This window comes from Lytechinus pictus, chromosome 3 (assembly GCF_037042905.1).
Source record: "Lytechinus pictus isolate F3 Inbred chromosome 3, Lp3.0, whole genome shotgun sequence".
Classification (NCBI taxonomy): domain Eukaryota; kingdom Metazoa; phylum Echinodermata; class Echinoidea; order Temnopleuroida; family Toxopneustidae; genus Lytechinus; species Lytechinus pictus.
This window is the reverse complement of record NC_087247.1, coordinates 27,956,272-28,244,629: the sequence shown is the minus strand read 5'-3', so window position 1 is coordinate 28,244,629 and position 288,358 is coordinate 27,956,272. Positions and strand designations below refer to the sequence as shown.

Here is a 288,358-nt window from a genome sequence, read left to right as displayed (position 1 = left end):
TTTTGTATACAAACCGATATCTTAATGTAACATTGTTCATTGCTTTTATATTATTTACAACACAAAGACTGAATTGAATTTAATATTTATACAACTCTTCTCATAGGAACCCCTCATCCTTGCTCCATCCTACAGGAGACGGACTACTCGACTGCTGGAAAGGAGATCATTCAAGGACTGATCCCCCTGCCCTAATTAAGTCATACCTCACTAGAAAATCGAAAGCCACCCCAACAGATAGGTCATTAACCATAATCTCCATCCTTTACTCACAACCAATTACGCCACCATCAAGATCGGTCGACATTCCATAACGGTAATCTGATATACGTTACTGATTGATCTTCCTGTCTTGGTAAAACATCTCGTCTGGCTTACTCAAAGCCTAATTTGATGACTTGTAATGGAATACAAACCTCACATGTGCTCTTGCAGCTGTAGTTATTATACAAGTGAGGTTTATGTTTGTTTATTTTTTAAAGACTTTATTTATCTAAAGAGATGCTGAAATCCTAGGACATCTTCCAGGTTAGAGCATGTATTCTTTGACTCTCCATTCTACATCCAGAATTCCTTGATTGGGATTTGCCATTAATGTTATCCTTTATTGATATGTGAATCATATCTAATAATTTATACCCTTATTCCGCCAAATCTACTGTACACGTTTGAGCAGGTGAGTATATATATTGTCAAATCGAATTGATAATAAATGAATAAATAAATAAATATGGCTGCTTGGCAGTCAGAGGGTTAATACATCACAATACATTTTACCAAAATCATCTAAAATGATATATGGAAATGCAGTCAAGTCATCTGAAATCCACATAAAAATGGAAATACAAACTCTCATATGATACCATGTAACTTATCTTTTAAAAATGATTGGTCAAAGTAACCCAGCTGTTGATAAATATGTGTCCAATTGATAAATTGGTCAATACCAACCAAAACTCTGGTAGATTCTAACCAATACTTGGTTGATTTTGTTTTGATCAGACAGATATCAACCTGAACATTAGTTATTTTGACCAATTGTTTGTATATATACAAACGCATATATGCGTTGATGCATAGATTCCCATTCAATTCTAACGCCATCGGAGCATACATAAGATCAACAAAAAGGATATTTGAAATCAAAGGATCAATCTTTACTCACCACTATGCCTGCCCAATATGGTGCATCCCTGGTCTTCAATGACGGGGTCATGTGCAGCATGGTTACTCCGAAAACAATCACAGTGACTCCAAGTAAAACCTGCAGCGTTATCAGACACACGGGCAAGGTGCAACACTGAATATTGTACTTCTGTCGGTTCACAAACGATTTCCTCACAGGGTCGCTCCGAGGCATGTGTACCTCCGTGTGGAGTTCGTCCGCCGAATGCGAGGTCAACACCTGTTGCGTGGAGTTCGGCGAGGTCGCGGAGGTGCAGTGCAGCTCCGGCGAGCTAGAGCTGCGGGAGCTGCGGGACATCCGCAGCAGCGACAACGCGGCAGTGGTCGTCGACTGCGAGCTGTTGGTGGTGTTTGTTTCGTCCCCGCCATCGGTCATCTTTGTTTTTGTCATTTAGGGTGGTGATGTCGACGCCCTCTGTAACTTTAAACAAGAATTTTCCTTCTCGAGAATTTGAAATCGCAGAACATCGCAAGGATGAAGTGATCCATTGCTACTGGCCGTAAGCTATGCTTGGCAACATCACGCACTGTAATCCATGCCAAGATTTAGAGTTTCCTGGAAATGAGACAAAAACAAGAGTTTTGAAAATAGTACCTGGTTTATCCTCCTGCAAGATCAAATCATACTCCAAATAGAAGAATAAATTATGTATAGACTAGTTTATAGCAATTTTTACAGGGCCTTCCTTTTGGAATAATTTAGACACCCATATAATTGAGGCGCCCTCTTTATATTCTTTTAAATGTAGGCTGAAAATATTTCTTTTACAATCGTACGCTAGTGGGTAAGCGCCTTGCTCGAGTGACTATCATGTAGAACTCTTTATAATGTATTATTTTTCTACATTTGATTTATCTCGCTTCATTGCGTTAGGAGTTTTTAATGCTTGATTATTTTCTTCTGGGAACCTATATGTCTACAAGCTTTACTTTTTAATAGGTTCCTCATATTTCACGATATTGTATTTCTTTGTAAAACACTACAACTATGTATTTTTTGTCATCTTCTCATAATTATGTTCAAGATGTATGTTTTTGTGGAATGTGAAGCAATAAATCAATCAATCAATCAATCAATGTTGTAAACTGTGCATATAATGTGAGCAGATCCTTAATTAATTGTTTTACTGAGATCGTAGGTAAAAAAAGGTAGGGTCTTCTAGATTAAATTTCTTCCAAGAAGCATCTGTAGATCATGCTCTAAGGGTATACGGTATTTTAAAGAATGTATAACCCACACAAAAATTAATACAGATCATCAAATCTCTTGCATTCTCTTTTATAATAGACTATTTTTGCTAGGTTTTCAAAGATATTTGATATATGCAGCAATAAAAAAATAATTAGAATTAGACTAAAGTAATTATTTTATTCCAGGCATTATCAAATCATGATTGAAAATCAAATAAGTAAACAGCCTCCCCTTTTTGATAAGTAGGGTTTAGTACGTTTATACGGCTCTGGTAAAGCAATATCACAATGTCCCCATTAAATTTCCAATAAAATCTTACTACGATATTCTATCTGAGATCCACTATTCGAGTCATATTGATTCACATTCATATCACATTCCAGTGGACCTTAACGGCTGCTACCTGACAGAGTTCTAACTGGGACCATTGAGCGGGCAAGCTAGGCATATAGATTCCCATGCCCAGGGGCTAGTCAGATAAAGAACCCATCTTCCCTCCATCCCGCCAAACATTCCTTTGCTTTGCTGCACGGGCTAGATTTCAATCTGCGGCGCTGACAGACTTAAAGGAAACACGAGAGGCAGCGCAGCATTGGCGGGAACTCCGATGGCAATATGCCGCCCCAATTCTTCTGCAGATCCATACTATTTCGGAAAATGTCGAAGGTACAAAATCCAATAATGTCACGCAAGCAATAAAAAAATTCTTCAATCGTATTGAAGAGTTTACAATAAACTGTAGGAATCAAAAGGGTCTCCTCATCTAGCACTGATCTCTACTTTTTTTTAATTTTCTCTCATCATATCCTATCTTTCTCAATCTGTTCTCATATGATTCAGTTGTCTCCTGTCTCCATATTTCTTGTCTGCACCTATCATTCTCAAGATTTAATAATTCTCTACATCTCTTCAACTTTCTAATATTACAAGCCTCCAATTTTTTTTTTTTTAGTTCTCTGAACATCCTATTTTATATGAGTCTAGCTGAGCAAATCATGCAATAATGCAACAAATTCTACCCTGCCTAATTTGCAATAACTTCTTTGTCATTTTTCCCTTTCAAACTCCAAACATATAGTTTTCCCAAACAAATAGCACTTACATGAAAAGTCAACAGTGTAACTGTAAGAAAAATCAATCATTTTAAAATTGAAACTAAATGACAAAAAGACAAAGTATTAATAACATTTCCATGATCAATTATAAATCCCCAATTATTTACAGTCACATCAAGCTTCTTTAAAAGCAAGTGTTCACTCTTTTACCTAAAAAGGTAATGCAGATACAATTTGTTCTGCCAATTTGCATGTCAAATGCATGCAATCATTGTATGGATTTGCTATTAAACTTGTCCATTTTCAATTGAAAAGGTGCATTTTGTCTAAAAATTTATGCATTCTAGTATTTTGAAAGTCTGGAAACAATTTGAAAATAAAACAATATTATATTTTTGTTACATATAGAATGGAATTACAACTTTGATTTCTGAAAATAATCTCACAATTCATATTTTGACACCAACCAACATTCCACATTTGGGCACCATGCAATAACATTATATTACCATGGCAATTGCTATAAATCAGAAACAGGTAAAAAATATGGAGAGAGCTAACAAAGGGCTATTGCAAAAAAAACAATCTCATACACATTTATGTATATGTATCACTCTGCTATTACATAAGATTTCATATTTACATGTATATAATATTTATAATATTTCATCTGATAATACAGCACATCAACAAGTAGTAGTGCAAAAGAAACTGCAAAAATACAGCGAATGGACGGGAATTAATTTGTGTTGTATAGTATGCAAAAGCACCTTCAGACGCAGATATTTTGTTTCCATAAATCACCACGTTGGATACATACAGGTCAATGACGAATCGTGATTAGACAAGGGAGGAGGGTCATAAAAAGCTTGATGGGGACTTATTGTCTCTGGGAGAATGGAAAAGACTTGTCAAGGCAATTTGATTTCATTCTGAAGGTAAAGGAGGATTAATCACTGGGGTGTAGGCTATTGCTTGTCAGCTCACATATATCAAAGCTCGCTAGATCCAAGTGGTTCAATATCCTCCAGACTTCTCCTCCTTAAACTTAAATTCACAGTCTTCTTGAACTGAGTACAAGATGGAGGGAGGGGGGGGGTTGAATAAGTTTTTTTTTTTTTTTGGGGGGGAGGGTAGATGCTTTACTATAAAAGCCATTTTGTATTTGCGCATGAGCAGATGAAGGTCATTGGCCTTAAACTGGTGTAGTGCTTTTTTAATCACTGAGATAAGCATGATCATTCATATTACTTAATCTTATATGCTTATTATCCCATTCACAACAAAGTGTTCAGTCATGTTTGGTATATGGCATAATAGCCCAAATGATGGCCCATTAGCAGAGAATGAAATAGCTTTCCCAATTGTAAATCAACGTAAGCTAAACGTCGTGTTACCCGGTCTTTGCAGTGGTTTTTCATATTAGAGTTGAATATCATAGATTGGTATACCAGGCAAGCTTACACATCTTCTCTTGAAAAATAACAATGGAGTACCTATCCAATTGAAAGCAAATGTCATTCGTGAAAAGTCGCTCTTATGCTAATTACAAAATAGCTTATTGGTGTACATATGCAACCCCCTAAAAAGAATAAAACATTAAAAGGGCAACTTTGTCTGGTTGTAATGCAATATGCAGTTGGGAGGTTTAGGGTGTCAAAAACTTATGGACACTAGATAATGAAGGGAAAAAACAAAGAAAATTGGTAAACTGGAAGAATAAAACAAAGAAAATAGGATCCTTTCATTTTTTTACACAAGTTTAATGAACCATTTTCTCAATTTCTCAAAGTAGGTCTGACTCTAGCGACATAAACATCCTTGACATAGAGTATGTTTTATAGGATTGAGAGTTACCCCCAGGATAAAACAACACACTCTAATGAAAAGATTGATTTTTCATTTACCTATCTTAATAGACAATAGACAATATTCATTATCACTATGAATATTTTCTACCAACCCAAACCTTATATTATCTTTGAATTGATAAATGGTGTGTCTCCAAAAAGGAAATTGCTTATGTTAACCTGTACTGAACTCTTTACTAATCCCAATATGCTTTGTACAGGTACAGCCCAGTTTCTGTAGGCAAGGGGTTTGAATTAGACAGCATTCACAGAGAGAAGAGGAATAAAATTATGAACATACCAATAAGCGTACAGTATCTTCCTGAAATAGTGAATCTTGATGAAACTCTATGAACTTGATGACGCTCAATCCTTTTATCAGACCCAGGATATCACAAATATTTAGCTTCCTTCATAAACCTGTGCAATTCAAATCTTCATCACCCAAATCAACAGAGAAATGACAACACTGACGTGTGTACCTTCGCCCTACAAGTTGACACGAATAAAGAAGGCAAGATCACAAAAGGAGCGTGCTATGGCACATTTATTCCTGGTAGTTCCAGAGAGGTTAAGCCAAAATTTATTGGCAGTTGTTGAGAACGAAAAGGGGAGCTTAAGTCCCCGTCAACATGAGCTCAGAGAGAGAGGAGTATGGAATCAATCAGAAGGGATGTCTCGATCGCATTCGTGTATCACCGAGGGTGCCCTCCGGCCCTGACGACAACGATGACAACAATGAGATGGAGAGGGGGGATTAGCCGGCGATGGTTGGTGTCTCAACAGGATGAAAGACCCCCATCAACAAGCATGGCAAAGGCGAGATGGTGCAACAGCAGATAACCCAAAGAGACGCATCCACACTCGGCGACGACTAGGGAACTGAATGACATGCGTGGCAGCTCTGCACGCTCTCTGTGCCTTGTAGGTTAGCGGTCAGAGAGAGAGAGAGAGACTGATAGCTCCATGCATTAATTGACATGTGTATACAGCATTGGCCAAAGTAGTGACAATGCTAATATGTGAACTGTCGTAGCTTCTTGCACTGAGTACAGTTGGTGAGGAGCGATGATACAGAGAGAACGGGCAAACACAATGCTATATGAAGTTGTTGGATGACATGCAAGTGAAAAGTGAGGGTAAAAGGAAAAAATAGCATCAGGTTTTCTTTAGAGCAATGTATCATTTTTTTAACATATGGAATCAATTAATTCAAAATGGTTAATGTTCATTTATTCAATTTCATAAAATTTTGAGTATTCTTTTTTTGTTGTTGTAAAATGATGATACATGCGCAGAAAATGAACAATCCAAGTTTTTTTTCTTCAAAGACCAAATGTTGATAGTGATAATTGATCACTTGTGTGAAATTACAACCAATTATTGTACTTATGATTACTTTTTGATTGGCTCTGGTTGGTGCTTACAATATTCATATGCTCATTCAGGTTTGGAAAAAAGAAATGACGGCAAAGTGCAATTCATTAAAAGAGAAGTAATTGGACGGCAATGATTGCTGCTTTTTATCAATCTGAAAGCATGCAATTTACCTGATAATTCCAATAAATAACTCTGTCACGAGAGTGGTGGGAGAAAGAAAGATGGGGAGAGAGGATGCAAGGTTGGAGAGACAGATAGAGGACAAAAGGGAGAGAGAGAAAGAGATAGAGAAATGGAAAGACAGAAAAAGAGGCAGGAGAGAGGCAAGGAGAGAGATAGAGAGAGAGAAAAAGAAGGGAGAAAGAGAGCGACTGAATTCTCCCATGATACATACTGCATTATTTTGAGGGATGAAAACAAGTATTTTAGGTGGAACAGAATTTTCAATTTTTATCTGCAATAGACATTGTGTATAGTACAATTTTTGGGGAAAGTATTTCTATGAAACATGCAGTATTTTCATTGAAAAGGGTATGAAATAATGCAAAAAAGTATGGTTAGCATCCCTGTATACACAAAATACCAAGGCAAAAATATTATGCTTATTACCAGCCCTGATAGATCATGTAACTTAAACAGTATAGTAATGTAACCCCCCCCCCCCCCCTTCTAAAGGGGGAAAAAAAATCATGTATGATTAATTTTAGTCTTTTTTTTAAATAGTGTGATTCTATATCCAGAGTATTGGAAATTTCTAATTCAAATGGATAGATGGCTAGGTATGTGTAGTTACCACTAAAAATCGCATCATCACTTTGATAATCTTCCCCAAGAAATTGAGAAACATAGCAATGTATTCATTTTAGATACTTATATCAATGTTTTTGAGGGGGGATATACTTATGTATGGACAAATGACTTTATGTGTGGGAGTGTACAATTATGTGTGTGTGTTAAGGGGTGTGTTTGTGAGTGTGGGTAGTGATGGATGGATAAGGGTTTGTGCATATATTGCATGTGATTTATTTTTTTCCAGGACGTGTGCTCACAAAACATAGCAAAGCAATATATTCATTACAGATACTTATATCAATGTTTTTTAGGGGGGAAATACTTACGTATGGACAAATGACTTTGTGTGTGGGAGTGTACAATTATGGGTGTGTGTTAAGGGGTGTGAGTGTTTGTGAGTCTGGGTAGTGATGGATGGATAAGGGTTTGTGCATATATTGCATGTGATTTATTTTTTTCCAGGACGTGTGCTCACAAAACATAGCAAAGCAATATATTCATTACAGATACTTATATCAATGTTTTTGAGGGGGGAAATACTTATGTATGGACAAATGACTTTGTGTGTGGGAGTGTACAATTATGGGTGTGTGTTAAAGGGTGTGAGTGTGGGTAGAGATGGATGGAAAAGGGTTTGTGATTTACTATTTTCCACGATGTGTGCTCACAAAACATAGCATTGCAATATATTAACATTAGATCAGTGTTGTTTATTAGGGTTAATACTTATATACGGATGGCTGGTTATATGCGGGAGCGTATGGGTGTGTTAGGGTGCGAGTGAGTGTGTGGGTAAGGGTGGATGGGTAAGAGTTGGCGGCGTTATTGGGTGTTAATATTTGTTGGTGTTCGAAGTTGTGTTTTCATGACATAGCATAGCAATTATTATATTCATTTTGACTACTTATATCAATGTTTTTGAGGGTGTACATACTTATTCATGGATGGCTTAAATTTTGTGGGAGAGTAAAATAATGGGTGTGTAAGGGCGTGAGTGTTTTGGGAGGTGGATGGATAAGGATTTATGCATATATTGTAAGTAATTAACTCTTTTCTATGATGTGTGTTTATAAAACATAGCATTGTAATATATTCAATTTTAAATACTTATATCAATGTTTTAAAGTGGTAAAAACTTATGTACATACTGCTAAATGTGAGTGTCTATGGGTGTGTCAGTAAAGGTGGATAATGGTTTGCACATATATTGCATGTTCTTATGCAGTGTTCTAGATTGTGTGTTCAAAACTAGTATTGTGATATATTTATTTTAGATACTTATATCAATGTTTTTGATGGGGGAATACCGATGTATGGACAGTTGAATATGTGTGGGAGTGTAAACTTATAATCAGTGTTACAAGGCGTGGGTATGTGTGAGGTAAGGGTGGATGGGTAAGGGTTTGTGTATGTGTTGTGTGTGCTTTTACATACCATTGCAATATATTTATTGTAGATACTTATATCAATGTTTTTGAGGGGGGAAATACTGACGTATGAAGGACTTATGTATGGACAACTGAATATGTGTGGGAGTGTACAATTAGTACTTGTGGGTGTGTGGGTTAGGGTGGATGGACAAGGGTTTGTGTATGCATTGCATCTGCTCATACAGTGTTCTAGATTGTGTGTTCACTCTGTAACCTTGAGAGCATATGGAGCTGCCTCTGCAGTTTCCCCTTGAAGGGGTCTTGACCTGCAAATCTCATCTTCCTCCTCACCCTGAGTGGGTAGGGTATTACTTCCTGTCTGCCACTGATGCACGCACGTCTTAGGAGAAAACATCTTATCAAGGAAAGATGGAGGAGGGAATGTTCACATCCATAAACAAGACTGATGCACTGATGCAATCCCTCTGATAACCTTCAGCAATCTGTACATGAATTAAAGACCCCGGTTAACATTATGAAAGGTATTACTGAACAAATATTCCTGAACTGTGATGTGTGTTATATTTAATAATGTTCATATGGATAAGAAGACACATGGTTTAAATCTTAATCTTGTATTTGGCTGGTCACTATTCACAGCCGATCTGGATTTTTTTTTAATCCTTGGAATTTAGAGTGTACATGTTCTTTATAAGGTGCCCCATGACTGGTTTAAATATGTCATTTAAGTAAGTACAAGTAACTGTGAAGACCAAAAAAAATATGCAATGAATCATCAGTACTTTTTAGGTGATGATGCTGTCAAAAGTTCCCTGGTATTATGATCATTTTCATACTCATATGAAATCAAACAAACTAGAAGCCATATAAACATAAGTATTAAAAAAAAACATACCATCTTGAGTGGGACCCATATAGTTACACCAATATGAAATCATGGATGAACTTATGACTTGTTCAAAAATTTGTGTTTGCCCTTGATCCAAAGTATGAAATAAAAACACATGAGGAAGGGCATGTTTATACACCAAGGTGTCAATCATATTCAGCATTTCTGTCTGCTCAGCATGTGATTCCGAATCACATGCATTAATGCATATCTTGGATTGAAATTGATCTTTGCAAGTGGAATGTAAACATTCAAATTCCCAGTTATCTGGGCCCCACCTTACAAAAGGATACCATAGATTCAAATTAAACACATAGTTTCAATTGATTATTAATCCCTATCTCTTAAGTACACAAATTAACATCAAATTGCAATTTGAGATTGATTGAATCTGGAAGAACTCTTTGGGGCCCTGTTATTCAAATGAAGATAGCAATAAGATGAAATCAGCATTATCATACATGAAAATGCTATTGAATATGAATATAAGACAGTGTTTAAAAAAAATATGTAAAGTTTATTTCAATATCGTCACTAGATCATTTCAACAAAATAGTCACGTCAATCCCACTCTCTAAGAATGAAATAAGAGAATTTTAATCCCCTTGATAGTGATGTCATGGATCACTCGCTTTGGAGTAAATTCAGATTGAACAAGATCACAAGAATGAATATTACATAAAAGATCACCTGCTGAAAGGGTGAAATCCACACTACAACAAGTGAAAGTATCTCTTCTAGATCTAGAGAGAGAATCTAGAATTTTATTCATTCCTTCATTTTTGAGAGAGAGATCAAACTAATATTTCGAGTGACAAACAAACCTTTTTGATAGAGGAAGGATGCATATTGCAATCAAACTCCTGTTTGCAAGCAGGTATCATATAAAGAAAGGTTATCTTACGGAAGAAACAGTCACTTCATTTGTGAGAACAATGAACTGAGCAGATCAAAGGAAGGATGAGACTACAAGCATTCAGAAGGGAAGTTATCAATATCTGATGTTTTCCATCCCGGGATGTGAGAGGATTATTACACTGTAAAATGCTGTTTCCAATTTTAAGAACGTTGTTTAAGCCTTTCACACCAACAAGTATTGTTTACACTTTTTACCCAACTTTTTTAAAGTTAAAACAACTTCACAGGTTTGAATAATAGTTTTTTAGAGACACATGCTTACAACATGCTGGTTTAAACTTTTTTAAACAACTTTTTTAAGTTAAAAACAACTTTACAGGTTTTAACAATAGTTGTTAGAGAGACATGCTTACAACATGCTTGTTAACTTTGTTTAAGTCAAAACCACTGTACAGGTTTAAACATTAGTTGTAAGAGAGACATGCCTACAAAATGCTTGTTTAAACTTTTTTTAACAACTTTATTTAGTTAAAAACGGCTTTACAGGTTTACAGGTTTAAACAATAGTTGTTAGAGTGACATGCTTACAACATTTTAAACAGTGGCTATACAGTGTAAGAGACAATGCAGACACACAAAACTTATTAAATTATTAAGAGAAAGGGTAATACTAATACCAACAATATTTAATGTATAACTATGTATAATTTAGTAATTTAATATTTCTACAGCGCACAGAGAGTCTTTCAACTATTATATGCTATATAAATTTTGATTATTATTATCATTATTATTATTATTATAATTATTATTGTTGTTGTTGTTGTTCAGTTCTGGTATCATCTGGCATCTCTATGTGCTGAAAATTATCAGCCAGGCAGAATTTTGTAGCTCACAAGCATTTCAAGGAATAAATTCCTACCAGGTACCCATTTACCTCACCTGGAGTAAGCGCAGCATGATGTGGATCAACTTCTTGTTGAATGAAATGACTCTATGGCTTGGAATGAAACTCATGACCTCTTGTTTCAAAGTCTGCAGACTAATCCACTGGGCCACAATACTCCAACTGAATGAAAATATCCTGTCTCCATTTGAACAAGACTCTTCAGGCCATTAATCAGACTTACTTGGTACTCTTAAAATTTACACTGTAAGGATATTTAATACATTAAAAAACAGAAGAGCCCCCCCGAGGTCTACCCACGGGGAAATTCGCAAGGCCAGCTAGTACTCCCTATACCCTGATCAAGCTCATGCAAAAATATTCCTTCAATAAAGCGAAGTGGAAGTGAGCTGGGGTAAAAACAGGAAATCTTGCCACTTTATTCCTCTGACGATGGTCCAGGCTATCCATCAAAATCGAGCTTTCCTGTCATGCATGATTTGCAGTCCCGACTCGTATCCATATGATAGGGTAGTAGCGATATCAACAGGGGCACAAATAATTCCATTTTCCTAGACAGAGAGCTGCAAATGACCCCTGCTGCAAGATCGTTCCTGATGACATGCGATGATGCATACAAATATTTTGCCATCAAACTTTTGATATCAATCTGCAGATTTCTTTACATTTTTTAAAGGCTGTATTACATTTTTGGAAATCTAAAGACAATTTTTTTTCCAAGTTCAAATTCATTGTCAGTTAAAATTAAAGGGTCTTTATTACACACAAATTCGAAAAGATGCAATCTAAAATCTGAAATTTACAATGAGAAGGGTGTCCATGGCAATGGCCTTTGATTTCCTTGGACTAATTTAAGACCCTAATTTTTTTCAAAAAAAAATACTATTTTTTGGTAGCCCTGCCAATTTTTTATACATACCAACTTTCATTTTCATTTCATGGGTCTTTAAAAATTTCCTGGACAACATTTCATGAACTCTCGCTGGAATATCACCTTTTGTCGGAAAAACCAATGAGAAAGCAGAATTTTCACTGTTGTTATATGGTAGTTGACATTCCAACAATTATAGTTGCTATCACAGAAACTTTTTATGAAATGGGGCTCACAAAAGATCTCAATCAATTGATTATTGGGTTTGGTCATTCTGTCAGAAAAGTTCATGTTTCTATATCTATGAAATCATATCCATCAATCGATAGATTCCAGAGAATTACCAGGGTGCTCCCTTGATCTTGATACCTAGGATTTCTAGTGCTCATCTTGTGCAATAATGACAAATGTAATCATACTTGTTAGGGAAAGTGCAGTGCTTCATGTTATACAAAAGTAAAATGTTTTCTTGTAATTCAGAGGTAAATAGTTTGGAGGTTCTTTTTTTACACTCATGAGACAAACATCTGCAAGAACATAAAGAAAACCAGATAAAAATGTGTAAATTAAACATATTTCTGTCAAGGGTGTATAATATTTTAATTCATCATCTTTAAATAAGCTGATAATAGAGATTTTGAATTAAAAAAAAAATATTCTAGAATCAGATAGAAAGAAATCGAGCTATTCCCTAATGCACCAAACCAAAATTTGTGCATAATACAAAAATAAATAACAGTTGTAAGGAATCTTATTACACTGCTTTATTCAGATCAGCAGTGAATATTTGTTTCACTTCCATCAATCATTTGTGCTGCACTGCCTGTATATGTTTATATCTTCTGAACTTTCTCCATCTTCCCCGCCCCCCCTCTCTTCATCTCTATTCCATTTCAATGCAGTATTGCATGGCCCTCTCACTGGCTTTTCCCCTTTCACAAATCATAATCTCACTCATTCATTCCCCCTCCCCCTCCCCACCATCTCCCCTCTGTAGCTTCCATGACATTTGCTCTTGCGACAATTGCTCCTACGGAATATCCACACATCAAGCGATACTTAATCCATAACTTTAAACCTGTAACTCTGACCTTAATCCTAATCCTAACAGTATTCTGAACCAAAAATCCTTTCACAACCCTAAACCTATACCGTCTTCAAAGAAATTAGCGGATGAGCAATTGTCGCAGGAGCAAACGTTGCATTATCCCACTTGAGCTTTCTCTTTCTCTCTGGCAACAAAGTTATTAGAAAACATCAAGGAGCGGACAATCTTCGACTCATTGACCAGACGCCGCCGAGCCTTCGCAGTCAATCTTTCTTCACATATTGACATAGGACCGTTTCTCTGTCCAACCGTGAAGCAATAATTTCAAGGTGATATTGTAATGTGCCTTCGAAAGGAAAATAAAGAAGGAAAATGAAAATAGCAGTGACTTATGCTCCCACACCATCATTACGCTTTATTAAATGTGATGACCTTTTCCTTTGCTGGGGAAATGCATGCACAATTTTGAAGTGGTCATTGTTGATGTTCCATCTTCTCATCGCTATCGAGACATGAAGCAACATTCACAATATTTATTTCATGTGCAATTATGCAACATTTGTTCCTCTGAGAATTGCTTGTGTCTAAGTTTCCCAGGAAAACAAGAATGGTTCAGGATAGGGTTGTGATAGTGTATTTGATTTAAAAACATGTCTAGCTTTACAATATTTCTCGGTTGAGGAGCACTTGTCGTAGGAAAATTTATCACAAAATAACTCTCCTTTTAGCAGTAATTCCAATTACCAGCCCTCACTTTGATTAACAGTGCAACTTTAATGCAAATCCATTTTCTCAGCCCTCATATTATTTTTAGGTTTATAATAATTCCAAATATTAACCCTCTTGATCAATGGTTGCAATGTCAGAGGATTTTACATTAATTTCTAATCGTGATTGTGTCCTTTTTGCCCAAAAATGCTTTTTGAAGGCACCAAATTATAAAGATCTATTTTTAAAATCCTGATGGCTGTGAATAGTCACCAGTAAAACTCTGGATTTTATTTTAATCCTGGAGACTTATTTTTTAATCTCAAAGGATTTGAGTTCAAATCTCAATCTAAATCCAGTGTTCAGATAGTCCCTATTCGCTGCCAATTTTGCTATATTTGTTTGAATCCATGTAATTTACAGTGTACGGTTTTGACAATTTCCTCTCGTCTGAATGAACCAATGCATGTTGGAAGCCAGCTTTTTGGCAGGATGTAGATGTAGTGATGCGATAAAAGACTTCTGCAGACATTGATGTTCCAATGAGAGATATGGTTTATGAGCCATGTAGCCGGAGGAAAAGCAATATGGCCATGAAATGGATAAAGTAAAAGAAAAAATTGAAGAGACAAATATAGTCGAACTGCAATAAAATGAAAAATCATTTTTGTAATTCTGTGGCATGAATTTTGATATTTGTTTCACGACATCAGACTGTATTGGGTGTCATCTTAAATATTCCATCAGAAACTGGAGAAAAGGAAGTCTTTGTCTAAATGAAATAGCATAAATCTTGCAAAGTGACTTCTCAGTATAAGTAGATGGAAAATCACTTTTATGGCATGTAAAACAACCAGTGTAATAAACAGGCACATACAGAGTTTTCAAAAATTTATTTATTTTTTCTTTTTTAGTCTAAATACATTACACTGCAAATAGGATGGAAATTGTGAAGAATGTAAGGAATAACATTTAGATTTAGTACTTTTACCAACATTCAAGTACTGATCAATTCACATGGAAAAATACCTCCAAACCTTTCGAGATTCATGAATTTTCTTATAACAGCACAGAACATCATTTCCTGTATATGAGCATGGAGCTAATGCACAGTGGTGTTTGAGAAGATAAAAAACCTTGGGGTGGGGCATGGGGGGAGCATGGCATTTGTGACAAAAATTTTTAAAAGTCATGAGCCAGCAAAGGTGTGAACAAAAAATCTGAATATTTCGAAATTGAAAATCTAATTATGTGATACATTTTTATGTAATAGTAAGAAAATAATGTTGTAACTTACTTTTTCCTTTCCTTTCTATAATTTTCTTGTTTTTATCATTTTTTTGTCTGGATCTGTATGCCAGTGAAAATATAGCAACACAATATAGAAAATGCACATACAGGAAAAGGCATACTGAAAGAAAGATCTCTGAAATGTCAGAAATTCAGATTCATTCTTCCAAAGTGAGAAAAGTTTGGAGGTCTGGGTCAAGTATCATAAAGCTTAGCAATTGATTGTAGGCCTGATTTTATGATAGATCATACATAATACTCAATGGAATCGATCACGTAAAATAAGCCCGCGATCAATCGCAAAGCTATTTGTTGCAGGACCCTGGAGAACTAAAAAGACTATAGTAGTACCTTTGAGCTCTGGGTCCCGCAACACAAATGATAGCGATTAATCATATGCTTGATTTTCACGACTGATTGTACATTGTCAATGCAATCAATCCCATAAAAATTATTTCTAAGCTTTGTGTTACCGGCTCCTGAAGACACCTCTGTGCGTTGACTAGCGGCGATAGGCAATGGCACTATGAATGATAACACTGGTTACTAATGCATTCCTTCCATCAACAGTGCCATCCAACAGGCCATTAAGAGAATCCCATTTATCTTTCCTAGCAGATAATTAACAGTAGCCGTTTACTACGTCATAACTAAAAATAGCAGGTTGGGGGACCCCTTTCATGAAACCCAGTATTCTCAGTTCATAAACGTGATACCAAAGAATTGTGCAAACTCTACAATAGAGACCCCAGTTTTTCATTATAAAAAATGCAGATTCCATGTTCTCCAGTGTTCTTAGCATCATATCATGTGTTCTTCAGTGCTCTAAACATTACATTCTACATTCTCTGGTACAAAATCGGTGATTTCAAATTCAGTGTTGACCTTACGGAGTTCTTGTTTGGTCAAATTTACATGAGTATAACACCAAACACGAAAGGAATATGGTTCTGAAAAGTCACTAACTGGGTGTTAAGCTATCAATATTGTGATCTGGATCATTTGTGTAAGTAAACTCAGAATAGGTTTTGGAGGTAGCTATGCAATCCAACTTGTACTTCCCACACCAACACCAAACTTAAAATCACCTATACTAGTTGTAAATAGTGAAAACCTTCCATTCTAATAAATAGCTTTGAAAGCATGTCAAACACTGAACAAATTTGATGGGTAGATTTTTCACTTCTACACATGTTTGTATATTACTACATTTTGCTATGAATTTTATGATTTTCACTGTACTTTTGTAATTCTAGTCTTTTTTTACCAAAAAAGGTGTTTTCTGTAAAATTCAAAGTTTTTTCAGAATTTCATGATTTTCCTTTTCTCTTTCCTGTATCCAAAAAAGTGGGGACTTTCCTCAAAATGCACATTTCTATGGGTTAATCAACAAGTTTCACTCTAAATTCCAAGGATTTAAAATAAATCCAGATCAGCTGTGAATAGTGACCAGCTAAATTTTGAATTCAGCTGATTTTAAAACTTAAGGATTAACTTTTAAATCTCAAAAGATTTAAATTCAAAACTTTTAGATTTATATTTAAATCAACAAGGTTTAAATCATAATCTAATATTCCGCTGGTCACTATTCACAGCTGATCTGGATTTATTTTAAATCCTTGGAATTTAGAGTGTTGATCGATTACAGATTCAAGAAAAATAGAAAATAGGAAATGGGTATAAGAGTAAATACTGACCCCGAGTAGACATCAGTTTTTCTTTAAGAAGCTAGTGAAATTGATTAACCAGACTTTGTAACTATGCAATAAAAAACTGGCAGTTTTATTCTTATATAATTATATATGTGTATATTTTTTCTTAAATCACAACCGGTGAACCCTCAACGAACATCTTTCATGCATTTCAATATATACTCAATCATTTTGCTAAATACATAATAGCTCAATTGGTAGAGGGAGGGGGTTCTGTGATACCATGTTAATAATTTAAATTTTGCTTAAATAGCAAAATATAGGAAGTAAAACACTTTCGATATTGTATTTCATTTTCTCTCAAATAAAAAAAAAATTGACATAAACACAAAATATGTTGATCACCATAATAGACCATTCAACAGTGGGCAAAATTAATACAAACATACTAACTTTCGCTTTAATGGAGGGGACTTGATCGATCTGTAAAGTTATTCAAGTGAAAGCCAATATCAGTAAACGAGCTCAATTTCAGCATCTAGCTAATGATTAAACACATATCCACCCACAAAACTCTAAATATTGGCAAACAAGGCGGACCAAACAGAGTATCGTCCACAAATTGTGTTCAGATTCGAGCAAATGATTGAATGTTGAATTGCTTATATTGCAGCTGTGTGTGAGAAGCGAACCGAGAATGGGCTTTCTGTCGCTGCAGCTTTGGGTGGCTATTAATTAACATCACGGGTTCCTAATGGCAATGGGTATTACGTGCACGATAGACTGTTGCGCAGGGTTCCCCATTGGGGGCTTTTCAATCACATTGGAGAGGTTTCGTATTTTCGTAATACTCCCACAGGTATAATGTATGGTTTAATTCAATGGAATTGTAAATTATTAGTAGTGTTTGAAGGTCTGCGTTAAAAATGCAGCTCATCAGGGTGGAAATTAGCCTACCAGATAGAAGCTCAATGATGATATAATGAAAGCAGTTGGATCTATCAAGGAGCTTTTCCACTTCCCTGATCAGGAAAATATAAAGAAATCTGCAAAAAGTGAAAAGTAAAGTAATCATAATCATAATAGCCCCCCCCCACCCTCACGAATAATATAAATGAAACAAAAGCTTCATATATTAATCAATTATAATCAAATAAAATAATAATTCACAAGAGTTTGAGAGCATATTTAACATTTATTAAAGCAATATTGAAAGTTCTACATCACCGCAGAGTCATCAATAGTGGAAAAAAAAAACCTCTGGTTTTGACCTATACATAAAGAGGTTACTCTGCACAGAACACATTATAGATAAAAGTACAAAGTGAGAATCACTATGCTAAAGGAAAGACAAAAGATCTCTGACAGTAACACCATTACCATTACAAAACAAAGATTTATACATCATAATTCACGTTTATATTTCTGGGATAAAACAAACTCCAGGGGCAGTATTCTGAACGTTGTATTTTCTCAATATTTTTTCTTTTCTCAGAGATATGATAGAATCGGTATTCTGGTGGATGTTTAACTTTTGTCATAAAAATTGTCATCAATTTTTGTCTCTTCTCTACATAACGCGCCCCCAAAAATGCAAATTCATAAACGTGCATAATCCCATTCCAAGCAAAATTATGATCAAATTTATGACAGGGTCTAGCAGTCAGCAAATTTGTCATTCCTTTTATCAACATAATATCCTAATACCATGCCAACTTTATAGTCTGCTGTGCAAACCCTTAACTCGAGTCAAGGGTCTGAATGTGCAGCCTACTCATGCCTTGTGTACCGTGTGGTAGTCTTTGCATGGAGACACACTTGTTGATCAAAGTTTCAATCAGGGTCTGTACCTGCAGACTGCCAACTTTATGTCAAGCACCAAATGATATTGTTTAGATGAGATGTTTGTATATATTTCACTCATCATCCATGACTACTTTCAAAAATATTTTTTAATGCTAAAAGTAGTTATTATAATTCTATTTTTCCTTTTTTCTCTCTCTCTACCACAAATGCTTCTCAGTTTTCTGTCTTTCTGTAAAATTAAGCACATCGATATATGCAGTCTTGCAGTTGAGGATACACCCCACGTGTCTGTCTCCGGGCCTTCTTATTGGTTAGAAAGGCTCACACTTGGATCTAACAGTGATTTTCATTGGTTTGTCAGTCAAAAGATGGGCGGGAACTACAGAGATACGACAGAGAAAAGACAATGTTCAGAATACCAATTTGTTACTATCACAGTGGTGTCACATCTCAAAGAGAAATGACAAAATTTATGACAAAAGTTATGACAGCTTTCTAGAATATCACCCCAGAATACCCTTTTCCAAAACAGATATATTGTGATGAGAATGTGAAGGAAAAAGATAAACCCAACACTTAGCTAGGCATACAACATTATCCAATATAAGCAAAATGTGAATATTAAACCCCAAAAGGTAATCTATATGGTTTAATTGCAGGTATCCATGGCAACAGTTCAGTTCAGTTTCAGTCTTGCCATCTCTAAAACACAGTGTTTTAGAGGAACTGAGAGAGGCAGACGAGGAAAAGGAAAAAAAAAGGATAAAGGAAAGTGTGGGACTCTATGTCAAGACTTCAATTATCTCCATTTCAGATGTTTGCAGGCTGCAAACAACAGATCTGTAACAAATGGGTCAAAGGAACTCTACAATTCCTTTGCCTTCTTTTATTAAAATCCATCCACTTTCAACACTTTCATTTTCTTCAAAATCTGAATGAAATCCTGCTGCCTCGTAGCTATGTATGAATGGTTTCTTTCAAGCTTCCCATGCAGTACATCATATCCTATTTCATTTCTGCTCTTGCAATCATAATTTCATCACTCATGTTTCGTTTAGGGGGAGGCAAACTTAATCACACTAAGCATACGACCTTGTATCTTGCACATACTCAATTTCTCCAATCGATAATAGATGTTCTTGTACATTACATAGGAATCTCTCTCTTCACTCTCAATGTTTATTCTTCAAATCACACCTATTCCATTGAAAGGAGTACCATCCCTGTCTGGCATTTGTATTTCAATCGCACCTTGCACACTAACAATTCAAATACGCCAAACGGTGTCTGGGTCTGCTCTCGATAAATTTGTTGTTCATTTGTAAGAAAAGAACTAAAAAAAGAAAGCCCCTCACATTTACTAGCCATGCACAGCCCCCCTTAATAAATTGAATTAATTTGTGGAACATTTAGCAAATTTGCAGTCTAAACTCCTGCCGTGGTGTGTATTTGAACTGGGCTCCTGTATAGCTTGCCACCATCTTGCGTTCTTTTGCCTGCATCGAAGTGCAACTGGCTGCCGGCATCACGTGCGGTGAGCAAAAGGAAAAGAAAAGAGCCGAAGAAATGAGGACTTATTCCAAAATTCAGCTGCTCAGTGAGGGAATGATGATTCAATTCTAGCAATTGTGGTTTCTCAAGCGTGCGCGCAATGTAAATTCACATGCAATAACAACAGGTTCTGATGAGGAGGCGAGGAGAAGATCGACCAATGGCAAGATGACATTAGAAGGGCTGATGAGAGGGATAGGGGGGCTTACATAATGTAGAGCATGCACTGCTATGAGAATGGGGAAGAATGTGGCCCTGGATCATGGGAAGGAAAGGTGCAAATTGGTCAACATTTCCCTTTCTAGAGCAAAATGAGAGAAAGAGAAAATTGGAAACAAAAGTTTCCAAGGACAATGAGAGGGACATTGAGTCAATCCATAGGGTATCCACAGCCAAAGCCTTGAAGAAATCTAAGCCCGATTTTCAAATTTTTGCTTTTGACCCCCCCTGCCCAGTCAGCGGCAAAGACCGTCTACTTATAACAAGATTGACAATAGCTACGCTTCATTCCGACGTGCCCTTCCCTGGAAATCCTAGATCTGCCTATAAGATGCGGTAGATCGAGGAGGGGGAAGGAGATGGATGATGCTGAGAAAAACAGAAATGTCACCATCAAACAAGGATGATAGAAGATACGGTTATGTCACTCTTGTTTACAAGATGCACTTGAAATACAGGTATATTCACAAGAGAAATGTGACTGATGGTTACAGATAAAGGAGGTTTACCTCCTAGCCTTGGGGTTGGAAATAATGAGCTTAACCTAAATAGGCGTATTCACACCGACCTAATGTTTGAGAATACCTGGATTTCTTTGATTTGGAAATGTTTATCCTGATCTACCCTGATCAAAGTAAATTACTTGTAATATTCCCCACAGAAAATAAATGCTAAATAGTAGGTACTTGTCAAAATTATGAGAACTTTCATAGGGATTATTCAAGGTTGTGGATATTCTTGCAGTGTGAAGGCAAATTATGCAAGGGAATTCTATTCCAGTGAGTATGATGTGTGGGCGAGGGTGCCTGGGTTGCTAGCTTGCTGCACCCTGCTCATAACTTCGAGGAGTTTTTGCGAAAGGGTCTGGTTTGGGCGAGTAAAAATGTGGAAAATAATCATCAGGTATTTAATAGCAAATTCTCATAATTTAACAGGTATTTTGGTGGTCAAGTTGGTTTGAAAGCACCTATTGATACAATCACAGTTGGAAAAAAAGGACAGGGGAATGAGTGAGACTATGGTCAACTACTGCATATTTTATCCACAATCAGGTGCTAAAATAATGTTGGACAGGCAGGTGTAAGCGTGGGTGGGAAGGAAGGGGAACTGTGGTAAAAGAATGGACACAATGTTTGGGATGACTTGAAATGAATAAAGATAGATTTAAGAAAGCATGGGTGAGAGCAAAGTGGGACTGTGGTTAAATATTGAACACTCTGAGATGACTTTTAAAATATAAAGTTGTAAAAGCAAGTGTGTGGGGGTTGATACTATGGTTAATGATTGAATACATTTGAGATAACTTATTAAAATTAAAGTTGTAAGAGCAAACACGCCTGTGGTGGGGGTGGGGGGATAATTGTCAGTTGTCAACTGAGTAAAATATTCCAGATAACTTTGATAATTAAGTTGGATGAGCTAGCATGGATGGTGTGGGACTGTGGTTAAATATTGAATACATTTGGGAGGACATTTTAAAAAGAGCAGGAAAACATTAATGTTATGAAATTGTCACATTCTAACTTTACCAGTTCGATTTGAACAGAATAAAGCAAAAACTACATGTTAAATTACAATCAAAATATGCTACTCATATACTATCTAACAATAAAGTTTTGCAAAAAACTTCCATGACCATCCTTCAGAATATGAAATATTCATATCATTGAATTCCCCAGAAAAAAAGGTAATTAAGTTTGCTAAAAATAAGATGGTTTCATTGATCCATTAATGTAAATTTAATATTTTCAAGTGCAATAATGTGAAGAAATTATATATTCAGACGATCTATACACAAAGCAAGCTCTCCCAAACAGCAACTCAGTTTTTCCAAATTGGTAAAGTTTGTGAAAGTTTCAGTGAAAATAAAGACAAGTTAACATACCATAATCAGAACTAATGTTCAGGGCTAATGTTCTATTGGTTGATCTTGATTGTGGTTGTCCAAATAATTTCAGAGACCTGCAAAGATATAAATTGGAAGTTATATCAAAATGATTTAGAAAGCATGTATACTTTAACACAATTTTAAAATAGCTTTCACAATATTTCAGGATTTCAGAACTACATACTAGGTTGATGATTGACATTATGCAGGCATGTCTCAGCAGTTAGATCATACATATCAACTGTAAAACAAATAAAACAGGCATGAAATCATTTCAAAGATAGTGGGGTAAAAAAACAACATAATGATTGAGCAGATTTCATGGCCCGTATACAAAATTTACAGCTGGTGCATGTACCACCCTATTTGAAATATATCATAATGTAAATCCACATAGGATGAAATGTTAAGACTTACTTTCATGCGTATACAAATATGAATAATGGAAATTTGTTTAAACTTTAATTAATTATAGATTTCTATTGTTGGACTCAAACAGCAATATATCAATCAACCAATGATAGAAAGAGTGAACCAATTTCTACAACAAACATGAATTGCATGAGGCCATTTATCAATATTGCTTCCCTTGGGGTAAATAAAATTGCAATTATATTCATGGCTTTCATCATCAGTAGATATACAAATGCATAATTTGTCATCAAAACAATTCCAATTATTGAATTTGTGCATATACATGTATGCCCGATATTGTGGGAAAACAACAAATATTATTCCGTTTTGCAAAACATCTGTTACGGTGCTTTTATGTATTTTCATAACTAATCCTTGAATCAATTTCATGCCTCCGCGAGTCTTTTATTCCCCGCAGCGACGTCAAACTTGCATCACACGATACACGATATTACACGCTTCAGTTCTCACCCCCAGGCATAATATTGACTTAATTTCTAATTACAAAAGCTGAATCTAATTAATTGAATTGCAATCAATAAAAATTCCTCTAGATGAGGAGACTTTTAACCTTGTAGGATATTGATTGAGAGTGACCGTTTGGAGTACTCCCAAGTTTTTTCTCAAGATTTTTATTCCTTGGCACGTTATAATCAGGGTTCCCATGAGGTTGTGTGTTAAATGAAATCTTGACTTGAGTAGAGAAAAATGCTACATCTCGATACGAATGATATACAATAGGAGAATCAAGTAAATATTATGAAAGTAAGTGGGATAGGAGCTAGATAATTTCAACTTTTCACAAAAACAAATAACCAAAGTATTCAGTTTATCAACTATGTGTTTGATTGATATTAACTCTTTGTTCTGTGCTTTACACTTGTTTTGGCATAAATAATGCATTTCATCCTTTCATTGTTTATAAAGACCCCTTTGCAGGTAACAATCTGTGTTGTAATGAAACTTGCATGTATTTGCACCCAAAAATATTTTAAATTTCCAAGATGTTTAGTATTGAGAGTAACTGATTATTTGGTCTAATATTTCTTGAAATTCTGGACAATATCCTATTTCTCGATATCAAGCATTTCACTCTTAAAATCAAGCATTGCATTTATCTACAACAAAAAATGGCATGAATTCATTTAATTCATAACGAAGAGTCATTTGTGTTGTTACCAAGAGGCAATTCTTGACAGAAAGGACAGGGATTAGGAAAACGGATGGCCATAGCCTACGTACATCGGAATATACTGGCTAGAAGTTACGATTGACTTTATGCGTGACTGAAACATGTTCTCAGGTGCTGAGTCAGCTACATCCGAAGATAAGTAACACAAGAAAGGTTCACCAGTCACTCGTAAAGTCATTTATAACTTAGAAAAAGCTTGTGAAACCACCCTCCAGGTGCGACAGCCCCATAAAATGGATTTCTTACATTTCCAAGTTTTGTTGGTTTTTTTTCTCCCTAAATGTATTTAATTTAGATGCTGCAGCTACCGATCACCTGTTGTGATACGGTCCTCTCAATCCCTGAGTCAAGATTGAGTGGGTTGTCAGTATGGTCGGTGGCATCACATTTCAGCTGCTTTGCTCAGTGTTATCACCTGCACTTGCTCATCATAGCCTGTCTCAGGCCAGCCCCATCAAGAGAGGGGCTCGCACCAAGGTGTCTAATTATCAACTGGGATAAAGTATGCGTGTATAGTAGTAGGGGCTAATGTACCCCGAGACGGGGAACCTTTCCCTCGCTCTTCTCTCTTGCTCTCGCTTTCTCTCTCTAACACACACTCACCCACACATTACCTCTTCTTTTTTCTTCTCTTCTTCTTCTCCTGCTCCTCCTCTCCTCAATCTCCTTACTTGCATCTTACTTTTCTTTCTTTCTTTCCTTTTTGCTCCTTCCTTCCTTCTTTCCTTCCTTCCTTTCTTTCTTTCTTTTGTTCTTTCTTTCCTTCCTTTTTTGCCTTCCTCCTTTCCTACAAAAAGGTGACATCATATTTATACCCGATTCATCGCTATACTGTATATATCCCACTATATAAGCATTATATGCTTTGAAAGGGACATAAATGAAATTGGATACAGCCAATCAAAGTTTCTTCCCTTTTCCTTTTTTTTTATATCACCACATCCTCTCATTTGAAATTATGTTGCAGAGTTCTCACTAAGCCACAAAGGCAGAAAAGCATCTTCATCAAACTAATAAAGAATGCATGATCATCTAATAAACTTGATGGTTTAATATGCTACCCCCTCCTATAATTAGTTAACAAATATATATTGGCATATTTATTTCCACATTAATTCCAGAATCATAAGGATAGTGCACTCCCACCCCGCCTGGTCAATGCATTGGGACTTCTTGACTCTTCACAATAAACAACAGTTTGTTGTAACCCCCCTTCCCACTGTTACACGTGCCCCAACACAAAAACATATGCAAATCATCCCTAATCAATCTCTCTTCAGAAAAGAGGCTCTTGACAAGGTGAAATAAATATTCTTGTTGCCAAGGTGCATGTCAGCAAATGCATCCAATACCAATCAATCTCTTAACATTAGATGGACGTGGGTTCAAATCCAAGTCATGGCATGTTTTTCTTATTACCTCCCTCATTTTTCACACCAGGGGCCTGTTGCATAAAACTTTTTACCAGAGAAAACTCAGTTATTTTTTACCTGAGTTTTTGCCCTGTGTTAAAGTCAATGGCAGAAATCAGACTAACCTTAGTTTTCAGTTTTTACCGGAGTTTTCTCAGGTAAAAAGTTTTATGCAACAGGCTGCAGCAGTGTCAAACTGGTATTCTTAAAAAGTGTTTATTTGTGAATTCAATATGTAATTGTTTGTTTATGAAATCCCATACATGTTGGAAAAGAAGGGGCTTGGTCTGGGATAAAACAGAAGTTTAGTGGTACCCAGGGGTGTGAGTGGTCACAAATAAAAAGATCTGAAAAATGCTGAAGAGTGTTGAAAAAGTCTGAAATAGAAAGAGCTCCCATACTGTTTGTACAGAGGAAGGCCAAAAATAAGCTGAAATTAAGCTGAAAAAAAAAAAAAAAAAAAAAATCTGAAATCAGATAAAAATCTGAACTCTCACACCCCTGGTGGTACCTTTAGCCTGTGCCTCCTCATGAACCAATACCAATCCATCTCTTACCATCAGAGGGTCGTGGGTTCAAATCCAAGTCATGGCATGTTTTCTTTCAGCAAGAAATTACCAACATTGCGCTGCACTCAACCCAGGTGAGGTGAGTGGGTACCTTGCAGGAAGGAATTCTTTGAGGGCATGCACAGAGTGCTGGAAATAGCAGTTCAAAATAAAGCCAGAGTAACATTTTTTTTCTACAGCTTCATAGATTGCAAGATACAAATACTTATTTTGAACAAAGTCTCATCATTAACATTTTTTCTCTCTTGACAGAAAACTTGCAATACAACTTCAAAGAGGAAGAACTTTATAAAATTTCGGAGTGATTTCACATCTACTGTAGATACACCATGGAGTATAAACCGACACCAGTTGGTGTCCTTACAAGACCAAACACTAAGGTGTTAAAATTACACCTTCAAGATTGAACATAACACCAAAGAAAGTAAAAGCAACAACCAAATGTGTTGTAATAAAACCCATAGGTGTTTGAAGTAGCACCAAAAAATTAGCACTGGAAAAAAAAGACCAACGGTTTCTAGGTAAACAAACAACACCACAGTTCTTGCTATGTATGAAAAGAGAAGGGGGGGGGGGGGTGTTTACAATCTAATACACTCACACTAATATACAAATACATTAATACAGCAGTGTTGATTTAGCACCTGAACACTAAACACATGCAAAATAATTGATAAGTGTTGATAAACACCATTTTAGAATCAAGCTGATGTTATTTCAACACTGACCAGTGTTGTTTACATGCCTATCTGGTGTTGGCACAAGGCCAAACTGGTGTTGTATCAATACTTCCCTTGTGTTTTATAGGTGTCAAGCTGGCATTAATTGAACACCAGCATATTTGCAGTGAAAGCGTTGGATGGGGGTGCCTTGGCCAAAGATAGAAGTAAAAAGGATATGCTTTAAAGCAATATATCAAGCAAGAAATTTCAATTTCTCTTTCTCTTATTTAATTACTTCTAAAATACCTAAAACTTCTTGGAGAATCAAAAATTAACTTTCATCATTATCACTTGTAAAATGTTGTATTATGCATAGTTCTGAAAGTATGGGGGAAAACAATGCCCATCCTCTCATTGATCACTTCTAAACAACCTGAAATTATTAATAGATAAGAATTATGGGTGAATTACACTTTCAATCTAATCATGGTAATACTTCTAAAATATTTGAAAATGCTGCAGCATGAATAAATCTGAAAGAATGATCAATTACACTTTTTAATCAATCATTTTATGATTTAGAACAAAAATACCTCAAAACCAGCATCGGATCCAGTATCGATGGCATCAAACCTATGCATTTACCAAAGACACAATATTTAATGACATGGACAAACATTTATCTTTTTACTGAATGCTTCATTTAAAGGTTTTCTTATCCCTGATTAACAGTATACCACATCATAATCAATTTTAAAACTCTTTCAAAGGTGGAGAGGGATAAGATGTATATTATCTACACTCTAAATTTCAAAGATTTGAAATAAATAGAAGATTGGCTTTGGACAGTGACCATCCAAGTATTTGATTTACTGTTAGTCCCAAGGAAATCTCAAAGGATTTAGATTCAAATCTACAATGTTCATATCTAAATCTAATGTTTGGCCCTTCACTATTCACATCCAATCTGTATTTAATTTAAATCTTTGAAATTAAGAGTTTATGTTGTGATGCTTCTTTATCCAAATGTACCCCAAAAAATAACTTTTTTGATTAAATGCAGTTAAATTAGATTGCATTTTGAAAGATGCACAACCTGCTACCAAACTTTGACATTACCTTTAAACACAATCTTTCGACATCTGTTCTAATATCTACCATTCCATCACACTCCATTATCAGTTGCGCACCCTTCAACCCGCCCAACAAACCTATTTGTAATTTGTTTAGCTGTCTTGTCTTGGGGGACAAGGTCGATCCAAGGTCACTTGCGGAGTTATAAACCCTATTGCCACCTCTTGCTGATTGTGTGTCCACTTTCCTAATATAATTTAAAGAAATGCAATCCTTGTTTAGGAGGGTTTAAAGTGGTTGCCCGAAAGGCTCTTCCCTGCATCACATCAGTTAAGAGTCAAAGGGATGTTAGCTACATTATATCATACGCATGAATGCCCTTCTTGCACTTTGCAGATGATAAGTCAGTTATAGTGTGAGGTCAGTTACAGTTACGACCCAAAGAGGCTCTTTCCTATTTTCTTTAGGTTATGAATCAAAAGGGCATTACTTGTACTATAATACATACAACAAATGTACTTTTTGCGATTTACAAACAAGTATCCTTTTAGCACTTTAGCAGGTGATAAGACAATTATAGCTAGTGTTTTGGTCAGCTAACATTCATGAGCCTAGTAGGTTCTTTTCCTTTTCAAAAAGTTAGGAATCAAAGGGTGTTAGCTGTACTGTAATAATAATAACAACGCGCCTCGGAATAGAATATTTCTAGATAGATGGCGCTATATAAATGCCTATTATTATTATTATTATTATAATTATTATTACTATATACCGTGGTTGTAATACAAACAAATGTCCTTTTGGCGCTTAAGCAGGTGTCAAGTCAGATATAGTCTTAGGTCAGCTACATAAGGATCCAAAGAGACACTTTCCCACTTTTCATCAGTTTTTAGTCAAAAGGATGTGAGCTCTACTATACTGTTTAGGCCTACTGCAATACATACAGATGACCTTTTAGCACTTTAGTAGGTGAAAAGTCACTTATAATAGTGGTAGGTCAGGACTGGTGTGGCCCGGGTCAATGTTAAGTCCATTGCATTCAATTGACACCTTGCAGTTCACTGATGTAAAGAGCAATCATAAAGCCACTCCAAGAAATGTTGATCAATTTAATCAATCCCCAGATCTAAACTATGTGGTGAATATAATATAATTGATATTGGAGAAAATAAGGAGACATGGCTAAATTAGCACATGGAAGCTTTTTATGATGTAGCGGTTCTGACTCTTGTCTTGTAATCAGAGGGTCATGTGCTTGAATCCCACCTCGGCCTAGGGTCCTTTGACAAGGTATCCATCTACACTTTGCCACTCTCCACCCAGAATGTACCCAAGAAGATGCAAATTCCTAGTGTGAATAAGTTTGGGAACTCTTGCTGTAATGCTCCCCAGGGAGTGGATGCATTGTATGCAGGCAAGTCTAAAATCCAATGATGTAATATACCTGTACAGCACTTAGAGGTGTTGTTGTCATGTAGTATACAAAAGCTGATATATTCTGGCCAATTAAGTTTAAAGAAAATCAATCAATCAAAAGAGAAAGAGAGAGAGAAAGGGAGAGAGGGGGGGGGGGGGGGGAGAGATTTCAAATATATAGCATTTGCATAAAGTAACTACTTTTTCATGCAACAAAATGGTCATTTGAATTTCACTGAATAGCATACAGTAGTGGCTGAAATCACACTAATTCTAAATCAAACTGCATTTGAAATCAAGTATTCAAACATAAAGCATGGTTGAGCAACCCCCCAAAAAAACTTTTTTTGAAACTATTTAAAAAAGCAGAGTTCTACAATAACAGAACTCTGTATATTTCTTGCATTTACAGACCACATTAAATCTAAGCCGCAAATATCCCTCTGGATTTCTTCGCCGTCTAGAAAAGTCTTTATTAATGCATAGATCTATTCAGCTGACAGGGAATCTAGATCTTCTAATCTACATTTTCAAATGATATGGAGAAGAAAGGATACTTCGTCCTTGATTTTATGTGGTGACGGATGAGCACACTAGCAAAAGAAAATAGATTCTGAGAAAATTGCTCCAAAGATTCATGGCTCAGTATCAATATCTATAATAGAAAAAAGGTTGAATGAAATCTATATCCTAAGATAGGAGATATTCCACTCTCTATCGCTATTTCTACAAGGGCTGTGGAACCGTTTGATGGTGATTTTTTTTGCATGGTCACAGCCCCCCCCCCCTTTCAAAACCATTCCACGGCCCCTGTTCCACCTATGTTTATTGATTTATTTGCATGATTCACAATGATTTTGGAAATAATGAGCTTTAAACACAACAGTCAATTCATGAAAATTCATAATTTAACATCACAAAGTGTGACGGTTCTCAGCCACTTTTACTTCACGATGCAGGTTGAGCTATCATCTCGTAAGAAAACATTAGTCAACGTATTCATCACTGCATCATTTTTCTATCGGACTCCATTTGGAGAAAGGAGTACACTTCATTCCCCAAAATGGCATATCCAAGCGACAAATATAGATAAATAAATATAAATACATAATTATATAGACTCTAGAACACACTCAATTATATGAAATTAGCATAGAATGTGTTCAAAACAAATGAACCTCTGGTCTCCAGCAAGGGAGGTTCAATAAAATCTTGATGAAGACTGTTCATTTTATGAGAAGCCAAGAGTTTCAATGCCATATAAGACACTGATAAGGACCATGGTTTCCTTTGAATCTAATGTGAACTCCATCAACATACAGATCTTTCCGATGACCTTTTTAATCTCCACTTAAGAGCCGTCCTACCTTTATTTGGAGAAAATGCTACAAACATCACGAGTTCAACGCACATCTCTCTCACGTCTAATTAAATACAAACAGGGAATATGGGTTAAGTAAACATCGTTGGCGAAAGAGGCAGGGGGAGACTTGAAACAACACAAACATTCTGTGGCTAATTGTATGTCAACGCAGTGTCTTCAGGTAGGGAGGTAATGGAGGCGGCCCCCACGCTGACTCGGGTAGGTTCGTGAACTTTTCCGACGAGATTTCAAATTGAGTTAGATTGGATGTGATTGGCCTGTCTGGCATACATCAGAAGGGGATGGTGTGGTTTGGCATTCTCGGGGCAGACATTGAGAAGACGACATATTGAGAAACATGACAGACGTCACAATGATTTTAGTCAATAATGCGCGCTTGACCTATCAATGTTCTAGGTGCTGGCTTATCATGTCAACAGCTCAGAGGTCTTTTGGTTGGAGACATGCTCTCTAATAAATTAGTTGATTTTCACTCACTTTTCACCCCCTTGGTATTGACATCAAGGATCACTCAATTTGGAGTGAATTTAGAGTGAACCTCTGAATTGTTTCACACAAATTTCACTTCAAAAGGGTGAAATTTCACTTTAAAAAGGTGAAATTTCACTAAACTATGAGTGAAAGTCACTCTTGATCTCGTAAAATGTTATTCAATTCCCAAGAGGAATTCATTTTATTCACTCCTGAGGAGTGAATTATTCATTCTATATTTCTTAGAGTGTGGGTTAGAAAGACAAGTATGAATGCCATTGTAATAATAATAACAATAATGATTACAATAAGAATATCTTGTATAATGGATGGCTATTAAGGAGAGTGCATATTTCAAAACAAATAAATCAATAACCATTCACTTATTCATAAAAAGTCATCATAAGCTCAGACTTGGCAACATTTAAAATGCGGAAAACTGAACCAATTATTGCAAGGGAGCGAAGCGACCGAGGGCAAGTGGGTGTGAGAGGGAGTGTCCCCTCCCATGGTAGGGAGCTTTTGCATTTTTGGACTTACAATTGTGCAATCTGTGCATATCTTGAGAAAAAAATTCAGCCTCAAGAATGACTGTATTTGGGTATGTTATTATTTACTCAACCAGAATACAGAAATGGATATATATTTAAAAAAAATATATTTATAACATATATATTTATTCTCACTACATGAATATGGATTTATCCAAATGTTACAAAATCCCCAAATCTTAACGTTAAGTTTTTAAGGAAACAAAAACTTCAAAAACTGGACAAGTCAGTTAACAACTAAACAGTTGGCTACACTGATAAAGCTCACCAATATCAATTCAAATTATCTGGGGAATTAACTTCAATCGATTATTAGGAAAATTGTATTCTTCATTTTAAATCTTACATGTTTACAAGTAACAAATAGTAGTAGAAGATTAGAAAAACAGTCTACCGGGGGAAATTGCTTGGCTTAGTGGGTAGAAGTAGGTCAAATATTCATTTACTATTTTATGAATTCAGAACACACATTCTTTTATTTTCATAATGTCAGAGTTATATTTGCACACCTTTTTTAATGAAAAAAACAACATTTCATTTCGAATTTCTATCAAAGCTAATTTTTCCAAGGACAAATTGTGTAACCGTAAAGCATTTTCCTCCTGTTTTCTTTGTTGGAAGAAATTTTGTGGCTTGATTTTTACACCAAAATTCAATCCCCAAATCGAATTACCTAAAGGCATTCAATGTGGCGGTAGATTTTTTTTACTGCTTTCTCCTCAAGTCTTAGCTTGAATACTCGACTATAATCTAATTTGCCCAACTTGGGATGGATACTTAAACCACCTGAAATGTGATTTAATAAAGGATCACACCTGTGTGAGGAAAAAACAACATTCAATTTAATAAATTACATTAAAGTTGCTAGGATCTCAGGTGTTGAAAGGAATTAAGATAATAAACAATAATGCAAAAAACATGCTTTGTAGTTTCGGGAGCATGGTTTAAACATGTAGCATTAAAGAAAACTGGAATTCAGGGCTAATTTGATAATCATCACTAGAGAGCTACTTAGAAATTCTTCAACTATTGTGATGAAAGTAAATGAAATGTTACCAGATACATGCCTTACGAAAATTGTTTATTAAAAGGGCAAGAATAATTTTTTTTGGGGGGTCAGAAAACGGAGTACTCACATCTCCCTAGATGAATAGGCCATGGAAACCGTTTTCAGGAATTCACTATCTGATTGTTTTGATGGTCAGCCCCCCCCCTTACTTTCATAACTATCCAGGAGCCCCTTTTTGACGTTATCAAATTAAAATAAATTGATGTGATATCATCATGATAATTTTTCTATGCAGCCAAGGATGATTGGGTATATATAAACCTATACCTTCATTTAAAAACTCTCAGTCTTCCTGGGAGGTATTGTTTATTTCTAATATAAAGTTAATTTTGGGTCCATTAAAATACATAGCCACTAAAGGTCTGTAATAGTCTGTAATTAAATATTACATTTAAGAGTAGTTCTTTGAAATTACAATTGAAAATTTAGCTTAAATGTACCTGTACAACCTAAGTCTTCAAAATAAGTATTGTTTATATCTATTAGGGCAATGTAGTTTTTTACCTCCTTTTAACTTGATATATGAATTTAAAGAGATATATAATTAATCTTTGAATGGTCTGAAATGAAAAATAAATAACATAAAAATTTAATCCTTTTCCTGTCTTTCTCGAAATAATTTTTCTAATTCCTCAAAAGTTATTTATGTACTCACGTATTACATGCAATATTTTGAAGGCCCTTGGGGTGAATTGAATCATATATTTTAATCTACCTCCAAGTCAATCCTCCTTTTAACTTGAAATATGAATTTAAAGAGATATATAATTAATCTTTGAATTGTCTAAAATGAAAAATAAATAACATAAAAATTTAATCCTTTTCCTGTCTTTCTCGAAATAATTTTTCTAATTCCTCAAAAGTTATTTATGTACTCACTTATTACATGCAATATTTTGAAGGCCCTTGGGGTGAATTGAATCATATATTTCAATCTACCTCCAAGTCAATTATGCTGTGATGTCATCTTATTGTTTGTGATCGAATCCAGGCCACTCAATCCAGCCGCCTAAGACCACCTGTCTTTAGATTAAGTCCGCAAGACGACCAAGTTAAGAAAAACCAATCAAACTTGCTAGAGGCCAACAGGAAAGCAAATGAGTGGGACTGTATTCCTCTGCCATCGCTGGTGTTCTTATCATCTCATAAAAAATGTGAATTTGGATGGATATTCTGTACTGTGCATCCCACAATAAAGTAAATCAGAGATTGTTATGTTTGCCAACATCAGCAAATAATGGATCTATGGTTTTTCATTTACGCCTTCATAATATTCTGTTTTTCCCCCTTTTACAGTTTGATACCTGATATGATATAACGGAGGCAAATATGATACAAAATGGTTTGGATGTGTCAATGTCAAAACCACGTTATGACAAAAGACGGGTCAAGATTCGTTGAGGATATGACCATTTGGAGTAAGGAAGCGATACCTCATTAGCATTTCTTTTGTGCTCTTTGTTCATTTTTTTTCAAACTTAACCCTGAATAGGAGTGGATTAAGATTCATACACAAGTTTCTGCGCAATCATTTCTGACATGCCTTGGTATTAGTGTTTGCAATCTGCCAGTGGCTAATTTTCTTGATCTTTTTAAAGCTTATTCAATATTTTTAAAATTAAATTAGTAAAAATATATTTATTACTTGCTGTCATTTGATGTTTAAAATGTAATAAGGAAATTTTGGAGGCCTATATAATAATGAATTACATTCCTTTACCCTTTCCTAGACAGGATTTTAAACTTGTAGGATGTGCAAATAATCATAACTAAATCTAAGTTAAATCTAGGTCACTACGCACAAATTATAGATTTTGCCTAACTCGAATCCCCTAATAGTAGAGCGGATTAGCCGAACAATTGTGCAAATTATGACTAAAGCATGAAACTTTCACAAGTATTAGTATATGCCGTAAGATTTATTTTAAAGATGGGAGGTAAATTTATAAATGCCATTTTCGGCCGTTGCCATGGCAACGGATTAATTTCTCCAAAATAACATGCATTCCCATGTAAATGGTAAATAAAAATGGTATAGATGTCCAAAATAATAATTTCAGGCTCCCAATTGAATACATATGATATTTAGAAATTTTATTTTTAAAATATTTTTTTCTATATCATATCTTAATGAACACAGAGAAATTTCTGTTTTTTTCCAAATTAACACACCACATATGAATGAGCATCTCTTTTTCTTTCTATTATAGTGCATGCATGGGTGTGTCTTATCTGAAATAAGATATTTATATTAAACTAAACAATCATAGTAAAATTCACAGAGCAAAATGCTGAAAATTTGATCAAAATCGGATAACAAATAACAGTTATTGAATTTTAAAGATTTGCATTATTCCGGTGAAACAGTTCTAGGCATGTCTTCATGAATATTCCATTCATTTCTTTTTTTATCATTGTTACAAGGGAGTGTCTTATATTTTTCTATTCAAACACAATACTTTATCCATGAAACAGTATTTGCTACAAGTTTCTTGGTCATCTTCTTGGATGTGGAATTCTAAAGAAGGCAACCATATACTCTATTCTCTCATAAACACAAAACTCTATACACCTTGAGATATGATTTAGTTCTATAAATATATATTGTTAATTGGTTTCTGTTGTTATCATTTTTCTCCTCTCAAGGCTTAATTTCCACAAACAATCATCATCATTTGTGTTTCTGTCTCTTTTTAAACCATGAATACAGGTAGCTTTGCTTAAGGCAATTTCATTGGGACCACAGAAATCTGTTCAACACAAAGGTTAGATATTGATCGCTAAATGAAATGGCCTATCAGGATCATCATTGCATGTGCATGTTACTCAGTAGACTGACTAGGAACCAATCAGAATTGCTCTTTCAAATTAGCATTTAATCACTAACCTTTGTGTTACGGGGCCCTGGTTTAAGAATGTTACCTTTAAAAAAGTTTACCTGTATTTTTGTTTTGACTGCTGTCTTTGCTCTATGTTAGCACATGATGAGTGCCCCTTTCCCCTTGCTCTATGGTAGCACAGGATGATCGAGTACCCCCTTGCACATTCCCCCTCCCCCAGCTCCTATCCCTTGCTCTATGGCAGCACAGGATGAGTACCCCCTTGCTCCCCTCCTCCCCCCCCCCACCCACACAGCCCATTTCCCCTTCAAAGGTGGCTATATTTTGTGCATGCTTGCTTGCATTATTTTGTGGATAACATCCAGGTTCTGTCTTTGTCTCATTTAATCTGTGGATATGTTCTCATGGTTGTTTGAACAATTTGCCGTCAAATTATCAAGCACAAGTAATACTGAGGCAATTTGCCTCATTAATATCAGGCAACCAACCTGGCCCCTCAGCTAACGTAAAATTATTTTTTGTGGTGATCGAAAAAGGGAAATATTTTCTGAGCAAATGCATTCAAATCAAAAATATTCTTTTGCATTTACAATATGTAACTATCTTTTGCTTTAATAATGTCTATCTTTGTGTTTGTATGTTTGTTCCTTGAAATGCCACCGCGCTGTAAAAGGCTGCGGGGCTAAAGCCAGGGTAATAATATCCAACTCCTTTGGAAGCGCACAGGGATGTTATATATGACATACTGTGATATGCGCTATACAAGAACTGCGTTATTATTATATTTGTATTATGTCCAGGGAATTCCAATCCCATGTTTTTATCTTATATCAGATAGTCTAATAACAAATGGACCAAACCAACTTGGTCTACCATCAACTGGCCTAATTACCATTTTGGTCCATACTACATTTGGTCTCACACCAATTTAGTCTCGTTCTCATTTAGTCTTATGTCAGATGGTCATATTTATACTTCTACTTATTTCTTATTATGACAAATGAAAAATTTGGTTCATAAACAGTTCATCTAATCATAATAGATGTTAGACCAAGTTGATATTAGATGGAATGGGTATAGCCTAACTGGAAATTAGACAAAATGGTAAACTGGCTAAATTGCAAAATAAACTAAATGGTTAGTAGATGAAACTAGTTGAAGATGAACTAGGATAAGACCATGAGGGATGAGACGAAATGGAAAGCTGGTGAAGAGCAATCGCCAACTGACACCTGATAGGACTTAAGTCACAGAATACCAGTGATGTTTACTGGATTAATTCAGTGTATTCCTTCATTTCCTACAACTTCTTTCATAAATAAAGAAATTTATTTGAAAAAAAGAGGAAAACAATGCCAGATTAAGTTAACTTTTAATTGTAATAATTCTCTAATCACTTTTGTGCTATCTTTTTTTTTTCAACAAATTGTCATAAAAATAATCTGTACATATACAAGGCATCTTTCAAGGTAGTGAAAGCCCATTTCAGAGACTTTGTAGAGTATGCAATATTGAACATGAACACAAACAATTGCTTTGACATGGCATGCCACCATGAAGAATGCACGCTTCACTCTCAATGCAGAATGCCATGAATAAGCTACATGTAATGTGTTTTGCTCAGCTTGCTGAAAAATAGGCATGTCAACCGATTTTCCTTGTCGGGGGATCCTTTCTTGCAGACAAGATTTCCAGAATTTGATGGGCATATGCTCTCCAGTAGTATGGTAATATTTCAATGTAACTTTATGTGCCCTCTCATGACCTCTCACAGTGACCTTTGAGTGAAACATATTTGATAATGATAATAATTGTTATTAAATTAATTTTGATATCAGGTATTTATAATGAAAACACGTTTTCCTTGTTAGGTGCTCAAAGGCGCTCATGGCTAAGTTGCTACTGATGATGGTTGCTCACAGCTTTTTTTAGGAATTACTTCCTGCTGGTAACATTTACGTCACCTGAGGTGGGTGCTGCACATTGTGGATCAATTTCTTGCTGACGGAAAGCATGCTATGGCTGCGATTGGAACCTACAACCCTCGGTTTGGAAGGCGAGAGTCGGACCCATCAGACCACAGAATACCTTTCTTGAGGTGTTGTGGCTCAGTGGATAAGTCTTCGGACTTTGAACCACAAGGTCCGGGGTTCGAATCCCACCACAGCACTTGTGTCCTTTGGCAAGGCATTTATCTACACTTGCCACTCTCGACCCAGGTGTAGTAAATGGGTATCCGGTAGGAAAGAATTCCTTGAATTCAAGAATTCCTTGAATGCTCGATGCACCCAATCAGGGTAGCCGTGCTAAAGCCGGGGTATGCAGCGCTTAGAAACACTTGTATTAGACGCTATATAAATGTTGCATATTATTATTGTATCTACCACTATAATGTTCAGATTATACAGAGTGTAAGGTTAAAGTTCACTGCATGGGTCATGACCTTTGATCCCTCTGCTAGCTGTGCGCTGCTTTCATGTAGATTTGCACACAGAACCTACAGCCCGGTCTTGACCCAGCCCTGGGGTAGTCTGCTTCGTAAACTCTTCACTCGAGTTAAGGGTCTGAATGTGCAGCCTACTCATGCCTTGTGTACTGAAGGCCCTCTCGCTTAGGAATTGAAACAAGTTTTGTATGTGCTAGTCTTTGCGTGGAGACACACTTGCTGATCAAAGTTTCAATCAGGGTCTGGGCCTGTAGACTAGCCCTGGGGCCTAAAGTGCCTCTCTCTATCATCAGTAGTGATCTTGGCTTTTTTTCACCTCCGCATTTCACTGTATTTCTTTTGATATCCTAGGTAAGATTCTTGCCAATTTGAGGATTGGCGGGTAAATTCACTAATATTGATAGCCGGAGATGGGAGTCTGATGAATGAAGTAATCAATATTCACTCTGGATAATTGCTATTGTTTGGTATTAAAATCAATGAAAGCAATTGAGAGGAGCTGTGCTTAAACATGACCATATGTTAATTCACATTCTCTACCACATTGCTACATGTATCAAACCATGTAATCCAATATGAAGGAATGGGTCAAGAACATGCTGTGCCAGCTCTAAAAACAACATCCTGTTTATTCTTCTTTCACTAATGAAAGTATCCAAATATGTATTTTACAACACAATGTCTATACTTCTAGCTATATCCATCAATATCTGGTTTCATTAAACAAAGGAGTGTCTTGCAGTGGCATGGGCCAACAAATTGAGAGGAAACATTAGAACATATGGGAAAATGTCTAAAAAGTCACGAGCGAGCAAAATTTTTTGCATTTTGAGAATGAAAAATCTATATATCGCACGAGTATTCAAAATATTAATGTCAAATTAGCTCTTTTCCCTCCTTTCGGTTTTTCGTTTTTTTTTTGTAACTTGGTCACGGAACTTATTGTATGCCAGTGACAGTGATGACATGCATTCCCTATGAGTACTCAAAGAGAAGTGTAGGCTACATACAGTAGCAAATACCCATAGTCTTATAAATGCATGCAGTTTGAATCCTTAACTATATTCCCCAAATAATATCAGACGACAACTTAATTACAAACAGCTTTTGTAAAACATCACGCGTTCTCATGCACACCCCCCTCACACTTTTCAGCCTTACATTAATTATTTTTCTAGTCTGTCTTGAAAGATGATTTATATTGGCAGTTTTAGTGACAAAATCTTTAACAACTCTACAAAAACGATCTTCTTTTACTTCCTACATTGTTTCTCTTATCTGCCCTCTTTCTCCCCCTTCCCTCTTACTACTTTGTCCATCTAGGAATGAACATTGTTTTCCTACCACACCTTTATTTCCGTCTCTTTCTCTCACTCTCTTCTCTGTCACCCCCTCCATTTCACCCATCCCATTCAAGCCCTCTTCTCCCTCCCGCTCTCTCCCCAGATAGAATTCCCCCAAACTCTCTCCTTCAAGCCCTCCCCCTCCCTCGATCTCCACATCCTTCTTTTCATCCTCCAGTTATCAACTTCAACGACCCCAAAGTTCACTTCTCAGGAAATGCACATTTTTAAAGTTATTGCCAAGTGAAGCATCCTGCCCATCTTTGACATCAACCATGTTGCAATATTGTATTACAATTAAGTCTCGAGTCTAGACGCACCAATGCATACAGTACATAATCGATGGCATCAAGAACTGTCAACCATATTATGCAGACATATTATCCAAGCATCCATGGCTCATATCCTGTCCAAGTAACAAATTTCTGCATGCATGCAGCGTTGACATCATCTTTACGCTAACTTACTCTGTTTGATATCTTGAGTCTACAAGATCGTTGCCTTTGAATTTGGGAAACATGTGAACATGGGCTTAAAGGGGAATCCAACCCAAATAAGGAAAAAGAAAAAACATACAAGTCGATAAGTGAAAGTTTGAACAATATCAGACAAACAATAAGAAAGTTATGAATTTTTAAAAGTCGTAAAAAAATGGTAATCACTATACCCATTGAGACTTTAAATTGGCCGCATATGTGATGTCATAGTGATGTAAGGCAAGGACTACTGTTTCTGTACTCCAATACATAGAATGCCTAAAATGTCATTTTACAAAAAATTAGATTTTTTGTTTCATAAGGACATGAAACAATATAAACCTGCATTATATTTAGATTACTTCCCCAGGGGAATGGGTACTTTAGGAGAAAACCACAAATCTATTAAGGAAATGGCCCATGGGAAAGTTGTCCTTGCCCATAATTTACTTACCCAGTTGCCAATTTGAAACATTCTTTGTTTTAGGGATCTCAATTTGAAAGGAGCCACAGCTTTCTTATTGCTTGTCTGATTTTTTTTCTAACTTTCATCATTCTGTTTTATTTATTTTTCTCCTTTCCGACACAACATTTTATGACCATGCAAGGCTGCATTCCCCTTTAAATCAATCCAAGGTCATGCATCAAAGCCATTAGTAGATGCACTCTTGAATGCCCCTCTCATTGGCCTGTTTTTATAAAATATAGAAAGATATATACCCTAAAGTGGTCTTCCCCGAAAAAAAATATCAAAATTTAAGACCTGTTCAACCGGAATTAAAGTGCAGGGGATATGTAAGTAATCACTAACATAACTGAAAAAAGCTGGATTAAAACCCTCCCATAATTTTTGTAACAAGAAAAGTGAAAATAAGCTGAAATTAACCTGAAATCAAAGGCAAAATAGCTGGAATTGGTTTAAAAAAGCTAAATCTTACACCCCTGCAAATATATTTATATACAAAGGACTTGCAGACATTTTTTTTAAATCTACACATCTCATTGAAAACAAGGCATAATGCAACAGGTTATCTGCCAATCCAATCTAAAATACGCTGAATTAACCTGAAAAAAAAAGCAAAAGTAGCTGAAATCAGCTGAAAAAGCTGGATTCTCACACCCCTGCAAATTGGGAATAATAGATTTTAAGCGATTTCAGAAATCTATTCAGCACACTGGAAACAAGGAATGATGCAACAGGTTAACTGCTAATCCAATAAAAAATGGATCCTAGCTAGATGGGCATTATTTTGTGGATGCAGTGATAGCGGCATGCATGTTTTCCGTATGTTGACATCTATCATCGAAGCTTCTAACCCTTCTCGGTGTCATGAAGAATCAAACGAGTTGTATTTCAAACTGATGAGGCACCTGGACATGTGCGGCGATTGTCAACAACCAAGATGACACTGTCTAGGGCATGTTCACATTTGAAATCAGAAAGACAAAAGTTATTTATTTATTCGTTTATTTATTCATTTTCATTTATTTATTCAGTTATTCATATATATAAATCCATTTATTCACTTAATTCTTTTATTCATTCACTCACTCACTAACTCATTAATTCATCCAATCATTCATTTATCCATTCCTCCATCCATTCATTCATTCAATCATTCATTCATTCATTCATATATTCATTCATTCATTTGTTTATTCATCCATCCATCCATCTAATCATTCATTCATCAGTCTTTCATTCATTTATTGCAGGGTTTGTGGAAACAGGGGGGGGGGGGCTGGGTGGAATTCAGCCCGCACTTTTTTCCAAAACCATGCACGAAAAAGTGAAATGACCATCTGATTGCGATTTTTTGCATGGTCACCCCCCCCCCACACACACACACTTTCAAAACCTTTCTGCAGCCCCTGCATTCATTCATTTATTACTTCATTTATTCCTTAATCTTCTTTTATTAGGGTAACTCCAACTGTTGTCATTGGAGACCCTACGTCCTGCCCTACAACATACATTTGTAAAGTTATAATTCATAAAAGGCCTCAATGAATAAATTGCTTGCCAATGCCTCCCTGCCCACAAAAACAGTGATCATTTAAACTATTCTATTCTTCAACTGTAGTAGACCCATTTTGTTGCATTTTGTCAGGCAGAGCATAGTGTCATGCAATTTATTATGAATAAAAAATGCCAACCCACAAAAAAATAATAATAAATAAATAAATAAAAATCACTCTCAGCCGAGCAAATTTTATGATTTTTTAGTAGCTTATGAGAGAAATTGATAACTTTATATTGAAAAACAACTTTATGAAACCACATCCCAGCAGATCAAGCCACATCTTTCCTGTTGATGCAAGCAAGATATACACCCAAGGCTCCTTATGGGCAATTCAATAGGTTGGTGGACATGAGCTCAATGTGTCTTTGTACATATAGCCCATCTGAACCGTAACGTGAGTAACCACTTTATCTCCACCCCTAGTAAAAACCATGTGTTCTTTATTTTTTTAATTATATACAAATTTGTCTCCCTAATATACTTCTTTGAAATGGATATAATCAACTTTCATAAAAGCCTTGCATGAGCATGTCCAAATCATGTAACATGAGTAACCGACACATTTCAAAGATTTGCCAGGAGCATAATGAAATTTCCCAAGTTTTGTTTTTATACAAAGGATAGTCAGACTGCGTACAATGTTGTAATAAAGAGATGTTTAGTTCCTATCAATAATAATGGAGTTACAGCTCCAAGTATGAGTCAAGGTGTCTCCAAATGTAACGTGAGTAACCGTGGAATAGCCCTTATCACAAAGCATCGACTCACAGAAATAGGACCCTTTCTTAAGTGATTAGGAGAATGGGACCCCTTGATGCCATCAAGGAAAACGGTTGATGGTCTAGATTAAGAGCGTGCAAAGCCTACCCGTCTTCCTCATAACACTCCTACTTGACCTAGAAAGCACCATTTCATGTACAAGTCATATTGAGGTTGGTGTGAGTGCATACTCACCGCATGCTTACCGCATGCTGGCTGCACACCAAAAAGTGTAGTGCTAATTGATGTACATAGGACCACATCAGTCATTTTAATCTGGTGACAGTGTAAACACCTTTGGTTATACTTAAACATTCTTTGGTGTTATGTTCAATTTCTACGGTGTAATTTTAACACCTCAGGTTGTGTATCTATAAAGGGACACCAACTGGTGTTTTAGCACCCAACTTTAAACAGTGTGTATGCGGGGGTGTGCCACTGGAAAGCCTGACTTCAAAGAGAGATCCCGAGACACAGGTCCCCTTTTCATTAAAAACATCCTGACTTTGCAACATTTATTCTTAAAGTACAACTTAATGTTCATACAATAAGGTGTAAGAACGAGATCTTATAATCTAAAATGTTACCCAATCACTAAAACAAATCAAGTGTATATTTCACTTAAGTAAGTACATGTAGGGAACAGGTTATATTCAAAGAATGACGATAAATGTCAATAATGCTAACAAACGCAGGTTTCTTTTAAGGAAATACTAAAAAAACAAAAGACATTAAAATACCAGTATAGTAAGGACAAGTCGTAAAAAGATGATCAGGGAATGCACTTTGTTTATCAAGATCTATGATAATTCAACTCCCACATCACTATCTATTCTCTTTTATCATCATTTCAATTTCTGATGCAATTGCACCATTGAAGGCGTTTTCTTATTTGTGTCACATTTCAAAAGGGGGTTTTAAAACACAGTTATTCGTCGGAGGGGTTTTCCCTCTTCATAATAAATGGAAAGTGAGACCATTCCGGACACACCTAGATGGGTTTCTATTCATGAGGATTAATTTGAAACGTGTCAATTCTCACGTAAACTGATATGATCTTCTTCCAATGATATAAGCTCAGTCAAGGGACTGGTCTCTTTATATCACAGTATTATCCCTCATGCGAACATCTTAGGGCTTGATTACATTATGTTGTATGCTTTGTTACTAGCTTAAAAATGAAAACAAAAAAATTAATTATTTGCACACATACATTTTACAATCGAGATTAGGTAAACATTCAGACATTCCAACCACGTAACATTGTTGTTTTCATCATAGATTGCATATTTCCCTTTTAATCCTATAGGTTTAATGATTGAAATAAACATTGAAATTACATAAGAGAAAAGGGGTTTTGAGGATTTGGGAAAGGATGATTGATTAATAGACAGCAAAGCTTTGCCATATACACTGCAAAAATGAACTGTGGTGTTAAGCAGTTTACATAGAGGACCATGTACACCAGTCATTTTACAATGGCATTAAATTTGCAATTCAACACCCATTAATGTTATTACACCTTTGGTGTTATATTGAATCTCTATAGAGTAATTTTAACACCTCAGGATGTGGCTGTGTAGAGACACCAACTGGCGCCAATTCAACACCCCACACTTTACAGTGTACATTTTGAATACAGGGTCAAGAAAAAAGAAGGTAGAGTATGCATTGCACACCATCAAACTATTAGCAATAAACAACTCAAATGTTTTTAATTACATTATTATCTACTTCAAACATGTGCTGGCGATGGTTAATAGGAGTTTGAAGCAAGCATTATCGTTCTACCTTCTTAATTCAAATGCTTGGGCACCAGAGTCCTTTAACATCTACACGTTTGACAAGTCTTATGGTATTAAGTCCCATCTGGCCCCACATATTAACATTGACTGACATCTCGCAGTGCAACCCTGGATGAGCGGTACCTTGAAAACCTTGTCATATGACTTAAGGGTTTGTTTTCAGATCCTTGTACATTGTATACAGGAATGTTTTTTATTTATCATATGATATTATAATTTGTTCCAATTCTTTTAAATATGTTACCTGACCAGGGAAAATTTACACAGGCTGGGGCTTGGGTTGATTTCACCCCAGTAAAGCTCATATGAGCCCTGGAAAATACAATAAAAGATTCCACGAAAATCTCCATTCACTTCAATGTTAAAGCTTATCAAATGTTGCTGATTTACGACGTAGGTTGTCAAAAGTAGCCCCTGAAAATTGAACATTATTTTTTGCCTGTGAATGACGTCTATTGAATAAATTCACTCCAATTTTACGCAATATTACCTCACTTGACCTATTCAAAAGCAATTTGAAAACATAATTGCACAATAATTCTTTACTCGCTTTATAAGTGCCTTGTTATTGTCTTGAAAAGGCCATATACGTATACCAATATTTCATTATAATCATATCATGCACAACTTAAGGTGCATATTATGCTTTATTTCTTGTGCAAAGTCTAGGTTTTTTTTCACTCCAGCACACCATTCCAAAGACGGCTAAAGTGTAGTTCTGGCTTAGGATGCTTCTAAAATCACAGGAAACTATATATGACATTTAAAATTAATTAGAATCTTTTCTTATTCTAAAAATTCGGATCTGTAATTTGTAACTCAATAAAGAAGAAGACAAGATTTTCAGAATATGAAAAACCTTTTTTTTTTTAAATTGACAGAAAATTAAGTTCATAAGCTCAGTAACGATTTGAGGTGAATATTTTGTATTCAATCAGTTTCATAACAACATTTTTAGTAACATTCTTTTTCGCTGCAGACATTTTATTCATGGCTATAAAATACTCTTTAAAAAACTTTTACAATATTTTCAGCTTCAAACGCAGTGAAAACATTAAACTTTCAAAAATCTATTGCAAGGTATGGAGAAATTTTATTGATATATTTCTTAACTGTTGATCCATGAAAAAAGTGACTTTGTTTTTAAAATTGCTCATTACATTCAATTATAACACCAGGAATTTGATAAGGGAAAATCCCTTTCCTCTGGACAATATTCCCTTGCGAGATTCTAACCACAGCACTCAAATCTGACGGCAGCAATTTGACAGAATCAAAATATCAATGGTAGCTTAAAATATCAGTTAACAATTGGAATGCCTCTGGAAGTCTCACCTGCATTAAGTGATTCCTTATTGCAGCTTTTTTTTTTCTACTTTGTAAAAGTTTATATTTATGATGGACAATCAACTAGATTATATGATAAAAACTAAGGTCTTGGAATAGTCTTGTTCCAAATAAGCATCGTGGTCCTGACTGTTGCCTTGTAATAATAATAGCTGGATTTATAGTGTGCTTTTTGCTTTTATTCCCCCGGCTTTAGCTGTGCTGCCATATAGGCACTGAAGCATTCAAGGAATTTCTTTCTCCTGGATACCCATTCACCTCACCTGGGTTGAGTGCAGCACAATGTGGGTAAGGTTCTTGCTGAAGAAAAAACATGCCATGGCTGGGAATCGAACCCACGTCCTTCAGATTGAGAGACGATATTCATGACCACTACACCACAAAGCCCCCACAATAAGATGGTCATAAATTCAAATCCCACCACATCCTTGGGTCCTTTAATTTGGCAAGGTGTCAACCCACACTTTGCCACTCTCAACCCAAGGGTTAAATGACTACCCATGCAGTAGCATGCAAATGCCTATTAAAGTCTAGCAATTGAGTTTGGAAACTCTTGTTGGAATGCTCCCCAGGGAGTGGAGAAAAAGCATACATTATGTGTGAGCAAGCCAGGATCTGATGAGCAGGCTCACAATACATATATCTGTAAAGCGCTTAACACCATTGTAATCAGTGGAATATAAAAGCCGATTATCAATATTATCATAGCACATGACATTGGTCAGAACAATCCTTATTTTTAGTGCATCACTGAATATTTAATACGAAATAAATAATAACTGGAACATCAATGATGTGGAGCTCATCCGGCATCTTCCAACGAAATTTAAAACATTTTTTTATTTCAGCCCAGTTGACACTAGTGAATTATAGGTGACATAAATTGAGGAAACAGAATTGATATTGATGAAGAAATGACAGAGAAGAAGCATTTTTGTGATTTATAAATTAGCATAAATAATATTCTAGTCAAAATTTCTTAATTCTGTGTAGAACCCTAATGAACCTCATGTAGCTCTAAGATGGAACCCCAAAAAATCAAAATCAGTCAACAAATAATTAAGAAGCATTTTTTCTGAGTTTTGAAAAATATGCATAAATTAGCATATTTAATGAGTTTCAAAACTCTGTGTAGAATTTTTGTTTATCCCCATCCAGAGCTATCATATAAAGCAAACAAAATTGAAGTTGATCAACAAATAAAGAAGAAGTATTTTATGTGAATTTTGAAAAATGCGCATAAATTAGCATATTTAATGAGTTTCAAAATTCTGTGTAGAAGTTTTGAATCCCAAACCTGGTGCTATCATATAAAGCAAACAGAATTGAAATTGGACTTGAGCTAAATCCGATAAGCTAAAAACAATAGCAACCCTAATATATTTCCTCTAGTCTGAGAGTCACCATATGAAATCGCATAGGCCCCATTCTATAGTAATAACATCAGGGGGATCTTTATTTGGAACTTAATTTCATGACCTTAAATAGGGGTTGATGAATGAGTTTTTTAAAAGCATTTTCCATAAACTAAATACCATATTTAGCTTTCATTTGAAAAATGGGACAGAAAGCCCTTTGGTGCCTCTGGGTATTAGGTGAAGAAATCATATCAAACTGTTTATGTTTACTTGTGGAATATCTATCACAATATTTTGTTTTCATGAGTCATTGCTGCCTATATATTTCATTGTTTCAAGTGAACTAATTGTTCCAAAACAGATATTCATTACTGCCTACACACCAACATTTTTGCTCACAATTTAAGTAATGACTCCTATCAACTCTGAAATAGCAATACAGCTCTGATACAGCAGCCCTGAGGAGAATACAAAATGCTGCATAAAGCAATAATAATATTAAATGACAAGATTATAACAAGCAAACCACACATTTCCAATGCATGTCTTATTACATCCTAATCACTCTACTTCATGAGTAAAAGTTATTGTAAATGTTAGAACTTTAACCAAAATAAAAACTTAAGCAATACTATAATGTTACGCAAATCACATAAAGCATATACCATGATATAAACATCCAAAGGTGGAACATATCTGTATATCAATTATTGCTGTGTATATTTCAGATTTATGAGTAACTTTTAGAGTCAGGAATGTTTTGATATATACGCTACCCTTGCTAATGCAGAAACAAAATTCTGCAATCTAATTTAGTTAGATTAATTAATTAATTTTATTAATTAATTTTATCAATCATTTTTTTACAAATTTAATTCATACTTATATTTTCATGTTTATCACAGATATTTCTAGTTCTCACTAACTGAATCTCATTTGTATCTAAGTAATCTTCCCTTTGCATCATATGCATGTATGATTTCTCTACACACAAGCTTGAGAGTCAACACGAAAGCACTTAGTAACTTGACCCGCCAACGTCAAATATTTTGACCAATCCGCCGCATCTGTGACAGACAAGCACACTGGCCCAGGAAATGGACGGTAAAGCCGCGGCCAAAGCTTGTCACTTGGTTGTTGACAGGGGATTATTTGGCTAGTGTTGCGTGTAACTAGATGACAGCCGTCAATTCTGTTATCATAGCCAAGATGGCGTGCATTTTATCTGACAACCTCCTCTATCTGTATATGTCACCAATATATGATTGTTTTTTTGAGTCTCTGAACTCTATTTTTTCTACAATGACTTTATCTCTTTACTCTTATTATGAATACAAGTTGATTATTTTGGGGGTACATGTAGTATTATTGTGGCTAATTTTGCAAGTCAACGATTGGCAGATTTCATTTCTGAATGTACGGCCAAATAAAACGGAAGTCATAAAAAAAAAACAAGTTTAGAATATACTGAATAAATTTCAACAATCATAAAAATATAAGAGTACAAATTAGAATCATAACACTAATTGTTACCAAAAAAAATGCAAATCGTAAGCTTGGAATCTACTATCACAATTCAGAACCAATAAATTCATGCTGACCAACTTATTGTGCCCTGGGTGTTTGAAGTGATTATCTAACTTAGATGTTGACTTAGACAAGGGTTTGATGGAGACCAAAACCAGGGTGCTACGTAACTTTTTTGAAGCACTTGCCCAGTCGGGCAAGTAAATTTTCAAATAGTTGGAAAATACTTGCCCGAATATAGATTTCACTTGCCCGAAAAAATCCTTCAAAACAAAGTTTTATTGCTTCAAAACAAGTTATAGCCATATAGTTTTAAATACCATACCATTGATGGCTTTAAAAATACATTTTCCAACATGACTACTGATGTACCTTGTAGTTGTATTTCTTTTTTTTTGATGATTTTTATCTTGAACATCATGACAAAATAAATGGTAAATATGCTCTTTAATTAATTTCCTAATCTCATATATTTTCCATATATTTTGGATGGGACTAGGACACACAATAAAAAAGGGGAAATCACTGAAAATAACCAGAGGGAAAAAAATGAAGAGAGGGGGAGAGAATGACAGAAAAAAAAGTAAGAAGAAAGACAGATAGGACGAAGAAATAAAGGAAGGAAGAAAGAAACAAAAAAAAATAAAATAAAATAAAGAGAGATTAAGATGGAAAGAAAGAAGGGAAAGGAGGATGGAAAGAAAAAAGAAAGAAAGAAAAAAAATAGAAAAAAAATGAGAGGAAGAGAAAGAAAGGAATGAAAAAAAGGAAAACAAGAAAGAAAAAGGGTAAACAGAAAGGAAGGAAAAATAAAGAAAGAAAACGAGAGAAAGGAAAGAAGGAAGAAAGAAAAGGTATAAGGATAGATGGAAGGAAGGAAAAAAAAGAAAAGAAAGATACAACGAAAGACAGAAAGAAATGAAGGAAGGAATGAAGGAAAGAGAAGAAGGAAGGCAGAAAGAAAAAATAAGGAAGAAAAGAAAGGATGGATGGAAAAAGAAAGATCAAAAGAACAAAAGACAGAAAGAAGGAAAGAAAGGAAGGAGAAAGAATGAAAGACAAAAAGAAAGGAAGGAATGAAGGAAAGGAATAAAGAAAGAATGAAAGGGATGAAGAAAGTAAGGAAGAAAAAAAGACAGGAAGAAAAGGTAAAGAAGGGATGGATGGAAGGAAGACAGTATGAAAGAATGAGAGAAGGGAAAAAGAAGGAAGGATTAAAGAAAGAGGTAAACAAAGGTTGGATGGAAGGAAGAAAGAAAAAAAAAGATAGAAAGAAAAGAATGACAAAAAGAAAGACAGCTATAGTAACATAAAAATGAACAAAAGAAGGAAGGAAATTTAAAGAAATATAGAGAGATTCAAAAGAAGGAAAGATAGGCAGAAAGAAAAAAAAAAGAGAGGAAGAAAGCTCAAACTATCCAGTCATAAATAAAGAAGAAAATTTATCAATTTCCTTGGTTAAAAAAAATAGTTACGAAAGAAACCACGTTTATCAACATACACACAAATGCATATGTGGGACTGTCAAACAATGTATTTCAGTGTGTGCGATACAGACGATCATTCGAAACCCGATCTTTTTGAAGCATAACAGAAGTGAAAATTTCTCCTTTTACTGCTTACAAATGACAGAGCTACCCCAATTTTTAGGAAATATGGACATTACAAGAATTTTCATTGGTGAGAAATTATGTGAATTTTGACAGTTCTGTGGGAGTGGGAGATTTCTTCCACAGCAAACTTCGTTCGTGCAGTACCGTACACTGTAGAAACTTCACTACATGCATCAGCTGCGTGGACTAGGCGCTAGCTAGCTAGGTACTGTATGCTAGACAGACTGCCATTGATTCTCTGTGTGTGTGTACGTCTCTGAGCTGTGTGTTTATTGCAGAAAACGGCGCAAATTTTGCAATTCGAATTATAAACTTTTTTTAAAGAAGAAATTAATATTGCTTTTTTTTGTCTCTTTTTCTTTTCTATATTTTGATGGTGAAATATGGGGAATCTTTCTAAAATATCATTTCCATTGGAGAATTTTGCTAGCCCGATTCGGGCAAGCAGTTTTTGTCTTTGCTTCAAAACACTTGCCCGACTCTAACTTTTACTTGCCCCGGGCAATCGGGCAAGCGCTTATGTCGCACCCTGAAAACCCTTAAGTTTTACAAATTGTTGGTCTGTTAACTATTACCGTACTAAAGTCATATATGGTGGGCTAATAAAACCAGATGTAATACAAGAAAGTCATGACATTTTAAGTTTTGCATAATTTCACAAAACATTTATACATATACTTTTACATCTAATTCGTAATGAAAATTTTAGCTTTATGATTTTTCTCTGTTGATTAAAATCAAATTTTTTCTGGGATGGGCTTGACCTTTAAAAACCTTTATGACTTGTAGCAGTGTTCAGGCAAGGAAGTTTTTCTCTTATGCATATTCAAGTATTACATCTAAATAATATTCACTGACATTCCAATGTAGATAAAGCCCAGCTACATTCTGCCTATAAGTTTGATGGGCAGATTTTCAAATATGCATGTTTTTGTTTTATTAGATTTTGCTTTGAATTTCATGCTTTCTAGAGCTGTACATTTGTCATTCAAATTTTGAACTGATAATAATAAGAATAATAATTGGCATTTATACAGCACTTTATCAATCTACGACTGCTCAAAACGCTTCACAATTATTACCCGGTTACTGGATTCATATCATTTCAATCAGCTTGTTAGGCGCACACTTGCTAAAACCAACCACAATGACGGTTGTTTCCTAACGGTACCAAATTAGCACCTGGGTGAGAGTGGCAAAGTGTGGATTGACGCCTTGCCAAAGGACGCTAGGCCATGGTGGGATTCGAACACACGACCCTCTGATTACAAGGCGAGAGTCAGAACCACTACACCATGGCGCTTCCATAAATTGTGTTTTCACTGCCAAGTCTCTGAATTCTGTGTTCTTCTTGACTTGGATTAATTTTTCTTTTTTTTCATATTAAAAAAATGTGACGGACTCTAAACTACAGGTACGGTTGTTTAAAGAAACAACATCTGTATGTAGATGAAATATCTCCACTCAAAACCAGAAGCTGGAAATTGAAATTACTTGCAATGGAGTGCTAGTTTATATAGCCAAAAGTAAAAGACAGACACCATAGATTACATCTATCATTGAAAAGGACCTTTACATCCAGATCAATAAAGACTTATTCAGACTGCATGACATCAATAGAGATTAAATTTGTTCAACATAGAGTGGAGCAAATTGGATTTCTAACTCTTCACAATGTCTGGGAAGAAAATCTCTGAGTGACCTCTGAAACAAGCCAATATTCCACTTAAATGGTCAAACCAGATCTCAATCAATAATTGTCTCCAATAGCCGTCCACAGGATGACCGCAAAACCTACATGGGCTAGGTGCTGGGTAGGACCTCTACCGATATAACCGACCGTCACCCGACACCTCTCAGCGTTTTTCGTCTGAAAGTGCAGGTAACCCCCTCTACGATTTACGTCTACAAGAAACTCTCAGGTGGTTCAACTAGACTTCTTCTCCCCCCCTCGCCTCCCTAAACTCTGCCAGCATGTTTCGTCAGAGGATGTGCTAAATACGCATCTGGCCATATTTGCAGATGAACACCTTCGCCCGAGTCCTGTCAAATCTCCCGGGTGACACGTTTCCCCCTTCTCATCCTTTCCTCAGTCTTTTTTCTTTTTTTTCCCTCACTTATTTTCTCCTCTCAATTTAGAGCATGTTTCTCGCAAGCACACGCTCAAGCTCACCCTCTCATATGAATAAGTATGCCCACAAAATTTAATCACACTACAATTTTCTCACTCGGCGCGGGATCCGCGTGAGGCGTGGACCAACATAGCCATGTACGTTTGCTGATGTTATTCCACAGTCTCTAATTATGACTTGCCACCTCAGTGTCACGTGGACTTTCCTCACTCTCAAACAACAATTGCGACCGAGAGTGGATCATCCTTGAGGAGAAAAATGTAAGAAGAGAAAACACGATCTTGAAAAAGAACAGGAAGCCTTACATGAGTTGTGCAGTCCATCCCAACCACGATTGGAAGGGTTCAAAGAGAAGAAATGAAAAAAGAGAAACCACATTCTTGAAATTAAAAAAAAAAGAAGTATGACATCAGTTGTCCAGCACAAGAAGTTGTTACAGTACATGTATATCACGTCAAAGAAAGTCCCAGAAGATCATTTTCCAAGAAATCTGTCTGTACTGAACTGAAATACCTCAAGTACATTTACATAATTAAAGGGAAGAAAGAGAAACCATGTTCTTTAAATAGAGGTCTGAGGAGGAAGCTTGACATGGGTTGTTCAGCACAGGAAATTGTGACAGTATCAAGCTATGTGAAGTCCCAGAAGATAATTTTCCAAGGAATCTGTCTGAATTGAACTGAAATACCTCAAGTAGATTTTTACAATTAAAGAAAAGACACACCCAAGGGAAAACTTATGACGTATTTGGCTACTTTCTCAAAATAATCTAGACTACTCAAACGAAGAAGAAATTCAACAAGTACATTTTGAACCAAAATAAAGAATCCTTTGAAAACGACAAGTGGAATGCCCTGGTAGTCTCGCCTGCATTATTTATGCGATTCAATATAGCAGCAGTCTTTAGACTTTAAATGTTGAAATATCAAACACCTTCTCTTTGTTCATTTTTATTTTTTTATTTCTTTGAATGTACAATTTGATAATTGTAGGAACAAGGCTCTGGATGCCCCATTGACTGGTTTAAATGTCCCTTTATGCTGGCCTTGGAAACTGCCGGTGCTCTTTGATACTTTTCCCCATTCTTGCTTATAACAGAATAAGCCTAATAGCAAAGTAGCCTTGCAGGAAACTTTTAGCTGGACACTGTAGATTACTGATTTTTACATGATATTTTATGCTAGGATCCAGGTTGAAAGGACTTAGGACCATTCTGAGTTTAAGCCCTGGGGCAGATTTCTAATCTTTACGTTAACATCCCTTTTATCATATTCTTTTTCTTTATAATATAATCAATTCTTCTTTAAGAAAAAAAAAGAATCTTTAGCAATACAATGGAAATATAACTTACTCTTCTATCTATCTATCTATATATAGTAAATAGAGGTAGTAAAATACGAGCTTTGATTGCCTAGATTGGTTCCATGTGACCTCCCTTCAAAAAGTTATATTGTACATGTACAATAACTTTCGATTTTTGGAGGGTAAAGCCTGTGTTAATAAATGAATAGGGAGAATACTGATTAATGGCAATGCGCATTTAGCCAGTCAGTCCTGCACGTCTGCAATGCGTTGAATCTTAATTTTTATAGTGACGTCACTTGTGCAACTTTACATTATGGACGGTACATTTTGGATGGTACGTGTGCAACGGTACGAATGTTTGACATTCAGCCTCCCACTTGCTAAGTAGGCATTGTACAATTTACTATAATAAATAGTGAACGTTCTATCATACAATATTACTAGACTATATGAACTCCAAATATAAAATTATCCCTCGTGCAGGTCTATTTTTATTCTATATTTGTCGTACATATAATCCAGTATATTGTACAATAGATTGTACACTATTTATATAATCAATTACAATTTAAAATAAAAAAATAACAAAAAGATTTCTCATCAATAGGTTTACCAGAAACGGAAATATAATCTTCATTGTAATTTGCACAGACAGCCTTCCATAACTTTGATTCTGTCTCTTGTCCTCTAATCAGTCGCTTCAGGCTTTTATTTGTTTAATCTCCCCACATAAAATGCATGCTAGAAATATTTTTGCACAATGCATGGTTATTGATTGTATCTGTGAGCCATGCGTCTGCTCCGCACACCTCACGGTAATGATGAAGACAAGAAGAAGAAAAACATTAACAACCCAATTATTATATTCTTTTTCTCTATGACAATATAATCAATTCCTCAAAAAATAGATTATCTATTAGAAATAGATACAATGGTAATACAACTTAATCACTTCTACTAAAATAGAATCTATTTCTATCAAAAAATAATATGAACAATAACTTTCATCAATAAATCTTATGGAAATATAATTGTAATTTGCAAGTAACATTACATGTACTTCTGTCTCTCATCCTCTAATCACTCACTTTAGGCTTTCATTTGTTTAATCTCCCCACATAAAATGCATGCTAGAAATATTTTGCACGATGCATGGTTATTGATTATTTCTGTGAGCCATGCGTCTGCTCCGCACACCTCACGGTAATGATGAAGACAAAAAGAATATAAAAAAAGAACATGAACCACTTAATTGTTATATTTTTTTTCTTTATGACAATATAATAAATCCCTCTTTCCAACAAAAAAAAAGATTTACTTTTAGCAATAGTACAATGGAAATACATCTTAATTTCTACTAATAAAATCAAATCCATATATCAAAAATATATATGAACATTAACTTTCATCAATTCACTTACCTATTATAGAAATATAATTGTAATTTGCAAGTAACATTACATGTAGTTCTGTCTCTCATCCTCTAATCACTCACTTTAGGCTTTCATTTGTTTAATCTCCCCACATAAAATGCATGCTAGAAATATTTTTGCACGATGCATGGTTATTGATTATATCTGTGAGCCATGCGTCTGCTCCACACACCTCACAATAATGATGAAGACAAGAAGAATATAAAAAAAAGAACATGGACCACTTAATTGTTATATTCTTTTTCTTTATGAAAATATAATAAATCCCTTTAAAAAAAAAAGATTTACTTTTAGCAATAGTACAATGGAAATAATCTGAATACTAATAAAATAAAATCTAATTATATCAAAAAATAATACGAACATTAACTTTCATCAATTCACTTACCTATTATAGAAATATAATTGTAATTTGCACATAAAATTGGTTCTGTCTCTCATCCTCTCATCACTCACTTTAGGCTTTTATTTGTTTAATCTCCCCACATAAAATGCATGCTAGAAATATTTTGCACGATGCATGGTTATTGATTATTTCTGTGAGCCATGCGTCTGCTCCGCACACCTCACGGTAATGATGAAGACAAGAAAAAGAAGAAGAAAAAAATGGTCTGGAACTATTTTGGGGTTTGAGGTGTGAGTCCAAGGTTAACAAACTATTGTAGGTTTGAATATTGGCAAGGTTTGGTTGAGTTCACTTCATATGTGGAGCATCAATGAAAATAGACATGTTATGATGACACAGTACCACTCTTGAAAATAATTTTTGGGAAACTGATATAGGCTACATTCAACATTATGTCTGAAAAAATAATGATATATGTACATGTATATATGATATTCATGTGGGATTTTAAGAAACAGGGAGAAAACTAAGATTCATAAAGACAAGTTCTATCACACTGTTTTAGGGATTTTTAGCACATTTCCGTTAAGATGCTGAATAGGACTATATCGGTATATAAACAGAGGAAACAAAAGATAGAAGTGACGATGATAAAAAGCATATGCAGTAAAAATAAACAAAAATGAATTGATTTCACACATAAAAACTACACTGCACACTGAGTTACAGCGAAGACATGACTCGTTAAAAGTGTAGCTTTTCATTTCTATCTAACAGTGCTTCCAATCATAGACCTACTGGGTCCATGTTCCGATTCATCAACAGAGGCACTAATGCTCTAACAGCACATTCTGGCTACTAGTATTAGTACAATTTCACTTGAAACCTCCCACCATGGATGCTGATTACAAAGACAACCAAACATGTTGTGAACCAAGAATGAGCCCTGTGTTTGAGCAACTAAGATCACAGTTATTCTAGCAGAGGTGTTATTTAAATCAAACATTGATACTGTATTCGAAGTATTCGCAGCGAGCTCAATTAACTTCAATTCAGTCATTTACAGCTCTCATGTTGTGACAGCTACATTAGCAGCATAGGAAAACTAAGCTTGGAATAAAAGTATTTGGAAATTTAATAAAATTTATAAGTACATGAGGCTGCACAAAGCAAACAAATGATTTAAACTGAAAATGACATCGATTCATATTGTAGAATGAATTCTACAAAGGTTCTTGCAATCATAAAAATATTTTCACTAATTTGATAAAAATAAACTCCATCGACTCATTGACATTGCAACATGAAATTTCAGAAAAATGCTGGATGAAAAAGGCTATGTAGGCTACAGTCACCATAAACCAGCTGGTGGACGAGACTAATATCATTCATAGTTGGTGCAAGCTATCAAAACATTAGTGTAAGAAAATCAATAGCATAAAGCTCTGAATGAAAGCTGTTGTGTATAGAGATGGTGAAGGGTAATAATTATTTATTCAATTAACCAATGATTGCCACATGTCATGGAGAATAGGGAGTATCTGCCTTTAGGGATTTAAAACATATGTTCATGATTCTTCACTTAAAACAGTGCAACAACCATTTTGATCACATTATAATATTGTACTTTTTTAATTAAACAGCAATGAGAGTACGCTGAAACATTGTACGTACTACTGTTATGTCTTAAACAGCAATGAGAGTACGCTGAAACTTTTACAATGTGATGATACATTATTTATACATTTAGCAATCTCAGTAGAAATAAAGCCTCAGTTGCAATTTCAACTTACAATACTAAGAATACCTCAGATTCTATTTTTTTTAAGAGTATAAAGTTACAATATTGAACAATCAACATGCAAATAAGCCAAATATAAAGAAAATTATGGTAATAACCAGAAAAAAGCACAATAATCAGGTATTCTACAACTCTGCTCCTCATTCCAACTCAATGCAGTAAAAGGTTTTTATTTTTAATAATCAATCAATTATGCCCTGAAATGAGAAAAATTTAAACATTTTCAATACACGCAAAAAATTCAATTTAAAGATGCTATCATATTAATGGGAGAAAAATGAACCCAGATAAGGGGCAGTGGCAATATTTTTTTTTTTTTATAGAAGTCAACATAAAAGATATATGTCAGATTTTTTCTTTAATTTAATTATTAGGGGTAATACATATAGAGTAAAATGGCCCAGACCACTTATTTGTATACTCTACTTCATCCTTTCTTGTCTCTCCTCCTTTTTTTTCTCCATTTTGTTCTAAAATTTTAAAATCATTAAGGGTGCTGCCACACTCCCTGCAGGCCGGGTGCCGTGCCCCTGAGCTACAATGTAGACAAAACTCTATATGTATGACATATCTTCAGCTGAGTGAATTATTTCTCAAAAAGACAAAGAACTTGATGTTTTAAATATTATTGTTCAGTGAAAAAAATGTGCCTAATACTCTCTTCTCACACTCCACACACACATCACACACACAAAAAACATCCCCAATATAACACACACCCACACTAACACCCAATACAACACACACACCTTCACATTCCCTCACACAAGAGAGAAATTTAGACTGAGCTACTATCCATTATTTATCATGTTCACAGTTGGAATAATATGCAGACAAATACTATGGGGATTTCTCTGATCGATGCACAGAAATAGACAGTGCTGTGTGCATAAGTAATGTGTGTATTTTAAAGAGGAATAAAAGAAGGGGATGAGGGTCTCCATATAATGGGTTGATAAATCATCAGATAATGGTGATTGATAGAAAGATAGGGAATGGCTGGAGTATTTTTGGGGAAGAAAACGGAGCCAGGATGAGAACAAGACATCCAGTAAAAGGGCCCATCAGAGCATTTAATTATATCTTGATTTTGTTTGAATGGCATTTTACCTGAACTTGATTTACTTTTTAAAAACATAAAATCTTGATTTTGTTATATGTCAATGCCAAACAAAGATCTACATGTATGTATTGCATTTCCTGTAATATGCAAGTGCAATGTAAAGTAACTTAATTGCAAAAATGAATAAAGGATAAAAGAAAGACAGATATAAAGAATGGGAGAAAGACAGAGAGAAATAGAGAGATATGCAGAGAGAGACAGACAGAAAAGGGGAGAAAGAAAACTCTCCTTTAATGCAACAGGCTGATGCTTTCTTCCCAAGACCTCGATCATCAGAATTTTTTCTCATTAAATTCACATGTCTTTCCAAGGGCCTCTGCGCACACGCACGCAAATAAAAATCAAGAAAATAGACCTTCTGCCCTACATCCCAGTCGCTTGCATGTTTTATTCATGACCGGATCTGCACACATGCATGCTTATCTTTTTCCTAGATGCTCGATCCAGCAGTATGTCTTCCTCACCCATGCTCATCTGAGTGTATTAAGCGACAGCCTACGCAAATTTATCCTCATGTATTCTGCCCACACATGGAGTTTCGAATTGAGAGAGCTTTCGCAAGTAATCTCCCCTCCCTATCATCCATAGAAAAGGCAATCCTTGAAAGATCACTTTTACTTAAAGTCTCCTGAATAAAGTGCAATCCAACTCCATGCATTTTAGCTCAAAGACTTAAAAAAAGATGAATGTATACATTCACTATTAATAGCGGTGCCTGGATGTGCATGCATGTTAACACAATATGATGCTTCATCACTTCTTAATTTGTTCTTAGCATACTATGTCTGCAACCTACTGATTATCTCTGATGAATTTTGCATATAGATGACATATCGTAAAACTGGGCCATCCTTCCGATCTTAAGAGAGCTTGAGCATTTCAAGTTTTCTCCTTGAGCTAATAAATCTTCATGAATGATAAAATATCATGAATACTCATCAAAAACATACAGCACGGTTTAAAGGATCTCTTTTGTATATATGCCCGCTAAAATTGATTCTTTTGTAGTACCTATTAAACCTTTTAGACATATAGCACGGCCCGCTGGGAGAACAGTTTTCGGAACTGAAGTGGCTACCCTAGGTAAATCAATGGTTATTATTATTATATTATTATTAGATATGCTTTTACCATGGAACCTACTAGTTATATTATTGGGTGCTGTAACAGAATCTTAAGACACCTGATGTTTTTATAGTTAAAATTACCGCATACATTCGTAATTCCGAAGGTTCGTTAATCCGAAAAAGAATGAGGTTCGTAATTCCGAAGGTTCGTTAGTCCGAAAACTAAATGATTAACTAACCTTATTTCGTTTTCAGACTAACGAACCTTATTTCGTTTTCGGATTAACGAACCTTCGGAACATCGAACCTTATTTTGTTTTCAGATCATCGAACCTTCGGATCATCGAACCTTCGGAATAACGAACCTTCGGAATAACGCCACAAATGTTCGGATTAACGAACCCTTTTACGTTTTCGGATTAACGAACATCAAGGTATAGGCAATTTACGTGTTTCGGAATTACGAACCTTCGGAATAAAGAACCTTCGGAATTACGAACCTTCGGAATTACGAAGTGTAACCAAAATTACATAGCCCATCAAATAAAAGAACCCCAATCATTATCAATGTTATTGTGGAACTCATGATGTTTAATGGTTTAGAATGAAATTAAGTACCATAAGGTATTAAAACTCATCTTGTTAGTAAATTGGAGTTTTAAGACATAACTGCATACAATAAATTCATTGAAAGCAATTTGAGCCCAAAATGAAAAGTGCAGTACAAGTAGTTTATGATAATAATAACAGAAACAATAATTGGGTATTTCATTGGGCTTCTTAGAGGGGTAATCCAGACTGAAAAGAATTATATCTCAAGTAACAGAGTAAAATTCACCAAGCAAAATGATAAAAATTTCATCAAAATCTGATAATAACAAAGTTATTGAATTTTAAAGTTTAGCAATATTTTGTGAAAACAGTTGTATGCATGTTGTCATGACTATTCAATAGATGGCGTTATGATATCATGTCCCATTTTCCTTTTTCTTATGTTATCACAAAAAAAATAAAAAAAATAATTATAATAATAGCCAATTTTTATAAAGCGCTTTTCCCAGAATGGCTCAAAGCGCGTTACAGCATATTATTACCCCGGTCATTGGATTCATTTCAATCCCGCACGAAAAGTGCACAATTTCCACTCCCTGGGGAGCATTCCTTGCATTCATCGCAGCCTCATTATGGCGCTGGCAAAATCAAACATACAATATCTTTCGCATCTTACCGGGTACCCATTTAGCACCTGGGTCGAGAGTGGCAAAGTGTGGATTAACGCCTTGCCAAAGGACGCTAGACCGCGGTGGGATTCGAACACACGACCCTCTGTTTACAAGGCGAGAGTCAGAACCACTACACCACGGCTCTTCCAAAAAAATCACAAATATTTCATATTTTCATACATGTGTATGCATGTACATGTATGTCTTCCTTACAATGAAATAGGCTGCAGCAATTAACATCTAATGCATTGAATCAGTTAAATCAGTTCTTAATCTTTCTTTTTTTCATTCTTGGGTGGCAAAATTTGAATAAAAATAAATTAATTTCATATAATAAAACACAAAAGAACAAGTGAGGGTATGACATCATCAGCCTGCTCATTAAAAGTTCATGAAGACATGCATAGAACTGTTCACCAAAAAATGCAAATCTTTAAAATGTCACAGCTTTGTTATTCCTTGTCTGATTTGAATCAAATATTCAGTTTTTTGTTTGTCTGATTTTTGTTTATCTGTTCATATTATTTTCAGCTTATGGTACCCCTTTAATTCATGAGACTCCATATAGATCTGTAGAATGTGCCTACATGTAAAAGCACATAAAACCAAATGCCACTTAAAGTTGTGGTGAAGAATAAATGATAAATTGATATTATGTGGTGACGTAGAGGCACGTGTATGCATTGAATAGAAATTGATCCCTTGGGACATTGCAGTCAAATCATTTGTCATTCTGGGTGACGCATCTAAAGGACAGAATAGACCATAAAAATAACTTCACAATAGACGGAATAATAAATGCTCATACCTTTGTAAATTCATGCATTGTTGCACATAGTCCATATATATTTCTTTCTCTCTCTCTCTCTCCCTTCAAATTTGGACTCATCATTCCCAGCAAAAATCTTTAAAAGGTCAAATTGATCTTAGTTCAACTGCCATAATAATCGTCACATTGATGGTGGGCATTAATGGGAAGACAAAACAGGACAAAGAAAATAATCATCAGTATAAATGTACAGTATATCATGTATAATAGTGTCTGTTTTTATTTTTAATATTGAGCATTATTTAAATTTCACAACAGGTTTTTCACGGAAAAAATTGTAAAATCACTTATTATACCATACACTAAGCTGCATCACGCCATTATAATTTTTTTTCATCCAAGTTTCATTTCATAACAAGTGGAATGCCTCTGGCCGTCTCACCTGCATCACGCGATTCAATATAGCAGCAGTGCTGATTTTGAAAACTACTATAACTCGCACAAGATGTTCAGTGATACTTGGTTACTCTTATTTCCACGTTTTATGAACTAGACCAATACACTTATAGAGATATGATGGCAATTCAACAAATACCCCCAACGTGGCCAAAGTTCTTTGACCTTACATGACCTTTGACCTTGATCATGTGACCTGAAACTCGCACAGGATGTTCAGTGATACTTGATTACTCTTATGTCCAAGTTTTATGAACTAGACCAACACACTTTCAAATTTATGGCTGTAATTCAACAAATACCCCAATTTGGCCAAAGTTCATTGACCCTAAATGACCTTTGACCTTGATCATGTGACCTGAAACTTGCACAGGATGTTCAGTAATACTTGATTACTATTATGTCCAAGTTTCATGAATCAGATCCATAAACTTTCAAAGTTATGATGGTAATTCAACAGATACCCCCAATTCGGCCAAAGTTCATTGACCCTAAATGACCTTTGACCTTGGTCATGTGACGTGAAACTCATGCAGGATGTTCAATGATACTTGATTAACCTTATGTATAAGTTTCATGAACTAGGTCCATATATTTTCTAAGTTATGATGACATTTCAAAAACTTAACCTTAGGTTAAGATTTTGATGTTGATTCCCCCAACATGGTCTAAGTTCATTGACCCTAAATGACCTTTGACCTTGGTCATGTGACATGAAACTCAGGCAGGATGTTCAGTAATACTTGATTAACCTTATGGCCAAGTTTCATGAACTAGGTCCATATACTTTCTAAGTTATGCTGTCATTTCAAAAACTTAACCTCAGGTTAAGATTTGGTGTTGACGCCGCCGCCGCCGTCGCCGTCGCCGTCGGAAAAGCGGCGCCTATAGTCTCACTCTGCTATGCAGGTGAGACAAAAACTAGTAAAATTCTTTTAAAATTTTATCGGACAGTATAGAGTACATATCTCAACCCTTTTTTATTGTCCCATTTTCAAGAACCTTAAATTAAGATGACGGGTCCATTCATCCCCAAGTACTTTTGTGACACACCAAAGTCGAAAATAGGGGACTCTGCAGGGGCGGATCCAGCCTCCGCCAATAGGGGGGGCCCAAAATATTTTTCACCCAAATTTTCCCCGATCGGCCGCTCAAAGTTGATTTTTGTTTGTTTCTTTGAAGGGGTTGTCCCAGTGGCGTAATGAGCCAAAAATTTTGAGGGGGTTCGAAATTGCGTAAAATTAATAAGAAATAACGAGCGAGCGAAGCGAGAGAGCAAAAATTTTGACATTTTTATTACAAAAATCCAAGTCCGTGATAGATTTTAACATATTATTTGGAAAATGATATCATATTTCACACTTTTCCCTTTCCTTATCTCTTTTTTTTCGTGATCGTGATTTTTTTTTTGGGGGGGGGGCAAAAAACCCATGTCCTAACAGTAATTTCTTAGCTTTATTCTTATAAGAACATAAATGTGTAATAATTTCATAAGCCCTATTAAAATAGTGTGAGTTGAACATTCTGGGCAATGTTTGTAAACCTGAAGAAGATGCGTATGTAACTAGATAATTACTGCGAGCTAGAAGCGCGATCAGAAATTTTTATAATGCGTTCTGGCCTTGTCGAAAAGGGACCTGTTAAGGACGATTTGCAGTTAGCCATTAAGACGATGCATATTTCATTGATTAAATAATGCGAGCGCGAGCTGAATTTTTGACGTTCCGGCCTAAAAAATTAACGTTCTATGCACTTTTTGTAATCATGAATAGTATAAGTATTTAACCAAACAATTGATGCGAGCGCGAAGCGCAAGTGGAAAAAATTAGATTTCAAACCTAAAAAAAGACAATCTCTTCATGTTTTGTAAATCATGAAAAAAAATGGGTATAACTTGGTATCTTCCTACATTAATAATGCGAGCGCAAAGGGCGAGCAGAAAAAATGTGATATTCTGATCTGAAACTGGATATATATAGGCTCATAATGATTGAAATAGAGAACAAGCTGCGTATCTGAATAAACATGCGCGCGCTTGTTTCAGATTTCGATCTAGAATTTGGGCATTCTAAATACCTTTTTTTCATCATGAAAATCAATAATGCGAGCGCAAAGCTCGAGCTTGAAATATTTGATATTCCAATCTGAAAAAGTCAATTTAAGCTCTGTATTTCAAGCACTTTGTAGGAAAATTATGAGGAGAATATGAATCACAGTAAAAAAAATCTGATAAGTTTCATTATTATTACTTTGAGTTTTGACGTAGGACAGATGTTCTAAGAACATTATGTCAACATATGAGCACTTCCTATTTCTCTTCCTAAGCGGGAGATGAAACTCTGAAAAAAGGGGCAATTTTCTTTATTAAATTAATATCTTATTAATTAATTTAATAAGCCTAATGAGAGCGCGAAATCTGTTAATTTATTATGGCCTGAAAACTGGACATTTAAAGCACTTTTGTAATGATAAAATAAGATGCATGGCTTAAAATATTTTCATTCAACAATCATTGCGAGCGCAAATCGCGAGCCAAAATTTTTGATAAGCTGTCATGAAATGGGGATTTTTAGTACTCTGTTATAGAATTAATATTGACGTTCCGGCATAAAAATTTAACGTTCTATGCACTTTTTGTAATCATGAATGGTATAAGTATTTAACCAAACAATTGATGCGAGCGCGAAGCGCAAGTGGAAAAAATTAGATTTCAAACCTAAAAAAAGACAATCTCTTCATGTTTTGTAAATCATGAAAAAAAAATGGGTATAACTTGGTATATTCCTACATTAATAATGCGAGCGCAAAGGGTGAGCAGAAAAAATGTGATATTCTGATCTGAAACTGGATATATATAGGCTCATAATGATTGAAATAGAGAACAAGCTGCATATCTGAATAAACATGCGCGGCGTGTTTCAGATTTCCACCTTGAATTTGGGCATTCTAAATACCTTTTTTTCATCATGAAAATCAATAATGCGAGCGCAAAGCTCGAGCTTGAAATATTTGATATTCCAATCTGAAAAAAGGTCAATTTAAGCTCTGTATTTCAAGCACTTTGTAGGAAAATTATGAGGTGGATATGAATCACAGTTAATAAAAATCTGATAAGTTTCATTATTATTACTTTGAGTTTTGACGTAGGACAGACGTTCTAAGAACATTATGTCATCATATGAGCACTTCCTATTTCTCTTCCTAAGCGGGAGATGAAACTCTGAAAAAAGGGGCAATTTTCTTTATTAAATTAATATCTTATTCATTAGTTTAATAAGCCTAATGAGAGCGCGAAATCTGTTAATTTATTATGGCCTGAAAACTGGACATTTAAAGCACTTTTGTAATGATAAAATAAGATGCATGACTTAAAATATTTTCATTCAACAATCACTGCGAGCGCAAATCGCGAGCCAAAATTTTTGATAAGCTGTCATGAAATGGGGATTTTTAGTAGTCTGTTATAGAATTAATATTGAGATATGCATATCAAATCACCAATCAAAATGCAAGCGTGCAGCGCTAGCTATTACGTTTTGACAATTTGACCTGAATAGGGATATTTGAAAACTTTATGGAATACAGGAAAATAATAGGATCCTGACAAATCAAATTTTGCGAGCGCGCAGCGTGAGTAGAAAATGTTAATATTCAGAAGATAAAACATAAATTCTTACAGAACACTTTTTAAAAATCAATCTGTAAATGAAAAAAAATTATGAAAGTTCGAATATCCGAGCTAAAATATGTTTTTTTATATTGACTACAAAATTTGATATAAGCTCCATATTGAGCAAGATATACAAATCACCTAAAAGGCAATGTGAGCGCGAAGCGTGAGCGAAAATGTATACTGTACAGTGGCATGAAAGATTTTAAAAATTATTTTCCAAGTCTTCCCCTCATCTTATTCACTTGCCTTCCTCCTCTTATGTTTCCTCTTCTTTTTTTTCTCCTCTCTTTACCCTTCTTTTTCTTTTTTTTTCTTTCTTCCCCCTTTTTTCTTTTTTTTTTGCTCTGCCAATAGGGGGGGCCCGGGCCCCTAAGGCCCCCCCCCTGGATCCGCCTATGACTCTGGAACTAAATCGTGGTCTTAAAAATGGGGGTCTCCGGAATGGCACTTGAATTACGAGCCATTTGAGGGTCTCTGGAACAGGGATAAATTAGAATTTCTATGGCTTTCTAACTTGACGATGCTCTGGAACGGAAATTCAGGCTGAAAATGGGGGTCTCGACCATGGCACATTTACCCAAAATTAGCTCCTTTTAAATAAAAGGTTCTTGATTTCAAGTTTTGTGAATTACCAGTCTCAAGCAGATCCAACTAAACAAAATTTTGTCTTTCATTAGAGATGAAATTATTATTTTATTATTGGCAAAGTTAAGAGCATAGAGTGCAATTACATACTAGTAATTGAATGGCAGAAGACCAGCACTCACAGCTGATGTGTACAGATGTATGTGTTCTATACTGTTGAAAATGAATACATCAAGGCATAGATCATTACCGGTACTGCTATTCCACTGATGTCTACATGACTGATAGCATATAATAGTACATGTACATACTGAGATGGAGCTAGTACTAGAAGCAACCGACTTTGTAGCAGTTGAGTTTTCAGAAGAATATTGAATGCTACAGCTGATGTATTGAAGATACAGAAATAAGACATTTGAAAGTAGGCTTGTAGTGTGCTATATATAGCTCTAAGCTATTACATTGCAACCATAAAATATCAGAGTGGGCTATTTTCGAGCTTAAACCTCAGTCACATTGGCGGCCGTACAGCGAGTCGAAAACAGCCGTTTTATTTAACTTTTTTTGTAATAGCTACATATAGGTGATTTGAATAAAAATGAATAAAACGGATGTTTTTACTTGCCGTAGAGAAAATGTGACTGAGGTTTTACCAATAGAAAAATCACCATCAATTTTTTTTCGACAAGTGATTTAAGAAATGATTGCAAATCGTGATCCACCCCCCCCCCCCATGTATTTCAAATGTTACACTTAATTCCATACATCCATTGCAAGGGGAATGAGAGAAAGGTGTGTGTACACGGAGAAGCAGAGATTACTCAGCGTGTCTCAGAGTGGTGCATGCAATACTACCAAGATTTTTGTTGGAGGTAATTGTCTTAAAAGTTGCATTAGATGAGCATCTAGTAGTTTAAAAATGCCTTCTTAGTATCCCGTAATTAGTAACCATCTGGAATAAAATTATTGGAAATGGTTTTTTGACTGATTTGAGTAGGTACGGGTGTCAACATTTACCAAAAAAAAGTTAGGAGGAATACGCGTTGGGGAAAGTGCTTTTTTTTCAATGTCAAAGGTCAATGACCTTTTTAAATATACTGTATCATGGTATCTCCCAGATAAAATATTACAGGTTGGTGATCATGGTGTCAAAATGCACAGATTCTTACAAGAAGATCAAATAAAATCAAATCAATCCTTTCTGCTGACAGTTTTGTGTATCAGAGATACTCACGATCAACTGAACAGTGACACGACATTTGCTCGGGTGTCAATTGCTGCGGGCTTGATTCATCTAAGACATTTTAGGATTGTAATAGGGTTAAGCTGAGATGAGGGTATAGTGTTAAATCCAGGGTTGAAGTTGGTCATTCCGTTATTTAGTGTGTGGAATTTACAACAGAGTAGTTGATACCATAGCAATGCCGTGTCATCGTTCAGTTGATCGTATCTCTGATAGAAACTGTCAGCAGAATGGAAGCCATTTTTAAACTACTGGATGCTCATCTAATGCAACTTTTAAGACAATTACCTCTAACAGAAATCTTGGTAAAATTTTTTTTTTCTAAATCTTTTTAAAAACATAAGTCAGAAATGTACAATAAATCCCCCGAACAGGCAGTTACGTTATTCTTATTCAAATAGCAAAGATGCAATAGATGGTCTTGCTATTCTATTTAGCAAAATTACTCAACTGTGCTAACAGTAACACGTTAGATTCTCTGCCTAAATTCTTTGCTTGACATTTGATTTTTTCGTAAAACAATTAATTTTTCATTGAATACTATAGGGTCTACATGTAGGTCTATATTAGACAGCTGGCAGCCGTCTGTTTCGAGGAGTTTTTTAACATTTTTTATTTCTCCTTGTACACAGAAGGCTCGCTATTGTGCAGCCACCATTAGGGGATTAACAATGCAAAATACCCCTGACGGGGCTCATCGATTTTTGTCTTTATTTCATAAAAATATATAAAAAAGAACTGGACCAAAATAAAGATTATTATTCCGTTTTGGCCTGAAATGCACAAAAACGGGGGGGGGGGGGGGAATAGACAAAAACAGTGATTTACTTCGGCTGTCGCGCAACTCCCACTTCCTTGGTTTATCTGAACTTTATACATAAACACGTGGCCATTGAGTCCTTGTACAGATCGAGTTAGAACTTCGGTCTCTGTATTTGGTGAGTGGAGCCAACAGAGTTCAGTGGAACAGCCAATTCAACAGAGACCGAAGCTTTTGGTCTAGGTCTATATCAGATTCATTCAAAGAATACATTCTTCTTATGCAATTACTGGTGCCAGCTTCCCTATATAAGCTACTTGCTGCCACATTTAATATTGCCATTGTCTTTTAGTTTTAGTACTAGTTTTGGTGGAGTGAACTGTCATGATTCATCACCGTCACTTCGTCAGGTAACCCAGAGAGCTCCAGCCCGCGTAGCGGGCTGGAGCCCAGACGCGCAGTGTACAAACGGGCATTGAGGTGAGAGTACCGTGAAGTTTGGTTAATATCATTTACATAATACATAATTTAAACAGAAATTAAGCACTTACCACGATTGTATGGATGATAGTCTAACGAGTGGCAGTTTCCTGACATCGAGGCACAGACTGGAACCTCAAAAAACGATCAGTTCTGTCGCGGTGTCTCTCCCTCTTTCAAAATTCAAAACAAAATGGCCGATCGAGACCGAGGCTAGTATAGCACTAGCGCATATAGACTTTGTCAAATTCGCGCATGCGCCCTACACCCTCTCGAACGGCCATTTTGCTATGAATTTTGAAAGAAGGAGAGCCACCGCGACAGAACTGATCGTTTTTTGAGGTTCCAGTCTGTGCCTCGATGTCAGGAAACTGCCACTCGTTAGACTATCATCCATACAATCGTGGTAAGTGCTTAATTTCTGTTTAAATTATGTATTATGTAAATGATATTAACCAAACTTCACGGTACTCTCACCTCAATGCCCGTTTGTACACTGCGCGTCTGGGCTCCAGCCCGCTACGCGGGCTGGAGCTCTCTGGGTTATTCGTCAGGCAGACTCAGACTCGTAGTCTACTCACACTCACTTACACAAAACATTTGTTTGATAATCTTATATTTTCTCTACAAAATTATGCCTGTTGCTTCAACACTGAATTACATACTATACGCACCAATAATCTAGAATAAATTGGTGTATCGTACTGCAGACTCACGTTATCAATCAAGTTCAGGAGTAAGACACAACGTTCAACCGCAATAGTCACTACACGGTCAACAGGAACCTGCTAATGCTTCAACGGAGAACCTCCGGGTAGGGCGTTGGTCACCGATCCGCCCAAATCACACTTATTGTTCGAGATGTCCTCTCTCGAAATGAGTTAGTTCACTTGCCGTAGCTTCAGCCAAAACTTTGTCAAGGTAATCAAACTTTGAAGAATACTAAAAAAATCGTTTTCATTGATTGAGATTTATGAGTAAAGAATTAGGCCTAAACCAAAAAAATCGCGGTCTCACAAAGTCACATACCGGTACGGGACCGGTACTCACTCCTCACGTCTGCAGGAGATATGAAACGATCGCACGTGTTATGTGTTGTGTTTATATATCGGTCCAGTACCGTATATGGTAAGCCATTTGTGCAACAATTTAGTAATTTCATATGAATATGGGTGGGAAAAAAATTAAAGGGATATTGTTTTTTATCTATGTAGTATCAGTGACCTGTAAATACAAAAAATACAATCATCCACACGAATGATCATAGGGAATGTATATGTCTGATGAGAAACCATAATAGAGTATAAAAAAAAAGTTTACACTTAGAAATAACGATGAAAAATTACTTATTAATAATATCCTGAAGCTTTTTCCTCATTCACATTGGTACAGATCTCTTTAAGCAAATGGTGATATAACTGTCGAAAAATATTTTCGCTTGAGTGAGCAATTTTTATTTTCTTTGAGAGATGAAACCCAAACCCAAGAATATATGTGAAATAGATTATCCCCATGTTGTATATTTTTTTATTCCCAGGACTTTTCAAAGTGCAAAATTTTTATTGATACACACTGTATATTCCCTATGATTGATATCATTATATGATTGATTGTATTCTTCTGTTACAGATCGCCGATACTAAATATAAAAAAAGTCAACAAATTAATGTTGACATATTTTTTTCAGGGCACTGTACTGGGTGTGATTGTGTGAAATGGGTCATTTGAAACAGGAGAAGGGGATAGCTTTTTTTTTTTTAAATGTGAGTACTGCAGCATCACTGCAGTGATTGTAGCCACTTCACCACACTTTTCGTATAAATTGATCCATTTACTGCAGTACTCATGGTGCTCTCTGTTTATTTTAGGGGCCGCAGAAGTGCGGGGGGCCCGGGGGGGGGGGGGGGGGGCACTCGACCAAAAAAGTGGTAGGGGTGTGCCGCGGGCGAGACAAAAAACGGGGGCCATGGAGCGGGCTCATTGTAAAAAGGAGGGTCCTCGGAACGGGCTTAGGAACTACAAATGTATGTGAAAACGGGGGTCCTTGGAACGGGTTGCCTGCGTGCGAGTGCGTATGCATCCCTATGGAACGTACATGCAGCTAGCCCGGCGGCACAACTGACGGGCGCGCTAGCGCAGAGGCGATGGTCGGACAGCGAGCTGCGGCCGCTTTTCACCAAAATTGCGACCGGAACGGCGTAACGGAAAATATGCGAAGCCCTGGAGCGGATTTTTTTCTTCTTTTTTTCTCGAGAAGAAGAAAATGCTATGCTCTGGAGCGGCTTTCTTTGTTCTTTTTCTCAATAAGACAAAAATACTATGCCTCGGAACGGAAATTTGAGTGTAAAAATGGGGGTCCCCTCCGCGGCACATACCCACTATGCAATATATACTGAGTGCCCCCCCCCGGGGCGGGCACTTTTTTCCAAAACCGTGTACAAAAGCGAAAAAATGACCTATGATAGTGATTTTTTGCATGGTCAGCCCCCCCCCCACTTTGAAAACAATTCCGCGGCTCCAGATTTTATTATTATTTTTTACAATTAGGGGGGGGGGGTCCCATCATAATGTACTAAGGTATACATGAGTGTGCAGCTTCATATGATTATCTTATTCTCTTGCCAAAACCCATATGGTTTTGAAAGAAAAAAATCTGGTATACTCACCCTTTTCAGGGAAAATGTGCAGAAATTTGTTTTTTTGGGGAAAAAACTCTATGATGGTAGGTATAGGCCTACTCTTTTCTAGTTCATCCAAAATTATATTTGAGAATTTAAGAGGCTAAGCAACTTTACTGAAACACCATGTAGGGACCGAATCTGAAAACAGCCCCATTTTCCGTAAGATGCAATCAACTTTTTATATTCAATAATTCATTATTTTTGAAAATTATGAATGTATTATCACAAAATATAAAGTAAGTGTTTTCAAAGTCAACCAATATATACTGAAATGCATAGTGTGAATAATGGGCCTCATAAAAATGGAAGTATTTCCAGGGGAGTTGGGGGAAGGGGAGGCTTCCAATTATATACGCTCTCACTTTAGGCAAGTTTCTTTCTCTCTCTCTCTTGTTTTTCTATCTCTCCCCTTATACTCTATTTCTCTGTGCCCCAGTATATTCTACTCTTTTTTCTTTTTTAAGAAGTGGAATATAAATTTAAGGACACAGTACCATGATGGTGAATTGAGTCCTAATACCTTGGTCACATTTGCTCTACGACGGCCGTACGGCGAGTCAAAAACAGCACCAACTACATAAAGGTGGTTTGAATTAAAATTAACAAAACGGCTGTTTTCGACTCGCCGTACGGGCGCCGTAGAGCAAATGTGACCAAGGTATTACTAACACAAATTCATTCAGATCATCACGCCCTCTTCCACTAATTGTATATTGTCATACCCAAAGCTCAGTTAGTCAATCATTTATTTGAACACTATTGAAAAAACTATATGCCTACTCTAATGTCATTATTACTTCTGCTTTTGTTGTTGATGTTCTATTGATATTTTTTTTCTTTGTCCATACATAAATTCTTATGTTCACTTCACAAATTGGAAACAGATGCTGAAAGCATGTGAAATCTAGGCGTGAATCAACTTCTGTATTCTTTTGTTTTATTCTTGGAGATCCCCTTTCCAAGATTTTTAGGCTTTCTGGGACACACGTTTCTTTTATTTCTTTGTAATATCTCATTATGATTTATTATAATGTCTATATGTGTTAATGTATGCTTTAATTTGTATCATTGAAAATGTGTATTAAAATAAATGAATTTCCTTTAATATATTTTAACACTCTCCCTCAATCAATCAAAAAAGGTTAATTGAATGTGATATCCAACCAAGATATGGATTATTTTAATGATTATAAGGTGTTGCAAATGATCATCAGAAAAGCAAAAAACACGAACAGAAAACAAAGACTCATTTAACATATCCAAGTCAACAAGTATAATTTGTTTCAAACATATTTTGATCAGTGACAACATGATTTCATTAATAGAAAATATTCTTTCTACAAGACATACAAAAGGCATCCGGGGGCATTGTAATAATACAAGGCAACGTGGGCCACACTCTAATACATTTTTCAAAGACAACAATAACTTACAATATATAGTCACCATAACATCTGTTTTGATTGTGAATTACATATATATATACTATACACCTTCCTCGTAAAATAGACCATTTTTACATTTTAACATGGAGTAAGACAGACTTCAAACAAACATGTATTCACAATATAATATACATTTGTGATCATACTTGATGCAAACACAAATATTTGACTCTCACAAATGTCAGTTGTTCTGTCCAATTCAGGCTTTTTCCCAAACAAACAATCTCATGTTTACATAATATATATTTATCCTTACTCTCTATCTCTCTTTCAAATATCCTTCATATATATCTCAATAAATACATTAATTTTTGACATGCTTATTTCCTTAGAGAATTCCTTTGCCATAGCATTATAATACACTTTGCATCAAATTACAGATCTATCAACATCAACATAAAATATGTTGAATTCTCTTCACTTGAATAAGAATTTGTAAAATTTTTACTAAATCCATCATTATATAATTCAAGCTTCTTACACTACACTGATATAAATTCTGAATAGGTTACATGTATATCGCAATTACCTGATACTGACTTGTAACAAGAATATAAATACTTTTGTTGCACCATTATCATTGCTTTCTGTAACAAAGGTACATTATCTTTTTCAAAAGGCACCTTTTTTAAATGTTCATTTGCCCCCTTTCTTCTTGTAGACTACTAAGTAATATTTTACAATTCATTAAAAGAAAAGATGTCCTTATCTTGGCATATAATTGTTTCAACAAACTTACTATATCTTTTTCAAAAGGCGCCTTTTTATGTTCATTTCAACCCCTTTACTTCTTGTAGACAAATAACCTAATCATTCATTACAGGGAAATGATTTATACGGGGAGGGGGAGGGGTGGCATAGAGCGATTTTGTCCCAGAAATGCTGGAAAGAGCGCTAGAAAACTTAAACTAAGACCTGGAAATTCCCATAGGGTCCATACAAACTGCAATACAATTTAACAATATTGACTGTTGAGCTTAAAAACTATAGCTTCTATTATTTTACTAAAGATGGAATAGAAAGGGTGCAAACCCTTTAGGAGTTACTGCAATAAATGCTCTCTACAAAGTGAAAATAAAAACGTGCCGTTATTGATGTCCTATAGCTATTACGCAACATTGAAGAGGTTCAATTTTAATCATTAAACCACAGTCATATGCTAGGTATAACTCAGGCAAGGTTATATAGCAATTGTGCATTGTACTTTAGATGTTACATATATTGTAAAAAAAAAACCACTGATGAAAAGGTTTGTACTTGAAATGATTTGTCTATTTACTTCTACAGCCCACGGGCCTGTTTCATAAAAGCGTCATCACCTTAGCTTGATGCCAATGTTAAAATCATTTACAAATCGTTGTGAAACAGTGCCCTGGTCACGTCCAGGGAAAAAAAGACAATGGGATGGACCATTTATCATCAAAATACACAATAAATAAGGAACTTTAAGGAGGACCATAAATATAATAACATCATACACAGTTGGTAGAAAATAGTTTGTTTGCACTCTTAAAACTCTTCTGAATTACTATGATTCTGGTTGAGAAATATGGAAAGGCAATAGTATTCCTGATCCTTGTGATGAACAACTGAAAGTGCACTTTGGGACTGATGTAATGTGAGTATGTGGTGAAAGTCACAAGCTGAAAGTGAGTGAGTGAAAGCACAAATATCAAGGTTCTAACTCTTTGGTGATTTTGAACTCACGATTGGTGTCACATGACTGTAGGGTCCGTTGCACAAAGAGTTGCAATCAAGCGCAACTTGACTTTCAACCAATGAAATGCCTGTATAAGGAACTTGCGCTTGATTTTTGTCTTGTGTTTAGAGGCAACTCTTTCTGCAAACGGCCCAAGAACTTTAATACAAATACATACTTTAGACACTTTGGGTGTTTATATATCAGTTATATGATTGGTGTTATATGACTCAAAACTCACTTTTGATACAAACACAAACATTAGAACAATAATGGTGTTTACATTACAGTTACACGATTTGAATCAGAATCCATTTCGATACAAACACATACATTAGAACACTTGAGGTGCTAACATCAGTTACATAATTGGTGTTATATGATTGAGAACTCATTTTGATACAAACACATACATTAGAACACTTATGGTGTTAAATCAGTTATATGATTGGTGTTATACGATTCAGAACTCACTTGCGATGTAAACACATATATCAGAACACTCACGGTGTTAACATCACAATGATTCAAGAATAGTTGATCTACAGCTATTGTACGGCTTTGTAATTGCTAATAGATCTCTGATAATTGATTTTATCTTACTTAACATTGATCTAACCATTCAGTGAGGCACATCCTGCTTAGAACAACAGATCTGAATTGCTTCTACACAAGCAATCTGTTAATGGCAGTTGGTTATTAAAATAAACCCAATCGTCAAACCATACATAGATGTATCGAACTTATGTTGTAACTTCAAATACAACAGGCTGCACAAGCCCGATATAAATGGATAAAAGCATTCACACAAATATTTCAAATCATGGTACACAATTTTGTTCACCGATATCTGCTCATAACATTAATTAATCTAATGCAGTGCATATTCTCTCAATAAAAATAATTACCAATTAAAATACAGCACCTTTTAATATTCAAATATGAAAGAAATATGAAAATGCATGCAACAAATGGAATATACACAGGGTATGAATAATCTTTTCATTAAAAAAGACCCTTGAAATTACATGAACAACGGTGATGGACATATTATTCATGGGCAATAATGGTCACAACTTAAAAGGGTAGCCAATCTTTGTTGATGAAAAATGAGGTAATTTTCAAAGTGTCGCTTTCGAAATTGCGAGCATCCATCAGCGAGAGGGCGAAGTTGCCGACAGATCTAAATGACCGTTACGTCAACATGGGTCAGTTCCGGGCCATTACTATCTTGATAGATTAGGTTGACGCTGCAGGAATGCCGTGAAGTTGGATTCCTTTGTGGGAATGTTTTTATCTTGCCGTTTACTGTGTTGGCGTTTGATGACCAGTGTGTTTGACTCGTGTTGCATAGTTTGTTTATCATACTCCAACCCATCAATCTATCCACAGACATTCACTGACATGTCAATTACTTTTTTTTTTAATTCATGGAGGCATGATTATTATTAGGATGCTTTTTATAACACTATCCTAAAAGCATTCATATAAGATTAATGTGATATTTCTCTTCTGTTCTTTCTCTATGACATATACAGGAAATGTATTTACTTCTATTACAAATCTAATGATTATCTTAAACTATCCTACATGCCTTCATGTTAGATTGACATTAGTTTTCTTCTTTGTCCTTTATTTATTCAGCAATGATCTCCACTTCTGGTTACAAAAAAATATATTGGTTAACTCATCTTCATTTTCTTTTATCTGTCATTTGAATGTCTTCCTCAAAATTATCTGTTTACTCTCAAAAACAATTTGGGCTAAGTGTACTATTAAACTCATGAAATCAAATATAAATGGCAATATATCTGGGTTCCGTAAAACAAAGGTTAGTGTATAATCATGCGCCTGATTTTCATGATTAATTGTACATTGTAGCTAATGCAATCAATCGTTGAAAATTGTTCTATGATGATTGGTAAGCTTTGTGTTACCGGCCCCTGGTGTTTCTTTTACATCTGTTTGAATAGCAAAATAAATTGGCATAGTTGCAGCTGTTTGATCTTAGGAAAAAAAAAAAAAATCAAATCTACAAAATTGAGGGCAATGTGACATCCATAATGATACAGATATATACCATATGGTTCATTTACATACAAAATATCTTTATCACCAACTACGTGTATATTTCACATTTCTGGGGAACTGTTAACAATCCTGGTTATTCTACACATAAAAACAGAAATAAATTTGGACTTTGAAAAAACTTCTTTAATAAAATAAAAACTTCTTTAATAAAATAAAGAAAGCACGACTCTTATGACTTTGACAAGGTAGAGAAAATGGTTTATTGTCATTTAGTCCAATGCCAATTCGTCCAATTGCCAACTTGTCTACCATCAGTTCGTCCAATATCCACATAGTCTAATTGCCATCTCATCCACTCTCCATTTTATCTAATAACCAGTTGGTCCAATAGCCATTTAGTCTATATACCATTTGGTCTAATCAGACTAAGTGTTAATTGGGCAAAATGAATGAAAATAAAATGAGTATTAGACCAACTGGTTATGAGAAGAAATCGTCATAGATCAACTGGGGATTAGACGAAGTGATGATTGGACCAAATGTTTATTGGACCAAATGGTTGTTAGACAAAATGTTGGACGGACTGGCAGTAAATTAATTGAAAGGAGACCATGTGGTGAATGGACAAATTGGCAATTTACCAAGGAAATAACTTGGTGCAAAATCCTTAGATAGTGTTTATCCCCCCCCCCCCATTTCATCAACAAATTCAATAATTCCCTTATCAAGCTTCATACATGGGATACCAGAGGGTATTTCACAAAACATGAAGCGTGACTTAGAGTCGCACCTAAATTTCAGTTGCAATCGATCTAAAAAGTATTTAATGCATCCCCGCATTGGTCAAGTCATGCTAAAAAAAAGGATGCACGCTATTGTGTATTAATCAATTAGATTGCAATTTAATATCATGTTTGCATGTCTAGATTTGAGCATGGCATTAAGTTGATGCCAAACATCTCCAGATTCCTATAATCTGTGTATTGAATTTTGATTTATTATTCACATATGAACATGGCTAATGTACTTATTCCCTTATGCATCATAAATGATGATGCCATTAACTTTATGAAAATTCTGAATCATGTATCATGGCGTCATGAAGAGTGTCCCAGATTTTCAGAGCGACAAAGCATGTTTTCATCGTATCACTCCATACCACTGATTAACTCCCAACAATGCTTTCTATCAACAAGATTGGAATAAAAAAACAAAAGAACCAAGGTCTCAATCAAATGAAATGAGTTTGATGGTATCAATGTGCACTTTTGCACAAAAATAATGAGTGGTAACAATGTATCTAGGCCAAGGATTCTTAAAAAATTCAATGATGATTAGAATGAAAACAAAAATGATACTAGCATGCTGTCCCTGTCAATTTGTGTCATACAAAAATAGTTCAATAACGACATTAATTAATTTTTGTGTGTTGTTCCCGTGCCTCCATACACTACAGGGAAAATGGTTATCTTTGATTGACACACAAATTTACTTGTTGTAAAATAAATTAGAACAAAATCCAACAAAATGACTACCAAGTATTTTGTAGGCTACACATGAAATTAAAATCAATGTGTAATTATTAAATAAAGCAAGTATTTTCACACTGATTGAAAATTCAATTGAAAATGAAAATAAATGAGCAGCTGATATTCTGAGAAATATAAAGCTATGCAATGCAGCACCTTATTAAATATTTATTATTACTATCAATTATTATTATATGTTGTACCAAAAAGACATCATATATTATCATACATTGCCATACATTTTTCTATGATGTGAAGATGCCAAACATAATTAACCATTTTATATTTCATGATTCTGCCTGAAAATTAATCCAAGTGATAACCCTGCATAGATGACATTGTCTAAAAAAATCACATATGCCTCTTCTATATAAAAAAAAAAACACAATAATGCATAGCTAGGACTGTAAGCCATAATTGTCATTTAAATAAGATTATCTTACCAAAGAAATAATTTGCAGGGGGAAAATGCTCCCTATTGAAAAGGATCTTAGAAAATTCCATTTAGTATATATATAAACAATTCATTTTTTAAATTCTAATATTCTATATACTCCAGGAAATGAGGGCTATGAAGATGAACTTTCAATGGACAATTTATTTGCAACAGATTATTAAAGGAGTTCAATTATACCTTGAAAACAAAAATTCAATCAGCATTTGATTAAGAATGTATTGCCTTGGCAGCATTAAAATAAATCAAAACATTTTAAGATGTTTGTTTTAGTTACAAAGGTGTTGCGGCTCAGTGGCTCTGGACTTTGATCCAAAAGGTTTAAGGGTCAAATCTCACTGCAGCACTCACATTCTTTGGCAAGGCATTTATTTACATTTGCCATTCTCCATCCAGGTGTATGAAGTGAGTAGTCATGCTTAAATATGGTAATAGTAAGCAGTGCTCTAACAGTTAACTTGATTAGCCTAGCTTGAGGGGAAAAAAACACACATAAAGCTAGTGAGGTATGAAAATGTTGGTTGTCGTTACTCGACTGGACCTTACCTACCGACTTCCATGTCCTGTAATTCAAATTTGACCCCCAAAATACAATCATGTGCTGACCAACTTTAATTTTTCATACATTTTTAAACATTTAATTTCACAAGTTGATTAAAAAACTGGCAAATGATGTGGCAAATGATATGTTGTCCATATTGTTAACAGTGACTGAACAGCCACCAATATCCATATGAAAATATATCTGGGAGTCCTTTCATATAATACATGAAGAAAAAAAAACAATACAAAAGAACAAAAATGAGGACTCAACTCTAAAATTTATCCTGTATTATGGCAAAGGTTTTTTTAAGGCCTTATCAATGACAAGTTTAACATGCTACAGCTAATCTTCTTTATTTAAGGGGGGGGGGGTGCAATTCTTAGTAGTACTTTCACCTGATATATTTCAATATAAATATATCTTCAAAAAATAACATTGAAATAGACACTTTTTGTACAAAATAAAACAGATGTTAGATGTTTGACGACCCTGACTTTGCAATCTGCAATCTCCTTTCCTTAGAATATGTTTCCATTTAAGTATTGCAAATTTTATAAATATTTGTTTTACATTCTGCATAATTGGAGTAACTCTCCCAAGGCTATAAAGATAATATGAATGAATAGAAAAGAAATATGAGTTTATTTCATATTAAGCCAAAACAGGTTTCCTATTATATCTACACATAACCACAAACAGCTTTTAAATACATTTCTGAATCAGTATTAATATATTTCTCAACATGATTAAAATTGCTATATTTATCTGTTTTTTATGAAACATGATTACTATCATATAAAATACATGTATAATTTAATATATTTGTATCTATCTTATTTTACTTAAAAAAAACCCTGGCACTTTCTCATAACAAGGTATGTTACTTAATAGGTTTTTGGTTTTAGGAAAATATTCATAAGGGCTTATTTCAAAGAGTTGCATTATATTCAGTCACATTGATATATTCTCCTTGAGATCATGATTTATAATGGTTTCTGCGATAAATATACATACACAAGTACAAATTTATTCAGTCTATTCTGAATATAACCTTGTACTACATGTACATATGATTTTTCTTTCCAGTTAATCATGAAGTGCATAGATGTGATTAAACAATAGTGTGAGTGAAAATTCTCATAGTTTAAAATTACAAACATAAATTGATCTATACTATAATTTCAAAAGCATTTCATGAAAAGCAAAAAAAAAAGTGTACAAAACCTACTCCCTGACAACAGACACAAAAAGTGAAATTAATGAGGAAAAAGGAAAGGGAAATTATTTATAAACATGCTTTCTATACAGAATCACAGATCATAACATTATGACATTTAAATCATATTTGCTCTTAATATTATAATCTGTACCCTTAATCTGAGTTATACCATAAAGTTCATCTGAATTAAGCAAAAAAGTTCATCATGAAAACCACTTTTTTTTCAAACAATATAAAATAAACAAATCTATAAGCATATTTTAATGGAAATATACATTATGTTGCAGAACGCATTAAATCTGTAAAAGTTAAAGTGTACTGCATAAAAGAATAGATCTAACATTGGCAAAACAAATTCATTCTGCAAACATATAAAGCGAATATAATGAGATTTATTCTATCTATGTAAATACTTTGTCACAAAAATAAGGGGAACAATCCGAACTAAAATGGCTGTCTGTATGCAAATAGAAAATGCAGCTAAATAAATATTCAAGCACCACATGGCAGGGCAATCTATTTCTCAATGACACAAAATATCAAACAAATTGAACTCATTAAGATTTATAGATTGGCTACCATTTATTTGTAACAAGATCCTGAGATATTTTAAAGTTTTGGTATCTAATATACTAAACACATGGCAAATTCAGAGATGATAATATCAACAGAGGCTAGTGAGATAAATGGGAATACTATTAAGTGTATCACAAACAGAAACATATCCAACATGGATAATGAACTATTGTACAACGCCTACTTAGCTTGTTGTACGCGAGCAAATGGGAGGCTGAATGTCAAACATTCGTACCGTTGCACAAAAGACGTACCATCCAAAATGTACCGTTGCACGGCTTCAGGAGGTGACGTCACAATACGATTCAATTCATTGCGCTCAGTAAAAATGCAGGTGCAATACGCGTATAGCCTGCTGGCTAAATGCGCAATGATGCCCGAGGTGTTCGCTTGTGGGATTTTGCTTTTCGCTTTTCATATTTTTGCTCCCTTTTCATAGATTACTGCAGGAAAAACTCTTTGTTTTTTCATAAATTCGCTAAACTCCGAGGCGTTGTACAACACAAATAGCGAATATTCGTATTCGTGCAATGGTGCGAGATTTCGCATTCGGTGAAAGAAAGAAACACTCTATTCAACTCGGCTAACGCCTCGTTGAATAGAGCATCTTTCTTTCACCTCATGCGAAATCTCGCACCATCGCACTCATGCCTATTCGCTATTTGTATAATGTATAATGGCATGTTTACTACATTCAAATTAGCGAAAGCAACATGAAATACAGATTTAAAGCTGTGATCAATGTATAACCTGTAACTACGTGTACAAGCCATACAAAATCACTTGCACAATGGTTTGTCAACTTCAAACATGTTACAATGTAGCAAGATTTTTAATCAAATTATATGTGACCAAAAAAAGAGAGAATTTATAACAAATAGAGGTGAAAGGTTACTGGGTGGGTTCGAAGATACTCTAAGGTGGGGTCAAAGGTCGGAGGTCAAAGTTCATGGAGGTCCCATGGATGGTAATGCTGGTGTACTGAGAAGTCCGATTCTCTGCTTCTGTTTCCTCTGCTCAGTCATCTGCAGAATTGAAGAAAAATACATTGAAAAAATACAACATGAGCACATGACAGAGGAGGTGTGTGCAAGTTTGAAAATACAAATTCAGCACATATCAACTCCCAATATTAAAATAAGAGAAGTAATCATAACATCATGATAATTTATTTTTCAAAGAAAATAGTTTAATTTTGTTATGCATATGGTTACAGTGATACATGGAATATAATTTGTGTTATCAAAGGGTGCCCACATTGTTAGCAGAAATTGAATATGCAGTGAAATGGGAAATGCTTATTTTGGGGATTAAAATTGGTAATGTTATCTCTAATGCAATGAACATAAATCCTAGTATATTTAAGTTTAACAGATTTATTTCATACTGCAATACTGCAAAATGGTAACATTTGGCATTGTGATGCATTGCAATAGATTGTGTGGAATCTTCAATTTATTCCAATTGAATCCCTTCCAAAAAATGACCTTATCCCCTATAAACCATCCCCTCCCCTTTCATCATGCAACACAAACACATCCAGAATCTACCTTGTCTTTGAGTTCAGCAAGATGAGAGCCGAGTGTCTATATCAGTTTAGTTGTACTCTCTAACATACTATGTGGTTTCCCCTCCTTCCCCTTCCCTCCACCCCCCCTCCCCCCGCCTCTCCCCCTACATCTCGCAATATAAATATATAAAACCTACCTGGTCTTTGAGTTCAGCAAGTTGAGAACTGAGCGTCTGTACCAGTTTGGTTGTACTCTCTAACATACTATGTAGATTCCTCAGTTCGTTTTGTTCACTCTCCCCTTCATCAGCTGCTAAGGACATCGCTCTCATCCTTGGGAACCACTCCAAGTTTTTCTCCTACAAAAAAATAAAAAATAACTAAGTGTATCGGAACAAATCAGTAATGATTATGATAATAAATGTACTCGTCTGTCTAGCACCTAGCACTTACTTAGTAAGTGATCTCGCAATGCAGACCCCAATTATTTCTGATTGAAGTATAGGGATTATTTTGCTAAAAACGGGAAAGAAATTCATTTCCCATAGGAGTGTACGGCCAAACTATTTTCAAAGAATAAGAAAATCCTATCTAAATAATAGCTCTGAATGGTAACAAATATTCTTCCTTCATAGACATCTTCTAAATGTTCTTTATTAATGTAGCATTATATCCTAGGCTTTAACCCAGCAGCTGTTACAAACTGGTTAAGTGCAGCTCAGTTTGGATGAATGGTTGTAATGATGGTCATATAATCTTTACCATCCCAAAGTTCTTGGAAAATTTCAAAAAATTTTCAAAATTTACTAATGGTAACAAATGAATACAATTTGCAATGAAACAGTTTAGCAATAAACATTTAATTCAGCACTTTAAATATTGGACATAAGTTGATATTCCAACAAAAGATGACACAAGAGAATTTTCAAGTCACCTACAGCTTTACAAACAGCTTCATTAGACCCTCAGCCAAGATCTAGGATATTTGTAACAATTCTTCCTCCTTTTCTAAACACTATATTTATCAGTGATAAACATTGTATATAGGCCTATACTATGTACCTCGCTAATAATAATAACAATTGCTGGATTTATAAAGCGCTTTTTGTCTGAGGATTCAAGGCGCTGATATTTGTATATATATTTCATAATCTTTCAAATATTTTTTTTAGTACTAATAATTTTTAGCCCTAAAAGAGGGGCCAATTTTTTATGATTATCCTTTTTACCCTTCAAAATCAATATACTTATTGTTATCTTATTTTTTTCATCCCTACAATTTAAATCATGAATTCTATGCTTTTATCAGAATATAACATACCTTAATCATGTCCGAGACATAACTCTCTGGTCCTGTAAATTCTGTTGAGTTTTTGACTTTGACTAACACAATAAAGTACACGTAGTGCCACATATTATGCTCCTCCTTTATATGCTCTTCAAATGTCACTGATTTGTTATCAAAGGACGATCTGTTCAGTCCTGATAAACAAAAGGCAAAGATATGAAAACAAAAAAGTAATTAATTACTCAATTAATTAATAATCAATTAATTAATTAATTAATTTATTTATTTATTCATTCATTCATTCATTCATTCAATTCCATTTCATTCCATTTATTTTTACCATTATCATAGAATCTTGTAAAATACGTTCAATGATTTAAAAAAACAGAAATATATAAAAAATACAAAAAATATGGGCAGATAGCAAAGGCCATTGACCTTTCAAAGGCAGGGCCCCAGAGTATTGTAATGAATTACGCAAAGGAAAGTAGAGAGAGAGAAAGAGGGGGGGGGGGGGTAGGGTCAGGAGTAAGAATAAATTATAAGTAATACAGTGGTAATGATTAAGACAGATTTCTGATTTACCCAAACTTTAACTTTCTAATTCGTACAAAATATACATACATATAAAGATCTGTGGAATTTGACATGTATATGATAACTACATTTCAAACAATAACATAAATAAATAATGAGTAATACCTTTATCCACCTATTATTCCTTGAGTTTCACATAAAAATTAACAAGTACAATATCTTGTTAAAAATGTGAAGCAACATTTAGAATTATGAAATATGTACCGTAACGAAATATCCTCATTTAACCTCATTGAACTAGTGTAAAACGGTAAAAAAAAACCTTTGGGAATTGCTGCCAGAATTCATTGTATGTTAAATTCTCCATCATTCCATGTAGTCCCTCATGATTATAAATACTAACACCAAGAGTGTTTGGAATTGCTCATATAGAATCTTGAAGATGAGGATTTCTCATTAATAACAAATCGCAACTCACCACATATGAAGCAGGTGTTCCGCAGGATTTCATCCTTCTGCTGTTTTTCACTCCTAAGATCGGCAAACGTGTCGATGATGACACCAAAGATGAGATTGAGGACGATGATGATGACGAGGAAGAAGAAGAGGAGATCGTACATCACCCTCAGACCAAACCATCGCTCCTGTTTTCAAAAGAATATATTAGGCACGACTAACATATTTGAATGTTTGAGGAATTGTATATCTAATTGCATAATCATTACAGTCAGTCAACTGAAATGGTATCCTCCTCATCATAATAAATCATCATCATACCATCATCATCATCATCATCACCATTAGCATCATTATCACCATCTTCCTCCTCCTCATCATCATAACCGTCATCATAATTTTCATCATCATCATCATAAACATCATGATCACCATCATCATGATTACCATGATCATAATCATCATCATCATCATTATCATCATCATCATCATCATATCCAATCATCTCACTTACCCCATTTGGAGGGCTCCTGAGAACATCTCCAATTCCCCCGCCACTCCGGAGCACATGGTTGAGGGTTGTTATGACACACATAACCAGAGTATGACACAACCTCTCATCGACACCATCATCCTCTATGGCATCATCAACATCACCATCATCATCATCATCATCATCATTGCCATCGTCATCATTTACATCCAATCATCTCACTTACCCCATTTGAAGGGCTTCTGAGAACGTCTCCGATTCCCCCTCCACTCCGGAGCCCATGGTTGAGGGTTGTTATAATGCACATGATCAGAGTATCGCAGAATCTCTCGTCTTCTCCTTCATCCTCTACAGCAATGGCCGTCTCTGAACTCTCAGCTTCTTCTGCTCATCAAGAAGAAAAGAAGATGACTCTTATAAATACTCCGCTTTTCTTGGAATGACATCTCTAAGTGCTTTACAGATATCATTGCCCCGTCATCATATCCTGGCATGCCCACAAACAAAGTATGCACTTTCTCCACTCCCTTGGAAGCATTTGCAATTAATTGCAAGACATATGATTGAGACAGGGACACCTAAGAGATTTGCAATTAATCGCAAGACATATGATTTATACAGGGACACCTAAGAGATTTGCAATTAATCGCAAGACATATGATTGAGACAGGGACACCTAAGAGATTTGCAATTAATCGCAAGACATATGATTTATACAGGGACACCTAAGAGATTTGCAATTAATTGCAAGACATATGATTGAGACAGGGACACCTAAGAGATTTGCAATTAATCGCAAGACATATGATTTATACAGGGACACCTAAGAGATTTGCAATTAACTTGCAATGCTTCATATGGGCCTATGAGGAATGTGAAGAACACTGATATCAAATTGTGTTCAATTGGTTACACCAATCCTAACTTTAAAATATAACCAGTGTGTTGGTTCGGTTGGTAGAGCATCCATCTCACAACTGGGAGGTCGGGAGTTCAAGCCCCGGCCACATCAGCAAAAAGACGTTAAAAGATGGGAGTTGCTGCTACCCTCTTTAGTGTTTAGCAATTCAAGGGATAGAGCTATTTACAAATGGGGCTGCAAAGTGGCTGCCAGGACCATGATCAATTGGGCAAAAATAATATTTGGAGTCTTTTTATTTCAGATTTCATTTATGAAATCAAATATAGATTTTCCATTTCCTTTTCTTTATATAGGCAGTAAAACTTTTTTTTTAAGAACTGATCCCCAGTTTTCATAAAGACAGCATTCAGTCTTAATAAAATGAAACTTACACATAATCAATACTAAAATGAAACAGCAGAACATTTGGCAGATTCAAACCACCAAAATACACTCATATATACAGATATTCAAAGTTAACAATACTGTGAAGGGTGAAAATTAATCAGAGAATGCACATAATTTTGCAATACCAGAGAGTAAGTCATGATGTACAGTTTTAAAAAGTCACGGCAGGATAACATGTACATGTAGACTGACAAGGATGAAAATAAATACATCTCACTAGTGAGTGAAAAAAAAAGGGAAATCGGTTAGTGCTTTTGAAATGATTTACAAAAACCAGGAGTATATAATCGTGATATTTACAAGAAAGAAGAGATCCCAGTTTTCCCTTTTTTCTGAAATTTCAATCCCATGATCTGTTCTTTGGTGTTTTAAACATCACACTCTGTGTTCTTTTGTAACAAGAACAATATATAAGATCAAGTTAATCAAGCTAAATAGTGAAAATCTTGAAATATCTTGGAATCCATCTATAGAGATGAAGCTTGAAAAACACATGCTAAACATGGTAGACAGGTTTGATTGCAAGATTTTTAAAAAATTTGCTTTGATTTTCATGGCTTTCAGTGGATTACTTGCAAGTAAATTTTGTTGTCCAAGAAAATTGCATTTTTTCGGTGATATCCAGTTAATTCTGTATTCTTTCAAAATTCTTAATCTGTAAATTACTTTTTTTTCATCCTTTTTCCCTACAGGAATACTGGGTACTCTATGAAGAAGAGTTAGAATGAAGCTCAGGGCCCCATCTTACAAAGAGTAACAATTGATCCCATCATCTTAAACTATAAGAAAATCCAACAATGTCATGATTTTTTCTCCAGGAAATTTGCACGATGTCGTTTGTAAACAAAGAGAAGTACACTGAATTTTCAAGAAAGCAATGAATGTATGATTATACATCAGACCTAGAAAATATTTTGAAGAAACATGCATTTTCATATGTTGACATTGGATTTCCATAGTTGTGGTTGATTGGATCAATCGTGATTCTTTGTAAGATGGGGGTCCGGGATCTCACCTTCTGGCTTAATGTAGATGTTAGGTTTCTCACTCTGGCCGCTGCAGTTAATCCCACCTCCTGCAATACAGACGGGGCCGGGGTCTTGCATGGAGGGTGGGGATGTGGGGACAGACGGTGAGATAACACGGGAGGCTGGGGTGGGGTGGGGAATGGGAGAAGCACAAGAATAATGTGGGAAGGCGTTGAGAATAGAAAATCATCTGTTTATAAATGTGTGGTCAGAGAATTGAGAGAAGACAAGCCTGGGAGTCCAGGGCCTGGTCACAAACAGTTACGATACATTCAAATCAAATTTAAAGTGCAACAGATGTAAATTTATTAAGTTATGAGATAGGACTTTTAGATCAATCACAATTTGAGTTTGATTTGAATTTATTGCAAATCTTTGTATGACAGGGTCCTGGGCTTTGTAACATAAAACCTAGCGATTGACTGAGGGGCTGATTTCTATGATTGCGTATGATTGCGTATTGTCATTTTTTTCAAGCAATCTGCTTATGATGACAATCCTTCTCCTGCAAATTGTGAAAATCATATAGTTCATCATTTTTGTCTGGAATTATCTTTTTAATACTCTTTATTTATGATTCATGCCAAAAATGCTAGCATATTATGTTTATTATGTTATGAAAAATATATTATACGAATGGATGCAGAAGAAAACAATAAATCAAATCAAATCAAATCAATCACAAAATCATCCCAATGATCAATCGCTATGCTTTATGTATCAGGGCTCAGATTGAAGCTAGAACTTTGGGCTTTGTGAACAAGGTACATGGATGATGAGTGCATATAACAATAGAATGTAGCACATTATATAGAAAAGTGCCTAAGATGTAAATATAAAATATACTTCAACAGAAAACATTACATTAAATATCATATATACTTAGAAGGAGATGATATATACAGAATGACCTGAAGTTATATACTTCTCAACACACTAAGAGAGATGAGATAAATTAAACATGTATAATATAAATGAAGCATGAAACGGGAGAAGATACACATATTTAACCCTCAAACATTTCAAAGACATATTAACATTTGACAAATAATCATCAACATAAAAGTTGAGAGGGGATATTAAAAAAAAAATACTACAGGAAGAACTATACAGCATAATATTATTACTGAATTTCATAGAATAGAGATAAATTATGATAATAAGTCTATGTTGGTGCAGAAATAATTACCTTTTGCAAATTAAAAGGGAAATATAAATGTGATTATATTCATTGATTGTAGTTTCAATATGAAAGTAATCTAAAACTAATGGAGCAGTAACACCCAAACATTTCAGCCAGCATATGCTAACATACTTAGTCTATGGCAAATCATTTTCTTAATTTAATTTCTTAAAAATAATTTGCCTTTGTTAACAAAAAATAAAATAAAGATTTCTTCGTGAAATGAACAGAAATTCTTGATAATTTGTGTTGCTATCCTGGATATCAATAATAAAATGCAAAAAAAAAATAAAAATAGATGAAACAATGGCTTCACGAGGAGCCAGTAAAACCAAGGTTAATTGCCACTACTTTATCACCGCAGATAATATAAAGAAATGGCTGATTAAGGAGAAAATGGCTGGCCACACCTACAGCACATCGGCATAGACAGACTAAAACATGAAGGCGTGACGGCCCTTTAACTCTGACAACAAATAATATCATAAGATTAACAGGATATGTAAGAACAATGAGATGGGATCATAAACTCACTGGCGTTGTGCTGCGGTGGGGTAACGCCAATCACAAAGTCGTCCCGGAAGTTGAGATACCCCACGATCGAGAAGAGATAGACTAAGATGAGGGCCAGTAGCGTGGTATAGGCAATTGACCTCCAATTACGTGTCACAGAGTTGATGACGTTATGAAGCGTCTCTTCTTGATATACTACATCTAACATCTACAATTGATTCAATTGAACATAGGTAGGAGTATTGAGGCTGCTTATATATTGCAATGTGCAGAATTGACATATCATTATTACATCTAACATCTACAATTGATCAAATTGAACATACAAAAAATGAATGTCTCAAAATTTGGCCCTAACTTTCTGAATTATATAAAAGAAAGTTCTACACGTTTATATCAAAATCAATTTTTTTGGGATTGGACTTGCCTTTATAACTTTTGAATTATTTGAAACCATTTTCCTAAGTGACATTTTCCTTTCAAAATTAACACTGCATTCGATGGTCTTAGTGGCACGATATGAAAAGTGGATAAAGAAATCATTATATAGTCCCACATACTTACCAACACGCTGTAGAAGAGAGGGTTGACTGCTATACCCAACGCACACATACCAACATAGAGAAAGTGATAGAGCACCTCAGGATTTGTGATTACACTGCGAAACCGCTTGTTCATCAGGCCTCGGTTGCCAAAGAAACTCATTATAAATACTATTTTGGTTGTGATCTGGAAAAAAAAAGGACAGCGCAGATGCAAATCAAGATTCATGTTTGAAATCAACTACTAGTATCAGTCATAACTTATCATTATTTAAAACATTCAGAGTATGGCTACCTTTTCAACCTATGTAAACTATGATTCTTAACTCTAAAACTCAGAATGCTCTACTAAAACACTGTAACAAATTTTTGAATTGATTTATCAGTCAAATTATTGATTGATTGATGAACTCATGATCTCATTCAATCATTTATCCATTTATTTCCATTCCTTGCTAATTTGATTAATTGATTTTAAAAATTCATGAATTGTCTAATTACATTGTAGGTGATCTGTCAATCGACAGATCAACTATTAATTTTGTACGAATTTTCTTTTTTATTTATTTCTTTCTTTATTTATTCATTATTTCTTTTTATTTTTCCGCCCTTTTCTTGTTACCATAAAATCTCCAAATCTACATCATCAATTTTCTTTAAAATATCATCAGTTATGAGGACTTATCATGTCATCTGTATGAAAAAATTTCAAGGTCAAAAAGTCATCAGACGTCATCTAGACGCCATTTTGTAAAATCACATTATCAATCATATCTTCATTATCAATTATCAGAAATCTACCATATTTACGTCACATCAACTTGAGGTAAAGGGTCAACAAAGGTCATTTAGAGGTCACGACATGCGCGTACGCGCACGTCAAAATTTTAAAATGCTCAAAATCACTTTGTGACCAAAGTAGAGTATGATTCAGGCCATTTTAAGCATTTCAAAAATTTGCGCGCACGCACGGTTACGCGCGCGTTCTCGCACGTAACGACACTATACAACACAGAATCACCATTTTTTTCATATCAATGCATTGATAATATAATTCTGAGCAATTTGATACCTTGATCAACCTTCTACGCCCAGTAATAACGGAATCAGCCCCCATCAAAGTTTACAGCACGTGCGCGCGCTAACCATAGACAATATATGTGCAAAAACATGCCTATACAAAATTCATTATAGCTCTTCAGGAAGTCCGTTGACCCCCAATTTTGTTTTCATATTCGAATAGAGTATGGATGGGAGATATGATTTCATGCCACATTTGACCCTAAATTTCATCATGACGTCATCATAATGGCGTCGGAACTCAAAATTTCCATTTTGCTTCTTATGACGTCATCATAGTTATGCAAATTTGACTCTAACTCCGTAAATATTGGTCAATTTTCGCTCAGTTTTTTATATGTTGTAGCTGAGGACATACTCTATCTAATGTGATAGCTATATTCACATTTAAAGGAACGGATCATCCTGAAAAATGGCAAGTTATAAAGGCATGTCATTTTCACTCATTTTGTGTGCAATCTCTATGGCAAATGACTTTTTCTCAAAACTGGATTTTACTTTCCTGTATTTTGCAATCCATATCTCCATTTCTTTTTGTCGGTTTTCTCTGAGCTTGGAGTATGTTGTAGCTGAGATTCTAAGCTATTGCAAGTGTGGTCTGTATTTTCCGATCAGATGCCGAGATCATGCCCGTATTTCTCTTGCAAAATTGGATTTGAGATCCTCTTAATTTGCTTATGTGTAAAGTCTATGGGAAATAGTGTAGCTCAATTGGTAAGGCATCAGACTTGCGTTTCAAGGGTCCACGGTTTGAGCCCAAGGGTGAACGTGATAATTTTTTTTTCTTTTTTGTTTCTTTTCATCTTTTCGCAAATGGTCCTTTATGACCATTGCAAGGTATATAAGTTAAAATATTAGAAAGTCAAAAGGGGGCCTAAGCTTTCGATCCTAGCAGAATCTTCGTCGGAGGCAAAATGACATTTTGCCTCCGACGAAGATTCTGCTAGGATCGAAAGCTTAGGCCCCCTTTTGACTTTCTAATTTACTCCATTGGCTCTCTTTTATTAGATAAGCAGTTTTCAGCAGCTTCTTTTTGCCAAGTTAAAATATTGCACAATAAAAGAGATTAAAATCCCTTTTAATAGGCCTATAACATGTACCATGTGTATCGCCTACACCTATTTCACATAACTTCTCAATTTCCCTCTTTTCAAGAGTATTCAACATGTTCTTTTCATAATAAAAGTTCAGTTTTCATCATGATGATCATATTGATTTCAATAAACATGGTGATTATATTCGTGATCATGACAATCAGAGACAGATCACCTAATTCGTCCTCATGACGAATTAAAATTCTAGTTGATTTTATATTGCGTTCCATTCATTCATTGTATAATTCATTAATTAATTCATTCATTAATTAATGAATTCATTCATTCATTCATTTTCAGTCATTCATTCAATTAGTCAGTCAATAGTCAGTCAGTAAATTCATTTTTTCATCCGTTCATTAATTCCTCTTTCTATCCATCCATCCATCCCATCCATTTATCCATTCACCCATTGACCGATTGTTTGATTGATCGATCCATCTATCCATTCAATCAATCGCTTGTCCGTCTGTCCATTTAATCACTCAATCGATCATTCCATCATCAATCCTTTCATTAAATCCATCACTTCTTTCATTAATCCATATTTGAGGTTTAACGTACATTAAGAATGCCCAGGAACCTGAGAGTAGGTATGACCCCTACAAGAAGGATCATCTGTAGCACCGATGCTATAACAAACGTCCTGATCCCCGATGGCTTAGGTAGGGCTAGAATGGTAGCTAGAGACAGGAACATCACCGTCCACACCAGTCTAGACAGACGGGGGTCAAAATCTGGAGGAAGGGAGAAAAATGAAACTCCTCATTACGATATTTGATGCACCACACAGGACCAGAGTATCACGCAGGGTCCACAGAATGGTTTTGAGAGTGTGGGGAAAGGGGGAGGCTGATCAAGCCAAAAATCATGGCGGATGGCACCTTATTGTACAGAGGAATAATAAATGAAGCTTTCCAATGATACCAATTTGATTTTTCATAGTTCAATAAAAAAAAAGATATCATCTGTAAACATGAGTTGCACAACTTTTTGTGAGAGGTTTATAATCATGGAGGATGGAGCAATACTACAGATGGCAAACAATGAAGTCTTTATAGAGTTTAAAATATTGATTTACTTACCTAATGTACCGTCTTTGAATGGATAGAAGAAAGCTACAATGATGTTCATTACAATATGCAGAGTGAAACACATGTAGCTCCATCTCGTCATGTTGTTACTTGCCAAGGATAAGAATGGTTTAGCTGTCAGGCAAATGAAAAAAAGATCATAAAATAGAATTAAAAAAATAAAAATATTAATAAAAGCAATATTCATATAGGGCTTTAATTATATCTAGTGGCCAAAACATTGATAAGTGCGAGCTCAGCGCTCACTACTGAAAGTCAAAGGGGCTATATCAAATGGCTATTGGATAGCATCGGATAAATACAATTTTCCTAATATCTGCATACAATTACTCAAGCTTTAGCATGGCTACTATGATCGTTCACTCAGGCAATCAAAGATTTTAGAATTTTCTTCCCACAGGGTGCCAACTTACTACACATGGGTGGAGAGTGCCAAATATAGATAAATGCCTTGACAAAGGAAACGCGTGCTGCGTTTACAAATTTTTCATGGTTACTTTCAATGAAAAGTATCTTTTCCAAATCCAAGAGGTTGTGAACCATGAAGAAAGTGCTGTTCAATGCAGTATCAATATTTAGCTTAACAGCAAACAATTTTACCAGCATGCAGAAAAATGCTTAATTTTCTGAAAATGCAACATTACATGCTTTTGAAAAATTGTTCTACATTGTTCTTTGGCAACAACCAATGGTGGGCAAAGATATAAAAAGATCCCACCACTGTGTCAATGATGCAATATACTGTTCTGTTTATGGTAACTCCCGTAGGAACTCGACAGGACAGCATTTTGCTGGTAAACGCCAAGCTGGTATATAACCAATTACATAGGAAACGTTTTACGTCTAGGTTAATCAGTCATAGTGGCTGACGTTATAGACGACAGAAATCACTCTCGGGTCTTTTTATTAAAGTGGAGACAATGGCAGAGTTGGGATTCGAGCTCACAACCTTGCGATTATGAGTCCAATGAGTAACTATCTCCCTACCCTTCATTGACTTCTGAATTCTATATTTGTACAGGGGCAAGGTATGGTGATATGGATCCTAATCAAATGATTGGCTGAAATATATCACATGACCAGTCATTTATTTGAGCTACCTGCCTGGAAAATTTGCTAATGACTGGTACTAATGAATAGTGCTATTGACTGGTCATGTTTGTGAGATGAGGATGGTATATATCAATCACAAGGATCCACATCAATATCTTATAAATCATAAAAATGCACATAATTTTGCTTGAGCATTAGAATAATCACATACTTATGTTACCTTTGAAACAGTCGAACTGCCCTAGGCTATACCAAAGATACTACAAGGGGAAGATTGGACAGTACATAGAGCGCGTAATGAAATGCTTGGGAAGAGCACCCTACAGCGTTGAGTACGCTACAACCTTTTTTTTACCTTTGCGTATCACGAGATGGTTGTGTACAAAACATAGGAGAGAAATGGTGAAGGGGTGAAGGAATAGATGATTTTTATATTTTAGAATTTTTTTTATTAAATTTTTTTTCTTAAATCAAAGATGAATACATTTCAGAGGTTTCTGGGTAATAAGAGGTGGAATTATTCCCATGCCCCAACTTGAGCCCTCTCTCATTTTCCCCATATGTTTCATTATGGAGGATCCATGGTTTTATACACAGTCACATGCTGATGTGCCAAGGTTTACTTACTCAACACCAGTGGGCGCCCTTCCCCATGAGTATAATATGTCCGATCTTCCCCTTGTAGTATCTTTGGCTATACATGTACCTTGTGCATATTACAACTGTTCAAAAGGTACCTTGGGCTATAGTTCCCACTAATGCCCTCAATTAAGTGCATTATTTACATACTAACCTCTGAGTTTCTTTTGCCACTGCATCTCCATGAACATGTCATCCGTTCGATCAAAGAAGTCTGCCACCTTGCTACCCTGTTCGTCCCTCTCCGCAGTCACAAAGACCTTGGTCTTGGTCTCGTTTGTTAAGTACTCACACACCGGAGGCACCGGGAACACAATCCGCTCCATAGTGCGGTTCTGACGTACAATCTACATCAAAAGACATACAAGGATAGATAAGACATGTGTTTGGACATCCATTATTCAGAAAAATCATTGGATTCTATTTTATAATCATATATACGATTATAAAATCTAATTTCCTTGAATAATGATTCATGTGGATCAATAGACAGAACTACATTTATAGAGATAACACATCCAACGCCCAAATTGGGACAAAAAAAATTGAGATGAGATGGTGGAGGTGATGAAGACAATAATGTTGTTGTTGATGTTGAAGTTGGTGATGACAATGAAGACAATGATGTTGATGATGATGACGATGAGTATGGATTTTCTTTTAATCTATCGAATACCATACACACAATGGGTGAGCTTATGAATTATATACATTAATACCAAAACGCTGTATTTCTTTTCAAGTAAAGTAGATTTCAGAGCAAGTTATTTATATTTTTTCATACAATATTCAAGAGAAATGTGAAAGCTCAAAATCTGCCAGTCAGTGCCATTCAGTACAATTTACACTCAGTAGTTATTACTAATTCAAAGGCCAAATAAAGAAGAGATAATGTACATGATAGCATACCTCAATTTGAGCTGTATGGCCTGCATAGTATTCTAATGCCTTCTCACTGAAGTCTGCAGGATTAGCTGGCTTCAACATGGCTTGTAATTCCTTGTTGTGTTGGGAAAGCTAGGAGATAAAAGACAATGTCAAATTTTAGCACAAATTCAAATTTGGTTTAATTGCATTAAAAATGTGAATTTTCATATGAAATGCACTTTAGCTTATGTGCACTGATATTTACCATTTCTCATCAAATAACTTTAATGAACCATGTGTGCCAAAGTTTAAATGTTGTTACTAAGTTCAATTATCACAACATACTATAACAACGAAAGAAATAAAACTCCGAGCAGAATCGTGCTGGATTCAGTTCACATTTAGATTTATTAAACCTTTTAGAATTATTTTATCTTTGTTACATAACTGATTTGGTTTCCTTATGTATAACTTGTTTTATTTCACAACTCACTTCCTGATAATGGTTTAAATTACAGATAAAAAAAACCCCACTCTACCCAGAGTTTTATTTCTTATGTTACCAGCTACTCTTCACAATGTCACTTCAGCATTATTATCATTATTATCATTATTAAAATTGTTATCATTATCACTCACTATTATCATTATTGTTATTATTATTATTAATAGTACTATTCCAAACCTGGTGAGCCAGGATGTAGATGTTATGACCAACTTCCCGTGGTGATATAGCCTCCTCCTCATCATCGCCACCCATCTCTTCGTCCTCGTCCACCTCCAAATCTTCTTGTTGGTAGGCTTGTTTGATCACTTCAACCTAGTACGACAAAAACATAAGTCAAAACTCATAGGCCCGAATTCGCAAAGGTGGTTTAGAATCTGTAGTTTGAATCCATGGTTAATGTAGATTTCATATATTGATTACGCTTAATTCAGCACATACATGAATATTGAGGGATGAATGAAGGCGCGCTTTTATCACTATTAAACTGATGCCTGACACTAACAGTTGTTCTCAAAAGTTTATTTATTTATTTTATTTGTTGTTTTATTTTAACAGGGTAGCCCTTTCAGTTATAAAAACTGCTCGACCAAGGGGCCTTGTATCAACAGAAATTTTAAAACATAGCAAAACAATAATACATAAAATAGTCAACAAAATGAACATAATAATCAATAATCAATAAAAGTTAGTTAACGCCACCACAAAATGCACTCCTTCATACTGAGTATTGGATGTAGACAACAACACTACAATGTTCTGCAAGGCCAGAACAGCATCTTTATTGAATGTAATATTTTATCCCCTGACTTGACAATTAAATATCTAAAACAAAACAGAACTTATACACTTTAAATGTTCATTTTATGGTGGGTTTCATTAACTTTTCTTAGCACCACTCTACATTGAAGAAGCCTACAATAATGAAGGTGCGCTTTTATTACTAATAAATGCCTGTTACTTGGGTTACAGTATTAGGCCCGCTGTTTTGAATTATTGAGTGCACTGTTTGTTAATTAATCAACATAACCAATGGCTCATTAATCTATGTGAACAGAGTGATCTCTGTACAAAGCCTATGGGAATTTAAGAATGTGGTAATCAACCAGAAATTTAAAAAGATTTTATACAACTCATACAAAGATTCTTGTAATTTGATTGGTTGAAAGCCATTCAATATTTGATCCATTTTGTGCTGCATGCAAATTTTATTTTCCATTGCACGGCGACCGTGCATTTTTGCACGGTTGAGCTCTCTCCTTCAGTGTGTGCCACTATGCATGTGTGTGTACGTACATTTTGTATGTGTTTGCGCGCATCGAAGCAAGCGCATCAACAAAGAGGCTCACTGTGCGCACTCAGATTCATGAACCTAAGTGCGTCACAAAAGAACAAAAACAATTAACTGCTTTCATACACCGAGAAAATGAATTGTCAGACAAAGGCAAAATATGTCTTAATTCCATCTCCTTTTTTTTCTTCCTCTCTTTTGTCAAATAAAAAAATCTAGAAAATTTGTTGTATAAACCAAATGATGTCTTCATTCGTCCATTATGCGACCTATCCACTCTAGTTGAGGCTGTGTTCAACCCATTGCACTCAGCCTAACGGCTTCGTGCAATGGATTGAACAGAGCCTTAACTCGCGTGAGGATAGATCGCCTAATGAACTCATGTGCATGCATCATTTGTATAGTACATTATTTACCAAACAGATAAACCTGGCATTGTAATTCACTTTCAAAGATTGAATTAGCTACCCATTGTGATAAATCTTGCTGCAGCTCTGATGTGTCTACGTCAGAAAAGAAAAATAAACCTAGCATCACACAAACTACTACTACTACTACTACGCATACTCACTACTAGCAGGTCCATGAAGCTATCTACCTGGGTCCATCGGCATTCAAGTTACCATTATGGTGTATTCACCATCCAATGGTAGCTACCATGGTAACAATGCTAAGCAGCCAATCAGAATCAACGATTCCATTAAAGATACCAATAGATATATAAGTTAATATATAAGTAAGACACCTTGTCCAATAGTCAGAGCTGCGTCTTTCCCAGGGACTGCAGGAAATTTGTAATGAAAAGACGCATGGCATCCCTATGGCGGGATTCTTGCTGAAAGACGAAGCAGGCTTTTGACAAGTTGCCCAACCTTTCTATACAATGGGGCATTTATTACGCAGCCGGTAAGCAGTGAGTGACATCACCTCAGTCATACCCAGGTGACGTAAGCCTAGATTATGACATATGAAAAGGTCACATGATGCCACTCTGACCTATCACTGATTCAAATGTATATACTCTTTGTTATTAGGAAGCATATGTTGCTTACCAGCTGTTTGGGGCTTAGATTGAGAAGGATCCTCTCTGCATTCTCACTGTCATGTCTACTCTCCATGATGGCCAGTAGAAGTTTAGATGCATTATTCTGATCACGTTGAAGAATAGCAAGGTAAAAAAAATATATATCAACCTACATGACCAGTAGAACATTAGAAGCATTATTCTGGTGAAGTTAAGAATGTCAAGAACAATTAAAACCCTACATGGCCAGTAGAAATTTAGATGCATTATTCTGATCAAGTTAAGAAAAACAATGAAAAAAATATATAACCTAATGAGTTGATTATCATCAGAGTTCAGGAATGTCACCCCCCCCCCCAAAAAAAAAAGAGCTAAACAAATCAGAATTCAATGACTGGAATAAAATCAGGATTCAAATAAAATGATTGACTGAAATCTTTCAAGAGGCCAATCATTTCTTTTAGCTCACAACATATTAGCCATGCTAATTACTGGAATTATAGTTCTCTGGACATTCTCACATATAACTATTTAAAGGACACATAAACTAGTAATTAATCAGAGTAGTGATAGACACATGGGGGGATTAAGCCAAAGAAAGGCTTTAACATCCAATTATTTCCTAGGTTCCATTTCATAAAGACTTGTTATAATAATAACAAATGGACAATAAACGTACAATTCTATAACAAATTTACCATCACCCAATCATATTGAATAATTTCAGTAGCTTTTAACAGTTATTGCAAATTTGTTATTATAACGATTTTTATGAAACAGGCCCCATGGTAGTCAACTATTCCACATAGACCATACCTTGAGTTTGAGAACAAGATCCATACGGTTCTTGCCGAGTGGATTGATGTCATTTAGGATGAGAGCAGTGATGATGTCAAGCCCGTTCGATTCATGGTTAGCAATACAGTTCTATAGATAAAATAGGAAATAAAAAAATAATAATCAGATATCGATGTGAATGATAATGGTTTTATCTTATTCATTCCACATTAGCAAGTTTTTATATTATAAATGTAGCTTTGATTTCATATGTAGCCATAGTAAGATGTGAAAGCCAATGTAGTATGCCTAGCAACTTAGTTTGAAACTTGTTGGAGTGCTCCCTAGTGAATGGAGAAAGTGTATGCATTGTATATGGACATGTCAAGATCTGATGACTTGGGTAATAATATAACTGTAAAGCGCTTACAAACGTCACTCCTATGTATTAAGAGCTTTTATAAAAGCAGATTATTGGTATTATTACTATTACTATAAATTATCAAATCAAGTTTCCTTATTTCAAAACTACAAATAATATTAGCATTCAAATGGCCAAGAAAAGCACAGACCTGGTTATCATGGCAAGGTCCTTGGCAGTATTCAGTAAGACTTTCCAAAGTCTGATTGATGAGGGTGACATTCTTCTCATTGATGTACAATCCTAGCAGTCCTAATCCTCCGGTGGTGCTTCCACAGATACAGTCCAGGAACTGCAGAGTCTCGCTCACAAGGTTGTAGTTGGTCTTGCTGTTCTGGTGTCTCAAGAAGTTCTGAAGATTGCAAGGAAAGTGCAATTATTATTCCAGTGTGGGGGGGGGGGGGTACTTGGCGAAAAGTGAGGGATATTTGATACATCACATTATCCATACAAATTTAATATGGAGTCTTCTCACAAAAAGGCAACAAGCTTTCGTATCACCCTAATCATCATCATAATCCCCACAATCAACTCTATCACCACCAACATGGTCATCATCACCACCACTTCTGTCACCATCAACACCACAACCACCACAACAACCATTATCATCATCATCATCACTGTCCTCATCACCAACATTAACATTACTATCATCATTATCATTATCATCATCATCATCATCACCACTATTAACATTACTATCATCATTATCATTATCATCATCATCATCATCTTTATCATCATCACTATCATCATCATCATTTTCATCACTGTCCTCATCACCACCATTAACATCACTATCATCATCATCATTATCATCATCATCATCATCATCATCATCATCATCATCATCATCATCATCACTGTCCTCATCACCAACATTAACATTACTATCATCATCATCATCATCATCATCATTTTCATCACTGTCCTCATCACCAACATTAACATCACTATCATTATCATCATCATCATCATCACTGTCCTCATCACCAACATTAACATTACTATCATCTTCATCTTTATCATCATCATCATCATCATCACTGTCCTGATCACCAACATTAACATTACTATCATCATTATCATCATCATCATCTTCATCACTGTCCTCATCACCACCATTAACATCACTATCATCATCATCATTATCATCATCATCACTGTCCTCATCACCAACATTAACATTACTATCATCATCATTATCATCATCATCATCATCACTGTCCTCATCACCAACATTAACATTACTATCATCTTTATCATCATCATCACTGTCCTCATCACCAACATTAACATTACTATCATCATTATCATCATCATCATCTTCATCACTGTCCTCATCACCACCATTAACATCACTATCATCATCATCACTGTCCTCATCACCAACATTAACATTACTATCATCATTATCATCATCATCATCATTTTCATCATGTCCTCATCACCACCATTAACATCACTATCATCATCATCACTGTCCTCATCACCAACATTAACATTACTATCATCATCATCATCATTTTTATCACTGTCCTCATCACCACCATTAACATCACTATCATCATCATTATCATCATCATTTTTATCACTGTCCTCATCACCAACATTAACATCACTATCATCATTATCATCATCATCATCATCATCATCATCATCATTTTCATCACTGTCCTCATCACCACCATTAACATCACTATCATCATCATCATCACCACCACCATCCTTCTCAACCTCCTCACCTGCAGATCTCTATTGTGGTTTTCACACATGAGCTGCAAGAACCTGAGGATCGGTTCCATGATGGTGACCTCCGGACTCATCAGCCCCTTCTCGTCATCCTTGTTCTTCTCGATCTGACCCAAGGCATCCATGTTGGCCATCCCGATGCCGCCCCTCTCTCCGAGGTCATCGTCCCGTCCCTTCCTCAGGGCAGAGAAAGCCTTGCTGGTGTGCAGCGCAGCATCCACCAGCTGCTCCTTCAGGTCATCGCTGATGGAACCATTGTGCATTCGTACTGTAGTCATAACAACACCAAAAGTCGATTAAACAACTCAAGATAGCCCAACTGGGTTAGGCATAACTTGATAACTACATAGACAATCACAATAACATTTACTTGAATAAACTATGTGTAATTAGAGAGCATTCATTGGCTGAATACGCATAGCACAAGTATTGCCATTAATCACATTTAGTACAGTGTTGATAACCTCCCCTACCCTCCATGATTGCTTAATTACCGATAACTGATTTGAACCCTTACTAACCTAATTGTCACAACTATGATTTAGTTCATTAATAGAAGCTTCCCCTAGACTGCCTCAAAGGTCAAGATGAGAGAATAAAAAGGATAGTCCAACTTACTCCTTCTTGCATGGCCTCCAAGAGAAGTCTCTTTACCCCCTCCTCCGCCCCCTCCTCCTCCACCTGTCTCCTTCTCATCAGCTGCTTTGCCAGCGATGCCTTCCCCTGTATTCACCGTTACCGTTGCTTTGATCTCTGCCTGGGCATCCCGCATCCTGTCGTAGAACACCTTGAAGAAACGCTCGGATTTCTTGTCCGTCGACGAGAGATGCTTGATGATGGATTTCTGCGAGGGAGGAATGTTTCAAGACTTGATTAAGGATGCAGACATGCTGAAGAGCGAATCCTTGACGTACACACCTAAACATTTTACATGTTTTTATTTCATTTCATTATTTATTTATTCAATTTATCTATTCACCACTATGGAACACCCAATCAGCAAATGCTCTTTTTTGTAAGAGTCCATATATACAAAAAATAAAAAGTACAATATACCATCAAACATAATAACAACAAAAGCACCAAAATCAGAAAATATTGGTAACAGAAAATGTTAAATATCATCATAATATCATTAACCACATTTAAAACAGTACACTGGTTAGTTAGAACTACTTCAGTCGGATTCATTGCATGTACTGTGTCTAAGATAATCTGGGGTCACTATTAAATGTAGAAAGGCAAGTGCATTTCAAATCCTTAAGGCCCTCTCACATTGTTCTGTGCAAGCCTTGCAGGTGACTGCCTTCAACTCATCCGCATCAAACTTTTGAACATGTTCAAAACTTTTCTGCGTGCAAATCAGATTTGCGTGCATTTCTGCAGGCAACCTGTGGTTAGTAAAAAAAGCAAGTCTTGCATAGAACAATGTGACAGGGCCTTAATTTTCTTGAAACAAAATTTCACGAAATGCCAAACCAGAGAATGGAAAAAGTATCCAGCAAATGAATTCTAACTGCAACAAGTCAAAGAAGTGACCGAGAAAGACTTAATAAACCAAAAAGAGAGAGACAAAGCCCATACCTGGATGTTTGGATTGCCGCCCTCCAGCAGAGCTATTCCTAGTTCCACACTCTCCTGGAACACCCTGTTACTACTGTTCTTTGTCACCAGGTCTATCACCAGGACGGATGCGCCCTGTTGGTCCAGCTGGTTCTGGACCTGGGCCAGTGTCAACTCGGCCCTACTCAGCATCATGTTACCGGGGTTACCTGGGCTGACCACGGTGGACATCCTATGGTGGTGGTGGTGGGTGGACTCGGCATCCCGGGTGTAGTGGGGATGCGACTTGCCGTAGTAGCGGTAGAGCAGTGACTGCCGCAGGTTCTCCCCCTGTGGAATTGACAAAGATATGATGTCTTGTGTTAAGTAAAGTTTCACTGGTCCTACTACTTGGGATATTCTTTCCAGCAACATCTGCTTGTGTCCATCTATAAAATTATTCATTAACAAGCTAAAATTCCATTTATCCTATCTATAACACATATTTTATATATCTTAAATACTTGGAGATTAGAATTATTCATTGTTACGTTATATTGTAAAGTGCTGTAAGCATGTTTGAATGGAAAGCACCATATAAATGCAAAACTACCAGTATGAACATACAGATAAATCAGGTTCACTGTGATTTGAAAAAATAAATGAGCCATTAACCTTGGCATTAACCCCCCATATCTTCTATGGCATGAACACAAGCCTCAAGCAACCAAATCCTTGTTTTGCTTATTTTGCTTTCTTATTTAGATGTTTTGTGTTCATTCTAATCAAATTTCCCAAATGATTTGCTCAATAAAAACACTTAAGACAACAAATTGTGAGATTAAAGTAAGCAAGCCTTCAAAAGTCATTAGAATACTATATTTAATTATCTATTGTGCACAAGAACAAAGTAATTTCTGAAACTTGTCTACTTTTAAAAATAAAATTTCTGTACATAAGGGATCCTTCTATAAAATTGATCTCTTTCGTTCATTTAGAGAATGATAACTTCTTGTAGCACTAAAAAACAATGGCTACAAAGATTCTTCGAAATCCTTTGATTTCAGAGATCGTAAGAACTTGTACAATATTTATTTATTCTTTCATTAAATGAGTGTTCAGTAATGAAGCATGTGCAACTATTTGCGTAGTAAGAATCATTCAATATACAGTAATGAATTTCAGACCACTCCAGTTAACTGTTTTTAATATACTTGACACCAAAGAATACAGAATGTGATTTACAAATCATCTTAGAACTCAGAATTGGCATTTTAGGAAATGTAAAACTGGGGTCCTTAGTTATAGATGCTAGACTAATGCACAACATGTTTTTATAAATCTGGTACCCCTAAGTTGTGTAGTCTACGTCAATTGCCAGACTGAGTCTGAGCCTGCATACATTTATATGCGTGCTGGAGTCTGGAAAACATGTGCAAAAATCATTCAGTCTCCAACGGTTAACTGCAAGTTTAACAGCAAGTTTGAATGCAACTGATTTGAAAGTGGTAGGTTAAACCATGTGCACTTACATGTACTTTATCAGTTATATTTTCTCTTAATCTTGCAGAAATATGAAAAAAATTGATAATGGTTAAGGTTTTTATTGCATTACTAACCAATGAATGAGTGAAAGCTTTTAATTTGAATTCTACTATAAATTCATATATATTCTATTAAATTCCCTCTTTATCTAAATATTCAAATTATCACTGATAAATTGAATTAAGGAAAAGACTAATACAACCATCTAATCTATCAACAGAAAACATGGATAAATTGAGAACAAATAAAATTACATTGTAAGTATGATACAGTAATAAAACATATGAATGACACTAAACATCACATGTACAAACTTACTTTTTCAGCAAGGCAAAAACCAAGACTTATTTTAAGCAACAACCTTTCAAGACAACTTGCAGTGCATTTTGTGCCATCTACCAAATGGTACATTTCCAGTGCATGTGAAAGATGCCGTGTCTAATTGATGTCTTATGGATAAACTCTTTGTGATACTAAAAGCCATCGGAATTCCATATATACTGCATGTACCCCCCCCCCCATATATCTAAAACCTGTCTAAAGCTTTAAATTGGTAAAGGGCCAGTAATGTGAACTATATGTACTCGAGTATCACCAAACATTGCAATATTGCATAAGCATAGCAGACATTTTTTAAAAATCATTTATTAGATATTGAATAAGGAATTATTTCAGCCATTAGAAATTTATATCTAAATCTAGCACCCTCTCTTGGTAAATTTTTACTTTTATTTATAATAGCCATTTGAGCACATACTTTACACATAAAAAAAAATCTTCAATTTGTCATGAGGTACACATTAAATACTACAAGACGGCAAAGGGGTGATTTCACAAGCTTACGGCCGTGGTTAGTGCCCAATGGATCCAATGTTAAAGCCCCATTCACAAAGGGAGTTTGGAATCAGTGGTTTAAAACCATGGTTTTTGCTGATTACATTACTTATGCTTAACTGAGCAATATTAAGAAAGCGTTCAATAATGAATGCATGTATTTGATGATGATGATGATGATGATCCACAGCATTTATATTGCGCCATTTATCTGTTAAAAACATTCAAAGGCGCAGGCTCATCCAATAGGTTAATCACTACACATCTGCCGAAATAAGTGAGTTTTGAGAGACTGTTTAAAGAGTTCTATGCTATCAATTTCACGAAGTGAAGAAGGGAGGGAGTTCCAAAGGCGTGGAGCAATAGAAGAAAAGGCACGGTCTCCAAATCCCCTTAGGTGTGTGATGGGTACATGAAGAGTGATGCCAGTACCAGATGAGCGCAAGCCAGGACGTACACGGCGCTGTTCTATAAGGGAAGTCACGTATCCTGGAGCTACACCATGCACAGCCTTGAAAGTAAGAAGGAGGATTTTGAATTCAATCCTGTACTTCAGCACACTTTGTATCAAAGTGTGCTGAATTGACGCTTATTTCTAAGGTTACAGCATTAATAGGTCAAGTGTTTTAAACTAATGAGTCCACTGTTTGTGTTAATTGATTAAATTAAACAGTTGGCTCATTAATCAATCACTGAAATCTGCATAAACCAATGTTTCAAACCATGGATTTGAAACAGCCATTGTGATATTTGGGCTAAAGTAACATGAAAGTGAGAAATAAAACATTACTAAAGTATGATATCGGCTACTGCAATATTTGCAAAATCATTATGATTACCTCCAAATCTACAAACCAAAATATTGTCATTCTTCTAACATGAATGACTTAATTTTTTTTAAAGTGGATGGCGTGGTGGAGTGATATCTATATGTTCAATATCCTTCTCACTAATAACAATGAGAAGCACTTCTATTGTATATGAAAATGCTAATAAATCAATTAATTTTCAATTTTCAAAATACATCTGCATAAAATTGACACTTATATTATTTTACATATATATTTGTCTATAAAACATCACAATGGACATAGCATCAACAACTATTTCTGGTATCAAACATTAATGGTTAATCCAAATATAAAATTACAAACTACGTATCTAATTTTAAAGGAGAACTATATTGATTATTAATGTGGTCTTATTATATGTCAATGGAAAGGTAATGATATGGGGATTATCAGTGGGTCATTTAAAAATAACGAAAATAATACATAAGGTGAAAATCGCCGATTAAAAAACGCTCAAAATGCCTCTCCGAACTATGCCTCGCATCGGTCTCTGAATTGACTTGAATTTGATGACGTCACTTTCTGTACGAGATGCGTGATTGGCTCTCCCACGTGAAGCTCCACTTGCATGCAAAACCTGTTGCGAGGATACGTTTTCTCCACACTGTCACTGAATACTTCGATCACGAAATGAAAGAAAACCCAGAATTTTATCTAGATTTGGATTTTCAAATTGATGATTTTGAAGATGAAGAGAATGATGATGAAATGAACAACAAAGTGACGTAGTTGGAGGTAAATTGGGGGAATTATGCCGATGATGATGAGTCGGACAATTCAACTTGCAACACGATCACATGCCGGATTCGCTACCTAACTCATGCAGCTGCTAAGTGCTAGCTACACCGCGCGGGCCAAATTGAATTCATGAAAATGAATTACCACACTGTCCAGACAGAGTCTCTTACCTCTGTGACTATGAAGAAGGAATGATAAAACTGTACTTACAAACAAGTGAATGTAATCCGAACCTGAAGGCAACTCAACGAATTGCAGCAGACGATATGCACCGACGATAAACTTCATGTGGCTGGGATAGATTGTCACTCGTTCTGTTAGATGTAATTTTTATCTCATTAATTTGACAAAATTACGAAACTCGGGGAATCATTTATCTATATAAAAATATATTAACATCTCGTATTATTTTTTAAATTACGATAAAACCTTTTAAAAGCTCGTATATGTGATCGTAATCAAAATCACAAACATGCCGTATTGCTTGCTCGCCTTGGCTGAGAGAGAAGATCTATGCACGTGTTGCACAGCTCTCAATCAAGCTACGGATGTTGGGGATCTTTTACATCTAATTTTAATTTACCTCAACGTTTTCCTCCAAAAAACGTTTTATCGTAATTTAAAAATTATACGAGATGTTACTATATTTTTATATTATAGATAAATAATTCACCGAGTTTCGTAATTTTGTCAAATTAATGAGATAAAAATTACATCTAACAGAACGAGTGACAATCTATCCCAGCCACATGAAGTTTATCATCGGTGCATATCGTCTGCTGCTATTCGTTGAGTTGATTTGCCTTCAGGTTCGGATTACATTCACTTATTTGTAAGTACAGTTTTATCATTATTTTCCTTCTTCATAGTCACAGAAGTAAGAGACTCTGTCTGGACAGTGTGGTAAGTCATTTTCGTGAATTCAATTTGGCACGCGCGGTGTAGCTAGCACTTAGCAGCTGCATGAGTTGGTAGCGAATCGGCATGTGATCGTGTTGCAAGTTGAATTGTCCGACTCCTCATCATCGATTCCCCCAATTTACCCCCAACTACGTCACTTTGTTGTTCACTTCATCATCATTCTCTTCATCTTCAAAATCATCAATTTGAAAATCAAAATCTAGATAAAATTCTGGGTTTTCTTTCATTTCGTGATCGAAGTATTCAGTGACAATGTGGAGAAAACGTACCCTCGCAACAGGTTTTGCATGCAAGTGGAGCTTCACGTGGGAGAGCCAATCATGCCTCTCGTACAGAAAGTGACGTCATAAAAAATCCCCAATTTCGCGGACGTAATTCTGCGTGTTTGAAGCATTCAGAGAGAGAACTTTAAACTATCAATTAACTGAGTTCCATCGGTCTCTATGATAAATGATGTACACCATCGTGTTCTCCTTATTTTCTCCTTTGATTTGATATATGATTCTCCATTTTTACGATTTTCAATATATTTCTCCTTTAAAAGAAAATAAAAACAGTATATCAAACATAAATATGAGACAAAAATGAACTGGAAAGAGAGGTATACTAGATGTTGGTTCATTATTATCATTAAACCTTCAGCATTTTATAACAAGGTGCTAAATTTTGTCTCTGCCAATCAGATGCAAGGATTTTTTTTTGTAACGATTTGTTGGTTGAAAATTCCAGACAATTCACTTCATGAAATGCTCTCTTTGGGGATGAAGTGATATGAAGTAAAATCTATAACTCCCAAGAACTTTCAATCTTTTTCCAGAAATTGTCACAATTATGTATGTTGTACATGTGTTTGTAATGCATACATCAAATGAAACAGAAGAAAAAAATTACTTAACAAAACTATTGACGAGCATGCCATAATGCAAAATGCCCTTCCCATAATCAATTTAAGAAAACAATTTTCTTTGATGCTGACTAATCTGTACCAGTTGATCAGTCTCGGTTACACGATGCAAAAAGAGTTGAGTTTAAATACAACTAAAAAATGTAGCTTCTGAATGTTTCCATGGCAAAAGAAGGGTGAAGTAGTTTCACTGTACACCATGTATTCTTTTGTGGGCATATGTTGGTCCTAAAAAGGACCATCCAAACTCGACAAGTGTGTTGTCATTGGAAAGAACTTTCTCTTGAAGACGACAAGAACACACTTGTCGAAACGTCGAGTTTGGGTGTCCTTTTCAGGACCAACATTAGCCTTTAGCCAAGGCACTCTGCTCTGATATTTCCCAAAATGCATCTGAATACATGTACATAGACTAGCATCAGAGGCTCGCCAGCGCCGAGCCCTTTACTAACCTGAGTGGTTGTTGTAGTTTATTTCTTTTGTTCTGTATTATACTTTCGCTACCCAATCATTAGATAATGAGATGCAAAGAAGCTCACCGAGAAAGCCAGTCAAACCGCACCTTCTAATTCGATGAACCAATCAGAGAATACCATTCAAGAGAATTCATGACTATTCATGATTTGAGCTTTGATTGATCGATAGTGATTCGTTTTCATTATGCTCGACAATCATGGCTGCCGGCGAAGATATTTCAAAAAGCCTGGAAAATGCGGCTGAAAGGTTGAATTTGCCACATTTGAAAGATTTGCAAACTAAAGCTGTAAGATCAGTTTTAAAAGGAGATGATTTTTTTGTCAATATTCCTACGGGTTATGGCAAATCTTCCATTTTTCAAGCAATTCTTCTCTGCAAAGACTTTGGGCACACAGCCACAGACACTGCTGAAAGTGCAACTTGCACGCAAGTTCCATTGGCTTCTCCTGGTGATACTGCCCAGAGTTCGGCGAAAGGGACTGCTTGCAGTTGCGCTGCACTGTCCACCGAAGTGATCATTTCTCATACATATGCAAATATATGATGAGCCCGTAAGTTAGCAACGGCCTTGGCGCTGTGCAGCCACCATCCCAGTTAACGCACAGTGCCCTAGTCTATTTTCCAAACCCTATTGGGTGGACAAGTAGCGCGCAAGGACTTGTTCAAAAGCTACACCAACATATGCCCACAAAAGAGTACATGGTGTACCGTGAAACCATTACACACAATTAAAAAAAATTGTACTGATTGTCAAAATCTGATAATGTACATGTATTTACTTGTTATTACCACACAAACATTTCATATATCCTGGACATTCTCAAAACAAAATAAAACACATGCTAATGATACATGCAAAAGCAAGTCATTCATCTGATCACAGTCTTTGGGTTACTTTTTAACAACCTTAATTCATGTCATGATACATTCATAATACCAATAAAGACAAATAGGGACAGTAATTGAAGACATTAAAGACCAACATGCTAAAAATTGTCAAATGACATGCTAATGGATAGTTTTCAATAAAATATCAGAACAAAACAAATTTCTCTTGACTTTTAGAAAGTTTTATTTCTCACAGTCCTCCTTCTGAATAGTGAATAATTTTTTTGTTAACAAAAGAATGTCCAACAAAACCCTCTTGTGTAGAAATGGATACATGAAAACTCAGAAGCCCACTAATAAATTTCAGCATAAAAATGCCTGGATACCTAGTTCAAGTTAGTCAATAGCATGCAAGATGTTCTCATTCATAATAAATCAAAGTAGGATACAACTTAGCACTAAGGGATGAAATGCCTTGATACAATGCTACATTCATATCAATTTCATCATTCAAAGGTCAAACCTTCATTAGGAAATGTGCTCTCAAGTTGGGTGATATCAAGTGCCTATAATGGGAGGAAGCCATCTACAATGGAATAAATCAGAGTTCAAAGGTCAAGATAACAAGTGCCTATAATGGGAGCAATCCATAGTCAAACCTTCACTTTGAAATGTGCTCTCAAGTTGGGTGATATCAAGTGCCTATAATGGGAGGAAGCCATCTACAATGGGATAAATCAAAGTTCAAAGATCAAGATAACAAGTGTCTATAATGGGAGCAATCCATAGTCGAAGGTCAAACCTTCACTTTGAAATGTGCTCTCAAGTCGGGTGATATCAAGTGCCTATAATGGGAGCAATCCATAGTCAAAGGTCAAACCTTCACTTTGAAATGTGCTCTCAAGTTGGGTGATATCAAGTGCCTATGATGGGAGGAAGTCATCTACAATGGAATAAATCAAAGTTCAAGATAACAAGTGCCTATAATGGGAGCAATCCATAGTCAAAGGTCAACCCTTCACTTTGAAGTGTGCTCCCAAGTTGGGTGATATCAAGTGCCTATAATGGGAGGAAGCCATCTACAATGGGATAAATCAAAGGTCAGAGGTCAAACTGTCACTATATCAAGTGCCTAAAATGGAAGTCATCTAACAATTGGATAAATCAAAGTTCAAAGGTCAAACCATCATTTGTAAATTTGCTCTCAAGTTGGGTGATATCAAGTGCCTATAAATGGGGGAAGCCATCTACAATAGGAAAGGTCAAAGGTCAAACTTTCACTTGGAAATGTGTTCTCAAGTTGGGTGATAACAAGTGCCTATAATGGGAAGAATCCAAGGTCAAATGTCAAAACTTCATTTAGAAATGTGCTCTCAAGATCAACTGCCTATAATGGGGAAGCCATCTACAATATAGGAAAGGTAAAAGGTCAAACTTTCACTTGGAAATGTGCTCTCAAGTTGGGCGATATAGAGTGCTTGTAATGGCAGGAATCCAAGGTCAAAGGTCAAACCATTATTCAGAAATTTGCTCTTAAGTCAGAAGATATCAAATGCCTATAAAAGGAGGAAGCCATCAACAATAAAAGGTCAAAGGTCAATCCTTCTTTTTGGAAATGTGCTCTCAAGTCAGAAAATATCTAGTCCCTATATCGTGAGGAAGCAGTATAGAGTGGGATTAATCAAATTAAAAAGGTCAAGCCTTCACTTGGATACTGTGCTGTTATGCATACAAGGGCCCTACACAGGCTATGTGGCATGTGCAGTATACCATACTTGCTGCATACTACCTATTAAACTAAGTAGCCAATAAAAGGCCAAAGGCAAAAATACCATAATTTTATTCTTCAAGTTTGAAACTTTAGTTAATTTAGATGAATATTGCATTCAATTTTAATATTACATTTAAAAATTCCTTTTGAAACTTTCCTTCACTTTATATCTGCAATGTATCATCATTGCTTTCAACATTGTTCTTCAACAAAAAGAACAAAGTGTATTCAGATAGGGTTGGTGAATAATCAAAAGCAATCAATAAATGAATTGAAATAATACTTGGGATTTGTATCATTCACTCTTTCACTCCAAAATACAAGTTAAAAAAATAGTTTAATTTGTAAGAGCTTAATTTCTGTAATCCATTTCACATGATGGTGACCTAGCACTTATGAAATTCATAAACCTTCACAAGAAATATGCAATGAAAAAGTTTGAGCTAGGATACATATCAGTACAAGAATCTTGTTATCTAATTATCACAGTTTTTACAGACAATAATAATGCATTTCATCAAATGTGCTTTTCTGATCTTCAGCGTGATCATTTACAGCTGAGGCTTCATGATTTTGCAGAACTTTATGTTTATGCAAATGAACCAGATCTAGATCTACCAAGATATGGTGACAATTAACTCTGATTGTAGGGACATTCTCATGAAATCAGTGTTTGAAGCAACCTCAGATGATAATAATAATAATACTAATATTCCGCTTTTATATAGCGCTTAATACATCGGAACGACGTGTCTAAGCACTTTACAGATATATTATTAATCCGGTCATCGGATTCAATCAGTCATTCCCGCACACAATGTGTGCACATCCTCCACTCCTTGGGGACTATTCCAGTCAGTCGCCGGTGAGGCACACACAGTACTGGACAAGCTACAATGACTTTTTACATCCTACCGGGTACCCATTAAGCACCTGGGTCGAGAGTGGCAAAGTGTGGATTAATGCCTTGCCAAAGGAAGCCAGACCGCGGTGGGATTCGAACACACGACCCTCTGTTTACAAGGCGAGAGTCAGAACCACTACACCACGTCTCCTCCACTTTGCCACTTTGCTTTAAATACTTGCTTACCTTGTCATTTCAAACAAATGCTTCATCAATACAATCTTGATTCTATTTTCAATTCAGTTTCTGTAGGTTAGGCTCCCTTCTTGCATCCAAGTCACCAAACACAAAGGTTAGAAATTAATTGTATGCTTGATTTTCATGATTAATTGTACTTGTAGTGAATGTAATCAATCATAGAAACATGTTCTACGATGATTGCTAAGCTTTGTGTTACGAGCCCCTAGTGTGCAATGAAAACTACAAAGCAGAGAAGCGGTGGTAAGTGATATCAAATAATCTTTCCCTATTGTCAAAGGGAAAACCCCTTCGATTGCCAATGCAGGCGTACACATACAAATAAAAAATGTGTGTTCTTTTTTTTAACGAAAAAACATTGATTTTTCTGTCAACAAAGTAGTGGAGGTGCACAACTATATCAGTGTGTGTCATTATGTAATGTGAATTGCTTTTGACTATGATCATTCAAAAAGTGAATTCATAAACAAATTGCTCAGGCATGATATATACGGGCACACTATACTACGGTAACCATGGTTACATAACTATACACTACATTAGAACTCCCTATATCTCCATTCCTACCATACATACATCGGGCTGCGAACCACTACTACTTTTTCTCTTCTGCAATGAAAACAAAACAATGATAAAGAAGAATGCAGGAGAAATGTACATTACAAAAATATTTATGCACAAAGTAATTGACATCGCTAAAGCTAAAGCTAAAGCACAGACCAATCACAAGCCCTAGAACCTTGAGCATCGTTATCTACCACAAAAAGAATAAATAAATACAAGCATTGATGAGGATCGTAAGAAAAAAAAATCACATCAAAGAAAAAGCAGAGGCTTACTTCTAAGGCACTGACAGATTACATGACAATATACATGTAGAGCTTCATGCTTGCTTAGGAAACAAATGGACCAAATTAGATGGAAAAAATAGCCCCATGAATGTATGGCTAGCATTTGGTTTTAAAGTACCATTCCCTGTACATCAACCATTTAATCTTACCCGGGACGCGTCTTCTTGTTGCTTTTTGGTCAAGTTGGGTGGCGGTTCGTCAAAGGTCTTTGCATGGTGGAATTTTGCGTATAAAAGTGAATGAGCAATTTTTATAGACGCAGACAACAAAAAAATCATGTAACGAGACATAAGCATAAAGTGAAGGTTATAGAGAGTAGAGGTAGACACTCAAAAATAAAGACAGCTAGGTACAATGTAATTGTGGGTTCACATACAGTGTGTACACACGTAGATGAATAGACCTAAGAACAAATACATGGGAACTTTAAGGAAGAAAAATATCTATCGACTAAAAACTCTGCAATGTACGGTAAATGTTATTTTAAGTCTAATTCAAATTAATGCAAAATTATTAATTGTTTTCTTATTTTAATAACTTATATACATGTACCTACTGCATCAAAGCTGTAATGCCGTATTTATGAAACTCATTTTTGTATCTAATGCACTATTCCCTAGACAAAAACTATTTTATTTTATGAGAAGAGGAGACCAAATACAGAAAATGTATAGTATTGCTTGATTTGGAAGCAATTTTATTCTCTACAATGCTTACATTAAAAACTAAAAGATAATTACAAGTAGAAGAATCATATGAATAAGATCGCATTTAACTTTTTCCCAATCTCTATTTTTCCAATGATTGCAAGACTGTATTTCGAAGTTCTGAATGAGCACTATGTATAAAGATAGTAATAAAATGCACTTTCAAAGGAATTTTTACAATGAACTGTGATTAAATGGGTCAATTTTAACTATGGAAAGCTGGCAAAACCCTAAATAAATTATCTACAATGCATGTACATAATTTTATAGCAGAATAATCTTTCTAAAATTGAAATATATTTAACTCAATAGCAGTTTTTTTTTCAATTTGCACCCCCTCCTCCTAAAAGTGAACAAAGAGGTATGATGTAAGTTCTAAATATTGCTTGTAATCTTTTCAGTACAAATACTGTGATTTAATACTTGATATTTTTTACATTTGATGAATAGGCATGAATAAAGATGTGGATATTGAACCAAAGGTCATGTTACAACTTTAATATGAAGAAATACAAACCAAATTTATAAAGTAATATAGTCATATTTTCTCAATTTTTGCATACTCCAAAGACAAATTTGGATTCATATAACCTGCAAAAATGAGGATTTTTCCATTATTTGTATCTAATAGTACTTCCAGGAGAATTTTGCAATTTCTTGCATATTAAAGATGCAACCTGTACCTATGAACTTTGACCCCCTACTGACCTTTTCTCCATAGTTGATGTCAACGGTCATCATCTCTTTCAACGTTTGTAGTACCTTGATACAAAGCTTCTCTTCGTTTTCCTCCAACAACTTCTCAGTGTGCTTTATCAACCTGTCAGAGTGTAAGCCAAGACAAACAATTTGATTTTTTATTTGTAGAGGTGTGATTAGTCATCCATCCATCCATCCATTATCTATCTATCTATTTATTAATTAACCTATTTATTAGCATCATAAAACTGGGTAGACCCATCAATAATCATATTATTGTTTTCCAGGGGGCCCTGTATAGAAATATATAACAATTTAACCAACTGCGATGGAATATAAACTTACTTGCTGATAAAGCCTCCGCTCTCGCATTTCTGTCTAGCTTCAGTACCAATTGGGAAGAGGAGCTCCGGCCTATGTAGCACATCTACGAGCACAGATAACTCGGCCTGGACTAGAGGTCTCAGCTGATCCTCTAGAATTGATACAATATCCTGGAAGAGAGTGTCAACATAAACAGTGATTGATTGATTTTATTTTATTTTATTTAGACATGGTTGAAAAGCCCCAACAGGACCTATTTTTCATTGGGACGGTGTAAAACAATCAAAACTGAGACAGTATTACTGGAGAGTTTTGCTATGGAAAACATTAACCCTTGGATATGGCAACTTAACCCATTGCTACTGGAACCTAATCATCTTTTTACAAAGCCTATGAGAATCACAGAATTCAGTAGTCAACAGGTTAACCAAGCTCTGAGACACTTTTCAGCTCCTGCCTTCCATCTTTTTTTTCTTTGAATACTCAAGTTTAGGCATAGGCTGAACACAGAGGGATTAGTGTAATTGTAACAATTTTAAGCAATCAACAAGGCCAATAAAATAGAAAATGATGTGTTATAGAAAATATCCATGTTGGTTTTTGCAAAAATTTCAAAGAATAACACTAGATTAAAAGTGTTACCTAGTCATCCCTGGAAATTGCCATTATGACAGCTACCTAAATAAACATTGGACCATGCACACCTTCTCCATCAATTTCAAGATTTACCGCTCCACATGGCTGTCTTCTGCATAATGCTGCGTTCATTAATTAATTAAAATAACTTTAAAGTTTGTATTTTTTATGTATTACACTTATATTGTTCATGTTATGAATCAATCCATGTATATTGTATATAATAATACCATGCTTATATAGCGCATATCACTGCCAAATGCGTCCCTTTGTGCTCAATGTGATATTATTACCCTGGCTTTAGCCCTGCAGCCTTTTACAGCGCGGGGGCAATTCAAGGAATAAATTCCTGCCAGGTACCCATTCATCTCACCTGGGTTGACTACAGCACAATGTGGATAAATTTCTTGCCGAAGGAAATTACACCATGGCTGGGATTTGAACCCACGAACCTCTGTTTCAAAGTCAGAAGGCTAATCCACTGGGCCACAGTGCTCCACATATTGTATATGCAATCATACTTCATACATCTGTTTTATCATTTACATGCAGAAATAAAAGAAAAAACAAACAAACAAATAAACTGACCTGTAAGCCTTCGATGATTGTTCTGTAGTCTCTGGAGATGGCCATCATAGAGTCTCTTCTGAGTCTTCCTTGGCTCAACCAATGACGGGTGTGTTTCATCAGGGTTTGAGATCGAGAGAACATGGTGTTCACCTGGCTGTCAAGGTCTACGGGAATCGCAATGCCTCGGTTCTTAGCTGTCAAATGAGGGAATTGATGATAAAAATTATGATGGTAATAATAATGATGATGATGATGACGATGATAATGATGATAATAATAGTAATCATAATAATAACATTGATAATAATAATAATGAAAATAATAATGATCATCATCATCATCATATTAATAATAATATTGATCGATATCTCATATTTACCCAGGGAAACCAAAATCAACAAATGGTGATGAACAGTTGTGAATCATATATTGCAACAGCGAAATGGTCTGTCATATTTCACGGCTACAATAGTTATCCCACATGTATATGGTACCTGATTCGTTAGGAATTTCAACTTTTAGTTACAATAATGACAATGCCACATAGTTATAACTCTTTATGAAACGGGTCCATGGATTGCAATACATGCAGCATCTGACCTAGGCTTTTAAACATAAAGATGGGATGAAAGATGTATTGATGAAGCATACCAATATCAGTGAGAGTCTTGATACAGTTTTCAACATGGAACTTCTGTTGCCCTGACAACCACTGACACAATGAGACACGGAAAGCACCTTGTAGAAGCCGCACGAACATGGGTTGGTGGGACTGAAGAAAAAAAAATGATCACAGAGTCGTTCAACTAAATTAGAATGTAATATGGTGGTATTCATACAGAGGTGGTCACATACAGTATACCTGAGCTATCAAATCATATGATATTTGATTAGGGAATATTGAGTGAGAAATCATGGATATCTTCTTCAATTAAACAAAAAGCCATTATCATATAATGAAAGTGATTTTCTGTTTAGGAAATGGCATTTTCCTTTTCTGAAAATTTTTAATTTTGTTTCAAACTTGACCTGAAATGGAAATTTTGTTTTGTCACAGAAAATGTACACAGCAAGAACAAGAATTCTTCTTCAATCAATGAATTTTCACATGAAAAGTAAAGAATCAAAGCAGATTTTCAAGTTTGATTTACCAGAAAGCAGGAAATCACTGTCCCTACCTATATTACCAGAGCTAACAACTTATCAAATACCTTGTTTATATGGAAAAGTGACTGAGAAATCCAGTTGATGTAGAAATCAAGGAGATTGATATAATTTGCCCTTTGCTAACTTACCTGTACAGCTGTGCTCTGATCAGCAAAGGGTGAGCTGAAGAATGTTGTAATGATGTTCATTACAGTCTCTGTAACATACTTCTCAAGCATGATATCTGTGTGTTTTCTGTCTGTTGTTGCAGTACATACCTGCAATCACAAAATGACCCAAGTTTCAAATAGTTACAGATTGGAATGATAATAATTTGAATGATAATAATACTAATTAAAATATACATAATAGAAATGATGATGATGATGATAAACTATTGCCAAAATCTGGAAATTCAAATAAGCCTTACCACTACAGTGAATGGGGAATTTCCGGGGCTGTTTTTTTATTCTATTTACATGGCCCTTATGAGCATTTCGGGGGCGAAATTGCCACAAGACCCTGTGTAATATTTCCTATGGTAACACAATATCTTGTATAACAACAACAACAACAACTACTACTACTACTACTACTACTACTACTACTACTACTACTACTACTACTACTACTACTACTACTACTACTACTACTACTACTACTACTACTACTACTACTACTACTACTACTACTACTACTACTACTACTACTACTACTACTACTACTACTACTACTACTACTACTACTACTACTACTACTACTACTACTACTACTACTACTACTACTACTACTACTACTACTACTACTACTACTACTACTACTACTACTACTACTACTACTACTACTACTACTACTACTACTACTACTACTACTACTACTACTACTACTACTACTACTACTACTACTACTACTACTACTACTACTACTACTACTACTACTACTACTACTACTACTACTACTACTACTACTACTACTACTACTACTACTACTACTACTACTACTACTACTACTACTACTACTACTACTACTACTACTACTACTACTACTACTACTACTACTACTACTACTACTACTACTACTACTACTACTACTACTACTACTACTACTACTACTACTACTACTACTACTACTACTACTACTACTACTACTACTACTACTACTACTACTACTACTACTACTACTACTACTACTACTACTACTACTACTACTACTACTACTACTACTACTACTACTACTACTACTACTACTACTACTACTACTACTACTACTACTACTACTACTACTACTACTACTACTACTACTACTACTACTACTACTACTACTACTACTACTACTACTACTACTACTACTACTACTACTACTACTACTACTACTACTACTACTACTACTACTACTACTACTACTACTACTACTACTACTACTACTACTACTACTACTACTACTACTACTACTACTACTACTACTACTACTACTACTACTACTACTACTACTACTACTACTACTACTACTACTACTACTACTACTACTACTACTACTACTACTACTACTACTACTACTACTACTACTACTACTACTACTACTACTACTACTACTACTACTACTACTACTACTACTACTACTACTACTACTACTACTACTACTACTACTACTACTACTACTACTACTACTACTACTACTACTACTACTACTACTAATAATAATGATAATAATAATATCAATAATAAATATTATGATAATAATAAATTTCTTGTATATCACATTTCATTCAACATATGTATGAGATTCCATAGGGACTTGGATTTTATCATCCTGGCTTTAGCCCAGCAAGACAACACAACACTCCCCTTCATAGATAAACTTAGTCCATGCTTGAACTCTACTCGAATGTGCATGCCTTGGCGATAAGGTTTATAGTTACTAGTCCTGTTTACATGCTTGAGTATCTATGGTGTGGTTGCAACTTGCTGTGGGTGCTCAAGCACATTATAAACCACCATGTTGTCAGGTGGGGTAGGAGTATCTTAATTTATGCATTATAATTTATATTCTGATTTATTTGTAATTTTTGGTCTGATATATTTGCAATATATGTTGCAATGTAGTTTATTTTGATCTTTTGAACTATTCTGTAATCTCATAACTATGTATCAAGGGTCTGAGGACAATTTTTGTGATTTTAAACAACTGCATTGACAAATAAAATGATTTCAGTTGAATTCAATTCAATTGAAAAATCAATGGCTTTATTAGAAGGAACACACTTACCAGTGCCATATCGACTAAGAAGTTTTCAAAGAGATCCCACATGTGGTTGCTTGTATAGATTTCTTTCATCTCGACCTCAGTGTCCACGTAACAATGATTCAAGAAATTGATGTAAGCATTCTTGACCTGTACAGTGCAAACAATTGCAGTGCATATCAAGTTAGGATATTAATAAGTTGGTTGGTTTGATAAAGAATAAAAATGCAATTCAACTTATAAACAAATTATGATTACAAATGTTATTCTCTATATACTTTTTCATACTTTATCTCATCTCCTAGACTCCCAGACATTACACCTATGACCCCATTCCCATTCTTCATCCTTGAACATCCACTCAATCACTTCTTTCCATCCTCCTTCACTGCTATTTCCACCCTTTTTTCATTGCTCTTTCTATCCTCTATCTCTACCCTTTCATCTTTCATTTGTCAATCTTATTTAAATCCCCATTCCTCCATTTCTCCTGCCCTTCTCCTCTGGAGCCACTCCCAGTTTTCTCACCCTCAAACTTCCCTTAATTACCTCTTGGCATCTTCTTTCACTGCTCTTTTGATCCCCCATCTCTGCTCTTTGATCTTTCATATTTGTCCATCCTTTTTAAATCCTCATTCCCTCCATTCCTCCTTCCCTTCTACTTCTCTTATTCCGCTCTCTGTGACCCCTCCCAGCTCTTCATCTCCCATCCACTACCCTCCTCCTCCCTCCCCCTTACCTTATTGCTATCCTCCATCTCCTACCTCTGGTAAACAATCAATATTTGACACCACCCTAACATTATCATCCAGCTGAAGGAGCGACGCATCCTCCTCCCTCCATATTTAATCTTCGCATCCATCCCATCTCTTCCTCCTCCTCACCCTCCTCTCCCTTCCCCTAAACTACTGCTAATCTCCATCTCCTGTATACCTCTGGCACACAGTCAATATCCGTCACCACCCTCATGATATCATCCCGCAGAAGGAGAGAATCACTATCCTCCCCATCCTCCTCCCTTCTTTCATATTCTCCTTCATCCACTCCAACTTCCATCTCCTTTCTTCCTTCTCAATTCCCATCCCATTACCCTACTGCTACCCTCAATCCCCACCTACCTCTGGCACACAGTCAATATCCGTCACCACCCTCATGATATCATCCCGCAGAAGGAGAGAATCATTACTCTCCCCATCTGCCTCCCTTCTTAATCTTCACCTTCATCACATCCAGCCCCTTCCTCCTCCCATCCTCCTTCCTCCCTACCCTACCCTCCTCTCCCCTTACCCCACCCTACCGCTACCCTCAATCTTATCTTACCTCTGGCACACAGTCAATATCCGTCACCACCCTCACGATGTCATCGAGCGGAAGGAGCGAATGGCACTTGATCTCGGTGTAGACATTCTTGCCTTCTGTACAGCATGCCAGGAGCTGTACCAGATGGATGTGGTACTGGGAGGGGCTGGAATCATCGATGCGTTCCCTCTCCATCCTCATCATGTTGATGAAGGAACTGAAGGAGGCCTTGTCGTTGTAGAACAGAAGGACGTCTTCACCGGCACTCACCAACTGTTGATAGAGGTAATGTCAAGATGTCATTTATGCAGGAGTTTGTAATCATGGCTTTAATAGTCCCCTTTATGTAACTAAAGTTTTAAGGATAGATTTTCTTGTTTTTAACTAGACTTGGATCATGTTATTAGTATCATAGTATTTAATAGAACACAAACTTCCTACTCTTTGGCCAGTATTTAAACTCGCAGAATGACAAATTTGAACCCTTGGCATCACAATCTTTGCCCTAAATGCAAAAGGCAAAGAACAAGTGAAATAAGTGAAATATCAATTCAATTTGATTCAAGTAAACATTTTATTTCATTCCAGTTGATACTCTTCTTCATATAGTCATGCAAATCAATTATAGTACAAATTGAACATAATGACTATGAATACAGTATTTAAAATATGTGTATGGAAGGAGGAATGACTCACAGAGAATGTAGGCTTGTGAAATAAGTGAAATATCAATTCAATTTGATTCAAGTAAACATTTATTTCATTCCAGTTGATACTCTTCTTCATATAGTCATGCAAATCAATTATAGTAAAATTGAACATAATGACTATGAATACAGTATTTAAAATATGTGTATGGAAGGAGGAATGACTCACAGAGAATAGAGGCTTGTGATGGAATACGAATGTGACATTTATATTTAAAACTAAGAAACAAAACACAAAAAGAATATCATCACAGGAATAGGAAAAATAGCTCTAATGGCCTAATGACAAATCAGAATACTCTCTTACTTCTGACATAACCATATCCTGCGTTTTCCGGATGTACTGTCCGTCGGCCTTGACGATGGTTTGCAGGAATTTGAGGTACTGGACGTGACGGCCTTGAGTGGCTATGTGATGGACAAAGCTCTGGACGACCTTCTCTGATACCTCACTGCACAGCTGGACGTTATCCATGTAGATATGCCTCATGGTCTCTGCTTCCAGCAGCTGTTTAATAATAATAATAATAATACATGAGATTTGTATCGTGCACTTTCCATCTTGATTAGATGCTCAAGGTGCTTCAGAGCAGAACAACAAAAGCTTTTTACATATAATAAATGTCTGAACAATAAGTCAATGTCTATCAAAAAGCACTCTAAAGCAGGTATGTTTTCAGGTCAGTTTATCAAAACATGAAGGAGATGGAAATGACATTTGTGTTTCCCATGGGTGGTCACTATAGACAGGTTTCACTGTATTTTTGCTAATGTACCTAGTTCCCATTCTCACGATTCCCCCCATGAATGGGTGATTTCAAGTTCAGTGTTGACCTTTTGGTGTTGGTGTTAGGTCAATTTTTACACGATTATAACACCAAACATAAAATGAAGATGGTCCCGAAAAGTCACTCAGGAGTCGTTGAGATGTCAATAATTAGATCTGGATCAGTTTTACAAACTCTGAATAAGTTTTGGAGCTAGGGGAAGCAATCCAAACGTCAACACCAAGGCCAACACCGGACTTGAAATCACCCATTGAAACCGTAGTCTATATCATGGAGTAATTGCAATGATCGTGTCAAGATATTTTCCGGTCCTTTTGTCAGTTGTGGCAATTTGTTAGATTGTAAAAAAAATTTTGGTCAGTTCAAAAATTGACTTTGAAATGTCTATCATGGAAACGAGGCATGAGCCAAAAAAAAATGCTAGGTAATTTACTTTAGTCATTGAGTGCTCTGAATTGAATACCGGCTCAATGGCATAAAGACTATTCAAGTCAGGAAACATAAATGGGTTTTTACCATTAGATTGCCTTTGTGGGAAAGGCTTTGAGTTTATGTTCCAATGAGAGATGATGTTTAAGGAACAAACATGGAATGTTACAGACTGAAGGTGTGAAATTGTGTAGACACTTTATCACTTTACAATATATGCCTATATCAACTTTTTGCTGGTATCCTGTACGTCCTACAAAAAAAAACAGAATTCCTGTTATTTCTTTTAAAATAGGCAAATGATATAAAGCATTTCATTTACATCATCATGAAATTTAGTTTTTCTTATATACTTTGATACCTAATATGAAATGACTAGTTCAAGCATAGCTGGGCAGTATGAATTTGAAATCTAGCTATTATTCTTACCCCTGGATTGAGGAAGAGATGAATGTGTTTGTGAAGCAGGAGCTGATTGGATGGATTCCCCCAGCAAAAGTTCTGCAGGAACGCGTGGGCCAATCGCAGCAGCTCTAACATCCTTGTATCAGCTGCCTGTTGACATAGATGAGGAGAGAGAAAAGGGGTTGAGTTTTTAAAATTACATGAATGAATTCCAATGAAGTAAACTTAATAATAGATACACGAAAGTGCATTGTTATGGATGAAAATCAAAATTCCCTTATTAAAAAAATAAGAAAGTAAAATATTCAAACATGTTAAATTATTTTGTTACATGCTGTATAGGAAAAGGTAAATATAATATATGTATATATTTGCTAATTAATGATATTATCATCTAAGATAGCAGTTAGCTACCAAATAGTAATCACACAAAGAGAAGTAACATTTCTTGAAGGAATTGAATTTCATACGGATGTTGTTTTATGGGTAAGTGGAGGGGGGGGGGCTCTTTCCCCTCTCTTTCTTTTTCTCTTCCTTTATTTTACAGGAAGAATAAATATGATCAAACGTTATCCTAATTATCAACACAATACAAATCTCATGATTTAGCAAATAAAATATAAAAAATTGTGGTGTTACCTTATCGTATGGAATCTGTAAGAGTTCCAGAACCACTGCATGGGCACCCATGTTCCTCAGCAATCTCTGTTCATGCTTGTTGTTCTTCCGTACTCCACCACTCTCATTTATACACAAGGCACTCAGGCGACATAGTATCTACATTCATAACAATGATCAAGATGTGTGGGTAAGTACAATGTAGACCAAACAAGTCTCAAAATCCATTATTCATGTATCATGGTCTAGTGGTTAACACTCTCGTCTTTCAATCTAAGGGACGTGGGTTCAATTCCCAGCCATGGCATGTTTTCTTTCAGCAAGATATTCACCCACATTGTGCTGCACTCAACCCAGGTGAGGTAAATGGGTACTGGCAGGAAGTAATTCCTCAAAAAGCTGTGAGCACCAGAATCGGTAGACTTGCTTATACGGGGTAATACAGGAGTGCCTTGAGCACCTAACAAGGTGGATATGTGCGCTATATAAATCCCATATTATCTATTTATTTGTATAAGTCTTTGTAATATTTGTTTTTTATTAAAAAAGAACAATCAATATACACTCATTAGGGAAAATGGTACTTTAGACGGTTCACATGCCATTAACATGTGGTAATCAAACACCAGAAAGGGAATACTTTAAACTTCAACTTGTACAAATGCTAAACTTACAAGAATATTTTTCCTTTCTTAAAGCCAAGTATATATAGTTGCGGCAAACCATGATTTCATTTTAGAAAGACTTTGAAATAAAGGCCATTTGTCACCAAATCATGGTAAATCTAGATCTGGTTCATTAACATACAACTAACTCAGTGAAATCATTAAAATCTGAGCTGAAAATAACCACAACAAGGATCACCAACACAGAATTAAAGCACATGTTGCTTGAAATAAAAAGACAAGGCTGGAATGCCATGCTTAATTTGTCAATTTCTCAGCAATTACACTTTTCATACCATAATCATTTACCACATACTTTACATTTATACTTAGGAACACTTCAGTGGTCATCCTATTGAAATCGGTTCAAACCAATTTTCACTACATAGTACAACTGGCATTGATCTGTGTTTATTTTTGTTTTTTTCTCACCTGTTGGATTGTCTTGTAGTTACGAGCACTTGTTGGGTCAACCAAAGGTCCAAGATCAAGGTCGATAGATGACCCTTCTCCAGCACTGCTTGCCTGTGTCATCTAAAGATAGAAAAGTTGGGGGAAATTAAATCAATTCTGTTCCAACTTCACAATTATCCATCAGGTTATCAGGTTATAAAATAAAGTTTCTGTACAACTATAGTTAGACCTCTATATAAAGACCACGCGAGGGAACAAGAAAGGTGGTCTTCATTGTCAGGTTACTCTAATGCTTGTTTCAATGAGGAAACTATTCATTGGAAACCAAATGTGTGGCCTTTAAAGGTAGGTGATCCTTATTTGCAAGTGGAAGCTAAGATGGCTTTACTGTCAATGAAAAAGAACAAAATTTCCAATCAATTTATTCTATACAATGTATCAATACCTTTTCATAACCATAACCACTAGTAATAATTTTTAGGAAACCAGATTTTCTCAAAATAGAATGTTGGTGACAATGCCTGAATACAAAATTCCAGTGAGGTGTATAGCTGGCTTACTCCTAACATCAGTAGTAAACACATTCTCGCCTCAAACTTTCTGGTAGTTTTTGTAACTTTCAAGTTAAAATGTATTCAGCTTTCATTGGAGGCAAAGAAAATTAAATTCTTTTTTTGTTTATAAATGTTAAAAAAACAATATTACAAGACATGTTGGAGACAGAAAAAAAATGATTGTTTTATACAACCTGTTCATATCTGTGTAGTTGGTAATATAAATTGCCTAGACAGGTGACAATCAAAGATTATTTAGGTGTGTTTCATGAAAATTGGGAAATGTAAATATTTTAATGATAGGGGAATCCAACCCAAATAAAAACTTGTTTTTAGAGGAAAAAGAAAAATCAGACAAGTTGGACAAACAAGAAAGTTATGAATTTTTTAAAGTTGTAAATATTGGTAATCACTTTACCCATGGAGACTTTAAATTGGCCGCATATGTGATGTTATAGTGATGATAGGCAAGGACTTCTCCTCCATGTTCTACAATATATGAAATGGCTAAAATTTCATTTTTTTTCAAAAGTTTTACTTCAAATTACATTTTTCTTTCATGAGGGCATAAAACAATAAACTACCTGGGTTATATTTACATTACTGCCCCAGGGGAATGGGTACTTAGGAGAAAACCACAAATCCCAGATAATTAGGTACATGGCCTATGGGAAAGTTGTCCTTGCCACTTGTCATAATTTACTTACCCAGTTGCCAATTTGAAATCTATATAGTCTTAAGGATCTCGATTTTAAATCAGCCATAACTTTTTTTATTGCTTGTCAGATTTCTTTCAAACTTTCGCCATTCTGTTTTATTTTTCTACTTTCCAACACAACATTTCATGACCAAGGCAGGATTCCCATTTAACTACTCATTTCTTTTACAACTGATACAGAGTACAAGAACTAGTTTTTATTGAATTATCAATTATCAAGAATATTGATTCAGTGATTGAATGCTCGAATAAGTAAAATTAAAAAAACATTTTTACATTTACATGTGAATTTTACTGATGGATCATGAGTTTCAAAAACATGATAGAGATATATGCGGCACAATATATTCTTATTAATGAGTGCTATCAAAATACATAAATGCATATTCCTCCATATCAAAAGCAGTCATCTGCAATAACCAATAATCATCTTATCATGGTTTTTAATCTCTACTCTTTGGATGATAAATAAACATATCAGAACAAATCCTCATTGCACATTTCATCTCGTAATTGACCCTCTATAGAATAATGGAACATTGTTTATACTCTGGAAGCTTTGAAAATGTTCCGAAATATGATTCTTTCTAATCTTTTATCTAATCAGAGAATAACAAGTCAATAATTAATGTAATCGTAACACTGCAATTATGTTCAAAGGCTGTATAAATAAATATAAAAACTTGGTTCTGAAAAGGATAATGAAGTAACCATCATACAATAGTTTCCCCTCTCAATAATAATAATAATAAAAATAAAAATGATAATAATAATGATAATAATAATAATGTACCTCAGTAAGCCTTTGTGCAAAATAGAGCAATATCATAATTGCATCATGATCATGCAACTGAAAACATGACACACCTGAAAATGAGTGAAAAGGACTTGAATAAATGGTGATCTTATTCTAACTTGGCTTAACCCACTTGAATAAGCATTATTATCAAGTGAAATAAGTTTTTGATTGTGACCGCTTGTGAATGAAGTGTATGGAATGATGATGCTGTGAAATTATTTTGTCTTTAATCTGCTTGAGACTGAACCTGCATACATGCAAGCTTGAATCTATGTAAAACCAAGGAGGTTTCAAATGAGATGGAGTAACAGCAAATAAAATCTCTTTGAACAAGGTTAAGAACCGCCAGCAGAAAGTATGTCAGGCATGCACTTTGCTCAACATCTCTTGCAATTGTGTAGACAAATGATTCCCGCATGACTCCGCAGCTATAGGTCATACATAAAGGGAAATATGCTTTTGTGATGATAATTACTTTTTCGCCGCATCTTGGTCTGGTTATATGTGTAGTACATAATTCGGAGGCATGCGAAAATAAACTATGCAATATGTCCTGAAATATGACTCAAATTCGCTCGACTGGGCATGTGCGGGCACTCATCTGGCATACACAGTAATGAATAACAATATTCCACCGACCACATTTGAAATTTTCATTCACCGCAAACGATCGGAAAAGTGTTAAAATCTGGTTTCAGTAAAGGTCAAATTCTTTCTTTTTTCACTAATTAAAGGTTAATTGATATATGGGCAAATATCTCGTTGTAATAGTGCTTGGTTATTGATGTTTTGTCATGCATTCAAACTTCAGTTTATTTATTGATATGAATAATTGATACAAATGAATATTCGTAAAATTTCACCCCTCGGATTTCTTCATTGAAACTGGCGGCTTCGAAGGCGGACATAAAAAAGGTCCTTATTGCCGTTCTTTCTTTTGTGCTTCTTTAGAAATGAACAGCTGCTTGAATAAATTTGTTACCTGTTGGAACTCCAGTCATAGAATCTTCTTGGTAAAACATGTGTTATATCAAAATCAATCAGTCTCAAACAGGTTAACTTAGCTATGACGATTTGGGCTTTATACAGTGAAACCTGTACATGTAAATACAACCCAAAGGAGACAAGAAATGTGGTCTTTATGAGCAAGAGGTTTTTATGGACAGATTCCTTAATACATATTTCAATTTAGAAAACTATTCAAAGATAAAAAAAAAAATATTGTCCTTATATAGACAATTGGTCCTTCTATACCAGTGGTAGCAAAAGCAGGTCTGACTTTATATTAAAAGGTGTGTGTGTGCGTGCTTCTTGTTGGTTTGTTACATCATTTATGCGTTCTCACTGCAAATTGCATTGCATGACGGTGATGCATTTTTCCTGTGGGGCTTTGTACATGGTGAGTGGATGGTAAAATGCAAATAGGTCTACAACCATTTTGTCTACTGTCGTTTGCTCCAATTACAGATGGTCTAAACCCATTTTGTGCACAGCCAGATTGTGTAATAACCTTTTAATCTAATTGCCACAGAGTCTATTTACCATTTCATAAAATTCCTACTTAAGCTATTCCCATTTTGCCTAATATCTACTAGGTCTAACAAATTTTTATTTGACAATGCAAAATAAGTGGGAATTAGACCAAGTGGGCATTAGACCAATATATCATTAGACCACGTACATGTAGTAATTGGACCCATGTGTAGTGTAGACCAAACGCCAATTAGACCAACTGATAGTAGACCAAATGGATTTAGCCCATGTGATATCAGACTGTCTCAGAAGTAGACCAACTGCCTGTAGACCGATTGAATATAAACCTAGGCAGGGTCCCGACATCACAAAGGATAGCGACTAATTGTTGCTTGATATTCACAATTGATTGTACATTGTAGTCAATGGAATCAATCGTCGAAAGCTGATCTACGATCGTTGATAAGCTTTGTGTTACGGGCCCCAGATGCATTTTAACAGCTCACAATGATGTTTCTTGCTGCAAGAGTGCAAACAATTAAATATGTAATGTCTGTTTGCAAAATAGGAAAATTATTTAAATCCCAGGGTCCCGTAACACAAAGGTTAGCGATTGATTGCACACTTGATTTTCATGATTGATTGTACATTGTAGTCTATGCAATCATTCGTAGAAAATGTACTTCGATCATTGCTAAGTTTTGTGTTACGGAACCCAAATCATTATAAATGAGAATGAATCTGCATAATGCATCTAGTGGTTCCTTAAAACTAGCTGTTGGAAAATGAGCTGTTGAGAATAGCTGGAGTGAATGAAAGAATGAATTTCTGTATAGCAAGCATTGACAGCAGAGTAACCAAATATTCAATACTACCAGCAGGTTTCCACACATGCCCCTAAAATAGTGTAAATAGTGCAGGATGAATGATCAAGTTTCATTTGAAATTTGTAAAACATTTTGCTTTAATACACTTTGATATATCTTTCAATCTTGATATTTTTTGGCAGATACACATATATAAGTAAATTCAAGTTTTTAATAAAGTTTCAAAAGAAAGTTTCAGAAAACTTTCAAAACTCACGAAACAGCCTATTTTTTTTCTTTTCCAAGGAAAAAGGGGGAAAAGGGAAGAAAAAATGATGAGAATAAAAAATTCAGGTAATAAGTTGCAAAAGTCGAAATGATTCAATTGAATGAGGAAAAAGTGAAAAGTGAAGAGGTGATGAAAAAAACTCTCATTGAATTCTGCTCATAAGAGTCAAGCATAGAACACTTTCATTAACGTTGTCATGCTGTGTGTGTCGATGATATATGCTAAGGAACAAGGGGCAAACAGAATTTGTGAGAAAGCATGTAAAGGAGACATGTCTCAACTCACCGGCCGATAAACAAACATAGCATCTGTTCTCTTTATATAAAGTGATATAAACATGAAAGCAATGATGTTCAAAGAAACAAAAATACAGACCAGGTTATGATACATCAGACCATATGAGAAGTTTAAACCCTTCTTTGGATATCAAGGTTATTTGAATATTATATTTTCATCATACAGTTGGACTAGAATCTAATATACCGTGCACAATAAACAAAACCACGAATTATTGATGATTTATTATGAATTAAGCACATATATGATAGACAAAGGTAGAATTATTGTAAAGCTTAGAAAAGACTTTCATTTGGTGTATAACTTAAAAAAATTATTTATTCAGGCATGATTAAGCCAAACCAATTTTGAAAACGGACACCAAAAATTCACTTGGTAGACAATATCTGAATTTCCACAACAAAAGTTGAATATCCTCTCTTTAACTTCAAAGGCCCTTTGTCTATATTTGTGATTAAGCTATGATAAAGAATCAATAATTCTTGGCTTCATTTCTGCTGGAATAAAGTGTCTGAACAAGTATTCATGTTTGGCAAAACATGTAGATGCATGTTTGGCAGTTGGTATGAGTTGGTATCACAACAGACTATTGGTATATATTGAATAAATTATATAATATAATGAAGCATGGTAGAGAGAATAATTTGAGCAAGGACTATAATTATGACAAATAACTGAAAGCTATTTAAAAGAATGTATTTGCAAATGAACATCATCAAACCTATAATTGATTTTCTTCCCGAGAAATCAATGAATGATATTGGGATACAAAAAAAAAGAAGACATAATCAGGGATGCCCCTAGGTCTCCTTAAAAACAGTCTGACCTTGGAGGGGGTTCAAGGTGGCAAAGCCCCCTTGTTCAAAGCTAGAATTAAAAAAAAATTATTGACACAAAATGCCACCAAATGAACACTTTTACACACCGTTTAATAAAGTGATAACATGAGTGACATTCTGAGACAAATGCCACTTGAAAAAGTGGCATCTTGAGTATTCCTACAAGAACAAACAATAAAACCTGCGCATCAGATAGTGACATTCCTTCTATGGTCAAATGCACAGGTTTCCCATTGTTATGCCCTCCTCTGTGACATCATCTGAAAACTGCTCTATACATGAAAATGCATAGTCATACACAGCACGTTCACTGGACACGTACAATAAAGATGTGATTGCTCCAAATCCACTTACCAGTTTCGATTTTGATTTCGACTTTTTTCTCTTGTCATCGTCATCATCGTCATCTTTCTTCTTTCGACTCCTGTCTAGCTTGCTCTTGTAGACCCAGAGCTCTGACTTCTCTACAAGCAGCCGGAGTTCATCCAGGTCGGCCTTGATCTGTTTGTAGTTCTCTCGGTCTTTCTTGGTCACCAGCAGTTGTACCTGAACATGGGATGAAATGGATAGTGGGAACAACTGATGCAAATTTTCAACAACAAAAAAAAAAAGGATGGAGGGCCAGGGCCTGTTTCATGAAATGAAGAGCTTGTGAAGAGCCCGGTTTGAGAGAGAGAAAAAATTCCTTATTTTGCAATAACCAAATAATGGAGACCATGGGCCAATTTTAAAGAAGATCAGAACTCAAGCTTGATGCAATCTACATGTATGTGGAGAGCAAAGATGGGCAATAAGCTGAGTGGATAAAAGGCAGGCGCATGGAATTTGCTCGTGGGAAATCATACGTCGGTTCAAAGACTATTTTTGTCCAACTTGGCTTTCCAATCATAGAAATTGCGTTGAGCTGGAGTTATGATGCTTTTGTGGAATGTGTGCCTGGTCTATATATATGTTTCATCTTTATTAATCAAAAGAAGTTATACATTCAACCCAGGTCCATGGCACAGAACTATAACAATATAATCATTGTGCCATTGGCAGGGTGTAATACATAGACAGTACATACATGGCATCATGACATACAATAATAATACCATACAAAGATACATACATGAAATAGAAAATGAAACTTTTAAAGACCTAACTTGAACAAGAGAGTACGTATTAATTCTATAACAATAAAAAGAAAGTATATTAATTTAATGATATTTCAACATATTAAGAATCGTGTAGAAGTTATTCATTAAACAATAATATTACTTAATTTATAATAGGTTAAGATGTTGTAATAAGTTATATGGAGTGGAGTAGGCCTATTAAATTTACAATTGTATAAAATAGTTGATATGTACAGGGATAATTTGTTTTGGAAATAATTATATCGGTATTATTAACGTATCGTAAATTAGACAAGAAAATTAATGGTATATTTCATTGTTGCACATTCAAAATTTGATAAGCAGCTAGATATTAATATATAAACAAGGTTATGTTCTACGGCAAATGTATAACTACATTTATACAGTTTATTTTTTTTTTATAATGATATTTCAACGTGGTATGAATTATGTATGAGCTCACAATAGTAATACTTAATGTATAATACATTAATTTTGTTTTCCTCATCAGCAATAAGACATGATACGACAGTTCCGTTCGAGACTAGGATATCGGACAGTCACCATTAGGTGATAGTACATTTTCTATAAATTCAGGGGTGTCGCTTATTTCAAAATTAGTTGGTCCGGGATTGACATATACCCTATGTCGTTCCAGTGTGGTTCATTTCGTGCGTTGTAGATACCATAAGACGTTACGAGAGCTAGTCTACTTAATGTCTGGCATATGTGTTTGATTTGACCTTTCAGGTTCTGTACATTGACCAATTGGAACATGGCTTTAAGCGTTGCTCTATTCTCTTCGGAAATGTGTCCTCGTGATCCTACTTCGAAACACCATAAAGTACATTTGTAACCAGAGTGCCTTAAGTCATTTACCAGGGGTGTGTACTTGTTCACCTTGTACCGGTGACTATTGGTCATGTTCATCTCGAACGGAACTGTCAATTCGAATATAAATATTTCTTTTACTCTTGGCCGATATATTACTAAGTCTGGACGGTCTGTTGTTGGTAGTATGCTAACTGGTATAGTTGAGGCACTGGACAAATTACCTGTCAGGTCTACGTTTACGCACAATTCCCCCTGTGACACTAGTTCAGATAACGTTATTACTTGAAATATGTAGTTCAATATACTATCATGTATATCGACCTTGAGTCAGCATTGTTTGACAGTGGTTCAGTACATGGTGGAGGGTTTGTGTGTTGGAACACAGATCACATTTACCTGATACCCTCTTGCCCCATCTTTGAAGGTTTCGGAAAGTGGGTAGAGCATCAATAGAGGCCCTGACGGCGAAACTTAGTACCCTTCTTGGAAGATTGTAAATGATACTTTTCCAGGATATATCAGTATCTTGTTCATTTAGTAAATTCAAGTATTGACCTTGTACTACTAGTGTTTTAATTTTACTAGCCCATTTTCTGTCTCTCTCCTCTTTAACGTTGGATTTGACACCCTTTCTCAGCGTTTTCCAATTACTATCTTGCATTGAACTCATGACATTCTCGACAGTAACAGCCGCATCTACATTTCCATAGGATTTGTTGGTGTAAGTTAACTCGCGATCGAGTTTTTGTTCTACGGCGGCCTGTACCCTAGGGTCTGCTCTTGTAAGACCATGTGCAATGCTCATACAGTGACATTCAAAATATACATCAGATATTTGTGGAATATCCAGTCCAGTTGGGCTATGGATAATTGCAGATGTTGCACCACGTGAGGGAAATTCTAGCCACTTTTTCAAATATCTAGCATTGAGGGAATCTAGTTTGTACAGTTGTGTTTTGGTAAGATCGTGCACTGTTAGGAGAAATTTTACAGAAGACAGAATGTATCTCTCGTAGATTTTGAGCTTTAATTCTGGTCTCACAAGAGTAGACTGCACATTATCTAGCATTTTTTCCAACTTGTTGTGAATGAGCTCATACGCCTCTTGGGATGTACCCTTAAAAGTAATATACGAGCCTAGAAACTTTTCTGGTGAATCTTTGACATTTCTCAGAACCTCTCCATTGATTGTGAAATTCACTTCCTTTGGTTTTCCACCCGAGATAGACATAGATTTACATTTGCTGATTTTAAGCTGAAAATTCATACTTTCCGTAATGTCGACAATTTCGTTAAGAAGTTTTTGATGTCTTCTTTTGTCTCTTTTATTTATCGCATGATTTGAGGAAAATTTCTCTACTTTTTCACATGATCTGCTACTGCTTTAGAGGAAACCGTATCTGGGTCCCATTTCATAAAGACTTGTTATAATAACAAATGCACAATTTCTACAATAAGTTTGCTATTAGCCAATCAAATCAAATGATTTCAGTAGCTTGAAACTGTTATTGCAAGTTTGTTATTACAAGTTTTATTAAATGGGTTCCTGATCCTGGTCACCTGGCCAAGAAGAGATCTGAATAAAGCGGAGATCCAGCTTTCCGTTTTCTAAAATGAAATTTCTGTGTTTTTCGGTGTTCTAACATCACATTTTTCATGGATGCCCGGGTTGACAAGAAAAAAAGACACCAACACCAACCTTGTTCCTGAAAACCTAAAGGAAAATCTCTATCTCTCACCTGCTTAAAGGCTTGAAGCACCTCTTGCCTCTGGCTGAAATGCCTGAAGAGCAGTTGCAATGCACCGGACACCAGAGGTGGGTAGTCGTGCATAGTCAGATGAAGCAGGACCCTCAGGAACGTCCTGCCCCCTTGCCCATCGAGGTCCAGGTCAACCCCATCCATCTGGCCCTCGAAGATACCTTCCGCCTGGTCTCCGATGGCTTCCAGGTTGATTCCGGATTGGTCTGTGCCACCTACGGATGTCCCCGTGTTGTTGGATACATGGGAGGTTGTTCCTGAGCCGGTGGAACCGTTCTGGTTTGGGACTGACTGCTGCTGCTGCTGGTTGGCCTGGTCCTGACCGTCTTTGGTCTCGTCGAAATCGCGTTTGAAGATGGACAGGAGGCAGGAGATGCGGTAGTCCAATCTGACGTTCAGAATGAACTGTTTGAGAAAAAGAAGATAATCTGGTTTCAAGACATTGCTCCGGCAACAATTGCTCTGCTCTAAATTCCACACACTAATCTAATAACTAACTTCAACCCTGGGTTTAACACTATACCCTACCCTACACCTAACACCTAACATAAAACCCTGTTGCAACCCTAACCCTACATCTTTGACGAAATTAAGCCAGGAGCAATTGTCACTGGAGCAAATGTTGTGTCATCAATAAAAAACATTAAAAGCCCATAATCATAATTTTTCATAAGAGTTCGACGTCTTTCGGGTTTCAGTCACCCAGAGTAGAATTAGAATTGACCAGCAGACATTATGAAATGCCACTGGAAACTGCAATATGGTAATGTAATTATCTCACTTTCCACCAGCCTGACTGTTGCCTGATGCTAAGCAAGCTCAGCTGCAAAATTTCTTACAGGTACATCAAGTTTACTTTTCCCAAAAGAAATATCTATTTACAGGTATTTCCAAGCTTTTCACATAGTCTGGGATCAGTAAATACATATCCCCCTTGAAATCTGATGCCTATATGACTTTATAAAGTATAAAGTGATTGCCCATTCGTGTTGATTGTTTTTTATACATTACTAACCCTAGTTCTCTAGAATGGCATGACAGGGAAAATACTACAATGAAAGTGATGGGGGTACTTTGCTTTCTTGAAAGTAACTTAAGAGTCACAACTGTAACTACAAAATGCTTGCATCCCCTCCCCCATAACACTCACAACTTTGAAAGTTTTGGGCCCTGATTTAAATAGAAAGTGTCATCAACAACAAGCTACTGAAATACTACCATTTGATTGGCCAAACGCAAAATCTATCATCAGATTCTAGAAATTCTAACTGATAACAGGCTATTTTATAATGGGCAAATAGATACATAATAATAATGATAATAATAAAAATAACTGGCATTTGTATTATTAATAATCTATTCAGACTCAGAGGCAATTTATTATCATTACCCCGGCTTTCAAGGAATTATGAATAGGGTTGAGAGCAGCACTATGTGGATCAATTCTTGCTGAAAGAAATTATGCCATGGCTGGGATTCAAATCCATGGCCCTCTGATTGAAAGAGAGTCAGAACCTCTAGACCACGACGACCCCAAACATATCTGTACTTGAGCCAACATTTACCTGGAGTATCTGTATGATCTTGAGTTTAGTTTCCATGACCCTCTCATCCTCTTTGTTGCCTGGATCTAGTCTGTTGGTCTTGTTGGCTGTGTTGGGTGTTCTACCGGCATTAGGTAGACCAGTTCCTAGCACCATGTTGGTCATCACCGCCCCGACCCCATGGATGGATCGGAACACCCCACCTCTTCCTGTTGTAAGGTAGAAGGAATACAGGCATCATTTGGGGAAACAATGAACTTTGAAGGTTTCCAAAACAGAGAATGAATCAGAGCGGAGGCTTCAGGGTAGTCTGCAGGCACAGACTGTTGGTTTTCGCATTGTGCATAATACAGAGTCTGAACTAGTGAGACTAGATTTATTCATGAACTGTGGTAATGTGATTTGTTATAATGTCAAATTTAAGTCTGTGCTTAAAGACAAACTTCATGGTACACCATGTAAAAAGCTATTAAAAACTATTTGCTGGGAAATTGTTCAAGGATTTTTTTCTCTAATATTAGTTGCACCATATATTTTTTCTGGGCACATGTTTGGTCCTGAAAAAGACCAATCAAATTTGACATTTTGAAAAATATGTCCTTGTCATCAGGATAAGACAAGGAGTGTTCTGAGTATTTTGGAAGACAGAAAGAACATTCTCTTCGAACCATTGCGTTTGGGTGGTCCTTTTCATTACCAAACATTTGCCTTAAAAAATAAATGGTTTTTTTTTAATTAACATTATTAGAGAAAAAAATCTTGAACAATTTCCAATGAAAAAGCTTTTATTCTGTAAACATTGTCCAAGCACGGTTTCTTAAGGTTTGATCCCTTAATATTTTGTATCAAGCTTTCTTGTGATTTATGACAGTTTTAATTGCTATGATCTTATGATCTTATCTGACTGGATAGCTCAAAGATAAACCATTTTGTTTTATTAACAATAAATTTAGCCTACAGAGAAATTTAAAGGCATTTAATCTATTATTTCCAGGAATGTGCATCAAAACTTTTATGAAAATAAAAGCAATTATGCCTTTAATGCTAGCATGTAGTGAAAAGAAATGGTCTCAACATAATTGTGATTGATGTTTTTCTTGTTAAAAAATTGGTGAAAGAAATAAAAGAGAAGAAAAAAATACATAATCGTGAAAAACTTATCACTTGTATTTATATGCTTCTCATAACTTTGACCCTAGTCTAACTTGCAAGAATAAAAAATAGTCAGAAAAATCTTATAACAGTACAAAAATTGTGAATCTTTCTTTTTGATTTCTTGAGAAACCTATTTTCATGGTATATTCAGAGAAATTGAAAATGGGAAGATCTACTCAAAAGTGAGCAAATACATTTTGGAAGTTTTTTTTTAAATATATATATATACCTATCACAACCAAAGAACATATTTCATTAGCTGAAAACAATTCAAGAAGTTCACAAAATAGTTGAGTTGCCATTTGCCAATAAGCAACCAAAATATGAATATGGTATGATTTCTGCATGTTTTGGAAACTCTGCAATGTCCAAGTTTAAACAACCAATTGACCCAATGAAGTTATTATGGAATAAACATTGTAAAGAAATTTTGCAAAATGTGCTAAATATAATCCTTCAAGGAAATTTTAGTGCAGACTTTAACTGCAATACATGTGGGTCTTTCCATGAAGTTGGGGCATGAATTGTTTCATTTCAGCATAACTCAAGACTATTTATACTAGATATAGTTTGTAGACTTTGCATTTATATTAAGGGCATACATCTAATACTGGAAATTCTTGGCTATTTGGATTATTTTTTTATGAAGTTATTGAGCAAAACAGAAAGTGATGCTGTTACATTCAAACGGTGTCCTTGTAGCATCGGGAAATCTACATTTGGCCCTAAAAGTCAAATTATGGCAATTTGGTTGACCAATTAACACTTGATATAATGCACATTTACTTGACTTGAGTCAGGTAGCTAAATATCTCAGATTTCCTTTGCATATAGTTCTATTTCATATGAAAATCTAAAAATTGTCACTATCCTACTAGGTGTCCACCAAATGTGACATTTCCCAATGCTAAACAAACACCGTGACAATTTGTAAATTTTCTTTTGAAACTATGCATATATATCTGAGGTATTTAGCTACCTGACTTAAAAAGTAAACATACATATTGTCTCAAGTTTTGGTCAGTCTAATTGCAACTATTTGACTTTAAGGAACAAATGTAAATATCCTGATGCTACACGGAAACCATGTTCAGCGTTATACACTGTTTTGCTAAATGACTTAATGATAAATTAAGCTAAATGACCCTACACTGCAAAAACTCTGGTGTTGATTTAACACCAGCCAGGAATCTATATATGTCCACACCAGAGAAGTGTTAAACACCAGTTTCGTTTTGGTCTAACACCAGATAGGTGTTTATACAACACCAATTAGTATTAAAACAGCATCGGTTGATTCCAAACTGGTGTTGTTTCAATACTTCTCTGGTGTGGACATATATAGATTCCGGGCTGGTGTTAAATCAACACCAGAGTTTTTGCAGTGTAAATGGCCCAAAAGTTCCAGTAAAATGTATGGTCTGTAAAGCCTACAAACAATAAATGAATAGTATGATTAGTATTGAGTTATGCTGAAATGTCACAATTTGTGCCCTGACTTCATGGAAAGACCCACGTACATGTAGCTGGATGACCATTTTAAAGTTATTTTAATGTGGTGTGTCATGAAAAATCCTGAATTATTGTTAAAGTTCTATTTGTGCTTATATTATTAAACTAAATCTTGATTCTTGACTGCACATAGTAAAAAAAAAATATATGTATGCCATTCCTATACTAAGAATTTACTACACATCTAACTTCTAAAATTTTCAAATAATGACCTATTTGATCTTTGACCTCATGACCCAGATCATTGACACTCCCATATATTACATAATCCAAGTACGAAGTTGAACCATCAAACAGTCCTTCAATTATCGCAAGAAAAGGATATTCTGGAGAATGTGACCTATGAGACCTTTAACCTCATGACTCTTAAAGTTAATCAGATCATCTGCGCTCCCATACGGAAACATGAGCCAAGTTTGAAGTTAAATCTTCGAAAGGTTCTTTAACAATCACAAAAATGAGGTAGTTTCAGGTATATAATGACCTCGGTGACATTTGATGTTTGATCCTGATACTTCAAAAACTATTTGAACTAAATCTCAAGTTTATCTGTCAAAATGGTAAAAACATAATTCCCCTGGCAACCACCTACGGTGGGCGGAGCATAGAGCAATAAATATTTGTTGTTGTTGCAACATCAGGCAACCCTGGCACAAACACAAATTTCACACTGAACTTTATATCATTGTCTATGTCTTTGTAAGACCATAAGAGTCTATGAAACAGACATTCAGCAACACATTTGATTGGATACACAACTGTACAACTGTGGGCACTGCTCCTTCAATACATAGTCAATAAATTATGCTACCACCAAACACATACATTTGCAATTATAACAGTATTACAAACTATTCAAATACTTTTTTTTTAAGTGAGCAAAGGTTCAAATGAAGAAAAAGCACAATGAAAATACTACTTGTTATCATAGCAGCTAATTATTTAAAGAATGTAATCATTTTGACATACAACAAAGCTAAAACATTAAGATTTTTTAACGAGAAATCCGAAAATGATGGTAATTAAGCAATCAATCAGCATTAAAAATAAAGCAATGCATGTTAAGAATCAGATAAACCCAAACCACATGTATACACATACAAGCATATCGATTACAACGTGTAAAGCATGCAGAACGCATTAAAAATCTTAGCTGAAGCTAGCAATGGCTACAATTACACAACCACATTACAAAAAAATGATGGACATTGAAAAATACAATTACCGACTGTACCTTGTTTTGGCGGCTCTGATTTTAGAAAGATTAGCAAAAGCAACATGAGGTTAAAATAATTACAGCTACATAACTACAGAAATAAGTATCACATCAACGTACCTTATATTACCCATGTTAAACCACTTTATATGATAAGATTAAGAGAGATTTGACAGTACAAAGCACCACATATTTATGTTTTATTGAATAGATTTACAATACACTTTTGTGGTTTGTCAAGAAAGGACAATAGAGATTGGGAGCAATGCTGCCAACCTTAATTGTGAATAAAATCCTATTCTTTATTTCTTTTTATCTTATGTTTCTTACAAATTTTGAAAAAACATACAAAAATCATCATTATTACAAGTTTCAAATATCCTAATTCTCGAAAAAAAATATCCTTATTTAGTGTCACTTTCTCCTAAAACAAGTGGAACGCCTCTGGCAGTCTCGCCTGCATTACGCAATTTGAAATAGCAGCAGTGCTGCCTTTGAAAACAGCTAATGAATAATTACTCACAGAAGAAAACACTGATATGATAATAAAATATTATGTCCATTGACCCAAAATTACCTTTGACCATGAGCAAAACAACCATTCATACTTGATTACCATTATGTCAATGTTTCATGAGCTAGATCCATAAACTTTTTAAGTTATAATGCCAATTTAACACATACTCCCAACATGGCCAGAGTTCATTTACCTTTACATGACCTTTGATCTTGGCCATGTTCCTGAGACACGCACAGGGTATTCAGGGATTCATTGCTTCTTATGTCTAAGTTTCAGGCACTAGATCCTTAAACTTTTAAAGTTATAATGACAATTCCACAACTTCTCCCAACATTATCAAAGTTTGCTGACCCTAAATGAACTTTGACCTTGGTCATGTAACCTGAAACTCGCACAGGATGTTCAAGGATACTTGATTGCTCTTATTTCCAAGTTTCATGAACTAGATCCATAAAATGTCAAAGTTATGATGACAATTCCACAAACATCCCCAACATGGCCAAAGTTCGTTGACCCTAAGTGACCTTTGACCTTGGTCATGTGCCCTGAAACTCAGGCAGGATCTTCAGTAATACTTATGTCTAAGTTTCATGAACTAGGTCCATATACTTGTTAAGTTATGATGACATTTCAAGAACTTAACCTTGGTTATAAGATTTCAATGTTGACGACGCCGCCGTCACCGTCGGAAAAGGTATAGTCTCGCACTGCTATGCAGGCGATACAAAAATAATTAAAACAAAAGCTTCAAGTCACACAATTCATTAATTGACTGCACATTTCAAAAGATGATTTTCAAGTTAAAACAAATTCTGAAATGAGATTATACATGTGTAAGCGCTTAAGCACCCATCAGTATTTAGAAAACACAGTGGTAATAATATAATGATAATCTCCATAGTAATGAACAAATATGTGTAGCATTGGATGATGGCAAATAAAATAGCCTGGATATGGCAGTAACAGAACTTACTCTCATTTAATAAATCTGACTGGCCTTCACTCGCATGAGACCTCTTTTCTAATGACAAATGGACTGGAATTTGATTGAGAAAGGCTATCTTTAATCAAATAAAAAGTTTGCTATGAAATATGGTCATCATAAAAGGTTTTAAAGGTTAAAGGTAAAATGATGTATTCAAGATGCAGAGTGTTACACCCAGGAATGCAAGGCTGGAAGATTGCGTAGTATTAAAGCATGAACACATGACTTGCATGCGCACTTGCTATTGGCTACAACCTTGAACCTGATTTTGAAAATATAATGACTTTATCCTTTAATGGTACATGTACAAAATACATGAGACCAAACGCTTGATTTGATAGGAAAACTTACAACTTGGCAACATAACCCAATCCCTGCTTCATCTTGATAAAATACAACATGAACAAGCAACTTTTTTTTTCTTTAGTTATTACGGAAATGCACATATACATTTTTAGTACTAAACATTGATTTCACATTTTTCAATATACACAGACAGATTTGTTCACAAAATAACCTACATCATAACTCAAAATAAATGTAACAAAGTAACTTTTTATTTCAAATCATATCAAGGTTTTTAGAAATGAACTTAAAATGAATATATAAATCAAGATTTTAGTAATTTTTTAATGACTGAAATCATAAATGAATAAATCTACATTCTCAATATGAGATGGATTGTCAATTTCATGATTGATCTAATAACTAATGCATCACTGCAAATTTATTTTGTCACAAATATAATGCATGCAATACAGAGAAAATCAAATTATAAACATGATCCTTCGTCAGGTACCTGGATATGTATTTTCAAAGCTAGCCTTTCATAATGTAACTAATCTTTCAAAGTAGAATATTCTTTCTTTTTAGTTATCATTTTGATATCATCTAGGGCTTTTTCCCCATTCATAATGTAAATCAATTACCTTTCAAACTGGGAAAATTCTTCTTTTTTCTTTTCTTTTTATCTAGAGTTTTTCCCCACCACTGCTGTATCACTTCAACGGATGAATTTGTGCTACAGCACATATTAAAGTGATTGGCAGACATGCAGTATATTTTGTAATAACCAGGAAATTAAGATTTGTTGTGCCTGTCGTGTTCAGGATGTAGAAAAGAAAGATTCATAAGATGAAGTTATTCCATTGAACAATACAAACTTTTGGTAATGATTTTATGAGAAAATCCCCCCCCCAAAAAAAAAAATTAGATGATCAAAAACTAAGGGAAGTATGGGTTATGTTTAGAGAGTGAAAGGGTTTGTACATGCAGGAACTATAGTTCATGTAGAAGACAACTCACCAATCTCACGGGTTGGGTCTAATTTTCCACCGAGGGCTAGACTTGAGGCCGGAGTGCAGTCCAAGATAGACAGGAGGGTCTTCGTTAGACGGAGAAGTTCGCTGAAGCTGTAGAAACCAAAGTAGATCAAGTTCTTGGCCAGGTTCACCACCTGAAAGACAGAAAGACAAAGAGACATGGGTAATTGTCTAATCCAGGCAGAAATGGAAAAAAAAATAGACAGACACAAATTAACAGAGACAGAAGAGACGAATGTAAGTTCACCATCAGAAAGATGAGACAAAAAGACAGACAGACAGGCAGACAATCACATAGATAGTTCATCATCTGAGAGAAGAGAGAAAGAAAGACAAACAGACATGAGATACTGTTTCATTCATCCAGGCAACTAGGGAAATACAAGAAGACAGACAGACACAAAGTAAGTCAGTAGAAAAAGAGGTTATGTAAAATCACCATCTGATAGATGAGAGACAAACAGACAGACAGGTACTCAGATACAAGAAAAAGTATGAAAGTTCTCTGCTCTGCTTATGTAAAGAGACAGTAAAACAATCAGACACAAGTTATTTTTTAATCCATCAAGATAGCAAGGGAAAGACAAATAGGCAGGCAGACAGACATACACAGACATAATGGGAGGTATGCAGACAATGAGAAAGGCAATTAAATTGTTCTCACTTTTTGTAACAAAAATGTTTTAAAATCTTTTTCTTCCTACCAATACAAGAGCAAGGAGAAAGGATGGAAATTGATAGAATAAAGAAATAAAAGGTAAAAAAAAAGAGAGAGAGTAATAAGTGGATAAGTGCAGAGCTGCCAAGTTGTATTTTGCATTTTCAGTATTCTTATCCCCCAAAATCAGTATTTTGACAAAAAAATCAGTATTTTTACCGTGTGAGATAAATATTTTGTATTTTTCCCCCAAAAGTGTATTTCATAATAAAATGCTTGGCGCACTCGCCCATTACGGCGCTCAAGCTGCATGCAAGCTAAAATGCGCACTGCTCTTGCAGATGAAAAAAAAAAAACCATTGAAACTTGGGTATATCTCACCCTGGTTTTTACAAAATGATTGAAAAAAAAAACAAGTTACCTGAAATTACATTGATCTAATAACCATATTTGTGTACGTTTTCTGAAATAGAGACATATAGAGATGATTTTTCTCAATAAATTACGATTTTGTAAAAAAAAAAAAAAAAAATTAAGCGGGGGTGGGTGTGGGAGGGGGGTATCCCCCTCCCACGGTAGGGAGCTAGCTCTTGGTACTTTCAACATGGAGGAATGCCCTTTTCCTTCACTTTAAACACATTTTTCAACACTTATGCAACCCCTCCCCCACAAAAAAACAAACCAAAACAAGGACTAAAAGCTAAAAAATTCCTCAGATGAAATAGACCCTTGAGGAGAAAAATGAATTCATACATAATTACACTTAACGCTCTCAGATTTTCCACCTCACCTTTACTGATTGCACAAAATGTGACAAAGTCTACCCATCAGGCCTCAAGCCCTAAGGCATGAGGACGTTGCCCGTTTCGCTTTTTTGAGTATCTCCTTAGAGTGCACAGTAGAATGGCATGGCTTGTTCCTCGATTGCAGGTCCATTCTTCTTGTCAAGTAGAGCAAAAGCTTCAGTCTCTGTATTTTGGTTGTTCTGCTGAACTGCTTTGGCTCCACTCACCAATACATAGATCGTTTTTTTGACATAAAATGTCACATTATAAAAAAAAATTAGATCAAGTTTACGAAAAAAATATATAAAATTCAGAAATATCGTACCTTAGACAGCAGTTACCGCTATTTCCTTTCAAATGATGAGCAAAACATAGTCATCCTCGATCATTTCGTTGGTCAACGTAAGTTGCCATCTTACAGACGTATTTACCAGTCGCTATATATCGCGATTTGTGCGGCTGCTTTGCGCTTGTAGATGTGCGTGCGTTCGAAATATCAAAAATTTTAATCGGAAAGCCTTTGATAAAAGCACAACTAGTTGAACGTAGAGGGCAAACGTTGGAATTAAGATTCGGCTGCGCTGTTAGACTTGAAGTCCAGTCGTCGTAGACATTTTATTTTTAATAGTCAGAATATCAGAAAATCGTAATTTTGTGACATAAAATCGTAAGGCGTAATTTAAAACAAAAAAATCGTAATAATTACGCCAAAATCGTAGTAGTTGGCAGGTATGCAAAAATAAAAGACTAAAGACTATTCTATAAAAAAAATGCCTGGGAAATGTTTTAATAAAGCACTAACAATTTACTTTCATCCAATCAGACGCAAGGAAATAAGTATTTTATAACGTTTATCACCAACAGATCACTTTGTGAAATGCCCCCCCTGCCCTTACCTCAAAGGTGAGTTTGTTCTGTTCACTGTCCGCGAAAGACCAAGTAGCTGAGACCACGTTGCACAAGTATTCCTCTACAAACTTGATAGTGTCCGAGAACTTGGGTCGGACATCCTCTTTGGCTTGAGTGTTTCCTACGTTATTATGAGTATCATAGCTGATACACAAAAACATAAACGTGTGATTTTAAATATCTATCATCAAAACTATATATCAAACTACAGCAGAAGAGACGCACTAATCGCACTCAGGCAGGAAAAAATTGAAAGCATTTAAACATTTCTGATTTGACAGTTCCCACAGCAAAATATTGTGTCATAAAATACAAATAGGAAAATTAAATGAATTTAGAGAAATCGTTTGGTACATTATCTTTGACTGAATATGGAAAGAGAAAATAAAACCCAGCATTCTATAGAAGTGTGGTCTAAAATTCTAGTTCGGACTGGGGTTAAAGTACGGTTTAATATTATCAGAATACCACCCGATGCCTCTGGCGCCCTCAAGATAGTACAAAGTACACAATCACCATCTTATGAAGGCATATAAGAGTACTTACTCATCGATGGTAATTTGAGTGGGTATCTCAGACCAAAGCCTGGCGTACTTGACAGGGGTGACCTGCTCCTGGGGATCACGATCGACGTGCATGTGAAGCATGAGCCTGGTGAAGGACGCACGTAGGTCGTACGGAAGGCTCTGATCGGCCATGCAGCGGAGGATAAGATCAATGTCAAGCTGGATGGAGATCTGGTTGATGGCAAGGTACTGACGATCAAGGCACATCTGGGAGAACAGATCAAGCTGATACCTAGGGTTTGAAAAAGGGAGGGAAATGCAACAGGTTAGCAAGTTAAACCATAAATTGTAAACTGCCACCCTGAAATTAACAACAAGATGCTTAAAATGAATTTTGAAATGTCAATGTTATCAATTTCATACAATAAGTTCAATTTTTTTTTTCATGCTACTGGTTTGTCTTTCAATCAGAGGGTCGTGGGTTCGAATCCCAGCCATGACGTGTTTATCTCCAGCAAGAAACTTACCAATCTTGTACTGAACTCAACTGAAGTGAGGTAAATGGGTACCCGACAGGATTAATTCCTTGAATACAAAGTGCTGGAAACGGCACCTCAAGCAAAGGCTGGGTAATAATAGTGCGCCTTGAAAAAGATTATTTCTACATAAATGGTGCTATATAAATGATTATTATTATCATTATGAATATCATTGTCGTCGTCATCATCATCATACTTGTTCACACTCCTCAATATAAATGCAATGTTCTTTCTCACCTGTAATAACCAAGAACATCCAAATCTTCTCGGACATTGTCCGCAGCACCCATGGCAAGCTCTCTTACACCCTTTGACCTTTGACCCTTCTCCCAGAAAAGAACGACCTCCTCCTCTTCCTCGATGGTGATGACCGGTTCACCAGGTATGCCGTCTTCCCCTTCCACTTCTATCTCCAACTCGAGCTCTGTCTTTACCAATCTACAAAGAAAAATAGAAGACTTTCTTATTTCTTATCTGCAGTTGGCTCTCTCTTTCTGGAAATCATGTAAAAGACTTCCTAAAAGTTGAGTAATTGAAGGACTTAGGAACACATTTTTATCTTTCGATGATTTTTATTTCAAATGCTTCACAAAAATAATAATCGCATATGATATTCCTAAAAAACAAAGCAAGAAAAAATGTATATATAGCAGGTGCACATTAACTACATTAATATCTTCTCTAAAAAATAAAAACTTTGGAATAAATTGGGCTCTTAACTATTGGGCCATGTGATGATATGAGCCAAAAAACTTGAGGGGGCCAGATATCGTGTATCTATCAGGCACAATTTCTAAAAAGTTGCAATCGAGCAAAACTTTAGACATTTTTTATTACAAAATCCAATTTTGTAATATATTTTGAATCAATATTCAGAAAAAAAATCATATTTTTTTCCTGGTCGTCAAAAATTTGGGAGTCCATCCCCCCATCTGTATGCAAGTGATTGGCCGTGTTTCATTTCTACTATGTAGAAATCATCAAAAACTTTTTTCAGAGATCATTGACAGGTAGGTGCAAAAGACTCCTTGAATAATGAGTAATCTATGGCCCGTATTCTGAAGTCAGGTTTAGACCTTGGTCTAACTATGTGCTAAAATTACGGGAAGCCATAAGTGTCAAAATTTGTATTAAGTTGTATGTTTCTTATGTTTACTATGCCCTTTCCTGATTCATCGATGGTGAAGACAATAATCTATTTCTACTTCCTAGACAATTATGAACGATTTGAGAGCCAAATAACCTGAAATATGATATCTCTACTGTTAGTGATTTATGTAACAATTGGCTATCCATACTTAAACCACAACTTTAAACCTGAGTTTAAGTTAAACCCAACTTCAGAATACGGGCCCATCGGTCCAGGAAAAATTTGCTTTACATATTGGGCCTGTAACACAAAACACATTGTAACATTACATTGTAACCTCCTAATGATATCATGTTCTATGAAAACTAGGCTCATGTTTGATAATTTGTCTCAACTAGGACATCTAAAATATTTAAAATCTTTGAACACAAACATCACAAGAAAGCTAACCATCTTCATCATAATATTATAGTTTGCCCTTGTGCCCAAGTTTCATGAAATCCATTACTCCATCAAAGTTACGACATTTCAAAAACTTAACCTTGGTTAAGATTAGACGTTGCTGACGCTGTCATCACAAAAGAGGCACGTGCATGTACTGTATGTCTCACTTCTGCTATGGAGATGAAACAATAAAACCACTGTATGATTATAACATAAAATAGTATAACTTGAGCGATGTTGAATTGACTTACTTGGTCTCGATGAGAATGTCCATATTTCTATCATTGAGAACTGATTTACAGATGAGCTCTTGGGTGATAGGGATAGCCTGGTTGTTAGACACACACAGGTCCGATAGATACTCCAAGAATCTGCAGAGTAAAAAAACAAAATTATATACATTTACTCATTCAGGTACTGACGTTGATTTTTTCTCCAAATTCAGTTTATAAATAAATCAGGTTTCTACAGATAATTCTAATTGTGTACTTAAAAGGGTACTTCAGGCTGAATATAATGGTATCTAAAAAAAGGAGTAAAATTCAATGAGCATTATGTTGAAAATTAAAAAAATATTGCAGTTGTTGAAAATTTGGCAAAACAGTAACACACATGTCGTTGTGAATATGCAATAGGTAGACTGATCAAGAAATGTCAGGTCTCATGCAATCATAGCAAAATAAAACGTTAATGAGCAGAAGTCTTGCATTTCTTCTTGAATTTCAAATACAAATAAAGAACCTTGTCTAAAGTCAGTCACGTCTTTCCCACAGGAATCCTGCATGTGGCTTTTCATTGTAAATACTCAAATTTCATCAAAGGGGAATATGGGAAAGTCACTGTGAAAGTCGCTCAGCGCCTTCATAGCAGGATTCCTTCTGAAAGATGCAGAAATGTGTAGGAACTTTTGACAAGGTGCCCAATTCAGTTTTCTGAGGAAGCCAAATCTCTTGCAACCATAGCAAAGTTTTTAAACAGCGTTTTATGTACCTTCTCTCCTTGTTCTTTCTGACGAGGTTGACAAATGTCTCAATCTCTGCCGCGGTGATGTGTTTCTCAAGGAGCTTCCTGTTGTTATGGAGTAGGGCGGTAATGGTATCCTCAGCGAGCACATCGTAACCAATCTGCTCCTGCATGAAGCCAAATTGCTTGGCAATATATTCCTATCAAGATAAAAAAAAAAGAATATTATTCATCAATTCGATTCTTTTTATTGGTAGTTTTATTTACACAAAGGTAGCATTGTCATTTACAAAAACTGCTTTCCACAACGGAACTGTCTGCACAACATATTTGTTATAATTAAATCAGTAGTACTTACTTAACCAAAAGCACAAGTTTATATACCGGTATATTACACACAGAATATCCAAAACAATAAAAAAAATTTAAAAAATGCTAGACACATTTCTTTAAATCTAGCCAATAAAATTGGGCATGACTGGAGATCCCTTTTTGTGGTAAATGATATACCAAAATGTTTTTATTGGTGTTGATTTGGATCCAAAGATAGGACCGTAGTTTGTAAAGTCTTTCATAAAGCAGTTTGTAAAGTTAAGAATGACTTTACAAACGATTGGTACATGTTCTCAGGAGCTAAGTCAGCTACATAAAGAAATACAATCTACCACAAGAAAGGGTCAGCAGGGCCCCGTCTTACAAATAAATACAAATGGCCCGATCAGCCTCAAGTATATGGAAATCCATCAACATCATAATTTTTTTCTTCAGGAAATTTGCACAATGTCCTTTGTAAAAAAAAAGAAGCACACTGAATTTTGAAGAAAACTATGAATGTATTAATATACATCATATCTAGAAAATATTTTGAATAAACATGGGTTTTAGATATTGACGTTGCTGGCTTTCCACAGCTGTGGTTGATTGGATCAATCGTAACTCTTTGTAAGACGGGGCCCTGACGTGCATAAAGTCTTTTGTAACTTCAGGAACAGCTTTATGAAACACCCACCTGGTTCTTCCTGTATGCCTGCTGTGAGAGTCTCAAGATTCTGTAGCACAGCCTACATATATGACGGTACGGAGCGTGTCTCGGATCGGCCAGCTCCTCCAACTTCAACATGGCGTGCTCACCCTTGAAAGGTGCCCGCAAGATTTTGAATATCTGGAGGGGGAAAAATTATATGATGCAACATTTATATAGTGCTTAATACAATGTTGAGCGTTACATACTACTACTGCGGCTTCAGCACGGCTCTTTATCGGGCGCTCAAGCATTTAAGGAATTTTTTCCTACCGGGTACCCATTTACTACACCTGGGTGGAGAGTGGCATATGTAGATAAACGTCTTGCCAAAGAATGCGGGTGCTGTGGTGGAATTTGAATTCCGGACCTTGTGGTTGAAAATCCGGAGACTTAACCACTGAGCCACAAAACCTCTACAAACAGAACAGAGAAGGGATTTGTAGGTGAATGTTTGAAGTATTTTGTTTATATCTTTATAAAAAAAACTTATCATTGGTGTGATGGTTCTGACTCCCATCTTGTAATCAGAGGGTCAGGGGTTCAAATCCTTCTCTGGGCATCAATTTCCTTCACTAAGAAATTTGCAATATTGTGCGGCACTCCACCCGGGTGAGGTAAATAGGTACCTGGCAGGAATTTATTCCTTGAAATTCAGTGTGTGTAACAGCTACTAAAGACATGGTAATTTTGCAGCATTACTGTAGAGCTCTTAAGAGTCGACTGATAAAGTATTATAAAGAGCTATAAAGTGCACCCCCCCCCCAAAAAAAAAAGGAAACCAGGGATTTCCAATTATATTATAAATTTCATAAGAAAGGAATGGCTCATTAGCATATCTCATTTGTTAAGTTTCTTTCACTAATCTCTAAATTGGAGTGGATGCAGGTTCACAAGTGAGTTCTGTCCAGATAGTTTCAGACATTAAGTATTTGGTGTCGAATCAACAAAAAAATTGTTTTCAATGATTATGATATCTATGTCTTAAGGACGTTCCACAGTTATATTTGTGCGCATTATGATCTGCGCATAGTTTACACTCTGCGCGCTGACGTCACAATGGATGAACAGGTATTAATTAGCTGCGGGTATGAGCTGATTTTTCTCATCTTCTGCACTTTAACTGCAGATCCAATGCGTTATTTCATGAAGCTAAAAAATTGAATTATTCCATGGACCATTCAAAAAAATATTCTCTACAATTTCAAAATACTTTACTCTGCAGTGCTGCCAAGAATCACGAATATTAGCCCGAGTTTGAATAAATGGTAGAGTGGTTTTGATTTTTTCTTCACATAGATACTAAGCATTCGGCCCATATTTGGTGTTTTAAAAAGCACATTTGCTCTAATAAAAATGCTGATAGTTTAAAAACAATCACATGAACCCCCATTTTTTAATGTTTGTACCTCTTAGGTATACTTTCCTCTACAACTCTGCAAATTTTGGTGAAAATGACATGGATTTTGAATAAAGTGCAGCATTTATTGTACGTTTGTAGTTTGTTACTGAAATTTTACATTTTTCAGATTGGGATTTTGTTATCTTTTACGCCATTTTTAAGAACTGACAGTGCTGATAAACTTAAAATTGCAAACAAATAGCACTATTAATAGATTCTCCATTCTAACGATACAATTATTAACTCTCTTGCGAAGTTTGATGACTTTTTCATGTATTTTGAATGAGTAATGGAGGTTTAAACTCATTGTAGTAATCTTGGGCGGTCTAAAAATGCCAAATTCTTTTGAATGCGCAATTCTTAAGAACATCAATTTGGGTGAACTTTGAAGCTCTATAGCAAAAAATCAAGCACATGGACCTATGTTAATTTTTGCATATTTCGAATATTAAGGTTCTAAAGTATCTATGTGCAAAGTTTGGTGAAAATGACATGGATTTCACTTTAACTGTGGAACGTCCTTAAGTTTACTTTTTTGTGGGACGCACTGTATAAGCAAGTAATTACTCTAATAATAATTGGATCTGTTTTTTTTTTAGATACCATCCGCATCTCAAAACCATGAGCTTTTAATAGAACTAGTCATTAAAACTATTTATTAGGAAATTTGCCTGTTAGCTAACATAAATGATTGGTCACGTGATACAGCTCAGCAAATCATTTGATTACCATCCGTGTCACAATTTCACGTACTGTACCTTAATATAACAGTCCCATGACATTTGCCTCAGCGACAATTGCTCTAATGGAAATCTGCACGTAAGCCAAACATAAAAATCTAACCTCCATAACTAAATCATTATCTTTACATTATTCTGAACCAAAAACTGTATTACTATCCTAACTCTATTCCTATGCCCTCTGGGATATTAAGACCAGAGCAAATGTCGCAAGAGCAATCGTTGTGTCACGAATATAACACCAAGCTCATTTTTCTGACTGGCCTCCTATACTCTTCACTTTTATCACTTTTCTTCTCTTTGCCTTCACCTTATCTCTTTGTTCGAAGGCTTTATCCTGTTCTACATGTACATTATTATCCTGTCACCTGTTGCAAAGAAATCATGTTCAGTCATGAGTTTCTATTTATCTTGCTCGAGGTGAGTGATGATAGATGCAATGCCCTTCTACTGGATCGCAAATGCCTCCTTAAGGGGGAAGTCCCCCCCCCCCCCCACATTCAGTTTGTTTGAATAAAAAGAGAAATAATCAAACAAGTATAATACTTTTCTTTACCCCTCCTTTAGATATTTGTCCCGTCATACTAAATTTCTATCTCATTACCTGTTTCAAGATATCTTCATCGCTCATGAGTTTCTATTTATCTCTATCAGGGTTAGTGATGACGACTGAAAGAGCTTCTCCTCTAGATGGGACAGCCCCTATACTTGCTAACCTAATCCTCCCATCTTCACCATTTCTTTACCCTTCCTTTAAAAATTCTTCCCCTCCTCTTCAATTTCCATCTAGTCACCTGTTTCAAGATATCTTGATCTCTCATGAATGTCTGTATATCTCTATCAGGGTTAGTGATGACTATTGAAAGAGTTTCTCCTCCAGATGTGACAGCTTATTTACTAGCTAACTTATTTCTCCTCACATTCTCTTTAACCCCTCCATAGCAAACTCTTCCCCTCCTTAATTTCCATCTAGTCACCTGTTTCAAGATATCTTGTTCTCTCATTAGCTTCTGTTTATCTCTATCAGGGTTAGTGATGACGACTGCAAGAGCTTCTCCTCCTTGGTTCTCCTGCAAGGCCACAAAGTACACCAGGTCCGTCAGAAGTTGGGTCACCGTTCTAAATAGAGTTAAGATAAAGGAAAGTAACAAATTGGAGACTGAAAGGATTGTTATTACACCTACTAACATGTTACTCCTATATCTACCTGCTGCATTTTTTAAAATAAACATATTATGTTTAGCAAATTTTCAAATATCTGTGCTGCATCTTCTGGCAGGAATCCCCCTATAAATGCACCATGACTCTTTTCATAGTGAATTTTGACCAGGGTTACTGGTAGATACATAAAACGTTTGTCTTTAGAGCATTGTAACTTACCAGATAATTAGCATTATTGTGATGACTATATTTTTATTTGTATTCGTATCTATCTTCTTTCTGCTAGAAAAACAAGACTCAATGGATATTAGAAAATGTGGAATATGAATATCTCAGGAAAATATATAAGAGAACAAAGGCATACTATTGAGTAGTTTATATTCAATAAACATTTAAAAAAAATTAATAAAAAAACTAAAGAACAATCCCTACCTCCTTTCATTTTGAGTGATGGCGCCCTTCTCGAGCTTGGATGATATCGTGGATAGGACCTTATTGGCATCATTGGCAAAGTCCAGATCTCTTACTTCAGCGGGTGGGACAGGAATAATGGCAAAGGCTTCCTTGTCTTCCCTCGTCTGGGCTGTGCCAACCTATGAGGAGTGACAGAAGAATTGAATGTCAGAATACATGATGATGATGATATCGAAGTTGATGGTGTTGATGTTGTTGATGATGATGATGACGATAGGCATGATGATGATGGTGGTGATGACTAATGAAAATTGATAACAAAAAATTATTTCTACATGTACTACTTCAGCTGCTGCAGCTTCTTATTCTACTACTGTTATTTCTGATACTTCTGTCATGATCATTGTCATCATTATCATTATTACAATTGCTATTGTCATCATCACTGTTGTTATGATAAAATAACGTTTTCATTGTATTTTCATTGTGCTCTTTCTTGCTTTTTGTTACCCATCAAATCTAATAGAAACTTAAATAGCACAAACTAGAAGAAATATCTTAATATGTGAACTATTCTTGAAAATACATTTATATAAGCGTTTTATTTAAGCTTAGTTATCTTTTTTCTTGCTCTGATTTTATTCTGACTCTTTTGACAGATCAAGCCATTCTTTTATCCAATAAAGTTCCACTCAAACAGATTAATTTCCTTTCCATCCTGCTGGTACATGTAAATCAGTTGTTTTAAAAATCAACTAATAGACAACTTTACATAGACAAATGGGAAAAACATCAACATCAACATTAGAAACACGCATATTAAATTGAATGCAAAAAAAGAGCCAAAGTTGGATCTGATAATTCACCCAACTCCGTCATCCTGGGCCACGATTGTTTGGAGAGATAAGAGAATATGTGTCTGACCTATTTATGCAAAATTCTCAAGCAAGTTCTTTTGATCTGGGCAGGCGCCCGATATCAAATGAAGAGAGTAAACCCTGAAGCTTTTTATGAGATTACATAGATATGTACGCTATGTTTTGAGAAAAGCAAGTATTTTAGAGGTATGTTGTATTAGAACCACAGAGTATGTCAAGATATAATTCACAAGATTCTAGAGATTATGTTTCTAGAAACATTACCTGAGGCTTGTATTATTTGTTATGTGATACAGCTGGGTGTAGAATACATAGCATCAAATACCGTCACAAAAATTTGAACCTTTGTATGTCTCATTATCCTTTTTTATCATATCTATCAATCTCTCTAACTCTCTTTCTATCACTGTCTGTCTCCTCTCTTTCTTTCTTTCATATCTATTCAATCTATCTTCATTTTCCCTTTTTTTTTTTCTGTAATTCCACTACTCTCTCTCTAACATTGTGCCCTCAATCTATCTCCTAATCCTATTATTCACATGGCTGTGTAAAATAAATGTCATTAATCTACACCCACGTCAGATTGTTAATAATCTCAACTTGAACACCCCATAATCTATCCTGAGGAATGTGTGGGAGTTGATTGATGATTATATTGCAGTTCAAGTTATAGAGCCGCATCCTTGTTTTAATTATATCCAGAAGCCAAACAGGTTTATTACCTACCCATCCTTTTTTTATTTGTCTAATTTGGCTTGAGAGATAATCTGAAGAGATACAAATTATAAGTAAAGAGCCACAAGTTCAACTGGCACTTTAATAGTAGTATAAGCAACCACAGACCCCCCCCCCCCCCCCCCGAAAAAAGGAAATATAGGTAGTCTCTTGAAATAAATACAATCCATATTAAATAATTGAAAAGCATAAGAAGGAAAAAAAAACTCAATTGATTATGAAGATGATTATTATGATTTTGATGATAATGATGAAGCTGATGATGAGGAGGAGAGGAGGGGGTAAGGATGTGAATGATAATGAAGGGGAGAAGGAGGATGATGAGGATGATGATGATGATGATATTGATGACGAGATGAGGAAGAGGAGGAGAGGATGAGACCAGGAGAAGGAGAATAGGAGGAGTTTGTTGATGATGATGACTATGACGACGACAATGATGATGATGATCAATATGATGACGAGGACGAGCAGGAGGCAGAGGAGGAGGATGTTGATGATGATGATGATAAAGGACCCTATCGGTGGAGCTCTTTAAAAAAATAATTGATGTCCAAAGCAATGAGGTTGTATGATTCAACGGAAACATGGATAGTCGCCTTACTTACCTTTAACATGACAGGTTTATCTTCTCCTTTATCCAATGGTATACTGGTACTATGAACCCATGTGTTTGTGCACAGATGACGAAGACGAACATATGAATTCCTGGAGGGAAGAAAAAAAATACCATTGAAACATTCATATCAAATCATATTATATTTTAAAGTTTTATACATTTTATAATCACTTTAATGTCTTTTTTGTACTGCAGTTAACTGTTAAGTACATAAAATGAAAATCCATGATAGTTCTTTTCAAGAAAATCAAGAAAAGCAAAATGATTTTTGTGTATGTCCAAAGAGGATTTTGGTCAGATTCTTTTTGGGCACATTTGACTATAATTCTGGGATAAAAATTACATAAAAAATGGGCTCATGTATGAGCAACTTATGTTAAAATCAATATGACCAAGAGATTGATTGGGTTTTTCTTGTATTTCACATACTCAATTGATTGCCCCCTTAATGTCTATTGTATACATTTTGAAAAACTAATCCTGAGTCTTCTTCCTAACTTTTTCCCAATATCATTAAAAAATGTTCTCATCCCTCCCCAAAACTCATCCATCATAATTCTATTTTCTTTCTCTGTGTTCAAAAATACATTTATCCCTTCCTTTGCAATATATTTTTGGTATTTTTATTGATATATTGGTTTATTCTTATCGTTTTTATGTATAGCGGAGGGAAGTATTCAAGAGCAGATACCATACTTGAAGAAGTTGGGATTCCCTTGCATTACCTTGGTGCCAATAATATTTATCCCTCTCTTTATTATACATATTATGTATTATTTATTGATTTATCATCAATCATTGGTTTATTCTTATTATTTTTGTGATAGCGGAGAGGTGTATTCAGGAGCAGGTACTTGAAGAAATTGGAATTCCCTCACAGGGCCCTTGTAGTATGCACGAACAGCCCTTTTGATTTTCAACTCTGTGCATAACGCAGAGCCTGAAATGATGAGACTAGATTCACTCATGCCCTGTGGCTGCATCCATCCACCATCCTTTTGATGCACACATAGGATTTGGAGTCTAGTCTCCATTCCAGGCATGATATTATTTGTTCAAAGTGTCAAATTTGAGTCCTGTATTTGCAGACTAGGGCCCTTGCACCAGTGATCAAGAGCATAATAAAGCTGTTGAAGCTATAAGATCATGTCCTCTGTAGAAAGGATCTAATATATGACCACACATTCTTTTCTTCAGATTTACAATGCTCATGTGACGTCAATGCGCGGTCATTAATCTCTCTGCCAGACCTTTAAATAAAAGAAATCTTTCCCTCTCTATCTCCTTCATATTTTATCTCTTTCTTTCTCTTGTTCACTTGCATATTCTTTTTCTCTCTCTCTCTACCATCTAACTTTGAATAAGTATTCCTTTTAGTCACTTCAAAATGTTCATAATTGCTGAGAGCGATTAAAAAATAATATAAAGATGCTTTTCTATGGCAATATCCTCCCCTCTCCCCCCCCCCCCTTCTCTCTCTCCCCCAGGAATTTCTCATTCGTTCATTCTCCCTCTCTCTTCCTCCCTATTTCCTTCATAATACGTTTTTTCTAACTCTCTTTTGTTCACTTGCATATGTTTTGTCTGTCTCCCTACTCACTACCATTCAACTCTGGATCAGAATGCTTTTTGGTCACTACAAATTCTTGACAACTACTCTGAGCTAATTTTCCACAAAGATATCACTTTACTATAGAATGGATCAACCAATGCTCTTATACATATCTATTCACTTCAGCATTGGCATGGCTGGAATCTTGAGGCAGAGTGTATAAAGAATATTATTTATGATCCATGCTCAAGCCAAGGTTCCTCTTCTATCTTCTATCTGACAATCCCACAATGATTTACTTCAATGATAATAATGTCTTATATAGGCTTTTATAGCCTTGTCCATGTTGTCGAGATGCCTTAGCATCTGTTATAGCATTTGGTAATTGCATTTGATACTGTTACATGTAGGAATACCCCCTGAGATACATGATGAAAGGGTTTTTCATTTAAAAGGAAAAGGATTTTTTTTTACTTCAAAAATTTATAATTCTCAAAGAGAAAAATATAAACTATAAAAACACTTTTGGAAATTCTTATTTTAGTATTTGTATCGCATTGCGAAATTTGATTTTCAAATCTCACTCAAGCCTTTTTCATTGCCTGTAATTAGTACCCTACTCATTTTTAATTGATTGTTTAATAATCACAATAGATAATTTTGACTATACATATATATTAATTGAAGGTTCTCTTTTGGAAACAGACATACCACTCTTGCACTTCCCTTACTCTCAACTACAATTGCACTTGAATCAGTATTCGACGCATAACTAATCTTTTGCTGATAACTATAACCAAATATAATTATTTTAGAATATGAATAATTCTTAAACCAGACTTTCATTTTGACTTGTAATTCAAATACATGTACTTGTGTATTGTAAATTTTGCATGAACCATGTATACCTGAGTAAAAATAATTTCCTTATGTTGACACGTTTTCACCATCTTTTGTTTTGTTCTGTATATATATATATATAACGATATTACGTTCCGCATGTTGGACATAGAAGATATTAATGAGGCAAAGTGGTAATGCATTGTACTTAGGAATTCAAAATAAACTGCTTCAAATTCAAATTTGGAATTCAAAATAAACTGTTGGAACTAAGTACAATGCATTACCACTTTGCCTCATTAATATATATATATATATATATATATATATATATATATATATATATATATATATATATAAATTGTACCTACATGTGTGTAAACCAGTGAAAATAGAATTTCCTTTATGGACAATAAAGTTATTCAATTCAATTCAATCAGCCTGTACCTTTGTTAGTATATGTGGGGGGGGGGGGGGGGGGGGCGGGGTTCGAGTCACTCATCTAGTCTATACTAGCACACTTAATTATTATTGCTATTACCAGAATTTGCATTCAACAACTGAGTTACATTTTCATATGAACATAAATTTTCTTTTTATTAAAATTGCCCTTTAACATTTGCAAGATGTTGATTCGGGGGGGGGGGGGGGGATAAGAACTACTTGTTACAACAATGCAGGCAGAATCCACCCTGCATTTGCTATTCATTGCTTTCAAATACTACAAATTAGACTCTCTAAGGACATAAACGCAGAAGCTTTAGCAACAGTTTTATTCAGCAAACAACATTATAAACTTCATTTCATATCTTAATTCCATCAAGTGGTGTTCATCTTTTTGAAGCCTCACTCAGTTTATGCGACAAAGCTCAATACCTCTTTTACAGAGTGTTCAGATATAGCAAGGACAAACTTATACGATGATAAGACTAGATGCTTATTGAAAAGCAATCTCATTTTTCTTTATATTTTTCTTCTATGTCGATACAATCATAAATAAGAGCCAAAATGAGCAAGAGAAATCCAGGGGCCTAGCGATCGTTCATTGCATCTTGTAATAGGAATGAATTTCACAAAGGACAAATGATAAAGTAACAAGTGTATATTTTTACGGACCTTTTTCATCATAGGCTATTTCAGTTGGTTGTAAGTATATATATATGGCAAACTTTTGAACAAAGAAGGGATTATTTCTTAGCATTACTGATGTATAAATGTATTCATGGATTTGCTCCCACTAGAATGTGCAATAATATAGAAATGAACTTTGATAGACATGGTTTGAATACAAGATCTGCCGATTCTCTTAATGTAATCTTGCCAAAACGTAATCTAGAATGTTTCAAACATGGTTTTATCTATGCGGGAGGTAAGCTTTGGAACACCTTGCCATACGCTACTAAAAATTCAACATCTGTACTATCTTTTAAGCATTTGTATAAGAAAGCATTTTTTAACTAAGTGTTGACTTATATGTATTTTTACCAATGTAAACGTCCAGCTGCATTTATTTTAGTCTCTTTTAAACCTTTCGTGCAATATGTTGTATTGAGTGGGGACCTGGACGTTGCAAGCTTCGTTTCCTTTTTACAATAGTAATTTTTTATCCTTGCACATTAGTGAATGAGTCGTGTGTGGATTGTTTTTATTCACGTGTTGTTGCAGGGTGATCTGTCTACTGTGATTGTTTACTGATAGTTTATGAATGAATCTGGGTTGGGTTGACTGATTGTGATTGATTGTGGGTGAATGTGTGTTGGGTGATGGGGTGGATGGATGGATGCGTGGTGTGTACTCTTCAAATGGGTCACAAGGTTTGCAAATGGTTCCTGGTTCCTCTTCTCTTTTTCATTTTAACTTGTAAATACTGATTCTCAATAAATTGTGTAATACGAACTGCCACTGTCATTCTTTTTTTTTAGCTTATCATATGCAGCTGGTCGTATTCTTATATCAGCTTAGAATTTTGATGTAATTTTTTTAACCCTTTCAGGACCTTGATGTAAAACAGTGTTTTTATACTGATCTTGTGTTTTTTCCTGAATAAATATATTTCAATAAAAAACAATAAAATAAAAATATATTGCAACTCATTTGGGACTTTGCGTTACTGTTATTTTATGTTTACCTGGCCTGTGTGGGCAAGTAATGTGGCCATTAGTAACTTTAGTTGGTTATTAATATACTTTCATTTTTGGGTACTCATTTGTTATTGTTATTTTAAGTTCGTCTGCCGTGTGTGAGCCAGAAATATACTTTCATTTTTGGGTACTCATTTGTTACTGTTATTTTAAGTTCGTCTGCCGTGTGTGAGCCAGAAATATAGCCATTTCCTGAGACCACTTTTACAATTTGTTAAATAGCGTATAAATGTATATGTTGTGTGATTTTTACACTGTTCCTGTTTTGTTATTCATTCAATAAAGTGATACAAAACAATATTACATCTATAATCAGTAACCCCAGTATGAATACTTTTCAATTCTATAATTCTGCATGCTTTTGTTATAAAGACACAATGATAATTTACCTTGGTACAAGGGAGTCCCCCCTTTGTAGAGTGGTAGGGTCCAGTTCAAATATGGAGGCAATGTCGTTGCCATGGTGCATTGGTACAAGGTGGTAGGTCGTACCTCCGTGTGGCCCCCTGAGCTTCTCTCTGGTTGGGTCTTTGGTGGGGTCATTGTCGGCCTGGAAGAAAAACCCCATAAATATCAGTCATAAAATTTGGTGTCATTACTGTAAATTGAGTACATGTGAATGTAAGAATGACCTCCATCACTTGGCCAAAATTGAGTTAGACATTGGATATCGATGCTTATACATAAGTCCATCTTGTGAATAATTTATATTCCTGACAGGGAAAAAAATTATACAGGGTTTGAAGAGAAACGAGCCCATGAAACTAAAAAAGGAGCCCTGAAAAAAAATCCTTATTCATTGCAATGTTGCAGATTTAGGCAGTAAGTTGGAAGGAGCTCAAGGAAAAAAAATCCTGATTCCTGACAAAAATAGTTTTTTTTTTAATGAACTATCATGGACTTGAGCCATTCTCACTGTCATATACTCAATTATCCCTGAAGAAGATTTTCCATAAAAAGGGCGAAAGCAGTTTTGTTTACAAATAAAATTTGGATGACAAATAATACTGTGCCTAAATTGACTTTTTATAGCTGTGACCTTTGACCTTGAGACCCAAGAATCTGATCAGAGCATCATCCTTTCAAGTATACAGGAATCGTAAAGTCTATATTGTATTATGATGCTCGATACCAAAGACAAATAATATCTTTCAACAATCTTATCATCAGACTGCCAAGCACAGCATCCTTAAATTAAGTTTTGCATTATATTGTAAAACAGTTGTATAATTATCCTTATGAATAATACCTCAGTCACATTTGCTCCAGACGGCAGCCATATGGCGAGTCGAAACAGCCATTTTAACATTTGTGTACCAGCTACATATAGGTGATTTGAATAAAAAGGCTGTTTTCAACTTGCCATACGGCCGCCGTAGGGGAAATGTGATATGAGTGAGCTGAGGATTTCATATGTTCACCTAAGAAAAAAAATGCAGTAACGATGACCTAACACATTAACTTTCGCAGTAAATCAACTTTAAACATTCTCGGAGCCAAAAATTTAATAATTATATATATTTTTCAAAAATTAAGGAAGTGATCATTAAATGGTTACATGGTTTTGAAAGAGTATATTAAAGAAAAGGAGAAAGTGATATTCACGTTAATCGTCTTATTCAGGGAAGACGTGAACCACATAATTCATAACAAATTAATAATAAAGTTCACTAATATGAAAAGTGTCAGACAATTACAAATTAACTCATTAACTACTGAATTCTGTGATGTCCGTAGGCTTTTTAAAAGGGTTACCAAGTTCCAGTCCAGTAATGAAAGGATTAAAAAAGTCTGTAGCTCACCTCAGCAGCTAGATACTGTCCTGTGGCAAGATGTTTGAATCGAAAGAGGCTGTTCCAATGACCAGCCCCACCCCTACATGGATCATGCTGAACAACCTGATATGGGGAAACAGAAGAAAAATTAACACACAATTATTACAAGAGTAGACAATAATTTTTATTCTAAATAGACTAAAATCATCTTGTAATAAACAAAGAAGATCAGATTAGATCGATATGCTTGCAATAATGCAGAGAAAAGCTACCGACTACCAGGTGGATACGAAGTGTAGTACATACGAAAGAATGTCAAAAACAAAGCTTACATCAATTGCTCTCATTTACCGTGTTTACACGCTGCATCGGCTCGCGGTTCAGAACCGTGAGCCGATGCAGAATCGGCTTTTTTTTTTTCAACGCGATTAACTTGCATCGCCTCTCGGTGCAGAATCGGCAATTTTGCACCACCAAAGTAGTAGGTTCAGAACCGCGAGCCAATGCAGAATCGGCTTTTTTTTAAATGTGTAAACAGAAAGCCGATTCTGCATCGGCAATTAGCGCGCGTTTCATTTACTTTACCATTATGTCGTACTTGTAAGCGCACGGATCCAGCGTTATCTTTATCATGACGTATATTGTTGGTGCGAGGATTGTTTCAGGTTTTTGCCACGCGAGCCGATTCTGCACCGCGAGCTGTGACAGCGTGTAAACGCGGTGCAAGAGAAACCAAAAGCCGATTCTGCATCGGCTTTTGGTTCTGAACCAAAAGCCGATGCACGTGTAAACACGGTAATTGTTAGTTTACATATTGAATACCGGTAGTCACAAATTACCACAAAGATGCACTCTCCTCAAAGCATTTCTACGTAGTATATGTGCAAAAGTAGGACACACCAAAGGCATTTTATAATGTCCTTTCAATAAATCAGGAGCTAGAATTCTTCGACAAACCTGGTCTTGACCAATCATATTGCACCTTTCCAGATGCTTATAACAGTAGTTAGTAACATGGCATTGATAACTAGCTATTCACTAACAAATTATAGAATTATTATAGTCTTGATATTTGATAACCAATTAAAGTGCACCTTTTTGATAAATTTCTATCAATATCAACAGTAGTTCAGCTAGTAACATGGCATTTATTATTTCATTTGTAACTGTTAATTTGCTATCAATATCAAATGCTGGAATTATTTGACAAATTGCATAAGTTTTTAAGCTATAACTATAGATTTCTTTTTTTATTTGGCACTGATTTGATGAAACACTGTTTGATACAGTGTCCAATGCACAGTACGCAGTGTTGGAAAGGTCAGTAGCAATCAGCCTTCATCATATTCTTGTTTTTCAATTTTTTTTCTTTTAAGTTATAACAGAAATGTGTGACTTTGCATCGATTGCAAGTTTCATGAAACAGGGTCCACGTTATAGTGTACAGTGTCGGAAAGGAGAGTATCCATCAGCTTTCATCAAATTCTTGATTACTATCACTCTCTGAAGATGGACTGTGGTTAGCACAACCTTGTAAAGAAAACTCTGATTGCAATCTACTTGTAATTCCTGGTTGAAGACGACAGACAAAAAACTTTGGGAGTTCTAAAAACCTTCAACTACTATGGCAACAAATTGCAGTCTTTTGCTCACACCACTATAAACCAAACTATTTCCAATTCTATAATCCCAACCAAGTCACCCTGCTTTTGAAAAATTACACTTATATGAACAAACTCAAAACACAAAAAATAAATGCAATCTTAAATGGTGTAAATAATCTTTAAGCTGAATGAACACAGAAAACACAATTAAAAACAACAACAACCCCCCTTTTAAGGGGCAAGTCCACCCCAGCAAAAAAAAGTTTATTTTTATGAAAAGAGAATTAAATCAAACTTGATGTAGCATAAAGCTGAAAATTACATATACCCCTTTCATAAACCCAATAAAACATATCCTCCAATTAGCCACCTAAGAGTAATGCGGATAATTCAATAAAAATTGCGTTCACAAACTCCATAAATTATTTTTACGAGCGCCCGTCCTGAAAAAGGCGGATAATCGTCATGACAACTGGACACGCCCCCTCCAATGCGGTTGTGTTGGAAAAGGGTGACCTTGTGACCGCACCATGGCAATTATCCGCATTATTTGGAAATACGTTCATAAACTCAAAATCTTGTCCCGATGCCGCTATTATGCGGATAATAGCAGCATCAGAATAATGCGGATAATAGCAGCATCAGAATAATGCGGATAACTCTTGTCCTCCTCTGATTTTACGACCAAATTATGCTGCTATTAGCCGCATAATTGTGTTTTATTGAGTTTATGAAAGGGGTATAATATTGGATGTTCAATAAGAAAGTTATGACAATGTTTGAAAATGTTGTCTGATTTTATAAAACAGTGATATGCACATCCTGGTCAGTATGCAAATGAGGGAACCAATGAGCTCACCCACTTGTTATTCTTTTAAATTTAATTTAATTTCAATTTTTTTCATGAAACATTTTTTTTTTGTAATTTGCACATAATCCAAGTTGTGCATTTTTTGTTTTCATCAAAATAAGCAAAAATTTAAATGTCATAAATTTCTTATTTTACATTGATTTTGATGAATTTTATGTTTTTTAAATGTGCATTTTATACTTCTCTTTTTATAAAAAATCCATGTTATTTTTTGGGGTTGAATTTGCCCTAATGCATGTATCAAATCGGGTTAAAGATACCACATTCACATGAGTTTATATGGATTATATATGTCTTCTTTATCTTTGCACTAATATGCACCGGATTACAACACAAAAAAGGGAGAATGTGCCCTCTAAAATGTTACTTCGAATGTTTTTTAGCCTATTACACCAAGATAATATAATATGCATGGTTTTATACGCAGTGGCTATTTGAGGAACAAGCCTGTATGGTGCATAATAGACGCAATCCACCTTTTCAGTAGTGATCATGTCATTAAGGACATTCGCAGTCTTGTATAATTGGCTATGCGATTTTTATAAACCATATAAATTTATAGCCCCCTTTTCTGCAATATGTATTCATACTGTTGACCCATTTATGAAACAGAAAAAGCACAATAATTGTAAATACCCTCGAGCGTGATCCTCCAATGCATTTATTTGTGTAATAAATCACAAGCTTTTTATAACGATGTCTACCTGTATCAATGTGAAATAAAGAATGAGCCATGCTTAATGGGATGATAATAAAGTGATTTTCTGAGAACTGTCAAAATATCAATTGAAAACTTCTGCAGATGAATGGCTTATCTTACCATCAATGCTTATTTGATGGTTTGTGTAAATCTACTGAATTTTGCAGAATAGGAGCGGTGATGGGTGTGTTTATGCCATTTGAACATGTTACAAGTGTATAAAAATAAAACGTATTACATTCTTGTACAAATTTGAATTCTATTCTTTTATTTGAATTTATCTTCACCATCAACACATTGCCTTTCTACTAATTTTGGAGAGAAATAATGAAAATCACTGTTACCTGGATCCTTTTAAATGTAGCTTGTAATAGTTATTAAGGGTGATTGTTTTCCTTTTCTACATTCTATTTTTTGAAGGTGTACGTATGCACGTACAATACTTGAACATTCTTTCTTTTTAAGTCAATCTGTTTTCCCTTGATTGTACATGTATCTAGGTACAACAAGCCCTTTGGGCCAAGTGATTTCGAGAGAGTAACATAAGATTGCATTTTGTTTTCCTTTTCTCCAATTCTCAAAGACCTTGCTGATATAAACTTGTTGAAAACCAGCCAAACTTGTCTGCATGGAGGTAGAACGATAGAAATGACTCATTATGTCAGAGTGTACATCAGCTCCTGTAATCCAACTAGATCAGGTTTTGACTTTATACTACAGAACCCTGTTTACATTAAAAATAAGGCCAGGCTGAGCCCGGACTCACTGGAAGTGAGCGCAGACCCTGATGTGGAACCAAATGCGACTCAGCTCGGCGCTGCACTGTGACCCCAGCTCGCCACTAATCAATTGTTTATCTAAAATGTAGAACACCGCCATGACAAAAATAATTAACTGTAAATTAGTTGTATTAATCCTGGATTGCAAACTAGGTCGAGGTGTTTTCAAACTGACCCAAAAAACTAAGAATACTAGGTATCCTCTGATTTGGACATTTTCTCTGGTCTACCCCAATCACAAAATACCAGGTATTTTAGCAAGTGTGAAAGGAAATTCTAAATAGTTAGTAGGTACTTGTCAAAGTTCAAAAAAACGTTTCCATCTGATGCTTAAATGTGTATGTCGACTGCATAAATAAATCATCCCAAAGAAGAAAAATTCAACTGAATGACCAAACTTTCCAATATTGGGCTTATGAGGGCAACATAACAATTTTTTCAATCATGATGATGATGATGAACATCATCACCATCATAATTACTACAGTTTCCATTAACTGATGTCTAAAAATAAAGGAATTAAGATGTGAGCTGAAGCTGAAGTACACTGCAAAATAAATAGGTTTTGATCATCCAGTATTATCTTCATTATATCTGTTTACTTATCCTTCAATGACTTAACTATTGATTATCGAGTCATTTATAGCAACCATGATTTGATCAGCTGCACATGCCCATAAAATCACCTGCTGAGAAAACCAAATACCATTGATTTTATCCTACAGATGAATTGATTTTTCCTCTCAATCATTCCTCTTCAGTGAACACAAGCTGATGAATCTATATATTAGACTTCCTCCTAGTATATATTATATCCCTTACTTAAGATTGTTGTATTGAGAGTGTACACAAGAAGAAAAAATAGTTTTACTACGAAAAACGTTGGCCATGAAATAGTTCATTTTCCTTGCTGACGTCACGCATAGTCCATTTTTCCCTAGGGAAAAAGTGAACTATATGTTTTATTGACCCCCCCCTACCTCGCGATTCGCGAGCTGTGCAGCGCGATGCGAGCAGAGTGCTGCTTAGCCGAACGGTACTCTCCACTGCATGCCATGGGAAACTTTCGGCGAGCTGCACTAACCAGGTGTGCTCGCTGAACAGACGATTCATACAGCAAGACTTATTATTTTCTCAACTTCTCAACGATTGTTCTATATATCGACTAATTAAAAATCGTTTCGCTGTAAAATGGTTATGAGTGGAAGGGATATAAAACAGACATACAATGACCCATTCTCGGAACAGGCTAAAACTATTCGCACTCAGGAACATCACATAGTACAATTCACCCTCGGGAGAATAGTACTATGTGATGTTCCTTCGATGCGAATAGTTTTAGCCAGATCCTCGAGTGTCATTGTATATTTGTATACTATACCATTATTTCCATAGATCTGATAGATCATGAGATTGTAAAATGATAAAGGAATAAATCAACCCATGGACAGTGGAATTAGGGCTTTAAAAATTGTTGGGGTCGGTTCATCTGTGTGGGTTATTTCTAGTATGATATCTAGATCTATTTTTTTTTAAGAGATTGAAAGTTGTTCATTATAATATGAAACAAAATTTGATTCATTCATTCCTGAACATGTAAAATCTCCATTGTTGTAAAACATTGTGATATGATGAAGAGTTCCTTTATTGTCATATCTGAAAGAAATGAAATAATTAATGCCGGTAATTCTTACAATGAAATGCAAGAGAAATATTTATCAAATCATTGACTCTCTCATTTGCATAGATGTGCTGCACACACAACTGTCTTGTGCAAAAATGTTGAAATGTCATAACTTTCTTATTTTACATCCCAGTTTATGAAATTTTAATGATTAAGCTTGTTGGATTTTTCTCTATTCATTAAAATCAATGCCAATTCAATCTTTGTAATAGTGCAAACTAACAGTACATCTCAGTACTTAAAATGCGTGGAGCTAAGTTCAACCTATTACTCTATCTTCATACCCACTGTACACTTTTATGCATCAAATAAAGATAGGAATACAATATATTACACATTTATATTATTCATAATTATTCTTTTTGGGGGGAAAATGTTTCAAATCACTCATGATAGATTTCAGTGTGACATCTAAAGATCAACTGATTAGAGTGACTTTTTTAGCCATTCGATCTTCAATGTACATCAAACAATATCAATCTTGGAGGATAGTCAAATATTGACATGCACTGTCCATGCAACTGCAACTCGCTCCTGAAATCTCAAATGCATTATTAACTGCTTAAACAAACAAGCATCTAACAGATAAGGCTTAGCATCTCTCACGTCCCCTCACAATCAATTGTAAATTCATCTGAACACAGGAATCATATTGAACAGGTTGTACACCATTATTGAAAATTAGATGTGGGGCTTAGCGGGGCATGGACCCCTAAGATTTTCACAACCAAGAAAAAAGAAGACATTTTAGGAATAAGAAGAAAGGGAAAAGGGTGAAATATGATTTTTTTTTTTTAATGAAAAGGTCAACATTTTTGGCTCACTATGCCAGCGTTTATATATGCTTACTAAAAACAATATCACACTGAACTAAAACAAAGTAGAGCTGCAAAAAAATGAATTGGATTAATATCATTACTACTACAGGAATAACAACTCAAAAGTATCCATGTCCATGTATCTATCCATATTTAAACTAGTGTAATTTAAGGAAAATTAACTCTCTAGTTACTAGAAACCTCTAAATTCGGCCCATTTAAGTATTAGAACTGAGGAAAAACTAAAGGGGTTGGAGAATGGTCTTACCTCCACTTCCCACAATGCTTTGGAGCTTGTAGCGGCCGTTGCTGATGCTCTGCCAGTAGTTCTGAGAAAGACATAGCTCTTCTTTTTGTACTCGTCACACGTTAGAAACTTTTCCTGCTCTGCATGGAACAACCTTACAACATCTCCCTGAAAGTAAAAATGAAAAAAAAAAATGAAAATACAACCGCATAGGTCAATATTTAGAAATATGTGTATAAAGTATTTTGTGTGTGTGATTTTTTTTTTTTTTTTTTTTTTGGGGGGGGGGAGGGAGGGTACTCTAGGTAGCCAACTATTTAAGCTCTATCTGCAATGTTATATTCCTTATGGTTCAATGGCCCTCTCATGCGCGTTTCATTAAAGGACGTACCAAAGTGCCAATGCTCAAATGATATCCAATTTTTGAATAACACGTACATGTAGTATCAAGCATTGCCCGAGTACGATTTGACCTAATTTGGGGTGATATTCATACTGCACACAAGTAGGAATTTAGGTGTGACACTCATACTGTACTTAAATTGTGACCCCCCCCCCTATTTAAAACTGGATCAATGGCTGATAATTGTAAGGTGAATGTATTTATCCTTTAGACCACCACTGGTCCATGGTCAATTTTCTGATCTTTACAATTACAGCAACGAGTTTTGATGCAAATTTTGTTCTAAAGTACCTTGATGCATGTGAAAGCATTTAAATCAGCCGATCAAAAATCAAGTCATTTCGAACCATTTGGGGCAAAAACTAAATCCAGTAAACATTTAGCACTTAGAAACACATAAAACCACAGACAAATTACTTTCGCAAAATAGGAATACCATATCCTATTTACACATATTTAAAAGTATGTGTTTGCCGCAACATGACATCTAAATTGAGAACATGTCAATATGAAAAACCACATTAATTCTCTTTTTCAAAAATCACATTTGGACAAGAAAAGACAAATCTGTTTGATTCCCAGGGGCAGGGAAATCAACACCTTCATGTTCAGGCTGCTGAATAAATCACAACCTCTTTGACGTCAATGACTTAATTCAGGCAACCACAACAATATGTGAATAACGGATTACTTCTGAACTTCATGCAAGTTCTTAATCGATACAGCAGAAATACAAGCCAAAAATATCCCACCATGGTTGATCTTGCTATTTATGTGTAATGAATAAACAATCACATATCTTTATTTTGTTACCGTTAACGGACCAATGGTTTGCTTGATTAGATAGACTACAAATTACAAAAGGGAAATAATTCAGTCCATTTTCAATTTCAGATCTGTAATCAAGGGAAAATCAGTGATTTTACAAAGAGCTTATTGTTAGAGTCCAGAATAGTGGTTGAGGTCGGTATGCATGTAAATAATAGTAGGTAGGCTTAAAGGGTAAGATCAGCCTGATGAAAAGTTTACTTTAAAAATAGCCAAAAAAGTAAGTAATTCAAAATACTGGTGAAGGTTTGAGAAAAATCCATCAAGGATTAAAAGGGTTATCAGAATTTTAATATTTTGATTTTGCGACATCATATGCGAGCAGCTCCCCCATATTTTGTGAAGAAATAGCGTCAATCATACATGAAGTACCTTCAGTATATCAACAGACAAATCATTTCATCCCCCCTCCCCTTCCTGAAAGAAACAGATTTTTACTAATCACGAACCATTAAAATAATGAAATTTATGCACTTCATATTACATACATGTAAAGGCGACCGCACACATTACGATTGGTCTGCGACCCGATTTCAGAATAAAATGTAGTAGAATTTGATGCTAATGTTTTACTGAGTAATGTTCTAAATCAATTGTACGAATACCTATCTTCAAATCTGTGACTATGCTATCATCCTTCTTAGAATAAAAGCGAATTTAATTTCTAGTCATAATGACGTCATAGCAGTCGTACGATTGACTACGACTTGAAACTAATTTGGCCTTTACTCCAAAATAAAGGCTTGCAATCTTTCAAAATGGTTATATTAGTATTCTTTCAATTGATTTTAACCTCAAATAAAATGATATGTTCCATTCACATTTTCAGAAAATGAGCAAAATACGATTTGTTCCAATATTGGATAGCGAACAGTCGTAAGGTGTGCAGTGGCCTTAAGATATGGGGCAGTTATTTGTACATGTATAATTATGTCACGTATCAAAAACTTGATTTTCTAAATTCTTTTCTAATCCATAGATTTTCCTCTAACCTTCACCTTTCTATTTTTTATTAATTTTCTGGTACTTAAACAACCAACTTTTTGTCAGGGTGAACTTCCCCTTTAATACGTACTGTAGAGCCAGCCACCTTTGCTCACTCAAAGTTTTTTTTATGGATATAGGTCCTGTCAATCTGTAATTAATAATATTCTGCTTTAACAAAGCACTTAATACATCTGAACGACATCTCTAAGCACCGTCCTACATTTAACTTTAACACCTGGGTGGAGAGTGGCAAAGTGTGGATTGACAGCTTGCCAAAGGATGCTAGGTTGCAGTGGGATTCAAACACACGACCCTCTGATTACAAGGCAAGAGTCTGCTATACCATGATGCTTCCACTTTACACTCTAAAATGAAGGGATTTAAAATATCTTTAAATAAATCCAAATGGATAGGAACCAATCAAAATCTGGATTTAGTTTGAATTCTAAACATTTATTTTCAAATATCCAAGGATTTGAATTTAAATCCAAGAGATTTAAAAACGAATCTTTAAGATTAAAACTATAAAAAAATCGAGAATCAGATTGGTCCCTACTAGTCAACATTTAAAATCCTGGCAAATACTTTTTTTTATTTATACACTTGCATGAACATGGTACAGAATACAGATGCCATCGTTGGTGTGATTTCCACAGCAGATGGATATTGTTGTCGTACATCTATCTGCACCCATCACGATATGTACTAAGACTTCACATATTAAAATATGCATCAAAGCTGAATATACTGATTAACAGTGAAGAACAATCAAACATATCCCATGATGCAATCTGTTTGTCAAAGAGTGACAGGTAACAGGTTCATAATATTTATTGGCATTCATGATCACACTGGACAACTGGTATTCTGTGTCATCTACCTTTTAATATAGCCTAAATAAAGCTTTGAAAAAAAGGTTAATCGAAGTGAGTTATACTTACAAAAGGGCAGTAAACAATTGAATATCTTTTCAACAGTTGATTCTTTATGAAATTTTGAAGTTGGATTGAGTTATCAAGCACCCCTTCTCGGTATTGTTTTTATTCTTCTTTTATAAAATAACCAGTTACTCTCTGAGCACGTTTTGATATGGTATCAAACGGCTACAGGAAAAGATCACATCCTGAAATTTTCAGCCCATTCCATGCATGAGAAGTGGTTTTATGTGGAAAATATACCCATTTAGTTACATAATCTAGTAAGGAATATGAATAGGGGAATTCATTTGGGGGGAATTTACCAAAAGTACCTCAAAATAACATAACAAATGAGTAAGGAGAAAGCCATCTAAGAACATCCTTTCTGGTAATATTACTTATTTAAAATTTTTATAATTTATGGAAGATATTCCAGAGTAAAACTGGAAAAAGAAACCACAGGGAGTCAGTGGACAAAAAGATCCTTTTCACGAAAAATATAAACATTGTGAAGAGAGGGCATATTATGAATGAACGCCACATTGAAATTCTAATGGTTGAAAAGATTCAGTGGCCAATGCACTTTTGTATAGAATGCTAGATGATACTCAAGGATGAAATTCACAGTATTGACCATTTACCTAAGCTTTTATAGCAGACGAAACAAAAAAAATGCAATAACATTTTTCATCACTCAAAAAAATTACCAGTTTAACAAGCACTGTGTACCAATAACCATGCAAATTTATCCTTTACGACCATGTCTTGTCTGGTCTGCAACTACAATTATAGACCACAAGTGGTACTTGGTAGTGCACAGGACACAGAGCTGTCACCACAGACACTTTAGCCAGGTCCTTCCTTCCTGCCGATTATTAACTATTTCTGGAAGTTCATCTGACAATGCTTAGGCAACCCAAACATTGAACACAACTCAGGATGTAAAACATGCCCTTCAACCCATCGCCTGTACAACATTATCATCCAGTTGAATATAAAAGATCCTTAAAGCCTGGATTTAGCTGAAGTAAATCCTCCCAAATGAGTCCATCGCTATTCAAATTCATTACCAAATCATATAAATGTGAAATTGTGTATGCCATGAAAAAAATTATGATGTGAAGGACATATGTGTGCTACAAGATAACTTTGCCATTTTACATGAAAATAGATTTTGATTGGGTGCCCGGTAAAAATAAAATATCAGTGAGATCTTTCTGTTTTCAATTGTTTTTTTTTTTATAATGAAAAATGAAAGAATGCATGCATGCCCTTCATCCTCCCCACCTCTCACCCTGGAAACATGGAAACTTTCATATTTCTTTTTTCTTAAAGTGTTTATCTTTTATGTTCAGACAAGGAAAGAGAATAAAAAGAATTAACTATGGCCTAAATTCACAACTGTGGTGTTGAAATTTGCATCTGTGGCTTGAACCCATGGATTAAAAATAGATTTCATCCTTAATTACGCTTTATTCAACACAAATAAGAAATAAGAAATGGTTGTTTTTATCACAGCATGCTAAATTGATGCTTGTTACTGAGGCTACAGTAATCGAGCCCGATGTTTTGAATTTAGTGAGTCCATTGTTTGTGTTGATCAGTTAAATACAGAAATAGTGGGCACATGAATAAAGCAACATTCGTAAAAAGTGTCAATTTAGCATCCTGAGACAAAAGCATGCATTTATTATTGGATGCTGTCTCATTATACGGGCTGAATTCAACATAATCTATATGCAAGCAATCTGCATAAACCATTAATTCAAAATTACCACTGCCTCAAAATGAAGTTTAGTAATGAAAAATAATCATGTCTAATTGTCTACTATAATCTATTTTTAATATGATTTTTTTAGACCATGCAGTGAGCGTATGAAATGTAGGTACTTTATGACAGGAGGGCCAATCTCGACTAGCACCTGTGTTAACTTTTGGTTCTCTTTTTAACCTTTTTTCCCTCCTTTTTTTATTTGTTTACTGCCATGGTGAGATCAAATCAACAACATGTATTTAACACATATTGCTTTTCATGCAATATTAACATAGAATTCTACAGTGAAATGTTTTGTATGCCTGTATGTTATGTGTGTACATGCTTTAACTATGTTTGTTTTCATGTTATGTGAATTTCATGTCACCATAATCAGACATAAATATGTAAATATGTTGCAAAAAGAATAAATTAAAAAATGAAGAATTTTTTTTTGTGAATTTGGACCTATGGTTCTAAACAGAAGATTTTATCTCATGACACAAGGTCAGATGGGCATGAATGATGTAAGGTATCATTTGCACCTTGTATTAAATTAGAAAAGCCGAGTGTTTGAGGAAACAGCGTTAATAGCTGCCCAACCAGCCACCTCCTCGAGGCTATACAGTGTCCGGTCTACCTAGAATCTCTGTGTTTAGAGAGGATTGCATCTTGGGTAAAACAACATATGAACTCTGGATGATGAAAAATATCATAACAAGCCAAAGTTCAGCATAAGGACAACCCAAAGATAACAGCGTAACCTGGAAACACATTTGTTAGCATCAAGTTATAGAAAACTTGAAGAGTCATTAAAAACAACTTAAAATGCACTAATACAGGTGAAAGAAAATCATTTCTTGGATTATGAATAAACATGACTGAATGTTGGTGGGGGCGTCATTGTCTTGTGGTTACAACTCTCGTCTTTCAATCAGAGGGACGTGGGTCCGATTTCCCAGCCATGGCATGTTTTCCTTCCTAAGCAAGATTTTTACCCACATTGTGCTGCACTCGACCCAGGTGAGGTGAATGTGTACCTGGTAGGATTCATTCCTTGAACGCTTTCGCGCTGATATGGCAGCTCAGCTACAGCCGGGGTAATAATACGATACCAAGTATCAAGTGCAAGTTATGCAATTATAGTAGCTGCTCTATATAAATGGACCATATTACTATTATTATAAAACAATCTGTTGCAAAAATTATTTTCCCTTTCTTTCAGAACTTCCCTTATTTCAATTCTTTTGCGAACTGTTTAGTGTAACTGTTACAGGGGTATCTCGTCACAAGCCTCCACTTCCTGGGATTTACACCTTCTTCTGTTCACCTAATCTGTAATAACTGTATTCATATCCATTATAAGTGTGTAATTTATTGATTTACCTGTCTTTATATGAAAAAGAATATTATAAATTAGAAGAAAACAAATGTATACTAATGCTCCACGTGGTGGGCACAGTGCCAAAGACTGTACTGTCAGCTCTCATTAGGAGCACCTTGAGCTCGATTCTATCTCTCATGAGACACATTCATGTGCTGTTCTCTGTGACATAGCAACATAGTCAACAACAACAAACATGCTCATCCTGTCCCCCGCCCTCAGGATAACTTCAACATCCTCTATGGGAGGGGTGTGGAATCCGCTAGGTAACCCCACTACAACCTGAGGTTTTCATATGAAGAAAGGGGGATTGGATGTGGGTCACCTGGTGTAGTTGTTAGAGCATTGGTCTCATAATTGTGAGGTTGTCGGTTCAAATCCCCACTTGGCAATCAAGTCTATCTCTCATGGGACACATTCATGTGCTGTGCTTGGAGAGGGAATAACAAAGCAAAACAATTTGGCTAGCTATGAAAATTTAAAGCATTATAATTCATTTATGATGATTAATTCAAGATCAGGGTCCTGTAACACAAAGGTTAGCGATTAATTGTACGCTTGATTTTTGCGATTGATTGTACATTGTAGTCAATGGAATCAATCATAGAAAAATGTTATACGATCATTGCTATTATACTTCGTGTTACAGGCCCCAGATTCTAAGAATTTTTTTGCTGTAATTGTCTCACGGCTACATGTATGTCAGCATGGGTTCATGAAGGTGGGAGATAGGGTACATTTAGACACCATATCCCAAATAATTTTTCTTCAAATAAAACTGTAATCTCCTATATTTCTATGTAAACATTTCGCGATTCCTGCTATGTAACTAGTCACATCGATAATTATGATGAAATCGATACTGGTATTTTACCCCAAATCAGTTGACCCCATTAACAACACAACAGCTCCATAGCTCTCATCTTCCTCCCAGTGGGCGGCGCACTTGACATCAAATTAGTGGCCCACTCTCGACTTTCGTTTTCAACTGATTTCCTAGAAGCGGCTCTATCGACACCGCTCCTGGGGGGATGCCTTACCCATAGCAAACATCTCTGTGGTTTTCTTATCCTACAGAACCACAACAGGTTCATCCTCGTGGTGTGTTTCTTGAATTGCCATGTCACTGATTTCCGTTGACAAACTTACTTTGGACCAATCAAATGTAAGGATAACGGTAGCTTTTAACAGATATCAGGGAGAAATCATTGACAGGTTGCGACGTGAAACCTTCCCCTGGATTCATTGCTCATCCAAGGCTTCAAAACCGCCAAGACCTTGTTTTTGTGTCATATGATTCACATTTTCTCTCTCTCTCTCTCTTTCTCTATCTCTTTCTCCAACAAATGAACTTGGAAAGTGTTTCCAGGTGTAGACTATTTCTATCAGTAACCAACATTCATGCTTTTCACCAGCATGTTTTCCTGTAATGTTTTTTCATGAGGAAATGTCCATGTAATTGTACTATTCAAGAGATTCATTACGTTGATTCATTACATGGGACAGATGTTTAGTATTGTATTACAGAGTCAAATACAGTAGGTAATTAGCAATCAATCAACAGTGCTTCCCATATGGAAACGCTCAACCTTGCTAAATACATACATCGCCACTCATTTCTTTTAACAATCCTCAATACATTTTAACTACACTCTATTTAGGTACTTCAAGGTGCTCTCATAACAGATTAGTCCCTTTAATTAATAAAAGGGCCATAAAGAATTCAAGAAGATGTATGAGGGAAAATAACATAGATAGACCCTAGAACTACTTGACCGAACTAATAGAGCGTCGCAAGAAAATAAAATTTGATTCCAAATCACACCTTACATGACGTTGCAAGAAACTTCTATTCCATTGCAAATTGAGCGTAAATCCCAATATCAAGCGTAATGAGGAGTTAAGAGAAGGTTGAGTTGCAATTTCACGCAAATCAATTTGCATTTAATCAAAGAACTAACCCTTGATTTGGGGACTACTGATTGATAAGGAATTAAATGAAAGTTCCTTGCAAGTTTTGCAGTGCCCCATTAGTAAGACAACCAAGTGTAAGTTCGTTGATTTCATGCATATTTGTAGTGCAATTAAATTTTTCTTGCAATGTCCTATTTCATTTAATTTTGGGGACTTTTGCTTGATTCACAACTGAATGTGGGTTTCTAGCAATGCCCCATAAAGGCAGGGTTTCACTAAAACCAAATTCTCCCGAATAAATTCAGACCGATTCTGCCAGAATATTACTTGATTCGGATGGATTCAGAACCTATTTGTCTCTGATTCGGGGAGCTCGCCGAATCAGAGGCGATTAGGTCCAGAATAGGTCCCAAATCAGAGCAGATTCATCAAGAATTAACTGCCCAGAATACCCAGAATGCATTCCAGAATCCAAGCGAATTCCATCCTAATATAACCCAAATGTGGCCCAGATGACATTTGTCGTCGCCACATTCTTGAGTATTTTGGAGGGTATTCGGCTGGTTTTGACATTCAAAACGAGCTGAATCCCTCCCGAATTTCAGGCATTCAGGGCAGGAGAACAGAATACTCCTGAATGCGTGTATTTGGATGGATTCGCAGCTTATTATGTTCCAGTGTAACCCAGGCTTAAGAGCTACATGTTCAACTCACTTGAACCAGCCAAAATTACTATTTCCTTATTTTGCAGTTGCACATATGTCCAGCAATACAGCTGCATGCCCCCCCCCCCCTCCACCATGTTTGGGATTCATCATGCACATGTACTCACCCCTTTCAAAACTTCTTCAATGTTTTCCTTGTGTTCCATAAAGAGAGAAACCTTCCAGCATGTGTTACAGTTCACTGCGTTTACCTAAGAGAAATTATACAAATCAAAAGAATAACGAAGCTGGTATATTAATCATAAAGATTACTGATACTTGTAACAAATATGCGGCGACAATGATTCTGCGAGCCCTGTCATATCTATGTTTTCCTACACCAGATAGGACTCCGATCCATTTGACCAGGGATGCTGGACCACTCACGCTGAACCTACAGGACCCTATAGGACCTACTATGACTCTATTACATCTAGAAAGTTACGATCAAAGGTCCAATCGAGTCCCTCCCACAACCTGATCCGGAGGTTGTCTTGGGACGTAGCAAAATTAAAAAATTTTAAAAAATATGATGAAAAAAATTATGTTTTCCCCTTTAATACACTACATCAAAAACTGAAAAGAAATACTCAATTTAAGGATTTAAAAAAAATCTCAGAAAAAAAAATGTCTAAGAAAATACTACAGTATATGAATATAAATCTTAAATCCTAAGGTTTTTCAGCTTGTTGATATTCCTTTTGGAACATATATGTATAACACCAATTGGAAACAAATATTATTGCTTACCAACAAGATTAAGGAATTGAGTATGGGGAATCTGAAATAATGCCTGGATTAGCTTTCAAATTCTATCAAAAAGTGTCATGCACATTGTCGAGAGTATGCACTGTACATGACACATATAAATCTTACATAGAGAAATTGATCATCCCTCAATACTCAGATTTCCCTCGAACAAAGATATCACAATAATGCAAAGTCCTAATTCTCCAACCATCTGATATAGTAGGTATTTTAACACTGCCTCGGAAGTTTGTCAGTTCCAGGTATTTTCTGATCGGGAAATTTTACTGATCTACCCAATCAGAAAAAAACAGGTAATTTTTGCAGTGTGGAAGCCAATTACTCTGAATATCCTCGAAAGAAAATACCTGCTAAATAGTAGTGTACTTGTCAAAATTATGAGAAGTATTGCGGGGATTTTTCCAAGGTCGCAGGTATTTTGGCAGTGTGAAAACAAATTAAGGGAACTTTCTTAGCCCACCGTGTAGTTGGGTGCATGAGCTGTGGATGGCTGCTGAGCAAGCAATTTCGAATCTCGCGCCTTTTCTGCTTATCTGACCATACTGCGAATGCTGGTATTAAACTTCGAGAACTTACCCCAAAAGGGTCAGCTTAGGGTAGGCCTGGATGCCGAAATAACTGTTTTTTCGAGCCTTAGCAAGTTCCCATAATTCAACAGGTACTCTGGTGATTCAGGCGGTCTGAATACAGAGAAACCTGTATAAAGACCATTTAAGCGAGACTAAATGAAGTTTTTATGAGAAGGTGGTCTGTTTGAACAGGTTATCTACTAATCAATCCATGTTTCACTTTAAAAATATATTAAACAGAAGCCATATTTGACTTTGTGGTCTCTATAGTTAAGTGTTCTATATAGAGGTAGTTACTAAAGCAGATTTGAGCAGATTTCACAATATTTATTGAAAAGTCATGTGCAATCACTGTAAAAAACTAAAAATAATTCAAATGAATGAATTTTATCTCCCTGTGTGGTTAACAAATTGTGAGGGAGTGTGTGCTGGTGCAGAGTATTCCAATCATCTTTTCTATTGAAGCTAGGACATTTTCTCTGTCTTTTTATTTCTTCATCCCCCCAAAAAATTCTCAATACCAATACACAGGTTAACCTTTGTGGTAATAACTAATACCCTGGTATTACCCTGGTATTACATAGAATGTTCCTATCAAATAATCATACCCATCTATTCAACATGAATATCATTTGAAGAGACAAGTATATTTAAAAAGCTTTCTATGTATCCTTCAATCTTCCTATACTCCTTTGTAACAAGGACTTGAAGGTTCCTCCAACCCATCAGTTCTACCCATCAGTTCTAACTTCCTCCCAATTCTGAGGTATCAATTTACTCCTACACACAATGCCAAGGGCATGCCATGGGAGTCTGCCAACAACCTGTCATCGCCATCGTAGATATGACTGTTGCCATGGAAACTGAAGGAAAGTTAGTAAGAGCGGCGTTTTCATTATTAGCATTATACCTCCTTGATAAAATTGCAATTATTCTTTCAAAAGTTCATGATTTTTGAAACAATACAACAATCATATTTTTAAATAATACTTTATAAAAATAATCCTTTGTCCTGTGTATAATAAACGTATAGCTGTTTGATTACCGGTATGTTCAAAGTTGGGGTGTCTACCCCCGTAAGGATGGTTAGTTTAATACTTTGAACTACAATGAAAACAATGATTTAATAACAAGTTTTGTTTGCATTATACAATTCAATATAGCAGCAGTGATGACTTTAAAAAGATATAAGATGAATTATTTATTTAAAAAAAAAGACATTGAATTTTTTTTAATCTCAGAATTAAACCCCACCTATTGATATTGTTATTAATTTCAATCTAAGTTTGTTGACTCTAAATGACCTTTGACCTTGATCATGAAACCTGAAACTGAGTATCAATCTTTCTTGTCATTCACACACTATTTATATCTAATATCTTGTATTTAGAGGAAGTACTTATGATCATGCCTTGTTTCATTATCCATTTCAAACAGGATGTATTCTTCATCCATCAAGATTATTGAGACTTATAATCTGAACATGTTGTCATTCCTTAAAACAATACATATACATGTATCTATCGTTCAAACGACTGTATTACAATAAGAGACCATTAGAGGAAATGGGTCTAATTATAAATACTATCAAGAGACTTACTGTGCAATTAAAGCGAATTCCAGAAATTACATAAATCAAAATTTCAACAAATCTAGAAAAGTATTTAAACTGAAGTCCTGAAATTAAGTTCTAAATTGTCACAAACATAATTACATTTAAAAAAATCTCACAAACATATCAGGGAAAGTGATATGAAAGGATGTGTACAATGATTGAGAAAAGAATTTGGTGGTGTGGTTATGATAAGTAAAAAAAATAAAAAATAAAAGATCATTTCATGAAACATCTTGTCTTAGGTTTTTACTGACAAATTTACTATGGACCAATCACATGCAAGAATTTTAGTAGCTTATAACTGTACTTACAGAAAATCAGTAACAAATTTGCTTTAGGGAACACTCCCAAGGAAGAGTGGTTTCCTAGAGTTCTAAATCAACCACGTCATTACTGATTTCCACTCTCAATTTCAAATCACATAATCAGATGGTGAAGAGCAAGGGTGCAAGAAGAGTAACGGATTTGAGGTGACAGAACTATATCATAATATCTCTTTAAACATTTGCCCCATGCATTGCATATTGTGTCATGTTTTCAACTGAGATTAAGTATTCTATATAAAGTATGCCATTTAAATATGCATAAAAACTTATTAAGTGGTTTTTTTTCCAAATCAATGTATATACAATCTCTATCAAACTATATTCAATATATGCTTTATTTCAAATCATCAAAACAAAAATTGTTAAATCTAGTCATTTTGAATCATTTGTTAACTTTTATTTCCAAATAAATGGAACATAGAAAAGGTGAAAAATATATCAATAATATTCATATATCCTTTTCCTCGTATGATATTTACTTTATTTCCAGGTATACTACATGTGTTTATGCACTGGCAGCAATTTCGTGAAATTGTTGGTCCGTCTAGGATGGACAAGACAACCCTCTCGCATAGGGTCCTGTACAAAATACTAAATTCGAGGGGGGGGCAAGTCCCCCTTCCCCAGATCACAGCCTATGTATTCATGTAATTCTCTATCAAACAGCAAATAATATTTCATTAGTGTACAATACATACACCTTTTCAAGAATTCATCTTTCATCAATGTTAGAAACTGTTCTGTGTCAAATTAACATGATAATGGTTAACAATAGAGATCCTTTAAAATGAGTTTCCATGATAAGGAAGGATAAGACAAGGATTAGTGGAGATTGGAAAAGCTGATACATTACTGCTTCAGATAAATCCTTTTCATCAATAATTAATTACCATTGGGGACTACAAGTAAATAATCAAGGGACTTAGGCAGAATTTACGAAGAAATTACAGACAAAACAATGAATTAGTCTTTTCATCATTTCCTTGAATGAATTCTTTGAATTTCTTCATTACTGAGTACATGCCCCTATTAGTACAAATGTTACATCTGTTTAAAAATGTGCAAGAGATACTGCTATCATGATCATCATGATCATTGTTGTAAATTATCCATTAATGTGATTAAATTTCCTAAATAAGACCTACATTGTACTTCATCACCAATTCCCCATTTTAGCTGTACTAATACCACTTTTATGAATTTGTGGATGCGGCTTTTTTCAATTCATGAAGGATGGAGGACGAGAATAAGCCCAAATATTTGAGTGATGCTGTTTGAGACAGAGTGTACTGATGATGACGATGATATTGTATCTGTGTAGGCCTATGTAAATACAGTAAGCCCATCTCTCAGTTGAGTTCAACTCCTATGGGATACACCATACACATGCTTATGAATAAAACTAAGCTCATCATCCCAATCTAGTTCCAAGGCCACCTCATCCCTTGCACACAGCTCCCAATTAACCAAATTAATCCTTTCAATTATACAACAAAGGGTGGTTCTGCTGCAAGATGCTACATTTTACTTGCATCTCCACGCACATATGTACAATAAAGGAGAATAGAACCCTTGGAATAAGTTTATATTGCTTGCAAGAAAAAAGACACCAAAAAATAGATGTTTGAGAATAATTGGACAAATAATAAGAAATTTATGAGCATTGGTATATTGCAATTGCTAATGCTATGGAGATCCTCCCATTGGCAATGGGACCAAGATTTGTGATGTCACACATGTACAACTCTCTCCTTCTACACTATACCTGGTACCCCAAAACATCTATTTTTGCTCATTCTAACTCTTTGTCCATTTTGTGAAATCTCTAACGCATGTACTCTCATGAAAAGAACACCTGATATACAGACAGATTTGATGAAACTGTTAATATGTAACAAAAATAATAATAATGAGGAGTTGTACAACAAGTGTGATGTCACGCATCTTTATTGCATTGCCAATAGGAGGACCTTCATAATAGTGATCTCAACATTTAAATGCCCATAACTTGTTTTAATTTGTTTGTATTGTTTTTTATAATCCATACTCCTTAACTGGTTTCAAGGGTTTCAGTCTCCTTTCATCCAAAGCTTCTCCAGCTTTCATCAACCATGAAGAACATCTAATGTGTATTTCTTTGTTGTCTATTTCAAGCTTTGTTTTTTACCAAAGGAAAGAAAAATCTATATTTAGATACATTTCAAGGCATACAAAAGTCACCACTTCACTTTTTATTATAAGAAAGGAAAATCTATATTCATATTGAGTTTAGGAGCATGAGGTTGTCACTTGGCCTTCTATCATAAGACAGTAGAATCTATATTCAAATACAAGTTGAGGAATACAAAGTTATAGCTTCACACAGTAATAATGATTGTCCTTGGAAATGAATTTAAAAATTCTTTGTGTGTTTAATGAAAAGAACATTTAATGTAAAAGATTATCATTTCTAACCTAAAACAGCTGAATGAAGAAAAAAAATATTTAATCTTAATCTCCAATATTTATTAATATCAGTGCTAGTCAAGATATTAGGCTTTAATCAAGAGTATAAACAAATCGATATTTTTTGATCTTCTAATTAAGCGTTTCCAACCCCATATCAAGCCAAGGTCATACCAAATATGAAATTGATTTAATCTACATGTATTCTAACTTTTCCAAGCATATGTTTGTTTTCTTTCAACACATTTGTATTGTCCCTTAAGGCCCAGCTAAAATTTGGTAAATAAGCATGAATAGGATCAACAATGTGAATTACACATTCCAGTCATACAACTGAGGAGTTAAATCATGTTTACATCTGTTTGAATTTGAGGGTTAAATAGGAATTAGCATTATATATTTTTTATTTCTACTTCCCACAATATGGCCCTTGCTCTGATGACATAAAGCTTCATCAGAAATGTAGCCGTATTTTCATCATCAATATTCCAATTCTGAATTTGAGTATAATTATAAAAATTAGCATATTTCCTTTGAATTTTCTACTTCCCACAATATAAGCCTCACTATGATGACACAAAGATTTATCAGAAATGTAGCTGAATTTTCATTATTTATACTCCAATTATGAGTTTGAGTGTTTAATCATAATAACCATTTTCTCATTGATATTTCTACTTCACACAATATAAACCTTACTCTGATGACAAACAGCTTTATCAGAAATGTAGCTGAATTTCCATCATTAATACTCCAATCATGCGTTTGAGTGTTAAATCATAGTAACCAATGTCTCTTTGCAATTTCTTCTTCTCAAATTACAAACCCGACTTTGTCATGACACAAAGCTTAATCAGAAATGAGGCTAAATTTTCGTCATCAATATTCCAATTATGAATTTGAGTGTAAGCATTCTCTTTTGGGAATTTGTCCTTCTCACAACTTAAACCTTAAGATGACGCAAGACTTCATTAGAAACAATGAAGAACCTTGGTCTTCCCATTATGGGATGTGATCATCAGGATGTCCCTGTGTGCATATCATCACTAATTGGAAAATCAATACCAACATAGGAGCTATATCCTGCCATGGGGTGTATCATGCGTGGGCAAAAACATTTCACAGTGATTTTTTTTTTTTTGGGGGGGGCGATGAAAAAACCCCTCCCTTACATACCTTACATTTACAAGAACATGGCATTTTTGTAATGAAGCTCCTTTGAAGAAATTTCACAAGAAATAGTACTTCTACTGAATTCATCCATTAAAGGTAAAAGACAGTAGTTGCAGCGAACAATTATTTCATGAGAAAGTCTTTTAAAACGAGGTTAATCGTCAAAATATTATCATACATCTAGATCTGGTAGAATAATGTAAACTTATCTCTGTAAAATCATAAAATTGATAATTCTGATGATCACTAACACAGAAAAGCAGATGTGGTACAGTGTATTAATATTGCTTGAAAAATACCAGACTTTTGATGGAATTCTGTGCTTATTTTCCTAATTTCTCAGCAATTACGCATTTTCTTCCAGAGTTATTTGGCACGTATTTTCTATTTATACATACAAACACTTTGGTGGTAATCTCATTGTATTCTGTTCAAACTCATTTTGAGATAGTTACCACAACTGGTATTTAAATTGAAATTTCCTTAGATGAGGCTCACAAATTCGAGCTTTTTTGAAGCAAAATAGCAAATACTCTGTTGGTGAAGAGTGAAAATGCATGGATCTTGAATTGCTTTATTCTGCTCCTTTGTGATTTTTCAATACATATATAAATTGGTTTGACTTTCAATGTGATCTTTAAACACATGGACCACATGGTGGACATGATCAGTTAAACAGTTGCACTCTCCAAAGGAATGGAGTGTGTTGTGTAACCTAGATTGCCATACAATCACAATGATTTTATCTTCTTTAGATAAGCACTAAATTGTAACCTAGTATTCATGAATTTCACTCATATTCATGACAATAATCTTGCGTTTTTTAAACATTATCTGTGACCGAATTTGTTTCTTCATCAGATATAATGAATTCTACTATACTACACAAGCACAATCCAAACTAACATTTTGAATTACATGGAAACTTCATATATTATCACAAATTATACTACCATGTAAAAGTTAATTACAATAAACAAATAAAATGAATGAAAATATGTTATCAATTATTTACTCATGTATCCTTTTAAATTTACAATTTGTATAAACATCTTTTCCCTGTGAATTCTAAGGATTCATCTTATGAAAGTTCAAGAGTATAATTCTACTTAAGTTCAGAGGGATGTCGGCAAACTGCTTGTTCATAAATATTGAGAAAGGATAATAATGCATGTTCATATTTCACATTCTTTTGATTTGTGATATTATTATCTTTATCATTATTGAATATCAAGAGCTCAATTAACTATCAGAGAATTTGAAAAAATTATAAAGAGGGTTTCATCAAGAAGAATCTTCTTCTTCTTCAGTTGAGAAGAATCTTCTTCAAATTTCGGTCTTTCTATCATCTACAACTTTTGAAATTACGTTACCTAGAATCTCCTATTAAAAGGGTCAATAGCTCATCTCCATTTGCATCACATATGTTAAGTCTAGTTGAAGCACATCCCATCTTGAAAATCATACTTAAAATATATGCACATCAATACTTTTAATGAAATAAGTAATTACGAGAAAATGATCAAAGAGCCCCATCCAGTAGGCTGGAAATTTGCAATCACAATTATAAGTGATGATTTGTCTCTTTGGCTAGGACTCTTACCGACTGGTTCCAAGCCAAAGAGACTGTTCTCGTGATTACACTGTAAAACCACTGTTTAAAATTTCAAGCAAGTTGTTTCAGCCCGTCACTTTAACATCGATTGTTTAAAGTTTGGAACAAGTTGTTTAATTTTTCTTTACAAGACGTTGAAAATGTTTAAACAGCATGATTTTTATACTGTGTACAATTTGTCTAGCTGGAGGAAGTAGGTGATTGAAGCCCCCCCCCCCCCCCCGATACCAAACCAAGGAAGTCAATGACAATTTGGCAATAACCACACAAGATGCTTTAAGATTGACTTGAAGTTTGAGAGTACCAGGTATTCCCTGATTTCTTGTGATATTCTTGAAAGATATTGACTGCTTAAAAGTAAGTACTTATTAACATTACAAGAACTTCCACAGGTATTTTTCCAATATTGCAGGTATTCTTGCAGTTTGAAAGCGAATTATGAGAACTTTTCCATTTCAGGGACTAAGCTGGGCACGGACGAGGGTGCTTGGGTTGCTGGTTTGTTGACTACTCTGCGCCTGCTTATAACTTCGACAACTTATTACAAAAAAGTCTGGTTTGGGTGGGTGGGTATGTATAGGGAATGTTAGAGTAATGAACTTGTTACAAAATTGCACTAAAAGATTTTATATATTGTCTTCAAAGATTCTCATAATAGTCTTTAACCAGCACACTTACCTCTTTACACCCTGCATTATCAACCAAGTCATAGTTGCTTGCATGCAGTGGTTGCCCTGCATTGACTGGATTCAAGACTACCTTGTCACCAACCACAACCTACAGAAGGAAATACAAAAAGATTTTTAACAGATATTCCAACCCAAATGGATAGATGTTCTATTAAGACAAAAGGAAAATTTGAGTAATGACTTTCCTTTTAAGTTGAAAAAAAAATGTAATCACTATAGCTTTGGAGATTTCAAATGGGCCACAAAAAGATTTCATTGAGATGTAGAAGTTCATGTAGGGTATAGGACTACTCCTCCATTTGCTCCAATGCACAAATCACTTTCACAATCTTTACTTGGAGGGGAATGTTAGAACCAGAGAAATTAAAATATATTGGAAACAAAGAAATTAATAGAAACAAGGAGCGTGAGAAATATTGAAAGGCAGACGGACAAGCAGTGACATGTAGACATAAAGATAGGCATAGACACATATGAATGAAGACAAAGAAATAGGTAACATATGAAACGAAATAAACCAATAATAAGAGAAGCAGGAAATAAATAAGGAAATTATCAAAAGCCTGATAGGAAAAGTTTTGCTTATGATAAACATGTAAATGCAGAGATACATGTTTTATTTATGTCACAGTATCAAAACAGCAGATGTTTTGTGGCTCAATAAAGAAGTCTCAAGTCTTTGTACCATAAGGTCCAAGGTTCAAATCCCATCACAGCACTTACATCCTTTGTCAAGACTGTTATCTACATTTGCCACTCTCCACCAGATGCAGTAAATAGGTACATGTACCTGGTAGGAAGAAAATTGAATGGAGTTCCTTGAAAGTTCGAGTGCCAGATCACGGTAGCCTTGCTAAAGCTGGGGTAACAATATTCAGCACCCAGAAACATTGCTTTGACCACTATATAAATCTTGCATATTATTCTTATCACTATAACATAGGGGAAAGCTATCAAAAACTATATCACTAATTATATAATACTTACATTGTCTCCCTGTGATCTAAGTTTGTAAAAAGGCACAATGTACAGCCAGGAACCTTCGTTACCATTGGCATCGAGAGTAACACGCATTGCATTCTTCTCCAGAAGAGCCGGCAAACGTTTATTGACTGTCAGAAACTTGTTGCTCTTCAGATGTAGTAACTGTTTTAAAGGTACATATTTACTATTAGTCTTTGTTTTATAATAAAAGATAAATTTTCGCTCTTCAGGGGACTATTGCAGAACGAGTCGCTACGCAACTCGATAATAAATCAAGCGCAAGTCCCTATGAGGCATGTTTCATTAGTTGAAAATTAATTTGTTTCATTTTTTGGTTGCATTTGATAGCAATTCTTTCTGAAACGGACCCATACTTTAAGTATGAAGTTCACACAAATATAAATTTCTTGTGTTTTACATAGGTACATATGTAGAGTAAAAAACAACTTATCGCTCTTTACATGCAATATCTTTAACACATAAAATCTTAAAATCCACCATCTTGTAATAAAGTTAAATTCTTAATCTTATAGAAGAAATATTGAAAAAAGTCTTCTATGGTAGTAATCTTCTTCATTTAAGTGCAAAGGTCAGTCTGCAAATCGAAAAAAAAATTCTACTTAAACATATGCTTAAAAAAATACATTTTGAAGCTATTGGTTTAAATATATATATCATTTAGAGTTTGGTCTATATTTCAACCTTTGTGAATTACTGAAAAACCAGGTTAATTTCTCACACTTGATACAAGATAAAATTTTCCTGTCGTCTTTCGCGAATATACCATATTGGAAAGAATAACTCATTATCCCCAGCAGAGTGATGTATGAATCCTTCTTGAATAATCTAATTGACCTTGATGCTTTTATTTATGAAAGATTAATAGGATCATACTTCACCAATACTACATCTGTACTATTCATAATTAAGTACCAGTTGAAATACAGCTGCAACTATTTCTAACTGTGATTATTGCAAAACCGATATTAACAGTGAAAATATTGGAGGCATAAATGTTTGTTCATGTCACCAAATCTCTAGTATTCATATTACTTGTAATTAAGTACCAGTCAAATTATATAATTGCAAATGCTATGAATTCACCAAAGTACTGATTAATATATTATAGTAAACATACTACTTACTATGAATATTGCATACAAATACCTGTGTGATTTTATTTCCCCTTGTTCTTCATATCTCTATTTAAAAAAAATCATTTTCCCCCCAACTTCAAAGTTCAGTTCAAAGGATATAAAATAGTCTTTTCTATTGTTCTATACCATTTTTTTCCAAATATATTGTATAATTTACTAAAATATGTACCTTACTGTACTTTCCCTTCTAACTTTTTCTTTCTTTCTGTCCTTTCCACCCCACCCCCGTTCCCACCTCTCTCTCATTTACCTGAATGACACTGCCATATTGGATCACACTGCCCAGTAGTTTCTTATTCTCAGAGTCGTTCTGCTTCTTCTCCAATTCTGATGCATGCTGGATAAAAATAAAGACAAAAAACAAATATTAATTCATCTACCTCATAACTTAGAAAGACAAGTAGTGAACCAAAATAAAGGTTACACTATTCACCCAACAAACACTGAGCAATTAAAACAATCAGTTTTTGTGAGTACCCCTTTGGCTTGGAACCATCTCCCACCTGACGTAGTGAACAGCATATCACTAGAGGTGTTCAAGTCAAAGATCGAAAAGAGCCACCTATTATACGACTAGATATCACCGCGCCCTCTCTCACCCGCTGCATTCATACCAATTGGTTCAGCAGTGTACACATCCAGATCCAGATCAGATCCAGATCAGATCCAGACCACCGAAGTCCTTGCAATGTTTTTTTTTTTTAATGCAAGTTCTGCATGGAAGCCCACATACTATCTTTCTTCTATCTACTTGTAGCGACTTGAACTTTTTCTTCATTCATCAAGTCACAACTTTTTTCTAAATTGTAAATACATTTTAGACATCCTTCATTACATCGTTTATTTCATCCGTGGAGACAGCCAACAACAGTGTTTTTTTTAGTTACTCCAATCACGGAACATCTTATTGTTTTCGCGAGCCAATCACAGGCATTTAATCGCACATGGAAAAACTTAGCAAAACCTTCACTTTTCACATGTGCTCCTGAGTTTTCCATCTCGCGGTCATGTCACTTTTTGGATGATATTTTGGATACAATTTTCGTTATTTTACATCAACTTTTACTGAGCGTAATTCCTACAGCTTTTTGGAAATTCGCATCTTTTGTTCAGTGTTCATCTACATCATACCACAAGTTATTGTTACAACGGGAAAGTGCAATCTTTTATTGAACTAAGGACTTTGTGATTCGCGATCCTGGCTAGCTAGTTCGTGTTCGCGATATCGCCACGCGTTTGTGTGTCGAACTTCATCTCAAGTAGTTCGCTCCGCTTCGAAGCATTTCTTCGCATCGCGTGTGTGTATCTCGGAAGTCTGATTAGTGATTTCGATTTTTGGATTGGATCAAACAAGATTTCAACTCCTTTCCCCAGTTACCTCGGCAAGATCGATAAGAATTGACAAATCATTATTTCATATCTTCCATACTAATGCACACTGAATGATTTTTTGTATTTTTAAGTCAGTTACCAGGTAGCCACTTTAGCTCTGGTAAACTGTTCTCTCAGCCAGCCCTGCATAAAATACTGCATTTACCTAACTCACCCTTCTCCATTCTAATAAGCCGTGCACTCTGACAAGCAAGTACAGAAGGCCCTGTTTTCAAAATTCTTTTGAGTAAGACTCAGCCAGGGATTGAGCCCATGACCTCCAAACCATGAGGCGAGCACATACATGGACAGTACATGTGGACTGAACCAACAGATAATGCAGATTGCAGACTATTTGTATATTTTACAAAAATTATATTTCATGGGTTGACTACATACTGCAAAGGTTTGTTTTTATTAAATTCTATACAGTGAGAAAATCATAGGTATATATATCAAAATCAAGGAAAGTTATGAGATCCAACAACCAACAATGAACAATGAAACCCAACATACGACAGGTTGTTAGTTTCAGATAATCGTATGTGACAAAAGTGTATTAATATTATTTGGGGTTTTTTGGTAATAATTTCGGCACCACACATGTAGGCTATAATGTAGCAATAGAGTTTTTTTTTCCTAAATTCTCAGCAATACCACATTTTCCACCAGAATGATCTGTCACATAATTTTTATTCTTTAATAATATACATTTTATCAGATCCTCTTGCTGGTCATTTTATCAGATTCTCTTCCAAGTGATGAGATCTTTACCAGAGCTGGAATTCGGTTATGACTAAAACATTGGCATAAACATCGTTATACCTGATATCCCTGACAATGGGACTAGTGGGAAATCTAAGAGTTCAAGATCATGCTATCTGAATAGAGTCACTCCTATTTGAGTCCCAGGTCTGCATGGATACACAAACACTGAGTGTAATTCAATCATATACCAATATACGATTACATACAAGTAGTTAGAGATGTACATACTGTACATGTGGTACATTTAGCCCATGGTAATTTGGGAAGTATACGTACTGTAGGCATGTTGGAGGATGTATAATACTGATATGACTTCCATGTCATGAATACATTCTTCCATAATTTAACATGTTGAAGTAACATAATCTCACTAGACTCACTTTTTGAGCTACACAGCAGAAAAATACGCATCTCACATCAGTATGTGAGTCAAAGATTTCATTTTGTTATTCATTGTACATCTAAATGCATATTCAATTCAAGTTTAATGAATCATGTTATAATCTTGATTATCACAATTTTCTTGATAATTTGCATTTTATCAAATTTGTTGAAAATGAAATAAATGAAATGAAAAATATGATGAAAATTTAGCTTCAGAAAATATATTCAAAATATCCTGTGCATGAACATCACAATATTCCTTTTTACCCTTATCAGAAAAAATATGACAACACTTTTTTTTTCTAATGGGTGAATGCATCAATACAAATGTAATGATAAATGTCTTATGACCTGTCTGCTACTGAGTTATCAAATTCCCATAGACTCTGTAGAGAGACCACCCAATTCAAGCAGTCAACGAGATAAAGAAAGTCCCAGGTTGAGAATACTGAACACATTTTTTTTCAAGTTTACTTTTCAATCCTGATGGCAACCACACATTGTTTGAACGAGAAACAGCCTTTTTTATTAGAGTTCTACCAATCAGATGAACCTCTTTGAGGAGTCTTTGGGGAATAACTTTAAAAATCACCCATCTTTACACAGGGGCGTGCCGACACCCGCAAATAGAGTCCTATGGTGAATAAGTGAATCATATCTGTTTTGTTAGCAAATTATGTGTTATTTGTGATGTTATGAAGGTGCAGAAAGAAGATCAGGATTCATGTATGAAGTTCAATTCAACTGGGCAATATTTAATCAACATACTGTACTGTTTGACAAATTTGTTTTCCACACCCTTTATTTAGATTTGCTTGGAGTACTTTACAATAAATTCTAGTGATGGCAATACTGATCTCATCCCTTCTCTCATTTCTTCTTTTCTCTCCTTCTCCTCCTCATTCTGCTATCATATTTGATACCTCTCTCCATTTTTATTTTCTCCTCCTCTTCCTCCTCCCCCTCCCCTCCCCCTACTTTAGTCTTTCAATGACTGTGTTATATATAGCTAGAGACTACTTTTAGAAAATACCTTAGGATAATATTACCAATACAGAGCACAAGTTGATTCTTAATTTTATTTGAGATCTTTTTTACATTTTGAAAGGAAAGGTTTCTGTTTTGCTACTTGGTAACAGTTATTGTAGTATGAACTATTGAGTAGTGAATTGGTGTGTTTCCATTACATCATGTTATCAATACAGAGCCAAGCCTTTTAAAATCAATCAGAAAGATAGTTTAATATTCATTCTTAGGTCCTTGTATATAAAACAAACTGTATAAAGACCATATGACCATATTACATATGGCAAGAGGAAAAAATCAAAATAGGTTTTTGATGCAGGTAACACGACCCCGGCTTTACAAGGCTTTCAATTACATACTGTAAATATATGCAGGTACAAATTGTATGCATACACAATGAAGGATACAGGGGCAACCAAAAATATCAAGCCAACATAATGTGAAAATCATCTTGCTTATATTAGTACATGTATATGTGGATCATTTATTTCTCACCTTTCAAGTAATATGTACTACTCTACAACTGGGTATATTATTTCAGAGCTTTCACTTTAAAAAAAAAAGAATTCTGGTTATACCGTTCTTCTTTCGAGTCTGTAATTCACATTATCTAAAAGATGGGGAATCAGTTTACAATATTAAGATTTTAAAGTAAATGTTTCAGAAATTATTGTAATGAACTATTTTGTTATTGTTTTGGGAAAGAGAGGTTTTCACTAAAATGGTAGAAGTCACATTGGAATGCAGTGATGCAAACTGTGCAAAAACTGAAATCATAGTTTGTTTCATTTTGATCATGATGACTGGCTCATTTTTAAACAGAAATTGTGGATACAAATCCCAGCCATATCATTATTTCCTTCAGCAACAAATTGATTCATTTGTGTTGCACTCGATCCAGGTAAGGTCAATGCGTGCCAGGTAGGAAGTTTTAATTCCTTGACTGAGCACTGCTTTAGCTCAAGCTAAAGCCAGGGTTGTGCTTTGAATCCTCTGGCAAAAATGCTACATATAAATCCAGCAATTATTAGTACACCTACTTGTAGTTTCTTGAGTAAGACGGCATCAGTGGCAGTGGATATGGTTGGTTTAGCAGACTTCCAGAACTGCTTCTGAGCAGTGTACCGGTTCATAGGACAGATCTTGAAAAGGCAGTCTAGGACAATAAAAAGAAATTAAAATATTCAACAATTAAAATATTACATATTTCTACATTAAAAAATTAGCAATGCAACCTCTACCCAATTGCCTATGAATACCATATTGGCAAGTATAACTAATTCATCTCCAGGGCACATTCTTATTTATTAAATCTCTTTGACCTTGATATTTACATGGAAGATTAATATGATTATACTTCACCAATAATACATCTGTGGCATTCAGTACCAGTTGAAGTAAAGCTGCAAACATTTCTAACTGTAACTATTGCAAAAAATAATGGAGGCATAAATTCTGATTTTTTTGTCATTATTGTTTTGGGAGGGGTTGATTCAGTGTCATGCCGGGGAAATAATATCCATGTCCTTTGGAAGTGCAGAGAATCAAATCATAATTTGATAATATGCATTATGCGGTAACCAGTTGAAGTAAAGCTGCAAATATTGCTAACTGTGATTATCTCAAAACAGATAACAGCGAAAATATTTGAGGTATAAATTTTGGAGATTATTATTGTTTTGGGAGGGGTTAAGAGCAGAGAGACGCTATATTCATATTTGATATGCACTATACAAGAACTGTTTACTATTATTATTATAAAAATATTTTTAAATTGGCGAAGCATCGTACACACATGATCACATACATGTACAATTCCTAAAGAGACAACAGTAGGCGGTGCTGCACCATCCCGAGTTTGCTCAATCTCGAGATTTTAGCCCGATCGGCCCTCTTCGCGATTAATCTCGAGATTCAAGAAACCCCGTCTGCACCATCGCAAGAAGAGCGATTCCTGCTCGAACGAGGCATCGATGCATTATGGTCTGACACCGTGAATTAATAATTCCGAGTGCGTCTGCACCTACGAAATAGCGTGATAATTCGTAAAATAGCGTGCTATTTTGCAAATAATCCCAAGTTGACTTGGGATTCAATCTTGAGATTAATCCTACGAACTAGCGCGATAATTGCGTCTCCATTGCAAATAATCTCGAGATTGTTCAGATCGGGATAATTTGCCGGATCAGAAATAGCGCGCTAATTTGAAAACTCGGGATGGTGCAGACGGCCCTAGTGTTCATACCCTGAGCACTCCAACAAACTACTTGTACATGTACAGACAATAAAATCTAAAAGATATACTTAATACACTGAACAAAATTGTCCAGCTCTTTAAATAGCATTACAGATGTTCATGTAAACTTATACAGTGCATCCCACAAAAATGGACACCCATTTTCAGAGATGGATTTCACAATGATTAAGTATGTTTTTACCATAAATTTGATATTTATCTAAAGAGTGGAATCTTGTCTTCAATTTGAGACCAACAGCTTAGCAAATCGTTCACGCATGGCAGATTACAACAATATTCATCAAGGAATATCGGAAACGATTTGCAAGGAAACTCATGTGTGAAACTGACTGCACTCTCATTTCAGGGATCAGTGAGAGAATCAAAAGAAAGAATCCAAAAGAAATGCTAATGAGTCAATCATCAAATAAGCACAGTCGTTGTATCATGAACCAATCTTGTTCAATTGTCTGCGCAACTTGATTTTGACATTGTAAATTCAAACTTATCTTGCTCAAATGTATGTTATATTAGGTATCAAAATATAAAGGAATAATTTAATTGATGTATTCATAATTTGTGACAGGGGAATCCCAGTTAACTTTTTTTTCTGGGACACACTGTATATTCTGGGTAGGAGTACTATAAACCTACCTCTGAATTTTTTGGGGGGATTGGAAAGGTCACCAGCATCAGGCTGCACTACACATCTGTCATCAACCAACCTACACATTGGAAAAGAAACAAAAGAAAAAAGTGTGATGAAGTAAAGAGGTGTAATAGCTCGGTCAGTATAGACATGGACCTATTACGAATGGACATTCAACGAGAGCATTTTATGACCACCACCTGTTTCCAGCTGTCAAAATTGCTGTCTAACCCTTAACTTTCTCTTTACGCGGTTTTTACGACGACCGCCCGGGGCGATTGTTTACACAAGCTCCTTTCGGCCGATGATCGTCACCGATCGATCACTGGCCCTCTTTCGACCAAAGACGGTCATGTTGTAGCCCCGATTGCCAATAGGGAAAGTCCCTACATTACCTAGAATGCAATGCGCAGTTCATATCCGGTTTTTCAGTACATTATTTTAGGCTGTCTATAATGTGCGATTGTCGTCTGTCCATCAAAAAAAATCCTGTTAAATTTCATGAATCCTGTGGAATTTTATGCCCAAATGAAAATCAACTTCTGACCGAAGGTAAGCGCTACTATCGACATCAATACTGTCCGAAAAAGATGAAGTTTTAACGTTTTTCCGCAGATTTTTTCGTCGAATTTCAACTGCTTTTTTGCCGTAGATATACGGATCTGCAAGGTGATGTCAATGCATTTCATTTCCGGTTGTTAGCGATGTACGTAAAAAATACGTTTATGCACGCCTGTTTTCTTGTTTCTGCTATCATTTTCATAGCGCTAACGTTCGCTGCTGTGCGTTGCTTTTGATAAAGTGAACGAACAACATCGCAATGGGTAGGAGCAGCGTACAATTGATGTCCGCTGTCCATCAGTGAGAGCGTGTTTTACGACCAGCTTGATGGGTGTCAGCTGCCAGCGCTCTGTTTATAAAAGGATTAGCGGCGACGGTCTTTGGGTCAAAGGAGGGGATTCGTTGAATGTCCATTCGTAATAGGTCCATGGTATAGAGGTGGGTTCACAATATCATGACCTGGATTCCATTCCCACTTGTTGCGCTAGTGCCTTCGGAATTACGAACCTCATTTCGTTTTCGGATTAACGTACCTTCGGAATTACGAACCTCACTTCGTTTTCGGACTAACGAACCGTCGGAATTACGAACCTCATTTCGTTTTCGGACTAACGAACCTTCGGAATTACGAACCTTCGGAAATACGAACCTTCGGAATAACGAACCTTCGGAATATCCGAACCTTCGGAATATCCGAACCTTCGGAATAACGAAGCTTCGGAATTACGGTTGTATGCGGATTTTACGACCAAATTATGCTGCTATTAGCCGCATAATTGGGTTTTATTGGGTTTATGAAAGGGGTATCAGTTCCATTCTGATTTGGTTGGTCCCGAACTAGCATCGATCATGGATTTATAGTTCAGGTGAGCTCATGCAAGAAATCCCTAAGCTACATGTATATGAAAACAATGAAATAAATGATCTTGCATTTTTTTTGTGTCTAAAAATCATCTTCAGGCAGGTTTGAAAGATCAACATTTTGAGTTAACAAATTGACTAACAAGTAAAGAAATTTGAAATCATCACTTAAGGCTAATGTGGTGTTTCCGTTGCCATGGAAATAGTGACGTACAGTATATACCATCATTACTTTGATGCAAAACAATCGTCATTCTCAGTCATACCATTGCACTGACATCTTTTTTTTTCTCCTTTTAAATTTTTTCCCTTTGATAATGGTATGTATGTGTGATGGTGAGGCTAGTAATCGGAGAACATGCCCCCCCCCCATAAGTTCAGAAAGAAAAAAAATATTGTACACTTGTGTACTTGTGAATTGTTCAACTTCAAATATCATAAACACAAAATGAATATCTTGCCAGCATCTCCTTAAACAATGTATTTGAAATCATTGTTAGTCTATTGTAATATTTTTTATGTAACATATGCCATGATAACAAAATCAACCAGGTGGGTGTTTCATTATTAAGCTGTTCGTAAGTTACGAGCGACTTTACGAACGGCATGTGATCCTTTCTTATATTGTACGATACACACCAGGGTCCGTAACACAGAGGTTAGCGATTAATCGTATGCTTGATTTCTTTGATTGATTGTACATTGTAGTCAATGGAATCGATTGTAGAATAGTGTTCTACGATCATTGCTAAGCTTTGTGTTATAGGCACCAGATTTTCAAGTGTTGATGTAGTTCCTAATAAAGGGTCACCAGTCGTTCCTAACAGCTTTATGAAACACCCATCTGCACTGCAAGAAGAAGAAAGTTTCACAAAAAATCTCAGAAAAGCCATTCTTTCTTTTTATTTTCTCCTCGAAATAAATTTAAATGGCATTCTTTTTTAAATTTGACCAACCAGTCAACCACAACCAAAATATTTTGGCCGACCGTGTATTGCAAACTTATCACCCAAAGCAGCAAAATTACATGTAGCTCAATCCAAGTCAGACTCACTGCCCATGTACATGTACTGCACTTTTCATTTCTTATCAAGAAATTCACTTCATGTTTGTAAATGTTAAAACATGCTCTGCAAACCATCTGCCCAAAATATCTTTTTTTCTTGTCCCCTTTGGAGCCTTTGCATTGGTCTTCATTTTACAATCCATCTTTTGGATATTTTCCCCCAACAGATGACAAAACATTAAAATACAGGTGTAGAATTTTCTATTTCTTTGAGCAAGGTTAAAAAAGACCAATGAGTGTGTTACCTGTTAAGTACTTGATGAAGGTCTGTTTCATCACATTCATCAAAATGAGCAAAACAAAATCCCCCATCTTTGCTATTTAAAGAGAGGTTGGCAATGGAAGCCAAGCTCTTAAGATTTAACCACTTGCTAACAACGAAGGCTTTCAATTCTGGCTTGAAAGCATCATGTTATACTTTAACAGATGAATAGTAGACAAGAGAAAAGGAATATATACTCTGGGGAATCATGAATTATAAGTTACCATGGAAATGCTGACGATTTCTTGCATCACAAAACAAGTCATGGAATCAAAATGACTTTAACAGAGCTACACAAACAGAGGCAACTTCATGAGAAGTGGACAAATGCAACCACAATTGATGTCTTTCAACAGTGAACACATCACATATTCAAAGACATGTAGCTCCAAATTGAAAGAAATTCTCTCAATTCTCTTTTTTAAAATTAATATCAAGGTACGGAAAATCTTTATCTCTTAAGGACGTTCCACAGTTAAAATGAAGTCCATGTCATTTTCACCAAATTTTGCAGAGAGTTACTTTGGTATCTATGCATTATGAAAATGCGAGGTTTACAACACATTTCAAAATTGATTTTCTCACAGACTGAATGCCCGATCATATAGATATATGCAGTATTGGTAGTCCATAATGAGTACTTGGAAGATATAGTATTTATTAATTGTTCTTAAATGACAATGACCTTGAAAATACAGCTGAAATTTACACCCCAAAAAATCAATAATCCGCCAATATCCCATTATAAGTTGTAAATACCGACTTTCACTTTTGTCTCATTTCAATACTAATTGTGACTTTTAGCTGATAATTGCAAATCATGTTCCTTTCTGGTTCTATTTTTAAGCTCCAAATAATACATGAAGTCATATATTTATATTTTGACCGTGACATTGATCTAAAAATAGCTGTAAATGCCTTAAAAATTAGCATATTCACAACACATGCGAGCTATAGGCCTACAACACATTTCCAAATTGATTTTCTCACAGACTGAATGCCTGATCATATAGATATATTGGTAGTCCATAATGAGTACTTGGAAGATATAGTATTAATTAATTGTTCTTACATGACAATGACCTTCAAAATACAGCTGAAATTTACACCAAAAAATCAATAATCCACCAATATTCCATTATAAGTTGTTTACACCGACTTTCACTTTTGTCTCATTTCAATACTAATTGTGACTTTTAGCTGATAATTGCAAATCATGTTCCTTTCTGGTTCTATTTTAAGCTCCAAATAATACATACATGTAAAGTCATATATTTATATTTTGACCTTGACATTGATCTAAAACTAGCTGTAAATGCCTTAAAATGTGAATATGCCAATTTTCAAGGCATTTACAGCTATTTTCATTTTCATCATACTCTCTAGATTTGCAGAGGAATATATTCTGATGACGTTAAAATATTAAAAACATAGGGTCCATGTGCTTGTTTTTTAACTATCAGTGTCTAAACTGTTGCGAGTTGGCTTGAAACAGCCCAAAATGCGCCGAAAACAAGTAAAAGTCTGATAATACCATCCAAAATGTCTAAAATACGAATGGTTCCGTAGTTCTGCTCCCAAACATTCAAAATCCAAGTCATTTTCATCATACTTTCTAGATTTACAGAGGAATATATTCTGATGACGTTAAAATATTTAAAAAAACATGGAGTCCATGTGCTTGTTTTTAAACTATCAGTGTCTAAAGTATTGCGAGTTAGCTTGAACAGACTATAATGCGCCTAAAGCGGGTAAAAGTCTAATACCGTCCAAAATAGCTAAAATACAAATGGGTCCTTAGTCCTGCTCCCAAACATTCAAAATCCATGTCATTTTCATCATACTTTGCACATAGATACTTTAGCACCTGAATATTCCAAATATGCAAAAATTAACATGGGTCTAAAGGCGGTGCTGCACCATCCCGAGTTTGCTCAATCTCCAGATTTTAGCCCGATCGGCCCTCTTTGCAATTTATCTCGAGATTCAAGAAACCCCGTCTCCACCATCGCAAAAAGAGCGATTCCTGCTCGAGCGAGGCATCAATGCATTATGGTCTGACGTTGTGAATAAATAATCCCGAGTGCGTCTGCACCTATGAATAAGCGCGATAATTCGTAAAATAGCGTGCTATTTTGCAAATAATCCCAAGTTGACTTGGGATTGCAATCTCGAGATTAATCCTACGAACTAGCACGATAATTGCGTCTCCATTGCAAATAATCTCGAGATTGTTCAGATCGGGATAATTTGCCGGATCAAAAATAGTTCGCTAATTTGAAAACTCGGGATGGTGCAGACGGCCCACATGTGCTTGATTTTTTGCTATAGAGCTTCAAAGTTAACCCAAAATGGATGACGTTCTTAAGAATTGTGCATCTAAAAGAATTTGGCATTTTTAGACCTCACGAGATCACAACAATGAGTTTAAAGCTCTATTACTCAGTCAAAATCCATGAAAATTTCATCAAATTTTGCAATATGATTAATAATTGTGTACGCAAGATGGATAATCTATTTATATTGCTGTCAATTTTTTGCTCATTTAAGTCTAACAACACTCTCAGTTCTTAAAAATTGCGGGAAAGATACTCAACCTCAAAAATTTCAAAGTTCAATAATAAACTTGAGAAATAAAAGAAATGCTGCACTTTATTCAAAACCCATGTCATTTTCACCAAACTTGCAAAGTTGTAGAGGAACTGAGGTATACCTTAAAAAATATGGGTTCATTTGCTTATTTTCAAACTATCAGCACTCTTATTAGAGCAAATTTGCTTCTTAAAACACCCGAAAACGCGCCAAAAGCTTTGTATCTATGTGAGGAAAAATTCTGAACCACTTTTCCATTTATTCAAACTCGGGGTCATATTCATCATACTTTGCAGCACTACAGAGAAACTATTTTGAAATTGTAGGGGAATAAAAAAAATGGTCCATGGAATAATTACAGTTTATTAGCTTCATTAAATAACACATCGGATCTGCAGTTAGTGCAGATAAGGAGAAAAATCAGCTCACATCACCGACAGCTAGCTGATTAATCACCAGTTCATCCATTGTGACATCAGCGCGCAGAGTGTAAAATATGCGCAGATCAAGATGCGCACAAGTATAACTGTGGAACGTCCTTAAATTCTGCTATCATCTAGGACTCTGACTTGTTTACACATATATACATGTATATACACTTTCTCCACTCCCTGGGGCTGGGGAGCAATCCAGCAATACATGTAGCTATTGCAAGCTGGAATAGCAGAATGTAGGCCTTTCTGTGTACATGTATGATATAATTTCCAAATCACATGAAAATAATTCAACTTATAAAAGTTATCGACTTTAATACAAAAAGTGTATTTCTGTCAAGGTTTCTGTAAGACTTTCCACCACTGCCTTGAATGTCAGTACAGGTACTGTTATTATTAATATCATTTTCACTTTTATTATGTAATTGGTACATATTGCCTTGTAGTATTGTAATTAGTTTTAATGATTTTTTTTAAATTTTTTTATGTTGGTCAGGAAATCAACAAAGCTCTATAATTATACTTTAAAAAAACTTACAGTACTTGCACACAGGGAAATATTCCATTACAAACTATTTCTGTCTGAATTTCCTGGAAATAAATTTATATTTTTATACAAGTCAAAAGGGTTCGAAAACCACATTCAAAAAGTGTGATTTTCCTTGTTGTGTATAGCCCTTTGTATTTTTAAGAATAGCTGAAGACGAGGTAGCTAAGCGGCCAAGCATTCAGGGTGAACCAGCTGTACGACGCAAAGCGAAGGCCGCAGACCAATCGAAAAGCGTATCAGGAAAGCGAGTCGTAACAGAGGATCGTCGCACCAACATTCCCAATGTCGAGCACGATAGCACGAAATCGCAATCCAAAATCACAGGGTTCTTCGAGAAAGCTGTAAATTCTGAAGGAGAAGAAACATCCGAAGAAGAGATAGAAAGCGGAAACGACGGTTCAGAGGAGAGAGATATCAGCAAAAGTAGTGATAGCGAATTGGAAGTTATGCCGGAATCCCCAGAAATCGCAGCATCTTCTATCGCTAATGAAAGCAGAGAAAGCAGAAAAAGGAAACAGAAAGTAAAGAACAAGCAGAAAAAGAAAAAGTAAAGATTCAGGACTATCTGGACTGGAAGTTGATGAATTAAACCCGCATCCATGACTAAAAACATTCGACTACTGAGTTTAAATGTACGTGGAATTAGAGAGTATACTAAAAGGGAAAAGGTTTTCAAGTTTTTGCAGGATAAGAATGTCGATATAATATATTTAGTTTTTTACAAGAGACACATAGCACAGCTAATATTGAAGTTTTTTTAAAACGGCAAGTAAAAGGCAATCTCTTTTTAAGTCACGGAACAAATAACAGCCGTGGAGTACTGATATACATGTATTTCAGGGAAGGATTAGAGTATAAATTTAAGAAACAAATAATCGACAAAGATGGTAGATATTTTATGATGATAGTAGAAATAAATGGTAAGATGTTTTTATTAACGAATATTTATGCTCCAAACAACTATCAGGAGCAAGTAAGATTTTGGTCAGAATTAAGAAACATTCAAGTGGGAAAGTAATGCTGAACCCCAATATACATTATTAATGGGAGAGGATTTTAACGTGGTTATGAATCCCAAACTAGATAGGATGAATCAATCAAAAAGTACATCCTACTCACATGTAAGTAGAGATAGTCTGGTATTGTTACTAAATGATTTCAACTTGTGTGATATATGGCGTTTTAACGTGGTTATGAATCCCAAACTAGATAGGATGAATCAGTCAAAAAGTACATCCTACTCACGTGTAAGTAGAGAGTCTGGTATTGTTACTAAATGATTTCAACTTGTGTGATATATGGCGTTTAATAAACACTGATGAAAAACAATACTCTTGGAGAAAATTAGATTGTTCTTCTCAGAGAAGATTAGATCGTTGGCTTGTTCCTTTTGATCTTCAAGAAAATGTATCTAAGATAGCTTATGTACCTTCGGTAGCAACTGATCATTCAGCGCTTTTATTAGAGCTAAAGTTCACTGAGTTAATTCCAGGAAAAGGTTATTGGAAATTCAATACATTTTGTGTCAAGATGAAGAATACTGTACAAGTATCCGTACGGAGTTCCAAGTATGGTTGGAAGAATCTAAGGAATTTTCGGATCCCAGAGTTAGTTGGGATTATATTAAATATCAAATTTGAAGATATAACACAAAAGTATAGTAAAAATAAAGTTAGAGAGTTAAAAGAAGAAAGAATACAATTGGAAAAAAAGGTACAAATTTTGGAATCGAAGTTATATTTGAATTCTGAACAAGTTATTGATTATCAATAAGCTAAACAGGAATTAGAAAAGTACTATGATAAAATTACACAAGGTATTATTATTCGCTCCAAGGCAAATTGGATCGAATATGGAGAAAAAGTAATAAATATTTTCTTACACTAGAAAAACAACGTAAAGTCAATTCCACTATCCAAAAACTTTTGAAAGAAAACTATTGAAGACAAAAAAGAAATTTTACAAAACATTAAACACTTTTACAGGCAGCTGTATACAAAACAAAACGTTAACATAACAGATGAGAATGCAAATATTTTTTGAAAATAAGAGGACACAAACTCTCTGAATCTTCCTCCAAATCATGTGAAGGACTCCTCACTGAACATGAGTGTGAGAAAATATTGACAGAAATGAAATGTGGAAAGTCTCGGGATATGATGACTCTCCAAGGAATTTTATATTACTTTTTGGGACATTGTCAAGGATCCCTTACTTGTTTCTTTGAATTTTTCTTTTCAAGAAAATGAATTGTCAGCAAGTCAAAAGCAAAGTATCATATCTTTAATTTGTAAGCCAAATAAAGGCAAACGTATATTGGAGAGTTACAGACCTATATCGTTAATAAATGTGGACGCAAAACTATGTTCAAAAGCATTAGCCAATAGGATAATTAATGTTTTAAATGAAATAATTGACAAAGATCAATTTGCATTCCTACGCGAAAGAGCAATAGAGGAAGCTATCCGAAACGTACATGACGTATATCATTTTAGGGCGGAACAGAAAGCAGGATTCATTGCTTCAGTAGATTTTAAGAAAGCGTTTGACTCGCTAGACCACGACTATTTATCTGAATGCTTAAATTTGTTTGGTTTCGGTGCATCCTTTATCAGGTGGGTTAAAGCTCTGTACACAAATTTAGGCTGCGTTTATGCGACCTCAAGCCAGAATCATGATTCGAATCATGATTTGAATCATGATTCAAAACACAAACATGAATCACAATACCACAGAATCAGCGTTCAGACGACCTTCATTTTAAAGCTGTTTTTCCTCGGATTCGGACCGATCCAGTGCGCATCACAGTGCGCAGTTTGACAGAGGAAGTTAGGTCAACTTTTTTCGCACGTGTTTTGGCTCCCGAAAAATCAATCCTGTACCTTCCGAATTCAGTCTATTATACCACAATTTGTTTACCTATTATTCTTCTTGTCGGTTTATCGAAAATTGTGTTCGGATTTAAATTTTAGCGTAGATCCAATTTCATATTGACACTTGTTAACTCAGCAACAATTGATATCATTGTCTGTTCAGTTAGTTCATTTACTAGTTCACTTGAAGTTGAAGACATGACCAAAAAAAAGATGAAAAGAAGTGGACGATGCGATGCCCAACACAGAAAGCATGCATATCATATTATGTATAAATGCACTGAGCATATAGCGCGTCTAAAGCTTGGCAAGAGTCAAACCTTAAGTAGCCCGACACAATGACGTAATAGAATCATGATTGTAATCACGATATCGTTTATTCGAACATTTTCGTACGTGATTCTGCAGAAACGTCTTTCCAAACGCACCTTTTTTCGTGTTTCATGTTTGTGATTCTAATCATGATTATATCCAATTTTGACTAAACGCAATCGTGATTCTGCAGAATCATGATTTGAATCATGATTCAGATCATGATTCTAGGGTAAAAAAGTGGCGGATAAACGCACCCGTAGAAGGTTGTGTTCTGAATAATGGTAAATCTACTGGATACTTTCAAATTACGAGAGGAGTAAGACAGAGGGATTCCCTCTCCCCCTATTTATTTATAATATCTCTAGAAACACTTGCTACACGTATTAGAAATTCAATTGATGTACAAGGTACGGTATATCAGTTGGTACCAGTGAATTAAAGCTGTCTTTATACGCAGACGATTTTTGCTCATTTTGTTCAGATGTAAATTCTCTGAACTCATTATTTGATAATATGCAACAGTTTGAGAAGTGTTCAAGTTTAACATTTAATTTAAATAAGACAGAAATTTTAAAGATTGGAAATGTGTCGAATGCAGTTTTCCAACATAATTTCAATTTTGTAGATACTATAAATGTGCTTGGTACTTTTGTGGGTACTTGATCAGATACTGCGCAATTTAAAAAAGCAGAATAAATACTATCATCAATACAAGTTACTTTAAACATGTGGAAAATGAGAAGCCTAACTTTATTCAGTAAAATTCAAATAATTAAATCATATGGAATATCCAAATTCATCTATTTATTTTCATCGACTCTTTTACCAGACTGGTTTCTTAAAAAGTTAGAGAGGGTGTTTTTCAGTTTTATTTGGAATAGACCCAACAAAATTAGAAGAAACGTCATGATCCAGGATCTATCAAACGGAGGAATTAAGATGGTAGATGTGTATTCGGCTGTTAAAGCCCAGCAGTTACTTTGGATAGAGAGAACATGCGGATAAACAAGGATGGTTTCAAATTCTTCAATATTACCTTAAAAAGAACAGGGGATTCTTTGTATTCAACTGTAACTATGGTCATAAAATGTTGAGCTTGGATATTCCTCATACCCCTTTCATAAACCCAATAAAATCCAATTATGCGGCTAATAGCAGCATAATTTAGTCGTAAAATCAGACGAGGACAAGAGTTATCCGCATTATTCTGATGCTGCTATTATCCGCATAATAGCAGCATCGGGACAAGATTATGAGTTTATGAACGTATTTCCAAATAATGCGGATAATTGCCATGGTGCGGTCACAAGGTCACCCTTTTCCAACACAAACGCATCGGAGGGGGCGTGTCCAGTTGTCATGATGATTATCCGCCTTTTCTAGGACGGGCGCTCGTAAAAATAATGCGGATAATTTTCGGAGTTTGTGAACGCAATTTTTATTGAATTATCCGCATTACTCTTAGGCGGCTAATTGGAGGATAGGTTTTATTGGGTTTATGAAAGGGGTATCAGTTTTATAAAACTATTATACAATGTAGGGATTTTCTTAATGTGAGAAACAGAGAGGATAATACGAAGTTCCAGATCATCTGGAACAATAAACAACTGAAAGTTACTCGAGATATGATCTCCTTTCGAAAATTGTTTTTAAAGTATACACACAAAGAAAATTCACGAAAGTGATGATTATAGACAAATTATATATGAATGGAAAGGTCTTGTCTTTTTATACACAAATATGTCACTAAAAAGTCTTATCGATGTCGTGGAAATGCAAGAAATGAAATTATTAGAGACCATTCTAAGCCCCCCAGCCGCCCCCCAGACCGACAGTTCACGCAGTGAAAACAGTCGAGAATAATGACGTCACACAATAATCGAGCTCATCATCCCTCTGTGCATAATACACTGAATCACCTTACTGACCTCTTCAATATCTTCCGAATTTACCGTTTTCTTCATGTAATGTGACATCCGAATTCTGTTTTCGACAACTTCAGACTATAAGGGAACCAGAACTGTGTTATTTTGCCCGTTTTTTATTGAATTGTGAACTGGAAAGATCGATTTTGTCCACTCGACAGTCTTCGTTGTGTTGCTCTACTAACTATTGAAAAACTCCAAGCTGCACGGTCCCATTCACTTGCTCCCGATGCATGTTGCAGGCTACGCTGTTTGATCCAGTCAAAAGTCAAGGTAAGCATGTTTGGAAACTGTACTTGTTCTGACGATGCATTCAGGTCAGATGACAGATACAGATCTGATATAAGTTTAGAATCATGCATTTTGGCATAACTACTATTAAAATTAAAAAGTTTTTATTTTAGAAATAATGTTTTTGTACAATTCCACCCAAGGCAAGGGTTCATTACATGCCGCCACGCACAGAAAAATCAAGCCATAGAAGTCGTGTGTTGTGGACCCAAGAAGTGAGATCCCAGACGCCTCCAGGCTAAGCACGCGCGACCCACTAGTTAGAAATCCACTGCCAAACGCGGTTCGTGGTGCGGGGTTAGTATACTTAATACGTGTGAGTGGCACAATTCCAGCAGATTTTTTCTTCAGATTTCTAAAACTGGTCAGGACTCAGGCAGGCAATTAAATTATTTAGGAGCACTGAGTGGTATGGACCATGGCTGAAAATCTGCTGTTTCAGAGGAATGTTTAAGTTTTTATTATACACAGAATTATATCACCATGATGCCGATGTCATGAAGCCAGACAAATTTTCAGCAGTGATTACCCTGATTCCTGGCCAAAATCACTCACACGTATTGCGAGGTTAGTATTAGTATACTACTAGTACGTATTGCGAGGTTAGTATTAGTATACTAACCACGAACCGCGTTTGGCAGTGGATTTCTAACTAGTGGGTCGCGCGTGCTGGGATCTCACTTCTTGGGTCCACGACTTCTATTGCTTGAATTTTCTGTGCGCGGCGGCATGTAATGAACCCTTGGGTGGGCCAAAATTAGAGTCTGGTGTTTCTTTCTGATTAGAGTGTTGCTGCATATATGTATGCGTAATGCCTTCAACAATGAAGATAAATGCAATCTTTGTAATGACACAGAGACTCAGAGAGCACCGTACCTCAAGTGATGTTCGTGTAGTCTCCACTTCACTACTGGAGTACTGCTACAGCCTACACTACGCTACACACTTACCCGGGTAGGTGTGGCGTACATGTACGGTAGTGTAGCGGTAGTGAAGTGGAGTGGGGCCTACACAAACATCACTTGAGGTAGAGCACCAGTGTTCTGAGTGGAACTTTTCAGGTGTCTAAACCTACTATCATTTGTTGTTGACCGGGAATTACATGCCACCGCACGTCATCAATCATCACGATAATTAAATTCATACTTTGATTTGATTATTTAAACTATTTCTTTTTTTCTCTCTTCTACACACAGATCTGCACAATTGCTAACTCTGGTGACTTCTGGTCTCTGCTTGCTACCTCAATCTGGGAGATTCCATCATGTCCTTTTACTATGATTTGGATATAGCCATTTTTTTCTTCACTCTTTCCAGGACCTACGGTTTGCAAGTTGTGGAATGATAATGATACAAAAGAAAAAATTTCTTTATCAATCTTGGAAACAATTTTGAGCACAGTTTTGGAGAGAACTAAGAAATTTTACTCGGACAGGAATACAGCTTGTCAAAAATAATAACACACAATTTAAAACGAAAGAACAATTTTAATGTTACTAGGGCATTTTGCGAGAAATGTTATACTCAATCACACGTCCCAAATCAAGGGAAAGTCCTTTGATTAAACATGTAGTTGAATTGCGATTGCAACTCGACCTTATTACGCTTGAATTTGAATTTAAGACTTACGCTTGATTTGCAATTGAACATAAGTTTCTTGCAGTGCCCCATAATTATGTTTTGTTATCAGATATTTAACGTGCTGATTTTTCTCGAAAGGTATAATATATTTGTCCTTTTAAACGGTATTTGAATATGGGTACGCCTTTTATTTGTTTTCCACAATATTTATTGCATGTATGAACAGAAGTGAAATATTTATTGTGAAGCACTGTGAATGTTGTGTGATGGTTCATCATCAGACTGAAAGCCTGGTGGATGTGAGGAAGTGGCCTGGATGAAAGAAAAGTGAACATGTGTCCAATTACTGATTTGCATATTCTAAGACAATTTTGTTTCTGGATAAATTTTGCTATGCATTCCCTACATTAAGAGTAAAGGAGAAGTCCACGCAATCAAAAATTCATTTGAATTTAAAGAAAAATAACAAGATATTGCAGGAAATTTCATAAAAACTTTGATTCAAATTTATATAATTACTATTTTAACAGTTCCGTAAATATAACCTATTGTGATCAGATGAAGAGTTTCCTATCGTCAAATCTGCAAAGAATAAAAAACAAAATGCCACAAAAAATAGAAACGAATGTGATGTGAGTGACAACTCTAATTTGCATATCATTGTTTTGTGTATATGACTGTTTTGAGTAAAAACAACAAGGGAAATCACTCTATTCAAATAATTTTTAGTTGATGTGGACTTGACTTTTAACTCTACCCCTCCCATCCCAAATAAGAGTAGAAATAATCTAATCAAGAACTTGAAAATCAAAAGCAGCAATTAAGAAGCAAGATTTGATAAATACAGGTCTGAATAGAATTTCACAAGAAAATAAAAAGAGAAAAAAAAGATGGGTAGGGACGGGGAAGGAATAAAAAAAAAATACCCAGAAAAAAAAAATCCGAGTTTCGAACCAGGGTCCTCGCACATGACAAAACAATGGCCAACGCATTTGGCCACAGACCATCGCCCTAACAGGAAGGCATTTTTAAGATATATGAAAGAAAGTCCGCTCGCCGCTGTTTCCTAATAATGCTTCGGCAATTCAACTGCAATTTCAGTCATTTCGCGATGGATATTGCCGTGTTTTTTTTGTGATTCCTGACTTTGCTACTTAATGAAATTTCATAATTTTTGTTCAGTCATAAAGAAGAATGTCTATGCTTTATATTGACTATAACATTAATGTGACGCAAGTGTGATTTCTACGTGAAAATATGCTTTGTTTATTCACCTATATTTCTTGAAAAAAAAAAAAAAATTCTAAGCTAAATATCGGTCACCAAAATACGTTAAATGTGCACTTTTTTTCACTGTTCAGTAAATTCAAACTTTTATCTATATAACAAGACCAATCTTAAGAGGAATAAACAATTCTAAGAGCAAAAAACGCTGATTGGAAAGATCGTCTCCAATGGGCTGCTGTCAGCTCAGCTGCTCACTGCTCATTGTGTGACGTCACTCAGCTGGAGCTCGCAAGAGGACCGGTGGAAGGCAGAAATATGGCATGAAAATAAATCATTTTTGAGAGCTGATTTCTGCAATCTCTGATCACTATTTTGAAAAGTGAAGTTATATATCTGATTAGTAATACTTCCCCTTTACAATGATGACCACATAAAGTCATTATAAAATACTTTTGATTCTTTGGATGTATACTTTAAAAAGAATTGTGTTTTTTAATGACATCCTTACTGAAGGATGTATTTTAAGACAATTGGATGAAATGAAAAGGTTATTTGATTTAGATGCCAACAATTACTTTAGATTACAAGGAGTGTATTCTGCATTTTTAAAGACAAATTTTTCTAAAATATCATATACGGACTCATTTAAGAATGCAGCTATATCAAATATTATACTTCCTGTTGAATTGGTACAGCTAAACAAAATAAAAAGTAAAAATTTTATGATCTATTAGTAGCAGAAAGATATGAGCGTCCAGTAAGTATGTTTAGACTTCAAAATAGATGATGTTTCAGATAAAGAATTGGTATTGGCTCGTTCATCTATTCTATTGAACACAATTGATGTAAATTACAGAGAATTTCAGTTCAAAGTATTGAACAATATTTTAAACTTGAACTATAAGTTGTACATGTATATTAAAAAACATGAAAGTCATTACTTTACCTTTATGTTCTTTCTGTAATGCAGAAATTGAAACGATCGAACATTTATTTTGGAATTGTCCATTTACACAGATATTTTGGAATCAGCTAGGAAAAGAACTCACTATGTTTGATTTTTCATTATTAACGGAAAAAAGTGTAATACTCGGTATTTTATCAAGAAAATTTATTCTTTTTAATCATGTTTTAGTTATTGCAAAGAAATCCCTTTATCTTAGTAGATGTAAATCATGTAAACCAACAGTTTCTGATTGTGTTGATTTGTTAACTAGATCGTATAAAATGGAAAAAATTATAGCTATTCGAAATAACAAAAGGAGTGTCCACGAACGCAGGTGGCAAGACATGATACAGTGGTTATCCACTTATGTTATGTTCCAGTAATTTCTTATATCATTTGTATTTGTTCAACTGTATTGAATGAATGTACCTTGAAGTGACCAATAAAACATCAATTAAATACACACAAAAAAAGAATACAACTAAATGAGAAGGAATTTAAGTAACAAAATTTCCTTGTGATTTCAGATAAGGCAAAAAAAAGTTTGTTTGCCATAACCTGACCAACTTTAAATCTTCATTCATTTTTAAAATTCATATTCTTCCTCAATTCTGTGATTTAATTGTTTTTAAAGGAATCGTATCGCAGAAAACTCTCACTACATTGTACATATAAGATCAGTTCATGACAGAGCATATTATCTATGCTATGTGTCTGCATGTTAACCTGGTATGTCCATGTAACTACACGTATGTAGGCATATACCGTACTTCCGATAAAGGAAGTATTTTGTCATCAGTGACAAGTACTGACAGGTCTACTCCGGGGGGGGGGGGGGGGGGGGGGCACTTCCATTGACGAGTGGATATCATGCGCAACCATGGGTCTCCAAAAGCACCCTAAACAAGTATTTTCCATATTCTGAAAAAGCACCCCTTAACAAGTATTGGCGTGTGAAACCCTACCCTTAACAAGTATTGGAAACAAAATTATACTCTTGGCAAGTATTCCCTAAAATACTCCCTTAACAAGTATTGGCGTGTGAAACCCTACCCTTAACAAGTATTGGAAACAAAACGATACCCTTGGCAAGTATTCCCTGAAATGAACACCTATTAACAAGTACAGCGATATGTTTAATTGTTATATGTCACGGACGTCGGTTTTACTTTTACCTACATCATGGGGTTTGGTACGGCCCAACCTCCCACACCTCGTGCAAGTGGGACTCTAAGCATGAAGTGTTGACTTTATTTTTCAGTCTTTTTACCCTCACAAATTTACCCTAAACACGTAGCTTTCCTAGCGAAATAGATACCCTTTTTTCATTATTATAGTGTTTTTGACACCCATATTACGTTACATACGTAACTTGCCCTATCTTGAAAAAGACATCCTTTTGAAGTGTTTTTTTTTGGTCACGCATGGTATCCTCTCATCAATGTAAGTGCCCCCCCCCCCCCGGGGGTCTACTCTACAAGCATAATCCCAAATTCTGCTGATACAAGTACCTTCACTTTGTCTTGGGTATTAGTTTTGGTACATTATCTAAGAATCTTCTATTACAGAGTTTATCAATTATCAAATATTTTTTATTATAAAATGATTACTATTTTCATAAAATGCTTGTTATTTGATGCAATCTAATTTGATGCAATTCATGAGACACTTTTCCATGCTTCTCTTATTGGTAGACCCTCTAGTGACCTTCTTCTAAAACTATTATGAAAATTATCCTTCTCTTTTTTTTTTTGGGGGGGGCAAACCTGTACATGTATGTAGAACCACCTGATTTTAGGAGCAGATAAAAATAGTTGCAAGAATTCGATTCAAATTATCATTGATTTTACACTTTCACACAGCCACTGGAGGCAGAAGAGTGTCTCTCATGCTAAATTAACAAGAAGAGAATCTATCACCACATATCATAGCCAAAGGCAGCACTCTGAAGTGTGTTTCAGGGGAAGTGCTTGTGGAGCACATTAGGGTATTGCAGTAAAGAGGAGGAGAGGGCTCTGAAGGAGTAATGAAGTTTAAAGTTTGTTGCTTGGCAACGGTCGTTAACACTACTCTCGAGTGTCTTTCTTATGGTAGACCCTCCAGAGATCTTCTTCAGAAACTTAAAGATATAAATACTGTACATAGGGTCTGTGCTATGTACGGCATTTGCAACAACAGATCTTCTTGAAGTTGCCAAATGTGGCCTTTTGCTTTGATAACACGTAGAGTACAGAGGTAAATAAGGTAATATTTTCATTTAACACCTACAGTATGGATGGCTGATTCTTAGTCATTAAACATTCAAATATTAACATCATCACAATGACTTTGACCATTGAGCTTGTCATTTGAGCTTGGTCGCGTCGCTGTCTCGCTTTCAAGATTTTTTTGAGAAACTTTACGCGCGTCCTAGCTGCTCCCCCCCCCCCCCCGGTAAAAATTCTGTGTAAGGCCATGATGATAATGTGATAAAAATAATGAAAATGAAAAGTACATATAAATCAATGTGCCATATGCTCTTTTGAGCATGGCCGTTCACAGAATTTCTTTCGGGGGGTGGGGGCAGATGCGCGTAAACGTTCTCAAGTTGAAAGCGAGACAGCGAAGCGACCAAGCTTGTCATTTGGGCTTGGTCCCGTGGCTGTCTCGCTTTCAAGAATTTTTTGAGAAAGTTTACGCGCGTCATGCTCCGGCCCCGGCCCCCCTGGAAAAAAATCTGCGTAAGGCCATGTTGATAATGAGATAAAAATAATGAAAATGAAAGTATACATAAATCAATGTGCCAGGCTCTTTAGAGCATGGCCGTATACAGAATTTCTTTCGGAGGGGGGGGGGGGGGAAGCAGACGCGTAAACTTTCTCAAGTTGAAAGCGACCAAGCTTGTCATTTGGGCACTTTTTGGAGTTTTAAAAGTGAAATACGAAGGCTTTCGTGCACACTTTTGGTGAATTTTGTGATAATTTTCAATAGAAAAATAAGTTTTTAAAAATTTAGGGGTCATCATGCCCCCGGCGTATTGTCGTTGCGAACATTTTGGGGCCAGGGTGAAATCGCCCCAAACAGACACTCCAAAATGTATTTGAAGTGCATTATTAGAACTGAAACTTATCTCTACACCAGGAAAAATTAACTTAACAAAAAAAGCAACAAGAAATATTTATAAAAAGTAGAAGGGCCTGTACAAGTACACTGATATTTCACTCTCTCAGCTCATATGCACTTGATCGACTTCCATCGAGGATTCGGGCTAAATTCCGCCCGCCACTTCCGGGGACCAACCAACGTAGTATTTCGATGAAGAGCACTCCGTCGATTCACCGGTTGTCCCTACGATACACGCGCGCCTATGGGGATTGTGAACTGTAGGAAAAATCGTATAAAATTACACTTTTTGATATTTCTACGAAGACGAAGTTATATAGAAAATGAAGAATATTACAATCAGACCATATCCCTAGAAAATTGCTTCAAGAAATGTCATTATAAAGAGGAAATGGACAAAAATTTGTGAAGAAAAATCACGAAAAAGGAAATCGCATCATGAATATTCATATCATGGGCGGTTCCACATTTGCATGTTATAGCGAGTTTTCCATTATTTAATAAATAATGGCATTATTTAATAAATAATGGTTATTTGTATATAAATAATGATTATTTGTATATAATGGCAAACTGTAAAAATTGTTTATAAATAATGATTATTTATAAATAATGGGATATTGAAACAAAATTATTATTTATAAATAATGAAGTAGATATTTCATTATTTAACAAATAATCTTTATTTATAAATAATGGAAAACTCGAACATTAAATAATGATTATTTATAAATAATGAGAATAATGGTGCACTCGAAAAAATTATTTATAAATAATGAAGTAGACGTTTTCATTATTTAACAAATAATCATTATTTATAAATAATGGAAAACTCAACAAATTATTTATAAATAATGAAAAACAAATAATCATTATTTATAAATAATGAAAAACAAATAATCATTATTTGTAAATAATGAAAAACAAATAATCATTATTTATAAATAATGAAAAACAAATAATCATTATTTATAAATAATGAAAAACAAATAATCATTATTTATAAATAATGAAAAACAAATAATCATTATTTGTAAATAATGAAAAACAAATAATCATTATTTATAAATAATGAAAAACAAATAATCATTATTTATAAATAATGAAAAACAAATAATCATTATTTGTAAATAATGAAAAACAAATAATCATTTATAAATAATGAAAAACAAATAATCATTATTTATAAATAATGGAATGTCGAACTATTATTATTTACAAATAATGAAGTATTACTTGGAATTATATATAAATAATTAGAAATGATATTTTATATAATAGTAGTTATTTACAAATAAAATTTAAATTATATATAAATAATAGTTATTATTTAATAAATAATGATTATATAACAAATAATTGTTCTATATAATATTGGTACATTCGGCGCCTCATAGGAAAATTGCATGATAAACTTGTTTGTGTACAGTTTGGTACCTAATGTAGTTCAGGTATAATACCTAATGTTTTAGGACAAATATTTGCAGGTCTATTTTAAAAAGATATATAACATTATACAATGTAAACAATTTAAATGTCAATTCATGGATTAAATGTAGGACAATTCAATGATTTTTAATTAATCTAAAAATAAGTATTTACAAATGCCTTGAGAAGTACAAAATATTCAAAAAATAATTCAATGTTTCTTTTTTACTCCAAGCAAGGAGAATATCTATAAAAAAATAATACACACAGATAAAAAAGGAGTTTTATCCACAAGATTTGCATTCTGATTTTGTTGCCAAAAAAATGGTGAAAAACCTGATCAACAAATTAATTTGATAACACAAACCTGTGCCCTATGAAAAAAAAACAGTTCACTACAGCCACATCCGCCCACATGTACATTATTTAACAATGTCTTGGTGGGGTTTCAGGTGTTTTGTATGTCTGGTTTTTACTCCATGTATTTGTGCCATATAATATCCAGCCGGCCCAGAGTTCCCCTTTAACTATTTCTATTTCTATTTATTTATCAGCAACTACCGGCCATTATTTACATCCAATGATGTTTCAATATTCCAATAGCAGTTTCATTCATTGCATATTCATTGCAGTTTAAATCTCAGGGAGTTGTATTTGGCCAGTTACATTACATGTTATATATAATTAATAATCATTAATAAAATTGAATGAATATATGCTGTATTGCTTGCCAAATGCAGCATTTTCAAATTTTAATTAATTCATTGAAGTTTAAATAATTTCCTAGTGACTCACATGTCAAAGTCAACCAAAATTAATCTAGATATTTGGTCAGTATACATGTATTCCTTCTTTTTTATTCAATTTCCCACCTTGTAGTGCAGTATATTTATTGACATTTTGTTTGCATGATTTTATGCTTTAAGATTCCGAGTAATTTAACATTTTGTTTTCATATACATGTATGTAACTTTAAATGCAAATTATATTATGTTTATGTCACATGAAAATACTACAGTGGATTCACCTGGATGGGGTATAGGTTAGGGTGGTCCGCAGACAATTGTTATTTGGTTAACTTTGCCCAATGCCTGGCAGCTCATCCAGGTGAATCCAGTGTTACTGTAACAATTATTTTTATCATGTTGTATTTGACTTGTTTTATATTCTGCCAAATAAAATAATAATGATCATAATGAATAGCAACTGTAATATGTGCACTGTCAGCTATTGAGTTCAAATTTGCATGGAATGCAAAGACAGACCTGTTTTTTCCCTGCCATCCATGTGACTCTTCTTAAATGTATCCTAAATGTATGTAGATTGTTCTAAATTTGTTATATTTCTTTATTAATATTATGCTAATAAAATTAATAAAATGATAATGAGATAATGAGAATGAGATGACGATGATAAACAGATAAATATATAATATAATATAATAGTAATGATGATGATGATGATGATAATATTACTAACAATAATAATAAATAATTTCTAGAGCACCTTTTTCTTAAAAATATACAAACCACATGACAATAGAGAGGAAAAAGAAGTTTGAATGAAACAAAACACAATCATATGCAAAGGAAAATTAGGGAACAATGCTAGGAAGCAGCTGGGCATTAAGAGAAAAGATGCATGTCTTATAGGTTACTGATATTTTTTAATACATTGCATAAAACCAGATTCTTTAAAATTTAGAGAGAGTGTTCTATTTTCTGCAAGCAGTGGCTAAGAATGCTCGCTTGCCAGCATTGGTTGGACATCTTGTGACATGGATATTTTTATTATTAACTTGTTTGATCTAAGAGATACCCAGTTGTTGTGTGTCCAGACGATCAATTTTAGAAAGTCATTTGGAAATATTTACGAGCGAAGTTTCATCAATTTTTAGTAAAAAATGTTAGGAAATATTAAAGAGAGCAAAATAGAACTAGAAGATGATTACAACTATTGAATTCATATTTTTAGTGTAATTCAAAGACAAAAAAGGAGGCTTCAAAAATATTAAGTGTCCGGACACCCAAGCCCCCAGCCTTATGGATGATGATGATGATGCCTTTGATGGCAACGATGATGATGATGATGATGATGATGATTTAATGATGTTGATGATTATGATGATGGCGATGATGATAATAAAATTAAAAATATATAAAGAATATCATCATCATCAGGAGTTTTCAAACAATTTTAAAAATACTTTTTTACTTTCTCCTCCTACATATACACAGGTGTAGTGGAGCAAGACATAGTCCACGGAACCGATCCGATGAAACAGACAAACAGTACACTGAAGCTTCACCTCGGTCTAACTCTCGTCTAAATTTACAGAGGTGACCCGGGCCGAGCTGAAAAAGGATGGAGAAAGCAGCCATCATTCATGATTCTATTTTTTTTTAAAGAAAGAAATCACAACTTACCCAAGTGTATGGATGAATCCATTTACACTACCCTCGGCAAATAGCGATACGATATCACCAAACTGTAGAAAACTGGCAGCCATTTCCCCCATATTGGCACGTAAATCTATGGTTTTACTCCCACAGACAGTGCACTGTAGCTGTTCAAGGGGCCTAGGCTTGGTATCCCAGTCTACCTCGCTAATTCCACGGGAGCGGAGCGGCGTAGCCGCATGAAGCAAAATCCGGAAGCAACTCGAGCGAGATTATGTTTAGCACAAATGGTTCAACGCACCAATAGTCCCAGGTCAGATGAAGTTTACCGAAGCAGCATGTTGCAGAATCACCACTTTACGGATTGAGGTTGGAAATTTCACTTAAAACTCCAAAAAGTAGACATAAAATCACTGATTACGAAACTTGTATCGTCGGGGAGCTTCACTCATCGGCAAGCTCGGTGCAAAATATAAATCTCATGAAACCTGTTGATTCCGTGACCGAAAGATGGCGCCAAATCTTTTTAAGTCTGTGTCTTCCCAGGGCCTTGGTTTATACGATGTTGTAGGACTAAGCCTGTTCATCGATCAAAGTAGAATGTTGGTTTAGCTCCATGGTTTATTCTGTTTTGGTTTTCTCTGTTGCAGTGATATTATGCTTGCATCAATTCACATGGGCCATGTCAGGTAATGTGGTCCAAGACTCCAGGGGCGATACCATTATAGGGATATCCAGCCTGAAATTCCCCCAAACCCCGGGCCCAAACCACCACCTAAAAGTGTACCACGTTCCTAACCAACACATGCCATATGCATTGGAAATGTGCGAGGGACAATTTTCTTCCCTTGCTTGCCCCCGGCCCCTCCATTTATTTCAACTATTTTTTTTTACTATAGGCCTAAAACCACATTTCCATTCATATCCTTGTTGATTTATACTTCAGGGGAAGTTGGAATATGACAAGATTGTGTTTTATATCAGTAAGTTTCCAGAAAATTTCAATACAATTAGAGAAAATAACGAAACATATTTCAAATGGTGGCGTCTTGGGAATTAAATAACTTCTTTTAAGTTTGACTGGAGAAAATATGAAATGTATTGTTTGTTCGATATACGCTCATTCGTACCCATTGATGACAATAATCTTTTACATCGGTTCAAAATTCTATGTTTGTTTTTGTTTTACTGATGAGAATGTCTAGGTGGACAGGCATATATATATATATTTATATTATATACTAAAAAAATAATCACTGGTGAAAACATAGTGTTTTTTTTTTTTTTTTTTTTTTACTCTAGCGATCTGCGGGCGATTTATTTTAGGCCTACCATGTTATGAGTGTGATAATTAGTTTACGTTTTTAATAATGAACGTCTCAAAATTTTCTTTTTCATTCTGGTAGAAGTTTGCATCCTGATGTAGGCCTAAGACATATATGAATATGATAATAAAACTCCCCATACATACTCCTTCTTCTCCTCCACGCACTCTTCTTCCTCATTCCCTCTTCTTCTTCTCCCCCTTCGTTTTATTCTTATCACCCTCCTCTTGATCCTTCTTCTCGTTCCACCTGATTTGTTATTTGCTCTTTTCCTTCTCTCCCATTATCAATTTTCAACCCTTCTCTCTTTCTTCTTCTTTTCATTTGTCCTCTACTTCTTTTATCTTAACAAGTGTTAGTGATTGTATTATAGGTGCCGGGTAAAAATGGCAAAGGTAAAAATGGCAGGGGTAAAAATGGCAAAGGTAAAAATGGCAGAGATAATAATGGCAGAGGTAAAAATGGCAGAGGTAAAGATCATGACATGCTACATCAACATGGAAAAGACTGCAGAGCCTTTACGGTTAATATCACTTTGACCTTGAATGGACTCCTATATCGACAAAATGAGTATTATGAACTAATTAGATATTATTTGGATTTTTTCATCATTTTTAGGTCTCTACTTTATCGTTGATATGATTAAACTCAAAAATTTTCATGCCAAAATGATTTCAATTAGTGATGAAAGGATTTATCTTGGCCAGTTCGTATAGTATAGAATAGCACTTCATCACATACATACCAAACGAGTTTTAATGTAAACACCAATGTGCGCTACCATTAACACACTGAAATAGACAAGTTCGGGATTTCTTTTAACCACTTGCATAACTTGGATAACAGAAAAAAAATAACAAAATGTTCTGTAATGATTTTTTTTTTTAATATTTCAACATCAAAATGGATCCATATAGATATTGATAATTATGACACGTATATAGTTTAATGTAAATTATATAGTAATAGAAACTAGTGTTCATTTTTTTCAGAGCAATACCTCATTGCAGCTAGTCCAAATGGATGTCAGGTTCCTTAACTATTTTCTATGGTAACGGTTACCGCATGAATTTCGAAATGTGTAGCGAATCAGGGATTTAAATTTATAAGTGTTTCTTAGGTACCATTCTATCGACCTGTTTTGATGGGGAAATTCACCCTGACAAATGGTTTACTGTGAAATTAGCAGAAAAATATATTGGTGAAGGTTTGCGGATAACCAATCAAAGATTAAGAAAGTTATTAGAAGTTTTTTTTTTTTTTTATCTTTGACGTCATATACTAGCAGCTGCCCCGTATTATTTTTATGCACCAAAATATATACTTTTCAATTATTTAATAATGGAGTGGTTCATGATTGCTAAAAAAAATCTTTCAGGAGCGGATGTAAAATGATTTGTATGTTGATATACTTAAGGTACAATAAAAACCATTAGAATTTTTTTTATAGAAAATGACATTTCATTTATATTTTTATTAAACCACATATGGGAAAAACTACTCGCAAATGACGTCGCCATTAAAATGTAAAACTCTAATAGCTTTTTAAATCTTTGATGGATTCCCTAAAACCCTAAACAATATCATTTTAATTATTTTCTGCTATTTTTACAATAAACTTTTGTCAGTGTGAATTTCCCCTGTAATGAATAAGTACAATACTTGGGATCCAAAGTGTGCTCCAAATCATATTAGAAGAGCGATTTGACACGAGAAGGCCGTGCATGTATAATTCAAGGGGAAAAAATAAGAAATACCAACTCAAGTGTTATCAATTTGGTGTAGAAGATCTAAATTATGATTTCAAAATATTACCCTTTCCATCAGTCCAACATTATAATTCCAATTTTCTTCTCAGAACCTTTCTTATTTTATCTACTGTACATGGAGGGTCTTTTGGATTTTGGCATGGGGGTTTAAGACTAGCCATTTATACCTCTGTCATTTTTACCTCAGCCGTTTTTACCTCTGCCATTAGCTCTGCCATTACGTACCGCTGCCGTTTATAACCCTGCCATTTATACCTTTGCCATTTTTACTTCGGCCATTTTTGCCTCTGCCAGTGACTTTTACCTCTGCCAGTGACTTTTACCTTTGCCATTTTTACCTCTGCCATTTTTGTAACTATCATTTTCTAAATAACTGCACTCTTTAAAACAGAATACTGAACAATGTTCGTGAAAACTGTCGCGATACTCGCGACCGACAAAAATGGTCACAATCAACAAATCCATGTTTTTACAATCTAGTACCAGAAATTTTGTTGATATTGACAATTTTTATCGGTCGGACGCAATTTTAACTAACGAATTGGTTACTTCGATGCGTGTAAAAGTTGGCTATTCAACGTATTCAAGACTAAATTGTGTATAAACCCAGATTCAGAAATATGCAATTGATATTTACACAGTGCAACAACGTTGTAATAATATAGCATGGGGATTCCCCGAGGACTCTGTATAATCAAACATGAATTACTAGTTCTCCAACGCGAACAAAATGAATATTCATGAAGGGATCAATGTGCAGGGTTTCGCTGCGAAAATGTCTTAAAAGATGGAAAATAACATCTTTTTCTGAAAATACACTCTTAGTTTGTTTCCTGATAATATTCATAATTTATTTCCCTTCTTATGAACTGTATAACTAGGTAAAAACAGTGATTTTGTCATATCTGACCAGCCCAAAACCATGAAAACAGTAACCATATTTTTGGCGTAATATATTTTGGTTGGTTTATAAACATGCTGGCATGTGCGTAGGTACGGCGGTTGGGAGAACGTGGACCTAATGTAAACCCCGAAAAAACATGTTTGCGGATCAACAAAAATACAAAAAAATAGCAACACGCAACAAATTTCCAAAAAAAAAAAAAAAACACATGAAAAAACCCTTACATAAGGCAAAAAGTCATAACGACAGTGGGTTTAAAAAATAGAAAAATTGATTCGTCAATCATGAGGGGAAATAATAATAGGCCTAATATTGATCATTGATAACAATGATGTATGTTAAACATGTTAAAGTTACAAGTAAGCGAACAGGTCTGCTGCTACCTTGACCGTCTTTTGATAATACCCAAATGGTTCCTAGTTGTTAATAATTTTACTAATATATAAAAAGAGAATGGACAGTCTTAAACTATATATTTGCAAAGATCTTAGGACTTAAATCAATCACGATTTCGTTTAAAAATGATCCCGATTAAAATAATATCTAAAAATGTATATGAATTTTATATCACTTTATGATGTATCACATTTAATGCAGTGTAATTCTTGGAGGTTTCGAACTGCCAAGTAGTTACGTAATGAGCAAAAGAAAATTGAGGGGGCTAGACATGGTGTATGAGGGAATTTTCTATCTAAAAAAATGCGAGCGAGCGAAGCGAGCTAACAAAATTGCTGATTTTTGTTTTAGTACCAAAATCTTTTTTTTTTTTTTGGGGGGGGGGGATATTTTTTGACAATAAATTCATAATTTCACCCCTTTACTTTCTCAGTTTTTTCTTGCTCGTGGAATATTTTTGGGTCAATGCCCCCAAAGAGCGTTTCATTAAAGGCCGTGGTCAGACGTTTTATCCGAGAGGTCCTGTTTCATCCGACAGTTACCAGAGTAACACTGCCTCTCAGCCAATCAAAATCAAGGAAAGTTGTCAGATCTGATAACTTATCTGGCCAAAAAATATTGATAAATGCTCCCCTGTAAGTCAGTGATGAAAGGACATTTTATACAAAGTTTCGATAACCCACACCCACACATAAATGTTCATTGCGCCAACTGTGGACGGTAACAACGCGATCCGTCATAACACTTGAAGGGGGGGGGGGGGGAATACACACTCCAGGATACAACAAGCATTCGTGTAACAAAACAAACAAAAAAATCAGAGAATTTTAAAGCCATCTACATTTGATTTGCAGTCATTTGAGAGGCTAAAAATGAAGGAACGTCCACATGTTTTTTTTTATATTATTATTTTTTTTCTTCTAAAAGATTTTTTTTAACATTCGAATAATGGAATCAAATGACATATAACACCATATTTCTCATTGTATAATTTTTTATTATCTTACTTCAACAATAAAGAAATTACAACATATTTATTACATCACGTAGTATGAATAATTTTGTACAAATCAAATTACATATAGGACCTACAGAATGAAGAGAAAGATAACAATTCAGTGAAAGGAAACAATACAAAAGAAAATATATATGTAATAGAATGAACTAAAAAAAACAATAATATAAATTGAAAAAAATATTTATATATTTACCCTATGTTTTACCCAACGTCCCCGATTTGATAGTAATTTGTCATATTCACTCGTGGACATACACATAATTTTTCCCGGGGAAGGGGCGGGGAAAACATAACACTTTTCAAAGAAACTCGAAAGCAATGGAGATCGTCATGGGCGCCACTGGCGTAAATCTGGTCCGAGCAGTGGGGGGGGGGGGGGGGGTTGATAGCAATATATTGACCTGAAATTTCAAAATTTGGGGGACATCAAAACTTAGCGTGTACATAATACTACCATCTATCACGATTGTTTTTTCGATGGATGTATTGTAACGATTTTGATGTGATACAAACTACTAAATGCAGTTTAAATTAATATGCGAGCGAGCGAAGTGTGCAATTACAACATCAAGGACTATGTATCCTGGGGTATATCAACGTGTATATATTATACTATCTATCTCTTTTGGTGATTACAGTTACAAGCCTATTAAATTTTTTTTTTCGATGACTTTCGTAACGGTTTTGTTGTGATATAAACTTCTGAATTACATTTATAATGCGAGCGAGCGAGCAAATTTTCAGTAGTTGTAAATCAGAATGATTTACAAAAACGTCTTTCAAGGGGCGTGGAATAAGGGGAGAACTGTAGAGGTTAAAGGTGATTTATTAATAACGAAAGGGAAAAGAAATATAAAGTTGTTATATAAAAAAATGGATTAAACAGTCGAGATCTATTTAATGAAAACTCATTTGCTCACTAGTAAGAAGTGAGTTGAGAATAACAAAATGATTATCGGAAATAATAGTGCCTTATGAAATATTTTTAAGGCCATCACATCCCATAATATAAACTTCCGAAAATGTGCAAATAGCGCAATGATGCAAATGAAAAGAAAAAGATTGCAGATATAGGAAAAAAAAGTTGATTAATATTTAAGATTATATTGGGAGATGATGCAATTTTTTAAAATTCGAGCAAAATTAATGTTTGACATATTTATTAGATTGTTGGTTAATAAATGTGATTGAAAATATCCTATAAAAATAGATAAAACTGTAGGATACGGGAAATATTGTTGTCGTATGAACCAACATTGTGTTTCATTAACGGTAATGATTTTGATCAATGTTATCAGTAACTCATTGTACAATAAACTTGAAGTATCGGGTATAAAAGTGTATATTTTTGTACAAATCATCCCCCGCTTCCACAATGATGCCAGTATATTATGACCCATGAATTTTTTTTCACACATTCAAACATACACCATCATAACATCAGTTCTTTTGATAATCACTTCCCATTTCTCCACTTCTTAATTTCCTTTTGTCAATGCCCCCCTTCTCTCTCTCCATCAACGATGCCGCCTTTACACCTTGAAAATATTGTAAAAATAAAAACATAATCCAAATAAATCGACTTCCAATCAAATTTCTAATATTTAATTTAAATGATTTGATCATCATTCGAATGCGATATCACTGGAAAATTAATTTTCCCCCAAACAAGAATGAGAGGAATCCTCGTAAAATAATGTGCAAGGTTTTATGATATTAGAGATATTGTTTTTTTAAGGCTCACCACCAGATGCAAACAAACATGCTTAAGAGTTTTGATCAACTTGGTTTTCTTGCTTATGGCGGTATTATCATCTTAATTCCAGGAAATATACGTCTGTGAATTAAAACATGAAGACAAATCTTGACGCGACCGGATAAAAATACAGTAAAGTTACACAAATATTTAGTTTTACTTTGGGCAGCATAATTTACTTTTTTTTCCATTTTATTTTATTTTAAGTCATTTCAAATCAAGTTTAATAGTCCAGTTACTTAAAATGTTTTTTGTTTACAAATCAATATACTATAAACATGAAATGAATTTGAAATAATGTATATTACTTGATTTGAATGTTTAGCGTTGGTTTTTAAATCCAGTAGTTAGAAAAATGAAGAAATGTGTGTGGTTATTATCTTAGCTTAAGAGCAATTCCATAAAATATGTACTCCCGATCCCATGTATGCGAGACCTTCATGAAATTTTCTGTCTCTGATTTCTGGTTCTTATGACAGTCTGTAATGCTGTCAAATGACGATGACTTGGTCAGTTTATGAAATGAAGTAAAACTGAAGAAAAAAGGGAGGCTCGAATGTACAAAAAGGCTGCTTATTTTATGGAATTGCCCTTAACAAAAAAATGTACTCCCTCTGAATTTTACTAACCAACGCATAAGTTGTTAATAATATGAACCTATCAGCTGTTGGTTAAAGCAAATTTTTATGCAAAATGAATCGAGATTAATTTATCTAGCAACAGTTGTTATATTTTGAACCAACTTTTCAGCTTGGTTGAAAAATTATGAGAGTCTACAAAACCAGCATATATAAATTCTGAAATAGGCCTATTGAATGCAGGTCTCAAAGCCAATTATGCACATGACGTTTTTCGTTTTTTTTTTTTTTTTAGAAGTAAATGCAAAACTCTCCAAGAGGTTTTCCCTGTTTTACATAAAATAGATGACATTATTACAATTTTGCTAACTCAACTGACGTTTCAGACTGACGCTGCTTTTATTAGTAATTCATAAAGCCAAGTAATAAGATAAGAAATAAGACTAAATATTTTGTCCAGGTGGGTTTGATGATGTTTGCCGAGTTGAAGGTGGGGTCGGTTGGAGGAGTTTCTGTGATGGGGAAGTCGCCCGTTAGCCAAGGCGTGAAGTTCAGCCACACTGAAGCACCATTCATGACTTCTTTTAGCTATCAAATCAAACGGACATAAACAAAAACAAAATGAAGAAAGGTGAAATAAAGATAACATGAGTTATTTCTGCAAATATACATTGTAATTCTGTTAAAACCAATTTTTTCGGTCCCTTTCAAACGAACACCAATATACGAAAAAGATGGTCAGTTACAGATCAGTTTGAAGGCTTGGTTGAACATCCTTTACCCACGTCCCCAATCCGCTCTAACTTCCACTACCTATATCTATTTTGTTTTAGCTTCTGGGCAATATCTGTCTTCCTTAAAATTGTAAAAACTTAAAAAGTAAAAGTAAAAAGGGAAGAAATTAAAATAATACTTTTTGTAACCTTTTAGTGTGCGTGCATGAGATTGGTCAAAGCGGCATTGCCCTGTAAATTTATCTCTCATTATTATTTTTTTAATGAAATAATCTTTGCATTCGCTTTCAATTGTTCCATCAGCAGATAACTAACCTTCTCTTGTCGAAATCCATTATGTGGCACGCTAAACTTGTAGCCAATGGGGCACAGTTCTCGAGTGACGTCATAAGGACCCGTTGATTCGCTCACCATCCAGTCATTTGGGTCGGTTGAACTTTGACACGCGTAGCTTAAAGATTGGTCGCAATCTGCAGACGTATACCAACGAAAGTCTTCATGGCTGCCGTGTGAAATTTAAGAGAATGTATAGCAGTTCTTTTTTTCTTAACTTTCATGATCATTAAAACATTCTAATTCTGTCTCTTTTTTCTCGTTTTTTGTAGTATAGTAAAGCTCATAGTTCTGAAGAACAGTCTTTAAAATATGTATTAGTATTTTAAATTTGAAAATTGAATTTTAGATTTGAAATATTTGTAGGATATGAAAAACATATCATCTATTTCTATCTAAAGAGCCAAAATCATTTGCTAATAGTAGTGTTGGATCCTAACATAATTTTGTCGTGTGATTTTAGTTAAATAGGCCTAAGTTTCGCGGTATAGGCAAGTCGTAAAAGAAATAGGACTATCCGTTTTCAGCACGTTTCAAGAATCAGGACAATTAAATGAGTTGATATCTTCAACAGTCTATGTTTGCCCAATAGACCTACTTTTAATTTTTTTTTCAGGGGATAAAAATGAAAAAAAAACATAGAAATAAGAAGCTGCGTGAAATAAATCACTGACTGATAACAAAATACTATTATTATCCAATGTATTTTTAAAATCTTTGGATTGCGGTTAGAGAAAAAATAAAAAATAAACATCACAATCGAACCAAAATCACTCCCATAGCTTAAAATATCGTAATCTAATGTTGGATACAAGTACAATAATCTTGGATTGATTCCTTATATCATAACATTAATAACAAGAATACACTTTCTTAGTATGCGGAGTCTAATTTGACTCAGAATGGCGCAAGCTTAGAGTCAACTTTATTCCGAGTTAAAATGACTCGGATTCCAAATGAATTTGACTAGCAATGTTTGTCATCAGTTGGAAAAAAAAATCAATTCCGAGTCAAGGTGACCCTGAAACAAGTCACTTTGACCCCAAACATAGTCGACTCCCATTCATCCCGTCCGAGTCAAATTTGACTCCCCTCAAAAATAAGGATGCGGGCATACTTAAGCATCACGCAAGAATCTTCATCGAGCGGTATTGATGGTTCTCCATAGGCCCACGTATAGACCGCAGTCTTCATGAGCTGTGGGGTGACCATGTCTGTAGCTGGGAGATTGATGCGGCATTTCACCATCTCACTCAGATCGGTGATGGCACCGGTCGCAGTGGGCCCGTCGTAGATGACATTGAATCTATTGAAATAAAAAAAAATATGGCCAGTAACTTCATCAAGTAAATAAGAAAACAAGTTGCATGGCCTAGTTCATATCTTATCATATTGCATCGGTCTAGAGACGGGAGCGAGCGGCACCATGGCATTAACCGGAGAGGAGTGGAGAAATAGAGAGAGAGAGAGAGAGAGAGAGAGGGGGGGGGGGGGTTGTAATTTCAGTCGACCTAAACCAGGGAAGCGTCTCATTAAATGAGATCATTTATCTGACAAGTCCTGTTTTATCCGATAGTTACCATAGAAACAGTCATATTATCATCGTAAAATATCCTTAAAAACGGACATATTGAAGCTTCTCGACATGCACTCATCGGAGTCAAATCGCATGAATGACTAAAACACTATAGCAGAACAATATAAAATGGGGAAAATGATACTAGACGATGTTCGTTTACTCAAAATTAATTACAGAGACACGTTAATTCAGGATCATGATTCATTGGGAAATTATCAGAAAGGGAATTGAGAATGTCAGCGAAAGTGATGATTTTTATTTGGAATTTTGAACTTGAATTTTGAACTAGAAAAAGAACAATTCCAGTCAGATTGAAAACAAATTATATCACCTACACGTAATGGGTGGCATCACCGCGAAATCTCTTGCAGTTGGTTTCCGTTTTGCCACCACACTGTGGATAATTTGTGAACTATATAGACGATATAATATAAAGAAACAACGAATATTCAATATAATCAATATAATTATCCATTTAAAAGACAAGCCCACCCCGAAAAGAGTGAATTTGAATAAGAGAAAAATAAATTCATCAAAATCGGAGGTATAAGAAATTTATGATGACATTTTAAAGTTTCGCTTAAGTTATATGCGATCGTGGTTGGTACGTGAATGATGGAGTCGATGAGTTCACTTACTCGCTATATCTTTAGTATAATAGTATTTAGTAAATGAAGTATGAAATATTTTCATTTTCGCATCAATCATTATAAAGTCGAACTTAAAATGCCCTAATTTTCATGGAGGTGTGAAAGGTAGCTACACTTTTACTTGCGAGAAGTCAAATTTGACTCTAGATGGCGCCAGCTGGAAGTCAAATTGTGTCGTTTCCAGGCTAACATTACTCCGAACTAAGTGAGTTTTCAGCTAATGGCACACAATTTCGAGTCAAATTTATTTTGACTTTGAGTAACTATGATATCTTATATCACTCATTCAACTTGGAGTAAATTTGACTCCCAGCTATCGCCATTCTGATTTAAACATGACTCCACATGAATACAAAGCTAGCAGATAATTTTATTTTTTAATATATACTTCTCATAGACTATGTTTATAATGTGTAGTCTAAAATGTTTGTTTGTGTTTATGTTTTATTGGGTCAATATAGGCCACATATTCAAAGAAAATTATTGTTATAAACATTTAATATGTAGTCTGTCCCGAAAATGTAATGTAATAAGTTTACTACACCGCACACAAATAACAAACAATGGCTACTCTGACACAAATTACATACAGTTCAAACTTTTAAGATGTTTTGATATTGTTTTAAAAAAAGCCAAAAAGTAGATTAAAAATCATAAAAGGTGATGGCTAAATGTTGTACACAGTCGCTTGTTAAACCATACCAAAGCCATACATTTTGATTAAAAAAATACATTTTCATAACCTTTAGCTAACATTATTATGATGTTTTTACAATGTTTTGAGTTAGCCGGATAAGAGTGTACATATCTGAATGAATAATATTCTTACCTGATTTGATCCTGACCCGTCGCATCCCTTCACATGGATGTATTTACCTTGGTGTAATGTGTCACCTCCGCTTACTACTACTACACGCTTACCATCCTGACAAGAATCATAATGGGAATTATCATCAATCAAAATTTGAAACAAAATATAATTTCACAGAAAGTTTTCTGCTTTACACATGGCCGGACGCAGAGGGAGGGGGGGTGAAGGCGGCCGTTGCCCCGCCAAAAAAAGAAAAAAAAACCAATTCACCAAAAATGTGCACAAAATTTTTTGAATTCACCTAAGAAAGTGCAGAAAGCACCCCATGACAAGCTCGCTTATTAGTTTTTTAAAAATAAATACGCGTCTTGTCCCCCAGGAAATAATTTCTGCGTACGGCAATGGCTTTACAGAATTATACAGTCAACCCGTCTTTAGTGGCCACCTATCTATAGTGAAAACCTGTTTTTAGTGACCACAAAATGTTACTACCATCTGAAGAAATATTGTAAAACCTGTCTACAAATTAAGGCCACACTTGTTTCCAGTGCTCACCTTTTTTTCTGTTTCTCTCGATTTCAACTTTATTTCAAAGGAATGGTAAATAAGGAAATGACAGATACAAAGAATATTATGAAGGAAACAAGATATGAAGTATCAAAAAGCGATCAGTAATCACAGAAAAATAGAGAGTGGAAAAGATTTTTAGAAAATATCAAGGCTGAGAAACAAGACAAAATAATGCAGGTAAAATCATGAAAGAAAAGAAGGATGTTTCGGAAAGAGAAATAATGTTAAGGAATTCAAGGAAGAAAATGTTGAAATATTCGAATAAAAAAGAAAAATAAGCACAACATAGAACTTAATATTATATAAATTTTGTAGAGGCATATGAATTTGTTACCCCCTATTTTGTTCACCTAATATGAAGGTTTTATTCAGCTTGGGTAGGCTGTATTTGGCAGTTAATGGTACGCGTACCGCCTTGACCGAACTGTGCGAAGTCTGTGTGGTAGAGATAGGCCGGGCCGTAAACACTACTTCTTGGGGGTGCATAAATTGCCCTAATTAAGTTTATTAATTGTGACAAAATAGAATCACTGTAATTTGTTTGTGATATTGACTGTGGTACGACATAAGGATAACGGAGCAGCTTCTGTTTATGTTAAGATATATACATATAAGGAAATGTTTTCTTCTGACCAAAAAGTGAGAATAATTTTCTCTGATTCTATACTCCTTCCCGATCCCTCGATGTACTCCCGAGTTCAGGTTCAGTTGTCTTATCTTAGCGACGCGTTGTTTACTACTGCGCGCATTGTGTGTGTACGTGATTATTGCATAGAAATGTATTCGGCGTGGGTGTATACACCGTTCATGCGCTGCACGTATACGTATATGCACCGGTATGCACACATTATTCATCCCTGGATTTGGCTTCTTAAGGACGTTCCACAGTTAAAGTGAAATCCATGTCATTTTCACCAAACTTTGCACATAAATACTTTAGAACCTTAATATTCGAAATATGCAAAAATTAACATAGGTCCATGTGCTTGATTTTTTGCTATAGAGCTTCAAAGTTCACCCACATTGATGTTCTTAAGAATTGCGCATTCAAAAGAATTTGGCATTTTTAGACCGCCCAAGATTACTACAATGAGTTTAAACCTCCATTACTCAGTCAAAATACATGAAAAAGTCATCAAATTTCGCAAGAGAGTTAATAATTGTATCGTTAGAATGGAGAATCTATTAATAGTGCTATTTGTTTGCAATATTAAGTTTAACAGCACTGTCAGTTCTTAAAAATGGCGTAAAAGATAACAAAATCCCAATCTAAAAAATGTAAAATTTCAGTAACAAACTACAAACGTACAATAAATGCTGCACTTTATTCAAAATCCATGTCATTTTCACCAAAATTTGCAGAGTTGTAGAGGAAGGTATACCTAAGAGGTACAAACATTAAAAAATAGGGGTTCATGTGCTTGTTTATAAACTATCAGCATTTTTATTAGAGCAAATGTGCTTTTTAAAACACCAAAAATGGGCCGAATGCTTAGTATGTGAAGAAAATATCAAAACCACTCTACCATTTATTCAAACTCGGGGTAATATATGTGATTCTTGGCAGCACTGCAGAGTAAAGTATTTTGAAATTGCAGAGAATATTTTTTTGAATGGTCCATGAAATAATTCAATTTTTTAGCTTCATGAAATAACGCATCGGATCTGCAGTTAAAGTGCAGAAGATGAGAAAAATCAGCTCATACCCGCTGCTAATTAATCACCTGTTCATCCATTGTGACGTCAGCGCGCAGAGTGTAAACTATGCGCAGATCATAATGCGCACAAATATAACTGTGGAACGTCCTTAAAATGAGACAAGCATGATTTAACGTGAAAATTGACGGAGCTAAATATTAATCAATCAATATGAATTTTTTATGTATGAAAAGCTTACATGTTACATATCCCTGTCTGGGAACGAGGATTTCCAAATCTAACGCAAAACGCGCTGCTGCCAGGTTGAACATCGTATACCAAAATCCAATCGACCAGTTAATGGATATTGTGCATGATAAGAACAAAAAAGTTAATTGCATTGTAAAGTTTAACCTAGAAGTGACGAATGTTTTTTTTTCAAGAATGGGCATGATTTTACATGTAATGAAAAGGAAATGTTCTCTTCTTCTTATATCTAGGACGAGGATAATGTACCCCCTTTCAATTTTTGATAGGAGAGGAAAGAGTATAAAGAGTTGATAGGCATACTAAAATAGACAATCGTGCGCAGTGCGACTAATCAATATTAACGTAGATTATGCGTGATAAATACAAAAAAAGTTCATTGGATTGTAAAGTTTGACCTAAAAAACACGGCGGTTTTTTTCAACCAATTAGGTTGAACCTTATATCACAAGAAAGAGTTACAACCTGTCTATCTGATAGTCTTTGAACTGAGACATTTTGATACGAAAGTCAGACGCTGTAAGAGAAGATCGAGCCCAAAACAGTGCAAAAAGTGCTTCTCTCACACAAAAACACGAGAAACTGTGTATTTTCAGTAAAAAAAACACGGTTGTTTTTTTAATCAGAATATAAAATGACAGATATCATGAGATGAAGAACAAGTCTAAGATTAAGAAACCGTTTGAACCCGTGAAAAATCTCGAGCGGTTTTTGAGATATGAGTTAAAAGAGCCGAAAATGGGTCTATTTTGTCAAGTTTTTGACGCCGGAATAGGGGATTTGCCACGGTGCGCGTAGTCCGGCAGCCCAGGAGGTTTATTCAACCGAAAGCCGGACAAGCAAATGACCCCATAGCTGGATGGCATGGACCCTGAAGTTTACAAAAATGCATTGCTGCCGGGTTCTATCCGTGGTCTTCCCTCCGAAATGACGTAATATATGACGTCACTACAAAATGGCCCTATTTCACAATTTTTTAGACATTCTACACATAGCATGAAGTCAAGGGAAAATATCTCAGTCAAACCATACTTGTTTTGTATGGAACTTTCAAAATATATTGTTCAAATAGTGCACAAGAGATATGCAAAATTTCACGAACAGAAATTATTGTTTACATATGCAAATTACGTAATGAAATTTGCATATCATTAGTTTGGGAGATTTCTTGCATCAAAAATTGTCGAAAATCGATTCAGAATTTTTTTTTCTTTGTTAGTGTACTTAATTTGATATATTTCCTCTCAATCATAATATCATTCTCTTTATCTATATCTCTACTTTTAGAAAATATATGTCAATAATTGGAAATGACATTATAGACTGTGATTTCAGCCCCCTTTTTAATATCATGCGCAGATAAAAATCGTGCGTTTTTGGCCTATTTTTACCATATAGCTGAGGTGTGCGAACGATATGCCTACTTTATTGATGTTTCCTGCACTTTTCATGATATTAAATCTTCCAAACAACATATTTTCATCTTCATTATGTCTCTGCTGATAAATAAATGATTTCAGCACAGATTGATTGCCCACTGGGCAGTCTATAGGCTACGTTTTCAGCCTAGTTTTCAACAACGAACATATACCATGTATGACTGCATCGTTGTAGTCGAGTCGGATAAGGGGGTTCCTGTGTACCATCATAATATATATTTTTCACTCAACGTTTTTGTATTTGCCTGAAGTGTCTAGTTAATGAATCTTGATGTTCCCTTTGCAAAATCGTGTCCAACGGGGTTCAAAATTGATTTCTTTGGCGGCCCTCTTTGACTTTTTTTAATGAAAATCAATTATTTTCATATTTTATTGCACAGAGTGTGACAATGGGACAATCTTAAATGAATACGCATTTCACTATGATTTGAATAGTAGAAATCGGTTAAAATGTTTTCTGAATAGTCCGGTTAATATATTTAAAAAAAACACAAGAATTCATGAAAAAAAAATGAACCAAAATAATCATGTGCATTGACATCTATCTGTTTTATCTTGCATCGCCTTTGTTGATGTGCCTAACATGCAGAAATGCATGTAACGTGGTATAGCGATCGATAGAAAGGTATGTATTACTTGTATCATGTGTATGAGGGTAAAAGCAACTTTTATAATAATGAAATCTCTTGGAAAAGATAGAGGATCAAGGCATTGCTCTGCATTTTCATTTTGCATGCAATTACTCTCGGGCACCTTAAAGCATAGTCCCACAAGAACCAGTAGAAGGTTACATACCACACCCTTATCCGTAGCTTGACTATTATGATATCGTGCTTTGCCCCCAATGTGGCAAAATTTTGTTTTGGGTATGTAGTTTTTCCTTTAAATCACTTAAAGGCAAAAGAGTAGGCTTTTCTCTATCAGCTACATATAAAGAAGTTAGGGCATAGCAAAGCCTACCCCTCAGGGGGCTGCCAAAGTCACCCAATTCCTTTTTTCGTATTTTGCCAATTTCTCGGAAAATTCGTCATTTTGGAGAACCATTGAGGCAAAAGGTGTTTCTGCCTTGCAGTAAAGCCCTTGTTTTTGTTTTGTAAGCACATAAAGATGATAAAGTATGATCTTCTTTATCAGTTACATATAAAGATGTGGTAGCACACTGAAGCCTTCTCCCTTCAGGGGCTGCCGAACTCTTCCAACTTTTAAGTCTATTTCCCTCTTTATTGAAAAAATGGCAGTGTTTGAGCCCCCATTCAGGCAAAAGGGCATTTTTGCTATCTAGTAAAGCTAGTTTTGATTTTGGAAACCACTTGGAAATAAAAGAATAGGCTTTTTTCTATCAGCTACATGTAAAAAGAGTGCTGGCATATCGACTTCTACCTTCTTCAGAGGCTCCAAGTTTGGCAGATTTTCCCATATATTGGAAAAAATATGGAAAAGGGGTGGGTGACTTTGGGAACCCCCAGAGGGGATAGGTTTTGCTGTGCAACCACTTATTAGCAGCAGATAGATGAAAGTCTACTCATTTAATTCTACGTAGTTTCAAAAGAATAAAACTGGCTTTACTATATTTCAGAAACATTTTTTTGCCTCAATGGGGGCTCGAAAATAGCATATTTTCCCATAAATAGGTAATATATGGAAAAGGGGTGGGGGATTTGGCGACCCCCTAAGGGGGGGGGGGTATGTTCTAATATGCCAACACTTCTTTATATGTAGCAGATAGAGGAAACTCTACTCTATCGTCTCCATATAGTTTAAAAACAATAAAAATTGGCCTTACTACATAGCAGCAACACCTTTTGCCTCAATGGGGGCTCGAAAATAGCATTTTCCCATAAATAGGTAAAATATGGAAAAGGAGTGCTGGCATATTAAAGCATACCCCCTAAGGGGGTATGCTTTAATATGCCAGCACTTCTTTATATGTAGCAGATAGAGGAAACTCGACTCTTTTGTATCCACATAGTTTAAAAGCAATAAAAGTGGTTTTACTTCATAGCAGAAACACCTTTTGCCTCAATGGAGGCTCGAAAATAGCACATTTTCCCATAAATTGGTGAAATATGGAAAAGGGGTAGGTGATTTCGACGACCCCTTTAGGGGGTATGCTTTAATATGCCAGCACTTATTTATATGTAGCAGATAGAAGAAACTCGACTCTTTCGTATCCGCAGTTGAAAAGCAATAAAAGTGGTTTTACTTCATGGCAGAAACACATTTTGCCTCAATGGGGGCTCGAAAATAGCATTATTTTCCTATAAATTTGCAAAATACGTAAAAGGGGCGGGTAACTTCGGCAGTCCCCAGAGGGGGTAGGCTTTGCTGTACCAGCATGTCTTAATATGTAGCAGATAGAGGAAACTCTACTCTTTCGTCTCCATATAGTTTAAAAACAATAAAGGTGGCTTTACTACATAGCAGCAACACTTTTTGCCTCAATGGGGGCTCGAAAATAGCACATTTCCCCATAAATAGGTGAAATATGAAAAAGGGTGGGTGATTTCGACGCCCCCTTAAGGGGGTATGCTTCAATATGCCAGCACTTCTTTATATGTAGCAGATAGAAGAAACTCGACTCTTTCGTATCCACATAGTTTAAAATCAATAAAAGTGGCTTTACTCCATAGCAGAAGCACTTTTTGCCTCAATGGAGGCTCGAAAATAGCACATTTCCCCATTATTGGGCAAAATACGCTAAAGGGGCGGGTAACTTCAGCAGTCCCCAGAGGGGGTAGGCTTTGCTGTACCAGCACTCCTTTATATGTAGCAGATAGAGGACAATCTACTCTTTCGTCTCCATATAGTTTAAAAACAATAGAGGTAGTCTTTCTACATAGCAGCAACACTTTTTGCCTCAATGGGGGCTTGAAAATAGCACATTTTCCCATTAATGGGCAAAATACGCTAAAGGGGTGGGTAACTTCAGCAGTCCCCAGAGGGGGTAGGCTTTACTGCACCAGCACTCCTTTATATGTAGCAGATAGAAGAAACTCTACTCTTTTGTATACATATAGTTTAAAAACAATAGAGGTAGTCTTTTTACATAGCAGCAACACTTTTTGCCTCAATGGGGGCTTGAAAATAGCACATTTTCCCATTAATGGGCAAAATACGCTAAAGGGGCGGGTAACTTCAGCAGTCCCCAGAGGGGGTAGGCTTTGCTGTACCAGCACTCCTTTATATGTAGCAGATAGAGGAAACTCTACTCTTTCGTCTCCATATAGTTTAAAAACAATAAAGGTAGCCTTACTACATAGCAGCAACACTTTTTGCCTCAATGGGGGCTCGAAAATAGCACATTTTAATAGGTGAAATATGAAAAAGGGCTGGGTGATTTCGACGCTCCATTAAGGGGGTATGCTTCAATATGCTAGCACTTTTTATATGTAGCAGATAGAGGAAAGTCTACTCTTTTATCTCCATGTAGTTTCAAAAGAATGAAAGTGGCTTTATTCCATATCAGAAACGTTTTTGCCTCAATCGGGGCTCCAAATTAGGATATTTTCCCATAAATAGATAAAATACGTAAAAAGAATGGGTAACTTTGGCAGTCCCCAGAGGGGATAGGCTTTGCTGTACTAGCACTTCTTTATATGTAGCAGATAGAGAAAACTCTACTCTTTTATCCCTAAGTGGTAAACAACAATAAAAGTGACTTTACCGCAAAGCAGAAAGTCTTTTCCCTTCAATGGGGCTCCAAAAATGTCTAATTTTCCAAGAAATTGGCAAAGTACGAAAAAGGATGGGGGACTCCGGCAGTCTCATAAAGGGGGAGGGGGTAGGCTTTGCTGCGCCCTCATTTCTTTATGGTGTATCTAATATAGAAAAAAAATATATACTGTTACAGAAGTTGCTTTTTGGTGTCATTTTATCGCAATATCGAGTAATATATGGTATTTGCCCTTTAACTAAGCAAATTAAGACATACATACTGTCATAAAGCGTTTCAGTATTATCGGTAGATTATATCCTCTTTCGTGTCAAATGCTGATATTGTGCAATAGTTGTTGATGTTAATGATTGAACAGATAGATATCAATGCACATGCAAATTTTTGACCCAAATCGTAGCAATTTCGGGATACATTTTATTTCAAAATATATTAGCTGTCCAGAAAACGAATTCAATCGATTTCTATTATCCGAATCATAGTGAAATGCGTATTCATTTAAGATTGTCCCATTGTCACACTCTGTGCAAAAAATATGAAAATAATTACTTTTCATAAAAAAAAATCAAAGAGGGCCGCCAAAGATATCCATTTTGAACCCCGTTGGACACGATTTTGCAAAGGGAACATCAAGATTCATTAACTAGACACTTCAGGCAAATACAAAAACGTTGAGTAAAAAATATATATTATGATGGTGCAAAGGAACTCCCATATCCGACTCGACTACAATAATGCAGTCATACATGGTATAGGTTCATTGTTGAAAACTAGGCTGAAAACGAAGCCTATAGATTGCCCAGTGGGCAATCAATCTTTGCTGAAATCATTTATTTATCAGCAGAGACATAATGGAGATGAAAATATGTTGTTTGGAAGATTTAATATCATGAAAAATGCAGGAAACATCAATAAAGTAGGCATATCGTTCGCACACCTCAGCTATATGGTAAAAATAGGCCAAAAACGCACGATTTTTATGTGCGCATGATATTGAAAAGGGGGCTGAAATCACAGTCTATAATGTCATTTCCAATTATTGACATATATTTTCTAAAAGTAGAGATATAGATGAAAAGAATGATATTATGCTTGAGAGGAAATATATTAAATAAAGTACACTAAAAAAGAAAAAAAAAATCTGAATCGATTTTCGACAATTTTTGATGCAAGAAATCTCCCAAACTAATGATATGCAAATTTCATTACGTAATTTGCATATGTAAACAATAATTTCTGTTCGTGAAATTTTGCATATCTCTTGTGCACTATTTGAACAATATATTTTGAAAGTTTCATACAAAACAAGCATGGTTTGACTGAGATATTTTCCCTTGACTTCGTGCTATGTGTAGAATGTCTAAAAAATGGTGAAATATGGCCATTTTGTAGTGACGTTATATATTACGTCATTTCGGAGGGAAGACCACGGATAGAACCCGGCAGCAATGCATTTTTGTAAACTTCAGGGTCCATGCCATCCAGCTATGGGGTCATTTGCTTGTCCGGCTTTCGGTTGAATAAATCTCCTGGGCTGCCGGACTATAAGTGAACACAACAAATTCATATGGGGTAATCGATTAGTTATTATTGTAAAAAGATAAATGAATACAATGGTTATAATGGTTATAATGATTTAAGCATTATGAAAAACGTGACAGTTTCCAAAATTGATTTTAACCTAATCAAATTAAAGGACAAGTCCACCCCAACAAAAACTTGATTTGAATAAAAAGAGAAAAATTCAACGAGCATAACACTGAAAATTTCATCAAAATCGGATGTAAAATAAGAAAGTTATGACATTTTAAAGTTTCGCTTCATTTCACAAAACAGTTATATGCGCATCCCGGTTGGTATGCAAATGAAGGAACCGATGACATCACTCACTCACTATTTCTTTTGTATTTTATTATATGAAATATGAAATATTTTGATTTTCTCGTCATTGTCATGTGAAATGAAGTTTCATTCCTCCCTGAACACGTAGAATTCCATTATTTTAACATTTTGTGGTTCAGGCAATGAGGTCCTATAATCGTCAAATTCATAAAAATTGAAATATTGTATTATTCAAACAATAAAAAACAAAAGAAATAGTGAGTGAGTGACATCATCGACTCTCTAATTTGGATGTAACTGGCTCGTTCATATAACTATTTTGTTAAAAATAAGCGAAACTTTGAAATGTCATAACTTTCTTATTTTACATCAGATTTTGATGAAATTTTTAGCATTGTGCTTATCTGATTTTTCTCTATTGATTCAAACCAACATTTTTCTGAGGTGGACTTGACCTTTAAGTACATTTTCCCTCATGTACTTTCAGAGATTGCTACACGGCTCCGGTTCCCACTTTTGGTGCTCTATCTTTGGTAATGTTTTTATCCCTATTACCAGGTCCATCGGAGAGGACCTTAAGCCGTCTTCATCTGATTGCTTGCTTTAAAAAAAATAAATGCTTTCTTAGCAATCAGGTTAAAAAACACACCTGCACCTACTCCCCTCCCCAAAGCTTTGCATGGCCATTCATGGAATGCTCTTATTACCTCTCTCATCCGTCTGAGTGTTGGCCAAACTCCGTTGTAAGTATTTCTCAGGTCAGCAGGACTCAGGATGGCATCATGGCCAAAATAACGTTCCATTGGACCATTGACTTCAGCATCATTTCCCTGGTCATATTTTTCCTTTATCAGCAAGATAAATAATAATAATAATAAAACCCTAAGATGGTGGAATTACAGTTCTACCAGAGAAAAGGTCAATTGAACTTCACTCATTCTTTTATGCAGAGAACTATGCAATTTATCAAATGATATATTAAACTTTTATTTCCGATGATTCAAATTTGACTAATAATGTTGGCAGCTGGGAGTCAACTCTATTTCGAGTCAAAGTGACTAGCTCCTGAGTTACATTGACTCTGAAATTAGTGTATTTTCAGCTGATGTCAATTACTTCAGGGTCAAATTCTTTCGGAAACTGGTCACTTTGACTATGAATAGATTTTACTCGTAATTGGCTCAAAAATTCAAAATTTACTCTAGAGAAATAAGAGTGTATATATTCATTCCACAATGGATGATTACATTACACCCTTGGAAATGAGAAAGACTAAATACGTATCATACATTCAGTTATGTCATCAAGATGTCACAAGCATTTGTCTTGTAAGAGAGAGAAGCTGAGAGACACTTTTTTCTGATTACCCCATCTCGTTTGAACAAGTCTTATTTCAGGAAAATGCGTTTCAATTTCTTAAATCATCATGTTATCGAAAATACAACTTTGTTCTTTGCATTGATTGTTAGTATATGTACTCTATTTATTATACTTTGCTAATTTGCTAATTTTTTTATATAGAAAAAGTTGTAGAAATCAATAAAATAAAATGAATTGATATCTATTGTCTTACATTGATATAGATTTGAATGAACTCATTCTCATTTCCAGGTTCTTGCATCCACTGGCCAATGTCTGCTATGACGTCAGAAAAGAGAACGTTGAACTCTCCGCAGCCAATGGCAAGCGGTGTTCCTAAATGAGCAATCCGCATCTAAGATGTAAGAAAGAAAATGAAGTGCGAAGATAAGTCACAAAATTGTTTTTTTTACAAAGTTATTATGTATTTAACTTTCAATCGATTTTGATTTATTGAATGGTCTGTCAATCATCATGTTCTGTCATTATTATACAGGGGCCGCGGAACGGTTTTGAAGGGGGGGGGGGGGTGACCATGCAAAAATTACAATCAGATGATAATGTTGACGTTTTTGTGCATGGTTTTGGAATTTAAAAAAAAATGTGGGAGGGGGCTGAAGCCCACCAAGCCCTCGCCCCTGTTGTAATGATCAATCTTTGTAAAAAAAAAATCCAAACCTGCAATAAGCACGCATGGTTGCAATAAAAGAAGATTAAATTAAATTTGTTCTTATATACCTCTCCATCGCAGTACCAGTTGTCTATTTCAACAGCTCTAACTCCCATGTTCAGCATGTCGATGATACTGAATTCATGATTGGCCAATCCCAAGCATACATTATCATATGGAGGCGGCCATTGACATGTATCATTGGCTAAAAGAAAAAAAAATCATGTTTGTTTGATTACTTTTTTATGTTATGCGTTGTTTTTGTTTGTCTTTAGAATATTATATAGGCTATAAAGTATTACATCAATTTCCTAGCATTTTTGTTCTGATGCACGAAAAAAACAGAGGTAAAATAGTGAAATTATGAACATTTATTTTGTCGGGGCAGAAAAAATAGGGTTTTATAATTCCAAGTGCTAAAAATTTCCAACAAATCCATTTGAAAATTAAAACTGGTAAAGAGTGAGAACAAACCCGACAAAAACTTATCGTACATTAGCAACTTTCAACTTTTTAAAACATATACCCTTGTGAGTAAAAAAAAATTCATTTCAAAACACCTTTTCAGTAATTTACATTATAACTGATTAATAAATACTTTTTTAGTATCAATTCTCAAGTTAATTTTATTGAAAAGAGATTTGCAGGTATGTTTACTAACTCATGATCAGTGGCGTCTGAGGTTCATTCAATTCAGGCATGCCTTACTTTTGCGCAAATCAAAATTTACATCACTGCATACCTACTGATTATCCAAGTGTGAAGACATATATAAATATGGTATCAAATTATTTGCGGGTAGATACTCTTTCCAGCCATACGTAATAGTTATGCGTTCATGACATATTTTTTTCTTAAATTGGGGATTTGTGAGGTGTTAAGTTTTTTTACTCACACGGTATTTGGATTGCGTATTATGAAATTTTCTAGTTGCCAAAATTATGGGGGGGGGGATTCGATTTATCGCCCCCCCCCCCCATCGATGCCTCTGACGACAGAAGTTATCACACAAGTTGGATACAATTTTCGAAGAATGTGTACGATTATTAGATTTCTTCTTTTATATTTCAAATATAATCTTGTAAATTATTGGTTTGGTTTTGTACCAGAGGCAATATATATATATATATATATATATATATATCTACAAGGGGGATTGTTAAAATCTATGTTGATAATCTAGTTGATACAAATAAAATCATTTAAACATACCTCCATAAGCGAGTCCATAAGCTCGATTGTTGTATGCATTGTGAGCCTATGTGTGCAGATGAAAACAACGTATAATGATCATTATTGAATATTTACATTTATAGTGTTCTAATATACAAAACATTGGACCATAAAATAATGTTTACAGGCATATAAAGAAATTTAAGTTCCAAAGGCTTTCAATATGTTCAAATAGATTATAAAATAAAAGATAAGTCAGTGACAAAATAATTCTTGGCAATACCCCTTCAAATTCACAATTAATTACTAAGATGTCAGCCTGCTGCTAAATTCACTCCATCCCACGAATACTTAATTTTGTGAATTTACAATGATTATTAAATAGACCTTACCAATATAATGTAATTATCATAACAATTGAATTTAATATTCAGCACATTCTCCATGTTCACAAACAGTCCGTGTTTAAATTGTATAGCCTTTAAATATAATTCTTCATTATGAGTTCAAGAAAAAGACATTCTCAAATAAATTCGATGCCCTGAAAAATGTTTCACATTGAAGAAACTTTAATTTGTAAATTACGCCATGACAACAACGACGCTATAATTAAAATACAGAAAATCAACGGTAATGAATACAAAACAGCCTCATTTCAATTTAGAACCAATTGTCATAATGTTCGTTAAATTCAAAGATTGAATTCAAATGCTTCTGCTAAATAAAATGTGATTCACAATGGAGTCAGCTATATGCTGAGTCAACACTGTTCAGAATCGAAGTGACTATATCCGTTACTACTACTTGGTAATGAATTGATTCTCAGTCGATGCCACATACTGCCTAGTCAAATTGATCTTGATTCGGAGTCACTTTGACTCGGAATACCTTTGACTCCCAGTTGACGATATTCCGAGTCAGATTGACTCTATAGACATAACTTTGTACTTACATCGAAGATTTGCATCCGGTCTACTGGAATATCAATCTAAAAACACACACAAGATACAAGCAAACAAGAAGGATGTAAATATGAGGTTTGGAAAATACCCCCCCCCCGCCAAAAATAAATCACTTAACATGGATTGTCTTTCTTTTATATATATAGTTCCCGTCCTATGAAAAAAAAAACTTTGAATATCAATGCTAAATACCAGGAAAAACCTTCATTTTATTATCTGTAATGGTATTTTCATATTCCAGTTGATTGCATAGTTGCCTTGCCAAGTTTTACTATTTAATTTGTGTTGGGCTACATGGAGAACTAGAAGTAATTATATTATATGCTTAAAAAACCCCTCTATATAGATGATAATGAATAATAGCTATCGTAAACACTTCAAGCAAATACCATTTTAATGATAGAGTGTAGAACATTATCATGAGTATAGTAAAATGGACAAACTATATTTAAATTTGGCTGAATGAAATTGTGCAGAATGATTAGTTTTCATATAATTTTTCGTATCTCAATGTTTTCGGTGGTTCTGGCTTCATTGAGCTATTCACACAGTGGCGAATAATGAGTCAAAGATTTCGAGGGGGCGGGGGTGGCATGGCGTATCGGGTAAAATTTGTCAAAAGTTTCTAGCGAACAAAATGTTTAAACTTATAATACATACATTTAGTTTTGTGATAGATTTTGACATAGAATTAAAAAATAATATCACATGGCAGCTTTTTTCCTTCCCTTTTTTCCCTTTTCTTCCTTTCTTCTCGGTCGTGAAATTTTTTGGGGTCCATAACCCCCACCCTCCCATTTGTACGCCAGAGTATTCATCCATTATTGTTTACCTCGATCATTATAAAAGTTTCATCGTTTTTCTATCACAATCATTGTACGGAGTATAAAATCATTTTTCTTTAAAACTTTGATTATTCAATAAAGGACCCTATGTACAATGGGGGAAAAGAAAACGAAAACAAAATCTCACCTGGATTTCTCGCTGAGTTTTAAGAGCAAACTGCATCCACGGGTCGATCTCAAGAGTTCCTTTCTTACAACGTCCATATCCATCACACTTCATCAAATAAAAAAATAGTCATAGATAATCATTATAACAATAATAGCTGGACTTATTATAGCGCTTTTTGCCTGAGGATACAAAGCGCTTTCTTTTATTACCCCTGCTTTAACTCGAGCTACCATCACCGGTGCTCAGTGCATTCAAGGAATTAATCCTACTGGGTAACCATTCACCTCACCTGGGTCGAATGCAGCACAATGTGGATAAATTTCTTGCTGAAGGAAAACACAAGAAATGGCTAGGATTCAAACCCATACACGACCCTCGATCTGACAACTGGCGAGAGTCAGAACCACTAGACCACGACGCGTCTACAATTAAAATCAAGGACAGCGCCAAGTTATTTTGAGGGGGGGGGGGGGCAAGACGAAGTATATGTATTTTTTTCAATCAAATTACAGGGGTTATAAAGAGTTAAACAACCTTTGCATCCCTGTTATGCCCTTATTTCTTCTCTTAGCAAGAGCCCCCAGCCCCAAGGCTTAGTAGCCCATGAATAAGTTAAGATTCTTACCTCACACACGACGTCCGCGCTAAGTCCAATGCACTCCGCTCCATGGGTTACACCGACCAGAACCTTGAAAACATCAAAATGTATGTTAATTTAGTAATAATATATAATATAGGTCTATTAAATGGCATAAAAAGGTTATAAAAAATGCACATGTTTCCACCAATTATAAAATTCATATTGTCAATGAACAATATAAAGATTTAAAAGGGGAGACATGTCAAGCACTGTCACTGAATTTCATTTAAAAAATGTCAGGCTCACTTTGAAAAACATTGAGTTGTGTCTTAACAAATTTCATCTTCAGAGGCTTAATTATATCATCACCATTATCTTTGCAATTTTGTTTAGCCTAACATTTGGTTTTGTTGTATTGTAAGAGGGGGAATTATTCCTATACGTTTCTTTAATTGTATTATTTACTTAGAATTGTAATTACCATTTTTAAGTTGATACGTAACACTCGCTGGGGGGGGGGGGCAAAACAAAAAAAGGGCACTTTGATGTCGAAATTGTAATTTTGGTGCAAACGAATATTTTCACCATGAGATTATCATGTGCGTAAAGTAAAAGTAATTAAGTTGATCAAAGCCTTTTTGAAGTGATTTCTGATTTAGTTAGGCTTTTATTTCGGTTTTGAAAAATTTTAAAATCTGAAGTTGTTAATCTCGCTTTTTTTTAAATGGCATCCTTGTGAGATGTTGCGAGCGCGAATCGCCAGCTCAAACTTTTGGACATTTCATGTAATAAGACATGAAAATTAAACCTTCCAAGAAGTTTTGTAATCATGAAAAAGATGTGTATCTAACTATGCCTGTTAATGACTACATTTAGTGACTCATGAATATGATACATATCTCACCATCGAATAATGTGAGCGCGAAGTGCGAGCTAAAAATTTGTGGTATTCCAACCCGAAAACTGAACATTCTAAGCATTTTTGTAATCAGGAATAGGATGAGTACCTTACTTAACAATAATTGATGCAAGCGGAAATGCGAGCCAAGAAATCGTGATATTCCAACCTGAAAGCTGGACATTCTCAGCATTATTGTAACCATGGACAGGATGAGTACCTAAACAATAACTGATGCGAACCAAAAAAAAAAGGTGATTTTCCAACCTAAATAAGTGTATGATGTTTTACATCTAACATTTTGAAAAGGGGCACATTTCATTTTGAAAAAAGGGCATTTTCCATTTCTAAAAAAAGGAAATTTTCCTGCTGAAAACTTGGGGGGGGGGGGGGGGGCAAGTGCCCTCTTCCCCCCGGTTTCGCCGCTCCTGAATGGTTGTATACTTTAACTCGACAAATTCTGCAATTTAGCTTTTGGTTGCAACAATGATTTGGAAGAATAATCGTACTATCCGTAGAATGGTTTTTGATACAGGGTGCGGAATATCTAATCAATAAACGCAGTCTCATAAATTGAGTCCATTGGTCGAATGCCTTTGTCATAAAACATCTTTAATTACAGACATTATGATGCAATACTAGATTAACCGTTGACTAGCGTCATCATCATCATCATCATCATCGTCATCGACGTATAGACAGACGGTCTCACAATGTGAATTCTTATTTTTTCGATTGCTCTTGAAAACTTACCTGTATGAGGCTTAGAGTAGAAAACAAAGGTAACAATTTGATCTCCATAATTCAAATTTCTATACCTTCTCAACAATAATCCAGTTTGAACTTTCAAAGCAATTTGAATTTCACACAGGCCAATTTTCCGTCGAAGTGTCAGTAAATGAAAACGATTATCATCTGAAAATTATCAGAGACTGATTGAGCAAATAAATTAATGATGAAAAAAAAATCGATGACCGCTGAATGGTGTTAACACAGACAAGCCAATTTTCATGCAATTAAAATGTCGATTTCTCGCGTGGCACTTGCTGTTCCATTTTAATTCCTAAACTTCCGATACATCTATAATTTGATATTTTGATGAACATGTCAAAATTCCTCTAAAAATAATATCCAGGGTTTTAATGATCGCAAGTAATTCATGTAGACTAACGTGTCAAGCGTTTGTTATACATGTATATACGTGAAATATTGTACATTCAGGTAAAAATGTCCTTAAATATTTTATCAGTAGTTTTAGTTATTTGCATATCCACGATTAAACATTTCTTATCATTCAATTAAAGTTCCCTCGAATATGTTAGATTTTATAAACAGCCCTAATTTAATAAAGTTTGGAATGGAAAGAACATCAATCAACACTTTAGGTGGGATGATCATTGATAGGAAAAATAAATGAAAGTAAGAAAAATAGTTTTAACTATTGTATGGATCGATAATCATCAGCGCATTTTTCATTTCAGAGTTTTATTTTTTAAAACAAAATAATGTTCATCCCGTTCATGTTGCTGTTGTATCACTGCAGCGTGGGTGTATATCTAAAGTTAATATCACTGATTATTTTGCTTCGTCACATGAAAACTGATAAAAAATTATAATCACAAATTTATTTAATTGTTGTTCAATTGAATTACGAGAAAGTGTACGCTATCACGGACAATCAAGATAGTACAATTAATTTAAAAAAATGTATAGAAACTTTGTTTAAAATCCTTTGAAAATGTATGAAAGATGAGGCCTAGTGAGGATTTTCCCTTTAAGACGGATTATTGGTGGCAATTAGTGAGGCAATTAATATGTTTGATTTTATTCAGGAATACGCCCTTTGGTCTAATTTTTCCCAGTGCGGATCTTAATTGCTTAAATTAAAGGCAAAGATCATATTGACTTAAGGGCTTTGTAAATTAGGCATATTTACAAATCACAGTTAGAGGATTATCATAATGATCATCATTATTAACGTTATTATCATTATCATCATCATCATCATCATTATTACTATTATTAGTAGTAGTATAGTAGTAGTATAGTAGTAGTAGTAGTAGTAGTAGTAGTAGTAGTATAAGTAGTATTAGTAGTAGCAGTAGCAGCATCAGTAGTAGTAGTAGTAGTAGTAGTAGTAGTAGTAGTAGTAGTAGTAGTAGTAGTATGTAGTAGTGGTGGTCATTTTCGTTGCTGGAACAATATTCCAATAATACACATTATCATTATATTTGACCTTTTTAAAAAAATTTTGGGGGGACCATTGCCCCATTCCCCCATCTGGACACCGTTGTTCTCTATTAAGAATTACTCGCACGGGATACCTTTAGAAATTTTTTTTTCTATAAACCGCGTGCGTGCAATTCTTACTAATGCCTTCTATAATGTATATTATATGTTTTTATAATAATGTATAAGAAATGCATAGATCCTTATTTTCTACAACCCATCATCTCAAATCCAAGGAACGGTCAATAGAACAAGTTATTAAATATCAGTAATTTTGGCAAATTTGCAAGTAGCTAAAATAAACGACTGGTCAAGTGATGTATATTTTTCAGCCAGTCATTTTTAACTACGATCCTTATCACCATTTCATAATGAGATATATAACAGAAAAAATAGTACGATTAAATCAAAAGCTTGTGAAATGTGACACTGATGGTATGTGGTATTGATTGTGTTTGTTTATCGATTTTAATGTGATAAATTCCTCTGATGAGGAAAATATATAAGATATAAAGATCGTGATCATATAAGACAATGAAAATGATAGTGATGATGATGATGATGCTGATGATGATGGTGATGATGGTGAATGATGATGACGAAGAAAATGATGGCGATAGTGATGATGATGGTGGTGATGGTGATGATACTTGTGATAATGATGATGATGTCGAAGATGATGATGGTAACGGTGATGTTGATAGTGATGGTGATGATGATGATGATTGTGATAAAGTTGGTCATGGTAGGCGTTTTATCTCATTGAATTCTTTTGTCTTATCTTTATTACACTGCGATATGAAATATAAACAACAAAGTATATGGTAAATGACTTCTTATTTACGCTTCTGGTCGAAAAGCAATAAAACTTTAATTGCATTACGTCCACATTCGTATTCAGATCTGAACTTTGGATAAGATTGTTTGCTTGATCAGACTACCATTGAAATACGTTATACCTAACAAACACAGTATTCAATCAGTCTGACGATTCGAATTATCTTAACATGGCGCAGGTTCCAGCTCAGAAGTATTTTCTTGGATTTTTCATTATTTTTCAGGTAAATGTGACATTTACTAAGAAGAGTTTTATAGACGTAGATCCAGTTTCAAATGATCCTTCACTGTAATTGTTTCCTCTATCGCGAGTAACTTAAATATATACTCTATAGCTCTACGCCTCTTATATCCCCAGTTTATAAAGTTTTTGTTATTTCTCTTTATTCGGTTAATTAAGTGTCCTTTTTTGTGGAATATATATTATTTTATCTTTGCGCTTTACATGAAGAGTTGTTAAAAATGATAATTTTTAAACGAATTGACTTATTTTTCTTTGAATTAAAAAAGACATTTTTTTGTTATCTATGTGTACTGGTTCAGAGAAGTGCTAACTTTAAGGAAATTCACCTTTGTTCAGTTTTTTTTTAGGTGATAGCCGATGAACATTTGTAAAAGCGTTACAAAAGCAAGAATTTTAGTAAGAATTGAACTATATCAAAATGCTATACCTAATTGTCATCTGCTCTCCGACCAGAGGACAGATAGCAATGTTGTTAATACATATCTATGTCCCCTAACAAAATGATAGGGATCAGAAAATAAATATATGAGCAGAACCATGCATGTTTTGTGCCCTTTTATATTTGATATCTTCACCGTTTTTGGTTTCATTCAAAATTACGAACTTTTTACGTAATCCCATTCACATTTAGATTTGCATCAATTTCCAAAGATTACACCAAAATCATTAAATAAATTACCATGGGGGGCACGTGCCCCCCCCCCCCCCATCGGCTGGCAAAAAAAGTGGGGGAAAGGAGAAAAAAGGGAGAAATGAAGAGAAACGTAGTGGGAAAGAAAAAATTATTCTTCATTATAATGTTATATTATATCATAATTATGTAATGTTATATAAGAAACATTTTTTCATAACTTTATGAAAGATAATTTGCTCAGGGCCTATGTCTTAATTGTTCCTGGTGCTCGCATAGTCTAGCTGTTTAACGAGATATATAATCCTGCTGTACTAAAACCTCCCGTTTTCAAGTCAATATACACATCCTCGCACTTCGAGTTATTATTGTTTTATGTAGTGACATGTGCTTCTTTTTCATGACTACTTAAACTGATTGCCCCATTTTAAGGTCTTAATATAAAACATTTCTTGTCTGTGCTGACGTTCGCATTAGTGGATTGGTGAGATATATGTCTGCTCTCTGATCTGAAAATAAAAAAAATTTCAGCTCGCGCTTCGCGCTCACATTATTTAATCAGTGAGATACATATCCGTTACTGTCCTTAAAATGTCTCTATTTGGTCAGTAGGTCTATACCTGGCAACTGAGTGCGCTTCGCGCGATCACTAAGTGACTCATTTTTTTTGCTGGTGCCCCCCAGCCGTGACCCACGGTACGCCACTGTATATATATATATATATATATATATATGTGTGTGTGTGTGTGGGGGGTGTATATGTGTCCACACGTATACATATATACAAAGAATATAAAGAATACCTTGATGAAGTGGGGGTATAAACGAACCTCATACCCACGACCCACTTCCCTTGTCTAAACATGTACAGTATCTTATTATATATTTTGTAACTTTGAAGGTTATTTTGGGCTATCACACATCTTCAAGTGCAGATTGCCAAGGAATAAGCTCAGAAGTAACATGTACGGTAAGACAACATCATATTTCTTTAGAATATCAAGAATCAAGTCAAAAATCAAGAAATGTAAATCGATGTGACTTTCATCCCAGCAAGTTTGTCATCATGTGACTTGCATTAAAAACGCAACTTTTTGTCATGAACTATTTTTGCACCTTAATAGTTGGTAATCAGTGATAACAAGATAATAAACAAAGCATCATTATAAAAAAATCATTTAATGATTCGTGCATTGTTCCCAGTCTCGTAAAGTATTTATGGTATCCCTATTTGAGCGATACAAAATATCATACCGTCGGAAAAACTGCAGAGCTTTACGATTTGATTTATATTTACTCACTATGTAATCTGGTACAAGTCGGCAGCATATAGTTAGATTTTTTTTTTCTTAAGATGTTTCATGATTCATGGGACCATTTTTGTAGTAGTTATGAGGTTCAGAGGGGGGGGGGGTATAACACTCCCATGACGAGGCACAAAGTCTTTTCCTATTATCAATACTAGTATTTGAAATGTAGGGGTGTTAACTGATGGATTCTTAAGTTGAAATTGAGCTTGTATCGTCACGACGACTATCTTCATCACCACCACCAAACATACTGACCCCTTTTATGTTTACCCGCCATTTTTGCTAAAGTGTGATGATTTTGGTCATTGTGAGAGAGGAACGGTCCAAGTAGACCCATGGCTGCAAAATACACTCAGGACACAGATGGATGTACAGGTATGATCCTTCTTCTTCTTCTTTTTTTCCCCTTCTTCTTCTACTTTTTTCTTCTTCTTCTACTCTTTCTTGTTCTTTTCCTCCTCCTCATTCTTCTTCTACTCTTCTTCCTCCTCTTAAATGAATAAAATCATTAGTATCCTCACCACCATTTAAATGACCCCTTCCCATCTGAACTGAACTGGATATGAGATTACAAAATACATGCACTGCAAAAACTCTGGTGTTGATTTAAAGGGGAATCCAGCCTTAGCCATAAAATGTTGTGTTGGGAAGGAGAAAAATAAATTAAACAGAATGGTGAAAGTTTGAAAGAAATCGGATAAGCAAAAAGAAAGTTATAGCTGCTTTAAAATTGAGATCACTAATACTATGTAGATTTCAAATTGGCAACTGGGTAAGTAAATTATGACAAGGGGCAAGGACAACTTTTCCATAGGCCATGTACTTTATTATCAGGGATTTGTGGTTTTCTCCTAAGTACCCATTCCCCTGGGGGAGTAATCTAAATATAACCAAGGTAGTATATTGTTTTATGTCCTCATGAAAGAAAAATATAATTTGAAATAAAACTGACATTTTAGCCATAATATGTATTGGAGTACATGGAAGAGTAGTCCTTGCCTTACATCACTATGACATCCCATATGCGGCCAATTTGAAGTCTCCATGGGTATAGTGATTACCAATATTTACAACTTTTAAAAATTCATAACTTTCTTGTTGTATGTCCAATATTGTTCAAACTTTCACCTATCAACTTGTCTGATTTTTCTTTTCCTTATAAAAACAAGTTTTTATTTGGGTTGGATTCCCCTTTAACTCCAGCGCGGAATCTATATATGTCCGCACCAGAGAAGTGTTAAACAACACCAGTTTCGTTTTGGTCTAACACCAGATAGGTGTTTATACAACACCAATTAGTATTAAAATAGCATCGGTTTTGATTCCAAACTGGTGTTGTTTCAATACTTTTCTGGTGTGGACATAATATATATAGATTCCGGGCTGGTGTTACATCAACACCGGAGTTTTTGCAGTGTCATATACGATATTTATTAGCCGTAAATATATATATATATTTACGGTTAATAAACATCGTATAAAAAAACCGATTTCTAACTATGAACGACGATGCACAAATATTCATTTAAACTTCATCAAACAGTTTAATAATACTTGATATTATTTTTATTTTGGCTCTCTCAGCTCGATCTACCGTTCAACTATGTCCAGTTTTTAGACGTAAGTATTCGTCTTTCAAGTTTTCGAAATAATAATGACAATAATGATGATAATAATAAAAATAATAATAGACACACACAATGGCTCTTTCTGACATGTTTTCATGACATTTATATTTCGTATTTGGAGTGTTCATTATTATAAGCATCGTATTTTATAATCTTTATATAGAAATGATATCAAATATTATACAGATCTATTAAACCTGTCTTGTATAATGATTATTATTACAAAATAGTCAATGAATATGTCAAATGCACATTTTGTATATTAATGATTGATTTTTATATCATATTCTCAATTTTCAAAGGCACATAATTCATACAACACCAGACCATATGGATACTTATACGGGGGTAAGTAATGGACCTATTCCATTCCATCACAATTGTGTTGCTTTTACAAAGGGATAACATTTAAAGGTCTTACCGGCTTCGCATGTAAACACTTTGTCACGGTCAGACATTTTAGCCAGCATATACCGACGTACGTCTGGCCAGTCATTTTCTCCTTTAATTCTATTTCTTTATATCAAGCATTCATTTATGTAAATCAAGGAATAATAAATAATAATAAAGCGCTGAACACATTGTATTGCTAAGCGCTTTACATGTAATTATTATTATGGCATTTTATCTATCACTTCGCAGACGCTATTTATAACGCAGATAACCTTTCGTTAAAAGCCCTTCATAACAAAGCAGTCTTTGTCGAAAATCGGTGAATACAAAAATTGCATTTTTTTGTCCGGTCCGAATCTTAAGACGATGTGCGTTTCCGGTCCACCAACTTTCGACAATGACCTCTAATCTGTCCATTGTGATTTGACAGATATTTTCAATAGATTCTCAACGTTGAAGAAAGCGTCTGCGAAGTGGATGGTAAAAATCACTAGACCTATTTTCCCGGTTATCGGATCCGGACATGCCCCCGGACACAATATAAATTTCTCCACTCCCTGCATGGGGAGCATTCTGAAAGGAGTTGAAGACTAAATTGCTAGTCACTATATATGGCCTGTATTCTGAAGTCAGGTTTAACTTAGACCATGGTCTAACTCTGTGCTAAAATTATGGAAAGCCAAAAGTATTGAAAATTTTCATTAAGTTGTATGTTTCTTATGTATACTGTGCTCTTTCCTGATTCGTTGATGGTGAAGACAATTATCTTTTATAATTCCTAGACAGTTATGAATGATTTGAGAGCCAAATGAGCTGAAATATGATATCTCTACTGTTAGTGATTATTACAATTGGCTTAAAATACTTAAACCACAACTTTAAACCCGACTTCAGAATACGGGCCATTGGGTTTTGCATCCTACCGGGCTGTCTGGGCACCCATTTAACACCTGGATGGGGAGTGGCAAAGTGTGGATTGACGCCTTGTCAAAGGCGCTAGGCCACGACGGTGGGATTCGAACACACGACCCTCTGATTATGGCAAGGCGAGAGTCAGAACCGCTACACCAAGACGCTTCCAAGAATTGTAATTTGTTAACAAAACAAAATATAAACAATTCATTTTTTTTATTTGAAGTATCAGTTGTGTTCTTACAAAAGGCAATTCTTGACATTATATTAAGAAATAAGATTAAGGAAATGACTTGCCAAACCCTATGTACGTCGGTATCATTATGGTCAGTACACCTGGCTTACAGTTAACGCTAAGACCTCCCCTTTGGCATTGAACATGCATGTAGATGTATTTTGGACTGTCAATATTGGTCTTTGCTATGTTGGCAGCTATTCAGGAATAGTGAGTGACGAAAAGTCATATGTTATGGCGACGGACGAACGAACAAACAAACATAAGAGCTGATATTGCATAATTATGGTCATTGTTTAAAAACCTAAAAACTGGAGAATTCCAAGCCCATTTAGATCGTTTTGAGATAAAATTGAAAGAAGATTACAAAGAGGAATATGTGATAAAATGTGAATAAAATGGTACTTATTCGAGCAAGCAGGAGTGCACCAGGTCTCATGCATCAGGATGTAGCCAGGAATTCCGAAGAGTGATGCAAATACTTTTGGAAAGTAGTGTGATTTATAGGATTTTTTTTATTCATAGATTAATTTATATTTATAACTTGTTTGTGTTCAAAATAAATGTGCTGACCTCTAGCCATGCTAGCGCTATGACCGTCTTTTTACGATTATGTGCGCTCTACAAACCCAAACTTCAAGAAATTTTCTCTCGCAAATCACTGTCAAGACCAAATAATTGGACGTCAGGCTTTCCAGAAAACTGCACCAGCTAAATGGAATTCTCTCCTAATAACTTTTAGAAATATTACACAGCTTGACCCATTAAAAGTATAACTATTACAATTCAGAGTATGATAAGTAATAATTACATTAAATATTCTATGATGTTTTTAATGCATATTTGATATATAGTTTTCAGCCAACAGTTTTACCACGTTTTTCTATTATTCCTCACGCTCAGATATATTAGAGTCTTATTTGTTTACTAAGGACTGTACTATTATTGATTATCATTATTATTGCACTATATTATAAGAAAATATATTTTACACCCTCATATAGCAAACGATACATGCTTGTGGCCGCCCCCATACAACCCAAGTCTTTGCACTGGGATTGCTAACCAGGAGTTCAGTTTGACAGACCTTCTCAACATGGGAATCAGAGCGATTGAACTCGATAACTGGTATTGCGAAGATGAGGTAACTTTAAACTTAAATATCAAGTCCATCACTAGCGTAGAGATAGGGGGATTCTGCCCCCCACCCCCAACAAATATCCACGACCACGAAAAAAAGGAAAGAAAAGGGTGAAAATGAAATATTGTTTAACATCATCATGTCAAAATCTAAAACAAAATTATATTTTCATTTTGAAATGGCACTATTTTCCGTTGCTTTGCTTTCTTCAGATATTCAAAATTTGTTGTCATGATCAAGTTAACTAAATTAACAAGAGCATAAATATCATATTCTGACTGCTGTTATACACAAAATACAATTTATGAAAATAATAGATAACAAAATTATGGCATTAAATAATATATTATAAAAATTTACACAACCACAATACAAGATAGTACTAAATCCAAACAAACCTAAAGTACGTTGCAAAATTTTGAAAGAAAATTTTCCCACATATATATATGCCATTTCTGTTTAATCAACTAATTTCGGATCATTACGCCACTGAAGGCCCTCTTAATTTAAAAGTTGATGTGAAAAGTGAAAAATAAGCAGACAATAAGGAAAATGTCATTAAAATCAGATGCAGAATCTTGAAAATGTAATCATATAAACTTTCATAATCGTAGGCGGCGATAGGGTTGGGGTGGGGTCGTCCCCTTTTATATATATGATTTTTGCCCTACTCTAAAGCCAAAATACCTAATGAAGACCAATCTTAAATATTTTATAGGTCAAGAGTCCATTTTGATGTAAAAACTATGTTTTCCCCCATTATTAATTTTTTTATTGTTTATCAATCTTTCTATTTATAGATGCGCATAGCTCATCTTGGATCGACCATTGATCAAGAATGTAACAGCGGTCACGTGCTATTTTCTGAACCCGTTGCCGAGATTGGGGCGTGGCTAGACGATCACGAGGGCGAGTTCGTCAGAATCTACATGAATGTACGTATTATCTCGATTAAATGTTAAAACACATTTTTTGCAACCAATAAATTGATTCATTTTATTATATCAGGATTATAATCTTATCAGAAAGATTTTCTTAAATATATGGAATGAAGAACATTAACTGACAAAAAAAAATCTTAATCAAAATCAAATGTGGGAAAAAAGCAATAAAGTTATTATCTAGAGACTATTTTTTCAAAATAAAAATTGCAAAGTAATATTAAATTTCTCCCAGACCATGGATGCCACAATTATAATTGGTCTGTTCAAAGTTCATATTCAAATCAACAGTGTTATAATCTTAATCTATATTGATTCTCATATTACAACCCCCCCCTTTTTAAAACCATATTTCCAGGAAAAGTATGACCAGGGTAATGATGGAGAAGTGAACGGGCCCTTCGAACGTTACCTTGGTGATCGAGTATTAACACCGGCCAACCTAAGAAACGACTACAACAACGAGTGGCCCACACTAAGGACCATGCGAGAAGTATGCACTCGTACCTCAAGCTACTTTATTTGAATAACAAAGACTGTATTTTGTTTTCAGGTGCGGCACCATGGTGCTTCGATAAGGGGGGGGGGTGGGGTGGAGCAAGGCGCCCCCATTTCCTTCTTAATGAATTACAGGGGTAAATGACAGAATAAAACTCCGAGTAGGGTCATGTTGTTGGAGTTCAACATTTACATCTTTCATTTATATCATGTTCAGGAGCCGAGTATGTACAAGAAACAGGTTGTATATACAAGATCTAAATCAATTAAGCAAAAAAAAAGGTAATATAGCCTTTTTTTTAATAAACAAATTACAAGACACTGGGTATTATGAAGTTATACACGATCTATACCTCTCTTTCCATGCTATTCTCTCTTCTGTTTCTTTATCCTTTTCCACTTTTCTCCATCCCCTTTTCCCCTTCTTGTTTTTGTATCAATTTTGTATTACTTAAAAAAAAAATATAGGAGGGTGCAAGCCCTAGACCCTCCCCCTCCTGTGGTACCGACCCTTTGTTATCTGGTTATCACACTCTCTTCCTTCATGGCAAAAGGCTATGCATTTTGGTCGATGATACTGGTGCTTGATTCATACTTAAACTAGTTAAAATATCGTTTACACCTGACTAAGTAAGTCAACTTAAATTTAAGGAAGGCTCAAGGCCGGGAGCATCGATTGAAGACTTGAAGTATGTATTAGAGGTTATATATCTAGGGGCCGTTCATAAGCTGATCGTAAGTTAAGAACGATTTAAGAACGACTGATGATCCTTTCTTGTGGTAAATGATATTCACCATTAAATCTTCATTGGTGATTATTTTGCGCGTGAGAAAGGTTCACCAGTTGTTCTTAAAGTCATTCTTAAATTACGGACAGTTTTATGAAACACCCACCAGGGCCTGCACCATAGGCCCTGGAACAAGACGTCCTATTTTTTGTAATTTTCTCATTTTTTTTAAATTGAATATTAGGAGTTACAGAGAAATACAAGACTTTTATCTCTCTTTTGGATCATCTTCTTTTTTCTTCTCTTCACCTTTAATCCTTCCTATTTGTTTTGTTTCATTTCATTATTTTTCACGCGATGAAAAATCACAGGGGACCCTCGCTGTCCCTGAATATTACAATTTGTGTCAAAAATAAATCTTACATTTTTTAAATATCATTTTCATTGATAGGATGGTAAGGATGTAGTGATTGCACATATTGCTACGGCGGGAACCGGTGATTTTTACCTTCACCAAGGAAAGTTTATCCATCCCGGATATTGGAAGGATAAAAAACAGAATGAGGCAAGTATAGCACCAACTTCAAATGATACAAATACTCACACTCATACTCATATACGACGCCAATACCAATACCAAAACAGCAATACCAATACTAATACCATTACAATACCGATACTAATACCAATACACAAACTGATTCCAATACCAATACCAATTGCAATATTGCCAGTACCAATATCAGCAACAATACCAATACCAATACAAGTACCAATAACAATACCAATACCAGTACCAATACCAATACCAATACCAGTACCAATACCAGTACCAATACCAATACCAATACCAATACCAGTACCAATACCAATACTAGTACCAATACCAGTACCGATACCAATACCAATACCATTACCAGTACCAATATCAAAACCATTACCAGTACCAGTACCAATACCAATACCAGTACCAATACCAGTACCAATACCAATACCAATACCAGTAGCAATACCAATACCAATACCAGTACCAATACCAGTACCAATACCAATGCCAATACCAGTACCAACACCAATACCAATACCAGTACCAATACCAGTACCAATACCAGTACCAATACCAATACCAATACCAGTAGCAATACCAATACCAATATCAGTACCAATACCAGTACCAATACCAATACCAGTTCCGATACCAATACCAGTACCAATGCCAGTACCAATACCAGTACCAATACCAATACCAGTACCAATACCAGTACCAATATCAATACCAGTACCAAATTTGGGAACACGATACGTTTATCACTCGACAAATAATGCAAGCGCATTTTTTCACACATATAAACGAGGGATTTTAAGTACTTTAGAAAATTATGAACAAATTAACTAAAGGGCGAAGCGCGTGCTGAATTGTTTGTTGTGCGTTGACTTAAAAAGGGTATTTATTACGTGCCCTCTCATCCCCTTTTCTTTAATGATATGTAAGCGTTGTGGATAAATCTGGATAAATCAAATGTTCTCTCCGGCATTTTCTCAAACTTTATCACAGTTCTCAAATTATCCCCAATGTGGAGGTAAGAACTCAACTAATGCTCTTCGTTTCTACAGTGACAGTACTCATTTCTTGTAAGTATAGTCATTGTCAATCAAACCCACTTTTTAATTATCATTTTCCCTGACTGTCCCCCCCCCCCCAACACACACAGTCTCTCCCATTCTTTCTCATTTTCCTATAAAGTTTATTAATCGTTTATTTCTCAGTGCAATGATTAAAAAGTAGTATTTTGATAAACTTATGATCAGGGGCGGATCCAGCATTTTAGAATGGGGCGGACTTTTTATCCATATGATTTCCCCTATATCGACTGTCAAAGAGCTAAAGGCCTAAAGTGTAATTACTTTTAAGCAGTTATCTACAATCAAACACTGATCAAGATCACCCCCACTCTCTCTCTCCCTGTTCCCCCTTTTTTCCTTTCCCTATGAGACTTACAATTTTTTTCCGCCGCTACTAAATAACGTTTCACAAGCTCAGTTAGATCGCCTTTGGAAACAACATAATGCTGCTCGTATAGTCACCATGTTCCCCAAGAGGAATCACATAACCCCTATGGGCTACTCATATCTCTTCACTGGTTACCTGTTGTACAGCGCATAACGTTTTGAATTGCTCCTATTTGTTTTCCATTCATTACACGGAACTGCACTACAATACAACTCTTCCTTGATTCCATGCCTTGATTACTCCTTACAATCCCTCTCGCAACCCTATAGTTCATCCTTACTTGCTCTACCACAATCTCATAATTCATGGGGGATCGATCATTTCAACATGCCGGGCCATTCCTATGGACACTTCCAACAGAAATCCGCAATATTTCTTATCTCGCCACTTTCAAAATTTCTTTGAAACCTGTATATTCACACAAGCTTTTACCCCCCCCCCCTTAGTAAGTTTCCTCCTCTTCTTCCTTTCTTTTCTATATCGCGCCATGAGCCTTTTTTTTTATGATGGATACCGGTGCATTACAAATAGTTAGGCGCTCGACGTATTCGACGGAAGAAAAAAAATTGTTAAGCAGGGCCCGCTGGGAAAACAAACAGATCATAGGCGCTGAAGAGGCTACCCTATGTAAATAAGCATTATCATTACCATTATTTATAATTATTACTATTTCGATAGATTCGAGAACGACTACATTGATGGTCCGACACGCGTTGGGATCATGGAGTCCTTCAGCGAGTTCATCAAGTGTGGGATCCAGTTTCCCGCCGGTGATCAGGTCCATCCTCAGCTGATGGAGACGGCTGTCTATACATGGGCTAAAGGAGAACCGGCGACGCCGATCACCGATTCGACGTCGTGTATCATGCTCAGGTGAGATTAAGACCGCCCCTCCCCGTTCCGCGCCCCTGAGACTTTTTTTTCTAAATAAAGATGTACAATCACTTAAAAATTACCACCTGATTTTTGGTGCAGCCTCCAACCGGAGGCTCCGTCTTCAACCCCATTCACAAAATCTCAATCTTTTACCATTCCCGCACACAATCAATACGATCTGAGAGGGTAATGGACTTTTTTGTAATTCAATCGATAGTGACGTGGTCTTTTATCTGGCAGTTACCATTGTAACAGCGCTTTTCAGTCAGTCAAATTCAAGGAAAGTTGTCAGATCTGACTTGTCGGACAAATTTGTTGATCAAATGCTGACCTGATAAACTATTCTATTGGACATTTTGCGAAATATGATGACCAGTTCTGTTTGGGGCATAGGTCTACTCAACTCCTTTGAATTGGCCAAAACATGAACAAAAGAACTTCAGATGATATTTCATTCCATTTAATATTAAAGTTATATATATACATATATATTTTTTTATTTATTTATTTATTTCATTTTTTTACAGTGGCACTGATAATCGTTGGTACACACCGACAGACTGCAACCAAGAACTCTACTACGCATGTCAGAATGTCATTAATACAGAAGACTGGACATTGAGTGTATCCGTCGGGAGTTATGACGTAAACACACAAGCATGCCCAAATGGATTCAGATTCTCGCTACCTCAAAATGGATTCCAACATCAAAAGGTGATTTCTTGAATTTTTCATAAATATTTTTTTCAAGGACTACCAGTAACGTAAAAGGTGAGGGTCGGGGGAGGCAACACTTTCCCATAATCAGCTGAAGAAAAGATAGAGAAAGAGCGGGGGAGGGAGAAAATATTCAATATATATATTTTTGAGCAAGTGAACAAAATGCGCTCATATTTTGATCGAAATACAAGTTAATTTACATTTGTGTTCATTCATCTCTACAAGAGATTACTTTATTTTGTCTCGCTCATTGTAGTCGTTCGTATGCAGGTTCATGTGACAAGCAAAGTGAAATAAACATTATATTTTCCTCGCTCGTTGCCGTCACTCGTATATAATTATGATACATGATGTCCAGGAAGGCAAATGAATTAGTTAAACATGTTGAGTGAGGTAATCAGAATCATGCACAAGCTGCAATTTCGGGAAATAAGTAATTTATTCTCCCTCCATTTTTACTAGGGTATATTATTTCATCTTTATTCGCTGCGCTCCCTGACATTCAGTATATGGACTCCTTAGAATTTTGTTCGTTCTCAATTTAGTTAATTCTGTTGGGATGCATAATTCGGAAATATTAAAAACAAATTTGCTTAAGGGAAAAATAGAATAAATTTGGAGGGAGAAATGGGAGTAGAATTTAGAAAGAAAGAACACAACAACAACATTCTTATTCTTTTTTATCGAAATTTTATCCAAATAGATGTTGGAAGGAATTGATAATGCTGACGTTTGGCTCAACGTTGCTCCTCTTCTCGATGACTACCAGCCACCGGTACTGCCTACCATAGCACCAACGGAGGGCGGAGCTCAGGCAGTCACCGCGGTCATATCCGGGGTCGTCCTCGCTGCAGCCTCCGCACTTTTCATCCTATAGAATCCTGTCGCGATCACTCGAGGCTGCTAAGAATCGTTATTATAGGGACATCTGTTCATATTGATATTTTATAGTCATCTTGTCTATCGTTGTATTTTTTGTGGTTTATTGAGGGCCAGGGGGGGGGGTAGCTACCAGTATTCGGGGGCAGCGCCACGTGGTAGAGGCAAGGACCTGGCCGTGGAGGATTATCTATTGACTTACTGGGGTGGTCTACCAATAGAATAATCACACACGGCCAGGTCCCTGGGTAGGGGCAATTGATTCTATGCTTTTTTAATTATTAAAAAAAAGGGGGAAACATGAATAAAAAGGAAGAGGGAAAAGGCGTGTAAGAAGAGAAGATTTGGCTGTATACAGCTACATACTACCCCTATAAGTTAAGTGAGAAAATAATGTCATTTTATTACATCCCACCCCCAATCAATATACACTGGCGCCCCCCCCCCCCCGCACTTCCCTGCCAATATTATCTTTCAGAATTGGTTTCCATTGTCACTAGTTGAATAATTTGTATTGACGATTTTATTTTTTGTTCATCTATTTATGAAAAATGAGATTAACTGTTGAAAGGAATTCACGAATAATTAACTACAACCTTCGTGACTTATAGCTATGCCAATAGATTTGTCTTTGACATTTTATTTGTGTTTGTCACTAGCCTCAATTTCCTAAATCCGTTTGGATATTTTAGCATTCTAGTTTGATGTAAACTGTCTCGTGTTTGAGACTTAATTGTATATTGTATTATGTTTTATAATTATAGCAATGTGCACGAATCAGTTTCATGAAAGAAAATCATCTTCTCAAATCTATGATCTGTCAGTAGAACTATAAATTTATCAAGTGCGAGTCATTCGCAAATTTGCCTGTTAACGATAGAATAAATGGCTGATATATTTTAATCATTTGATTAAGATCCATATCAAGATTTCATAATGAGATAAAAATATGGTGACCATAAAGACCATAATAATGATAGTGATGATGGTGACGATGATGGTGAAGATGATGATGATGGTGATGGCGATGATGATTGTGATGATGACGATGATGATGGTGATGATGACGATGATGGTGAAGATGATGATGATGATGATGATGGTAATGGTGATGGCGGTGATGATGACGACGACGATGATGACGATGATGGTAATAAAGTTGGTCATGATCGGCGTTTTATCTCCTTAAATTCTTGTGTCTTTTATCTTTATCACACTGCCACACGAAATATAAACAACAAAACTGTGTATGGTAAGTGACTTCTTATTTACGCCCCTGGTCGAAACGAGATAAGTATTGATTGCATGTCCACACCCTTATTCTAATTCGAACTTTGGATAAGATTGTTTGCTTGATCAGACTACCATTGAAATACGTTATACCTTACGAACACAGTATTCAATCAGTTTGACGATTCGAATTATCTTAACATGGCGCAGGTTCCAGTTGAAAAGAATTTTCTCGGATTTTTCATTATTTTGCAGGTAAATGTGACATTTACTAAGAGTATACACGTAGATTTCATTACAAATTATTCTTCGCTGTGATTGTTTATTCTATCGCGAGGAACTTTTACGCCTCTTATATCCACCGTTTATTATGTTTTGTTTTATTTCTATATATTCGGTTATTAAAGTATCCTTTTTTGTGGAATATATATATACATTTTTTTCTTTGTGCTTTATATGAAGAGTTGTTATAAATAATAATTTTAAAACAAACAAACTTATTTTTCTGTGAATTAAAAAAAGGAAATATTTTCTTTTCTCTATGCACGATTCTTGAAAACTGGTTAAGAAAAGTATTAATTTTAAGCAAGTCACTTTCGAAACCACCAGGTTTTTTTTTCAATTGATAATCGATGAACATTTGTAAAAGCGTTACAAAAAGCAAGAATTTTAGTAAGAATTGAACTATATCAAAATGCTATCTAACTAGCATCTGCTCTTCGACCTGAGTACAGAGAGCAATGCTGATAATCCATGTCCCCTAACAAAATGATAGGGATCAGAAGATAAATATATGAACGGAACCATGCATGTCAAGTTTGGTGCCTTTTTACGTTTTATATCTCATTCATATTTAGCTTCCCATCCATTTCAATATATTTAATCAAAACTATTATATAGTTCCATACCTGAAACTGCTATGATATTTATGCAAACATGTTTTTGGGGGTTTTCTAATAAAAAAATATGTTAAAGTATAATGGAGTTTAAAACACATCTCTGGATATTCCAGATCAATTCTCCTGTCGTTTCTGCAAAGATAAACACACACACACACACACACACACACACACACACATATATATATATATATATATATATATATATATATACACAACAAAAAAAGTAAGTCCCCCCTAAAACAAACATCAATAATTTCCGAACCAATGCGAGTTTTTAATATATTTTTACATGAGCGTGTAGGTAATTTTATAAGCTATCCTCTGAGTAAATGTTATTGACGTATTTTACGTCATGCTTCAGTGAGCATCGTCAAAAGGCAACAATTTCACTTTTCAAAAGTCACAAGCCAAATATCATTATTTTGATTCCATTTTATTGGAACTAATTCCACATTCTCATCATGAAAAATAGTCAGAAGGCTTGTAAAAGGTACTTTCTAAAAGACGATACAACTTTTTTGGCAAAATTTTACGGTTGAATAAACACAAGTCCAAATTTGCTATAATTGGATTTTTTTACACATTTCTATCAATAAAAATGATAGAATATGATGACAGTTATTTTTGGGAAGAGTATCCTCAACAATTTTAATCTATTCACGGTTCAATGAACATTTATTGAAAACAAAAAATACGATTTTCAAATATCATAGGCATGTATTGTTTAATTTTGGTAACTGAAAATGATCTTTTCTCAACTTTTTCGTTATTTTCATGACCAATTAACATGCTTCAATGATTCAAAGGCGTTTAATAAAACATTCACGCTTGAATGAACAAGTGGAATGTGATTAGCTCTTTTTTACGTTATTGGAAAAAATGCAATTTGTAACTATGGATGTCTGTCACAAACCTCCTTGCATAGTTCATTTGATTTGATTTTTATGAAAATCCCGATGATTAATGCATCAGTGAGCACACAATATTCGAAAATTATGCAAATGAGAAGAAAGTTCAATGCCTTGGCCCCATTCTGTGCCGTATCGAATGGTTATTTTGTTGTGCGCGCCTTTTGGATAGTGTTACTCTGAAGCCATGTGCGAAGTTTCATGAAATAACTGTTGGCAGAAGTAACAAAAACCGTCCATGAAACAAACCCTCATTTCATATTTGTTAAAATTTTGACTTCCTCTCTCATAGACTTGTGTACATTATGGGTGCATAATATGTTTAAGAATAAGTAAGGTGGAACTTTTTTTCAAGGCTGTCTTTAGCAATGTCATTTGGCAGTAATGTTTATCAATCTATGGGCAGAATTCTGTGCAAAATGAAATCGATTTGTTTATTTATGGATGAGTGAGCACGCATCAAAGTGGGAAATTTTGTATTTTCAATGTCACAGACTCATTTTAAAGGGTAATAAAGTGAATTCGGATTCAAATGTGACTTTAATTGGTGTTGTTTTTATCATCCATCATTTCTATCACCACACACTTTCCGAACTTTAAACATTTTCATGGTTGAGCGAGCACATTCGAAAACTTAGGAATGAATACTCTTTATACTGCATAAATGTATTCGTTTCCTAACAATTTCTCATGATCAGTTTAATGTATGGACAAATCAGTGGTGGATCCAGAATTTTGAAATGGGGGAGGGGCCTATAATCGGGAGAGACACCAACACTTTCAAATTTTAACATGATCTAACAAGTTATAGAGGATACTACCATAAACCCCTATGGTGATACGTCACAATGCAGGGGCCGCGGAACGGTTTTCAAAGTGGGAGGGGGGGGGGGGGGCTGACCATGCAAAAAATCACAATCGTATGGTCATTTTTACATTTTTGTACATGCTTTTGGAAAAAAGTGGGGGGGGGGGGCTGAACCCCCCCCCCCCCGCTTCCGCGGCCCCTGCAATACATTGTGCTCACTCAACCATGAACATACGATATCAAAATTGTGTGTGGAGTGGCTAAATGATGGATAGTAAAACAGCATAACACCATAAAATTCACATAAAGACAACTTTTGCCCAACTTTGTATTTGCACAATCTGAAAAACGACTCTTGTGACTTTCAAAAATTGTCATTTTTAATTCAATCTTTAATTACTCATGCATGACTCAAAAACCACCTACAAAATATCATATCTCAAAATAATTCCGTTCAAAAGTTAGAGCAATTTGATTTAGGGGGGACTTACTTTTGTTGTTGTGTATATATATATATATATATATGTATATATGTATATATATATATATTACCATTCATTGATAAGTAAACTTGGTTTCGTAGACAGATCTTCATACTAGGGGGGGGGGGTCTATTCCATATAGGCCGCTTATCAGACTATGTCATATGAGGAAAATTTCAGAAATTATATATAAATACCGTGATGAAACGGGGGGGGGGGGGTATAAACATCGTACCCCACCTCCCCACCACCGTATATCTTATTGTTATTTTTGCTCTTAACTTTGTAGGTTATTTTGGGCTATCATACAGCTTCAAGTGCAGATTGCCAAGGATTAAGCTCAGAAGTAACATGTACGGTAAGACATCATTTCTTTTCTTCAAATATCAAGAATCGAGAAATGGTAATAGGTGGGACTTTAAAAGGAAATTCATCGCCGGAAGTGTACCATATGTGTTCTCTTAAAAACAAATAAACAAACTTTTTTTTCATTAATCATTTTTGCACATTATTACTAGTTGGTTATTGGTGATAACAATAATTATTATTGAAAAAATAATTTATGATTCGTGCATTATTTCCATTCTCGCAAAATATTTCTGGTATCCCATTCAGAGCCATACAATACAAATTATATTATGACGTCGGAAAGACGTGATTTATAGTTATTGTTTATATCATAAATCAAATCGCGTAACATATCTTTAATAAAGCTCTTCGTAAAAATGCATTAATGGCTCAGAATTGGATACCAGAAATATTTTACGTGACTGGAAATAATGCACGAATCATAATAAGTCGACAGTATAGTTTTATCTTCTTTTTTATAAAGAGGTTTCATGAATGGGACCATTTTTTGTTTGTGTAGTATAGTTATGAGGTTCAGAGTGGGTGGGTGGGGGGGGGGGTATCAACACCCCCATGTCGGGGCACCATGTTTACTCCAATATCAGTATTTGAAAGTTATATATAGATAGTAATCTGATGGATTCTTAAGTTCAAATTTAGCCTGTGCCATCATGGCCATCTTCAACACCACCACCAACATACTCCTAATTATGAAATTTTGTATATGACTCCCCTTTATTTTCCCCCGCCATTTTGGTTAAAGTGTGATGATTTTGGTCACTGTGAGAGAGGAACAATACAAGTAGACCCATGGCTGCAAAATACACTCAGGACACAGATGGATGTACAGGTATGATCCCTCTTCTTATCCTCTTTTTCCTTTGTTGTCATTGTTGTTGTTGTTGTTCTTCTTCTTCCTCCTCCTCCTCCTTCTACCTCCTCTTAAATGAATAAAATCATAAGTAACCTCACCACCGTTTAAATAACTCCTACTAAATCGTTACAAGAGTCGTAATTTTTCAATCTGAACAGAGTATAAGATTACAAAATATTATTGTACGATGTTTATTCACACCCCTCTGTTTAAATAATGATATTTGTTTAAATATGATTAGTATTAGATTTCAGAAAATAGCAATATGCAGAATACTTATAATTAAGGAGTTTGGACTAGTCATGCCTCTGTAAATGTGAACACGTTTACCGTTCATGGCCCTGGGAAGCGGGGGCGCTAAGCACCCCCAAGATTTTTTCTGGGGGGTGCTGCGTATGTTATTTTCCATAGGCAGTACCCCTTGGAAATCAGGTTGATATGCTAAAATGTAGCGATTTGACCCAAATCTCCATTATTTGGAAACAATAACTTTTTTTGCTTGTCATTTTTTTTCTGTACAAAATTCCCTACATTTTTTGTCCTTTTTTTTAGAGCTAACCTTTCCTTTTGTTATTTTTATTGTTTGCTTGTTAACATTATTGTCTAAATCCCAGCACTTCCTATTAAATGATCGTCCCAGGGCCCTGTTACTGTTGATATCAGTTAAAAAAAAAATAGGTGTAACATAATTTATATCAGTTTTAAAGGACCCGTCACGCAAACTGATGTCTAAGCATGAACGGCAAAGATATAAAATCCCGCCGTCCTATTATAATATCATCATCGAGAAACGTCAGTATATCAGTTGAAAATGAATTCAAAGAATTCAACAAACGAAGCACAAAATTAATGTTTATCTAAACTTCATTAAATAATTCATACATGATTTTCATATTGGTTCACTCTCAGCTCGATGTACCGTTCAACCATGCCCAGTTATTAGACGTAAGTATTCGTCTATTAATTTCTGTTCATATAATTATGGCTCTGTCTGTTTCTAATACCACACAGGCTTTGCTAAATCTAACATAATTATGGCTCTTTCTGACATGTTGTCATGACATTTATGACATAGATTTTATGTTCAAATTCGAAGTGTTCTTTATTTCAAACATCGTATTTATTAAATATAGAAATGATAAAAAATCTTATAGATATTTATTATTATACCTGCATTGTAAAATAATTATTATTACAAAATAGATAGTTACTGAATAATTATGTCAAATGCGTATTTTGTATATTAATAAATGTGTTTATATCTTTCTCCATTTTCAAAGGCACATAATGCTTATAATACCAGACCGTATGGATTTTTATACGGGGGTAAGTATTGGACCTATTCCATTCCATCACAATCATGTTGTTTATACAAATGGATAACAAAAAAGGTTCTCACCGGCCTCAAACGTAAACACTTTGAAGGGGCTTTCACACTCGATGTTTTAGCCAGCTTCTACCGACGTACCGTATACGTATATGGTTCTCCTCTAATTCAATTTCTTGATAATAAGCATTCTATTAAAAAAAAAAAAAAAATGATGATATCGGGCTTAACACTTTATATTTCTAAGAGTGGTACACGCAGTTATTATTATCCCGGTCATCGGATATGCCCGCACCCAATGTAGGCCTATGCCAGTGGCGAATTGGGGGGGGGGGGGGCACATCCGGGGCCGTTGCCCTCCCCCTTAAGGCGACCGCACACCTTACGATTTGTCTGCGACTCAATTTTGGAATAAAACGTATATAATTTGATGCTAATATTGAGACTTGGAATATCTTACTGTGTAATGTTCGAAATCATCGTATAAATACCTACCTTCAATTCTATGACTATATACTACCATCCTTTTTAGAATAAAAGCAAATTTAATATCTAGTCGTAATGACGTCATAGCAGTCGTACGATTGGCTACGATTTGAAATTAATTTGGCCTTTACTCCAAAATAAAGGCTTGTAATCTTTCAAAATGGTTATATTGGTATTCTTTCAATCAATTTTAACCTCAAATTAAATGATATATTCCATTGACATTTTCAGAAAATGGGCAAAATGCGATTTGTTCCATAATCGGATCGCGAACAGTCGTAAGGTGTGCGGTGGCCTATAGAGAGGCATAGTCTTACACAAGTGTGCCCCCCCCCCTTGGAAAATCCTGGATCCGCCCCTGGCCTATGCAATTTCTCCTCTGCCTGGGGAGCATTCCAAAAGGAGTTTGGCATACTACATAGGGTTTTGCATCCTACTGGGCATCAATATTTAACAAATGGGTGGGGAATGGCAAAGTGTGGATTGACGCCTTGCCAAAGGACGTTAGGCCGCGATGGGATTCGAACACACGACCCTCTGATTACAGGGCGAGTCAGAACCGCTACACCATGATACTTCAATTGTTATTTTTGAGCTAAACAAAATATATATATATATAAATATGAAGTATCAGTTGTGTTCTGAACAAAAGACAATTCTTAAAATCAAGAAATAAGATTAAGAAAAGACTTGCCAAAGCCTATATATTATGTACGTCGGTATGAAAGAGTTAAGCGTCGGCATGCCTGGCTGACAGTTAAAGTTTAGGTGTGGCGGCCCCTTTAACCATGTTTAACACAGAACATAAATGTATTTTGCACTGTCAATATTTCATATCATGATAAGAGGCCGAAAATGAATGAAATGAATGTGGTCAGCTATTTCTCAATCGTAGAATGGTCTACCTCTGGTTATGGCGACGAACGAACACACATAGAGCTGATATTGAATAATTATGGATATTTTCTCAAAACCTTAAAAAAAATTATGATACCAACCAAAATCGATTGTTATAAAGTAAACTTGAAAAAAAATTACACAGTGGAATATTAGATTAATTATGGATCCAAATAGAATGTTAGGCATTCACAAAACCGTCGAGCAAATTAATTACAGGAGGGCACCAGGCCCAATCAGGATAATTCCGATGAGTGTTGCAAAATTGTATAAACTAGTAAATATTTTTAACTTTTGCAAAGTGTGTTTATTGGTTTAAATTTACCAGAATTATTGTTGATATTGGTCATTTTAGTCGGTCGGATAGTCACCAACAGATTAGTTACTTTGACCAATCCTTTTGAAAGGTGTATTATTGTATAACTTATTATCCCCTTGTCAATAATAGCAAACGATACATGTTTGTGGCCGCCCCCATACGACCCAAGTCTTTGCATCGGGATTGCTAACCAGGAGTTCAGTTTGACGGACCTTCTCAACATGGGAATCAGGGGGATTGAACTCGATAACTGGTTTTGCGAAGATGAGGTAACTTTAAACTTAAATATCATGTCCGTCATCGACGGACTTGGTGGAGGGGGGATGGGCCCCCAATAAGATGGGGAAGAAAAGGGAAAAATTGGAAGAAAAAACTTGAAACATAATATTTAGTTAAATCTATCATGACAAAATCTATCAAAAAATTGATTTTAATTAAAAAAGTTCTAAAATTTTCGCTTGTTCGCAATCATTAAAGAACACTTTCAACATACGTTATGTTGTGTCCCCATGTTTATTTATTTATTGCTCATTAAATGAGCTACTCACTGCATGAGTCCCTTTTGATTTCCAGTTGATCTTTTATATGAAAAATAAACAATAATTCAGATTCCGTTAATATCAGATGAGTATTTAAAATTTTGATTGCAAAATTATGTTTCTTTCCAGTACCTTTTGCAAACATTAATATCGCACTTTTTTCGCTCTCAAATGAAAACAAAATATCGTCGTTCCCGCATACAGTGATCATGTATTTGTTTCCTTTGAATTCCATTGCATGAAATTTCAAATAATTCTTTTTTGGTGATGATAGAGTTTCTCTCCTTTGTTTTACAAGAAATTAGAATAATAATGATTTTTCATGTTACACGAAGAGTCGACCCCTCCCCCCCCCAAATAAAAAATATATATATATATTTAAAAATCATCAGAGAGATAAAAATATTTTCGAGAACGAGTGGGGATAAAAACAACTATTCACTCATTTACAGAAGCAAACAATACCGCTCATTTTGCACATCACTATTAAGTTGAAATTTACTTTCTTTGTTTTATTGCTAATTCTGGTTAAATCTTAAATTCTGGTTAAAACTGTTATGTTTTGATTCGTACCTATCGATTCAAATGAATTTTATTTTTAGGTAGATCTCGTTTTGGTGGGAGGCGAAAATACATTTTCATTAGAAAGGTTTAATTATACATTGCCATATGTCCCGTGAACACCCACTTCCCTAAAAATAATCTAAAAGCGGACCTTAAATATACATACATGTACACACATCACGTAACAGGGAATATTTCAGAATTTATCACGTATGAGTACCCCTATAGTATACAACCTCTCTGCATGCAACCTGTGTATAAGGTCAACAAAAATACTGTTTTGTTAAATCTTCTTCAAGTTCTCCACCAGTTCTATCATAACTTGACATCGTTTAAGTCGATCATTGTGGGGCTTTTTAACGTCTGTAAAATCATACTTGTTTATACGCTTTCATTCTATTATGTGATTTCATGCCCTGCCAAAATGACATTGTTGTTTCGTTATACTACACTATTTCATGGACCTCAGTTCCTTGTAAACTTGGAATAAATTTGATCGATTTCAAGAAAGATTGTATTCATGTTTTTTAAAACTTCAGTTCCTTGTAAACTTCTTATAAATTGGATTGATTTCGATAAAGATGATATTTATAGTTCTTTTTTTTCAATGTGTCCATGTATATAATGTAGATGCGTATAGCTCATCTTGGGACCGACATTGCTACGTTATGTAACAGACGTCACGTGGTATTTTCTGAACCCGTTGCCGAGATTGGGGCGTGGCTAGACGATCACGAAGGAGAATTCATCAGAATCTACATGAATGTACGTATTATCTCGATTACATTTTTAAAACACCCTTTTAACCAATATATTGATTTATTTTAGTATGTCAGGATTATAACCTAATTTATCAGAAAGAGTTTTCAGGAATGAATCTGAATTTAAATCACATGTGGGAAAGAACAATAAAATCTGTTTTTCGAGAGTCTAATTTTTTTAATGAAAATTGCAAAGCAATATGACATTTCTCTCAGACCATGGATGCGACGTTTATACGTATAACTTATGGCCTGTTCAGAGATCATATTTAAAATCACACTGTTATAATCTTAATCTATATTGATCCTCTTTTTAAAAACCATATCTCCAGGAAAAGTTTGACCAGGGTAATGATGCAGAAGTAAACGGGCCCTTCGAACGTTACCTTGGTGATCGAGTATTAACACCGGCCAACCTAAAAAACGACTACAACAACGAGTGGCCCACACTAAGGACCATGCGAGAAGTATGCAACCGTTCCTCAAGTTATTTTTAATCAAATAAAGACTATATTTGTTATCAGGGGCGGCACCAGGGTGTTCCGATGGGGGGGGGGGGGCAATACGACCCCATTTCTTCTTAATGAATTACAGGGGTACTAAAATGACAAAAATAAAACTCCGAGTAGGGTCATATTGTTGGTATTGTCGGAGTTCAAATTGTCGATCGTTAAAATGATATCATACTCAGGAGCCGAGTATGAATAAAAACAAACAGGTTGTAAATACAAGATCTAAATTAATTAAGTGACAAAGGTAAAATAACTATAAGATACTGGGATAATATGAAGTTACATGACTTATGCTTCTCTTTTCAAGCCTTTTTACTTCCTCTTTCCCCCTTCTTCGTCCCCCTTTCCTCTCTTCTGGTTGTCTCAATATTCCACTACTTCAATAATCATAGGGGTGGCCCCCACTACGCTTTCTGTGGCTCCACCCTTTTTATACCTGGTTATAAATTACATTTTGAGTTTAAATCACACTTTCTACCTTCATGGCAAAGGACGGTGTTTTTTGTTGTTGATGATAATCGTACTAGTATGAATCATCAGTTACACTAGACTAAGTTAAATCAACTTAAGTTAAAGGAAGGCCAGGAGAGCATCGGTTGAAGTATTAGGGGTTTATAGGTGCCCGTGTTACACCTTCCCTGAATATTACAATTTGTGTCAAATTAAATCGCCTATTATATTATTTTGATTGATAGGATGGTAAGAGTGTAGTGATTGCCCATATTGCCACGGCGGGAACTGGTGATTATTACCTTCACCAAGGAAAGTTTATCCATCCCGGTTTCTGGAAGGATAAAAAACGAAATGAGGCAAGTAGATACCAGTTCAATGATGAATCTTTATTCTACTCCAACACCCTCCATAAATTCTACTCTTCTCTCTGATACTGAAAATGATAATACCAATGGAAATGCCAATGCAAGTGCCATTGTCAATATCAATACTAATACCAATGACAACACCAATACCAGCACCAATACCATTACCAATACCAAAACCAAACATATGCCAATACCAATACCAGTACAAATACCCTTACCAGTTCCAATACCAGTAGTAACAATATCAATACCAGTACAAATTACAGTATTACATGTAGTACCATTATCAGTACCAATACCAATACTAATATACCAATACCAATATCAATACCAATACCTATACCAATACCAATGCCAATACCAGTACCAATGCCAATACCAATACAAGTACCAATACCATTACCAATACCAGTACCAATGCCAGTACCAATGAAAATTCCAGTACCAATACCCATACCAATGCCAATACCAATACAAGTATACCAATACCATCACCAATACCAGTACCAATGCCAGTACCAATGCCAATACCAATACCAATACCAGTACCTATGCCAATACCAATACCAGTACCAATACCAGTACCAGTCCCAATACCAGTACCAATACCAATACAAGTACCAATGCCAGTACCTATACCAATACCAATACCATTACCAATACCAGTACCAATGTCAGGACCAATGCCAATACCAATACCAGTACCAATATCAATACCAATACCAATAATATAACAATACCACTACCTATACCAATACCAATGCCAATACCAATACCAGTACCAATGCCAATACCAATACAAGTACCAATACCATTACCAATACCAGTACCAATGCCAGTACCAATGCCAATACCAATACCAATACCTGTACCAGTATCAATGCCAATACCAATACCAGTACCAATACCAATACCAGTACTAGTACCAGTACCAATACCAGTACTCGTACCAGTACCAATATCCACACTAGGTATTTCATCATTGTTATCATACAGGTATAAACGAGCTGATTTTTTTGGTAATATACTGACCTGAAACAGGACATTTTAAGCACTGTTTGAATTCATGAGCATGGTACATATCTTACTAACGAATGATGCGAGCGTGAAGCGTGATTTGAATTTTTCTATACATTGACCTGAAAAAGAGCCCTTGCAGGACCGTTAGGAATTTCTATACAGGCCGATCTTAAACAAATATAGACCCATGTTTTGAGCGCGAAGCGCGAGTTTCATTTTTTGTTTTATGTAATCAGAGGCGAATTGTTTAGTGAAGGAATTCATGAATACGATACGTATATAATTTTGACATAATGCGAGTGTATTTTTCCGCACCTGAAATTGAGGGATTTTAAGCACTTTAGAAAAAAAATGAACAAAATGTGTATTTAACTAAACAATTGAACTAAAGGTCGAAACGTGTGCTGAAATGATTGCTGCGCATTGACTTAGAAATTGAATCTTTCAAGCGCCATATAATCTTCTCTCCTTTCCCGTTTTATTTTAATGATTTGCAATTAATCGTAATGGAAAAAATAATCAAAATGATATTTTTCTCATATACTCAAACTTTATCCTCATGACAGTTCTCTAATTATCCACAATGTGGAGGTAAGAACGCAACGAATGCTCTTCGTTTCTACAGTGACAGTACTCATTATTTGTAAGTATAGTTATCGACAATCAAAACACTATTTTGATTATCATCTCCCCCGCCTGCTCACCCCCTCTCCCTCAAACACCTTTTTTTTTTAACACGTGCACACGTTGGTATCAATAATGCATAAAGCATTTTCATTTACAGTGCAAGATAAAAGAGTATCCGCTCGCAGGCACGCACACACTCTCTCTCCCCTCTTTCTCCTTCCTATAAAATTTACTATCCATTTACTTCCTAGCAGCGGCGTTACAGGGTCGGTGGCCGGGGGGGGGGGGGGGCAAGAGCCAAAAAATTTCCCGGTCATATCATGGTATGAACAGGCGTAATGGTGTAATGAGGCGACTATTTTGAAAAGGCCAGATATTGCGTATAGGGCAGAATTTATCTTTAAATAAAATGCGAGCGAGCGAAGCGAGCGAGCAAAAATTTTGACCTTTTTAATACAAAAATCTAATTTTGTGATAGATTTTGACATGATATCCAAAGAATAATATATTTCTCTCTTCTCTCTTTAGATTCCCTTTTTTGTGGTCAGTACGAACTGTGGGCGCAGTATAGCACATGTCCTAAAAAGCGAGCTAAGCGAGCGAGAAAAAAAAATCACCTTTTCATGAGAATCTAACTCTGAGCTATTTTTTTACATTATATTCAGTAAATAAAATCATATCGTACACTTTTCCTATGCTTTTCTTTTCTCCTTTTTTTTGGGTTCTTGTTTGTAAAACTTTTTGGGGCCATGGCCAAACCATTCCATACTAGTCCAGGATAGAAGAGGCATAACCTTGTTTTATATATATATATATATATATATATATATATATATATATATATATATACAATATTTTTTGATGGTTTCTTGTCAATTCGAGGGTGCTGATTACGAATCTGAATGATGCCACTCATGTTACCTTGAGCATTTTTCGCAAATTGGCAAAATCCAATATGGCCGCCAAAATATGCAAATTACCCATGAAAATCATAAAATTGTCCGCACATTGGCTTTGAAATGCATGAAATTTTATGGCAGGAGTGAAATACTCTCTGAAACAAAAATTTTTGACAAAATATTTATTTTCCTGATATTCAAAATGGCCGCCATAGGCCCTTGTATACTCTATTATGTACAATATGAATAGAAACAACTTATTTTCACAAAAATGAGCACTAAACTGCAAAAAAATCGCGATGTATGAACGAAGTAATATATGCAAATCATTACTAACGAGATATATCATTTATTATGTCATATATGGGAACATCGCTGTATTTTGATATCTAAAATAGCCGCCAGTGGCCCAAACAGTATTGCGTACAATGGCAATGGGGGCCAAAAAATTCACAAGAGTGATCACCAAAATGCTTATTATGAAGATTAAACGAGTGGAATACTGACTAAAAACATAATTGTTAACGAAATATATTATTGATATGCCATGTATGTGATGAATGTTGTATTTTGATATTCAAAATGGCTACCAAAGGCCCTAAAAGTATTATGCACAATGAGAAAGAGGAGCAAAGAAATCACAAGAGCGAGCACTAAAATGCATATATATGTGATAAATTAATGGGATACTGTCTAAAAAACGTATTTTCTAACGAAATATATCATTCAGGTTTCAAGTTTGTGTTAAATACTGTATTTTGACTTTCAAAATGGCCGCCATAGACATTAACTGTATTATGGGCAATGCAAAGTGGGAAACCAAGGCACAGGAGTGAGCACCATAAATGCACGTAATAGTGATCTATGAGTAAAATATTGTCTGAAAGCATAATTTCTATTAAGATATCATTTATTCTGCCAGTTAGGTGATAAATACTGTTATTTTACAGTAAAAATGGCCGCTACAGGCCCTTACGGTATTATGCACAATGTGAATGGGAACAAATCAGGTCAACAGAATTTGGCTTTGCTTGGAAAAATGATGATGTATGAGTGAAATATTGTCTGAAAACATGATTTATAACAAAATATATCATATCTTATGTAATTTAGGTAATAAATACTGTATTTCAACATTAAAAATGGCTGCCATATGCCCTTTTTGTGAACATCATTTGTCTCCACTCAAATTGTATGTTATACAATAAGGGCCTATGGTGGCCATTTTCAATTTAAAAATGCAGCATTTATCACCTTAATTACACAACATTATATTTCTCGTTAGAAACCATGGCTTTAGACAATAATTCACCCTTACATCACAATTCACAATTATATGCAATATTTAGAGTCAAGCAAAGCCAAATTTTCTGTCAAAATTATATGTCCCATGTTACAATGTACACAATACTTTTAGGACCTAAGGCAGCCATTTTGGATTTCAAAGTACAGCATTTATTACCTCCACGACCAATATGTGATGTATTTAGTTAGAAATCATGTTTAAGACAATATTTTTACTCGTACATCACAGTTATATGCATTTCATGATTCTCACTCTTGTGAAAAATTAGTTTCCCTGTTCACATGTTACATAATTTAGTAAGGGCTTGTAGAGGTTATTTTGAATGTCAAAATACAGTATTTATCACCTATATGGCAGAAGAAATGCTATAATTTATCTTTAAAAAAATATGTTTTCAAATAACATTTTACTCATACAACAGGATTATATAGATGTCATAGTCAAGCAAATCCAAATTCTTACAAAATTACATGTCCCCATTCACATTGTAGATAATACTGTTAGGAACTATAGGGCCAGGCTATAGGGGCCATTTTGAATTTCACAGTACAGCATTTATCTCATGCATGACAAAAGAAATGATATGTCTTGCTATAAAACATGTTGTCAGACAATATTTTACTCGTAGATCACATTTACATGCATTTTATGTTTCTTACTCGTGTGAAAATTAGTTTCTCAATTCACATTGTACATGATAAAAATATAGGGCCTATGGCGGCCATTTTGAATTTCAAAATACAGCATTTATCACAGAAATGGCATATTAACAATTATATTTTTAGTCAGTATTCCACTCGTTTATCTTAATAATATGCATTTTAGTGCTCACTCTTGTCATTTTTTTTGGCCCCGGCCATTGCCATTGTACATTATGATAATACTCTTTGGGCCAGTAGCGGCTATTTTAGACATCAAAATGCAGCAATGTGCCCATATATGACATCATAAACGATATATCTCGTTAGTAATGATGATTTGCATATATTACTTCGTTCATACACCGCGATTTTTTTGCAGTTTTGTGCTCATTTTTGTGAAAATTAGTTTTCCCTATTCATATTGTACATAATACAGTATACAATGACCTGTGGCGGCCATTTTGAATATCAGGAAAATAAATATTTTGTCAAAACTTATTTTTTCAGAGAGTTTTTCACACCTGCCACACAATTTCATGCATTTCATAGCCAGTGTGCGGACAATTTTATGATTTTCATGGGTAATTTGCATATTTTGGCGGCCATATTGGATTTTGCCAATTTGCGGAAAATGTTGAAGGTTACACGAGTGGCATCATCCAGATTCGTAATCAGCACCCTCGAATTGACAAGAAACCATCAAAAAATATTGTATATATAAAAAAAAACAAGGTTTGGTCAATTTTCTTTGGGGCCTATCCTGGACTTATACGCGGTGCTGTGCGGTTGGGGTCCGGGGCGGAGCCCCGGAACTTCTTGCCATTTAAAACTCGCAGATTGCCGCTATTTTAATCAAATCGCGGGTATATAGAGAATGTAGCTTTTACACAACACATTTATTCAACCCAGTTGCGTAATGAACAAAATATTTTGAGGGGGCAAAACATAGCAATGTGGGAAAAATTTGTAAAAAGTAGCCAGCGTGCAAAGCGAGCTGGAAAAAAAATTGCCTATTGAAATTAAATTCTAATTATGTGATAGATTTTTCCGTTATATTCAGCAAATAACACATTTCATTGTTTCCATTCATTTCATTATACACTGTCTCCTATAATTTATTTATTTCCTCTTGGGTGTGGAACCAAGACCCCCCGCGCCTGTATGACAGTGATTGAACGTGATTGAACGGGGGGGGGGGGCGTTATAGAGCCATTTGAAGGTTATAAATGAAGAGCCCCTACTGCGTGGGGTCTGGGGCAATGCCCCGGTAGCTTATTTGCATAAAATTTAGCAAGCTTATAGCACAAAGATGTATGCAGTTCACCTTTCTTTCCGCTCTTTAATTTCAATCATCGGCAGCCCGGTCGTGTTATCATTTTTTTTCTTGTCCCTTTTCTTTGTTTTTCAATTTAGCTTTTGATTAATTACATTCTACCTTCGTTTTCCGCTATTGTTCGCCATTTTGTCACCTTTTAATTTATTTCTCACCGTGCCATTGCATTACATAGGCCTATTTCGGAATGATTTGTTCTTTCTCAAATGTTCTTCTTTCGTAGATTTTCCCGCTTTCCTTCCTTTTCCATTAAAAAAGGTTTTTTCTTCGTTTTCACTTTCCTTCCCCTTTCCCTTTCTTTCTACCTCCTTTTTTTTATTTTTTCCCGTTTTTCCTTTATTTTCCCGGTGAAATCCGCCAGGGGGGCAGCTTGCCCCCCCCTGCCCCCACCTGTTACGCCACTGCTTCCTAGTGCAATAATTTCTATTGTGAAAAGTAATCATTTGATAAAAGTAATGAAGTTTTTATTATGGGCGGATCCATCATTGTTTTTTTATCCATACAATTTCCCCTATCGACTTCTAAGAGCTAGGCCTAGTTATTAACCTTTTAGCATGTAGATATCTACAACCAAACCATCGATATCATCCCCCTCCCCTCTCCCAATTTCCCTTTTCCCTTTCCCTATTACGTAGGTCGTGGGTTCAAGAAAAGTAGGTCCATGGTTCAAGCCATACCAAAGACTTAAAAAATTGATCTTGGGTTACCTCGAGCTACCTTGAACATGTTGAAGGCCACAACTTTCCATCATAGCGAGGTATTTACAAGTAGATTATTATGGTGTGGCAGGGTTAAGGATATCCCATGGTACCCATTAAAAACCGGGTGTGACAGTTTTTTCCTGAGGGGTGTGGGAGCATCAGTGGCAGAATGGGGAAGCTTAATTATTCCATCTGTTTATTACTCGGATTATAGGCGCTCGACTTATTATAGAAGGAAGAATCATGATAAAAACCTATTTTAATCGTTAAGCATGGTCCGCTGGGAAAACGAACAGATCACAAGAGCTGAAGAGGCTACAATAAGTATCATCATTTTTACTATCCTATTTAAATAAGTATTGTAATCATAATTTTTACAATTGTTATTTGTTTATAGATTCGATAACGAATACATTGATGGTCCGACACGCGTCGGGATCATCGATGACTTTAGTGAGTTTATTAAGTGTGGGATCCAGTTTCCCGCCGGTGATCAGGTCCATCCTCAGCTGATGGAGACGGCAGCCTATACATGGGCTAAAGGAGAACCGGCGACGCCGATCACCGATTCGTCGTCGTGTATCATGCTCAGGTGAGAAGACAACCCCCCGTCCCGCGCCTCGGAGGCTTTTCAATAACTAAGACCACCTGATTGTGTTTTTGAATGGTGCAGCCTCCCACCTGAGACTCTCAAACTCTCAATCTATTATCCCCTCCCTCACACAAAACAATGTGAGAGAAAATTGACTTTTTCCCTTAAGATCCATCGACTTGATTGATTGATTTTATTCGTCAAGAATATCACAGGAGATTACAATGAAATTGAGGAAATACATTGACAGGATAGCCCATGAAAGCCGAAAGGCTTATTTCCAATGGGGTCCTATAGTTAGTATAAAACATTAACATATTGTAACAAAAAATATAAACTACGACAAGTCCTGGAATATTGGGGGAAAAAAATAAAATACATACAAACATATCCATCAGTCATATAATTTGAAAACATCTGAAGCAAACAATAATCTTCCTAATATGTGAAACAAGATTATATTTTAACATATCCTAATGTATACATTATCTACAATACTAGAAACCAACAGTACAAAATGTGTTATTTTACTGGTAATGCTGTTCTCGGGCAGTTTCCAGTTTTAGGTGATTTTTTAATGCACTCTTAAATTGACAAAAGAATTTAACGGCTTTTATTTTATCAGGAAGAGCATTCCAAGATTGGATGCCATTAAAATAAAAAGTGTTTCCAATATGTCCTTCACGTTTTGGTAATACGAAATTAAAATTACTATTTCGAGTATCGTACCTATGGATATTTGATACCCGGGTGAAATTATTTGCCATATAATGATCTAATTTATCCGAATAGAATATTTTATGCACGTGGTGTAATACTAATTGTTGTGACCTGTGATCTACATGAAGCAATCCTGCCTTTTCAAGTTCATTATATCCGACATGTGCTCTTGGTCCTAAAACATTTATATATCTCACAATTTTATTTTGAATTATTCTTAGCTTTTTCTTATCCGTAACACCCAGACTACCGTACCAAGCCGCATTAGCATAGTCGAATAAACATTGTATTAACGCAAAGCATAAAATACGTCTAGACTTCATATTCAAACAGGTTTGATATCTATACAAAAATTTCAAGCGTGAATTAGCCTTTTTGGCGATTGAGTCTACCAGACCCGTCCATGATAGGTTACTTGTTAAATTAATTCCCAAATATCTTACTGAATCTTTTCTTTCAATTACCTGATTATTATATGAAACCTTGAAATCGTGTGTATATCTTAACTTTCGTTTAGAACAAAATAAAATGCTTTCCGTTTTCCCAACGTGTAAACTAAGCTTGTTGTCAGACATCCATTCGATGCAATTAGCCAAATCAGCACTAAGTTTTTTATCAATTATCTTGGGATTTGTATCCGAATATAGCAAGACACTATCATCAGCATATAAAATTAATTTAGATTCGTTAATACAAGTACACATATCATTGATGTAAGACATAAAAAGAATGGGGCCTAAAATGCTTCCTTGAGGGACTCCGCATTTAATAGGCAGTGAATCAGAAAGAACCGTCTGCATGGTAACTACCTGATGACGGTTAGATAAATATGATCTAAACCATGTCACACATGCAGAGTCTAAACCCATCACTTCTAATTTCTTTAAAAGTATGCTATGATTCACAGTATCAAAGGCTTTTTGTAAGTCTAGGAGAACCATTCCAACCATGCGCCCATGTGAAATTTCATTCCTGATAAAATCTGTTAAATGTATTAAACAAGTTTCAGTGGAATATCCGTTACGAAAGCCGGACTGAAATTTATATATTAGGTTGGTTTCTTGGAAGTATTTCTCCACTTGAGCATGAACAGATTTTTCCAAAATCTTCGACACTACACTTAATACACTTATTGGCCTATAATTACTAACGTCAGTTTTATCTTTCTTTTTATGTAGCGGGGTAACTTTTGCGAATTTCATATCATCAGGAAAGGTAGAAGACATAAGAGATAAATTAATAACATAATTCAAAGGTTTGTACAAATTTCTTGCCCCATCTTTTAAAAATATTGCAGGTATCATATCTAAACCAGTACTTTTTGATATTTTCAACCTATTTAGTTCATCTAAAACTAATTTTTCTGTAACAGGGGAAAAATGAAAACTACCTTTTGAAATACCCTTCTCTTTATAAAACTTTTGAAATTGGTCACTTTCTGCATGAAATTTGTTTGTATTTACTGGTAATTCACAAACTAACTTGTCGGCCACAGTTGTAAAATAACGATTAAACTCATTTGCAATTTTAGCCTTATCGTGACTTAATTCACCTTGCACATTAATAACTGTTTTTTGATTAGATTTCCCTTTACTTTTTAGACCTAAACCTTTCAAATTCTTCCACAATTTTCTAGAGTCATGTTTGTTTTCTTCGATTTGTTCTTGAAAGTATTCGGTTTTGGCACTTCTTACCTTCCTTTGAAGTAAATTCCTTAAAACTTTATATTTCCTTTCAAGGTCTAAATTGCCAATATTCCTTTTCATATTTTTGTAAGCTACATTTCTCTCTTTAATTAAAACAATAATTTCATGGTTCATCCATTTTTCAGTTGATTGCTTAATTCTTACCTCTTTCAGAGGTGCGCTCATATCTATAATTGACAAGAATATAGATTTAAAATTTGCCTAAGCCATATTTACATCTTTACATTCAGTTACCTTGGACCAGTCTGATCGGGATAAATTTAAGTTGAAATCATCTACATTATAACCTTTTAAGCTCCTGATGGACACAGTTCTGTGGTGCCCAAATACGGGCCTGACAATCTTTCTTGAACTATAAATCAATAAATGATCACTTATACCTAGATCAATAACACCACTTTGACTAATATGCTCTTCTTTACTACATAATATGTGATCTATCAGGGAGGAAGATGTCTGAGTTGTACGTGTGGGCAGCTTTACAAGTTGGCTTAAACCACTTAGATTAAGTAAATTCTCATATTTCTGGGATAAAGGAGACTTTTTCGAAAGGCAAATATTCATGTCCCCCAACATTATAATCTCATCATCTTTTTTAAATTTTTCTAAAGTGTCAGAGAGTGATTCAATGAAATTATTATCTTTAGGGGGTCTGTAAAGAGCACCAAGTGTAATGGGCTTTGTCCGAGGCAATAGAATATTGATCCACAATGATTCAATATTTGTTGGAGTCAAGTCTTCTCTTATATTAAATGCAATGTCATTTCTTATGTAGAGACAAACACCACCACCTAGCCCACATTCACGATCTTTGCGTAATATACAGTATCCATCTATACATACTTCTTCATCATTTACAGATGAGTTTAACCATATGTTTCAGTGATGGCAATAATAGCTATTTTACGTTTAGAAAAAAGAAGCCGAAGTTCGGATATTTTATTCAATATTGATCTCACATTTAAATGAATGAAATGCAACCCTTTTGTCTCAAACCTTTCTTCAAAGGACTCATACACTGATGTTTTATCGGAAGGTGGGGTATTAGTTACATGTTCAGTGGGAGGTAAAAGTGGTTCGGTATGACTATGACCAACATTTGTTTGAATGGGGTGCAAGAATAAGGAATCACAAAAAGACGGTAAAGAGCATGTTAAACAAGTCCAACATTCATTAGGGTTGTAATATAATCTTGTGTACTCCTGTTCACTTATGCCTTCACATTTGGAATGGTGCCACTTATTACAGGTAGAACACAGGAGGCCAGTTTGGTTTTTCTTCACAGGCTTTTGACATTTTCTACATGGAAATTTATAATTTGGACCAGGATTTGTTTCCACATCCCCAGATAATAACAAAAGATAACAAAAGTGGTTACTAGGTTGGCATAATTCGGCTTGAAAGGTTGCTACAGAGTTATGATAGTACAAAATAGGCGAACGGAAATATTTTAAACGCTTTACCGCTGGCAGACTAACATACTGAGATATTGTGTTGACATTATGAGAACATATTATAGAAATTAAAAAATAAAGTACCAGTACATTCATCTCAGTGTAGTCCCACACCAACAGAGTTTAACAAAAGAAACAAACTTAACTACGATGCTACAAACTACAATACAGGCTTGCAGTTAGTCAGTACAATACTGACGATGCTACAAACTACAATACTGACTTGCAGTTAGTCAGTTGCCATAGCAACAGCGCTTCTCAGCCAATCAAATTGAAGGAAAGTTGTCAGATCTGACAACTCGTCGGACAAAAATGGGTACAAAATTTGTGTTCCCCTGATCAACGATTCACCTATGAGAATAACAAATGTGATGACTGGTAGTCCTGTTCGGGGCATAGGGCTACTCAATTCCTTTTAGATTAGCCTACGTGTACAAAATAATTTCTGATGAGTTTTCAAAATCACTTTTAAACTAGCTTTATATTGATAATTCTGTCTTTTACAGTGGCACTGATAGTCGTTGGTACAAACCGACAGACTGCAATCAAGAACTCTACTACGCATGTCAGAATGTCATTGATACAGAAGACTGGACATTGAGTGTATCCGTCGGGAGTTATGACGTAAACACACAAGCATGCCCAAATGGATACAGATTCGCGTTACCTCAAAATGGATTCCAACATCAAAAGGTGATTTCTTGAATTTTTCATTTTGCCTTGTGTTTCAAGGACAAGAACTACCAATGGCGTAAACTGAGAGGGACAGTGGACGCAGTACTACCCCCCCCCCTCAGCTGGGAAAAGGGAGAGAAAGAGCGTGAGAGAAGCATTTTAAAGATGGAAAAGAACATATTCAAAATATACGTTTTTGAGCGAATTAACAAAATGTGCTCATATCTGATCGAAATTTTGATGAAATATCCAAGTTACTTCTGTGTTTATTCATTCATTCCTACATTCCTCGTACAAGATATTACTTCATTTATCTCGTCTCGCTCAGTGTTGTAGCTCGTTATGCAGGTTCGTGCGACAAGGAAATAAACATATATTTTCTTCGCTCGCAGCGCTCACTCGTAAATATTATGATACATGATGTCCAGGGAGGCAAATGAATCTGTTCAACATGTTGAGCGAGGTAATCACAATCTCGCACAAGCTGCACTTTTTGGGAATAAGTTATACTCGTTCCATTTTAATTAAGGGTATATTATCCTCACTCGCTGAGGACCCCCTTAGAATTAGGTTCGTTATCAATTTAGTTAAACCTGTTTGGGATGAATAATTCGGAGAAATTGTGAAAATTATTATTTAGGTAAAGGGAGAGATGAATAAATTTTGGAGGGAGAAATGGGAGGAGCATTTAAATAACTTGGGTGATATCATCCTTCCATCCTAAGAAAACAACTACAACAATTAATATTCTTATTCTTTTGGATCAAATTAGATGTTGGAAGCTATTGATGGTGCTGACGTTTGGCTCAACGTTGCTCCTCTTCTCAATGACTACCAGCCACCGTTACTGCCTACCATAGCACCAACGGAGGGTGGAGCTCAGGCAGTCACTGCCGTCATATCCGTGTTCGTCCTCGCTGCAGCCTCTGCCCTTTTCATTCTATAGAATCCAGTCGTGATTACTCGAGGGTGTTGAGATTTTTTTTTACATGGACATCTGTTGGTTTCAATATTCAGTAATTTTGTCAATTGCTGTCATTTTTTTTGGTTTTATTGAGGGAGAAGAGAAGAGCTACCAATATTCGGGGGGGGGGGGGCGGCGCCACATGGTAGGGGCAAGAACCTGGCCGTGGATGATTATCCATTGTTACCAGGGGTGCTGTAACAATGCTCAGCACCCCAGGTGACAATATAATAATCATCCATTTCCAGGCCCCTGAGTTGGGCAACTGCCCCTATGGGAGAGGGAAAAGGAATGTAAAAAGTGAAGAATTGGTTGTATACCATTCCATACTACCCGTATAATAATTCATGTGAGAAAAATGACGTCATTCTTTCAGAATTGGTTTCCTATGTCACTGGTTGAATAATTTGTATTGGCAATTTTTAAGTATGGTTGAAGTATTTATCAGTTTATCATTCCTATATATCTTTTAACAAAGCAGAGAAACAGGCCGGCATTACACGACTTGTACTCTAATTCTATGAGTGTCTGAAAACAAGTATTCAACCTCTTTGAAGATATCGTGAAGCCTTAAATTGTATTTTTTTTAAGGAAAAGGCACATTCCATATACACTCTTATTTCTGCAGTCAAATTTGACTTGGACTACAGCCAGCTGAGTCAATTCTATACCGAATCAAAATGACTTAGATTCCGAATTTGACTCGGTATAATGTAGCATCAGCTGAAAAATTACTCAACTCAAAGTCACAGTAACTCGGAAATGAGGAAGCAAGTCACTTGGACTTGAATAGAGTCGAATCCCAGCTAGCACAATATCCGAGTTAAATTTGACTCCAACTATACACTGTACATGTATAAGATTAAGAACATTTAATAAAAGTGATCAATGAGAGACATCCAGCAGTTTGTGTTGTACTGTATAAGATTTCAAGAGAATTTTATTCAAAATATATTATTCATCATCATGATATACACACTGGAATATTTAAATTAAAATACCACTCCATTTAGGTAACAATGCATGAATTACTACAACTTTATGTGCATTTCCTAAGTGAAAGATGGTTTCATTCCTCCCATTCCAAAAAAAATAATACAGAAGAATATGAATACAGGAATAACGGGTCTCAAAATGCATAGTTATTGAAGAGCAAATTTATGGGTGACGACCACGACATATATCCTTTTGAAATCTGACCTAATGCATAATGGTTGAGTTTCAAAAGGGCGACATGACATTTGCTCTTGCAACAATTGCTCCAGGCTTTATTTCGTCTAAGATGCAGGGTTAGGATAAGGTGTAGTATTGAATCCAGGGTTGAAGTTAGTCATTTGATTAAAGAGAAAAATGTATAGCAGAGCAATTGTCACTGGAGAAAATGTCATGGAATCTCTAAAAGCAGCAAACTTATTGAATAAAAATAAATTCATATGTACAAAATGAAAGAGATGGAGTGGGAATTATGAGAGAAGAGAGAAAAAGTGAGAAAGAGGGAGCGAGGGGGGGGGGGTGAAAAGAGAGTCACATAACATTCATATTGCAAAGTTGCTCTGAAATATGTACTATCTAATAATATATAACACATCCCCCATCACCAAATACATAAAAAATGTCTATATAAAAATGGTAAACCAATGTCCTTTATTTGGTTAAGAAATATTTTCCTTTCTCTGTCAGGGAATTGCTTCCAGCAAAAACTTCTTCCCAACCAGGGAAGTTTCAGTTTAGAGCTTTCATAAATCTGGTATGAAAAAAAGAAAAGATTTGTCCAATCAATAAAGGCAATCAGAAGAATTGTGCCAGAACAAATGAGGTATAATACTGT

General features: G+C 35.2%; 4 protein-coding genes across 5 annotated transcripts; 2 read left to right on the top strand and 2 right to left on the bottom strand.

Annotated features, from left to right (window-relative positions):
• Nucleotides 1–79,966: 79,966 nt before the first annotated feature.
• LOC129255730 (inositol 1,4,5-trisphosphate receptor-like) lies at nucleotides 79,967–195,681 on the bottom strand. The gene is made up of 54 exons (XM_064096758.1): nucleotides 195,616–195,681; nucleotides 193,766–193,881; nucleotides 189,427–189,513; nucleotides 188,023–188,181; nucleotides 187,025–187,123; nucleotides 177,964–178,047; nucleotides 168,967–169,113; nucleotides 162,270–162,365; nucleotides 160,857–161,017; nucleotides 155,924–156,023; nucleotides 153,721–153,881; nucleotides 153,105–153,246; nucleotides 149,974–150,126; nucleotides 148,992–149,164; nucleotides 148,253–148,372; nucleotides 146,705–146,905; nucleotides 145,969–146,220; nucleotides 145,410–145,566; nucleotides 143,054–143,204; nucleotides 140,262–140,276; nucleotides 136,382–136,569; nucleotides 134,796–135,221; nucleotides 131,459–131,650; nucleotides 125,348–125,449; nucleotides 124,272–124,409; nucleotides 123,657–123,782; nucleotides 122,318–122,518; nucleotides 121,325–121,576; nucleotides 120,029–120,154; nucleotides 117,913–118,041; nucleotides 117,269–117,389; nucleotides 116,636–116,811; nucleotides 115,433–115,581; nucleotides 115,097–115,208; nucleotides 110,481–110,543; nucleotides 102,902–103,210; nucleotides 101,936–102,161; nucleotides 101,311–101,585; nucleotides 99,714–99,914; nucleotides 99,181–99,291; nucleotides 98,393–98,488; nucleotides 96,230–96,364; nucleotides 95,587–95,694; nucleotides 94,832–95,024; nucleotides 92,977–93,099; nucleotides 92,456–92,628; nucleotides 89,740–89,904; nucleotides 89,197–89,383; nucleotides 87,467–87,601; nucleotides 85,369–85,526; nucleotides 84,672–84,837; nucleotides 83,690–83,850; nucleotides 82,566–82,727; nucleotides 79,967–81,883 (listed from the first exon to the last, which is right to left on the bottom strand). Exons 2-54 carry the CDS (start codon nucleotides 193,856–193,858, stop codon nucleotides 81,806–81,808), a joined length of 8,214 nt encoding a protein of 2,737 aa, XP_063952828.1. The 5' UTR covers nucleotides 193,859–193,881; nucleotides 195,616–195,681; the 3' UTR covers nucleotides 79,967–81,805.
• Nucleotides 195,682–225,018: 29,337 nt separating this feature from the next.
• LOC129257495 (uncharacterized) lies at nucleotides 225,019–247,124 on the bottom strand. Its single transcript, XM_054895830.2, has 13 exons — nucleotides 246,655–247,124; nucleotides 245,049–245,111; nucleotides 244,442–244,528; nucleotides 243,460–243,495; nucleotides 242,547–242,592; nucleotides 241,403–241,539; nucleotides 240,879–241,019; nucleotides 240,013–240,150; nucleotides 229,895–229,990; nucleotides 228,751–228,827; nucleotides 227,954–228,142; nucleotides 226,819–227,005; nucleotides 225,019–226,357 (listed from the first exon to the last, which is right to left on the bottom strand). The coding sequence occupies exons 1-13, from the start codon at nucleotides 246,700–246,702 to the stop codon at nucleotides 226,172–226,174; spliced, it is 1,431 nt and encodes a 476-aa protein (XP_054751805.2). The 5' UTR covers nucleotides 246,703–247,124; the 3' UTR covers nucleotides 225,019–226,171.
• Nucleotides 247,125–249,023: 1,899 nt separating this feature from the next.
• LOC129256403 (uncharacterized) lies at nucleotides 249,024–263,776 on the top strand. 2 transcript variants are annotated; one of them, XR_010293017.1, is made up of 14 exons: nucleotides 249,024–249,191; nucleotides 250,744–250,812; nucleotides 251,441–251,527; nucleotides 252,737–252,772; nucleotides 253,083–253,128; nucleotides 255,325–255,464; nucleotides 256,262–256,396; nucleotides 256,761–256,895; nucleotides 258,080–258,193; nucleotides 259,184–259,260; nucleotides 260,318–260,512; nucleotides 261,043–261,229; nucleotides 261,939–262,269; nucleotides 262,355–263,776. XR_010293017.1 is itself a non-coding variant. In XM_054894616.2 (13 exons), the coding sequence occupies exons 1-13, from the start codon at nucleotides 249,138–249,140 to the stop codon at nucleotides 262,110–262,112; spliced, it is 1,449 nt and encodes a 482-aa protein (XP_054750591.2). In that variant the 5' UTR covers nucleotides 249,024–249,137; the 3' UTR covers nucleotides 262,113–263,776. The 2 variants fall into 2 exon arrangements, 1 of the variants encoding a protein (XP_054750591.2); XM_054894616.2 differs by having other exon boundaries at nucleotides 261,939–263,776.
• On the top strand, nucleotides 263,507–287,432 carry LOC129257496 (uncharacterized). Its single transcript, XM_064096757.1, has 13 exons — nucleotides 263,507–263,599; nucleotides 266,734–266,802; nucleotides 267,556–267,642; nucleotides 268,576–268,611; nucleotides 268,947–268,992; nucleotides 270,825–270,964; nucleotides 272,429–272,563; nucleotides 272,892–273,026; nucleotides 273,767–273,880; nucleotides 275,479–275,555; nucleotides 280,817–281,011; nucleotides 285,398–285,584; nucleotides 286,339–287,432. Exons 1-13 carry the CDS (start codon nucleotides 263,546–263,548, stop codon nucleotides 286,510–286,512), a joined length of 1,449 nt encoding a protein of 482 aa, XP_063952827.1. The 5' UTR covers nucleotides 263,507–263,545; the 3' UTR covers nucleotides 286,513–287,432.
• Nucleotides 287,433–288,358: the final 926 nt, after the last annotated feature.

Bases quoted from the DNA above. Each gene is read 5' to 3' on its own strand.
- LOC129255730 (XM_064096758.1), bottom strand. From the start codon at position 193,858: ATGAACCGGTACACTGCTCAGAAGCAGTTCTGGAAGTCTGCTAAACCA. The intron at 156,024-160,856 runs GTAAATTATCAT...TCTTCCCTCCAG, and splicing joins GGGGACTCCCTTGTACCAAG to GAATTCATATGTTCGTCTTC. The intron at 84,838-85,368 runs GTAAGTGAGATG...TTTTGAAAACAG, and splicing joins TCAGAAGCCCTTCAAATGGG to GAGCGATGGTTTGGTCTGAG.
- LOC129257495 (XM_054895830.2), bottom strand. From the start codon at position 246,702: ATGGAGATCAAATTGTTACCTTTGTTTTCTACTCTAAGCCTCATACAG. The intron at 245,112-246,654 runs GTAAGTTTTCAA...GATGTTTTCAAG, and splicing joins CTACTCTAAGCCTCATACAG to GTTCTGGTCGGTGTAACCCA. The intron at 228,828-229,894 runs GTAAGAATATTA...TCGTCTATATAG, and splicing joins ACGGGTCAGGATCAAATCAG to TTCACAAATTATCCACAGTG.
- LOC129256403 (XM_054894616.2), top strand. From the start codon at position 249,138: ATGGCGCAGGTTCCAGCTCAGAAGTATTTTCTTGGATTTTTCATTATT. The intron at 251,528-252,736 runs GTATGATCCTTC...TGGCTCTCTCAG, and splicing joins GGACACAGATGGATGTACAG to CTCGATCTACCGTTCAACTA. The intron at 253,129-255,324 runs GTAAGTAATGGA...ACCCTCATATAG, and splicing joins ATATGGATACTTATACGGGG to CAAACGATACATGCTTGTGG.
- LOC129257496 (XM_064096757.1), top strand. From the start codon at position 263,546: ATGGCGCAGGTTCCAGTTGAAAAGAATTTTCTCGGATTTTTCATTATT. The intron at 268,612-268,946 runs GTAAGTATTCGT...CCATTTTCAAAG, and splicing joins ACCATGCCCAGTTATTAGAC to GCACATAATGCTTATAATAC. The intron at 272,564-272,891 runs GTACGTATTATC...CCATATCTCCAG, and splicing joins TCATCAGAATCTACATGAAT to GAAAAGTTTGACCAGGGTAA.